At 35.7% G+C, this 285,213-nt stretch overlaps 16 protein-coding genes and 5 long non-coding RNA genes across 30 annotated transcripts; 8 read left to right on the forward strand and 13 right to left on the reverse strand.

Annotated features, from left to right (window-relative positions):
* Positions 1-3,567: 3,567 nt before the first annotated feature.
* LOC120346260 (2-methoxy-6-polyprenyl-1,4-benzoquinol methylase, mitochondrial-like) lies at positions 3,568-7,082 on the reverse strand. Its single transcript, XM_078115352.1, has 5 exons — positions 6,573-7,082; positions 6,029-6,178; positions 5,311-5,564; positions 4,872-4,960; positions 3,568-3,966 (listed from the first exon to the last, which is right to left on the reverse strand). The coding sequence occupies exons 1-5, from the start codon at positions 6,697-6,699 to the stop codon at positions 3,753-3,755; spliced, it is 834 nt and encodes a 277-aa protein (XP_077971478.1). The 5' UTR covers positions 6,700-7,082; the 3' UTR covers positions 3,568-3,752.
* A 3,807-nt stretch (positions 7,083-10,889) lies between these two features.
* LOC144425757 (uncharacterized) lies at positions 10,890-12,780 on the reverse strand. The gene has a single exon (XM_078115351.1). It carries the CDS (start codon positions 12,135-12,137, stop codon positions 10,890-10,892), a length of 1,248 nt encoding a protein of 415 aa, XP_077971477.1. The 5' UTR covers positions 12,138-12,780.
* Positions 12,781-13,426: 646 nt separating this feature from the next.
* On the forward strand, positions 13,427-15,507 carry LOC120348042 (uncharacterized). Its single transcript, XR_013477602.1, has 2 exons — positions 13,427-15,011; positions 15,092-15,507. It is a non-coding gene; the product is annotated as an uncharacterized LOC120348042 (long non-coding RNA).
* An 827-nt stretch (positions 15,508-16,334) lies between these two features.
* On the forward strand, positions 16,335-22,738 carry LOC144425656 (uncharacterized). The gene is made up of 4 exons (XM_078115103.1): positions 16,335-17,465; positions 21,766-21,904; positions 22,167-22,290; positions 22,557-22,738. Exons 1-4 carry the CDS (start codon positions 16,823-16,825, stop codon positions 22,593-22,595), a joined length of 945 nt encoding a protein of 314 aa, XP_077971229.1. The 5' UTR covers positions 16,335-16,822; the 3' UTR covers positions 22,596-22,738.
* Positions 22,739-22,776: 38 nt separating this feature from the next.
* On the reverse strand, positions 22,777-106,798 carry LOC120331803 (uncharacterized). 3 transcript variants are annotated; one of them, XM_078115101.1, is made up of 6 exons: positions 106,756-106,798; positions 25,367-25,605; positions 25,116-25,284; positions 24,588-24,902; positions 23,591-23,731; positions 23,381-23,520 (listed from the first exon to the last, which is right to left on the reverse strand). In XM_078115101.1, exons 2-5 carry the CDS (start codon positions 25,525-25,527, stop codon positions 23,693-23,695), a joined length of 684 nt encoding a protein of 227 aa, XP_077971227.1. In that variant the 5' UTR covers positions 25,528-25,605; positions 106,756-106,798; the 3' UTR covers positions 23,381-23,520; positions 23,591-23,692. The 3 variants fall into 3 exon arrangements, with proteins under 3 accessions (XP_077971226.1, XP_077971227.1, XP_077971228.1); XM_078115102.1 differs by lacking the exon at positions 106,756-106,798 and having other exon boundaries at positions 25,367-25,807; XM_078115100.1 differs by lacking the exons at positions 24,588-24,902; positions 25,116-25,284; positions 25,367-25,605; positions 106,756-106,798 and adding an exon at positions 24,034-24,570 and having other exon boundaries at positions 22,777-23,520.
* On the forward strand, positions 30,271-35,681 carry LOC120345655 (uncharacterized). The gene is made up of 5 exons (XM_039415186.2): positions 30,271-30,558; positions 30,784-31,045; positions 31,333-31,422; positions 31,643-31,770; positions 35,216-35,681. Exons 1-5 carry the CDS (start codon positions 30,385-30,387, stop codon positions 35,405-35,407), a joined length of 846 nt encoding a protein of 281 aa, XP_039271120.2. The 5' UTR covers positions 30,271-30,384; the 3' UTR covers positions 35,408-35,681.
* On the reverse strand, positions 45,792-46,607 carry LOC144425608 (uncharacterized). The gene is made up of 3 exons (XM_078114933.1): positions 46,492-46,607; positions 46,365-46,417; positions 45,792-46,288 (listed from the first exon to the last, which is right to left on the reverse strand). The coding sequence occupies exons 1-3, from the start codon at positions 46,574-46,576 to the stop codon at positions 46,175-46,177; spliced, it is 252 nt and encodes an 83-aa protein (XP_077971059.1). The 5' UTR covers positions 46,577-46,607; the 3' UTR covers positions 45,792-46,174.
* Positions 73,847-78,842, forward strand: LOC120346611 (solute carrier family 22 member 4-like). 2 transcript variants are annotated; one of them, XM_039416373.2, is made up of 11 exons: positions 73,847-74,486; positions 74,697-74,909; positions 74,985-75,085; positions 75,249-75,403; positions 75,477-75,648; positions 76,146-76,266; positions 76,350-76,465; positions 76,816-77,030; positions 77,662-77,844; positions 78,083-78,221; positions 78,371-78,842. In XM_039416373.2, exons 1-11 carry the CDS (start codon positions 74,304-74,306, stop codon positions 78,465-78,467), a joined length of 1,695 nt encoding a protein of 564 aa, XP_039272307.2. In that variant the 5' UTR covers positions 73,847-74,303; the 3' UTR covers positions 78,468-78,842. The 2 variants fall into 2 exon arrangements, with proteins under 2 accessions (XP_039272307.2, XP_077971597.1); XM_078115471.1 differs by having other exon boundaries at positions 74,697-74,762.
* On the reverse strand, positions 84,191-89,786 carry LOC120345888 (solute carrier family 22 member 4-like). The gene is made up of 11 exons (XM_039415472.2): positions 89,551-89,786; positions 89,128-89,340; positions 88,913-89,013; positions 88,603-88,757; positions 88,349-88,520; positions 87,777-87,897; positions 87,578-87,693; positions 87,100-87,314; positions 85,763-85,945; positions 85,383-85,521; positions 84,191-85,232 (listed from the first exon to the last, which is right to left on the reverse strand). The coding sequence occupies exons 1-11, from the start codon at positions 89,731-89,733 to the stop codon at positions 85,136-85,138; spliced, it is 1,695 nt and encodes a 564-aa protein (XP_039271406.2). The 5' UTR covers positions 89,734-89,786; the 3' UTR covers positions 84,191-85,135.
* Positions 106,799-107,287: 489 nt separating the features above from the next.
* LOC120346336 (uncharacterized) lies at positions 107,288-116,201 on the forward strand. Its single transcript, XM_039416046.2, has 14 exons — positions 107,288-107,482; positions 109,206-109,398; positions 109,814-109,991; positions 110,366-110,463; positions 111,207-111,308; positions 111,531-111,715; positions 111,821-111,912; positions 112,066-112,196; positions 112,498-112,704; positions 113,130-113,219; positions 113,477-113,540; positions 113,845-113,987; positions 114,405-114,596; positions 115,307-116,201. Exons 1-14 carry the CDS (start codon positions 107,325-107,327, stop codon positions 115,460-115,462), a joined length of 1,989 nt encoding a protein of 662 aa, XP_039271980.2. The 5' UTR covers positions 107,288-107,324; the 3' UTR covers positions 115,463-116,201.
* Positions 116,202-119,050: 2,849 nt separating this feature from the next.
* Positions 119,051-122,465, reverse strand: LOC120346060 (uncharacterized). The gene is made up of 4 exons (XM_039415699.2): positions 121,120-122,465; positions 120,410-120,481; positions 119,893-120,013; positions 119,051-119,779 (listed from the first exon to the last, which is right to left on the reverse strand). Exons 1-4 carry the CDS (start codon positions 121,160-121,162, stop codon positions 119,236-119,238), a joined length of 780 nt encoding a protein of 259 aa, XP_039271633.2. The 5' UTR covers positions 121,163-122,465; the 3' UTR covers positions 119,051-119,235.
* A 4,159-nt stretch (positions 122,466-126,624) lies between these two features.
* LOC120345428 (uncharacterized) lies at positions 126,625-145,203 on the forward strand. Of its 5 annotated transcripts, none has more exons than XM_039414875.2 (19): positions 126,625-126,772; positions 130,670-130,769; positions 131,145-131,230; positions 132,436-132,622; positions 133,020-133,136; positions 133,645-133,682; positions 135,126-135,199; positions 135,977-136,034; positions 137,162-137,238; positions 137,486-137,604; positions 138,502-138,646; positions 140,019-140,125; positions 140,375-140,490; positions 141,066-141,113; positions 141,372-141,497; positions 142,125-142,217; positions 142,647-142,730; positions 143,275-143,328; positions 143,411-145,203. In XM_039414875.2, exons 2-19 carry the CDS (start codon positions 130,670-130,672, stop codon positions 143,525-143,527), a joined length of 1,746 nt encoding a protein of 581 aa, XP_039270809.2. In that variant the 5' UTR covers positions 126,625-126,772; the 3' UTR covers positions 143,528-145,203. The 5 variants fall into 5 exon arrangements, with proteins under 5 accessions (XP_039270809.2, XP_077971080.1, XP_077971079.1 ...); XM_078114954.1 differs by lacking the exon at positions 126,625-126,772 and adding an exon at positions 126,829-127,185; XM_078114953.1 differs by lacking the exon at positions 126,625-126,772 and adding an exon at positions 129,235-129,694.
* LOC120345429 (2-aminomuconic semialdehyde dehydrogenase-like) lies at positions 144,398-154,381 on the forward strand. The gene is made up of 12 exons (XM_039414876.2): positions 144,398-144,526; positions 145,204-145,346; positions 145,949-146,040; positions 146,850-146,928; positions 147,081-147,253; positions 149,544-149,736; positions 150,025-150,225; positions 150,403-150,564; positions 151,128-151,257; positions 152,378-152,460; positions 152,998-153,097; positions 153,558-154,381. The coding sequence occupies exons 2-12, from the start codon at positions 145,236-145,238 to the stop codon at positions 153,698-153,700; spliced, it is 1,467 nt and encodes a 488-aa protein (XP_039270810.2). The 5' UTR covers positions 144,398-144,526; positions 145,204-145,235; the 3' UTR covers positions 153,701-154,381.
* A 1,336-nt stretch (positions 154,382-155,717) lies between these two features.
* LOC120345430 (uncharacterized) lies at positions 155,718-159,594 on the reverse strand. Its single transcript, XM_039414877.2, has 4 exons — positions 159,248-159,594; positions 158,210-158,317; positions 157,652-157,802; positions 155,718-157,470 (listed from the first exon to the last, which is right to left on the reverse strand). Exons 1-4 carry the CDS (start codon positions 159,288-159,290, stop codon positions 157,071-157,073), a joined length of 702 nt encoding a protein of 233 aa, XP_039270811.2. The 5' UTR covers positions 159,291-159,594; the 3' UTR covers positions 155,718-157,070.
* A 6,959-nt stretch (positions 159,595-166,553) lies between these two features.
* On the reverse strand, positions 166,554-169,770 carry LOC120329933 (uncharacterized). Its single transcript, XM_078115439.1, has 4 exons — positions 169,510-169,770; positions 168,507-168,599; positions 167,942-168,110; positions 166,554-167,764 (listed from the first exon to the last, which is right to left on the reverse strand). Exons 1-4 carry the CDS (start codon positions 169,550-169,552, stop codon positions 166,912-166,914), a joined length of 1,158 nt encoding a protein of 385 aa, XP_077971565.1. The 5' UTR covers positions 169,553-169,770; the 3' UTR covers positions 166,554-166,911.
* A 4,173-nt stretch (positions 169,771-173,943) lies between these two features.
* Positions 173,944-175,661, reverse strand: LOC144425857 (uncharacterized). The gene is made up of 5 exons (XR_013477701.1): positions 175,460-175,661; positions 175,302-175,340; positions 174,488-174,535; positions 174,289-174,321; positions 173,944-174,176 (listed from the first exon to the last, which is right to left on the reverse strand). It is a non-coding gene; the product is annotated as an uncharacterized LOC144425857 (long non-coding RNA).
* A 3,637-nt stretch (positions 175,662-179,298) lies between these two features.
* LOC144425864 (uncharacterized) lies at positions 179,299-181,572 on the forward strand. 2 transcript variants are annotated; one of them, XR_013477707.1, is made up of 4 exons: positions 179,299-179,692; positions 179,978-180,175; positions 180,465-180,540; positions 181,017-181,569. It is a non-coding gene; the product is annotated as an uncharacterized LOC144425864 (long non-coding RNA). The 2 variants fall into 2 exon arrangements; XR_013477706.1 differs by lacking the exon at positions 179,299-179,692 and having other exon boundaries at positions 179,713-180,175; positions 181,017-181,572.
* A 1,825-nt stretch (positions 181,573-183,397) lies between these two features.
* Positions 183,398-186,199, reverse strand: LOC144425745 (uncharacterized). The gene is made up of 4 exons (XM_078115315.1): positions 185,880-186,199; positions 185,200-185,292; positions 184,631-184,799; positions 183,398-184,451 (listed from the first exon to the last, which is right to left on the reverse strand). Exons 1-4 carry the CDS (start codon positions 185,920-185,922, stop codon positions 183,719-183,721), a joined length of 1,038 nt encoding a protein of 345 aa, XP_077971441.1. The 5' UTR covers positions 185,923-186,199; the 3' UTR covers positions 183,398-183,718.
* Positions 186,200-191,883: 5,684 nt separating this feature from the next.
* Positions 191,884-195,483, reverse strand: LOC120346612 (uncharacterized). The gene is made up of 4 exons (XM_078115700.1): positions 194,649-195,483; positions 193,624-193,716; positions 193,071-193,239; positions 191,884-192,891 (listed from the first exon to the last, which is right to left on the reverse strand). The coding sequence occupies exons 1-4, from the start codon at positions 194,689-194,691 to the stop codon at positions 192,474-192,476; spliced, it is 723 nt and encodes a 240-aa protein (XP_077971826.1). The 5' UTR covers positions 194,692-195,483; the 3' UTR covers positions 191,884-192,473.
* Positions 195,484-196,526: 1,043 nt separating this feature from the next.
* On the reverse strand, positions 196,527-201,335 carry LOC144425914 (uncharacterized). The gene is made up of 2 exons (XR_013477726.1): positions 201,184-201,335; positions 196,527-196,860 (listed from the first exon to the last, which is right to left on the reverse strand). It is a non-coding gene; the product is annotated as an uncharacterized LOC144425914 (long non-coding RNA).
* Positions 201,336-257,381: 56,046 nt separating this feature from the next.
* Positions 257,382-271,836, reverse strand: LOC144425747 (uncharacterized). 2 transcript variants are annotated; one of them, XR_013477623.1, is made up of 8 exons: positions 271,638-271,836; positions 270,895-270,956; positions 269,715-269,893; positions 269,206-269,251; positions 268,823-268,941; positions 267,316-267,353; positions 264,559-264,679; positions 257,382-258,315 (listed from the first exon to the last, which is right to left on the reverse strand). It is a non-coding gene; the product is annotated as an uncharacterized LOC144425747 (long non-coding RNA). The 2 variants fall into 2 exon arrangements; XR_013477624.1 differs by lacking the exon at positions 269,206-269,251.
* Positions 271,837-285,213: the final 13,377 nt, after the last annotated feature.

A 285,213-nucleotide genomic window follows, 5' to 3' on the forward strand; every position in this document is an offset into this window, starting at 1 on the left:
AACTATTCCACAAGCGCGCTCTCGCCTCGCCACATTCAACGCATCCATACTTTTAATCACATACGTTATCGTTGGTTATCGGCTTATCGCTAATTACGAATTTTAGTTATGTAGTGCATCTTTAACAAGCGATGGCACCAGGATCATAAGCAAATAACAGACAAAATGAATTATTGGAAATGTATGGTTCATCGAAAAAAGGTGTCATAAAATAATATTCAATCTTCGAAAACAAAGCATTGCAAAATAATGTTCAATCTTCGAGTAAAAAGTATCGTAATATAATGTTCAATCCTCGGGAAATTTTTTTTTAAAGAATAATGTTCAATCTTCGAGATTTTTGGGTAGCAAACTCGTCTGTCTGCGAAAAGCAGTTACATGCGTTGTCTTCCAGATCTTTTCAATAAACTGGTAACAATATGTTATTAAATTATAATTAAATTATTATAGTTAAATTATCGCTGAAAGTGAAGAAGCGCTATGCGCAGAATGCAGCTATCACGGGCGCGGGATTTCAAATTCGCGACGATTTCACTTTCAGTAATATAGGTCTCGATGCATTGCAATAAAAATTAGAATTTATTAACAGTTAATTGCAACAAGCAAGAGTTTTACATTGAAAGACGTTCCCAATCAGTACGATACATGAGCTTGTTTTTAAATGATTGTAATCGTTTTATGAAGTTATAAATACGGGAACATCAAATATATTTATTTTGGAAATGGATTGATATTTCGTGACGCACTCAAAGATAGTTTATGAACCATTGGCATTTGGCAAATATCATTAATTTATGCTATTTCTTAATGTTTCATGATTGCTAATATTTCATTCTATTCTTATTTTACATTTTTTGCGGTATTTCAATTAAAATCATGACGATGGCATTTTATTTAACTGTTGACAATGGCGTAATAATCGGCGATTACTAAAAGGTTGGAATGGGACATGCCAAAACAAAATAAACGAATTGACGCCTGACAAAGGGGGCAGGGTCTGGCGACAAATAGCCACATGTGTCGGTGTTTCCCTATCATCGGCATTTTCGGCATCACTTTGAAACTCTAAAACGCAAGGACACCCCGCGGAGTGAAGACTTTCTTTCGCATAGGGAAATATTTGAATTACGATTGCTGAATAAGCGAAAAAAACAAATGCTTATTTTCTTGCTTGAAACAACGATAAACCAATTTAACCCTGTTGCCAAAAGTAATAGCATGCAATATTAACAAACTGGTAATAATATGTTGATAAATCGCCGCTAAAAGTAGAGAAGCGTTATGTGCAAATATCACAGGAATTTGAATTTGCGACGAATTCACTTTCAGTAATATAGTTAATGGCGCCTTGAAATGAAAAGTTGATTGATTTTTTTTGACCAAAGAGAATGGTCGGCGATTGCTGAAAGTAGGACATGCAAAGAAAGGCTAATGAGACACAGCGACGCACATGTTGTTTTGCCATCGTCGGAACATCTTTTTAAAGACCTATAAACGCGTTTTTATTTCACCGTAACCCCCCCTTGAAAAAATCCTGGCTGCGCCCCTGAATGTCACAACAACGCTTATGGAAGTTACATCCCGGCTACAGTACTAGTTGTCGAGAATTGTGGAAATGCCCTCCGGTTATGTATATTTGTGTGGCAAATTAGAGGTGGAATAAATTTGCGGGGATGGTCAAAGTCTACCTGTACAATTTAAACAAGTTTGATTCGCACTAAAAATAGTATTAATACAGGCACGCCAAAAATTGTGTTGGAGAGATGAACTATTTTCAAGCACCTAATTCCCCCTCCCCATTATGCATAGAAAGCATTGCATTTAATATTCACTCTTTAACGGAACATTGGCCCGCGACTCGTAGAAACATCGGAGTGGTGTGGAGTTCTCGTATTGCTTTCCATAAGTTATAGAGTGATGTATAACGACTGTTCCTTCTACCAGTATCCATTTGAAACAGTGATTTATTTTTGCATTGACTGTAGAATATGCACTGGTAGCCGCATAGGCTACCTATTTGTTTTAAATACTAGACGCATTTTCAGAAATTTAACGAGAAGCAAAAGCGAGACATTAATTCACTTTTCTAACATGAATGCTTCTCAAATTCCCTTTGAACTCATGGAGAGGATATTCACTTGACTTGGCATTTGTAAGCTAACCTGTCCGTCTAGTACAGTGGTTCCCAACCTTTTTTATATCGCGGCACACCTATAACAAATCATGAACATTTCTAATTCCGACTCCAAACTGAATTTCATTACCACAATTTAAGTATTATCGATAAAACACTAAATTGGTTTAAAGTTGATAAAAACCGCTTTTTCCACGTTATGAATTTCGTTCAAGGCCCGAAGATATATTGATGACAATAGCATTCAATATGTCGAAACGCTTATTCGATTTTTTAGACCACACGAACTATTCGAAAAAGGTACCCGTTTCTGTGTTCGAGATTTAAAATAATCGTCAATTCTACCACGCTTTCATGTGAAGAAGTAATTTACTAAATTTAATGAAGGTTTTATCAAGATTTTTTTTACACCAGTATTTGGAATACCACGTGTTTCTCCAGATTACTGGCGTGATTACAGATTGCAAGGGAGGGCAAAATAGAATATTTTTATCAAATCGAATATATTTAACGACTTTTCGAATAACCGGTATTTTTTAGTATATATACAACAGACATCCAGAACGCTAGACATTCTAATGTTGGTGAGCTATTTCCGCCTGTCCTCTTTTTTGGAGTTTCAGAAGTATGTGCACCAAGATTGCGCACAGCCTCAACATAGTAAGTGTACCAGGTTATGTGCCATATTGGTGCACATACTTCCGGAGCGCCCGTTTCTACAAGAACCAGTTATTACACAACGGCGAACGTTGAAGTTTGGCTTTATATTCCTGGGAGAACTATGCGTTTATATCGTGACATATGTTAAAGACAGAAACATTTCGCACAATTATTTAGGATAGGATTTACATATTTATCCCGGGGGAGAGGAAAGCCGATAAGACGGCTTATCCATATAGCGAACCACGGCCTCTCGTCCGGTTACCATTCCAAGTCGGGTATGGGATTAGTTTTTACTGTATTGTTTGTTTTCGGAAGTATGGACTTGGTGGTGGAGGAAGCCGTAACCGACCAGCGGTTACGTGAACCACCCAACGACGGCGAGGAGTCCAGCAATCCTTTCGCACATAACCATCCCTGCATGGGATTCGAACCTGCGAACCCACGCAGAGTAATTAGAGGTGCGGTGGCGAGCGTATTCCTAACGCTTAGCCCGTTGAGCCACACCGCCGCGCCTTGAGCCACACCACCGTTACCTTGTTTCACATTTTCAATTTTACGAAGCGGTGTTGGTCCGCTTTATGCAAAACTCAAAATTGGAACAATACCGACTCCTCAAATTTGTCGTTTCTTTTTGTTAGCAAGAGCAGCGGGGGAATTGGAATCCCTTGAAATAAATTAAAAAATGAAATCTCTCCGCGGCACACCGAAATCATTTCGCAGCACACTGGCACGGTGGTTGGGAACCACTGCTCTCAAGCAACAATAGCCAGTATTTTTGCTTGCATTTATTTATAAATATAAAAAGAATGCATAGCTGTCACAATTCATCAATTTTTCTGTGAATTAATGCATTTAGTCAACGCAGCCTCTGCAAAATCATTTCCATCATTTTTTGCACCCTGTCTTAGGAAACAACAATGATCATACTTCAGTGCGATCAGCATTTGGTCGAATGTCAAACTTTAAATCCTGAATGAATTGCAACAGCACCAAAAGTCATATTAGAATATTCGACCGACTTGAAACCCATATTTCTTATGGCTTCTGCAAATGTTTCCTGATCTGGAAACTGTCTAATGCTTTCTACTAGATATTGGTATGATTTCCAATCTCCTGCTATAACTTCCCCCATTACAGGAATAACTTGAAATGAATAAGCATCATATAATCTAAATGAGTAAAGAAAAAATTAGCTTATGATCGACAATAGAACTATAAAACAATATTTTCCTTAAAAAAAAACATCCAATATTTTTCCTCGGACATCTGAAGCTTTCCCTCATCTTTTACAATTTACCCATAAGCCAATGTTTGTTCAAGTACAAGTTAACGGATCATTTATATCTGCATGCAGATCATTTATAACTTGCATGGAGAGGGAGGGTAGAAACAGGATGGTTGAGTTGACAATTGCCACTTATAAATGCGTTTGGTAGTAGCAGTAGTTCTCAATCTGCATTCAATGCAATACTAGATAGAGGTGTACATCTAGATCAGAGCTGGAGGAATACTATGAATGTTTATGCCACTGATATCATAATCAAGATAATATTCAGTAGCTCATCTCATGCAGAATGATTATCTTTTTGATTTGAAAGTTTTTCCTAGTTGGTATTGGTATAGTATATATGTAAAAGTTGAAGGAATTCTCTGCCACATAGCAAGACAAGCTGTCATATCCATTGTCAGATTGAAGATTTATTTTTCTATTAAGCATCAGTGGTGCTCAAAAATTTCTTATCTCAGTGCTTCAACTTCTAATATTAATTTGATGGTGGGGCTTTTGGATTTATTTCGGAAGAATGACAACCTATATTACAATAAAATATCTCAAAAAAACTGCTGAGAATTTGAATTTCGCAAAAGTTAATAACCCTGCTTCAATCGTAATGGAAAACACTTAGAAATATGTCAAACACAATGAAATAGAAGCATGAAAAAGCACATCATGTCAAGCCTCAGGAACAAGATTGCAAAATAAAAATTCATTTGGTCCAACAATGGTCAATAATCACTATCCACGTTAGAAATTTGGCATTAGGAACGACTTCAATAGGATTGACATTTTACTTACCTGCGAAGTATTGTATGGTTTACTCGGCTAAATTCTAAACATTGAAAACGTCCACCAGGTTTCAAGACTCTGTATGCCTCTTCAAGTACCTGGAGATGATATGAGTTTTCCTTTAAAGAGGGCTTCACATGCTCTATCAAAATGACATATGATTTAAAAACTTTCTGCTAGAAACATCATACAAAACTAAGGTGCATTACATTTTGTATCAAAAATAACACATGCATGAATCAGTGATATAAGTTCTTTCTTTGTGGATTTTTTCAAACTTACTCTGAATTTACGAAAGCTTCTGGTTAACAAATGAGATCAAAATTTTAGCTTTGAAATTGAATAAAATATTATACTGCATTAAAAGTATTTCTTATGTTCAATGTTTTATACAAATCCAAATTGGATTATTGTCAAGAATCTATCAACTAATATATTCATTCTCTACCTTTTGTATATGTGTACAGTTTCGAATGCAGAATGCGATAGTGTATGCATCAAAAAGCTTATCTTCAAATGGCAATTTCTCAGCATCACCACAAACCCAAGACAACTTTTCCGTGTCAATGTCCAAATCTCCAGCTCGCTTCTTCCCGACGTCAAGCATTGCTTGATTTATATCACAAACTGTAACTTTTCGATTGCTAGAATTTTGCAAACCAGTTCCAGAATTGTACTTCAAAAATCTAAAGGCAATGTCACCTAAGATAAGGATGAAAGATTTAGGGTGAAGATTAAAAGGCGATCAGCCATCTCTAGCCTATTGCATTGTACTCATTGCAAGATGAAAACTTGAGTAAATAGCCACAGGTCACAACCATTGATCAATTATGTTGGGTAGCAGGCTCATATCATAGCATTACAGCACGGAGATACGTTTGCAATATAATATCATATTGTACACGTACAAATAGATGCAAAAAATATATAATGTGCATAATAATTGCTAGATAACCACAAATGCAGTCCTGGTGTGCAACATTTTCGAACACTGCATGATCCTTTTATAATGGAAGGAGTTATTCCAAACAAACATCATATTATAATTTCTGTATCACATAATTGAAATCTTGATTAAACAACAACTACCATTTTATTCCATTTATTTTACTAATTAGAACTTCATACTGAAATTCTCGCTATCCAAAATAATTGAAACATGATACCTGTACCACCAGCTACATCTAGTAGAGAAACATTATGACCAGGGTTAAGATATCTCATGAACGCATCTTTCCATATCCTATGCAATCCAAAACTCATGGCATCATTCATATCATCATAAGATTTAGCAACATTTGCAAACACATCATGAACTGCAATATATGTCAATTTATAAACATCTAATAGTGGTATCAATATTCATGGCTTTTCGTAAACAGTGATAAGAAAATTAACTACACCAACGAACCAAGTGTGAACCAGTGAACCAAATGTATGCAATACTTGCAACTATGAAAAATATATATATACAGATATATGTCAGTATGTTGTTGCAGACTTTAAAACAACATTATGTTTTGAATATTATATGGATAATACAGAAGTAATTCAAATATAACATTGCACTTAAATTAAAAAACTTGAACAAACAATTATTCTTTTATCCCATCAACATTCTGATATTGGCATTTCGTGTTCAGGACACAATTTGATATAACGTTTAGTATAACACACTCTTACAGTCATATGCTCAGGTACACAAATCACCTCTTTCTGCTTTTTCTTCTTCTGGAACTTGCTGATATCCAAAATGAGTGTACTTCTCTGAAATATGACGTAGTATTGAAAGTATTCCTCTGTTCGGTTCTTTTCGAAACAAATTGCTTGTAATCATTGTCTGACTAATGCAGCTAATGATTCAGATATTTTATTTCGTAGTGCATGAAATATTGTACAGGCAAAATTAAACAAACATAATAATAAAAATATAAAATAAACAAACATAAAATACAGCAATACCGGTACTTCCGCAATTGTGATTCGACAATCAGACAGTAAAACCTACCCTACTCCAGTACTGGTACTTAATACAAGTTGTATGGAATTTTAGTCTAGTCAGCTAGTTGATCTCACTAACTGAATTCTGCTTGAATTGAAATATACCGGTACCTATACCGTACCGGTACCGGTACCGTATGACACTAAAAATTATCCCCAGACTGCTGGACTGCCAAATTATTCTACCCTACACCTACGGTAACTTACAGCCTTACCAGCCTACTTTACAATGTTAATTTGCGACTTTATTTTTTTTTTTTTTTTTTTTTTAAACGCTCACAAATGTGTTAGATGTGATACAGTAATAATCATAGAAAAAATGGGAAATAAAATTTTTACATTCATTATTATCTCAAATTGTAATCCATAATATCCGACGTAGTTTCCATTTTTCAGTATTCCAATGTTCAATAATCCATGTATAATCCGTAATATCAATTCAGTGATATCAAGATGTTTTCAAGTTAATAATACATTAGTTAAGCATTATTTGTTATACATAAAAATAGAAAAAAAATATTAGCAACTATACATTTACTCAAAATATAATCACAGACAGTTGGTTAAAAATTCTAATTCCTTTATGAAATTTGGTAATTTTCGAACTTTTTCTATATTTCTCCGACATGTTATTGAAGTTTGTATCTGTTTTATGACTGTTTGAACGTTAGGTATCTTTTTTTGAAATATAACAGCATTTCTTTCTAACCAGATCTTATATCTTGTTATTGATATAAGTAATACTATAATGTTTTCATGAAAATCTGAAAAAAATACACTGTTCATTTGGGAAAAATCTAATAAAATGCAGGTCAAATAGTCTTCTCTTAAATTACTAATTTTCCTAATAACAGAAAAAATATAATCATATATAAGTTGAGTGAATTCACATCTCAAAAATAAATGTGATATAAATTCTGGTTCTTTGCCACAGAGGGCACACAAATCATTTCCAGAAATCCACTTTATTCTTGCATGGGTTTTTAAAGGTAAAATTTCCCACATAAGTTTGTAATCAAAAGTTTTCAAATAATTTGGCAGTATTTTCCTGTGAATACTCTTGCATGAATTCTCTATACTTCCACCACGTAAAAACACTAATCTAGAACCATTTAAAGAATTAACGATTTTATTGTAGAGCACTCTATGATTACCTTGAATAAATTCATTTGATTTCAAATTATTCGTCCTGATGAAATCAAGAATAGCTTTATAAAATTGATTAGGAACAAATTTATGTAAAACACTGTTATTCGTCGACATTCTAAAGAACACACATAGTTGATGTCCAATGTTAGTTTCAGTATAATCCATTATAGTTTTTCTATCATTACTTGGGATGTTTCCCATTCTTTCACTGTAATAATCAAATGCAGTCATTGAATACAAACACATTGTAAAAATTGGAATGTTTATGATGTCATAGCCACCGAATGGTTTTTCTTTACTTAATGTTTCAATGTTTAATAACGTCTTCTTACCACCAAATACAAATTTAACAATTTCATCATTGATTTCTCTACTAATTGATAATGTCATTGGAAATATTTTGGCACAGTATAGGAATAATGGAAGTATTTTCATTTTTACTACTAAACACTTTCCATCGAAAGTGAGTGGAATATCACATAAATCTTCAATTTCATTTTTTGCTTTGTTCAAGCAGTTTGTCCAATTAGTTTCACTAGTATTGTAGTTCGCAAAGGTAACATTTAACACTTTTAGTTCTTTAACTGTTGTTACGCTTGTATGAAAATTGCTTTTCCATAATCCCAGTTTCATTAATTTTGTTTTTCTTGTATTAAGCTTGAATCCAGTAGCAATTTCAAATTGAACAATCTTGTTTAACGCATTTTGGACTGTTTTACGATTTCTCAGTGTTAACGTAATATCATCTGCAAATCCCAGACTTTTAATTTCCTTATTTGTAGGAGTCATGATTCCATGAATTTCTTTACATTTATTAATATAACATAGCAGCGGTTCAATTGCAATGATGAACATATGTAAACTCAATGGGTCACCTTGTCTTACACCTCGTTGTAGCTTTATTTTTCCGCTGAGATATCCATTTATTAGAATCCTTGATTCTGCATCCAAATAGAGATCTTTTGTAAGTTGTAAGAATTTGCTTGTGAATCCAAACTTTTCCAAAACATTGTACAAGTATTCTAAGTCAACAGAGTCGAAAGCCTTGTTAAAATCTAAAGATATTAGTGTTGATTCATATGATTTATGTTGTTCTTGAGCACATAAATCTCTTAAAATAAATAATGTGTCCGTTATTTTCCGTCCTGGTACTGCTGTCTGATGAGGGTTGATGATTTCTGGTAGTACTTTTTTGATTCTGTTGGCTATAATTTTTGTAAATATTTTATAGTCAGTGTTCAATAGAGTTATTGGTCTGTAATTCATTATATCTTCTTGTTCTCCATTTTTATATATTAAAGTCGTATATCCCAATTTAATTTCTTTTGGGATGGTCGATTTGTCGAACATTTCTTGTATTATTTCGAAAACATCTTGACCCACTATATCCCAGCATTGCTTGTAAAACTCTACACTGAGTCCGTCAGGACCAGGTGTTTTGTTGTTTTTCATTGCTTTAATTGCTTCTGAAACTTCTTCGAGTTCAATGTCTTTCTGCAACATATCATTATCAGCAGTTTCAATTTTTGTGTCGACTGGAATTGCATCGAGGAATTCTTTTTGAATTTGTTCATTCGTTGTCTTTTTATTGAATAGTTCTTGGTAAAAATCTTGTACAATTTGCATTTTGTCTCCCAATTTATTTTGGATAATTCCATCCTTGTTCTTTAACTTTTGAATGGACTTTTCTTTATTCCTCTTTCTTAATTTCTTGAAGAAGGATTTGGTACATTTTTCTTGATTATCATAGGAATCTGCCATGTTTTGTATTCGAATCTTGTTATCTCTTTCTTTTTGTTTTTTAGCCAAATTTTGCTTCATTTTGTTAAATTGAGTGAGAACTCTTTCTCCCATGTCTAACCTTTTTTTTAACTCTTGTAATTGGTTCATTTCGTTGTTGTACTCGTTTTGAGCTTTTTTAGCCAATTTCACTGAGTAGCAAACATTCAACTCTTTGATCTTATTCTTCATTTCAATCCACCATTTTGTTTTATTCTCAAAAAAGAATTTCAATGTTTTCCAGTTTGTCCACCTGTGTTTCAGTTCATTTTTAAATTGTTGATTGTCGTACACTGATGTATTATTTTTCCAGTAGCCTTTACCTCTTTCATCTTTTGTTTGGTTTATTTCTAACTGAATTGAGAAGATATCGTGATCAGACAAGTAAGTAGATTTACATTCAAAATTTTTTATATTACAATTTTTTGCAGAACAATAAATTCTATCAAGTCTCGCTTGTATTGAATTATTTCTCCATGTATAAAATGGAGGAGCTTTGGGGAAACATTCTACAGAATCTATCATGTCAAAGCTTCTTACAAGTTCATTAAGAGCTTCCGAGACATATTCTCTTCTACTTCTTTTTGCAGTTGTAGATCGGTCTCTTTCAGGGTCGTGGACACAATTTGTATCGCCTCCTAATATAATGGGATATTGGGTATTTACAAATCTGTATATGTTTTTATAAAATAGTTCTTGGGTTGTGATATTCGTTCGACATGGTGCGTATATATTAACAAAATGCATTTTTTCTCCAAATACATTTATATCAGTAGTAATCACTCTTCCAGTATTATCCCATTTGGTGTTTTCAAATTCAAACGTGGCTAATTTTGACATTGTTAAAATTGCAACTCCTCTTGAATTGGATGTTGCAGAATTCCATAAGCTGTGTCCCCATAACCACTCTCTACTCCATTTTAATTCAACTTCCGGTGTGCTATGAGTTTCTTGGAGGAATAGCAAATCTGCTTTACATTTTGAAAGTTCTTGAAATAAGTTTTTTCGTTTCATATCTTCTCTTAGACCCTTGACATTGAGAGTGAGTATGGTGAGATAAACCACCATGAATTAAGTATATTTGACTAACTTGATTTACTAAAGGTTTTGGGAAGTTTGCAATCTGGTTGAGGGATATTTCTCTTCACCCATCTGTTGTAATAGTTCGTTAGCTTGTTTCAGAGACAAAGTTTTTTTCTTTTTTGGGGAACGAGATCGAGACTTAGATGTTCCTTTTCGATTCTTTTTCTTGTTAGGTGGTTGGCTTGTACTGTGATCAGGTTGAGCAATATATGGGATCGTTTTGTCAATACTTTTTGAACTATCTGTTGGCGTTTTGTCAATACTTTTTGAACTATCTGTTTTGTCAATACTTTTTGAACTATCTGTTGGCGGTGTTATGCCATCTGTTATATTTTCTTCATCACTGTCACTTATTCCAGACAAGTTTCCGAAGAGACCAGCTTGGAGAAAAGCTGGTTTCGATGGATTTTCTTCAGCAGGTTTTTCTTCTGTATAGTCTACAGCTGGAGTGCTTTGTGTTTGTTGTTGTTTTGGTTCTTCTTGGTCTTCATGTTCTCTTTCAGTATTCATTTTTTCTTCATTATTGTTGTTCTCATTGTTTATTTCGCTGTGTTTTTGTGTATCGTTTATTACAGTGACTTCTGGGTTTTTTTGCTCTGTATTCTTATACCTGACTAGTTTGGGATTGAAATTTTGAGTGCAATTCTGTTTGAAGTGTCCGGTTTCACCACAAACTCTGCAGGTAGGAACTTGGTTCCAGTATTTGACAAATGTGTAGTATCCTTTAATTTTTACATAGCTCTTTATGGGTTTATCTTCTAATTGTCTTTTTTTCATGAAAAATCTACGAATACCGTTTTTTATTCCATATCTGTCTTTAAGTTGTAGGATATCACTTATCTCACCATGGTTGTTTTCAAAGTAATCCTTGACATAATGATCTTCCATTGGAATCGGGACTCTGTGTACAAAAATAGCAACGCTTTCTGGTACATGTAAACGGTGTGCTGGCAAAGTTTCATTGCCTTCTTTTTTCATGTTCCATAATTTTTCATCCCATTCTATTGCCATAGTTCTCGATTTGAATGTTATATCTGCTGTTGTTCGTGATGTCTCCATGAATCCATCAATCATGTTAATTTCAATTCCGACTTTTTGAAAAAAAGAGTATATCATCTCTCTATCGATGAATTTACCAGTACCGGTTGTTCCATTTTTGTCTTCAAATTTCAAAGACATACATTTCGACCTATCAACACATTTTCTTTCTTCTTCGTCTTCTTGGACACGCGTCCCTTTAATTTTATCAGAGTACAAGGCCATCTTCAATCTTCGTCCATTCCTGGCAGTCCAGGGAGGACAAGAATTAATATTATTCAAGTTTATGATATTTTAATATATATATATATCTTAATTATACAGCGACTTTATTGCATCAAAGTTGATGCGTTTGATTGCTTATATAAAGTAAATGCAACTTTGCAAGCTGTGTCGTTGTAAACCTACCAACCCACCCCTGGGTATTGATCTTGGGGGAATCCCCTTATACAGTATTCAATTTTTTGCGTCGTGGTGATTAAAGCAACTTTTATACAAACTGTACACCTTTCCTTAGTAACAAGCCATAATGCGTTCAGTGCGTTCATTTTGATACGAAACTAAACAATTTATTTAGTTCTCACATGTGCGCTGCAAAACTCATTTTAGGCGTTTTTAGGGTCTCGTTTCACGGCTTATGGACCTTTGACCCCTGAAAATCGGTCTTACTACTTACAGTACTTAGTACTTACTGAATTGAACCAGAATGGACCTCTCCCCGAGCAGCGACTTCCTTGTTTATTTCGTGACATTGGCCAATCAGCAAGATGCAAAAAGTGGCGTAACAATACCCCGTTTTCGCATCCGCTCAGACACTTTTTTCACTAAGACAGATTTTCAAGCGTGGTTGTAAACATTACCGGTACCTCGTTTTTGAACTCTATTCTTCAGTTTTGATTGTTGTATTTCGGAAACCTAAATATAAATCAGATAATTTAATGATCACTCTGTCTTCGTAGGAGTTTTAATTTAATTGCAGTAATAAAATATTAGTGTGGAAATAGCCTAGACTAGGCTAAAATTCTCTACCGGTACTTTTAAAAAACAGATTGTTGTATGCGATGAAACACATACCGGTACCCCATTTTACAGGCGCCAACTCGCAAAAGCATTCTTAAAATAGCCCCGAAAATTTTGCAATGGTACCGGTACCGGTAGAGTATAGGAAGAAGGTTCATAGAGCGCAGAAGAGATGGAAACATTTTCTTTCATTATTTATTAGCGTCTATGAAATTTTAAACAATTCGATGGGAAGCAGCATACAGTAGGTAGTAGAGAATGATCACGAGTTTACACAGTATGTGTACCGGTACCAGCTTAGGGTGTGTCATGAAGTATGTGCACCAAGATGACGCACAACCTGAACACAGTATGTGTACCAGGTTAGGGTGCGTCATGTTTGGTTATTTACAGATTTTGAAAATTACGGATATAAACGTGATCATTCCCTACCACTGTATATTGTTTCCCATTAAATTGTTTGAAATTTCACGGACGCTAATAAATAATGAACGAACGAAACGAAAAATCTCTTCTTCGCTTTTTCCCTCACTTCTGCGCTGTTTCGCGCTCTTCTGCGCTCTATTCGATAAGTAGTAAGACCTGCTATACCGGTACCTGTATAGTCTACTAAAAACATTATCGGCAGGGCAGAAAGTCAGTTCTGCTATTACAAAACTTCAATCTAGTAAAGTCAGAAAGTAGAACAATAACACGATGGCAGCAATGTACCGTAAGCCATTTAAATGCGGATGTTGAAAAATATTTAGTGCAATAAACTGTGAAAAAAAAAGAAACAACAGGAAGACAGATTCACCGGGCTGACAGACAACTCGACTACACGGACAACTCACCAGAGACAACTCGACTACCTAGAGGCCTGGTGAGTTGTCCGTCTTTTGGCATTTTCTACGGTGGTGTTTTAGGTCTATAGAAATGCGTTTTTGATATTTTTAGTGCTCAAATGTTGAGAAAAATACATAAATATGCTCTAGAAAGCATTTTTATTTGTATAAGTGGCTTATTTTGATCATGTTTTATGAATACAAATACAGTCTACAGACGAAATTGGAGTAACGTTAGCGAAGTTAGACTGTTGACTTATAGCAGAGCCATTATAAATGGCTCTGCTTATAGGACTGTGTTCGTTTAATTTTTTGAACTTTATTGGTATTAAATGTTTTGAATGAGCACCTTCAAATATATTAAAACCTTTAGACTTCACAGTAACACTTAAATATTAATGAATGTGAGCTCAGTAGTCTATGGTTGTAGTAGTCTAAACTCGCCTACGGCAGTCGCCCGACAGGCCGTCAACTCACCAGTCGAGCAAACGCTCTGCGACGTGACGTCATCGATGCTCGAAGTGAAGACAACTCGACTACCGAGCAACGAGAGGCAGACAACTCATCAGTCGAGCAATCGCTCTGCGATATCGATGCTCGAGGAGAAGACATTGCTTTGCAAAACGCAGACTCAAGAGTTGCATAGCATTTACTTAGTGCCGACTGATATTAATTGTAAGCCAACTCACCACCTGAGTAGTCTACCAGCCGACGGCTAGGTTCCATCTGCTGGGATACAACAATCGGGTTGGAGTCATGATGGGTGTCATGGGCCTGGTAGCAGTCCAGGCACTCCCACTCAAACGTGACGTCCTGTTTTTTTAATAGCCTGTACTGTTCCCTTGTCATTGCCACACCTGAATTATTAAAACATTTGCGATGAAACCAATTTCGACAGACGTCACAGATGAGTCCCTCCTGCTTCATGGAAACGTTGTCGTCACATCTCTTGCACATATTTGGAGTCATCTTGAATTCTTGCGTAGTTTTTGTGGAGTTAATATACCGTTAGTCGTCCTCGTTTCAGTATAAAACTGTAATGAAAACGACTTCGGCTAATGAGTATTTACGTTTGTAAGGTGTCAGGCCGGCGATAATGAGGATTTGAACTCGGCGATAACCGAGCAGTAATCTAGGCGCGCGGCTTCATTATCACCGATCTGGCACCTTATCTAATCTCCGTGCATGGATATCACTTCACTCAGGCCATCATGAAGAAAGTGCGTCACAATAATTTGGCTCGCCTATACAACAAGTGAGTGGTTAACAATATTTATATATGTCTTTGTACATCTTTCACTTCTTTTGTATTAACATGTTTTTATTTTGTTTTAGGGACGCTGGAACAAGAGACCTGATCAAGCATGTCATGGCGCTGTGCTATATACCACCTATGTTTATTACGTCCAGATTCAAATCACTGAAAGAAAAGATGCTAATCAAGAACTTCGCCGAATATTTTCAAAACACAAGACATACAACAGTGTCTGGACTCCCAATGATTGGTCAGTATTCGACGTAGAAATAAGAACGAACAATCATCTGGAAGGTTGGCACCGCCATTTTAACAGTATAACTCGGAAAAATATGCCTTTTTACAGTTTAATCTCAACAATGTACGAGGTAAGTATAGGGATAGAGGCGGACGTTGTGGAGATTTTGGAAGAGAATGTTGTGGGGCGTGTCAACGGCAGGAATGCGGAAGCCAACGAGAGGGTGCAACGTGTCTGGGAACAGTTTAAGGAAGGAGAGTTATCTGTGGACTCTCTTGTTCGGAGGTGTTCAAGGATATACGTGCCGCAGTATTGCAAAGAGTATGTATGTAACGCAGCAAATTTCCCATAACGTTTAGTATTCAAATAAAATTCATTATTCGTAACGAAAAAGAAAACAAAACCTTCCATCCATTAAATTTCCCCATAACGTTTAGTATTCAAATATCATATTAAATTCATTAATCGTAACAAAAAGTAAACATCATTTATCCATACTTCGGCCCTGTTTCTTTGCCAGGCGCAGCGACAGTGCCTATCTGTTCCTGGTTTTCTTCTGCAAAAAGAAATTCCAACTCTATGACTGAAACCTTGCCGTGGTGAGTTGGCTTACAACTAATATCAGTCGGCACTAAGTAAACGCCATGCAACTCTTGAGTCTGCGTTTTGCAAAGCAATGTCTTCTCCTCGAGCATCGATATCGCAGAGCGATTGCTCGACTGGCGAGTTGTCTGCCTCTCGTTGCTTGGTAGTCGAGTTGTCTTCACCTCGAGCATCGATGACGTCACGTCGCAGAGCGTTTGCTCGACTGGTGAGTTACCAACTTTCATGACCTTTGACCGATGCTGCCAGCAACATTTTTTCTGGTGGTTAGGGGGACAAGCGTCGTTTCGGTACTTGTTGACTTCAATCAACTTATTCAGTTATTTCTAAGTACTTGCTTGGAAGACCGGAAGGGCGCGTTGTGTGTAGTGTAGGTGTTGCTTTAATAGTATTTTTCATGTTATAAATTAAATACAGATTAAAAGAATGACGAAACACTGGAACTGCTTTGTAGCAGAGTGCAATTCTAACTGCTGAACTGGAGAAACTCCCACCTGTATTTCTATGTTCCGCTTAAAAAGGAGCTTTTGTCACATTATAAAAGCTTCTTTAGAACGGATGGAATAGATTGGAGGCGTCGGCAATGCATCTGCCCATTGCACTGGAGTAAACCAAGGCGAAATTCACAACATTTGCCTGATATCAGGGTGCCTACTGGTTCTAGTCTTCTAGACAAAAGAGGAGTGTTAGGGAACATAGGGCTGTGAAAAGAGGTGCAAGGGAAAGTAGGCGCAACAAACTACTAGAAAAGTCACAACCTGGTGAGATATTACAGAATGTCAAGGAGAGTCTGAGTGAAGTGAGTGGAGAAAATGCTACTCTTCGCGTTCACCTTCGTCAGCAGGTCACTGATAATGAATTACTTGCCAGTGAAAATTTTAGATTGAGAAATACAATAGAAAAGCTAAAGAAGGAGTTGAAGGAAAGCGAGGAAGTGAGAAAATTGGAACAGAGAAATGTTGAAAGAATAATGGAGAACAAATGGAAGTTTAGCTGGGACACTGTGACAGAAAGTTATTTCAAGTATTTTACAGGCATGAGTCGGGACAGTCTTGAGACTTTGTTTAGCTGCTTGAAGCCATACCTACACCTAATCAAATATCAATCATGTATTAGCAGCAAAAGTTACAAGCGGAAGGTTAGTAAAGAGAACGAGCTTTTCACGACTCTATCCATCTGCAGACATGCTCTGCATATGGAATTTGCAGGCTGGATGCTCAAAGTTTCGGCCTCGACAATGAGCAGAATTTTTGAAGCATGGATAGTGTTTGGCGATGCAGTTTTGGGTATGGTAGACTTGCAGCCTTCACATGGATTAATGAAAAAAGTTATTCCTCAAATTTACCAAGAATTGGGATTCGGCCATATAACACTGGTCTTGGATGCAACGGAATTCAAAACAAAACAGTTTTCCGATTTGAATTTAAACACAATCTTTTTTTCTGATTACAAGCAATGTCATACTGTTAAAGCACTTGTCTGCTTAGCTCCTCATGGCGCTTTAACAATGGTTCCAGATTTATATCCAGGATCTATCACAGACACGACAATAACACAAATAACGGGCTCACTCAGAAATTGTTTACTTCATGATGGAATATTGACTGACAAAGGTTGGTATTGAGTGGTTGTAGTTAGTTTTACCAATGACATTAAACAACATGATAGGCAACTCTGACGTCACTCCATAAGACTACAGGCAAAACATTGTATTTCATGATACGCTCCAATGCACATATTTCTCGTCGCCTTTCGCGTCCGTTTTCCGCTCGCTCTTGCTACTCGGCGTCTTTTTTACGTATAGTACCTGCCTTTTTGCGCCTGTAACGAAACAAAATAATCTCTATATCTAAGAAGTTTTGCTTACTTGGAAAGCTGGAATAACAGGCAAGCTGTAAAGAGCAATTCTGGACATCATAGACGTTTTTTTTTTATCAGAGAAGATTACAAACGCGATAGCGGAAAGATTTGTGTGGAACATTTTGCAGATAATGACAAAGTTCAAAGTTAGTAATTTTAATGTTTGCGCTTAATCATTGAAATTTCATTTAAAGAGGGTGTCATACAAAACTGTGCTGCGATACAATTCCATAACACAAAGTTTGCACTTATCGAACTTGCTTTTGTAGGTGAATTTATTAGACATATTACATATTCAGTTAATCGTAGGTAACATTGCTGGTACATAATGCATCGTAGATAGGTTTGTTTAAATTTAGGAATTTAGCTCATAGCCCACTAATTAATATTATCTTCTATGCAGGAGGTTGCAGGGCTGAATTCAACTTGCAGCCTTACCGATCACCTGACGATGCTCATTTAGTTTGGCTCGAGCAAGTCTTCTTGAAATGCTTGTGTGGATGGAAACTACCTATATTTTTTGCCTTCCTCCGATTTTAGACAAATTTATTCTGAGGGATTTCGCATATAATTCTCACTAATTGTTGGCTGTTTATAATTCCTATTGATTGTGAATTCTGATTATAACAATGAGTTGAAAATTTTTTTACCTAATTTACTGGCACCTTTTTCTTGTCAATACTCCAAGCTGAGGTAATAAACATGACAATACATTTATGTCATCTGGAAGCAAAATATGCACACTAATTAATAGTTTGGCACATTGAGATAATACATCATGACAGAAAATACAAGTTAAAGATATGTATGACCATCACATGGTAATTAAAATTAAAAAAAATTAATAGGGGCTGTGGAGTATGGAAAGTTCAAGACAAAGAAAAAAACAAATGTTCATAGCTCATGAACTCTCAATTTTGCCTCCATTGCTTTGTGAAGGCCAGTATATTTCGAGTGGCTGAATTGGTTTACCTTTATGATAGCAACGATTTTGTATTTAATATAGCGAGATTATTTCAATTTAATTGAAGTGATATAATTTCCCAAAGCAATGCTTGAATCGTCTAGAATAGATCAGTGGTGTCAAACTCATGGGTTTTCGAGAGCCGCATTGCATTTTGAAAATTGTAAAAAGAGCCGCAAACAGTTTTTGATAATGTATACTTAAAAGATATTTTTAGGATAGTTTTAGTTTGTGACATATATTGTGATGCAACTAAACAGTTGGATTAAGTTTTATTATTTTCCTCAATTTCAAATGCAATTACATATTAATATTTGCATTCCACTATTATTGCAACATTTGCAAGTTACAGTATTTATTATAAAAAATCGTAAAATTCTATGTACAACCATCAAAATCATTTTTGAACAAGCTTTGAATAAGGAAATAATAATACATACACTAAAAATAACTTAATCTAAATATATGAACCTAAAATTAACAAAAATACTACAGTATAAACTCAATGTTTTAATAATTACATTTGTCCTGGCGTTTGGCATCTTTTTTGTGTCACCAGCATACTAAGGCCAGTCTGAAATGATTTTATAGTACCAACTCTAACTAACGAGGCCACATGATCATGGGTTTATCTGGATCTTTACGAATGTTTAATTAATTCCAGTAATGCAAAAAAGTTACTTTTATCATTTCATGTATAGATCAGTAAAAAAACAAATGACAGATTTTTTCGACAAGACATTTCGCACTACATTGCGTGGCATAGGATTGCTTGAATTATTATTGATATTGATTTTTAGTAACTAAGTCGTTGTATAATCATATTAATATACAAACACATGGAAATTTTCTGTTCGAAGTTGGTCTTCGAATTTGTCATATTGACTGCTGAGCTTATTGTGTTTTTTGATTGTATTGATGGAAATATGACAAATTAAACAATGTGCTTCAGAATTTTGTGAAGAGCAGAAATGTTACAACTCCCATTTTCTTCGAAAATGCCACCTTCTTCATGTACTTTGCGTTTAATTTAATTACTCAAGTGTTTTATTCAAGTATTCTTTTGCTAGCTTGATGTGTATTCTTAATTGGGTCAAAATGTGGACAAAAAAAATCAATATTCCAAAACTACTTTCAGTAAATTGTTTTCTGTGTGAATAATCAATTTCACTTTAGAAGGTTTGAAAAATCTATTACATTTAGATAAAAAAAAAAAAACTTCCAAAATACTATTACAATTATTGTTAAACGTTCGAGGGCCGCACTGGAAGTTCTCTGGGGCCGCGAGTTTGAGATCCCTGGTCTAGATTGAAGTTATTCAAAAAATATATGATAGTATTTTATCATGAATGATGATTATACCCCTTCCGGAATTTCTTCTATAGTACTACCAAAAGTTGATGAACCAAATATAACACAGGTGCAGTGAGGTACCCGTAATCCTCATTTCCAAAGCTGTTTTAAGTATGTCTGGCGTGTTTTGTGCCTTTTTACAAATAAGACCGCTTATGCAATCTTACGCTTTGGAATTTTTAGTTATTTTCCTCAAGCCCTGCAGAATGTGGGGGCCATACACAACTCTACCGGAGGGTCAAATGTCTTTGCATGCCTCCATAGGTTGTTTTTCTATTGCAATTTTCTATTTTCAAATGCATTATATTTCTTGGAATCACACTGTCACTGATATGTCGCCAGACTTCTGATATCTCCCCGTCTGCTATAGTTGTCCTGTGAATAAATAATAGGAAATTGAGATTAGACGAATAGTTGAAAGTTTTGCTTTATGTCGGCTTAATTTCTTGATTGATATACTTACTATTTCTGCTATTGCCTCTTGTGCTGCAAGAGTCTCACAATGCTTAGACAGGTTTGTCCACAACTTTCACATCTGAAGAAAGAGAGGAGATTTATTAATTTTCGTTAAGAATAAATAAAGCAGTCTATATGATTCAGAATGGAAAAGCTAATAAATCCAATATCTCATGTTTTATTTAAAAAATATTTTACTGAATTTGGTATATAAACCAACTAATAAAAGGGTTTAGTCAGAAAATTACAAGCATTCGTGGCTCCAAATACTTGAGAAATCAGACTATACAATATAGACCGGTATGAGTGAAATGTTAGGTGAACTTGTTAACACTTTGATTCAATACGCAAATAAAAGTGAATGCGTAATAGTATGTTACAATGAGCAGCAATCAACATTGAGTATATATCCTCACTGATTAAAAAAATCTAACTGGAGGTGCATGAACTATTTGAAACCATAAGGGGTAAGTAAATATGTAATTTCGGCAAATGGGCAACTACGTACCGTACTGAATTAATAACTTCGTAGTATTTGACAAAGGCTGGCTCTCCCACATGTACTTAACAGTGCGATGCCCGGGTGTGATATACAACAATAGTATTCACCTTACCTTTTACCGATCTCTTTTTACCCCAACTTTCAAAAATATCATTAAAATCGACAACAACTGTCAAAGCAGGCACGAACACCATTCGTGCTACGCCTTGAAAGCAGCACACATCCGCTCGTTTTCGTCTCGTCAAGGATGTGCATTGGAGCGTGCTATCGAATACGATCTTCGGACAAAAATGCCGGAGTTGCGCATCATGTTGTTTAATGTCATTGGTTTTACATGCTTTATAAAATCTCGCAATGAATTGGCAATATGGGCTACCCTATATCTAACGAAAGCCCAATTTAGCGATGTACCCAATTAAGTCCACTCAAAGTACCTCACATAACCATCTGGCTGTAGTATTCCCCAAAATATTGTATTTAGGTCTTCTGAATGCCTTTATCGTGCTCTATTATTTACAACCCCATGACCCCCTCTGCCCCCCATACGGTACCGGTACAGGTGCGAAGTCCTTTATGGGGGTAAAAAATCAGGAAGGAATTGAAGCTGAAGTGCCAAAAATATTGATTACACTTGTATTCTCATCCACATTAAAATAACCAGAGCTCAGGTTTTTACTAAGTGTGAACATCTAGAAATTCAAAATAAAAATTGTGATCTAGGCCTGTTCTGTTCTCACTCGGTGATATATCAAATTTTAAGAGGGATTCTGTTTTTCAGGTTTTGCGATTAGTGAACTTGCTGCGGAGAAAGGTGCAGAGCACAACAGACCTCCAATGAAAACAGAAAATCAATTTTGCGAAGGTGAATGTGATGACAATTACAAAATCGCATGTCTTAGGATTCATGTGGAAAGATGGTACGCATCATGCTTTATAACTAGTACTTTTGGCTTATCCTAAGGAGCATTAGTCTATCTATATGAAGCCTGTTGGTTTCTGCAATGATTGTGCCATGCACATGATTAAAGGAGAGGTGAAGTGAGCAATTGAACAGAACATTCGAATTCTGTTTCTACCCTAATATCGTTCATAGGATGATTGATTTTCTACACCTGTTCATAAACATCAAAACGACCATATCTGCTATTCAAGTTTTTCATTCAAAATTTTCATTCTTAGGATTGGATACCTTCGGAACTTTGAGATTTTGAACAGCGTATGGTCATGTAATCGAATGCAATTGCTCAATAGTACATGGCGATTTTTGGCCTATATCCAATCAATGACCACTCTAGTTGGACCGGTAAGACACTTCTCATTAAAAAAGGTTAAACATGATTAGAGGAATCCCTAACCACTGCTTTGAAAGTGGGTTCTTGCGATTATGAATATTCTGAATAGACTTTGATGAAACGAATTTAGGCCAAAAATGGTGAACTTTACAGAAAAAACTTTCAAATATATCTTTTAGAATACCACTACCTATATTAAGTTTAGGCATCCCCCATTTTTTGAGTCACCATCACCAACTTCCGATACCACAATAAAGCTTTGTATATATTGTTTCAGGCAAAGAAGGAGCAACCAGTCACCAACGGCAACAATTGATATTTCTACTTGCTTGCTCCAGATGCAGAAATAAATGCTTCTACATTTTTACATTAGTGTACTCAGTGTTTTTTTGTTTTTTGTTTTATTGGATTTTTTTAAATAAAAACAATATTGCAATAAACAATATTTCAGATCACTCTTATAGGACATGCATTTTTTGGATTTTCATAAATTATAAAACATTCCACAGATAATTTTGGATTTTATACATAAAAACAGTGTTAGAGGCAGGGAATATTGATCTTGAACGTAATCAGTAATTTAAGATTAACCCAACAAATGATACATATTGCATTATAATGGGAGGCGTCCACAACAAAGGAAAGCATTCGGAAGAACTCTTTTCCCAACTGCTTACGTAGCAAAGACTGGCAAGTTTTTTTCGCATATTGACCCATTAAAAAAGCTATTTAGATGGGTGAGGCACCAAGTTCATGTTCTGAATATCTTAAAAATATAATTTGAGGTCTTTGATCTGAAGACACAAGGTTGCAGATTTGGTACACCAAGATCTCAACGATCTTAAAGTTTGGGACAATGCAAATATTTTCCTCCCAGAGTTTAACGTGCAGATCATCTGATGGTTCCCACCGGCGGTGGGGTGAAATGGGTTGGTCAGACTTCATAGCAACAAGCACCATTTCCAAAATTGCAATGAACTCTGGATCGTAGCAAAGCAGAAAATATGTTGATATTTTCGTCTCTGGGTGGTATGAGACTAGTACACACCTTGTAGCATTCGCACAATGCATTTGGACTTGAGCCTGTATGACATGAGTTTTATCCACCTTGCTAAGCGGGCCATCTTGTTGCGCTGCTCGAGTCTTGATCTCTACAATATAGTTTTTGTTACAAATAATGCCATCAGGACTCGCCCCAAACACACCACGGGAGAAATATCCACATTCTTCACACGAAATACCTGAAAGTGAGCGACAAATTAAGTCACTAGGTATTTAAAAATTGCATAATCATATATGAAAAAACCATACCAGCATCATTTGCAAATTTCTTCCTTGCTATCGATTCATGTTCAATGCCACGACGAAAATTCAGGAAGTTTTTTTTTCTCCCCATGGATCCTGGTATCAGCATCATCCAAGCTTCGTCCATTTCTTTATTTCCATATATTCCTGTAGGATTAGTCTCAGATTAATAGAGATAACTGCAATTTGCCCAGAGTCTTGTGTTGCCCTTACATTCACCAAAATATCCAGTTGAACGTTTTTACATAATTGACTTTCACTTTGTGGGTTAACCCGCACTTAGAAAATAAGTCCAAGACACCGAAAAACTCATATATTATTAGGCCTGAAAATTGCTATGAGAATATTGTTTTTATATTCCTTTCAATCTAAATTCCCTGGTAAGAACTTATCTGCAAGCAAACTAAATGCATGTGAAACTATGTTACAAAACACTGACAATTACAAACCAATTAGAGATCCACAGATTGAAGCGGTAAATCTTCCCTGTCTCAATTTAAACCACTCCTGTGACCTTTGCTTGACGTCGTAATACTTTATAATTTCCTGTTGTCTTGGAGGGATTGTAGAGGCAAACGAGTTCAATATCTGGTATGGCGGATTTGGTAACGATCTATCATTTGAATCTGTGCTAGATCTCCGACAATAATCATGATCATGTTCAATAGCTGGCACTACATATCTATCGCTCAATGTAAGATACATTCCAGATTTTCTCATTTTTAAATTCCGGGACATCGTTCTCATAAAATGAAGCTCCACTTCCTCTTTGCTTATGCAAGATTTAATCTCTTTCACTTTTTGAGCAATGTCTCTCGATCTAAATCTTCTGGTATTACTCACACTTCGTCGCCTGACTGATGTAACCTAACACATACAATACAATGATTGAACTACAAACTTGATACCAACCACAGTGGTTCAGATATGAATCAGGAGTAACATTGCACACATGCAAAGTTTCTAGCTGAATGCAAATGTGCTAATCACCAAACAGACTTACCTGTATATCGGTGATGGGCTGCATTAGTATGCAGCTCTTCCTGGTATGTTTATGCCATCTCATGGGCAAGTCTGTGCATTGTTGTTCCAATAATGCAGACCCATTTTTGGCAATATAAATGAGTTGGAAAAATATAGCTATAACGTGGGAACATAATACCGATTTTCCAACCAAGCATGTGCAGCAGCTGCTAGAGGGTACACCATGTATGAACTTCACCACAGCTCTTCTTGTGATCATGTTACTGTATGATTTATGTACATAGGCACGTACATACACATTTTCGCCGCATTGTTGGGATCTTATTGTAACCATCTGAAACATAGCAATAAATACATTCATATTAAACTGGGTATAGGCAAAATTTAAAGATCACTATCATCAATGTCTGTGAGTGGTCAACAGGAAACTAAACAGTGAATTTAACACCTTTACAAAGCAGCAAATAATTTCTGAATTTGGTCGAACCACTTAGAGCTATGACAACAGGAATTGTCTTTGTTTTATCAAAAATACGTATATAATAACCTTTCGACTCTTAAAGCTTGAATATCCTTTCTGCAAAATATTCCTACTTCCAGGAATTTTTGCTGAGACATAATGGTCTAGCTGGTGTTGAGTGAATGGTGGTAATAAGTTCAATGAAGCTGCCCATATCCCAGTTAGATGTAGAACTTCATCATAGTCCAATCTTCGACTGTAAATTAAATATGCAATGAGCATTTAGCCTACCGTATGCAGAAATGTTACATCAATATTTTAATAAATAACGTATTTACCGAAATATATGTCTGTCTGAATTCCACTTGATCTTTTTTGCGAAATATCTTTTAGACAGTTCTGGATATTTGCGAAATAGTGTGGCTCGTTTCATTATTTCGTCATTGGTACGGGAGACTTTTTGCCCAATGCTACATAGAAAAGCTTTATCGGACTCCATTACACGTACCGTAAGTTATCGGTATGGAAACCTCAAGCTTTTCAAACTTTCACATTTACATTCACCTTATGCAGTTATATAAGTACGACCGTCTGTTTGTATCAAACCCAGGCCACAACCTTAGATCACGGTGATCCAATCTATAGTTTATCTTAAACTGTTGCAACCAGCGAAACATCCGCACGAAATCGTGAAAACGAAGCAAAATCACCTTGTCCCCCAAGAGTGTGGTAAAAAGTCGGCTTGGCAGCAGCCGTCACGCTCTGCTGACTCGTATGAAAGTCGGTAGTTGACGGCCTGTCGGGCGACTGCCGTAGGCGAGTTTAGACTACTGAGCTCACATTCATAAATATTTAAGTGTTACTGTGAAGTATAAAGGTTTTAATATATTTAAAGGTGCTCATTCAAAACATTTAATACCAATAAAGTTCAAAAAATTAAACGAACACAGTCCTATAAGCCAACAGTCTAACTTCGCTAACGTTACTCCAATTCTGTCTGTAGACTGTATTTGTATTGATACATCATGATCAAAATAAGCCACTTATACAAATAAAAATGCTTTCTAGAGCATATTTATTTATTTTTCTCAACATTTGAGCACTAAAAATATCAAAAACGCATTTCTATAGACCTAAAACACCACCGTAGAAAATGCCAAAAGACGGACAACTCACCAGGCCTCTAGGTAGTCGAGTTGTCTCTGGTGAGTTGTCCGTGTTGTCGAGTTGTCCGCCTCCCATTCACCGTACGTAAATATCATCAAATTTAACTCGATTCTAAATAAACAATGTTGCACGTCATATAAGGAACCTGTTTCGGCTTCAAAAAAATATGTACAGCAGAAACATATGAAAATCCCTCTGACTGTCTGAAGCAACTGTAGCAACAACATCAACTTCGAAATCTACTACCGTATGGCATAATATAATAAACTATTTGTAGCCTACTCTTGTTTTGTTTATTTTTATTAAATTTAGTAACTTTATATTTAGATATATTTTTTGGATGTTTTGTTTTCCAATCTAGATATTTTTTGAGGTCAATCTAGATGATTTTTTTTCAGACAAAAGTGGCAGCCCTAGTGGCATTGCTGGATTGTTAGTCAAGGATTTTTCATTCCCTTCTGCATTGGATATTTTGACTGCAGCAATCACCAAATACCGGTACTGCCACTGCAGCACTGTACGGGTCTGGTATAGTTTAGTACCACATGTACTTCTAGTGGACCTGGCTCGACAATTTTTGCATATGTCAATCCTAACCCCCACCTGACTACGTCACCGAAAAATTACGTCATTTCGACATCACAGTGGCGTAATAAGTCGTCCAAAACGCGCAGACGATCACCCGAAATCGAGCAAGCAATTTCTCTCGTTTTCTCGTCACAACGATCACTATAGGCAGGGTTGCCATCTACCCAGAGCCAAAAATAAGCACGGGCGTCAAAATGTTATTTTTCAAAGGGAGGGGTCTTAACAACGGCAGAAACGCAGAATAAGAATGAGAAGGAGATCATACACGAGTCTCCAACTTTTTATCATTTGAAGTCGCTTCGAACATGGTTGTACGCAGCTCCAAAATTGCAAAAAGCTATAGAAAGACACGGAGTCACTGCCGCACGCAATCCCTAAACAAGGGTCGGCAACTTTTGTCGCTCCCGGGCCAAAACCAAGTGTTACGAACATTGACGGGCCGCACATATTTTTTCAGGAAAGTTAAAAACTGAACGGGTGGCTGATGAACCACATTATTTATACAGATTAGAAATTCAAATTTCGGATTTTGATAGCGAGCGAACACCACGACAACTCGTCGTCTTATTCTACAAAATATTTACAAATAACATTTAAATGCGACACTAGGTGACACACTAGATAAAATCAAAGTTTTCTAAATGTCTATCACTAATCCTAGTTCTTCGCAAGGAAAATTTCATTTTGGTTAAGTAATTGAAAACAAAAGCGATCTTTTTCATAAAGATTGGAAAACGAATTATTAATGAAGAACAAGAATAACATAATAACGATCCGTAGGTTTAAATGAAGCACTGTGGGCCGGATTATTTTACTCCGTGTGCCGGATATGGCCCGCAGGTGGCCGACCTCTAATCTAAAGTCCTCATACTTTGGTTTCCCGCAATGCTTCTTGTGTTTTTATGGTAGTATTGTGGGCACCGATTACTGTTTTCCATCTTTCTCGATGTCGATGAATTTCTTTTCATGTTCGAAACAGAACTCATGGTTACGCTTACTCTAAATTGCAGTTTGTCCCTAAAAACAGTATTTCTAAAAACTAGCAGCAACTATTGTGTGTGTCACAGTTTGCCTGGAAATACCGCAAACCCCACCGTTGACAGAAAAAGTTCGTCCCTCGTTTCCACGCAAGCTTTGTACGCAAAACAAGTACTGGTCATCCACGTTTCTAAGACCAAATAAGCACGCGACTCAAAAATAAGCACTTTCCTTAGAAATAAGCACAATGTTACTTTATAAGACGCGGGCTAGAAAATAAGCACAAATCTTAGAAATAAGCACGATATGGCAACCCTGACTATAGGAGAGAGATCGCCGGCTTTAGCAAGTTCGTTATCGGCGGCGTAGATGTCTTTTTGGGCGGTCGTAATTATACTTTGGCAATCCCTATGACGTGATGGTGACATCGTAGTGACGTACCGTAATTTTTGGATGGCATAGTCAGGTGGGGGTTAGGAATAGCATATGCAAAATTCGTTATGCTACGCCCACCGGAAGTACTTGTGGTACTAAACTATACTAGACCCGCACTGTACTGAATTACTGTTGTGCCGCAGTAGGCTAGTAGTCTACTTTTAATATAACTTACAGACTTAGGTTATAACTTAGGCAACAGTTAGCTTAAAACTTAGGCTACATAATTCTATGATTGATAGAATTTGTTATACATATATACAGAAATAGGGCTACCCATAAATAAGCCGCCTATGTGAAATACTCTATGTGAAATGGTAATAAAATTAGTATTGTTATGTGCAAAGGTCGTGGGACAGAATGCTACTTTGCTTACGAAAAAGCAATTTCATGATGCTATGCAGTCAATGTTACCTTCTGATATAACATCTCAGATTTTTATGGGCCTTCCATTGAATATTCTGATCGAATTTGAAATGAAATTTCCTCAGCATTCTATTGCCTTTACAAAGACATGGAATATGTTGTGCAAGAAATGTTACAATCGATCTGTAATGCTTAGAAGAAAAATTAAAAATATTTCTCAGAAAGATGATGGTTCCAATTTAGAATATACAGGCCATAAGTTAACGCTTTTATCTGTGTACTTTAAAGAACTAGTTGATATCTGCATTCGTGACGCATCAGTAAAGACTATATCAAAAAGGCCTGCTTATATTTTACAAGAGTCACTAACTTTTAATAAGCACAACATATCGGACAAGGAAATGCTATCTCTGATATCGAAATTTGTTACCGAAATATCTGTGTTTGAAAGGCAATTCAACTTTTTGATAAAATGCATGAATGAGAACTCCAACTTCTTTCGAAATGTTTGTAGTATCTCATTGCTAGTCAAAGATGGTTCATGTTGTGGAAGCTGTAGGAATTTTCTCAAATCCATATTTAAACGATCTAATGTAAAACAGTTAACGATTTGTACTCGAAGTGGCAGTGAGATGGCCAACATTTTGGAATTGTGTTCAGAAACAAACAAATTACAAAATAAACGCTTATGTATTTGGGATGAAGCAGTGATGGATGAGAAGGAAGATGTCACTCCAGCTTTCATTGAAACAATTTCAAATGATAGTATTTACGACAGTTTCTTTACTTCTTCGGATGAAAATCATGCATTGATTTCTGTTCCAAATGTTAAAAATGTGTATAATATCACCGAATTGACGATAATTTTTGACAATTCAGTGGTGACCAATTGCTTCAGCAATTGCTTGAAATCGTGGTTTTGTTTAAGCAATATGACTGTTGTTTTCATACGTCGTGTTTGGATACAGGAAATACCATCAGCATGCGTCATGCCAGAGTGTGTGGATTTTGTTACTGGGCTGGAGAAACTATGTAGCAGTAATCAATCTTGTCTTAAAATAATTAACATAAAAAATGGAATATGGACAATAGAACACTTGAAAAATATTGCAAAATCTTTGAATAAGACAAATATTAAAGGAAAAGAAATAACATTTGAGGGCTGTTTGATTGGAACAACTTCATCTGGTACTGATTCATTTACATATGATATTTGTAGGAACAGCACAATTCTAAATTTAGAAGCCCAGGACATTATGTTTTCCTCTAATGCAATAATCCCAATTTGTTTGAACATTTTTATTTATTACTTTAGACCTAATGTATTGACAATGCTATCAGTTAGAGATAGTTTTTGGAACTGTGACCCCCTGTTTTCCCACATAGTTAGTGTATTAGAAAATTATAATATTTCATATTTTTCTGATATCAAGTCTTTAAAATTTGATATTGAGCCTAATGTCCAATGTTCTACAATATCCTCTTTATTACAAAAATTATATTCCATGAAATATGACAAATTTCTGGACCTTACTCTTACCATTTTTCATAGTGAAAATTTTGTAAGTTCAGAATACAAGATACTGAAACATGGGTTCCCCAGTTTCAAGGATGTTATTTTTTGTTCTAAAAGTCATTCTGTTGATTCACTTGCTCTATCTTTGACTGAAGATTTTGTTTCACAAATGTAATCTTGCATTTCTATGTTTATGATTATTCAAATATTTAAATTTGAGGTCATATAACTAAATAAAGTATCTATTTTTTTTTAATAAAAACTGCACAGGTATTATGCTAGCATTGCTAAAAATACTCTGTCAAAATGATATTTGAAGCAAAGGCTTCATTAACCACTTTTATTGCATGCTTATTATGGAGTGTGCTGTATATCCCACGTAGCACAAATGGACATTTCATTGCAACATGTATTTATTTTTTTCTGCTGATATCTTCTCATCTCTACGTTATCATATTTGTTTTGAAGAGTAACTTTTCGGTAAGTGAACTAACATGTTGTGATCACTCATAAAAATCTAATAAAATTTGATTCTTTTGTTAAGTCATAAGTATGGATAATATTGCCAATGGTTGTTTTAGGATAAGTTATTAAAATTATACCTTTGATAGGACTGGTGCACAATAAGATTTTTAAGCAAATACAGTTGGTTACATTTCACAATTTTATTTCTTACATTGAAATATGCTAATGTCATTTTTACAGATATTCTGGCGATCATATGGAATTGGCGGAGTTTTTCTACTTGGGCTTGCATTAATTTTTCATGGACCACAGCAATTTCTGGCATTCGGACTGTATCTATGCATTGTTGCATTTTTTCACATCTCAGAATATCTTGCCACTGCTCTATTCAATCCATCAACCCTCACATTAGAGTCATTTTTAATCAACCACAGTTTCGCATATAACTTAGCACATCTACTCTGTGTCATTGAATATGTAGCCTGGTGCTGGCTTTATCCATGTAAGTAGCTTGATAAACCTTTTTCATATTGTAGGATATGTTCTGAAGGTTTGTGGAAATTAGGTTCAAGGGCACTTGAGAATAGTTGGTATTTAGAAAGTGATCAGTGACATCAAATTTGTGTGAAAATTTCTAAAAGGAAATCCATGACATATAATATTCAAATAAGCACTGACTGGTACTTTTATTTGTTAGAGATAAGAGGGTGCTCCTGAAGTATGCGCACCAAGATGTCGCACAACCTGAAGAGAAAGTCCTATTACTAGTGGACATTTTTATTTTTTCAGCCATCAAACTTTGTACTTCAATTCAAATACTTGGAATCGGTTTATGCTTGTTTGGTGAAGTATTTCGTAAAGCAGCTATGTATACTGCAGGTAAAATTTTCCTTGCTAAGTTCTTTTGGAGTGGTTCACAACAATTTATGGCTGGTGGCCATTTTATCACTCTTGGCCTAAGGTGAATGGGGAATAATGCATTAACGTCAATTTAGCGCCTAGTATTGTGGCCCCCCACCAGCTGCCGTGGCCTCCCAGTTGGAAACCACTGCTGTATTGTGTTCATCAAAATTGTGAATAATAAATACCAATTTTACAGGAATAAATTTTACACACCTGATTCAGTATCAAAAAAGAAGAGAACATGAACTTGTTACTTCTGGAATTTATTCTATATGTCGTCATCCCTCTTATGCAGGATGGTTTTGTTGGAGTATTGCCACGCAGGTACGTTCCAATTTTTCATGCACGCCCAAAGTGCTGCAGGCTTTCTTCATTGAACCTATTTCTAAGTAGGTTTTAGACAATATGTACCATAACCATTGTAGAGTTACCATCTGAGAATCTTACCAGCACATTTAAGTGAATGTTTTGCAGCAAGAACTTGCTCAGTGTGATAGCAGTAGGCAGTGGCGGCGCGTCAATAGGGCCAACCGGGGCAATGCCCCGGTTGTTTTTTCGGTATAATAAAAAATATTCGAAAAATACCTCAATATCGGTTGCACAGACTGTCTACACTAGCCATATTCTCCCGACATGGTTCATTTTTCGCTCGCAAAGCCTTCGCCGAACGTCGACGGGGCGACGCCGATTTTGCCCCGGTTGCTCATTGTATATCGTATTCTCTCTTTTATCTTCCACTCGCCGCGTTTGTCTCGTTTGTTTTCTGTTTCTTTTATTAAATCATCGGGGCCGATCGGGGCTAGCCCCGAAATTATGACGACACAATGCCGACGTTTCTTACAACAACGTGTTGACATATTCACGCATTCCTTCTCGTTCGTTGGTTGCTTGAAGAGTTGATAGTTTCCTCGCCTTCGTTTTGTCGCTTGTTTCGCTATTTGAATCAGTTAGAGACCTTTAGTCCATTTGCTTTCGATTTTCCACATTCCTTTTGAGCTCCTCACTTCTTTTCGTCTTCGCATTTCTTAGCCTTAGACCTTATAATGAATAAGGTTGATGCACTACTTCGCACTCCGTTTTCGCAGCTGCCGCTGGAACAAAAATTAGAGGTACAACGTCTTGGGCCTTATCAACCAAAAAATTTTTCACTGGAACAATCCCATGACGGAGGAAAGCGTCGGCGTACATTCTGCGCAGAAACTTGGTATAAAAAACACGAATGGTTGTGTTACAGCGAGGACAAAAATGCACTTTTTTGTTTTTATTGCCTACTTTTTGCTACCGCCCGTGACTCACGTTGGTGTAAATTTGGTTTTAGAGATCTTAAACATCTTTTCGAGCGTGCCAGGGATCATCAATCTTCTATGGAGCATCTGGACAATGCAGTAAAATACCGAACATTCGGATATGTTAATATTGCAGCACAGTTGGATGAAGGACGCGCGGTTTCTATTCGTCGGCACAACTAAAACGTCGAGAAAAACCGCCATGTTCTCGGTCGATTGATAGATGTTTTGAAGTTCATTGGTTGTCACGAGCTGTCCCTCCGTGGGCACGATGAACGGGCTGGCTCTTCTAATAGAGGGGTATTTTTGGATATGGTGGAATACACCGCATCCCTAGATACAGTACCTATTGAGAGATCATCTTGATGCCGCAACTGTTTCGAAAGGGACATCTAAGGATATCCAAAATGATTTGCTCGACTCAATGTATAAAATTTATTTACAACATTTGGCTCTGGAAATTGAGAATTGCCAGTTCCTTTCGATTCAGTCTGACGAGACAACTGACATCACGTGCGTTTCCCAACTGGCTGTGATTTTTCGGTTTGTGAAAGATGGTAAACCTACCGAGAGATTCACAGCTTTGTACCAATCGTTGATTGCATGGCTTGCGGGATATCGGCTGTACTGAAAGAAATGTTACAGCCTTACAACGCGAAGTCAAAATTGATAGCTCAAACTTATGACGGCGCGGCAGTCATGAGTGGGTCGAAACATGGTGTTCAAGTTTATATAAAAGAAGATTTTCCTCATGCGCATTTTTTACATTGTTATGCACACCAATTTAACCTCGTTATTAAAAATATGTGTCCTGATACCCCTCGTCCGTATATTTTTTGCAAATGTTTCGGGGTTTTCTTCATTTTTTTCCGTTTCGCCGAAGCGCTCTGACCTCCTTCGCCAGATATGTAGCCGCCGTCTCCCAGCTTGTGCACCAACACGTTGGAACTTCCAATCACGCGTGGTGCAGGGCGTGTCCGAAATTAGGTCTGAGCTCATTGAGTGTTTCAATGGCATTCAGAGCTCTCCGGTTTGGGACGAACGCTCTGTGAGGGAGGCGGCAGGTCTAAAGCGTCTGCTAGAAGATGGTGAGTTTTCATTTTTTCTCGCTTTTTTCTCCACAATATTCTATCACGTGGATGTATTATACGGCACATTGCAGTCAAGGCTAATGGATGGAGCGTCTGTGCAGTCGTGTATTTCAGACTTCTGCGATGCTGTATCTCGTATCCGGGAAACAATAAAATACGACGACACATGGAGTGCTTCTTTACGTCGCGGGCAAACAACGCAGCGTTTGATTTTGTCTGCAACATTCTGGTGAATCAAATAGGCGATCGTCTGCGCACTGAACACCTTGCCGCGTTCTCTTTGATGAACCCCAAAAATGTTTCAAAATTTGCACGTCAATTTCCCATCCATTTGTTGGCTACTGTCTCCAAATTTTACCCCATGATAAACGTGGGTAAATTGGAAAATGAATTGCGATGTATATACACCAATCAAACTTTTTTGAACATCACATCAACTTGCGCGCTCTATGGGTTCCTCATAGATAACACTCTAGTAACTACCTTTGCGGCGTCTGCAAAATTTCTGGACATCATTTTGACGACGCCTATTTCTTCCGCCGACGCAGAGCGAACATTCAGCACGCTGAAGCGTATTAAAACGTATCTCAGAAACACAATGAAGCAAGATAGATTAAATTCCTTGGCTGTTTTATCCATTCACAGAGACGTTATTTCTGGGATGCATGACTTCAGTCAGCGCGTTATTGAGCATTTTGCTTCCAAGAAACCGCGGCGTGTTGCATATATGTTCAAGCAGTAGAAGTCTAGCAGCATATATATCTATGAGTGAGCGACGCATGTCCTTATCTTTGCATTAGCTTTCCTTTCTTCATAGTAACGTTTTAAACCTTATTTTAGGTTTTGTTTGCTTTCCCGAAGTTTCTGTTAATATGTCATTGTATTTATCTGGGTAAATATTGCCTTTCCTTTTGAAAGAGGTTTCAAAATAAACTATGTCTATATTTATTAATCCCTTGACTTGGACCGCTTTTAAAGACACTTTCTTACCGTTAAAAATTGTCGCTTTTGCTGATTGGTTGTTACCGATGGAATGGTTTTTATACTCATAAAATGATGGGAGAACTTACAGCGCTCATCCTGTCCCCGTAGATGGGGGTGACTTGGTCCCGCAGTAGCTTGCTCCGGTTGTCAAAATGACCACGCGCCGCCACTGGCAGTAGGCAGTGGATGAGCTTAATTGATTTTAGGGTGACTTTTATGATCTGCTGCATGAATCCTCTAACGATTCACTCCCAAAATTTATGAAAAAATATAACTCAAATTTACCTCGAATTTCGCTTCTGTTATGTGCATTCAACAGAGTGAATGTAGTTCATTAATTTGGATTTCATGTTTTACTTGTTATCATGTTTCTCGTCTTATGAATATTATTTTCATCATTTTCTGCAGGTTTTGGCTTGCAATCCAGTTTGCTTCATTGGATATGCAATTGTATCATGGAAGTTCTTCGATGAAAGAATCTATGAAGAGGAAGCATTGCTTTTGAATTTCTTCCAGTCAGATTATTTGACTTATCAACAAAAAGTACCCTCAGGGGTTCCCTTTGTAAAAGGTTTTCACTTGAAACCTCATAATAGGTGATATTGTATCCAACTTAATATAGTTTACATGCAACGTTCAATATTTAACCACTGTTTTTTATTGTCTTAATCGGTACAAGTTTTGATCGGCGGAATTTTTCCACACCGATTATAACTCAAATAGTTTTTAATGAATTATTTTCCATCCATTCATCACTTGAGTTGTTATGGTGGTTATTTGTTGTTAATTTCAGAACAGTGATTAGTTTTTCACTGTATTTAAAATACCCACTGTATATATCGAATGTGAGAAATAAACCGAAAATAGCATTTCACAGTGAGGAATAAACAAATACTGTACTAATTATCCAGCAGCAGAGAACTTGACAAATACAAGCGGAAATTATTCAATGGTATAATGAAAAAATCCAATGAACCTCAAAGCGACCAGACTTTCATCGTCTTCACTCCTCAATGAACACCAGATGTTGTCAATTACATATTAATAAACCGTGGCACGCTGGCCGATGTGACACGTGGACACATTCTGTGCGGCCCACAAAATGATTTTGTATGCTAAACCATTTGCACATTTGCAAATATTTGTATTCATTGGCAGAACATATTTGATTTTTTTTTAGCTATTTCTACTTGGGCTGGGATCTCGAGATTTAAACCATTTTCCTAATCCCGACGTCGGGAATGATGTTTGATAAAATCACTGAATTTCAATGTATCTGTAAACGTCTAGACCGTGCTGACATGGGAATGACGTCCTGTGATCGGTACAAGGAGAATGAATTGTCACCCAGCCGATGAGATGAGTCGCATTAACTTCGCTTATTCACTTAACTTCGCATCAATCAACTCCTTATTTGGAGAGATGTTCGTTTTACACCCTCTCTATTTTCAAGCGTGGGCTATGTGACAGCAGTGCCAGTGACGAAACGCTGAGCTGACTCAGCGTCGCGCCATCCATTTTTTTGAAGCTAGGTCCCGAAGTTAGGCGGATTTCTCGGACGGTTGTTCTTTGACGATCGCTTTGACGATTAATATCTGTCACGAAAGAATATAATTTGAAGCGACATTACAAAACCAAGCACTAGAAAAGATACGGAAAATACAACGGTACGGCACTCCTCGTGAAGCAATTTTAGAATAACTAAAGTTTTAATATATCTTCCTTGAAATAAAGAACGCCACCCACGCAACGTAACAACGGTAAACTCTCATTCTTTGGCATATTTACAGTGAGCAAACTCGCGATATTTTGATTACTTTTGGGTTAACTGCGGCCCGCGAGAACTTCTCAAACGTTTTTGCGGTCCTCCAACCTCGCAACCTTGGTTGGACCATTCTGGTAGAAGATTGTAATGTCATAGCGGGGATCTTCGGATTTCTAGTTCGATTTAATTTGTCGTCGTGAACCTGATCCAACGATGTCCAGAAATAGGTTGTTTACAATATTTACCGTCATTTCCAAATTGTAAAACATCACGGTTGGTCTGCGATACGTAAAAATAACGGAAGTTATTATATAACCGTCCGAGCTAAAACTACGGCGAAGGAGATAATCGAATTTTTGGCGCAAGTCAAACCGTTTGGCATCACATTTCATGAATATGCTTTGGAAACAATACACCACGACGCCCTTCAAAAAGACAAATTCACTTTCCTGGTTCAAAATCCATAACGAGTTACTGACATGCGACCTCTCTAACGAATATGCAAAAATGAATTCATTGAGATTTCCAGGATTACACGGGGAGTTTCAGAGTAGTCCAGTCGGGGCTGAATCTATACATCCCATTCCTGCCATAGTTGGTTTATCTTGAAATTCAATGGGTCGCCTCGTTGTCAGGAACTTCAACAAAATTAAGACATCATTGATTTTATGGAAATTAAACATTCCTAAGGTCGGTGGAGTCGTATGTACGACCTGACGAATATTTGCTTATTTTTCGACGTAACGGGGCGTGGATCCCGGACACGCAGAAAAGATGGAAATGACAGGCATGGATTCTTTATGTAGGCCTACTTCACCAATAAGGGGTATTGGTGTAGCGAGGCGTGATTCGAATGAGTGGTTATCAATATGTATGAAACAAAAATCCGGGACAGTGCTGATTGGAAAGACCTTGGTTTGATATCGAGACTCGGTAATATTCAGCTCGTATCAATATAATTAATATTAAGATCATTGCAAAATGTTTTTTTTTTGGCATTTTGAATAGTTTAACGTCAGTACAGCTAACGTTAGAGGATAAATTAACTTATTAAACTTGGCATTTTGAATTATTTGACGACAGTACAGCTAACGTTAGAGGATAAATTGACGTATTAAACTTATAACGTTAATAATTATGACATAACTATACATTAGTTCTCTCTCTCACACTGAACAAGTTAAGTCAATCAATCAATCGTTTATTTTGTCATCACAAAAAACAACTTCGAACAAAAAATGACACAATGAATAAATTACAGTACTAATTATGTTTTTGCGTGACCGGAGTCGCGAGGGACCTAAGAAGGTCTTCAAGCAGCGACACCTACAGCGCTATTACAGGTCAGATTAAACATAATTGAATGAGGGATAAAAAGAATAAATCCTAGGAATAAGTCACAACTGATACAAATACATAGACATTCGAAATATATATTTGAGATTATGACACAGTAAAACAGAAAATGTAACTATCTCGGAATAATTACTAACAACTAATAAAAATGCGAGGAAAGGAAGATGAAAGCATAGGAAAGGCAAGTTTGGTGGAATATGCGACTAAAAGCAAGATAAGACAAAAATGCAATTTTGGAGACTCTTACGAAAAATTGATAGAGTTTAATGAGGATTACAAACCAACTATCATATTTATATAATGCACATAATAAATAGGAAAAGATAAAACGGCCAGATCATTTGAAAACAAGAGAGCTACGCAGAAATATATGGACACGTCTGTTCGCAGTACAGTACGGTTTACCGTACCGTCAGATCACAGTCTACAAATATATTGACACCAAGCGAAGCAGTACAGTAGGACACAAAACGGCGTCCGATGTCCGCAGAACGTTTAATGACGTCATAGCAAACAAAAACAAATCTCACAGAGCTAACAGAAATATTTAAAATGAATGAAAGTAATAGCCTTCTGGGGAAAAATTTTATCTTCAACCACTGAAAATTTAAAGCAATTGGTCCAGTAATCAAAGAGAAAAGCGAATTTTTAAAAACGTGTCAAAGAACAACAACAACAACATAATATTGAAACGATCGCTATGTCCACTACGTGTCCAATAATAGAGAACGTGGAATAAGGGCAATAAGCTATCGCGCTCCACTCTGAACGATTCTTGAACCAACTATTAATGTAGCAGATATTCTCGGATTCCGACTCCTTGCACCTATTTTCGTTCGGGTTGTTTGACGTTAGCCAGTGTAGCCAGTGTTCCTGACAACGAGGCGACCCATTGAATTTCAAGATAAACCAACTATGGCAGGAATGGGATGTATAGATTCAGCCCCGACTGGACTACTCTGAAACTCCCCGTGTAATCCTGGAAATCTCAATGAATTCATTTTTGCATATTCGTGCAGTTAATAAAAAGTTGGTGATCTTAGTCGCAATTTCAATGGTTGCCCGTACCGGTATAGGAGGAGAGATAATTACCGATATATTTTTTCAGGTCTCTTTTAAAGGCGCAATATGCTAGGGATCTAATGGTATTAGGTAAAGCGTTTCACACCTACATATTTAATGGATTTCTGTGTTCTGCTCGAGGAGTACCTTGGGAAATGGAGTGAACCTGATGAAACCGATCTGATTGAGTAGGAATGGATATTATGCTTCGTAAAAAATTCAGTGAATGCCATGGGAAGTTTGTCATCAAAATACTGGTGCATGAGTTTCAATACCTCAAATTCATGAATATGACCAAGTTTAATTATTCCACATCTGTGGTATAAAGGATCTAGTCTAGACCGAAATGGCGCGTTACATATGGATCGAACTGCTTTGTTTTGTAAAACCTTCAATCTTTTAAGGAGAGTAGTCGATGCGTTACCCCATGATATGATAACCTAGGTAAAGCTAGCGGCCACTTCCAGCGGACAGTTACCAATTTTTCCAAATTTGAACCCGCCATGTTCCACGACATTTGTCGCGAATTCACTTAATTGCGGCTACATGGATGCAAAAAATTAGGTGATTCTCCCTTTTAGAAACTGACGACAGACCTGAAACATATTAAAAAACAAAAATGATTGAAACAACACATTTTTTCCTCGATAAAATGAATTATTGCTCAGAAGCTCATTTATCGACAAAATCTAAAATTTAACTGAGTTGAAGCGTAATTTATGCAAGAAATAATTTTTTCTCATCCAATTCATTAATACAGTGAATTTGATGAAGATATATAAAACATATATTAAATTTTAAAACAATTTCACTATGCGGAAAGTTGGGAAATACCCCCCAATTAAAGGAAAATTTTTAAGAAATTGTCAATATAACTCAGTTAAAGCGTCATTTATGCAGGAAATAATATTTTCTCATCCAATTCATTAATACAGTGTATTTGGTGGACAAATATAAAATACATATTAAAATTAAAAAAAATCCACCGTGCGGAAAGTAGAAAAATTCCCCCCAGTTTAAGAAAAAAATATAGGAAATCTCCAATTTAACTCAGTTAAAGCGTAATTTAGGTAAGAAGGAATTTTTTCTCATCCAATTCATTAATGCAATGAGTTTGGTGGACAAATATAAAATAGATATTTAAATTTTTAAACAAATCCACCGTGCGGAAAGTAGGGAAATTCCCCTCCATTTAATGAAAATATTTAGGAAATCGTCTATCCAACTCAGTTAAAGCATAATTTATGCAAGAAAGAATATTTTCTCATCCAATTCATTAATACAATATATTTGGTGGACAAATATAAAATACATATTAAAATTTAAAAAAAATCCACCGTGCGGAAAGTAGGGAAATTCCCCTCAATTTAAGAAAAAAATGTAAGAAATTGTCAATTTGACTCAGTTAAAGCGTAATTTAGGTAAGAAGGAATTTTTTCTCATTCAATTCATTAATGCAGTGTGTTTGGTGGACAAATATAAAATAGATATCAAAATTTTAAAAAAATCCACTATGCGGAAAGTAGGGAAATTCCCCTCAATTTAATGGAAATATTTAAGAAATCGTCTATCCAACTTAGTTAAAAAATAATTTATGCAAGAAAGAATATTTTCTCATCCAATTCATTAATTCAGTGTATTTGGTGGACAAATATAAAATACATATTGAAATTTTAAAAAAATCCACCGTGCGGAAAGTAGGGAAATTCCCCCCAATTTGATGAAAATATTTGAGAAATCGTCTATTTAACTCAGTTAAAGCGTAATTTATTCAAGAAAGAATATTTTCTCATCCAATTCATTTATACGGTGTATTTGGTGGACAAATATAAAATACATATTAAAATTTAAAAAAAATCCACCATGCGGAAAGTAGGGAAATTCCCCTCAATTTGATGAAAATATTTAAGAAATCGTCTATCCAACTCAGTTAAAAAATAATTTATGCAAGAAAGAATATTTTCTCATCCAATTCATTAATACAGTGTAATTGGTGGACAAATATAAAATACATATTACAATTTGAAAAAAATCCACCGTGCGGAAAGTAGGGAAATTCCCCTCAATTGAAGAAAAAAATATAAGAAATCGTCAATTTGACTCAGTTAATTAAAGCGTAATTTAGGTAAGAAGGAGTTTTTTCTCATCCAATTCATTAATGCAGTGTGTTTGGTGGACAAACATAAAATACATATTAAAAGTTAAAAAAAATCCACCATGCGGAAAGTAGGGAAATTCGGTACTCTCGAAATATGGACACAAAGATGACGCATAACCTGAATATGAAAGGTGTACCAGGATAGGTTCAGATTTAGATTCTAGATTGTACGCTTTTGGGAGCGCAGGGAATAACCCATTTATGCAAAAAATAATTTTTTCTCATCCAATTTATTGATACAGTGTATTTGGTGGACGAATATAAAATACATATTAAAATTTTAAAAAAATCCACCGGGCGGAAAGTGGGGAAATTCCCCCCCCATTTAATGGAAATATTTAAGAAATCGTCTATCCAACTCAGTTAAAGCATAATTTATGCAAGAAAGAATATTTTCTCATCAAATTCATTGATACAATGTATTTGGTGGACAGATATAAAATACATATCAAAATTTTAAAAAAATCCACCATGCGGAAAGTAGGGAAATTCCCCTCAATTTAATGGAAATATTTAAGAAATCGTCTATCCAACTTAGTTAAAAAATAATTTATGCAAGAAAGAATATTTTCTCATCCAATTCATTAATACAGTGTATTTGGTGGACGAATATAAAATATATATTAAAATTTAAAAAAAAATCCACCGTTCGGAAAGTAGGGAAATTCCCCCCAATTTGATGAAAATATTTGAGAAATCGTCTATTTAACTCAGTTAAAGCGTAATTTATTCAAGAAAGAATATTTTCTCATCCAATTCATCTATACGGTGTATTTGGTGGACAGATATAAAATACATATCAAAATTTTAAAAAAATCCACCATGCGGAAAGTAGGGAAATTCCCCTCAATTTAATGGAAATATTTAAGAAATCGTCTATCCAACTTAGTTAAAAAATAATTTATGCAAGAAAGAATATTTTCTCATCCAATTCATTAATACAGTGTATTTGGTGGACGAATATAAAATATATATTGAAATTTAAAAAAAAATCCACCGTGCGGAAAGTAGGGAAATTCTCCCCAATTTGATGAAAATATTTGAGAAATCGTCTATTTAACTCAGTTAAAGCGTAATTTATTCAAGAAAGAATATTTTCTCATCCAATTCATCTATACGGTGTATTTGGTGGACAAATATAAAATACATAATAAAATTTAAAAAAAATCCACCTTGCGGAAAGTAGGGAAATTCCCCTCAATTTGATGAAAATATTTAAGAAATCGTCTATCCAACTCAGTTAAAAAATAATTTATGCAAGAAAGAATATTTTCTCATCCAATTCATTATTACAGTGTATTTGGTGGACAAATATAAAATACATATTAAAATTTGAAAAAAATCCACCGTGCGGAAAGTAGGGAAATTCCCCTCAATTGAATAAAAAAATATAAGAAATCGTCAATTTGACTCAGTTAAAGCGTAATTTAGGTAAGAAAGAGTTTTTTCTCATCCAATTCATTAATGCAGTGTTTTTGGTGGACAAATATAAAATACATATTATAATTTAAAAAAAATCCACCGTGCGGAAAGTAGGGAAATTCCCCCCAATTGAAGAAAAAAATATAAGAAATCGGCAATTTAACTCAATTAAAGCGTAATTTAGGTAAGAAGGAATTTTTTCTCATCCAATTCATTAATGCAGTGTGTTTGGTGGACAAATATAAAATACATATTGAAATTTAAAAAAAATCCACAGTGCGGAAAGTAGGGAATTCCCTCTCAATTAAAAAATATATATAAGAAATCGTCAATTTGACTCAGTTAAAGCGTAATTTAGGTAAGAAGGAATTTTTTCTCATCCAATTCATTAATGCAGTGTGTTTGGTGGACAAATATAAAATACATATTAAAAGTTAAAAAAAATCCACCATGCGGAAAGTAGGGAAATTCGGTACTCTCGAAATATGGACACAAAGATGACGCACATCCTGAAAATAAAAGGTGTACCAGGATAGGTTCAGATTTAGAATCTAGATTGTACGCTTTTGGGAGCGCAGGGAATAACCCATTTATGCAAAAAATAATTTTTTCTCATCCAATTTATTGATACAGTGTATTTGGTGGACAAATATAAAATACATATTAAAATTTAAAAAAAATCCACCGTGCGGAAAGTGGGGAAATTCACCCCAATTTAATGGAAATATTTAAGAAATCGTCTCCCAACTCAGTTAAAGCATAATTTATGCAAGAAAGAATATTTTCTCATCAAATTCATCAATACAATGTATTTGGTGGACAGATATAAAATACATATTAAAATTTAAAAAAAATCCACCGTGCGGAAAGTAGGGAAATTCCCCCCAATTAAATGGAAATATTTAAGAAATCGTCTATCCAACCCAGTTAAAAAATAATTTATGCAAGAAAGAATATTTTCTCATCCAATTCATTAATACAGTGTATTTGGTGGACAAATATAAAATACATATTAAAATTTGAAAAAAATCCACCATGCGGAAAGTAGGGAAATTCCCCTCAATTGAAGAAAAAAATATAAGAAATCGTCAATTTGACTCAGTTAAAGCGTAATTTAGGTAAGAAGGAGTTTTTTCTCATCCAATTCATTAATGCAGTGTTTTTGGTGGACAAATATAAAATACATATTATAATTTTAAAAAAATCCACCGTGCGGAAAGTAAGGAAATTCCCCCCAATTGAAGAAAAAAATATAAGAAATCGGCAATTTACCTCAATCAAAGCGTAATTTAGGTAAGAAGGAATTTTTTCTCATCCAATTCATTAATGAAGTGTGTTTGGTGGACAAATATAAAATACATATTAAAATTTAAATAAAATCCACCGTGCGGAAATAGGGAATTCCCCCTCAATTAAAAAATATATATAAGAAATCGTCAATTTGACTCAGTTAAAGCGTAATTTAGGTAAGAAGGAATTTTTTCTCATCCAATTCATTAATGCAGTGTGTTTGGTGGACAAATATAAAATACATATTGAAAGTTAAAAAAAATCCACCATGCGGAAAGTAGGGAAATTCGGTACTCTCGAAATATGGACACAAAGATGACGCACAACCTGAATATTAAAGGTGTACCAGGATAGGTTCAGATTCAGAATCTAGATTGTACGCTTTTGGGAGCGCAGGGAATAACCCATTTATGCAAAAAATAATTTTTTCTCATCCAATTCATTGATACAGTGTATTTGGTGGACGAATATAAAATACATATTAAAATTTAAAAAAAATCCACCGTGCGGAAAGTGGGGAAATTCCCCCCAATTTAATGAAAATATTTAAGAAATCTAACTTATGTTAAAATCAACGGAATCGTAAATTTATATAAATTAAAGCGAAATCTTGTCATATTTATTGATCATTCCCATTCTCCTCCATAACTAAATATTATTTTTGAAGTTTTATCATGTTCTTATTACATTTTATTGGTTTACACTACAACCTCGTAACACCCCCTCTCACTCCATATAGCACTACCTTCCGTAAAACCTCAGTAGTAACTTATGCTGGTATCTTTGGGTCACCTTAGGTGAACGTGCAGCCTTAACCCAGTACATCAGCAGCCTAAATCAGAATAGTATTGTCAACCTTAACAGATGAGGTGGCGTCATCAAGATTAGTATCGATTTGACACTTATGGCGCTTCATTTGTTATGTCGAATATGTATGTCGCCGAACCTTTTAATGCTCTTGTTAAAAAATATCTCAGAATTTGAAAGACTGTGAAACTGTATTAAAGAGCTAAAGGAAGTATGGCACACCGTACTAAGACGTTGGAAGAAACGACGATACGATCGATAGCAGCCGCTACGATCACTGTAAACGTATGAAGAAACTTTCAATTCCCACATGAATCAATCAACAAATCGTTTTTTATTCGCCAATCACAAAAAAAATGGAAGCAAAAAATATCACGAAAAACTTGTATACAGTAGAAACTCTCCGTACGAAAGGCTCTGGATACGAAAAATCCAACAATTCTTTTCCGAAAACTTGCATAGTGATATTTGTTCATTTTAGATTAATTTAATGCAGGGATGTTCAATACAAACCTAATATTTGAACATTGCGACCTTCGAATATCGTTTTTTTGGTGTTTTTGAGAATACCGAATATGACGCACATTTCCTAGCGCCGTCAAACTTTCGATTTAAAAAAAAATATTCATAGCCATTCTATTTTTTATCGCAATTGAAATCAGCCGTGCGCGTCGTGGCACTAAATTATGGCCAGCATGAAAGAAATTCAAAAAGCGCAATTACAATTATTACACAATATTCACAATTATTATCGTCTATTCCAATAAATCTGAAAGCAAATTGTGTCGCAATTAATTGTTTTCACCCTCAATTTCGATAGCGACCGAACATAACAGGAATTTTTTTTCATTTCTTACAATTAAGAGTTTATAAAATGACCTTTAAATGTTATTTAATATCTAACGCGGATTTTATCATTATCCCGACGTCGTTGATGACAATATCGTTCACTTTAAGTTGGCGATATCAATAAGCAAAATTAAAATAATAACACCAGACATGAAAGATTAGCGCCGACTCAAATCAAGTAAAAACCGACTTGAAAAATAAAACAAGTTTTCAGGTCTTAATTCTCCATCAGTGGCGGACGGTGATTTGGGAATCAATCATTTGATTATGACGATGGTAAACAAAGGTACATAAGCATACCGTTCTTAGTTTTTATTCGTTATTACTATGTTCTTCCTTCTTTCCGTATGTTCTTTGTTTATTTATTATGCTGTAATCTAATTCTAACATGTAGTTGTTGGATTTTAAGCATTAATATAATTTATACGAAAATGATGTCCGAGTTTTACGTGGACTTAAAACGGATTAGGGCATTTACAGGTAAAACGCCTTATGTAATACGACGGGTCTTCGGAACGAATTAATTTCGTGGGTAGCGCTTCTACTGTATATTCATGGCTCTGTACTCAATGGACAGGTTAACGGGAAATGGCCATTTGATCTACTTGTTAGTGTCAAGTGGCAACCCTTTGAAACTTATTTTTACATCAAATGCGTTTTAATGCCAACCGGCCTCGTATGCTGGACATTTCCAAAGTACGTCCAATATCTCCGCAATATCTCCGTTGTAGCATCCAGCATGAAACCAGCGTGGACACACATCACAGCCAATCTTTAAAAAAAGTCAAAATACCATGAATATAAAATTATATATTGCATGTTTATTGAACACCTATTAAGTTACTTACCCATTCTGCTTCTCCCGTCTCCCCACAAAAACTGCAGTACGTCTCCACGCAGTCTGTCAAAAATGTATTTTTTAACTGCGTAATGTTTAGATAATTATCTAAATATCAAATATTCATTTCGTCATACCGGAATTCTGAATCACCCAACTGGCAATTTTCGCCCTTTCATCGATTGGTGAAACAACATGGATGCTTTTAGTTTCCAGCATCATCCAAGCGAACTGCAATCGAATATATGCCAAAGAACCAATAGACAAAATAAGTTGTTTCAAAATAACGCAAAATAGTGTGAGGAAAATCATGAGAATGTTGTTTGGTATATGAAAATAAATTAATCAATTCTTATGGAACAATTTCTTGTGAATAAATTGACAAAGAACATATACTGATGTATGGATAATTAAATTTGTATGACTTCCTATATACCTTTATCACGTAAATTCCACAACTGGATCCATCCCTCTGAATGGGATGTTCAGTAACCGTTGGTGTCCAGTTTTCGCGTTCTTTTCGTAAATTCATCCAGTTTCTGTGTGTTGTAACGTGTGTAAATTCAGTTTTACTAATATACTTCTCATGTAACTTGATTTTTAAAATCAATACTTTTCATTCAATTTCAATGTCATTCACAATTGTCAATGTCATTCCAATTGTAAATACAGTTTGTTACTGGTACAATGTGATTATGTAGTTTATATATTACTTGTAAGAACAGGACACGTTTTTACAAAAACAGCCGAATACTTTCAACAAGAGAAATAGAATATTAAAAATAAAGGACTGGATAACTGTAAAAAAGATAATTTTAAAAAATCCACTCCAGGATTTGAAAGCGATCTGGCAACAGTGAAGTAAAGGTTTATTGAGTTTCTACTTTAGCTTGTAGTTGAAATGGCTAACGATAAGATGTATTTCAGGAATTGAACTCACTTATAATTTTCACATGCGTGAGTGGTCTCTTCAATTGAACTTCCATACGGATTCAGAAAGTAGAAATTAATTCTCGTTGTGTCAATGAATTGCAAAGATATTTTGTTCGAATCAAAATGAAGAATCAAATACAAAAAGGCAATATGTAATTTTGCCACAACAATTTCTTATTTATTGAATATTATTAAAATTTCAAAACAAAACTTCATCCTCAGCAAAAGAACCCAGTGATTTTCATTTATCCTGCACGCAGAAACAATCACGCTATAGTTTCCTAAATTTAACTGTAAAACAAATGAGATGATATAAGTATGATATTAAAGTGTTGTAGGAAAGATGAATATGGACTTTTTAGATAAAAAAACAATGTCGATTTTTCCAACCCTAATTTTGTTTATACCAATGGTTTTCGATCATAGTTCCGCAAGTATATTCCAGCAGTTTTACATTCAAATCCGAGGTGTTCGGCGTCAAATTGTTTTTTTCATATTTTTGTAACAAAAGTAATCATGAAATCAACTTATACATATCAATTACACCGGGGTTCTCGAGCCTCGGATATATTTATTGGTTATTTCCTATCCGCCTGAAAAATTAAAAACATCAAAGATTGAAAGATTGACTTACATCAGTCATTAGATGGTGATGCATGTTGGTGAAAAACACAACCAGCAATATAACTATCCATAACGTAAACATCACGGCGATTCTTTGTCATCAGTTGAAAGGAGTAAATAATAGTCTGAAAGTATGTGCCGATCAAAAAATTTGAGAACAGTTACAAACGAATTATAAAAATTATTTAATTGCTTGTGATTGAATAAATTATACTTTTATATCCCATTTGGAATCATGTAGAGGTAGAATTGTTACTGAGTTGTCTGTCGGGAACAGTAGCAGTGAGACGGTCATTTATTCCCTGCGCTCCCAAAAGCGTACAATCTAGATTCTAAATCTGAACCTATCCTGGTACACCTTTTATATTCAGGTTGTGCGTCATCTTTGTGTCCATATTTCGAGAGTACCGAATTTCCCTACTTTCCGCATGGTGGATTTTTTTTAACTTTTAATATGTATTTTATATTTGTCCACCAAACACACTGCATTAATGAATTGGATGAGAAAAAATTCCTTCTTACCTAAATTACGCTTTAACTGAGTCAAATTGACGATTTCTTATATATATTTTTTAATTGAGGGGTAATTCCCTACTTTCCGCACGGTGGATTTTTTTTAAATTTTAATATGTATTTTATATTTGTCCACCAAACACACTGCATTAATGAATTGGATGAGAAAAAATTTCTTCTTACCTAAATTACGCTTTAACTGAGTCAAATTGACAATTTCTTATATTTTTTTCTTCAATTGAGGGGAATTTCCCTACTTTCCGCACGGTGGATTTTTTTTAAATTTTAATATGTATTTTATATTTGTCCACCAAATACACTGTATTAATGAATTGGATGAGAAAATATTCTTTCTTGCATAAATTATTTTTTAACTGAGTTGGATAGACAATTTCTTAAATATTTTCATTAAATTGAGGGGAACTTCCCTACTTTCCGCACGGTGGATTTTTTTTAAATTTTGATATGTATTTTATATTTGTCCACCAAATACACCGTATTAATGAATTGGATGAGAAAATATTCTTTCTTGAATAAATTATTTTTTAACTGAGTTGGATAGACGATTTCTTAAATATTTTCATTAAATTGAGGGGAATTTCCCTACTTTCCGCACGGTGGATTTTTTTAAAATTTTGATATCTATTTTATATTTGTCCACCAAACACACTGCATTAATGAATTGGATAAGAAAAAATTCCTTCTTACCTAAATTACGCTTTAACTGAGTCAAATTGACAATTTCTCATATTTTTTTCTTCATTTGAGGGGAATTTCCCTACTTTCCGCATGGTGGATTTTTTTTTAATTTTAATATGTATTTTATATTTGTCCACCAAATATATTGTATAAATGAATTGGATGAGAAAATATTCTTTCTTGCATAAATTATGCTTTAACTGAGTTGGATAGACGATTTTTTAAATATTTTCATTAAATTGAGGGGAATTTCCCTACTTTCCGCACGGTGGATTTTTTTTAAATTTTGATATGTATTTTATATTCGTCCACCAAACACATTGCATTAATGAATTGGATGAGAAAAAATTCCTTCTTACCTAAATTACGCTTTAACTGAGTTAAATTAGAGATTTCCTATATTTTTTTCTTAAACTGGGGGGAATTTTTCTACTTTCCGCAAGGTGGATTTTTTTTAAATTTTAATATGTATTTTATATTTGTCCACCAAAAACACTGTATTAATGAATTGGATGAGAAAAAATTCCTTCTTACCTAAATTACGCTTTAACTGAGTTAAATTAGAGATTTCCTATATTTTTTTCTTAAACTGGGGGGAATTTTTCTACTTTCCGCAAGGTGGATTTTTTTTAAATTTTAATATGTATTTTATATTTGTCCACCAAATTCACTGTATTAATGAATTGGATGAGAAAATATTATTTCCTGCATAAATGACGCTTTAACTGAGTTATTTCGACAATTTCCTAAAAATTTTCCTTTAATTGGGGGGTATTTCCCAACTTTCCGCATAGTGGAATTGTTTTAAAATTTAATATATGTTTTATATATCTTCATCAAATTCACTGTATTAATGAATTGGATGAGAAAAAATGCCTTCTTACCTAAATTACGCTTTAACTGAGTCAAATTGACAATTTCTTATATTTTTTTCTTCAATTGAGGGGAATTTCCCTACTTTCCGCACGGTGGATTTTTTTTAAATTTTAATATGTATTTTATATTCGTCCACCGGATACACTGTATCAATAAATTGGATGAGAAAAAATAAATTTGTGCATAAATGGGTTATTCCCTGCGCTCCCAAAAGCGTACAATCTAGATTCTAATTCTGAACCTATCCTGGTACACCTTTTATATTCAGGTTGTGCGTCATCTTTGTGTCCATATTTCGAGAGTACCGAATTTCGCTACTTTCCGCATGGTGGATTTTTTTTTAACTTTTAATATGTATTTTATATTTGTCCACCAAACACACTGCATTAATGAATTGGATGAGAAAAAATTCCTTCTTACCTAAATTACGCTTTAACTGAGTCAAATTGACGATTTCTTATATATATTTTTTAATTGAGGGGGAATTCCCTACTTTCCGCACGGTGGATTTTTTTTAAATTTTAATATGTATTTTATATTTGTCCTCCAAACACACTGCATTAATGAATTGGATGAGAAAAAATTCCTTCTTGCCAAAATTACGCTTTAATTGAGTTAAATTGCCGATTTCTTATATTTTTTTCTTCAATTGGGGGGAATTTCCCAACTTTCCGCACGGTGGATTTTTTTTAAATTATAATATGTATTTTATATTTGTCCACCAAAAACACTGCATTAATGAATTGGATGAGAAAAAACTCCTTCTTACCTAAATTACGCTTTAACTGAGTCAAATTGACGATTTCTTATATTTTTTTCTTCAATTGAGGGGAATTTCCCTACTTTCCGCACGGTGGATTTTTTTCAAATTTTAATATGTATTTTATATTTGTCCACCAAATACACTGTATTAATGAATTGGATGAGAAAATATTCTTTCTTGCATAAATTATTTTTTAACTGAGTTGGATAGACAATTTCTTAAATATTTTCATTAAATTGAGGGGAACTTCCCTACTTTCCGCACGGTGGATTTTTTTTAAATTTTGATATGTATTTTATATTTGTCCACCAAATACACCGTATTAATGAATTGGATGAGAAAATATTCTTTCTTGAATAAATTATTTTTTAACTGAGTTGGATAGACGATTTCTTAAATATTTTCATTAAATTGAGGGGAATTTCCCTACTTTCCGCACGGTGGATTTTTTTAAAATTTTGATATCTATTTCATATTTGTCCACCAAACACACTGCATTAATGAATTGGATAAGAAAAAATTCCTTCTTACCTAAATTACGCTTTAACTGAGTCAAATTGACAATTTCTCATATTTTTTTCTTCATTTGAGGGTAATTTCCCTACTTTCCGCATGGTGGATTTTTTTTTAATTTTAATATGTATTTTATATTTGTCCACCAAATATATTGTATAAATGAATTGGATGAGAAAATATTCTTTCTTGCATAAATTATGCTTTAACTGAGTTGGATAGACGATTTTTTAAATATTTTCATTAAATTGAGGGGAATTTCCCTACTTTCCGCACGGTGGATTTTTTTTAAATTTTGATATGTATTTTATATTCGTCCACCAAACACATTGCATTAATGAATTGGATGAGAAAAAATTCCTTCTTACCTAAATTACGCTTTAACTGAGTTAAATTAGAGATTTCCTATATTTTTTTCTTTAACTGGGGGGAATTTTTCTACTTTCCGCAAGGTGGATTTTTTTTAAATTTTAATATGTATTTTATATTTGTCCACCAAATTCACTGTATTAATGAATTGGATGAGAAAATATTATTTCCTGCATAAATGACGCTTTAACTGAGTTATTTCGACAATTTCCTAAAAATTTTCCTTTAATTGGGGGGTATTTCCCAACTTTCCGCATAGTGGAATTGTTTTAAAATTTAATATATGTTTTATATATCTTCATCAAATTCACTGTATTAATGAATTGGATGAGAAAAAATTATTTCTTGCATAAATTACGCTTCAACTCAGTTGAATTTTAGATTTTGTCGATAAATGAGCTTCTGAGCAATAATTCATTTTATCGAGGAAAAAATGTGTTGTTTCAGTCATTTTTGTTTTTTATTATGTTTCAGGTCTGTCGTCAGTTTCTAAAAGGGAGAATCACCTAATTTTTTGCATCCATGTAGCCGCAATTAAGTGAATTCGCGACAACTGTCGTGGAACATGGCGGGTTCAAATTTGGAAAAATTGGTAACTGTCCGCTGGAAGTGGCCGCTAGCTTTACCTAGGTGATATGATACCATACTGTAGATATGACTGGAAAAGAGAAAAATAGACCATTCGAAGAACTGGCAAGGTAAGAAATTTTCTAAGTTTGTATAACATACCAGTTGCACTGGCCAGCTTTCCAGCAACATAGTTAATATGGGTGGCCCATTTCAATTGATCATCATTATGGATGCCAAGGTTTTTAAATGAGTCCACATTTTCGAGTAGAGATTCATTAATGCTAATCTCAAGTCGAATTTTATTTTTACTATCATTTTTGTGGCTAATCAATAGGCATTTAGATTTTTCGACATTAATCGTGAGTTTATTGTTTGCCATCCAAGTTGAATTTTTATCCATTTCAGAGTTCATACACAATTCCAAATCGCTCGGAGAAGCTGAACTTCCAAACAATCCGGTATCATCAGCAAAGAGTTTGACAAGCAAGTTAGTGGCATGCGGAAGATCATTGACGAAAAGCAGAAACATTAACGGGCCAATTATCGAGCCCTGTGGAATTCCACATTGTACAGTTGCAAGTTCGGAGCAACTTGATCCGATTTTTACACACTGCTGGCGAGAACTCAGATAGCTCTGGAAAAATTTTGACGCGTGGCCGCGAAAACCATAATGGCTCATTTTTCTAATTAGTATGCTATGATCAACGGTATTGAATGCCTTTTTAAGGTCAAGAAAAATGGGACTTATAAATTCCCTTCTCACTATCATAGAAATAAGAAATCATATCGAGAATTGCATGATAAGTGGAGTGTTGTTTTTGAAACCCAAACTGGGATTTGTTTATAATGCGATGTCTTTCAATGAATTCGGTTAGTCTAGCATGTAAAAGCTTTTCAAATACTAAAGTCAATGGGGATAGCACTGATATTGGACGATAATTTGATGTACATTCTTTATCCCCAGATTTATACACCGGTGAAACTTTGGCAGTTTTCAAACTATGAGGAAAAAGTCTATAGAGGCATTAAATAATTTACATAGCAATGAGGAAACTATGTCAACAGCATATTTTAAAAATTTTGCTGGAATATTATCATAACCAACTGATTTACCATCAGGTAAACTTGCTATTGTGTAATATACTTCATTGACAGGTATTGGTCTCAGAAAAAAAGACTCTTTTATGGGGTTCTTAAGGTTGCTCAAAAAAGATCCAGTGTGAGTGATTTTCTCAGTAAGCTTAGGGCCTATGGAGATAAAATAATCATTAAAATAGTTGGCAATTAGATCTGGATTGCTTACTTTCTGCCCAGTTTCTGTTTTTAGTGCTTTAATTGTAGTTGTTGATGTTGTGTCTCTTTTTATATTGACCAGTTGCCCAATTAGGTTCCACGTAGATTTAACGTCGCCACTGTCTTGGTTAAATTTATTTAAAGTAATGCAATTTTTTTGCTTTGGCTATCAAGACTCTAAGTAAATTGCTGTAAGTTTTGTATAATCTATATTTCGTGTCGCTACCATTTTAAAAATATTTTTTATGCATTTTCTGTTTCGTCTTAATTGATATGCGGATGCCTTTAGTCAACCAAGGTTTAGCTAGAAGTCTATTCTCACGCCGACTCAGTGGTTTCATTGGTGCATTGGCGTCAATGGTTGATTTTGATATTTGAATGAATGAATCGAATAAAATATTTAAATTATCAGTTGTAATTTGGCAATTCGATATGGGGTGCAAAGAACATTCTGGGTCAGATCTATAGCTATCAATAGAGAAATGTCTCATATCTCGCGTCAATACTCTGATTTTATTTATCTTACTAACGGGAGCAGAGATTGTACATAACTGTGCATAATGATCACTAATATCACTTAAGATGACAAAGCTTGACAAATCGTGGTTAATTAATGGAATTTGTAAAAATATTATCTATCAGTGTACTGGATGTACGAGCAACTCGTGTTGGTTTAGTAATTAGGGGCAGTAATAAATTGGCAAGGTGCATATCAATATACCTCAACTCATAGTGGCCAGATCTGTTGAATGACTCAATAAATCAATGTTCCAGTCACCCAGTAGGATAAATAATCTTTTGTCCCTATTCAACTTTTCTAATGCGTTGGAAATAGTTTCGGTAAATTTGATGATATATTTTCTTGGGTGTTTATAGATTACTCCAATTATGAAAGAGATGTTGGAATTTAGTTTTAAGTTGATCTATAAATCTTCGCAGTCTGGATGTTCTAGGACTAGGTCGTATTCATGAATCTCACAAAAACTGAGGTCTCGAGTAACATATAGGCCAACTCCCCCAGCAATTGTTTTGGAAAGTTTGTGAATGAATTCATAGTTATAAATGGATATATTTGAGGTAGGAGTCGCACCAAGCCTTGTTTCTGAAATGTCAATGAGATGTGGGAGTGTAATTGATTCAGATAATAGATTGACAAGCTCATCATGATTTTTTTGAAGAGATCTGATATTTAGGTGAAAAGCAATAAAACAATTTCTTGGCATGGACCTACTGGTAGAATTCAAATCGGATACTTGTATGTTTGCGCATTCACATCTAGGCCTACTTATTTTACTTAGAAATTTGGAATTCTGGGCAAATGCACTATGAACCTTATGGTTAGATCGAGGGGGAGAGATTGCATTCAAACACGAATAACAAACACATTCAGAGTGGAATAGTTTGCCACATATTTCACAGTTTGTTTTAGTTTGATCAGATAATAATAGTTTGCTACATAAATGACATGTTACATCAGTATTAGTCAACATAGAATAAGTAGAAAATTACACTCACATAACAGTTATATGATTTTGGACAGATCTTCATCACAGCTAATATTTAGTGAGTTTAGTGAGTCGCAAATGAGTGATAAATTGACTGCCTCCAATATTATTAACAAAAAAAACTTTGTATTGATAAGAAAAATATTTATATATATATATGACTTCCACACTGCATGACCGAAATATTTAAGTCTACCGGGCGGAACGCCAGTGCATTGCAATGGCTCACAGCCAGTGATGGAATTTAAAGAATAGGTTTTCTTTGTACCGAACAAGTTCCCTCACTTCGGGAATGTATGTATGTCCTTGCATATATGAGATAACGTTAACTAAAGATGCATCCTTATCGGCCATTTTTGTAATACCGGTATTGGCTAAAAATAGACCGGTATTCCCGATATAGACCGCTCAATAATCTATAATGTTTTAAAAGATATAGGTTAGTATGCGGATTACAACGACTGAAATTCGTTTTTGCTGCGCGGAGATCATGTTCGCTACATTCACTGTCTCGTTAACTCTTCGCAGTTTATAGAGAGTGATTGCATACAAGCAGACTGGCCTTGAGTCACACTCACATCCCACCCTCGTAACGGGTATTATAACGTCACGTCTTCTGGTACCATATACTTTCACTGCTTTTTAAATCGAAGTTATTACCAAATGTAATTATCTATAACTACAATTTTATAGGTTACGCCAATGAGAATAGGTTATGCAAATCGAACACCGCGATCCCTTGCGCTTGTGCTCAACGAAATGTCTGCAGAAGCTACAATGGTTTGTTCAATAAAAGTGTTAATGCGCACTTTTGCATAAATTTTTTTTGCAAACAATTTACGATGTGATTGAATCAAGTACATTGAACAGTTAGTATTGATTCTAATGGGACGTCATTTATGCCATAGCTGCAGCATAGCATTTATCATTTTCTCATGTTCATGAATACCTATCTCTTCAAGCTGAAATAACGTTCATTGTGAATGCAGTTTACAGACAAATGTTTTATCCCGTTTGCCCCTATCAACCAGGATAATAATTATATAGTATGGGCTTTTCAAAATATTGGAATTTCGGTATCGGCGATTTTTGGTTGACATCGTATCGGTATCGGCGACAAAAGTGGTATCGGTACATTTCTAACATTGAAGTGACACGTTTTACATAAATCTGCTATATAACTTTCCAAAACCAATTAAAACGCAAGTCGTCGCTGCGGTGCACGTCTGCATTTGTTGAGGACGTCTAAAAGTCTCAAACAGGGGTGTGCGACCTCTATTACAGGAGGGCCAGATTAAAGTAACTGAATGTAGCCACGGTAGTTTCAGGCAAAAAAATGTTTCTTTTTGTTATTGATCTTACGACATTGTTATGGGTCCTTGCAGAAATGGTGTGTTAAAATGCATGAATTTCCAAAGAAAACTGCTATTTGAATTTATATCACATTGACTTTAGAAGAATTCAGCGAGAAACATGTTCGTATAACTTTGTGTATTTTGCTGACAGTGGCACTCATGTAGTGGTATAGAGATTGGAATTGCTTGTACGTATCAGATTAACTAACTATAGAAACTCGTTTCGCGGACACATCATTCAAAATTGGCACTATTCCGCGGGCCGCACAATTTTTCCTTGCTGACATCATTTGGCCCACGGGCCGAAGTTTCCACACCCCTGCTAAAACAATAACGAGTTCATTGATTACTGTCACTTTGTAAACAATCCATCCATCCACGAATCTATGTACTTGGTTTGTTTTAGTGTTTACGTATTTTACCGACGTATGCAGTGCTTTGTGTCCTGGTTGTATCCAAATATTTAGTTATACCTATATAAAATATATAAGTTTAACCTTGAGACGGAGATGGTACTTGGCAATGTTGGCATGGAATGTTTTTGGATGCGGGGTCGGATTCAGTTGTGAACTAATTTTTCAATTTGTATTCAAATTGCTTGTTCTAAAATGAAATCAATTTTAAATTCCATCAACTAATTTGTCGAAATTGAAAAAAAAAACTCCACCTCGTTAACCTTGCTAACAAAACATGCTAATGTAGATTATTTTCTGAAATATGCCTTCCTAGGTCAAATTAAGACTAACAAGATATTAATTAAACCTGATATCACGGATGCCATAGGAATCTATTCAATTTGTTGTGTCAAACTTGTAAAATAAAACCAAGTCTTGTGAATTTGGTGGTCTCAAAGATGAGTTGATTGAAGACAGAACTTTGACTGGCGTTTTCGACAATAACTTGCGAAGACATTTAAATATTTGTATCGTTTTATTGGAGTATATTCCTTTTCGAAAACCTCACAGACAACAATAGTAAGGACCTACATCTTAATCTTGTACTCATTGTTGATAAATATTTCTCGGCATATTGCTGTACATACCATCTATTAAGTGAGACAAGTGCCCCTTGCAATTTCGCAAATAAAAATGACGTTTAGGCCTATGGAACGAGATTGTCGTGGATAGCCATACATCCCATCTACCCGAAGACAGAAGTCGTTATACCAGTATAGATTCATCCCTGCGCTAGCATTGACACTGACGTTATATGCCACAACACCCAGTAGTGCACGTCCCAAATTGTAGCGTTGATCAAAACGTCATTTGGCAACATCTAGATTAGAATATAGTTTTGCTTTGATCTTTGGATGACATCAGTTTACGTTACGACGCCATACGCGTCTTGCTGAGTCATATTCTCAGTCATTTGTAGGGAAAGATTCTGCATTCCAAACTTACTAATTCGGCTGAACGCCCCACTACCGAAACGCCATGAACAGCCAATTACATTTCAATTTAATACAAGTTTCATCAATACCCAAATGTTCTATTCCATGGCAATTTTCATCAATTGGTAATTGGGTAATCCAAAAATTTTCAAATACATTTACTCTCTTTATACAGGCAAAATTCAATATTCCATACTTAACTGGATAATGGATGGAATATCAATTCTGAGCGGAATTACTGGTATCATTTGCGTTCCGGAAACAATGGGAGTGAAAATACCAGATACATTCAACAAGCTAAAGTAACAAACGGTACATATCAATAGCGCGTGTTTATATTTTATGTGGTTATTAAGTGGTTTTCAATGAGTTTTATGCGGCGTTTTTATTCATTTTTTACTAAATATTTTGCAAATAATATATTATGGATTCAATATATTTAAAAAATTCCAGTCGAATACAAACAACAGCTTAATTACGCGGAGAAGGAAATTGTTAACTTTGTGAACTGGCGTTTCGTATAAAAATTGTTCTACATATGTAACGATCGTAATTAAGGGCGGTTGCTACGTGTGCCGATGGTCATAGCACTTAGCAGCCATCCAGGGGTCGGTCGCTTCGCTACCCGCGAGGGGAAATGTAAAGAAATGTGTTTAGTAAGGTAAAAAGTAGGTGTTTGTTCTGATTTTGTTGGAAGACCCTGGTCGTTGCGCCGGACGAATGGCGGCATTCGTCCGGCGCAGTGCCCCCGACCTTTTTAGTCCAATAAATAGTTTAAATACTAGGTTAGAAACTGATCATCCCCAATGGGAATCAAGTTTTATTAATTTTAGTGCACGTGATCACTCAACTGTGACGAAATTTTTTTGACATAAACTAGACCTCAATTAACTTGTATGACCCAAATATGGCATCTCTACCTATTACCATTCTCGAGATATAACGTAAAATCACTGGAGCATGACTGAGGAGTTGGAGAAAAAAAATTCCTTTTAAAATGGATTCAAATAATTTTTCCAAATATGCCCATGCTTTCACTTTCTCAATATGTCCTTTCAGAGGCTTGCAATAAGCCAAAATCACTAAAGCGTGACTGGGGAGTAAGAGAACAAAAATTTCTTCAAAACAATGTTAAACTAATTTTTCCAACCATACCTATCTATTTCATTTCTCAATAGCTCCATTTTTAAGTGCGCAACCTTCTTACGCCACTGGAGGGCGATTGGGAGGGGGAAACACCAATTATTCAGTAAAGAAAATTTCAAATAATTATACTCTTTGAGAATTAGGCAAATCTTGGCCCAAAACCCCATTCACATGCCTCAGAATTCCCTAAAAACAATAGAACCTAAGTGGGCGTGGCTTTGCACGGGTTTTCTCACCAAAGAGGGCGTGGGGGCACAGCCCCCACCGCCAAAAAGACTTGGAAGAATTCCTAATACTCGGGCAAACGCTTTCCGGCCCCGGAAACTTAGCTAAACGGCCTCTAAACCCCTAAATCACTCTAGCGTGACTTGATTGACAGCTGATTGACCAATGAACAGCCTCGGGCAACAAAAACCCCGTTTTGACCCCTTTCCTCTGGCCCGATCGTTTCCAAAAATTTTCTGCGTCATGCGGACAGGGATACCTGACTAACGTGCTAATCACCTACCTCATCAGCCCTACCCTACATAGTGGAAATGCTCATCAATCGGTCTCCCACGCATAGAATTTTAACTTCCACCTCACGTGCAACGTTTTCTGATTTAGACTGTGCATTCGCACTTTCAGTGCGACAGGTTGCGAGACCATCCAGGGACGGTCGCTGCGCTACCCGCGAGGGGAAATGTAAGGAAGATATTTGAGTATAAATTAGCGTATGTTTCATTATGAGTTTGTTGGATTCACCAGAGTCGTTGCGCCGGACGAATGGCGGGAATTCGTCCGGCGCGTAGCCCCCAGCCACTTTAGTTCATTCAGTAGTTTAAATAACAAGTCATAAACTGATCACTCTTGATGGATGTCGATTTTTATCAATTTTAAGGTCCGTGATCACTCGACCGTGACGAAATTTTTTAGGCATAAACTTCACTCCAACTACCTTGTACACCCCAAATATGAGACCCCCATCTATTACCGTTCTCGAGATAGGGCAGAAAATCACTGGACCGTGACTGAAGGGTACTAGAAAAAAAATTTCGCTGATACGTGATTGGAATGATTTTTCTGATCATGCCCATGCCTTTAGATTCTTGATAAGACCTCTCTGAAGCCGGCAAAAGGCCAAAATCACTAGACCGTGACGGAGGCACGGGAGCAAAAAAATTTCTTGAAAAAAGTATTAAACTAAATTTTCTCAACCTACCTATGTATTTTTTTTTTTCAATATCTCAAATCTTAAGCGCAACATTCCGAACTCACTGGACCGTTACGAGGAAGGGGAATCCCCAAAGTTCGGGTGGTAATATATTCTATTAATTAGTCCCTTTGATATTTAGGCATCACTTTGCCTGAAAACCGATTCCAAGTGCTCCTAATCGCCCAAAAACCATATTACCTAAGTGGGCGTGGCTTTCCACACGTTTTCTCACCACTGAGGGGGCGGTGGCGGTGCCCCCACCCCCAATATTACTTGGATAAATTCCCAATACTCGGGCAAACGCTTTCTGGCCCCGGTAACGGAGCTAAACGGCCTCTAAACCCCAAAATCACTCTTGCGTGACTTGAAGGACAGCTTGATTGACAGGTAGCCACGCCAGGGCCACTAAATGCCCGTTTTGGCACACTTCCCTTGGCCCGATCGTTCCCAAAAATTTTCTGTGTTCGTTTGGTAACAGCCCCCAGCTACATGCCAAGTTTCGCCCGGATTGGCCCGCCAGTTGTCTGGGAAATGCTTAATCATATACGCTCAGAGGTTATAGTTTAGCTATTAACTTTCGTGCAACGAATTTTGATATATACTGTGCATACGCACTTTCAGTGCTTTTCCTTGCCTGACCATCCAGGGGAAGGTCGCTGCGCTACCCGCGAGGGGAAATGTATGGAAATATTTTTAGTAAATTAAGAAGCATATGTTTGTTTGAAGTTTTTTGGAGGACCCGGGTCGTTGCGCCGGACGAATGACGGAAATTCGTCCGGCGCTGTGCCCCCAACTACTCTAGTCCATTAAGAAGTTCAAATACCCTGTAATAAACTGATCACCCCTAACCGGAGTCGAATTTTTCCAATTTTAAGGTCCGTGATCACTCAACCGTGACGAATTTTTTTTGACATAAACTAGACCTCAACTACCTCGTATGACCCGAATATGGCACCTCTACCTTCTACCATTCTCGAGATATAACGTGAAATCACTGGAGCGTGACTGAGGAGATGGAGAAATAAAATTTCTTTCAAAATAGATTCAAATAATTTTTCTAAACATGCTCATGCCTTTACTTTCTCAACAGGTCCTTTCAGAGGCCTGCAATAAGCCAAAATCACTAGACCATGACTGGGGAGTGAGAGAAAAAAAATTTCTTGAAAAAAGCATTAAACTAAATTTTCCCAACATACCTATCTATTTTATTTCTCGATAGCTTCATTTTTAGGTGCGCAACCTTCTTACGCCACTGGAGGGCGATTGGGAGGGGGATTTCCCAAGATTCAGGTGGTGAAATATTCTATATATTAGTCCCTTTGAGATCTAAGCGTCACTTTGCCCAAAAACCAATTCGAAGTGCTCCTAATAGCCCAAAAACCATATTACTCAAGTGGGCGTGGCTTTACATACGTTTTCTCACCACTGGGGGGGCGGTGGCAGTGCCCCCACCCCCAACATCACTTGGATAAATTCCCAATACTCGGGCAAACGCTTTTTGGCCCCGAAAACGGAGCTAAACGGCCTCTAAACCCCAAAATCACTCTAGCGTTACTTGATTGACAGCTTATTGACCAATCAGAAGCCTCGGGCCACTAAAAGCCCGTTTTGACCCACTTCTTTTGGCCCGATCGTTCTGAAAAATTTTCCGGGTTATCACGACACTATCCCCGACCTACATGCCAAGTTTCGTCCCGATCGGCCCGGCAGTTTCCTGGGAAACTGAGAATCACACCCTCTCTGAGAATATACTTCATACCAGCAGTTTGCACTCTGTGCAACGATTTTTGATTCAGACTGTGCTTTCGCACTTGCGTGCTTTCAGGTTGCCTTACCATCCAGAAGAGGTCGCTGCGCTACCCGCGAGGGAAAAGGGGATGTCTGTTTGAAATTGTTGTCAACGAAGTAGTGCTGTCGAGGTGGTTATTTCGAGTGGCACGTCGTAACGCCGGACGAATGGCGGGGATTCGTCCGGCGTAGGGCCCCCCGTCCGTGTGCGCCAACTCACATAATTTGGAGGTACCCACTTCCGAGTTGCTCAATGGCAACATTGTTTCTTTTGGTTTATATACTAGCGTTTTATTCTAACCTAACGTTTGTGGTGTGTGAATTGATTGACGGCTTGATTACCTTGCAAACTCTCTCCGTCCCACAAACCCCCGTTTTAATCCCCTTCCTGCGTTCCGATCGATCTGAAAAATTTTATGGTTCGTTTTGGTAAAAGTCCCTACACCAAAGTTTCGGCCCGATCAGCCCGGCAGTTGTCTGGGAAATGCTCGTTTCCTACCCCTCACAGTATATACTTTCATCTACCATCGCCGAAAGGGCGAGGCTTCAAACACGCCTTGACTGACAGCTCGATTGGCCAATAACCGATTCGGGCCACTAATAGCCCGTTTTGACCCCTTTCCACAAACGTGATCGTTCTGAAAAATTTTCTGGGTCGTTTTGGTAAAGGTCCCTGTACCCGTGCAAAGTTTCAGTCCGATCGGCCTTGCAGTTGTCTGGGAAATGCTCGTTTCCTACCCCTCACAGTATATACTTTCATCTACCATCGCCGAAAGGGCGAGGCTTCAAACACGCCTTGACTGACAGCTCGATTGGCCAATAACCGATTCGGGCCACTAAAATCCCGTTTTGACCCCTTTCCACAAACGAGATAGATCTGGAAAATTTTCTGGGTCGTTTTGGTAAAGGTTCCTGCACCCGTGCAAAGTTTCAGCCCGATCGGCTTGGCAGTTGTCTGGGATATGCTCGTTCTACGCCCGACTCACAGTATACCTCAGAATTGTACCACTAACGCTTGACGAGCAAAATTTCACGAAATAAAAAACCTTGCGCACGAAGTTCTTGCTGTTGCCTAACAACATGCCTCCGTCATCTCGGTCCACGCTCTTCAGACGTACACACCTCCGACTTCTTCATTACGAGTATATTTCTTTTTCGTTTATATAGTAGCAATATACTTTTATCCCACCGTTTGTGGTGTGTGACTTGATTGACGGCCTGATTAACTTGCAACCTCTCTCTGTCCCACAAAACTCCCGTTTTGACCCCTTTCCACAAACGCGATCGTTCTGAAAAATTTTCTGGGTCGTTTTGGTAAAGGTCCCTGTACCCGTGCAAAGTTTCAGTCCGATCGGCCTGGCAGTTGTCTGGGAAATGCTCGTTTCCTACCCCTCACAGTATATACTTTCATCTACCATCGCCGAAAGGGCGAGGCTTCAAACACGCCTTGACTGACAGCTCGATTGGCCAATAACCGATTCGGGCCACTAATAGCCCGTTTTGACCCCTTTCCACAAACGTGATCGTTCTGAAAAATTTTCTGGGTCGTTTTGGTAAAGGTCCCTGTACCCGTGCAAAGTTTCAGTCCGATCGGCTTTGCAGTTGTCTGGGAAATGCTCGTTTCCTACCCCTCACAGTATATACTTTCATCTACCATCGCCGAAAGGGCGAGGCTTCAAACACGCCTTGACTGACAGCTCGATTGGCCAATAACCGATTCGGGCCACTAAAATCCCGTTTTGACCCCTTTCCACAAACGAGATAGATCTGGAAAATTTTCTGGGTCGTTTTGGTAAAGGTTCCTGCACCCGTGCAAAGTTTCAGCCCGATCGGCCTAGCAGTTGTCTGGGAAATGCTCGTTCTACGCCCGACTCACAGTATACCTCAGAATTGTACCACTAACGCTTGACGAGCAAAATTTCACGAAATAAAAAACCTTACGCACGAAGTGCTTGCTGTTGCCTAACAACCTGCCTCCGTCATCTCGGTCCACGCTCTTCAGATGTACACACCTCCGACCTCTTCATTATGAGTATATTTCTTTTTCGTTTATATAGTAGCAATATACTTTTATCCCACCGTTTGTGGTGTGTGACTTGATTGACGGCCTAATTAACTTGCAACCTCTCTCTGTCCCACAAAACTCCCGTTTTGACCCCTTTCCACAAACGCGATTGTTCTGAAAAATTTTCTGGGTCGTTTTGGTAAAGGTCCCTGTACCCGTGCAAAGTTTCAGTCCGATCGGCCTGGCAGTTGTCTGGGAAATGCTCGTTTCCTACCCCTCACAGTATATACTTTCATCTACCATCGCCGAAAGGGCGAGGCTTCAAACACGCCTTGACTGACAGCTCGATTGGCCAATAACTGATTCGGGCCACTAAAAGCCCGTTTTGACCCCTTTCCCAAAACGCGATCTCTCTGAAAAATTTTCTGGGTCGTTTTGGTAAAGGTCCATGCACCCGTGCAAAGTTTCGGCCCGATCGGCCCGGCAGTTGTCTGGGAAATGCTCGTTTCCTCTCCCTCACAGTATATACTTTCATCTACCATCGCCGAATGGGCGAGGCTTCAAACACGCCTTGACTGACAGCTCGATTGGCCAATAACCGATTCGGGCCACTAAAAGCCCGTTTTGACCCCTTTCCACAAACGCGATCGCTCTGAAAAATTTTCTGGGTCGTTTTGGAAAAGGTTCCTGCACCCGTGCAAAGTTTCGGCCCGATCGGCCCGGCAGTTGTCTGGGAAATGCTCGTTCTACGCCCGACTCACAGTATACTTCCAAAATCTCAAAGTGACACAAAATAAAAATGATTACGCGCAAAGCGCTTTTCGTTTATATACCCATCGATCTATTCTATCCTAACGTTTGTGGTGTTTTCATATGCAAAACTTTCGAAGACCCTGGCGTGCGACTGTGAGGAGTAATTCCCTGTTCGACGGCGATAAAACTTTCATTTAATTATCCTCTTCGAGAAATAAGTGACACTTTGATCGAAAACCCGTTCAAAAGTCTGAGAATAGCCGAAAACAAACGAAGCTCGAGTAGGCGGGGTCTGGCACACGTTTAACCACCACAGAGGGCGGGGGGGGGCCAGCCCCCGCCGCCCAAAGTACTCGAAAAAATTGCCAGGGATCGGCCAAACGCTCACCCGTCCCGGAAACCCCGTTAAACGGACTCGAATTCAATCGGCGTGACTTGATTGATTGACATATTGACAGGTAACCGCACCCCGATTTTCAACCCCCGTTTTGACCCCCTTCCCCCGACGCGATCGCTCTGTAAAATTTTCTGGGTTGTTTTGGTAACAGTCCGCGTGCTCGTGCAAAGTTTCGGCCCGATCGGCCCGGCAGTTGTCTGGGAAATGCTCGTTACCTACCCTTCGTCACTTCTTATTTCATCTATAACCACCTACGCTAAAAGCGCAAGGATGCACGACATTTCACTTTGACGGAGCAAAAAAACGCTCAAAGGTTGCCAGACCATCCAGAAAAAAACGTCTGCCTGCGGCACACGACGAGGGGGGCCGCGGGCGCACAAACGGTCGGTTGGGACCATGCCGGTTGTGTCTACGACGCTCGGGCCGCCATCCGTTGCGTCGGACGGATCGCGGCGTGATCCGACCGACGCCATTTGCGCCCCCTGACATAGACAGTTTTATCCGTATAGACGGTTAATACCAAAATAGGTCGCATTGTCGAAAATTCTAACTTTCCTGATTGAAATATCGACATTGCGACAATTTTGTAGCAATGTCGAAATTTCCGTCCAAGAATGTCGCAATGTCAATTTTTCATACCAGATTAGGGTTGTTATACGAATTATATAGTTTGTCGCAATGTCGATTTTTAGTTGTTGAATTTTCGACAGTGCGACAAAAAAGGATTAGGGTTGTTATGCTAATTAGATAGTTTGTCGCAATGTCGATTTTTAGTTGTTGAATATTAGACTGTTTTCATCGATTTTGAGGTCCGTGATCACTCGACCGTGACGAAATTTTATAGGCATAAACTACACTCCAACTACCTTCTATAACCCAAATACGAGACCCCTATCTATTACCGTTCTCGAGATATAGCCTAAAATCACTGGATCGTGACTGAAGCCTTCGGGGAAAAAAATTCCGCTGATACGTGATTGGATCAATTTTTCTGATCATGCCCATGCCTTTAGATTCTCGATAGGACCTATCTGAAGCCGGCAAAAGGCCAAAATCACTAGACCGTGACGGAGGCACGGGAGCAAAAAAATTCCTCGAAAAAAGTATTAAACTAAACTTTCTCAACCTACCTATGTATTTTTTTTTCTCAATATCTCAATTCTCAAGCGCAACGTTCCGAAGTCACTGGACCGTTACGGGGTAGGGGAATCCCCAAAGTTGGGGTGGTAATATATTCTATTAATTAGTCCCTTCGATATTTATGCATCACTTTGCCCGAAAACCGATTCCAAGTGCTCCTAATCGCCCCAAAACCATATTACCTAAGTGGGCGTGGCTTTCTACACGTTTTCTCGTCACTGGGGGGGTGGGGGCACTTCCCCCACCCCCAAACATGTTTAGAAAAATTCCCAATACCCGGGCAAACCGTTTCCCGGCCCGGAAACGCAGCTAAACGGCTTCTAAACCCCAAAATCACTGTTGCGTGAACTGATTGACAGCCTAGAAATGGCAATGTCGCACATCCTCACTTTTGGGCCACTAAAATCTCGATTTGGCCCACTTCCTCTGGCCCGATTTTTCTGAAAAATTTTTATTGGTATATTGGGACCCTCAGCTATCTTTTGACACCACCCGCTTGTCTCTAGGACTTGCGGTTCTCCGTAACATACCCTGATGAAACGCTTCGTGTAATAGACCTTCCATTAATATCTCTGGCCGCTGGCTTTTGTTTTTTGTTGTGGCTATCGCCACCCATCACGAGACGTGGGCGGGAGAACATCCAGGGGAGGTCGCTACGCTACCCGCGAGGGGAAATGTATAGAAATATTTTTAGTAAATTAAGAAGCAGATGTTTGTTTGAAGTTTGTTGGAGGACTCGCGTCGTTGCGCCGGACGAATGGCGGAAATTCGTCCGGCGCTCTGCCCCCGACCCCTTCAGTCCATTAAGAAGTTCAAATACCACGTAATAAACTGATCACCCCTGACCGGAGTCCAATTTTTCCAATTATAAGGTTCGTGATCACTCAACCGTGACGAATTTTTTTGACATAAACTAGACCTCAACTACCTTGTATGACCCAAATATGGCATCTCTACCTATTACCATTCTCGAGATATAACGTAAAATCACTGGAGCGTGACTGAGGAGATGAGGAAATAAAATTTCTTCCAAAATAGATTCAAATAATTTTTCTTAACATGCCCATGCCTTTACTTTCTTAATAGGTCCTTTCAGAGGCCTGCAATAAGCAAAAATCACTAGACCATGACTGGGGAGTGAGAGAAAAAAAATTTCTTGAAAAAAGCATTAAACTAAACTTTCCCAACATACCTATCTATTTTATTTCTCGATAGCTTCGTTTTTAGGTGCGCAACCTTCTTACGCCACTGGAGGGCGATTGGGAGGGGGAATTCCCAAAGTTCAGGTGGTGAAATATTCTATATATTAGTCCCTTTGAGATTTGAGCATCACTTTGCCCAAAAACCACTTCCAAGTGCTCCTAATAGCCCAAAAACCATATTACCTAAGTGGGCGTGGCTTTCCACACGTTTTCTCACCACTGGGGGGGCGGTGGCAGTGCCCCCACCCCCAATTACACTTGGAAAAAATCCCAATACTCGGGCAAACGCTTTTTGGCCCCGGAAACGGAGCTAAACGGCCTCTAAACCCCAAAATCACATAGCGTGGCTTGATTGACAGCTCAATGTCGCGCATCCTTTAATTTTTCCACTAGAACCCCGTTTTGGCCCACTTCCACTAGTCCGATCGTTCTGAAAAATTTTGTGTGTTAGTTTGGTAACTTCCACCCGCTACATGCCAAGTTTCGTCCCGATCGGCCCTCCAGTTTTCTGGGAAATAGTCAATCTCACAGTGCTATCGCTTTATAATGGAGCTATTTGTCTTCTGTGCAAAGACTTCTGATTTCAACTGTGCATAACGCACTAAAGTGCTACCCTTTTGCCTTACCATCCAGGGGAGGTCGCTACGCTACCCGCGAGGGTAAATGTATAGAAATATTTTTAGTAAATCAAGAAGCAGATGTTTGTTTGAAGTTTGTTGAAGGGCCCGGGTCGTTGCGCCGGACGAATGGCGGAAATTCGTCCGGCGCTCTGCCCCCGACCCCTTCAGTCCATTAAGAAGTTCAAATACCACGTACTAAACTGATCACCCCTAACCGGAGTCGAATTTTTCCAATTTTGAGGTCCGTGATCACTCAACCGTGACGAAATTTTTTTGACACAAACTAGACCTCAACTACCTTGTATGACCCGAATATGGCACCTCTACCTTCTACCATTCTCCAGATATAACGTAAAATAACTGGAGCGTGACTGAGGAGATGGAGAAATAAAATTTTCTCCAAAATAGATTCAAATAATTTTTCTAAACATGCCCATGCCTTTACTTTCTCAACAGATCCTTTCAGAGGCCTGCAATAAGCCAAAATCACTAGACCATGACTGGGGAGTGAGAGAAAAAAAATTTCTTGAAAAAAGCATTAACCTAAATTTTCCCAACATACCTATCTATTTTATTTCTCGATAGCTTCGTTTTTAGGTGCGCAACCTTCTTACGCCACTGGAGGGCGATTGGGAGGGGGAATTCCCAAAGTTGAGGTGGTGAAATATTCTATATATTGGTCCCTTTGAGATTTGAGCACCACTTTGCCCAAAAACCAATTCCAAGTGCTCCTAATAGCCCCAAAACGATATTACCTAAGTGGGCGTGGCTTTCCACACGTTTTCTCACCACTGGGGGGGTGGTGGCACTGCCCCCACCCCCAATTATACTTGGAAAAATTCCCAATACTCGGGCAAACGCTTTCCGACCCCGGAAACGGAGCTAAACGGCCTCTAAACCCCAAACTCACTCTCGCGTGACTTGACGGACAGCCGATTGACCAATCAGCAGCTCCGGGCCACTAAAATCACGTTTTGGCCCACTTCCTTTGGCCCGATCGCTCCCAAAAATTTTCTGTGTTTGTTTGGTAACTAGCCCCCGCTACATGCAAAGTTTCGTCCGGCTCGGCCCTGTGGTTCTTCAGATAATAGTGATTCACGGTCGCTTAGAGTAGTTAGCTTTAGCTATTGACTTTCGTGCAACGAAATTTGATTCTATACTGTGCATACGCACTTTCAGTGCTCTCGGGTTGCCTAACCATCCAGGGGAAGGTCGCTACGCTACCCGCGAGGGGAAATGTATGGAAATATTTTTAGTTAATTAAGAAGCAGATGTTTGTTTGAAGTTTGTTGGAGGACCCGGGTCGTTGCGCCGGACGAATGGCGGAAATTCGTCCGGCGCTGTGCCACCGACCCCTCTAGTCCATTAAGAAGTTCAAATACCCTGTAATAAACTGATCACCCCTAACCGTAGTCGAATTTTTTCAATTTCAAGGTCCGTGATCACTCAACCGTGACGAATTTTTTTTGACATAAACTACACCTCAACTACCCTGTATGACCCAAATATGGCACCTCTACCTTCTACCATTCTCGAGATATAACGTAAAATCACTGGAGCGTGACTGAGGAGATGGAGAAATAAAATTTCTTTCAAAATAGATTCAAATAATTTTTCTAAACATGCCCATGCCTTTACTTTCTCAACAGGTCCTTTCAGAGGCCTGCAATAAGCCGAAATCACTAGACCATGACTGGGGAGTGGGAGAAAAAAAATTTCTTGAAAAAGGCATTAAACTAAATTTTCCCAACATACCTATCTATTTTATTTCTCGATAGCTTCGTTTTTAGGTGCGCAACCTTCTTACGCCACTGGAGGGCGATTGGGAGGGGGAATTCCCAAAGTTGAGGTGGTGAAATATTCTATATATTTGTCCCTTTGAGATTTGAGCATCACTTTGCCCAAAAACCAATTCCAAGTGCTCCTAATAGCCCCAAAACGATATTACCTAAGTGGGCGTGGCTTTCCACACGTTTTCTCACTACTGGGGGGGCGGTGGCACTGCCCCCACCCCCAATTATACTTGGAAAAATTCCCAATACTCGGGCAAACGCTTTCCGACCCCGGAAACGGAGCTAAACGGCTTCTAAACCCCAAACTCACTCTCGCGTGACTTGACAGACAGCCGATTGACCAATCAGCAGCTCCGGGCCACTAAAATCCCGTTTTGGCCCACTTCCTTTGGCCCGATCGCTCCCAAAAATTTTCTGTGTTCGTTTGGTAACTAGCCCCCGCTACATGCAAAGTTTCGTCCGGCTCGGCCCTGTGGTTCTTCAGATAATAGTGATTCACGGTCGCTTAGAGTAGTTAGCTGTAGCTATTGACTTTCGTGCAACGAAATTTGATTCTATACTGTGCATACGCACTTTCAGTGCTCTCGGGTTGCCTAACCATCCAGGGGAGGTCGCTGCGCTACCCGCGAGGGGAAATGTATAGAAATATTTTTAGTAAATTAAGAAGCAGATGTTTGTTTGCAGTTTGTTGAAGGACCCGGGTCGTTGCGCCGGACGAATGACGGAAATTCGTCCGGCGCTCTGCCCCCGACACCTCTAGTCCATTGAGAAGTACAAATGCCCTGTAATAAACTGATCACCCCTAACCGGAGTCGAATTTTTCCAATTTTAAGGTCCGTGTTCACTCAACCGTGACGAAATTTTTTTGACACGAACTAGACCTCAACTACCTTGTATGACCCAAATATGACATCTCTACCTTTTACCATCCTCGAGATATAACGTAAAATCACTGGAGCGTGACTGAGGTACTGGAGAAAAAAAATTTCTTCTAAAATGGATTCAAATAATTTTTCTAAACATGCCCATGCCTTTACTTTCTTAATAAGTCCCTTCAGAAGCCTGCAATAATCCAAAATCACTAAAGCGTGACTGGGGAGTAGGAGAAAAAAAATTTCTTGAAAAAAGCGTTAAACTAAATTTTCCCAACATACCTATCTATTTTATTTCTCGATAGCTTCATTTTTAGGTGCGCAACCTTCTTACGCCACTGGAGGGCGATTGGGAGGGGGAATTCCCAAAATTCAGGTGGTGAAATATTCTATATATTAGTCCCTTTGAGATTTAAGCATCACTTTGCCCCAAAACCAATTCCAAGTGCTCCTAATAGCCCAAAAACCTATTACCTAAGTGGGCGTGGCTTTCCACACGTTTTCTCACCACTGGGGGGGTGGTGGCACTGCCCCCACCCCCAATTATACTTGGAAAAATTCCCAATACTCGGGCAAACGCTTCTTGGCCCCGGAAACGGAGCTAAACGGCCTCTAAACCCCAAAATCACATAGCGTGACTTGATTGACAGCTCGATGTCTTGCAACCTCTGAAGGTGCCACTAAAACCCCCGTTTTGGCCCACTTCTTTTGGCCCGTTCCTTCTGAAAAATTTTCTGGGTTCATTTGACAATAGTCCCCACGTACATGCCAAGTTTCGTCCTGATTGGCCCAACAGTTTCCCGGGAAAGCCAGAATGTTGGGGTCTACTCGAAGTAACTTTGTCCTGGCTACTGGCTTACGCGCAAAGGCTTCTGATCTATACTGTGCATACGCACTTTCAGTGCTCTCGGGTTGCCTGACCATCCAGCAATTGTGACTCTCCGCGCTTTATCACATTGTTCAGACATCAGTAGTAGTAAACACATGTCAGGCTAGATTTATTAAAATTGATGCAATTTACCATTATTTTCTTTGTTTCATTCAATAAGTCAGTCAAAAAACCAAGATATAACAAAAAGGTAAGTGACATAGCCGGGTTCTGCATGAAATCTATGACAGGGGTGTCAAGCTTGCGAACCGCGGGTCGCTTTCAGGTTAAAATGCTTTATCAGCTACAAAATTACATCAGTGACGATCTAAAATCTTGCTTGAAACAAGCTAAGGCGCACAATAAATTTACAGTATTCTGGGTATTGCACAACAAACAAAAATACGGCATTTCTGCAAGCCAGTATGTACATACCTAATCTGACTTTTAGGTTTGTGGGAATTCTACTTGACGTATATGATGCAATTCATGGTATATTCGGAATTCCCTTTTTCTGTGATAGAGAAATTTTTTAATTGATTTTAAAATTTTAAATTACGTTCAAATGGAAGTAGACGGATTACGATCTTTTAAGGTTGTAGACGAATTCTATGAGATGATGAAATACCAATATTCATGATTACAATACAATCGGCTCAGCATTCAATATTCATATGCATTGATCTACAAGTTAATGGGTCTTGTACAAAAGATCCATTAACCTCAAAATGAATTACCAAGTCAATTCATTGGGACTAAAATACGCCAGTAAAATTGAAAATAGTACACTATATTCAGGAGTGGAAGTGACGAGGCTTTTGGCACTAATAAAAAGAGTGCAGTAACAAGACATCCAAAGCGCATGCAAAAGTCATTGACGTCAAATGTTAATATATTTCTGTCATTTTCCTTGGAGTATTTGGTTGTATTAAGTTGAACTATGTATGTCTGAGGAAGTCTGACTTTGGTCAGACGAAACGTTATAAAAATATATTTGTGATAGTGTGCAACAAGGCTCTTGAATCACTTAGGATAGTTATCTTCACTTTTGCTACAGTATCCTTGCGTTATATACATACGGATCCACTGGCGTAAAAGCATAGAAGACGGAGAAGTAGTTAGTCTTGTAGAAACCCAACCGATAGCACATCATCACCTTATTCATTGATGTGAATTTCGTTAAAAATGATTATCAAATGAAGTTAAGGTTTGTATTGCAAGTAGTAAGAAATATAATAGGCCACGTAAGTCACATATTTTCCAGTCGCTTGCAAAATTATTGCAGCCATTCTTCTATGAAAGGCGTTAAAATAAAGTATTGCACATATGTGTATATTTATGAACATTATAACCTACAAACATTGATAACATAGAAATATTAAGGAGTGACAATCAACATACTGTAACAAAATGTGCTCATTTGACTGGTAGTTTGTAGTATTTTAGTATTTCTTGCAATACAAGATGTTAATAAATCTTTCATCATGTAAAACACACTATGGATCTTTTTAGCAAATTATAATAACCTTTATCGCTTTTGGCCAAGATTTACCAAAAATTTCCCACAGTTTCTTATTTTCTATTTCTTGGGAATGTTTGATGCTTGGGAATATTGATAAAGCGTCATGTACACGAATTACAGTAAATGCATAGTGTAGTCTCGGCGAAATAAAGAAATTCTTTACTGCAATTCCAAATATCATTATGTGCTTCACTGTGGATGGATTTAGTAACATCGAATATACTTAATGCCTATTAGAGACTTAATATCAGGAGTTCGGGTATTTTTGCATAAGCAAAGAATTGGACATGTTGTATATTTAGATATAAACTGAAATCAATATATATTAGATGTTTGAGAAACTTGAATATACTTCGATCCCGTGTTGAAAAAGAATTCATTCCTAATTCTATGCTGACTAAAGTTTACAACAAAAACACTGCTTCTGCAGACTTTCTCATATTTCGTCCTAGCACTTTTGAAAATGCAGTTAATATATATCATATATTAACTGCACATAAGTTTTACGCTCAACGAAGTTAAAACATTCCAGTGAAGGAGGAAAGGCCATATAAAGGAAAGTTAGATGTTTGGGTAAAGTAGGTGGTAACCTGTGAACGCTTTGCAGATACATTGGCTCACCGTTCCCGTGAATATCGAATGCTCTCATAACACAGTCGTGTGTCGGATACGGAATGTGCGTCTATATTTGAAAATTTGTTGTTCTTCAATGAGTTTACTGTATACTTATCGATCTTAAGATCGGTAAGTGTGTTGATAGGTATTTGTCTGTATGTCTGTCTGTTAGATGCACGCTATATCTCACGAAAGTGAGGTTGAATCTGCTCCAAATTTTGCATGTGCATTCATCATATCTCGGACCAGAAGCCTATTGATTGGATGAATTATGTCGTATATTTAGCAAGTTATTAATTAATTAGTGATGGGACACGCGGTGTCACTATAGAGTCATGAATCGAAACCGCAGTTTCGATCGATAAGTCTTCGGTCTCCGGCCGATATTCTCGTTTTCTTTTCAATGAGTTTACTTTATTTTAATTTCTGAAGAATTTACTTCCTGAGCGTCGATGCACTAGAACTGTATATTACTTGCATCTAAAATGTATACATTATGTGTATCTTTTTAATAGAGTGAATATTTAAATTTAAACAATCACTACCGTAGGTACATTCTGATATTTCTAGATAAATCTTTTTCATCACAATAGCTAGTTGACTTTAGTATACAATTTATGACATAAGAAAATGAATATCGACGAAGCATTCCATCAATTGGGGAAGTGGGGACGTTACCAAACAGTGATTTTTATCATTTTGATGGCCGCTTCGTTGCCAAATGCTTTTACGGGGTTGCAGTTTGCCATCATCCATTTCCAACCAAGCCATCGATGTAGATTATCTGATGAAATTGAAAACATATTGAAAAACGTAAGTTCCGACATGTGACATACAACCATTAGCAAATCTCGTTATTAAGCAACGAATTTCATTTGTCCTAGACTAGGACTAAACTTACGTTTCAGCAGAATTGAAATTCAAGAAGTACAGAAATGTTATAAATTGCATACCAATTTGACTTAATATTTTTTTTTATTCCCACACAAGCAACTTTGATAACTAATTGAATCTTTTTCTCAGAACTCAAACAGTAATGAAAATCTGTTCGACTTTTTTATACCCATGGAACCCGATAATTATGGAAAGGTAAGTAAAAGTAATTGCCACATGTATCACAGAAATTATTCTAAGGCATTGTCTCTCATAAACTTCAATGAATCTGTTGACATCATACCATGTACAAATGGATATATATTTGATATGTTGCCGAATCATGATACTTCAGTTACTGAGGTATGTGATATTTATATTAAATTGTACTCTTTATATACTCAACTAAAAATTAAATTTCTATATTCTAATTTCCAGTTTGAAATGGTTTGCAACAATGATTGGAAAGCACCTTTAGCAATTACAGTTTTTCAATCGGGAGTGGCAAGTGGATCAATAGTTGGCATACTTGCTGACAGGTATATTCGTACATTCGCTGATTCACCAATGTGCACTATATCGAAAATATTAACCACTCGAGGAATAAACTCATTTAAAGAACTGCTATGATTTCTTTTAATAGACTATGTTATGTAAATAATAACGTGTAATCGATCATCAAAATATTGCCAAATTTTAAAGGTATGGTAGACGGCCAGTTTACTTGTTTGCGTCTTTGGCCCAGATAATATCTATGGGTATTACGGCTGCTTCTTGGGATTTCTATTCATATTTGGTTGCTGTTTATTTTGTTGGGATGACAGGACTCATCAATTTTGTTGTTGCTTTTGTACTAGGTAAGATTTATTTCTAAACGTGCATCAGTGTGTTTGTATTTTTGTATTAAATTTCACAATATTTCATTTATAGTGACCGAAGTTATTTCGATTGAGTCAAGAAATTTTATGGCCGTTAGTTCAATGTATTCATTTTCCATTGGATATGCTATTGTTCCCTTGATTGGATATTATGCGCAAAACTGGCGTACTTACAATTGGGTATCCATGGTACTCAGTGTCTTTCTATATCTACCGGGCTACTGGTATGTATGTATGTCTGTAATAAGTAACACTTGGCAATTTATCACTCTTCCTACACTAACTATGTCTATTGCTTTTGTTTTCATTTTAACATTCAGCTCTTCTTCTGCTTAAACTGTTGTAAATGTATGGTTGTTTGGAAGAAAACGTTAATTTCACTATTGACTGTTAATCCTCATTTCCCATATTTTTTAAAATCACTTTTTTCAAGCAATATGGTGTTGGGAGAATGTCTCATCTTCTTAGCATTCTAGTTATCTTAAAACCCTACATTGGTAACATGCCTGCTTTTCATTCTTGCTTCTTACTCCAGTTTCGAATTTAAAACAAAACCCCTGCATTAAAATCGCCAAATTTAGTTTTCTTCACACAATAACTCAAACATTATCAAAAAAAAACTATTCATATAAAAGTAGCGATTTACAACATGAATTCAGATTAACTTTAAAATCATCACAATACTTTTTCCTTTTTTGCACATTTACATAATACCTTGCAGGTTGTTTCCCGAATCACCACGTTGGCTATCAACAGTTGGTAGAACAAATGCTGCAATCGCAGGACTGAACAAAATGGCAAAGATGAACCGAAAGAAGGTTAATTTCGAAAGATTGATAAAAGTACAGCAGTTTAATATTTTCTTATTACTAATCTATTAACGCCTCAGAAGCTCGTTTTCACAAAACTTTGTACTTTAATTAAGACACATACAGCTGTTTCTCGTGAAATAACGGCATCACCCTCAGGGCTATTAGAGACGCTTCGCATAGTTTTCAAATCTACATTAACCTACAGATACCTGTCTGTTTTTTTTGCATGGTAAGTAAAATGTTTTGTCTATATAAATTGATGAATGAAATAATAATGAATAATTGAATAATGAATGAATAATTTTACGCCGAGCAATAATTGAAATTGATAATTGCGGTAAAAATATATTCCAATCACTACCTACCGTATTGCCATTGCGTCCGAGGATGGTAGTCCAAGTAGAAATTAAAAATAGGAGTTTTGCAGAAACGTCATTGATATCACACCGCTCACAATATCCTGATAGAAAGGTCTTGTAAAGAAATATCAGGTTCGAGATATTGAAGGTTTCGCCATTGCAATCGAATTTCAATCTATTTAATACTACATAATATTAGTTTGCTTTATATTTTCTCAAGGTTCGTGACAGGTCTCGTTTACTATGCAATAGCGTTCCACTCAAAAAGCTTCAGTGATGATCGCTACCTGAATATATTGTATTGCGCATTTGCTGACTTTCCTGCATATCTTTGTGGTTATTATGCTGTTAACATGATCGGTCGCCCTAGATCCACTATCTTTTTTTTGCTAACTTGTGGAGTTTTCACCATTATTTTACCATATTTACCCGAAGGTTAGATTTTGTTATATGTTTACGAATAAATACTTTTACCTAGTTAGCTGTTTGAACGTTCCACTGTTGGCAGCATTTACACAGCGGGCTGCGTTCTTGTTTGGAAAACAATCAATTTGCAACGAATCTTGCGCAAAAAAAAACGATATCCAACTTTATAGTCCCAAATATGAAATATATATATTTAATTAAACCTGCGTATGAAATCAACTATGTGATGTTTTGTTACAATGGTGAATGATGATGATTGTATCTAAGGTTTGGTTGTTGCGAAGCACGTGGCATGACAAAACTTATTGTCAATTATATTGGTCCTCTATCAGCCTTTTGTCACACAGCACATAAATGTGTATAGTTCAAGACGTTCAGTTTATGTTGGATACATAGGGCTTGAAAAACGTTGTTAGTTGAGTATTCCACGAAATCAATTTGAGAATGATTTTCTGCTTCGTTGTAATTGGAGAATAACTCTCATATATTACATATATATGGATGATTGAAAATCAATAGGCTACCTGAAAGCCCAAATCCGGCAATTGTATCGATTGAAAACTGTTTGCTTCAGTTAGCATATTGAAGTATCTAATAAAGTCTTTACTGAATTTATTATTACAATATTTGTCAAATTTAGAACTATCCACGCTCAGAACAATAATCTCAATAATCGGGAAAGGTGCCGTAAGCGCAGTATTTTATATCATCTTCTTGAGCACGTCCGAAATAGCTCCCACTCCACAGAGAAGTGCATCAATGAGCATAGCATCCTTCTGTAGTCGTGTTGGGGCGTTTATCGCACCATTTGTAATGTTTCTGAGTAAGTACAGCAATATCGTAGTGTATGATGCTATTTTCCGAAATTCGACTTGGTTCAGATTTTCATTATTTATTGTTTATGTAGTTCTGAGTTAATATGATCTTTCCTTTTAATATTTTTCTCTGTCCGACGTTTGTACGTGATGACATAATATTAAACCTACTCCACTGGTTTGATCGAAGTGATTTTTACTTATTAGGCACTGTAAGTAACAGAACACGCAATTTGATTTTAACAGGTAAAATTGAATACTCCATACCTTATTGGATAATGGGTGGGATAACTATTTTGAGTGGAATAATTGTTATTATTTGCATTCCGGAAACACTCGGAGTGAAAATGCCAGATACAGTCCAGCAAGCTGAGAATAACAAAAGGTATCTATCTAATTTTGATCTGCTCTGGTATTCATAATGAGTGTCATTTGTAATATATTTACAATAAGTAAAGTTATATTGAAGATTGCTCAATTCCAGCCGATGTGGTAGATTGGACTTTTAACCACATTTTGACAAATATTTCACAGATTCTATGGTTTCAATATATTTAAAAAATTCACGCCAACTACACATCGTAATCGAAGGGATGATAACTATCTGATGAAAGAATTGACAACTTCGTAAATGATTGCCGTCGTGATATATTTGCTTCGAACTATTTGAGTTTGAAAATGTGAAGACCCAGTGGTTTGGATATTGGCCATATTGTACGTCATCTGAGGAATCAGAAATGAATTTTCTGGCTCATATTTTACACTAATTTATATTTGTAAAATTAAAAATAAGAGATAAACAAAATACTGGACTAGGGGGTGGGCAAAATTTTTTAGTTTAAGAGCCGCATACAGCAAGTATGGAAATATGTGAGAGCCGCATAATTTTTTAACTCATTCATATTAGCGCGAAGGGGCTGATGGACACGGGTATAATGTTTATGAATATAAAGTTAACAAAGTCCGTAAATTTTGTTGTTTTGCATGTCCTATTTAGTAGACGAAAAACCTAAATTTAACAATTTTTATTGAATTTTATTCTGATTGGAATCCCATGGGATGGGATGGGATGAGATGGGACAGGCATAATTGTTATGGGATTGGATGGGAATGGGCCAGAAAAATATGTTCCAGGGACAAGCCTCAGAATACGCACTGCTCATTAAGTATTTATTGTCGAAAGAAAAGAAAACGCTTAATATATAATAGAATCAAAACTCGAGAAAGATCAGGGATAGCTGTAAGCCTCTGTGATTGAACTGCGCAAATTGGTCGAATCTATTCTAGCTATATTATACCCCAAAATAACGTATCAGATTCAAAGTTACGTGAAATGACACAAAAATGATTAGTGAATGACATAAAAACTCAGAAGTGGGCACAAAATATTCTCGATTATCTCAAGCAATATTGTAAAGTTGGAATATGAATCCCACCCAACTCAACTTTGTTGTAGTGGAGTCCTATTTTGCACCCGTACCCGTCTTGTAGAATTATGCGCAATCTCCCAGTCTCTAGTAACTGCACATCCAAAGTAGTAAAAAGGCAACGAGATACTTAGAAAACGAACTGTATTCATCAATTGTCAAGAAACGAGTAAAATGTTGCTACAGCATAGAAACTTGAGCACTAACGATAAAACTAATGTATAACGATACGGATGCACTACAAATGAGAAATGAGCAATAAAATAACGAGAATATCGGTCAGAGACCGAAGACTTATCGATCGAAAGTTAGGGGATCCCCCAAAACAGCGCTCTTAATTCATAGTGACACCCTGTGTCCCATCACTAATTAATTAATAACTCGCTAATTATACGACATAATTCGCCCAAAATCAATAGGCTTCTGGTCCGAGATAAGATGAATGCACATGCAAAATCTGGAGCAGATTCAATCTCGCTTTCGTGAGATATCGCGTGCATCTAACAGACAAACAGACAAACAAACATACAGACAGACAAATACCTATCAGCATACTTACCGATTAAAATCGATAAGTAATGATACAATTGCTAACATCTAATAGGACCTGAGCTAAATTGATATGAGAGATTCACGACACGCGCAACCCTAAGGTATAAACTAAATCCAAGGCAAATCAAACTGTTGAACGACACCAAGGCTACCACTTTTGCTAGACTAAAAACTTCTAGTTTGACCTCAGAAAACATCTAAAATCATCTACATTAAAAAACGAAACATTCAAAAGATATATCTAAATATGGAGTTAATAAAAATGAACAAAATAAGAAAGGACAAATAGTTCATTCTATTTCGTCATATTAGATATCGAAGATCATTTGAGAGTGAATTTTTTGCTACAGTCGCTTCTGAGGTATTTTTATATGTTTCTGCTGTACCATGCTTTTGAACCGAAACAGGTTTTTCATATTTTAAATTGGGTTTAATTTATTTATGAATTATTTTAAAAATTATTATAAATATTATAAATTATTATTTATATTTTATTTATCGCGTTCAGTAAATCTATCTCCATGCTGTTTATTATTATTTTTTTGCACAGTTAGACAACAGACACACAACATGATCTTGATAATATAATACCGGAAACAAACACGGTTGAAGAAAATTAACCCCTTTTCCTCTTTGGAGATAATATTACCTACGTTAGAGAAATGGAACTAACGGAATGCGAACAAATTAAAAATAAATTCGTAACGAATATTGACCCCTCACAGCAAATGGTAACTCTCCTAATTCCACTAATCGAAAACGAACCATCACACTTGACTTTAAACTGATTTCACTGCCTTTTCTTAAAACTAAATATCGAGGAGCTATCTTCTAGAAGTGAAAGCTGCTAATCAATCCGCATATAAGCATTTAAAGACGTTGGGTATGAAACACAGAGAGAATGTAAAATAAACCAGAATATTTGGTAAATCTGACCTCACACGCATCACATTTTTGGCCATTTATATTTCTCTATTATTTTAACAATCCCAGGCAAATTGTGTTCTATCTTTATTACCTTACTAGAGTGGTTCTTCGCCTTTGCAAACGTGTCAAACCCCTGCGTTATTTTGCAAGCTTCCGGCGAACCCCGACGTTTTGAACAGTTAACCCTTTTATTCATGACTTTTTCGTTAACAACAAAAAAACTATTTTGTATTGAAATGAAGTATTAACGATGTCAATAACATATATACTGAAAATGATGACGTGTTGATGACGTCATCATGGGGTTCTGTGATGTTGTTTGGGAACAACATCATGAAAGCAAAGTGATGAGCAAATTTCTTGAAACCCCCACCGCAATGAAACTACTACTAATAAACAATAACATTAATCAACTCTACAACGAATTGGGCTATATGTTCTCTGAGTCCCGAAAAAAACTCCTTTTTCCAGTTCATGAAAAAACATTTCAAACCAATTTCTTCCCTACTCTGAGCTTAAATTATCGCTATACGTGTCCACACGACGAGCAAAATCTGCTATTACAGATTTTTTTTGTTGATAGAAAATGTCCAAATTTATTAATATCAATTGAGATCTATTGGATAGTCATGATAAGATTGGTACATTGATAACGATGACACATGTAGACTAAATTATATTGTAATCTAACAAATATAAAATTCACAATTACTCGTTTAGTGAGCCTATAATTTAATTATAATTCGACAAATGGCAACAAAACGCAGAAAAGTTGATGCCAAGTTCAAAGGGTACAAGGGCCGAAAATATTCAAATGGAATTTTGGGAAATGCAATGCAAGGAAAAAAAAATATATATATTCTTTTCGAGAGATGTATCACTGCATGCTTGATTTTTATTATAAAAGGTATCATCCGTTCGGTTTTCAACCTCTCTAAAAATATATGCGGCCCACCAATGACTTGCAACCCTTACTTTGGCCCGCGAGCAACAAAAGTTTGCCGACCCTTGGTATAAATCGTAAGTCCGACTTTTAGTACTGAATACAATTTGGTCTGTTCTACAAGGTAAGAAATTAAATTTTCACCAAAAACATCGGATTGGGAAAGGGCCACATCTAAAGTTGCGTGTAACATGTAACCCGGGGAGTGTCTAGGTGGGGGCCCATAGGAGCGGCCGCTCAGTGCAGCACGTTATAGGGGTGAGTTTGTGGCATGATTTGATGATTGAAATGATAACAATACAAACATTTGACTCTTACATGACCTTTGATTGATTCATTCTCATATATAACAACATCTAATAATTTGTTCATCCCTCGTATTGTTTTAAAGTTAGGTATGAGGGGCATCATTATCAGAAACTCGCCCCGGGTAGCAGAAAAGTTTGACACGCCCATGCATGTAACGCGAGCCGCCATCTCAGGCGCATTCGAATTCCAGCATGTATTTTTATCTAATGCTTCCAATACCTGTCCTGGTGAATGCAAGATACAAGACCCATTTGCTGATTTTCAAGAAATTACGCAAATATTTTCAAAAAATTGAAAAATAGTTAAAAAACAATTTTTTTCTCACTCTAAGTATTTTGGGACTAAATGCATGTAGGTCTAGTTGTCTAAATAAACTACTGAAGGGAAATCCTCTATAAATTGTATGACCTCTTAGCGAAATAAAGAAAGTGAAATACTTCCCTAAAATTAATACCGTTAAATATCGCCATCCCATAATTTCATGTTGCTGTTTGTCAACAGCATTTACACATGAGTCAATCGCCCAATTACCAAAGCAATGAAAAGAACACGATTCTAGCATTGTTTCAGATCTGAAACTACCAACTACGGCCATATTTTTATTTCCATCAATAATTAAGTTATCGTACAAAATTTTGTCGTCAAACATGCTCAATTTCCGATCTGCACATAAACATTTCCAACCTACTTGTTTTTAAACTTGCCAAGACATTCTTAAACTATTGAGGATGAAAAAAACGCTCGTGTTACATGTAGTAGTCAGGGAACGGGCAGTTTGATAGGTTAGTGCAGGGGTCTCCAACTCAAAACATGTCGCGGGCCACTTTTTGAAATTTAATGACGACGCGGGCCGCAAACCAACAAATTAGGTACACATAAAAGAAACAAATGAAATCTGAATATATTTGTTTAAATTGCACTTGAATCTTTAACCAAACGAGACATTAAAGATATCTATTTAGTTGTGTTGGACATTTGGCACCATTTTGTAGAGGTGAGAGACTCGATTTAGCGTTGGTTTGCTAGTCTAGAGACAGCATACAAACTCTTGTTCGTTAGTCGTGTGCGAAAGGCTGATTTGTTAACTTTCATTGTTGAAAAATATGCTGCTGTTACTTCACAAGTCTTCAACATACACTCTTCATTAGAGCTTCCTTCAACGAAAGAACGCGACGATTTTGAAATCATCTCACTTATGGCAAAGATTGCTTTCACCGAAGCTTCACAAAGTTTTGTTCGTCCGGAAAAAAATTTCTGTTTCAAAAGTGAACATTTTAATTGCGATACCTTTTCGTGACAAATTGTTTCAGTATTCACGTGGTATTTTCCCCTGTGTAATGAGTCGTAATATCGCCGGATGTTGTATTTCTTTTGAACAGCAATAATTGCACAACACAGAAAACACTGAACCTTGATATTATAATTTCACAATATTCTGTGCTTTTCCGAACATTTACACTTCTTGGGAACTGCGTATGGGTCTACTACTTAGATTTTTTTTTATAATATTCTAGTTGCGTTAACTGCACACATACAGAATTAATGATTCATAACTGCACACTTCAACGATAAAATACGAACACGATAAAATTCATTGTTAACGTCATACTAATTTAGTTTATTCTGGATATCTTAATCATGGCGCGGGCCGCAAAAAATTGTCTGGCGGGCCGCGTGTTGGAAACCCCTGGGTTAGTGGGTGTGTCCGCCAACCAATCCCAACAAGTGTATTTGTTTTTGTGGAACAACGAAAATAACGAAAGGGTTAAAACCAGAGCGTAACTAAAACTTTATAAGCGGAAACATTGTCATCGGACTAAGTGCCTTTTCTGGTTAACATATTTTAATAACATAATTTGTGCCTTCTGAGTTTTTATATCATTTTACTAATCGTTTTTGTGTCATTCCACGTATCTTTAATTCTTATACGTTATTTTGGGGTATAATATAGATGGTGTAGATTCGACCAATTTGTGGCATTTCAATCACAGAGGTTCTAACAGCTATCCCTGATCTTTCTCCCTGATTCTATTATATATTAAGAGCTTTCTTTTTTTTCGACAATAAATACTTAATGAGCCGTGCGTCTTCTGATTTATATATTTTTATATCATCTAGCTAGAATCTAGATTTAAGAGTCCAATATATAACCAAATTAGTCAGCAACAACTAACAAATTAGTTAGGAGGAACAAAATTCGTTTCAGTCTATTCTTTCTTTATATTTCAAAATTTGCCAAATAACCACTGTCAAAAAAAGGATGAAAAGTAATTCACAATTTTCATTCTAATGATCTTCCCGAGCTAGCTGAATCTTTCCGCTTTACACTTGGACCTGAGTATGCGCTAATAATATATTTTAGTTGTTCACTATCTCAAAGTGGTGCATCGCCATGAGTGCGTGTTGGATATAAATTATCGAATTATTTTTCAATTAAAAAATGCTATAGCTTGGAGGTATATACTTTAGTTCGACAATGAAAGTAATTTGTTTACTTAAAAAAATCGTCAAGCAGGGTTAATAGCGGAATTGTTCAAACAAAAATACTCCCAAGTCGGACACATGATAGACGGGCTATTGGTTCTCAAACTTATATGTTTAAGATGTTTGCCAAATCATATCATTTATTTTAAATGCTATCGGTAAGAATAAATTTATTCGATAAGCATTAGAAAATAGTAGAAATTTTACACCAAGTGATAAAATATCACTTTTTACTTTCTCATTTGATTAAATGATGATTAGAAATAATTTCTGGCACTGAAGCCAGATTCTTGCATTCAAAACTTTGAGGTGGTGGAAGCCTAAAGTATTGTCATAATATCATATGTTAAGTTGAGGGATTGAAATTTTACTAGTTCGTAGTCAATAATGTCATTGAAGAAATGAATGCAATATTTAATAATAAAAATAATTAAACCAAAGTACATATCTTAGCCGTGAGTAAACAAACGTTATATTGTTTGGTATTTTTCTATCTCTAATTTTTACATAAAAAGTATAAATTAGTGTAAAATATGAGCCAGTAAATTTATTTCTTATTCCTCAGAAGACGTACAATATCGCCATTATCCAAATCACTGTGTCCTCAAATTTCCAAACTCAAATAGTTCGAAGAAAATAAATCATGATGGCAATCGTTTACGAAGTTGCCAATTCTTTCATCAGATAATTATCATTCCTTCGATTATTGTCTGTAGTTGGCGTGAATTTTTTAAATATATTGAAACCATAGAATCTGTAAAATATTTGTCAAAATTTGGTTAAAAGTCCAATCTACCACATCGGCTGGAATTACGCAATCTTTAATCTAACTTAAAATAAAATAATGTAAATACATTACCAATTACACTCATTATGAATACCTAAGCAGATCATAATCAGATACCTTTTGTTATTCTCAGCTTGCTGGATTGTATCTGGCATTTTCACTCCGAGTGTTTCCGGAATGCAAATGATAACAATAATTCCACTCAAAATAGTTATCCCCCCCATTATCCAATAAGGTATGGAGTATTCAATTTTATCTGTTGAAATCAAATTGCGTATATTCTGTTACTTATAGTGCATAATAAGTAAAAATCACTTCGATCAAACCAGTGGAGTAGATTTACATATTATGTCATCACGTACAAACGTCGGGCAGAGAGAAATAGTATAAGAAAAGATCATGGTAATTCAGAACTACAAAAACTATATTTAATAAAAAGCTGAACCAAGTCGAATTTTGGAAAACATCATCATACACTACGATATTGCTGTACTTACTCAAAAACATTACAAATGGCGCGATAAACGCTCCAACACGACAACAGAAAGATGCTATGCTCATTGATGCACTTCTTTGTAAAGTGGGGGCTATTTCGGACGTGCTCAAGAAGATGATATAAAATACTGCGCTTACGGCACCTTTCCCGATTATTGAGATTATTGTTCTGAGCAGGGATAGTTCTAAAAATGAAGAATATAGTCATAGTAAATTTAGTAAAGACTTTTTATTAGATACTTTAATATGCTAACTGACGCAAACAGTTTTCGATCGAGACAACTGTCGGGTTTGAGCTTTCAGGTATTGATTCTCAATCATCCATATGTAATTGAGAGGAATTACTTTTTAATTCCAACGAATCAGAAAAACTGGAGAAGAAAATCATTCTCAAATTGATTTCATGGGATACTTAATTTTTTAATCTTCAATTTGAAAATTAATGCATTTAATCTCTGGAAACTATTTTGTTTACATTCGAAATTATTATTTTCGAATATGAAATATTATAGATTTCGAAAATAAAATCAAGTAAAAGAAGCTTAAATTAGTGTGTGATGAAATTTGCATATAAACAATGGAATAACTGTTATCGACAACTTGGCTATTTACCATGGCAATTTATGTCCGCAGATTGCTGTGATATTGTGGATTAGTAATTTTTTTTTATTTCTTCGTAAATCGACGCAACCATGAGTTACATTGAACAAAATTAAATTAATACGATAAGGCATTTTAAATGCTTTTATTGGTCATGGACTTAAATATTTGGTATCGTAACAACTACGGCTTTACATAAATTTCAATTTTTACAAAGTTGTCATAACAATATGCGGCGCACGCTCGCACAGAAGATAAACAATCAGAGTGCCGATTCCATTTTATCGTCATTACAATACGTGACAAAGCGTCAATATTCGTTTACGAAATACCGTGCTGACGACGAAAAGTGGGTATTATTCTGAATTATTCAAAAATTAGCCGAAAAAGTATTTGAATACTTTGATATTCGAATATTCGATTCGCTTTGGTTCACTCATGCGCTTCACAACAACCAAAACTCAGCCACAAAGCAATCATCATCATTCAACAATTAATCAAAACATCACATAGTTGATTTCATACGCATTTTTAATTACAGATATTTCATGGTTGGGACTATAAAGTCGGATATCGTTTTTTCTTGCGCAAAATTCGTCGCCAATGGATTGTTTTCCAAACAAGAACGCAGCTCGTTGTGTGAATGCTGCCTACAGTGGAACGTTTGTTTATACAGCCACATACGCAATGCCAACCTAGTAAAAGTATTTATTCGTAAAAAAAGTAAAAAAAATCTAACCTTCAGGCAAATATGGCAAAATAATGGTGAAAATTCCGCAAGTTAGCAGAAAAAAAGTAGTGCATCTTGGGCGACCGATCATGTTAACAGCATAATAACCACAAACATATGCAGGAATTTCAGCAAGTGCGCAATACAATATATTCAGGTAGCGATCATCACTGAAGCTTTTTGAGTGGAACGCTATTGCATAGTAAACGAGACCTGTCACGAACCTTGAGAAAATATAAAGCAAATTAATATTATGTGGTATTAAATAAATTAAAATTCTATTGCAAAGACGAATCCTTGAATATCTCAAACCGGACATTTACTAGTCCTTTCCTTCAACAACTTAAAAGTGATGTGACATCAGTGACTTTTTTGTGCAAAAATCCCTTTTTTTTTTTTTATTTCTGCTTGAACTTCCATCCTCGGACGCCATGACAATGCGTCCATGACAATATTCATTATTCTGTGAACAAAATATTTTACTTACCATGCAAAAAAAGCTGACAGGAATCTGTAGGTTAATGCAGATTTGAAAATTATGCGAAGCGTCTCTATTAGCCCCATGGGTGATGCCGGTATTTCGCGAGAATCAGCTATATGTGTCTTAAAGTACAAAGTTTCGTAAAATAACGAGCTTTTCATGCGTTGATAATTATTAGTAATAAATAAATAATAAACTACAGTACTTTTCTCAATCTTTCGAAATCAACCTTCTTTCGGTTCATCTTTGCCATTTTGTTCAGTCCTGCGATTGCAGCATTTGTTCTACCAACTGTTGATAGCCAACGTGGTGATTCGGGAAAAAACCTGCAAGATATTATGAAAACGTGCAAAAAAACACTGTGATGATTTTAAAGTTGAACTGATTTCATGTTATTAATCGCTACTTTTATACTTTCATATGAAATGTTTTTGTGCTAATGTTTGGGATATTGTGTAAAAAAAAAAAAAATTGGCGATTTTAAGTCGGCTGTTTTGTTTTAAATTCGAAACTGGAATAAGATCAAGAATTGAATTTAGGCATGGTACAATTGTAGGGTTTTAAGATAACTCTGATATGAAGAGGATGAAACATTCCCCAGACTCCATATTGCTTGAAAAAGTGATATTAAAAAGATAGGAAAATAAGGATTAACAGTTACGAACGTTTAAACATACATTTACAATGGTTGAAATAGAAGAAGAGCTGAATGTTAAATTAGAATACAAAATAAATAATGATAAATTGTCGAGTCTTACATAGTACAGACATACATACCAGTAGCCCGGTAGATATAGAAAGACACTGAGTACCATGGATACCCATATGTAAGCACGCCAGTTTTGCGCATAATATCCAATCAAGGGAACAATAGCATATCCAACGGAATATGAATACATTGAACCAACAGCCATGAAATTTCTTGACTTAATCGAAATAACTTCGGTCACTATAAAAAAAAATATTGTGAAATTTTAATACCGAAAAAAAAAGTACAAACACACTGATGCATGCTCAGAAATAAATCTTACCTAGTACAAAAGCAACGACGTAATTGATAAGTCCTGTCATCCCACCAAAATATACAGCAACCAAATATGAATAGAAATCCCAAGAAGCAGCCGTAATAGCCATGGATATTATCTGAGCCAAAGTGGCAAACAAGTACACTGGCCGTCTACCATACCTTCAAAATTTGGCAATATATTATTGATCGATTACACGATATTATTTACACCACATAGTCTAGTAAGGGAAATTATAGCAGTCCTTTAAATGAAGTTATTCCTCGAGTGGCTAATATTTTCGATCTAGTGCTCGTTGGCAGAACAACGAAAATACCTGTCAGCAAGTATGCCAGCTATTGATCCACTTGCCATTCCCGATTGAAAAACTGTAATTGCTAGTGGTGCTTTCCAGTCATTGTTGCAAATCATTTCAAACTGGATATCAGAATATAGAAATTAAATTTTAAAGTTGAGTACATGAAAAGTACGAATAAAAGAAGTCAATCACAAATAGAAGAAAATGCCAAATTCAAAACAAATATCACATACCTCAGTAACTGCAGTATCATGATTCGGCAACATATCAAATATGTATCCATTCGTACATGGTATGATGTCAACAGATTCATTGAGGTTTATAAGAGAGAGTGCTGTAGAATAATTTCTGTGATACATGTGGCATTTACTTTTACTTAATTTTCCGTAATTATCGGTTTCCATGGGTATAAAATAGTCGAGCAGATTTTCATCACTGTTTGAGTTCTGAGAAAAAGATTCAGTCATTTATCGAAGTTGCTTGTGTGGGAATAAAAAAAATATTAAGTCAAATTGGTATGCAATTTATAACATTTCTGTACTTCTTGAACTTCAATTCTGTCAAAAGGCAAGTTTAGTCCTATAGGGCAAATAAAATTCGTTGCTCAATAACGAGATTTGCTTATCAATGATTGTATGTCACATGTCGGAACTTACGTTTTTCAATATGTTTTCAATTTCATCAGATAATCTACATCGATGGCTTGGTTGGAAATGGTTGATGGCGAACTGCATCGTCGTAAAAGCATTTGGTAAGGAAGCGGCAAACACAATGATAAAAATCACTGATTGATAACGTCCCCACTTCCCCAATTGATGGAATGCTTCGTCGATATTCATTTTCTTATGTCATAAATTGTATACTAAAGTCAACTAGTAGCTATTGTAGTCAAAAAGAATTATCTAGAAATATAAAAATGTACATATGATAGTGATTGTTTAATTTTTAAATGTTCACTCTATTTGAAATGAATACACATACTAAATCGCCATGGCGACCAATTTAGTCGTAATTTCGACCCTTTTCCACGGAACACACGGAAGGCTCTCGCGGAACACAGTTTGGGAAACGCTGATCTACAAAATACGCTGTGTAAAGTTCAAATATATAATGAATCATGAGTAAAAGAGTTGAAAATATACTCAAATTGTGCGGTTACATTATAAGCACATGCCTGCTTGGTTGTTTGATTGAGTTTTTGAAAAAAAAAAATTATATTTTAACTGCATTTTCAGGAGTGCAGAGTCGAAATATGAGAAAAGCTTGCAAAAGCAGAAGGTTTTCGTTGTAAACTTTAGCTATCATGGAGTTAGAAATGAAATATTTTTCAACGCACGATCAAAGCATGTTCAAATTTTTGTTTTGGCTCAAAATTGAAGTCCACTGGAAATTTTATCCTCGGATGACATTGAGAAAAATAAAAATACTTGACTCCTAAGTTTTAGCTCAGTGTTTTCCAAACTTTTTTCTGCCAGCGCCCCCTTGGATGACTTTTTAACTAGTAAACGCCCCCCTGACAAAAAAAAGTCAAAGCAACTTTATTCTCCATTTATTATTAGTATAATGTGAAGATTGAGCCTAGTGAAATGCCACTAGTTTGATAATATCTGGCTTCATTTCAGTCAAAAACAAGTCTTGAGTCTCCTCGTCTGACACTGTCGAGGAAATCTCTCTTGATATGTAAAAATGCTGTCACTGCCCTAAATACATGCTCTACCAATAATGAGCTGGCAAGAGCAAGAGCAATATTTAACCCGATCTCACAGGTGAGTATATTTCAATTTGATTGTGTTTCCAAAAAGATGGAATACTGAAAGACTGAACGTGGGTTCAAAGTATAAACCCAATGATAGTGGTGCATGTTCGCTTCTAAAAATTCGGGGTTATCTAGAAAATGGAAACCAAATTTTTTTTAACTATCTACAAAAAAAATTATTTATTTGCGCTTGAACTTCTGTTTGCGTATGATTTTCTCAGAAGTTTTGCAAAATTTTCAACCAATTAGTTTTCTGCTGAAGCGCAGGACATTCAAATGGTGAATACAGAACATTACGTAGTTGTGCCAAGAAAAATCTGGACATCACTTGAAGGATTGATAGCGGTGACCGGCAGTGGTTCCAGCATAACGAGGCGACGCCCCATACATAGAATTAGACGCTTGCTTTTCTGAGAGAAAAGACAGCAATGACATCCCGTGGGCACCCCAATTATCGAATTTAAACCTTTTGATAGGTAGGGTGTTCGTGGGACCTTTGTATCAGGACAATCCTCAAACGAGTAGTGAACTCAAGGCTGCAATCGCAGAAAAAAAATGAAATAAATGCCCAAAGAAGAGTGATTGACAATGTTGCAAAAAGAATGAAATTCTTTCTTCAATACCGATGAGGGCATTTGGAACATATATATTCTAGGAACAACATATTTTTGTGCAAAACGTCCTAGATTTTCCGACAATTTTGGGTACTAACATACACAAACATTAGTTCAAGCTTAGACAAAAATGAATAATTACTTTATTTTTGTAGAAGTAATCGAGAATTTGATGGCTAAGTTTTTTGGAGACCACGATGTATATTACAGTTTTTGATATAAATCAGTTTAAATGTGCTGCTTCAGTCACTGTATTCGATATTTTGAACTTACGCAACACAAATGATACACCGACATCAAACAATTTCAGTCACAACATGATTTAACAACAGGCTAGGTCTTTGCCGTTTGCCAATTTGTGTATTACTTATGTAGCCTTATTATTCAATGACTCAAGAAATAGAAATGAATCTGTTAAGTCGCAACCTGGAGATGGTCCTATTTGGCGTGCGTCAGTTCAATCAGATGCCCAGCTCTCACGTGATGCTCTTAACAAAACCAAAATTATAATATGAAGGATGTTGTACTTACACTGCCGCTTCGAAACACTATAGAACACAATAGTAAAATGAAGCTGTTATTCAAAACAGTACAACAAAACTTACAGTGCATGGTGAAGGAAGCGTATGCCGTATGCGCTAGACTAGTAATATTATGAAACAAAACGGATCTGAAAAAAGTCATAATATCTGTTCTACGTTTAACGAGAAATTTCCAACATCGAAATCACAAGCAAACTAGTTTGAACCAAAACATAGGAGTAAATTACATAAACTATCACACTTCTTTTGAGTTTCCGTATTGATGTCAGCGCCCCCCAATTAACATCCAGCCCGCCCAGTTTAACATCCAGCGTCCCGAATTGTCCAAATCGATTTTTGATTTTTGGTTACATAGCATGGATGTCAACATGTCACTCATTTCTAGACTCTTTGTATTAGTTTTTATAAAGAAATCTATAAACTAAATCTGCATTATTTCTCATTTCGATCTCAAACCTCCAATATATACTGATTGGAAGATTTCAGTTTGTATCCAAATACTGTATACAATATGTCCAATTCTTTGCTTATGTAAAAATACCTGAACTCCTCACTTACATTGAGTAGCTAATGAACATTATGTATAAAACGATGTTACTAAACCCGTCCACAGGGAAGCACAACATGGCATTCGAAATTGAAGTGAAAAAATTGTTTCGTGATTTCCCCGAGGCTATACTACGCATTTATTGTGTGCATGGAGCTTTATCAATATTCACAAGCATCAAACATTCCCAAGAAATAGAAAATAAGAACCTGTGGGAAATTTCTGGTAAATCTTGACAATTAAGCGATAAAGATGATAAAAATTTGTGAAAGAGATGTATAGTATGTTTTACACCAGACATGGACAAAGTACGGACCGCGGGACAAATCAGGCCCGTTGGTATAAATCAACCAGGCCCGCCTGATGCTGCCACAACCAAACTGAAATCAAATTTTGATGTTTCAGCCAAAATAGCCCAAGGAATTTGTTGAGATTGCGGTTAAGGCACGAGGCTTATCGTTCTCCACCTTTGCTTTGTAACACTGTAAGTAAATATTGTTCATAAAATGTAACTTTTCACGTCACATTTACATGGCCCGCCAGTCTAAGTGACCAAAATTTTTGGCCACTGGTTCAAAAACCTTGCCCACCCCTGTTTTACAAGATGAAAGATTTATTAACATCTTGTATTGCAATAAATACTAAAATAAAACAAAATAACAGTCCAATAAGCACATTATGTTACAGTTTTTTTAAGCTTGATTACCACTCCTTAATATTTCTATGTTATCAATGTTTGTAGGTCATAATGTTCATAAATACAATTATGTACTTTACATACTTTATCAACGCCTTTCATAAAAGAATGGCTGCAATAATTTTGCAAGCGACTGGAAAATATGTGACTTACGTGGCTTATTATATTTTGTATTACGTGCAATGCAAACTCTAACTCCATTTATTACTCATTTTTAACGAAATTCTGAAGAGTTAATTAGCTCAATCAATCAAGCTCTTCAGATGTTTTGTTATTACACTCTTTTTATTAGTGCCAAAAGCATTGTTATATCCACTTCTTAATATAATGCGCTAATTTCAATTTTACTGGCGTATTTATTGAAGACCAATGAATTGCCATGGTAATTCATTTTAAACTTACTGATCTTTTGTACAACAATGCACTATGTGCATGTACAGGACCTCGAGCACACGCGCGCCCAACATAAATGCGGCCGCGGACCGCGCCTTTATTTAAGTACGGTCTTTCTAGTAGTTGCAGGCAGGAAATTTTTTTCTTTTTGATATTGATCTTGTTAGGGGTTCATACAGAAATGGTGAGTTGAAACGCATAAATTTCTAAAGAAAACTGCTATTCAAATTTATTGTCACATCGACCTTAAACGAATTCAGTGAGAACGACGTTTTTATAACATTGCGTATTTTGCAACAACCAGTTTTGCTAATCATTACAGTGGCACTCAGGTACTGGTAAGGGCTTTGCGAAGCAAAGAGACTGGAACATTCAAAATTGGCACTTCTCCGCGGGTCGCACAATTTTTCCTTGTGAACCGCAGTTTGCACATCCATGAGTTAAAGTAACATTAAATCAGAAGATTTCATTTCATTATCTTGGAATCTCTAATTTAATGCTTGGAAACCATTGGCCCTAAGTTTTTAGTATTTTTGTAGATCAATGCGTATCAATGTCGAACATTGTGCTGAGTGTATTGTAATCATGAAAATTGGTTCAAAATGGTCAATGATTGCAGAGATGTTTTCGGTGATTCGAGGCGACCATCACACCATGGGATAAGCAGCTTTCATCATCTCATAAAATGCGTCCACAACCTTGCTATTGGTGTCCAAAAGAACGTAATTTATAAATTTTAAAATTATTTCAAAAACCTCTTTATCACACGAAAAAGGGAATACCGAATATGCAATGTATTGCATCTTATACAAGTAGTATTCCCACAAACCTAAGAGTCAGATTAGGTATGGAGATATTGGCTTGCATTTTTGTTTGTTGTGCAATACCCAGAATACTGTACATTTATTGTGCTTCTTACATTGTTCCAAACAAGAATTTTGTCACTGACGCAATTTTGTAGCTGATAACGCATTGTAACTTGAAAGCGACCCGCGAGTCGCAAGTTTGACACCCCTGTCATAGATTTTATGCGGAACCCGGCCATGTCACTTACCTTTTTGGTATTAAATCTTTTTGTTTGCTGACTTCTCCAGTTAAACAAAAAGAATAATGGTGAATTCCATCAATTTTGTTAAATCTAGCCTGACATGTGTTTACCATTACTGATGACCAACCAATTGATAATGCACGGAGAATCACAATTGCCAGACGGCTGCTAACACAATCGGTATACGTAGCAACCGCTCTTATTATGATTGTTACATAATATGTTACATATGAATGTTACTCTTAATTATGATGTTATTGCCCAAATATTGCCCGTTGTTGTGACACCGATCCAAGAGAGATCGTATTATGATCCGTTACATCATCCGTATTGAAAGCTTTGAATAGAAATCGTGCAAATACGAAATATAATGAAGTGAATAAATTGGATTCGTTACTCAATTTTCTATGTATAAAATATGCAGTATATACTATATACTGGAGTTTTGGAAGACGTAATGAATTTAATTGTTTGAATTATTGTTCCACCCATTATCCAGTTAGGTATGGAATATTAAATTTTGCTTGTAATAATTCGATGATGATATGTAATAAATAAGGTAAAATAAATAAATACCGCGCTTTTCATTATTAATTATAGTACACATTGATCAGAAGGTTTTTCGATATTTATATAATCATGCTCTTTTGTTGCTAATCCCAAATTCATGATTAAAAAGATACCCGATAATAGATAGAGATACAATATACTCATGTTTTATTTTGGTATTTTGTTTTTATCAAATAACCATTTTAGCCGACCCGCTTTGTCTGCGATGATGTAATGTCGATCTAAACGTCTATTGTGTATCGGGACGAGGGCTATAAGTGAACGCGAGTTAGATACACTGGTCTTCTACCATACCTGCAATATGATTTAAGAGTGTTAAAACAAAAGTTTAATAAACAGACAACAATAGCTTTCAGCTCTGTTGCAAACTTCATTGCCAATGGTACTAGGTAACACTGTAAAGTTGTAAAACAAGTAAAAAGTAACAAACGTAGTTTTTCAATCGTAATTGTCAATTCATCTGTCAGCAAGAATGCCCGCTATAGACCTCTTGCCCTTCCACGTTAGAAAAACGTAATTGCTAGGGGCGATTTCCAATCAATCATAACAAAGTACTTTAAAAGTGATTCGCTTGGTATTTCAATTGATAAACAAAAGATTGTAAACATTCTTACATCGATTTGTTGATTAAATATAAGAATATATATATATATATCGCGCATAATATCGATGTGGGAAATTGTGAGTCTAGAAATATTCCGAAGAATTCGTTTAAATATTTAATAGCCAGACAATATATGAAAGACACGAATATGTATTATATATTTTTTTTAAAAGATTGACATTTTAAGTTTCATTACATTCAATAGTCTAAAACAGTGGTTCATAAACCTTCTTCGCAACACGTCCCCTTATTACGATTGGTTTACTCTGTCACACTCCTTATACTTCTGACTCTGAGGTATATTACTTTAAATAAGATAATAGTAATAGAAACACACTACATTGTTAAGTTGTATATAAATAATGGTGCTTACCACTATCAAGTTATTTCGCGCTGGGCTATAGGAAGAGAGTACATAACAACATATATATTTTTTATATTAGCTGATCGATAGTCTTCCTGTTGGAACTTTTATTCCTTGTACAAGATGACTTCTAGCTATCGCAAACTTACCTGGTGGCAGTATGGACGTTTTCCTGACCCTTGACCCCTGAAAGATTCTTCTCATACTTTATCATTGCAGAATTTTCAACGTTGAATTTAAGAGCGTTTTGGAAAGTTGGCGCTTACAAATTGAATCATATGTTTGAACTTATTATCTCTTATTCGAAACAATACACCACGTGCCGCTTATAGATATATACTGATGGCTAATTTTAGGCTAGTCTATCGCATCGTTCGCGGTGCCAATTTTGAATTATTGTAACTAAAGGTCCTCAGAAGACATAATGACAATTAAGTTATTTGATTTAGAACTATTTTTTGAAAACACAACTGAAAACTCACAAATAACAAACAAACCTGCCAAAACGAGGCAATGTTTACAACCAATGCTTGATTATCTGTCTGAGCGAAAAAAAAAATGTCTGAGCGGCGGCATAAATTCCAGTTGTTACGTCATTGTTAACTTTTTGCTGATTTGTAATTTTTACAGAAGTAAACATGGATATCGATGCTCGGGGAACATCCATATACTATCAATCCATCGTGCTATCAAACACAATGCTACTCCCCTACCCGTCTTGTTGACAAAAATCCCAGTTTCAAAACAATATTCTTGCAAACATGCAATATAAGTGGGATACCATGTTCAAGATATCATAGATCATATATTAAAGGTCATTTTAAGACACCGGGGTGGCATTGGGACCAGCTAATAAAATAATACCAGAATTCAACCCCACAATAAATATCATTTAAATCAAACAACTCCATATAATATAAAATGTCAGACGTGACAAATACAAATGTGGGCACAGTCACCTATGTATAAACAGTTGAATTCACTCGATTTCTCACACACAGTTTTACTAATTTCACATTGGTACGATTGTACAGAGACAGCTCTACAAGCTCCCCTTCATACCACTAAAAAACGTCCCTATACGAGATAAATACAATTTATTCATATTTTACAACCACAAGTTTGAGTTCTTGACATAACAAGATTTGCATGTAACATGAAAGTTAAAGAAATGGTTCGGGAGTTACCCAGATTACCTGAACTATTATAAACAGTTGATGAGCAGGAAACTGATAATTTTCTGAAAGAGCAGAGTGATTCCAAAACAGAAAACGAGTGTCAGAAAACTGGATTGCCATAGTTAGGTATTTTGTCGTTATGCATGTCTCTTTGTGCATATAGTCCTATTTGCAGGCTTGTCCATGGGACATATTTTCATGTCCCATTCCCATCCCATAGCAATTATGCCTGTCCCACCCAATCCCATGGGATTCCCATTGGAATACGATTCAATATAAATTGTTAAATTTAGGTTTAGCGTTTACTAAATAGGACTACATGTACGAAGAGACATGCAACACAACAAATTTTACGGACTTCGTTAACTTTATATTCATAACTATTATACATGTGTCCATCAGCCCCTTCACGAAGTATGTTGTTAATGCTGAACATATTTTGCTCTTTATAACTAACAAGAAAGCTATGCTCAAATGTATGGACACGATATTCATAACGAAATGTTTTACCATCATTTCCCCAAAAATCATACGGTTTTCGTGTCCTACGTGTCCCATGGAGAATACAAACGTGTGCTGCCTATTTGTAGACAAGCCTGCCTATTTGCAGACACAAGACCTGAATATTCATATATTTAATACTTGTATTCCAATGGATGTTTCCCCAAGAATCGACTTCTTTGTCTACTTCCGAAACATTAACCAATCAGCAAGATGCAAAAATTGACGTGATATTAGACATTTTAGCAGCTGCTCAGACACTTTTGACACTCAGACAGATTTCAGGCATGGTTGTAAACATTACCTCATTTTCGCATGTTATTTGCTATTTTTCAATTGTATTTCAAAAGTTCAAGTATGAATCAAATAACTCTATGATAACTTTGTATCTTAGAAGATTTAGTTTAAGTGCAGTAATCAAAAATTAGTCTTGAAATAGATGCGATAAACCAGACTGAACTTTCCCACCAGTACTTTCAAATAACAGGTTGTTGAATGTTTTCAATCAAAACAATGGTATGAAACATATAAACCAATTTATAGGCGCCAACTCGCAAAACCACTTTAAAAAAATCACCTACAATTTTGCAATGGTGAAGGATGGTGAGGATTTTTCGGGGGTCGAAGGTCAGGGAAACATCCATGGGAATCCCATGGGATGGGATGGAATAGGACAGGCATGAATGTCCATGGGGTGGGATGGGACAGAAAAATATGTTCCATGGACAAGCCTGGATATTCAGTAATCAGTTTCCTAGATTTATTTTAAAAACCTAAAACTTTCATAGTGTTTCGGCGAATATATAAAATCATTTGTTCACCTAATTGACCAACATGCCTGTCCCACCTCAGCCATTTTCACGCCACCAGAAAAGGCTACAATTATACCATGGTTAATGATTGTATTCGACACAAAAATAAGATGTACAAAGACCACTTCTTGAAAAGTTCTAGTGTTAGTGTTTCTTTGCTGTCCATTATCCGTATTGCCACAGTAGCGAATGCTTTGCTACCAAGTTTCAAATGAATTCTGTCAGTATATATTATGTAAAAGTAGTTGACTTGCTGGTAAAAGACAAAAACAAGCAGTCATTGATTCAGATGAGACAAAAATACGCCAAAAACAATAATAACAAAAATTAAAAGTGAATATTGTTTAACGAAACGGGACAAAAGCTGAAAAGCAGCAACTTAACCCCGCATCATGTTATTTTCAGCTTCTGCGAAACTTCTGAGTTTGTTACTAATTCAGAGTTAGTAAATGAAATCGCGCAATATCGAGTTTTTAGCACCGTTGATCTCACAAGTACTTATCATCAAGTTCCACTGAACAACAAGAAAGAGAGTTTACTGCGTTTGAAGGAGATCTATACCAATTCACAAGACTACCTTTTGGGATAACAAACGAGGCCTCTGGTTATCAGCGAATAATAAAGCAGCTATGGAAAAAGATAAACTGCGTGTTTTTTCCATATTTAGATAACCTAACTATTTGTGGGATGACTAAAGCAGACCACCATAAAAACCTGATTGCCTTCCTGGTATCTACAAAACAGTATTTTAACGAGGATTGATTTTTAATGAATTGAAGAGTATATGGACCACTCAACCATTGCCGATTTTGGGATACCAAATTGCCAAAGGTGAAATTCGTCCAGATCCCGAAAAATTAAAACATTCACGCCAACTTTCAATCCCATCAAATTCTAAAGAATTAAGCAGGTATCTCGGATTCCTTTCATACTATTCTAGATGGATTCCTGACTTTTCGAACAGAATCAGATCATTAACAAAATTGACCTCTTTTCCGCTTACTGAAACTGCTTTTGAAACTTTTAACATGAACTGAATAAATAAGGCTGTTCGTATTGCCGTTGGTGAAAAATATTTCATTCAAATTGGAATGAGAGATATTGCTATACCAGCGACACTGTATCAATATGGTCGTCCTATAGCGATTATTTTGAGGACACTTTATGAATTTGAATTTGAACATTCTTCCGCCGAAAAAGAAGTTATGGCAATAGTCGAAGCAGTACGACATTGGCGTCGTTTTTAACAGGAAGGTGTTCCATCCTGAAAACAGACCAAAAAAGTGTCAGTTACATGTTTAATTTACGCCACAAATGTAAAATCTAAAATGAAAATAATTTGCAAAAGTCAACAACGAAAATTTTTTGCGAAAGTCCGTAATTCACCTGACTCAATGGAAGACATTAAGAGAACAGACCTGAATTGTCGTACACGCAGAGAGATAAAACCTAAATACTATCGACCAGAAGCGGACACTCTTGTAAAAGTAACTCAGTCCTTTAAACGTTCAAGTATTCAAGTGGCCGGACATCCAATAATTCAACAAATATATATTATCTTTGTGTTATTGACTAGTCTGAATCTATAAATACAAAATGCGGTTCTGCTTTTATGAGTTGTGAATTTGAGTGATTTTTGAAAGAACAGTGTGATTCTTACAGTAAAACAACCGCATACAATTTTTGGCGAATGGTCAAGTGGAAAGGTGCAATGGTACAATTTGGAAAGGAATAAAACTTGCCTATATGTCAAAAAGTAGTTTGCCCATCGAATGTTGGCAAGATGTTCTATTAGATGTTTACATTATATCAGATCGCTATTGTGCACCGCAACAAATGTCACATCACATGAGCGGTTGTTCAATATTGTAAGAAGATATACCGCAGACTATGCCGTTCCAAGTTACGTTTCCCAAAACTTACAAAATTGTTCTTCTCAAGATACAGATAAGATTAGGAAACATATCTGGAGAACTAATTGATGCGACATTACACTCATATTTGCTATTCAGATGGTAAAATCTCGACAGTATCGACGAAACATCCTTTTCCGTGTGTTGATTGTGTGCGAAGTTAGTAAATGAAGGTAACAGAACTTTCTCTGTAAATCAGCCCACTCAATTGCCTGTAAAACAGGCAGATGAAACAGAAACAGGTCATGTACCCATTATATCGTATCCTGTTATCAATTTACACTCTTTACAGTTTTTAATTTGTGGTAGTGGTGTTTTTATATTTAATAATCGCAAATAATTTATTTCTAATAAATCTCAATGCTTTTCCCATGGCGGATCCGCGGAAAATTCAAACCTCAAATCTCGCAAGATACAGTATATATTATACCGGCGTATTTTGCGGCATATGTTCCCATATGTGCGTGAACATACAAATTGTTACACTAGAATGTAAGTAATGTATGCCGACAAGTTTATAATTGGCCGCAAGTGCTACAGTGTTATAGGATGTCTTATATTTTCATTTATTAAAAACAAAATTACAAAGTATAGAATTACGAGATTTTCAAATATACAAATCATGAAAACCGATATTTATTTATATATAAATAACACGTTTTTATTCAAAATAACCGCAAAACTTAGCAATCATTTAAAACGTGTAGAAGAGATTTCTTGCTATCGACTAGGATTAGGTCGAAAAAAATTTTGCGCTATCGACTAGGTCCTATTTTCAGGGTAGGTCTTATTTACCTACAACTCACTTATTTTTCTTGAACCTCTTACATTATTATTTGTATTTAGAGTATACTTGGATTTAGTAGTTAACTAGTCAACTGTTTATTTTTTTTCTCAATATTATTTGGCTGGAATGGGTGGTGGCTGACCTTGATCGTGTCTCCCAGTCTATACCAAAATAAATGCTTTGTAATTTATTATTTTAATATCTATTTGTATATTGATTGACAAAACTAATAATCTCTCTCTCTAGTGTAACTCAGGCCCGCTACCGGTATATACTCAGATACTGCATTTATTTAGAGTACCTTACACATTCTAGTCTACTGCCTGACTGTCCCAATAACATGGATAAATGCTCGGGAGACGGGTCAGTGCTTTCCATTCTGATTTAATTCTGTTTTCGAGTGCGTGCTATTTATGTACTAAACCAGAAAACAAATTTTAACCTTTACTAAGTATTTTATATAATTAAACAATATAAGCAAGTGTTATCATACGAGGGTTCCCTGGGTACAGTAGGATTTATTCGTCTTTTTGACAGGTAGTTGTTTCTGCGCCATATAGTTGTTTCGGCGCATTTTAACTTAATGTGCCGAAATAGTGACCTGTAGCACAAAGTGTCGGATTAGATCACTACATGATGAACGTTTAAAATGGCTTAAAGAAGAATTCATTCATTATTTTTTGCAATGGAAGGTGAGTAATCTTTGTCAGCTTTTAGAACAGTTTTTTTTATATGTTCCAGTACGACTTGTATTTGCGAACGAAATAAAGGTGTTGTACAAGTAATAGGAGAGAAGAATTTCAGTAAGATGAACTTGATATTCACAACCAGAAACATTATTAAACTTACCAAACGTCTTCTACAAAATTGTCTAAAATATGTTTGTTTGAGAATTTTGACGCAAGACGTGCCTGAAGCTGTATTTTGGGTTACTTTTGCATGAGCATGGACCACCTATTTTTTCGGCATTTCTTATTTCTTTTCTCTTTGCACACTATCAGTTTCTAATGTATCGGAAAAATTATCGATTTTTCTTACAAATATGTATGAAGGTTGATGTACACCTTGAAACAAAGGCGTTCTGGCTGAGTGGTTAGGGTGTTGGTGCTATGTAGGTAGTCTAATTGAAAAGATTCTTCTCAAAAATTGTAGCTTGCTCGGTGAGCCTCAGACAGAGCCTCGTTTGGAATGAAGTTGCAAAAACATTAAACTCTTTTTGACATAATGGAGGAAATATTTTGAATTCACTGCATGTTTTGGTATAAAGGCACCTGCATGTTTAATTGTTTTCTTTCATTCAGCGTTCAAGGATGTTTTACTGCAGAAATCCTGATATATCGCAAATGGGATGGAACTTCTGCTGTTACACAGCGTAAAATTGTAAAAAAGAGTGAGGGAGAGAATACAAAGTTTGGTGGTGAAATCCCTGGAATTCTGTGTGCAGCAACCCACTTTCAAAGCGGCAGAATGTCCCAAAATATTTTCCCAAATTAAGTAATCTGAAATCGATACAAATACGAGTAGTGCCGTCTTTTTTGGTATCAGAACAATGGGTGACGAGTATGGACTGTCACTCAGCTCAATAATCCTTTGATCCAGCATCTTGTCAACAGCCTCCCCTGCTATTTGTCTCCTTGCCCAGCCCAGACGTCGCGAAGCCTGCCGAATAGGCTGCATGTTGTAGTTACTATGTGATGGTGAGCAACCGATGTACGCCCGAGTTCTCCATAGGGGCCGACAAATATGTCCAAACTGGCGCCACCATTGTTTCACGGACAAAGTATGGTTGAGCTATGTCAATTTAGGATCCTGTGGGTAGGACGGCATCATAGTCCGTTCCATTGTTTATCCAAACTGGTACCTCCTTCTTAGATGGGTCAACCAACGTCAGCGAAGCGACCAAATTGATGCTGCATACCTCCACTGGCTCATTAACGACTACTATGTTAGGTCTTTGGACGGGCCAAGGCTGTTATAGCTGAGCGAGTACAACAATTCCAGAGCGAGCCGATATAACCACATCCTCCTCTACAGTCACACGACAGCAAGGAACCGATGTTTGGTGCTGCACAGTAACATCGTATCCCTCAAGAACCAAGCGACCCGACGAGGGATACAGAACACAGTCCCATTTGCTAAGATAGTCCATATCTAGAATGCCCATCCGTGGCCCTAGATCAGCAACAACAACGGTATGCTCCACAGACCAGCTTTCAATCGTCACGATGAGACACTAATGACTCGCCACTGGCAGTACGCAGTGGCAGTACTTGAAAAGAATGCAGTTCTGGAATCAGGGCTGGGTAGCTGGTTCGAAATCATGATGGCTCCAGGTCCGGAGTCGCAGTCGATTCAAACTTTGGCTTCAACTCCAGAGCTTCATTTTTTTTATGCCGGAGCTGGGCTCCAGCTCCGGCTCCATAGTCATTATCAGTAGTGCAGCCCAATAACGCCTTTTGCTAATTGTTTTCTAAGTGTGGCATGTTATTTAGGCTGTAAACACCCGTCGGTGTCATGATAATTCCTTTTTGTTCCTGCATGTACCGGTAATTTGTGAATCCATTGAGAGTTATTATATGCTGTATTTCCAAGCGAATTGGTCTACCAAGCATATAAGGGTTTTACATATCACCCCACAATAAGACGGGCAGGAAAATTGGTATCTCTCGGTAAAATAGCTCATAATGACTTTTTCTACCACATAGTATTTAACCCATAATAACAGTCTTTCTATTTCAATTTAATTGTGTTCAACATAACTGGCGATCATGCCTGCCGAATAAAATCTGTCGTGGGCCATTCTAAAGCAAAACTTATGGTGTTTTCTGTTTATTATTTTATAATGTCGCTTTTAAATCAGGAAAATTTGGTTTGTGTATTCACTTCTTTATTTATCTTAGAATTTTTTCACCGATGATTATGTAATAACTCGTTCTCTCACAAATATGGTGCGTGACACAAAACATATGTCTTGAGAAATTGTGATTAAGGGAAAATAGTCACTGAAATAAAAGATGTTATGGCCTAATGTTTATGGCGACGAAAACAATTGACGTTTTTTACCAAATGCAACGCACATGTGATAGTAACGGCAATTGCCCTTCACCCATGATACATACACAAATTCGGGCAACTTAAAATATGATAATAAAAGCGTTGATATTCCAGATACGCACAGCGTGAAAGCCAATTAATTTAAACTGGCCTGACGGGAAGGCAGTTGTTTATGGTCCCAAATGCAAAGCAGACCCAGAATAATGAAAATAACTATCGTCACCCAATAAGACGCCGTCCCCCCTCCCAAATCAGGCCAAAAGTTGGTTCTAGAATCGAGGCAGATTCATAATTATCAGCGATGAGATGTTAAAGATATATAGAGGAGTCAATTCGCAAGCCGAATTTCCACATTGGAGAGTTATTATAAGATACTAAAATGAAACAGGAAACACTATAAACTTTGTTTTTGAAAAAATCATAATATGTTACACGGAAATTCCAAAATCACTTCTTTGTAAATCCCTGGCCATTAGGGTTTTCAAGCTTGACCACAATCATGAAAATTGCAGCTTAGGGGAAATGAGAATCACAATTTTGATATAAGCTAGTAAAAAGCTTCCGCTTCTCATTTTGATACTGAACTTTCAAACATACAGAATAACTGGGAACTTTTCAAATAATATTGGGAACTAAAATTTTTAAAATGAATTATAAGCTGTAAAGGAAAAATTTTATAATTTGTAACGCTATCAGAAAAAAATTATAAATTTGGAAAACAGAAAAGGAGATATTTAGGAGCTGGAGCCTGGAGCCATTAAATTTTTGTAGCTCCAGCTCCGGCTCCATCTGTTATGAAAAGCTTGGCTCCAACTCCGGCTCCATCAAAATGTAACGGCTCCATGGAGTCCTAGGGCCATCCCATGGCTTCCCAGCCATGTCTGGAATGTCCAAAGCGGTGTCAATGAGCGAAACACCCGCACCGGTATCAATCAAAAACAAACAGGCACGTTCTTGACCAAAGCCTTGACATGCCATCCATTAGTACATGTAAGAGAAAAAATCATAGTCGAGAGAAGTGGGTCCATATCATCATCCAAAATCATGTTACCAAGGAATGCGGACCTCATCTCTGCTGTTCCGAGTTTAAAGACTGGTTGGGAGTGGAAGCATTAACCACTGGTCTTTGTTCAGTGGTCTGGGAATAGTTTCGGCTAATATGCCTTGGTTTTCCGCATCGGAAACAAGTCGGTCCACTCGCGTTGTTTGGATAATCTCGAGTCCAATGACCCGTTTGCCGTTTGCTTACAGCGGGGAAATGGCGTGGACGGTGGTGTAAGAGCTTGTGGACTGCGACAGTCACGTATTCTATGCCCCACCTGCGACCTGTCCGCATCTGGAACAAGAGATACCAGAAGTCGGAGATACGCGGGATCTTGACGTTTCCGCAACTAAGGCCTCCAGTTGTGCTAGGCGGTTTAAAATCTCCTTGATTATATCAGCTCCAAATGTCACCTTGACCTAGTGTTATTACTTATAAACAGTAATGAAAACGCATCGAATCTTACCTTATAATTTAAGAAAAGAATACTCTTCTTGTAGCATACCTTATGAGCTACCTGTATCAATATTATCCAAGATATTGATCGGAAGATCAATATGGCATCCCGTAATTCCCGTTCAGGTATTTCCATATGGAGGCCTACGGTACATTATACATGTGCACGTTATTTTTACTAAAATACGCATCTGAAAACAGTATTTCTATAAATCCGGCAACGAAACACCATTACATTGCGTTCTATTTATAAGAAACATTGCAAATCAGGCCTGGGCGCGGTAACGTTCAGAGCGGGAAATTACAAGCGTCACCTCATTTTGCATCGGTGAATGCGGAAGTCGCAACAGGTCAAAGGTTATGGGTGTCCCTAATTTCGATCTTTTCAGGGCCCAATGGCAAGAAAACACATTAATATTTTTAAATTGGCATTTTCATGTGTATAAGTCATATATTTTGCTCATGTTACACAATTACTTGAACCACCCTACGGCGACGAGGAGTCCAGCAATCCTCTTGCACATGATCATCCCCGCAATGGTTCGAACCTGCGATCCGGCGAAGGGTAATCGGAGATGCGGTGGCGAGCGTAGAAGACATTTCGTTTTTCAAATAGTATCTTCTAGTCCCCGCTACGAAACACCGTGGCATTCCAGTATCATAAGAAACATTGCAAGTCAAACCTAGTCGCGTCATCGCGACGCGGTGGTGTGGCTCAACGGGCTAAGCGTTAGTAATACGCTCGCCACCGCACCTCTAATCACTCTGCGTGGGTTCGCAGGTTCGAATCCCATGCAGGGATGGTTATGTGCGAGAGGATTGCTGGACTCCTCGCCGTCGTTGGGTGGTTCACGTAACCGCTGGTCGGTTACGGCTTCCTCCACCACCAAGTCCATGCTTCCGAAAACAAACAATACAGTAAAACTAATCCCATACCCGACTTGGAATGGTAACCGGACGAGAGGCCGTGGTTTGCCATATGGATAAGCCGTCTTATCGGCTTTCCTCTCCCCCGGGATAAATATGTAAATCCTATCCTATAGTTCAGAGCAAAAAATCGCAGTCGTCACTCGTCACCTCTTTGGCATCAAGTTACAACAGGTCAAAGGTTATGAATGTCCGGTACCGGTAACTTTATGCAATTTCTTCATTTACCGGTAGGCCTATAACCATTGAGGTGTCCTCAATGGGTATACCGGTAACCAGCCATATCATATATACGCTTTGGTATAACCTATTGTGATTTGTACGGTACCGTACGTCATGAGTGCTTTTTTAGTGTGGGTGGTGAAACTACTGATAAAACGTCGACGTAGAAAATGCGACAAGATGGATAACTTTCCATCCCTCTCTGTAGTTGGTAGTCGAGTCGTCCGGAACGGTACCGGTACAGGTGCTGCTCCAGCTACCATTACTTGTACTTCCATACCGTTATTATTGGCGTTCTGTAATTGCTGAATTGGGTTAGCGTTAGCGTATTTATGTATTTTGGTTTGTACAATTTGTTATTTTTTCAGGTGTATTGTACTGTAATTTGATTTTTACTGAAAACATGTTGCGTTTGTGCATAACAAGAGCTCATAAGCACGGGATCAGAGCATTGGTGTCGCGAAACCCGGTCATAAATAACACCATTTACATTGAAACGACAAAAAAGAAATGCTTATATTCAACTGCTGTTAGCAATACCATGCCCCCAATAGCCTTGAGGTACTGTGTAGATTAATTTATTGTATTATCAATTAATTAATCAGTTATACTATTAATACAGCACACTATCCAGATTCCAAGAATTTCCCTCCATTTGGCTCAATAAATCCAACACTCTAAGTGTCTTACAAACGAGGGGCATCTGGGACCACGTCAAATGCTTCATATCGCGCCATGCTCGATTGCTTGTCTCAATATTATTCTAAATTAATCGCGGCCGTCACATGACCAAAATTCAGAAATTGCCGTTTTTTACTAAAAACTCTCGAATGCTACGGTAAAATTTTTTTTCTTTGGTAAATCGGCTTATTTTTTCCCAAGGAATTCAATGATGATGTTACTAGATTGCGCTATTTTTGTACTATTTTGCGTAACTTCAATATACTGTATTATTACCAATATTGAGGGACAACAATGTCCAGACGTCTCCCGAAGGAGGGGTGTCTGATCATCGGTAAAATGGGTTTCTCTGAAACGGGACAATGTCACCCAATTTGTATAGTGTGCTGTACTGTATTATGGTTGTCTTGATTTCATCGTACTACCGTTGGGTCTCCTGAAGTACTGCCGTCAAGTACTTCTAGTTGGCGTAGCATAACGATTTTATTAATATAATATTCCCAACCCCCACCTGAGTACGTCACCCAAAAATTACATCACTGTGACGTCAAAGTCGTGTCATAGAGCTCGCTGAACTATAGCTACGATCGTCCGAAGTGGCATCTGTGCCGACTATATTGAACTCACTAACGTCAGCAATCTCTCTCTTATCGGTATTGTTTCAACGAGAAAACGAGAGAAAAAGCTTGCTCGATTTTGGATGATTGTCTGCGCGACCAACCGTATACTTTGGAGGGCCGTATGGGTCTCATGTAGTTTTGTACCTAACATACTTCTAGTAGGCGTAGCATAACAATTTTTTGATATGATGTCAATCCTAACCCCCATCTGACTACGCCATCCAAAAATTACATCACTACGACATCACAATCACGTCATAGAGCTTGCCAAATATACGTATGATCGCCTGAAATGGCATCGGCGCCGACGATAAAAAACTGACTGAGGTTATCAACCTCTCTCCTATTGGGATCGTTGCGGCGAGAAAAAGCTGTTCGAGAATAGCAAGTTCTGCGCGACTTGGATGGCAGTTCATATAGTTTGAAGGGCTCTATTACATCACTGTGACGTCGTAGTGACGTAATTTTTGGCTGGTGTAGTCAGGTGGGGGTTAGGATTGACACATTCAAAATTGTCATGCTACAACCACTACTGCACTAGAAGTATGTTAAGTTCGAAACTACATGAGACCCGTTTACGTTACTGCGACCTTGCAGCGATGTAATTTTCGGATGACGTAGTCAGGTGGGGATTAGAAATGACATATTCAAAAATTGTTGAGCCAGGCCAACTAGAAGTATATGTGGCGTGTACTTCATGAGACCCCTACCGTCAGACGGTGCTGACTGCTGAGTCTATTTTATTATTATTTGTGGGTTAAGTTATTATTAAGTTAGATGTTATAACAATAATGACATACAGTACGGTAACAAAACTTAGTTCATGCATTTGCATCAGCTTACGAAATATTCAGATATTATTTGCTATCATTGTCAATTTGTCAGATATTCCTATATCTGTATGTCCAGGATATCAGTAAAGTATCAGTAGTATTGCCTAGCATACAGGCATAACTATTTAGACATGGAATTACTTTTTCCAGGGAAGCGTGGATGGAATATGATCACCACAATTTCAATATTGATGATCTTGCAACTGTGTTAGATCATGACAATCATGAAATGAGGAATGAGTTTCGCAAATTTCTCAGTGTTCCATCAATGATGCCAAGATACAACATTCGACTTGAGGAAGAAAGAGAAATTGCACTTGATCAATTGCAGAGGATATGTGATGTTCGTTTACTATGTTGCTTTTAGATATGGCATACTAGTGATGCCCTTGAATTCTAATCTAAGTCTATGTGAAATTGTAGACTATACAATTGTGTATAATGGTGACGGAGAGATAACAAATCTCTAATTATGTCTGTATGTCCCAAGATACAGTTGTCTCATTTTATTTGAACATTCTGTATGAAATTTGTTATAACAATCTTGCAATTATATACCAGTTCACTTGGATTTGAAAATAAGTTCATATTTGCTTTGTTTACATCTGGTTCAAAACAAAATGCTCTTTGAGTCAAAGCTCTTGTGTAACTGTTTCTTATATTAAGGGTGATGCAGTAACAGTTTTCTTACCCTATCGTTAAACATGCAGGCAATCCATACAATATAGTTACATTCTGTATGACATCTTTTTATTTAGGGTGGATTTATTTCAGTATTGGATTTTGGAAATAACCCACGACGAATATTTGCTGCCCATGAACTTTCAGCTATTGTTGAGCCGAGCATGACAACCAAAATGACTGTTCAGTTTAATCTATTTGGTGGAACTGTATTCAAATTGGGAACAAAACGACACCATGATAAACTTCTTGCTGGTAAGATCTGTTTTATGAGTATACCCGAGTCAAAAATGCTGTTTTTTTCTATAAATCCTTTAAAAGACAGAATATGGCTTTACTTGCTTGATAATATTGGTACGTTTTGTAAAATACTTTTATTTTCTAAGGAATGTCATACATACGTTTCATTTATTCAATCAATCTTTTGACTAATGTAAATCAGCAATTTGATAATGCCTTATTGTTGGTGCCAATTACATCTGTGAAAAAAAAATTTGGGCAATAGGCAAATTCTGTTTGTGTTTTGAATCTTGTTCAATCAAATGTTTTTTGAATCTTTAGCATAATTCAACAAAGATTACGTTCAACTAAATATTGTTTTCAAATTCAACTTCTGATGTCAATCACAGGCATAGACTCATTGCATGATATTGGATGCTTTGGACTGACTGAACTAGGTTATGGAAACAATGCAGTGGAAATGGAGACAACTGCTGTGTATGACAAGGTTAGTTTTGGATGAAAGAAGTAACGGTAGATACCTTCAAAGCTATCAGTAGTAATTTTAACTGGAACAGTTTTCACCAGAATTTTTACCTGACCATTCAAAAATGACCTCAGAGCCTCCTTTAGGCTCCAGCTGCCGTCTCTAGGTAGAAGGAAGTTTCGACCAAGCCGTATGCAAACTTTCTGTGGTTGTACAAGTCAGTTTAAAATCTTTTTTTTTTCTATTATAAACTTTGATCTCAAATACCACCGATAGAATCTGAAATACTGAATATGAAGAATTAGTTGAAAAATACGAGTTATGATTCCACTCAACTATCGATGAAAACATGTCTAACATGGACTCACTAGTCCCGTTTTTTAATGCGTACTTTGTCAGTGTATTTTAGTGTAAAAGAAACCTAATTCAAAATTAAAAAACCTATTGATTGTATTTTAGTTGTAAAAGAAGTTTTCAATATCAATTGTTGCTTAGTTGGTTTCTACAGCCAAGTTACATTGCCCATCAGTGTTTAATTAATGAAAAACATGCACACCTCCACTTATTTAAAAGTGAATATATTGGCAATTGATTTTGAAGACTGTATGGTCGCATTGTATGGTCTCCGGCTCCCCGCTATCTATAACAAACAAAAAAATCTTTATTTTTTATTTGCATTGTCATGACGACTACATTTGTTTGGCGAAAGAATACAGTAAATCTTCTTTTATGAAATTTTCATTTTGAAAGTCTATCGTTTCCAGAGTACCAAAGAATTCATAGTGAACACACCAACGACACTTGCTCAGAAATACTGGATTACGAATGGGGCTGTTCATGCGAAGCATGTTGTTGTGTTTGCACAGGTAATACTACTATTCATTCTTCACTCTAGTATTAAAATTGTAACATTGTTCACATTAGGGATTTTTAGAGCCTGCTAACAATTTGCGCAACTCGTGGATAGTTTTAAACTCTGCCATTAAAGTTGTGTGTGTAGACATTTTAAACCATCATTTGCATGTTATTGGTCACCATTAATTGTAATTGTGAAAAATCAGATAAATATTTCATTTACTGTTCTTTAGCTTCAAACGAATGGAGAGAATCATGGCATTCATGCAATTCTTGTTCGAATAAGAGATGATAATTTGAAAGTAATGCCCAATGTACGAGTTGAAGACATGGGATACAAGATGGGTCTGAATGGAGTTGACAATGCAAAGCTATTTTTTGATAATGTTAGAGTTCCCAGGGAGAACCTTCTCAACAGGTATTTGGTATTTTAAATGCCAGTTGTTTTGTTACTTATATTTTATTAACACCATGCTAATAGTAGATACAAACAAATAATTTCAAATCCGTTTATATATTCTAGGTTTTCGGATGTTGCTGAAGATGGAACTTTCACATCAAGCATTAAATCACCTCGGGCTCGATTTTTAACTGTCGCAGATCAACTGTTGTCAGGTAATGTGTAAGATAAGCTATAGTCAGAAACTACTATTGGTCATATTGCTGTATGAAACATAACAGTTTTGAATATGCTTTCAAGGGAAGTTGTTTATTTTGTACTGCAACAGCATTTTGTTCTAATTGTAATGTTGAATATATTAAATGCAGGAAGAATATGCATTGCATCGATGTGCATGGGAGGATCAAAAGCGTCCTTAACAATAGCATTAAGATATGCTGCCACAAGACTTACTGTTGGTAAAGATGGAAAATCAGATACTCCAATTTTAAAGTATCAGGTAAAGCATCTGGCTAATGAGAAATTTATAATTTTCAAAAGCATATTTGCTACTAAGATAGTTATATTTTCAAGTATTTTGCTACTCTGTGGACAGGGAAATTCAGGCCTTGGGAAATTGTTTATTGTTGAAATGGTTTTGAGATATTGGCTTTATTAAATGTACAATGTAAGCTCGGGCGAATACATTCACTTCTTAACCCAACCCTTTTCGTACATACACCAACCGCAAAATCGTTCTTAGCTCATTTCATTTGGTTCTATATTTGTAAACCTGAAATTTCCTTTATGATTACTTGAAGTTACAAGAAAAAACACTTGTTCCACTACTTGCACGAACTTTTGCAATAAACTTCGGGCTGGATTATGTGAAAGACAGATGGGCATTCCAACCAGAAGATGGTTCGCAACACGCAGAAGTTGTTCCTTTAGTGTGTGTGATGAAACCTCTTGCCACGTGGAACCTTGAACATATTGCCACTATTTCAAGGGAAAGATGTGGTGGTCAGGTGAATGTAGACAATTTATTTTAAAATACTTTGTATTGGTATTTTTTTTTTATGTTAAAATATTCTGTTGTATTCAATGATACAATAATTCATCAACCTAAATGCAGTGCAGTATCACAAAAGTTCTAAAACTTGAGTATAGTTCTAAAACTCAAAATTGCCCTATCTTTATTGATCTCTTTATTAACCATCCTTCCTTAGGTTGGTATAAAAGTTCTTTTCATGTACACTGTATTCAAAATAGTACTGTATTCATTTCTGTGAACCTAGCATCACTTTTGAATAGGGCTGCAAAACTTTAATGCCTTGTAGTCCTGAATTTCAAGATTGCTATTGCTATTTGAGTCAGATGTCACTCATCAGTATTTTTATATTATATGTTCAGTATTCATATCTCATTGTCAACAATAATTTTATATGTGCAGGGTTATTTATCGTGCAATAGATTCGGAAAATTTATTGAACTTGCTCATGCAGCAATGACAGCTGAAGGAGATAACAAAGTTCTAATGCAGGTGGGAACTCTTAATGTCATATTCATGAATCCCTGACCTCTGACAAAAAAAAATTTGGTTCTGCCTTATCTTGTAATGTTAGTCTTAATCCGCAGAATTTTTGAATTTGTATTCATTATGTGTTGATAAATATTACTTAAATTTCATCATTCCCGCACCTTAATCTTTGCTGGTTGGCCGGTTTATTACGCCTAAATTGTGTTTCATACACCTAAATTGTTTTTGTAAAAACTGTATTCCTTTTTCATCAATTTTAGAAAGCAGCCAAAGAGCGACTCACGGTGTTTAAGCCATTGAAATTCGACAAGCCTTCTGATGAAGGTAGGTAATCAGTGCATGTTTGTTCCCGCACAATTTGGCATTTTTTTCTAACTTGTGTTACACAAATTTGCTTAGAACAAGAATTTATACAGGCCTTCATACATATGAATATTCAATAACCTTGCTGTTAATGGAACCAGAACCTTATTTCAAGATATTATATTGTGGTTTAGCAATTTCGCTGTTTCAACAAAAGCACATTCTCTCAGCTATTCAACATCTTCTCAAGGAGACCATTTCGTCTGCGTAATTGAGAACTTATTCAAAACAAAAAATATGACCTCATCTATAATCTTTTTCTCAGATCCATCAAATGCTGACTATCTTCACTACTTGTTAGTGGAAAGAGAAAATAAGGCATTTTCACAACTGGGGAATGTTATGATGAAAGCTGGGAAGGAACATTTGTTTGATACATGGATGATGAAGGAAAGTGATTTAGTTCAAGTAAAATACACTTTAATTTTATTTCAACATTATTATCATAACACTAATCCGTGTAATATGTTGTTGTAAACAGCAGAAAAATATATAATACATGTGAATACAATTTGTACAAGAAGTACAATGGTACAAATCTTAGTACATTTTAGATTGATAAATAAAAATATTTTGACTAATATAATCCGAAAAGAGATTGTGATAGCCATGTATGTGCGTCATTTATGGTTTACTAAATTCCATTGATTTTGCTTTGAGGAATAAAATCTAGCCATTTCAACGAATTTCTGTGAAATAAGAAGTATATTGCCAAAAGTTTTTAACATGGTATTGGTTAATAATAGTCATCCATTAATTCTAATTAATTTACAGGTTTAATGTCATAGTGAGAGTCATTTTTAAATATAAATGTCTTATTTTAAGCTATCAGCAACTTCTTTTGGTGAACGAGTTATAAGTGAGAGTTTCCACAGAGTTCTTGAGTCTGATGATACACCTTCTTCATCCAAACCGGTGCTAAAACAACTTTATCATCTTTATCTGGCTGATGCGATTCAGCGGGACATGGGATGGTTTATTGGTAATGAACTTTTACCACCCAAATCTGGCCTAAAGGTAGGTACAGAAAGATATAATTCTAATCTTCAATGAATTGCCACTCTGAGCATAGTTGGTTGTGCGAATACCAAGGAAATTAAAATATTCCCTTTTTATGCAATGGGTCCAAAAGAATCACCTTGCATACCGTACCACCTTTCACATATGTCTGGCAAACTGGTCTTATGCTAAATATTTTTCTTGAATTCCCATTCTCAGCAAAGACTCATGAAACGTTATGGAATGGTATATCATAACTTTGCTAAAAAATAAATCAAATTTAATTAGAAATGCGGTGCGATTGTTTTACTTATGGGATGTTTATAGAAATTTGTCGAGCATTTTATTATCTTTAGTGGTTCTTAATTCTTTATTTTTAATGGCCCATTTTTCGTTGCACAAAACTTCTGTGGCCCATTAACTTTTTCATGCTAGGGAAAACTACAAGAAAAACAAAAAATTCTTGGCCATGGCCCACTGGTTAAAAACAGGTGCTCTAGATAAAAATCCATTATTCGTAGAGAGCAACAAAACCTTAAGTTTCGTGTTATGTGGAAGTAGTTTGGAAATTCAAAGTATGCACTGAAATCACCCAAAGTTGGCCGTCCTGGTTGCTACAGCCTTAGCCCCATTCATCCTCTGAGCACTGGTTGTGGGAAACTGACCCAAACTATATTGGTAAAGAGAAGCGTGGATAATAACTCAATTTTCTAATTAACCTTCAACAGGTCAATGAAGTAGTTACTTCTCTGTGTGACAAGCTTGGACCAGTGAGTTTAAGGCTTTGCGAGGCATTCAAGATAACAGATAATATGCTATCAGCCCCCATTGCCAGGGACTGGGTTGAATTTAACAAGAGTGATAACCAGGGCGAAGTCGTTTAATTTGTTGAGTAATCTGTGAGTTCTTTCACTGCTCTTCCTGCTTTTCAATTTACTGTGAAACTCTAATTTGTTTCAACTATCCATGGTCAAAATTCATCGATTTCTCATGGTTTAATATTTTCACTAAAACAGATTTCAAAAATTGGTGATAAATCTGAAAATTGATTGATAAATCATACAATGATACATTTCAGGCTCTAACGTTTGAAATTTTAATTTTCTTTGCAAATCATTCGATACTACTTTTCAAATATTTTTCCAAGATGCTAATTTTGTTTGATTTATATTTGTCGTGAAATACAACTTGCGAAAAAAATGATTTTCGTAGTTGTACAGTGCTTTCAATTATTTTGATTACCGCAAAACTTCCAATTTTTCTTCAACGTTATGCAGTAGGTGGCACAGCAAATTTTGAGTATGCATGATCCTTATACCTTTTTGACAGTCTCTCATCATTTGGACCCTTTGTGGTGATAGGTACTATTTTCGTTTGTGTGATCATGCTGGGTGCTGGCTATCAAACCCAATGTTTTTCTTTTCATAAAAGTTCCTTATCAAATATTAATCTTTTGGCGTGACATGACATGTTCGTACCAGTGTAGACGTCAAAAAGATGCTTACAATTCTGCATTCCTTACATATCATATTTCTTACCAACAGGTATTTAAGGTTACATTAGTTTACCATTTATAATTTTTGTATTTAATTCTCTTATTTCTAATATATTTAAAGAAATGTTCTTGGATTTCTTTCTTCAATTTACTGTATTGTTCAGGGCTCCTTAGTTCAAATGGTGTATAGCAGTGGTTCTCAACCGGGGGCCATTCGTATCAAGTGCATTTCAATTTGGTAAAAAAGTAAACTATTTGGATCTGGAGAAAATCCGGATGAAAAATGTTATCGCACAAAAATGACATCGCTTAGACCTACTTGACAGACATATTGTATAAATCTCCTGAATTTTCTTCATGGAGACGAAATCAGCCTGATAAAAATGGAATCGGCAATGTTTCGGTCCAATAACGAAGTCGTGGTGTATCAGCGAAGTTTTACTAGACGAGAATTTTCCAATTCCCAAGCTTGCAACAACTTGATACCAGTGGCCGAGACATATATAATATTCATGTAGAAAGGTAGACTGTAGATATTTATTAATTACACACTGACATGGAAATTCGTTTCTATGAAGTATTTCATTAGAGATCCCGGAGTGGGAAATTGACCTATTCATCAATATCTATGGAATTCTAAATCGCATTTAAACTCAAACAGAAGTTCAGTGTTTCAAATTATTCGTTTTGTATGGAACCAAATTGAAATATTCTCACATTAGGGTAAAGATTTATTTTCTCATACGTGAGTGCCATAACCACGATTCAAATGACAAGAGGAACCGCACTGAACATAGTTAAGAAACATAGGGCTGTTTCTGACTAAATTGAAGCCGGATATTGATAAGCTGGCGGCGTTTCGCTATGTATAAATGGAGAATGGGTTTAACGTCTACTTCAGCCAGGGGGCGTTTGCTAGATAAAAAATCATCTAAGCATCGCTGGCACAAAAATTTGGGAAACGCAGGATCATGTTGCAGTGTACGAAAGATCCGCAAAGAATCCCAATAATAACAACATATTCGACAAAGTCATTTGTACAGTAGCCTAACACTGTCGGAAGATTTCAAAACAAAGTGCTATAAAAAAGTTTCGACATAAGTTGCATATGCGTTAAAGTTGACAAGATGTCAGTAACGACATGTACACATTGAAAATGGGATGTTCACGTTGTTCCTACTTACAAATGTTATTTTGATGACTTGTATAGGTACTGTCGGATATGGTAAAAAAAAACATCAAAGTTCTTCATTCTGTGCCAATTTGATTGCAGGAAAGGATTTCAAGAAATCACCCATATATATGCTTTTAATGTACAACAAACTTGGAAATCATTAGAAGACCGCGAACTCCTTAAAAATTCGCGCGAAGTAAGTCAAAGCATGGAAACGAAATATTGAATATTATAATGTAACATCTATACTATCTAAGCTGAAAAATACAATATTTCGACCCATGGACAATTTTGAGCAATAATCTCCTAGTATAAGAAGGCAATTTTCCCTTGTGACACTATACAAAAACTATAAGATGTTATTTTGTGCAAGTCATTGAAAACCGGAAGCGGTTAATAGGTCAATTTTGTTTGTTGGCCAGCTAGGAAATTTTCTGAAAATCCCAGCCATAGTTACAATTACCATACAAAGATTGCAAAATCGTACGTATGTTGGTATTTTGCAGCAAACAATGAAAGACAAAAAAACTTTTCCCGCCTCACATGACCATTATTTACAGATCATGTATAATTGCGTGTAGCTAGTATCAGCATAATATTTTATGTAATAATCTAAATTTGAAACATTACTTCGACAAAACATGTAAATATGTTCTCTTTTGGTCGTAGGCTCTTTGCTCCAGAATTCTTCGATATGTTTTAGGTCACATCACACTGCATTTGTAATCTTATGGTAGGCCGTGCTTTTCTATTTGATTAAGATTGTCATTAGCGTTCCTTCCCAAAATACAGAAATAAAATATCAAGATCCAACCGTGACAGAGTAAGTTCTGTAGAGTAGCTAAACTAAAACTTTTGTTACTACAGATTTTTTGCGGAGTCGTTCATACTCGTGCTGACCGAGAAACTTAATAAATATACAACACCGAAGTAAATCGTTCTATTCCCGTAATTGGGCCATGAGGGGTGTCCATTGATCAATGAATTTTGTTGCGATTATCTGACAATTAATATTACAGAGTTTTAAAATTCTTGAATAGAGCAGACATTCATCATTTTACAATAATTCTCCATATTTCAAGATATGGTTTTTAAAAACAAATGTTGCAGACGGTAAACAAGACGCCATGGCTCGCTTTATTGTGGGCGCAACACAAGGGAATTACTGCAGTGTATAAAATGCATTACATGACCGGAACCATCGTAAGCCACAATACATTCAGGAAAATTTCCTAAATCAACTTATAAGAGATAACCTCTACTTGCAGATCCTACTCGGCTGGAATATATCGAAGCTCAAAAGTTCATTAAGTTAGCTATCCTAGAGCAATTGTTTATGCTCCGAACGGCTTGTTCCACGAAGCTAACTCTCCAAATCTCACCACTCGAACTTATACAAACTTGGTAAACTGTAATAAATGCATTTTTATATATTTCTTTCGACTTATATTAATATAAATACAATTATATTACAATATTCATAAAAGACAATAGAATTCATATAAAATAACATAATGTCTCAACTAACGATAATGATATTCACTAGTGCATTGCAAATTGTTTGACCTCTTCTGTCGAACTGTTTTTTTTTTTAACCAACTCGCTTTATTATGGTTTATAAATATTGAACTTACAATAAAATAGGTGCTGCGTCAGAAAGAGATTTCACTCCATGATATGGAGTTGGTGAATAACTAAATTTAAAAAGGTTACCTCATCACACAAAAGAAAACACGCAATAATATTTTTTTACATAATTTATGAAATTTTATTCGTCTTTCATATTCGCTATTCGACAAGAAGCTCAACAATTTATCAGCCATCGTCATCCTGCATAAAGGGGGAGGGTTCTTGAATTGGACTTGTTTTGGTCACGCCTCTCAAATCTTTCATTGGTCTCGGATTCACCGTAGTGTTGACGTTCTGAATTTCACTGGAGCTAGCCGGCTTATTTGTGTTTGTATTTATTGCATTGCAGGGACACTAATTCATTTGCTTATGTCTTCATACATAGCTGGGGTAAGGGGTTCGACATTGTTTCCACTATGCGTTTTAGTCATTTGACTCGAAGCGCTGTTGTTAAAGTCCCAATATTCATCGGAAGCTACAGGTCCGTTATTTTTTTGTCCTGGAATAGATTTAGGACCTTGTTCACTGATGTCATCATACATGGGAGGCAACATAGGCGGTCTTACATCGTTCCCCATATTCGTATTCACCGTTTTGCTGGGACTTGGTAGGCGCGGGCGTATTGTCGGTGAAGAACGCACTGTTTCTGTGTAAATGGAATTTGGTTCTGCAGAGTCAACACTCTTCATTCCACTCCCGCCTGGTATGTTTTCCATATGCTGTCTACTGTGCAGGTGCTGTATGGGATTGACATACTGGTAGGAATCCATCGGTAGTGAATTATGTGATGGTTCGGCGGTATCAGAATACATTGGAGGGGGAACAGGAGGTGTTCGAAGTGCGAACATCCTGTTGCGGAAACGCATTGTGAAACTTTCTCTATCTTCATGTTGCCTTGGTTTTCTGAAAAAATCTAAAGATTACCGTTAGAGAAAAACACAATAGTTCACAACATCTGCGCTTAACTGGAGTCTTTAAAAATTAAGGGTATAAAATATCTCATAAAAAAGAGGTACCTCATTTCTTTACAAATATAGACTCCTATCACAACTGCTGTCACCACAAACGCTACAAGGGAACCGATGATTATCATGATCAATTCGATGGAGAGGTGACTGATAAAAGGATTATTGTTTCCTGTAAAGACAAAAGTATTGAATATTTAATCGTGATAAAGTTCAGTACTTTCGTTGAAGACACGAGTCGCATCAGCAATAGTTTCTAATCACATCGTGCTATGTCACGGGCATACCATACAGTTATATATTCCGGCATTTTATTATAACACCATTGCGTGTCGCGCCCCCTAAACTACTCCGTTAATTTCAATAGATAGAACACGACCGATGTATGAGCCTCTACAGTCTACAATCTAAATTTAGGTATCTGGTACAAAATGAGTTGGCTAACAATTCTCAGAAATGACCTGACTTAGTAAGCGTGGTTCGGCCCATATTTGACTGTGGTGTCTACCTTCCTCTTACTTGAATAAATACCACAGCGTATCAACTAAAAATGACAGAAAAATCTTACCTGACGTGATTTCGTTAGAAAATTTGTTTGTCCAGTCAAATAGATCAGTAAATAAGTTTTGACATCTGACAACTGAATAAAGGTACATTAGGTTTTTAGAAAAGTTTGTTCAAAATAAGACACCGAGCTTATAGTTAACGAGAGTATTGACAGAAGAGTTGCAATCGAACACAATATCTAAATAGATCTTTTCTTTTCTCACGAAAATTGATTGTCATTTGACATGATTTGCCAAAGTTGAAGAGTACGAGTCACTAATTTATTAGATAGTAATCTTGAACGAAATTGATCAGTAGAATTTCGTCTACTGTGTACAATTCTACAATGATAACCGATGAGCGAAACCAAACACCTTCTGATGCGTGGCGTATTTAAAATTGAGTAAAAGTCAATTGAGTCCAGCATTTTTTCACCTTGTATTCTATTCCGTCAGTTGGAATGGAGTTGAATCATTTTTATATTTTCTAGAGGTCGTGCAAAAGAACAACAAACCAAGATAATGCTAGATCGAGAGCCCAAGCTATATTATTGTGATGCCGCCGCCCCATATGAATCGATTCGTGCCTAATGACTGGGATCATTACAAACCTTATTGAATTGAACAAAATCAACTTGAATACTGTATATATTACGATTAAAAACAAAATTAATTCCCCTCAAACCATGAAACAAAAATCAGTACAGAACTGCAAATGTGTACACAAACTCACCTCCGAATAGACGGACGATAACAATTACTTCAATAATCTTCATTGTCTCTTATTTCAATCGACCGAAATTCTTTGTGTGTTTTATCTAGATTATTGGTTCCAAACTTTTCTACCCTGATGAACAGTTATTATCTGAAAAAATATCTTCTCGGACCCAGGGCAAGATACAGGAGAGGACAAAACAAGCAATAATTTGTATAATCACGCGATATGAATACAACGTTTACGCACCGACAGCGTGACCCATGGGTCGCGTAATAATTCTTTTGGGGAACCTATTTTGCACAACTCAATATTTCTAGAAGTAAATTTCCTGGAACCTAAGCGAATTTTGAAAATGACAATAATGCCACGATATGCAATATAATGGCAATGAAGACTTCGGTCAGGCATCGGGGAAATCGGGGAGTTATGGTAAAACAGTGGATCAGGTGGCCAGCAATATTCTTTAAAATCTGGAATAACAACGGAACGTATTTTTATTTGGCAAATATTCTCGAATGCAGTTATGAATATTACATCATCGTGTTATTTAATTTTAGAAGAATCTTAAAATATTACAGGTTTTTCCATCAACAATTCCAAAGAAAAACTAAGCATGAAAATAAAATCATGGGCCCGAAGCATACGGAATGACCCCTTTATAGGCTTTGCCTCTTCGGTATCTCGTATAATTCGGTGTGTTCAGTTGGTTCTCCTAAAACATTCAATCTGAACCTTTTTCAGCTATCAACAGATTCAGTGATAATATATTGGCAAACGATTAACAAGTTTACAAGCAGTGTGAGTGTTCGACTTTACTAGCCACCAAACGCTCATTTGGGTCGAGCGTTTAAACTTATATAATATGACAGCACTTTGTTCGATATTAGCATCACCAGCAAATCACTTACTGGAAACAAAAAATTTAACGATGGATGACAACACGTTTGATTACGAATAAAAAAATACAAATTTTCTTAATCTTGCGTAATTTAGGTAAACTAGCGGTTGAGTTGCCATAAAATCCTTGCGGAAGGACCACTGATCTAGATTTATCCGAGAATACATTTCGTTCCCCGAGCTACTATTTATATTTGACAACAAACACACTCCGCATCCCAAAATGGTCTAGAATAGACTGCTGAAAACAATCCGATAACTTTCCTTTTTCACATTCACTCACGTTCTGATCAAGTAATGAACACAGATGTATTGTCGCCCAAGGGCCAATTGATTATATTGTTTAAAGTTTGAGCTTTTATTAAACAAAAAACGCAAGTTGATAGGTGCAATATTTTTAACAGAATCTTTCATTCTAGTTTTGCATACCAAAGTTTCGAAGCATCAGATAAAATATTCCGCTCAAGTGAAAATTCCAATATTTTGTCTGACTTTTGTGTTTCTTTTGTTAATATAGCAAACGCAGAGGAAATATACATGTGCCATTTAATTCATTACAACGCAAAAATAACATTGGGAAATTCCCAGCCCTGCAAAAGTTTCTGGGCGTTATGATGACGTAACTTTTTGCAGCAAAATATCCCAACCAGACAATAACGTTTCTGTATGAGGTAAAATTATTTTCAATCTTACATGAACATTATTTGCAATTCATGTACGGTTGCTATTGCCAACCTAAATATGATATAAAATAGGATAAAAACAATTACAAAAAACTTGTCAATTGGATTTTTCTCTGATAATAAGGTGGACCTCAAGTATTCCCAGTAAGTGTCTAAAAAATCAGGGAAAAGTTGCGGCGCACTAGTCATTACAAAACAAAGTTCATAAATCATTTATTTTGCTTTCTTAGGATGAATGTGTAAATTTCTGGAAGTAAATAAAATGGAAAGGAGATTCCTCTTTTACCAACCACATCTGGATTCCGTCAAGTCTTTCATGTTTTTTTTTGCTGTATATATAATTTTCATAAAACAGAATATCCATATTGTTATAGCAAGGAAGATACAAATAAAGTTATTTTGATGGCTTTGAAATCATCTTTGAATAAGATGTGTAAGCAGAAGGCCAAAACTCTTCCAAGATCCTGGGGACACAATGCTTCATTACTCTGGTTACGAAACAATAAAATGTACATAAAGTGGATGTAATCTTCTCTATAGTTTGTTTTAAACTGTCTGACACCAAACACTACGAATTCTTAAAATTCCATTTTACATTCATACCACACACGCATTTACGCCGACACGTCTGTGGAATTCGCTTTTCTGTTTGGGAGAACTGCAATTATAATTACTTTTCATATCTAGCTAGGTATGAAGCACTGTTAGCCATCTGTTGATTATTGAGCAACAGAAAATATTTATTTGAATTTTGGATTATCAAAGCAAATATGTGTAATCAGACTAAATACAATTTTGTTGAAAAATAAATACTTTTTTGTTGATAAGAAACTATTCGACACATTTCTGAATAAGCCTCATTTGAGGTGGTTCGATAAATAAATAAGTTAATCGAAATGCAAGTAGTTTCACTTGTCTAGTTATTTTTTCATATTTAGCATGCAAAGGTCATAGACTCCTCGAAGTCCCGCGACTGGGAACCACTGAATTTTGAACTTGTTATTGAAAATGCCTCTCTATTTTAGATCGTGGAAAAAGCTATGCGTTTGACTAGGTACAGCTTCAAAACACAGAAACAATCGTATTCTTTATACATTTATCATCAGCTGGTCATCAATTCCCTAATATTGATATATACATAACATATAATATAATTGATAAAAAGCAGTTTCAATATACGTATCCCAATTTTGAATTGTTTTAAACAAAATTTTCATCCAGATTAAATTATGCTTTTGATCCCTCGGGCTGAGTAATATTCAACAGATTCAACGCAGTGATTTATTTATTCTTAATACCAAGACCATACTTTTCTTTTATTGTCTTGTTGTTCTTGAACATGTCGCGGGGGCAATTCTGCCAGGCTATTTACTTGATAATCTACACTCCGAGGCGCTGTTTATTCCCATGTTTAAACGCTATTATCGAGCGGCCACAGTGCTTATCCGGTGTCCTAAGATGACCTTTTTGTTTTTCTATTAGTAGAACCATGTCTTGAATGAACCATAACTCCAATTCAAACTAAAATTCTTGTGATTATGTAATATTTGTCTCGATTTTCAACCTCATCGTATCTATTGTTATTGATAATATAATTGCGACCGGTTCTAAACCGTCACTGATCCCGAAATGAATGGGAGGGATTACATTGAATTTCGGGTGGAGTGTCGAGAAAATGGATAAAACTAATGGCTAGCTAGCATAGTTGGAAGTTTAATTAAACGACAAATGAACAACATCTTGTTTCGAACAAATTTTTTTAACGCTGGCGTGATGAATTTATCCATAACCGGTTTTCATTATCATTGACCATTAACCAACACCACCGCGAATTCGACTACGGTTGCGTTATTTCGTTGAAAGAAAATGAGCGACAAATATAGGAACTGATTATTACTCGCAATGACTCTAAATACGTAGCGGCCGTAACCAAGAATACAGGTTACCTAAAATTTGAAATCTGTCTCAATTTCCAATATATAATTATACTTACTAATTAAAGTTTGTCTGAAAAACAGTTATTCGCGAGCGAACATGACTGTGGGTGCAAATGTATATAGGTGCAAATATCCACGGGTGAATGTGTTGATAGGTGCAAACGTATATGTGTAGAAATAAACACGGTGCAAATGTCCGTGGATGCAAATGTGCATGGGTACAAATGTATGTGGATGCAAATGCGCGGGGGGGAAAACGTGCGTGGGTGGTAATATACGTATAGATGCGAATGTGCATGGATGCAAATGTCCATGGTTGAAAATGCAGGTGGGTGCTGATGTCTGTGGGTGCAAATATCCGCGCGTAAAGATGTTCATAGGTGCAAATATATATGCCTGAAGATGTCTATGGGTGCAAATCTTCATGGTGCAAATCTCCATGGAAGCAAATGTCCGCCGGTGCAATCTATAGGTGGGTGTTAAAATATGTGGGTGGAAATGTCCGTGGGTGCAAATGTTGGTTGCAAGGTTGGGTGCAAGGTTGGGTGCAAGGTTGTGTAGGTGCAAATGTCCTGGGAGCAGTTTACTAGTGCAAATGTGATGTCACCCTCGCAATAACATTTAATCTTGTTTTGATTTCAACTATTTATTAGCCTTTAACCGACCGACACTTGTTTTTGTTTAGTTTCAAATTATTTTTTAGAAATCTGGATTTTATTACCAATTTTGTTTTGAACATGCGATTTGTACTAATAGGAAATATGCAGACTCTCGCCATAATCTTCTCTCGTAGTTGATAAAAGCCTGCGACATGCCTAAACACGCCCTTGGTCGTATTAACTGTCAGTATTTATATATATGCATGCGTATTAATGCATGCGCAATGCAAAATTATGAATATAAATCTCCAAAATTAAACCCACAAGATTTAAATCAGATCTTGCAAAAACACTTATTTTGAACTAATAAATTATCAATTGAAGGTTACAAATAGCAACATAACTGTCAAACATTTTTCATTCCTAAGTCGGCCTTATTCCGTGGTGTGGGTGTCAAAATAGGAATAAAATAGAACCTAAAACAACCTATAACCCAAAAGAAATAAGAATCTATTGAATAGGAAATGATTAACCACTCATTTTATTCGTGATCTCATTCGACCTTCAATTTTTCTGCTTTTCTAGCAAGCACATGTAAAACTATTTAATTTAGGTGTAGCCTACTCATTATTATTACCATATTCAATTTCGGACTGCCAAAACGTTAGCCTGTGACCCTTGCTTGTCGAGACTGAGCTTTTCATTTTGTTTGGTTCGGATACTAAGTTTGCATATTAATTTCGATTTCACGAGCAAATCCCTTAGGTGTAGTTATGATATGTTACCGGTAAGTCAAATCATGGTGCAAATGAATTCAAGTTTTTAATTCTCTAACAACAATTAACGGAAAAAACACTAACAGAAGTTCCAGTGAGAACCTTGTGACTGCTTGTTATTCACAAGCATCGAGTTCTATTTTACCACTAATTCAAGCGCTAATCTAACAGGTGCTTTTTCGTTTATTTCAATTTATCCAACTACATATGAAAAGTGCATCAACTTTAAACGAAATATATTCATTTAATGTAATTGGCACTTTATTTGTGCACCCTCCCCCCCCCCCCCCCCCTGGAATCGTTCTATGTAGGCTACCTCTGTGGGTCCATCTTTGTGGTTTATAAGTCGTTCGAGTAAATGTTCCCATTGTGAAGTAATGAGTATAACACTACATTTGTAAATCGATTTTACGTAACAGAAGAGCTTTACATCTGACCTGAATTTATTATAAATGTTTTTTAAAATTTAATTAAAACATTATTAATTGGATATGTTGCATGATGTGTATGTGTATTTTGCTTGGTTGGCTAGTCCAATCATACCAATGAAATTGAATATAACTTTTCAACTTACTCTTTATATGAAAATATTCATTGGTTTTGAACGTTTGATAAATTTATATATTTGTGTGCTTCCGCTGTTTCACATGAGTAAACATGATCGATGCCCTGTGAAATTCGATGTCACGTGATTACGGCATAATCATACCTCGCGTCCATCAAGAAAAACATCAGTTTCGGGAGGTAGTTTCCGACTCCATCCCAAAATCATAAAAGTAAGTGGGTTTTCCCCTATTTTTGCATCTACCTTTCTGCTCCCTTTAGGTTTTTTTATATATAAAATATACGGGACCAGCGTTTTTAAGACAGTATTATTGCTAAAATAGATATATGGTAGGTTTACACTACTGCAGAGTCTTGTACCAGTCAGCCGGCAGCTTAGTTGTTCGAATCCCATGCAGCGATGGTTATGTGCGAGAGGATTGCTGGACTCCTCGCCGTCGTTGGGTGGTTCACGTAACCGCTGGTCGGTTACGGCTTCCTCCACCACCAAGTCCATGCTTCCGAAAACAAACAATACAGTAAAACTAATCCCATACCCGACTTGGAATGGTAACCGGACGAGAGGCCGTGGTTCGCCATATGGATAAGTCGTCTTATCGGCCTTCCTCTCCCCCGGGATAAATATGTAAGTCCTATCCTATCCTATCCTAGTTCAGTAGTTGCTCAGCTTAGTTGTGCCTATCGAGATTGGTTTTCACCAGTGCCATTTTTGAAATTTTACTTTTTTTTTAATATTTTGGGATTTTGAACCATGCTCTACAACAGGGGTTCTCAAACTTTTGGTGATGCGGAGCCCCTGAAAAGGTTGACTATTATTCGCGGAGCCCCCAAAAAAATGTTAAAATTGTAGCTTTCCGATAAATATTCTTGAGTAAGTTAAAAGTACTTAACTTAATTTAAATGCTAAACCTTTTTTTAATGGGGTTAATGCAAGTCATAAATAAATCAAAATTTCAAAGATAAATTATATATACTATTACTAAAGCTGTAAATTTGACACTTGACAAACATATTAATAAACTAGGGGTCGAATCTTTTCCCTTTTGACATTTTCGGAAGACTTAAACGGCTGCTAATAACGTGCGCGATTGTATTTTGTTACAATCACCGATAGTTTCCGTCAGCATGGCATGTTTTTAAACATCTTTACGCCGGTGTTTATTCTCCCTAAATCAAAAATTTTCTTCGGCATATACATGTATTGTTCCACAATGACGACGATAATTGCTTTTTTGTTCTCGTGGGGAATTATGAGTTCAATGTGAAAAACATGTTACCATATAGTCATCGGCGACGAAATGCTAAAAATAATGATTAATAATAAAGAGGTAAATCCGCAACTCAAATTTCTTGATTGAAAAACGGCATTTTAAAATATTAAAACTTAAAATAAAAGATCACACTATAAGTTTGGTTTTAGCAGACTCACGTCAGATTAAAAACGCTTTTATAGGTATTGTAAATCACAAAATTTGGTGTAATGTTAGGTTTTCTTCGGTTATTCATCGTATAGTAACTGCGAAATCGAAACACAGTCAATTGTGTGCGCGATTTACCATTTTTTTATTCTGAAACTACCGACGGAGCCGCATTGCATTAAAATAAATTTCAATCGTATTTTGCCCAGATTTTGTGATTTTTTAAACGGCGATATCTTGCTTAATAATAAGAACAAAAAAAAACAAATCAAGTTTGACAAATTCCAAGATCGCAAAAATACGACTCCAATTTATTCAAAGTTGGCAGTTTATCACGTGTTTTATGTTATTTTAGAATAGTACCTATTCTTTCATTTTAGTAATCCTAATAGTAATCTCGAATGAAACTTGAGTAACTATGAGTACAATTGAATTATTACGACAAGACACTTTAAATGCTCGCATCGGCCATACATTGAATATTTTACGCAACAGAAATCTCCTTATCCGCTTTTTATAATCGCAAAGAATGTTGCGCGAAAATTTCCGATTCAAATCCCCACCTCTTGAGAATCCTGGCTGCGCTCCAGCTCATAAATAATGTCATTTTTCAATTCCGCCTCTTTGCCATATTTCGAGGCTATATTGTTGTCAAATTTTATCAAAGCTGTTATTGTGTCTTTGAACAGTTACAAAACTAGTCATTATTTTGAAAAGTAATCGGATAGCTCGCGGAGCCCCTGGGTTTCTCTCGCGGAGCCCTGGGGCTCCGTACGGAGCACTTTGAGAACCTATGCTCTACAAGATGTCCGAAACTTACATCCCTAAGAGTTTGGGGTCTTGTGTATAGTTTCGTACCTAACGTACTTCTAGTGGCTGTAGCGTAACAATTTTTTGAAAGGTCAATCCTAACCTCCATCCGACTACGCCATCCAGAAATTACGTCACTAAGACATCCCAGTCTCGTCATAGAGCTTGCCCAATATACGTATGATCGCCCGAAATGGCATCGGCGCCGATGATAAATAACTGACTAACGTCATCGATCTCTTTCATATTGGGATCTTTGCGACGAGAAAACGAGAGAAATAGCTGTTTGATTTTGGGTGCTCGTCTGCGCGTCTTGGATGACAGTTCGTATAGTTTGAAGGGCTCTATTACGTCGTAGTGAATAGTTTTTGGATGATGTAGTCGGACGGGGGTTAGGATTGACACGGGGAAAATTTGTTGTGCTACGCCCACTAGAAGTATGTAAGGTACGAAACTACATGAGACCCAGAATTTGTTCAGTGCAACTTGGGCCTAAGCGTCCACGTATTACAGTATTACCGTACATCAGCCTATGCAAAAAATTTCAAAAGTTGTTGAAACCAGAATTGGCCTAACTCCTTTATCTTATGGGGGTAAAAAAGCAGGAAGAAATCAAAGCTGAAGTACCAAAAGATTGATTGCAACGATATTCCCACCCACATTGAAATAACAAGAGCTCTTTACTAAGTGTGAATTCAGGAATCGGGCGATATGCCAATCTACTGACTACCGCACCGTATTGGGCAGATTTTTTTAGAATGTGTTTGAGTTGTTTATAAGTTTTATTCATAAATAGTCTAGCAGTCAGGGCAGTGATTACTATCAGACTGGCAGTTAAATTTGAAGCAGATATCAAATCGCTCAACAGCTCCCGCTAAAGAAAATATAAACAATTCTGGACTTTGAGTATAATACATTTTAAGTTATTTTTAAGTTATTATACCTAAATTTACATTTGAAATTTTAGCCATTCAGTTTTCAAACAATGGCATTATATATGTTGTGGATCTGCTTAGATGTCAATGGACTTGAAAACGCTTTCCTTTCAATTATATATGGGCGATTGGCTGACTGGGATAAATATATATAACCTATCCTATCTTCATCAGCACAAGCTACGTTACCATACCGGTTATCATTGCAGTGTATGGTACATTTGTACTGTATATACAGTGATCAAATAACACTATTCATTACTATAAAAACCTTTTGTGAGTCAATTTAAGTTTAATTGATTTATTGTCCAGGGATATTGTATCTAAATGCCCTACACTTCACCATTGCAACCATGTGGCTATATTTCCTGACCTAGGTCACTTTCAAAAATTCCCCAAACCATGTTTCAAGCAATGCAGCTGAAGTGAAGAATGCCATCACAATCTTATAGTCTAATGCAACGGTGCACTACCTGTGGCCGTCGTAAAAAATATTGCGACCGTCCACATACAAAATCCTATAAATGAAAAAAAAGGTTCAAAATATAGGATTTGGCGGCTATGCTTTGTAAACTTTTATAGAATAAATTCATTAAAATGTTTGACATTTTATTATACTTTTGAACAGGAAAATTGGGGCGACCGCCCCTCTCCCCGACTTTCGATCATCGACCCGCTGTAGGCCGTATTGAATACAAATAAATGCAATTTGGCCGCTAATAGCAAAAGGGTTGTGCACCCCCACCCCTGGTTTAATGGCTCTCTAATATAATCTCGAATATTAATATATTTCTAAATATATTAGTTGATTAATTTTATGTACAGTATAAAAGCTATACTATACTGACTGTTTTACTGGCTAGAAATAATAAACTTGAATCGACTAATTTGTGGTATAGCAGTAACAAGAGTGCCCTAAAATGTCTTATTATTTTTCCATGTTCAGATGGTGATACATTGTGATGCCCATCCAGCTAAAACTCTTGAAAAACTGAATTACCAAAGAATTGCTTCGGAGTTTACTGACGTGACTGTGATAGTAGCAGGTAAGAGCTTGATTTTAACAGGGTAGTATAAATCGAAGACAAAATTTTCCTGCCTTAAAGTCAGAGCAAAATATTTACCAACCTGGAGTCAGGAGTTGATTATGAATTTCCCCAGACTTCATAGCCTGAGAAAGAAGTTCCGGGACAAGGTTCTCACTAAATTTTGCAAATGTTAAGAGATGAATGAAAAAAAATTGATAAAATCAATATTTATTTGATTCTCGTGTCTTGATTCTGCCGAGATTTTTTTTGCTTCAGAAATGGTCCGCGCTAGACCATCATGCTCACTTGTTGTCTATTGTTTGGGGAGAAGTGTACTAGGCCATAGTATCTATACATAAGGTCCTGTAGCATTCATTTTTTTTATTCTTGCAGGCCAGCAATTCTCCCTCCATAAATCACTTCTAGCTGCTTACAGCTCCCTGTTCTGTTCTGTGTTACAAGATGTCGCCCTCGGACAGGTTTGTTTATTTTTATGCTTATTTGCATTTCAGTATTATTAGTATCCTTATCCCAGAGTCCCATGGCACTTGAAAACAAATACATATCTGGAATTTTCGTCTGGCCAGATTTATATTGCCGAAGTCTGAGTTTGGTCAGACAAAACGTTACCTAAATATATTTGGCTCTTGGATCACTTCGACTAATCTTCTTTACTCCCGCATTACAAAAAGGCAAATGAAAATATCGACGGTGTGGCGCATCGTGCTAAGCATTAGGAATAGGCTCGCCACCGCATCTCTGATTACCCTTCGTGGGTTCGGATCCCATGCGGGGATGATCATGTGCGAGAGAATTGCTGGACTCCTCGCCGCCGTAGGGTGGTTCACGTAACCGCTGGTCGGTTATGGCTTCCTCCACCATCAAGTCCATGCTTCTGAAAACGAATACCTGGCTAACTAATCCCATACCCGACCTGGACTAGTAACCGGACGAGAGGTCGTGGTTCGCCATATGATTAAGCTGTCTTATCGGCTTTCCTCTCCCCCGGGATAAATATGTAAATCCTATCCTATCCTAGTGTTCTCAATAATTGCTATTTTATCCCGTACGTAACCTTTCAGCCGACTATACGATACAGAAATTTTTTTTTTAAATTTATGCGAGGCTTTAGAACCACTCAATATAGCCATCTTAATATTTTATTTTATATCCTTGCAGTCAATGAATATTATCCACTAACACAAGGACAGTAGAAAATGAGCAGTAGTTACCGGTAGTTAGTTAGGTATCTTCAATCATTATCTCAAACGTTACGTGAAATAATCAATTTTTGAGATGCCATATTTTATATTTTCTCACCATTTATTTGTTTTCATTGTAGAATAGTTTACTCAAAGCAAGGTCATGTACAGGAACTCAGAAGTAAAGAGGACTCATGCATGACAATTGAGGTTCTGGTACAAACTAAAAAAACATTAGGCTGAATTAGCATTCTCAACATGTCAAAATTTAGGTATCGTAGAGTTTGGAGCTGGATTCAGAATTTCATGTAACTTCATCAGTCGGAATCAAAATTTTGTCAGTAGTTTTTAAATAGCTACGAGTTTGATGTGAGTTTTTTAGATTCCATTTTGAAACCTCGTTGGAACCACTATGTCTTTTCTTCCCATTTGTTACATTTTATTAAATATTTTAATTTTATGTTTAAATCTTTTGTTCATAGGCAACTTCAAACATAAATCTGGATGGTGTAGAAGCAGGATTTTTCTCAATCATTGTCGATTTTATTTACACTGCAAAATTGAATGCCACGCCCACTAATGTCGACCAATTGCAAGCAACTGCTCAGTTTTTACAGATGCAAGAGGTCATTGACCTTTGTAATAAGTTCAAGAAAAATGAGCGAGAAGGCAGTTAGTTGTTTTAAATCTCGATACATTTTTGTTGTTGACTATATAACGTTTTTTATATGCCTCACATTTTGAACGGTATACTCACCACTAGTATGTAATAATATCATAGTCTGAATCGGCTGGAATTTTTCTAGTACCAAATTCTACGTAATTTTACAGCAATTTGTAACGTCAGCGGTAATTGGTAGATGATACTATTAAATATAACCAACGAGTATGACTCTTTAGAGAGAAAAGCCAAATTGGCATGACATGCGGTTTTGACTCACGCTGGGTCCATTACTTCAAATTTAAGTCCCCACAAATACATTTAGCTCTCTCGTATCAGGGATGCTTGGACAGTCTTTTTTGTGCTCATTAAATTACTGATTGCCATTTCTGACTATGTTTTCAGTGGTACAGAACCATGGTGGAAAAATTGACAGTTTTGTAGCAAATCAGAAACAAGATATTTTGCATAGATTTACAGAAGAGATTGAAAATGAGAACAAACTTTCCGAAGAATATACTGGTGAGATATGGTGCATCTTTTATTTAGTTTTTGCATTCAACGAAATTTCTAGAGGAAATAAGAGCTAAGATTTTTGGCTCTATAATCCTCACGCCCGCTTTCTGACCAAAAATGTAATAGGCTGGATAGATCTTGGAATGAGATATCTACAGCTGGGGTCAGCCACCTTTTCGCACTGTTGATCTGTTTCAAACTGATATATTCCGAGATAAGGAACATAATAATATAGCCTATTGAACATAATGAACACAACTTATATTTAATCATCGATGAAAATTTTGAGTCTGGTTTTTGACAACTATACTCGACCTTGGAAACCTTGGAAACTCAATTACACACACAATGTACTCTCATTTTTAGCTTCTTTTCTGCTTTGCTGAAAAAGTCAACTGTGGCCAGACAAAACGTTGGAAATGTTCATCTTAACCTTTTTACACTATTATTTCATTTTTCAAATGTTGTCAATATCTGTTTCTTTGAATTTTTGACTGTCAGCTTTTTTTTTCAGAAGAAACAGTCGAGGGAAACGAAAAGCCCATGACCAGCGTAGGTTTATGTTCGTTTTATTTTATTCTATTCGAGATTCTAATTACTTTTCTCTGTGTGTGGCTTCGAGTTCAATTACCAGTCCCATAAAAGGTTGATATTTTTATGGCATCACCCCAGATTTGTGAACAACAATCTAGAAGCAAGAATGGGATTGGGGACTATCTAATTCATTTTTCATTTTTCAATGCTTATTCATGCCTTTCACTTTGGACAAGCCATTACAGCCATCCACTTGTATGTACTGACTACTGACATGTGAAAAACTACTATTTCAGGGAGTACTGGAATGTTTCCTGCTAAATTAATCACACTCTAGGTCAGTGGTTCTTAACCTTTGTGAGCCTGCCGAACCCCTGTGCTATTCTGCAAGCTCCCGCCGAACCCCATCGTACTGAACGGTTGAAATTAGAAGCCAAACCGTAACGTTATAAAGCGGAAGCTAATTCTTGCAAGGTTGTAGAATATGAACATTGTGATGAAACCTTAGATATTAATAACCATGTGGGAATAACCATTGTTTTGTCACAATGGCGTTGGCGGCAGAAAGAGCAGATGGTTTTTGTTGTATAAGTTTTGCTGGTGAACCGGCGAAAACTGATAAAAAATAACTTTGAAAATCCGAAAGATGATAATATACTCCATAAACGTTGGTAGTTCGAGCAATTTGTTCTCAAACTTTAAACTGCGCTGAAATGCGAATAAAATCATTTGCCAATTGTTTTATTTTACAGAAATAGAGATAGGATTAATTCGGCGCCATATCGAGGTTGTCCTGAATGGATCATAATAATTTCGGATAAAGCTCTGCGATAAACTATTCTTTGTCGCAAATTTATCACCTAGTGAAATTCAAACACGCTCTGATTTTGCATTCATTCATGTACAATTACTGCCTATCTTCGATTTATCCGTAAAATTGAGTTAAATTTTATTAGTACGGTAGAATATGAATAAGGGTAACACCAATTAATTGTTTCATTCAATTGTTCAAGTCATTAGTAATTAGTCATCATGAACTATAGTTATTTTTGCATAATTAGTATGCAGGGTGATAAAAAAGTCTCATAATATGCAACTGTTTCAGAGCACCTTCGTCGCACCTCTGGAACAGCTCCACCGAACCCCAGGGGTTCGATCGAACGCAGTTTAAGAACCACTGCTCTAGGTGGTGGGCATAGGCTTTAAACTGATATTTTATCCACATTCAGACTGAAATGCATGTGAAAATATTGTATGAAAACTGGGAAAAATAGTTAAATATGTTTTGAATATAATGAAAGTTTTTAACAAGGATTTTTTGTTCTAATCTATAAGCATGTAACTGTTAACTTCTTTTGTGGGAATTTGTTCAACACGAAGTCACATGGACATGCGTTTCCGGTGACCACTAGAATTCCTCATACTCATTTTTCAAAGTTAAAAATACTATTTTTGTTTCAGATGATGGTTGAAGTCTATCAGACTACAGATACAGGCTCCCTTGCTGAAGAGTTTGCTGCCCAGGACAAAGAAAGGTTACTATGTTGTGTAGTTATTTTTGAGAGGTGGTGGTTCAAGAACAAGATTGAAAAGGAAAGGAAGGAAAAAGTTCAATAATTGATACTAGTTTCCTCTATGCTAATTTCAACCAGACAAAATTCAATCACAACTTAATTGATTCTTCGTATAATGTCACATTCTGAATTGTTCCAGAATTTCTTTATTTTCCCAGAATAACACGCTATTCGTGCCTATGTATATTTGTGCATGAACTTGCTTTTTAAATGATGAACAACAATAATAAATATAGATTCTTCTTGACAAAAGTTAATCCCTTTGATGATGATTTTAACAGGACAGAACGCATTAGAGTGTACTGGTTTGACGGTTGTCGCATACTGCTAAGATCTTCAAAACTGTCTTCCCACCACAACTCTGATTACCCTGTGCTAGTTTGCAGGTTCCAATCCCATATCGGAATATTATTTGTTAGAGGATTGCTGGACTCCTTATCGTAAAGTACATTTCAATGCATCTGAAACAAATAACTAACTGGTCTACTATTCCCATACCCAACATGAACTGGTAACTGGACGGTAGGGTGGCTCAGCATAGGATTAAGGTGACTTATCGCCTTTCATGATACATGATAAATACAGGAATCTTATCCCATGATTGAGCCATCTTATTGGATTTCTTCTACACCAGAATAAATATGAAAATCCTATTCTATGATCAAATCTTTTTGTTGACTTTCCTCTCCTGGGATAAATATCAAATCCAATTTCTAATACCATTTCTTTTTTTTTCAGATCTCCCACTCAATCTTCTCAGAAACAAATTTATAGTTTGGAAGAGATTGATGATGAGGTGAGGTTTGCTTTATAGAAAAGATTTTATATATTTTTTTGGCCAAACAGAGACTGATATGCAGTGAGCTCCTAAATTTGAAACCATTTTCCCTGATTCCACAGCCCTGGGCCTGAGATTCTGCTTTCGTAAGACTTATTGTTAGTATTCTAGATCTTTGCATACCGTTTCTCAAACTGTGTGGACGAGTTTTGACTACCTGCGTACTAATCCTATTCAATCATTGATGCAAAAGCCATCAAAATAATCTTGCCATTTGCATCTTCATGGCTCTGTTCCGTCAAGTTGGTTCCTCAAAACAGGCAGACCAACCGCACTATGAGCACTCTTGCATTTAAATCTATTTATATGGTTAGTTTTGAATGGGTCAGGAGTCGATTGTAACTCATTTAGTAGCAATGTTTCCATTTTCAACTGAGATCTTGAGACCTTGTTATGTGCAAACCCATAATATAATACCTGCAATACCTATATACATAGCCTATATCTATATCTATATATAGCTTTTAGTTCATCAGTGGTTGCCTTCAACTCTTTTAGCAGTATCCTTCCCACTTTTAGTTGACGAAATGAAATTTTGCTTTCAGAAATTTTGCAAATTATTTTGCAACTCTTCGCTACACATTTATGTGAAAGCTTGTACAAAAATGGTTCTTTTTTTATGTCATAATAATCCTTCTTCATCTTGAGTGCACTTAATGTGCCGCATTGCCTTGATTACTTCCTTATTCATGAAGTTTGGTCATGTATTGGTGTGTAAAGAAATGCTTGGTGCGGTCCGCTGAGTAATACTGCTTGCATTGTAGCTTTAAATCGATGTTTCAATCGTTGCAATGTGACTGAAGGGTGGAAGGAAACTGAAGCGATTTGTCGAAGTTTTCATATTTTTGTTTAGAATAACTATATCAAACTGTATGTATAATTACAATATATATTTATCCTTGAGCTTAATAACGGGTGATGGAGTTTTTATGTACGGAGAATTCGATATGTCTACATTAGCTGTTTGTTAGGCGTTTGCTCTTCTTTAGCATAGAAATTTCAGTATTTTTTATTGTTAGAACAATGATTAGTGCCTAATCTGGTACAAATACTGCTATATTTCATGAAAGTTTTTTTTTATTCAGGCAAAGAAAATCAGGCGAAAAGGTCGACGTCCACAAGCTCGAATTAACTGCGAGATCTGCAACAAAACTTTTACAAGGTTTGTAGTTGGTTTATATGGTATTATGTACTAAAAGTAGAAAGAAGAATTATTAGCAAACACGTTTGCATGTTTATCAATCCAAATGAGTCCAGTACAAGTACTTACTTACTTATTAAATTATTTTAACCCTGGGTGAGATAATGGTTATGAATTTGAAGGCGATATATTTAACAGCAGTTAACAATAACGCTTAAAACACTGTTTGTCTGTTCATTTTCTTAAATTTCATTTTTTTCATACACAGGCCTAAATATGAGGTTCATAGGCGATCACATACCGGTGAGAAACCATTTCAATGCAATGTCTGTGATAAGTCATTCGTCAGTATCTATAACTTGAGGATACATGAAAGAATTCACACAGGTGGGTTGGAATAATTTGATGATGGTTTCCAGACTTTCATTATAAAAACTCTCAATCCTCGTGGCCCACTGCTGTATGAAAATGCATAGTTATTTTTTCAGCATCTTCATCAGTTATTTTTTTGCCACGTTCAATAATAAAACGCCCACCAACAAAAGCAATAGAATAAATGAATCACAGTCAAAAAATTGGGCAAACCACAATCAATCCACTCAATTATTGTAGTTATTGCATATACTAAGTAACGAATTCTTTAATGGCTTTGTGGGCCAAGGGCTAGTTTTAACAATCCTGTTTTTATATTAATCTCAGGCTTGTGGAGTCTGGTATTATTATCAATTAAAAAACAACTTCAACTTCTAACTTCGGGCTCATTCCCACCTCTCCATTGAATTTAGAATGCGAATTTAAAGGCAATTTTTCACTTTTATTGGCGATAATTGAATTTGAAGTTGACTAAGCATTCTCGATAGCTAATTAAATAAGCTTGATATTTGTGCGAGTTCTCAGTATAAACAAATAGTTTTATCATAGTTCAGAGCTGGAATCGGATTCAAAGTTTTTATGACTCAAACTGTACTCGTTTTATTAATCAGATGTTGGGATGGGAATCAAAGTCTTCAAGTCCTTAGTTCTGATCTCATCCCCCACTTTAGAAAAAAAAGAGGAATGCCCAGATATATTGACAAGGTTATACAATAATTAAGCACCGTACCGGTAGCTTACAGCCCTACATGACTTACATGGACATGTGGCTGAGCACTGTAAAACAAAACCCAGGACAGCCGTGACGCAGGTGGTCATTCTTGACGAAATAAAAGCAATGCTACTGTGAATTCTTATAAAACAGCTAGAATTTTATGTGAAATATTAGATCTCATAAAAGTTTTTTTCCAGGAGAGAGACCATATCCATGTAGTTTCTGCAGCAAGACTTTCTCTGACCCTTCTACAATACGCAAACATATGTTATGGCACAAGGGAGTGAAAAGTAAACATTGTGATATTTGTGGAAAATGTTTTTCAACAATGACGCAAGTTAGGTGAGATAAATGACCATTTTTGAACTTGATATTACTTTTCCTAAAGCAAGATCATACATACTCACTCAGACGTGAGGTGACCCATTTTTGAGCAGTTTATGAGCGACCACTACTGAAACCATATACCATAAAGGTGGTGAATGGCGTTCATCCACTTGGAAGTGAAGAAACTCAGAAGTTTTTGAATGTAAGTTACGCGAACAAAAGGTCACTTCGGATTTATTGTATACTGGTTAGATTGTTAGACTTAACTTTTAGTTTCAAATTTCATATAAGAACCACTGCAACCAGGGTGTGATAACTAGGGTGGGCAATGCTGAACTGGGAAGTACCAGGTCTTTTTAAATCTAATAATAGTATCTCTTCTCATATTGTTGGATATCCACGACTGCTTGTACAGGGCTAAGTTTGAAGTGAAAAGGCTGAATGAGCGTTGTATAAAAAATCATAGTCAGTTTTACTTTGAAGTGAAGTGGTCATTGTGAACCATTTCGTGGACCTAGTGCCAAAGAGTGCTCAGTTTGAGAAAGCCTCATCTAAATCTTGAAAACCAAAATCAATTTTTTTTTCAAGAAGGCACCTGTACAATTAGCAAATATCTAATGATATGTAATGAGGTACTATTTTCGGAAGGACTAAAATATGTTTGGTTCAGTGGGGCCTGCCCAATTTATTATATCCCAGGTGAGTTGATGAGCATGGAATTTGAGATGGTGAATAAACTACCATGTCAACACAGTTATGCCTAATGATTCAACCACTAGACCAGGGGTTCTCAGCCTGGGGTTCGCGAACCCCCAGTGGTTCATCAGAAGATTTCTAGGGGTACTTGGATGACAGTCGAGCTTTTGTATGTTGCTGTTTTTTTTAATATCCTTTATTACTTCCAGAGGAAAATGCGTGCCCACTGCAACTAGACGCCAACTGAAACGTAGATTTTCCCTGAAATTGCGTTGTTGTGATTGTGACACAACAATGTGAAATTCAAGGCTTTGCGTACAAACTGTGAAATCTCTAAAGACAGCGTGCTGCGAGCATTGAAGAAGTTATTATGCTTATTGTAACTTGGGAAAGATTTTAGGAATTCATCAGTTTAAGCAGACGATAAGGGCAATAATATCAACAAGACGATTTAATTTACGGTAGTTAGATATGGTCAATGAATTGGTGTTGCAACAAATTGTTAGTCAATATATCACAATTTTGTTCGGTGTCTGATTACCGGGGTTACGCGTTGATTGTTTCGTGATTCGGGGGGTACTTAACAGAAAAAAGGCTGAGAACCCCTGCACTAGACCATGGTACTCTGGGTTAAATATTCAAAAAAAATTCGATCTACTTGGAATTAACGTTTCTTTTTCATATTTCCTAGAGAGCATAAGCGATCTCACACGAAAGAAAAACCATATGTTTGTACAGAATGTGGCAAGGCTTATGGATATAGGTGCGATTTGAAGAGACATATCAGAGAACACACAGGTTTGCATTGTTCCGTGCTTGCCATAATTTTATATATAAATGCGCAAAACCCACAATTTTAGGCCAACCTGGAAAAAATATGGTCTTTTTAAAAGAATACAGGCTTTTTGCATATAAGTGGCTGATTACAATAAACCTTCATTCAGGGTGAACTTGCCTTAAAAATACAAAGATATAGGATTCCAGAAATTGAAAATTTATCACACCCTATGATCACATTGACATATGACCTATGGCTTCTTTTTCCAGGGGATATGATTGGGCCATGTCCAGACTGTGGGAGATACTTCAACCATCGTGGAAATTTTTTGTCTCATCTTAAAACTCATCGAAAGAAAGCAAATCCACCACAGCTGAAGTTGCAGGTATGTATGGAGTTCTTTTTACAGAAGGTTTGAACCTTTGTCTGAACCCTTCCTTGAACTTGAACTTTGTATTCAAATATTACCATTATGCTCTGCTGTGCCAGAGTGGCTTATCCTGATGTTTTCTAACTTCTCAATGAAAAATTACCCATAGTTTGATCAGCATGTTATCACTCGTATGCAGTTCAAATTTAATTCGTATTTGGTGTACAATGTAATATTATAAAAGTATTATCACAGATTAATTCTAACCAGTTGCGGTTCAATGATGTTTGGCTCTTGAAACGTTCTGTTTGATAATCTGCAAGATCTCAGAAATATTTATGACTTGTTCTGCTTCAACACTTAAACATCTTGTTTGATATTCTCGAAGGACTGTTTCTTGATTCTGACTAGTTCCAGTTCATTGATTTTGTCTCATCAAGTGCCTTGTTTGATATTCTGTAAGACTTTGGATTATTTGTGACTAGTTGCGGTCCATCAATTTTTGCCTCACGATGTGCCTTGTTCGATGCTCTGCTGGATCTGGGATTAATTCTGACTAGTTCAACTTACATGATTTTTCTTTTTTCTAGGACAGTGGTTTAATGACATCAGATGGAAGAATGATTTTAAAAGCAAAGGTAAGTGATGTGTTTTGGAGGCATGTGACAAAGTCTTCATTTGGAGGAAAGGAAATCTGCTGAGCTAGCTCATCTTTATGACAAGCCAATGCTTCTTGTTGGGTTGCCAGTCCAGGGCATGAAATATCTACACATAATATTGGACAGTGGGAGGGAGATTTGTAATCTGAGATGCCATCACAATGCTTCAACCGCTAGGACATCGAGCCCTTTCCTCTCAACAAGGCTCTACACAAGAATGACAATATATTTTTTCAGTTATGTGATGAAACAACGCTGCGATCCACTGTGTTGATGTTGCCTTCTCAAGAAAGTGGCGGCAGTAACCGTGGCAATGAGGTCACAATGCATGAAACAGAAAATCAAGCTTCTATTCCTGATGATGTAAGTGTACACAGAGCTCAAAATTTTTTTTCTGCTTCATATTCACTTGTCTTTCATACCAAACACGGCTCTGTACAAGCAGTCATTTATACTGATCTATATTTGTACTCCAAGCAAAGTCCTGTCAAAGCAGTATAAATAATAAAAAATATGTGAGCAAAATTATGGTTGATAATTGTGAAATATCAAGCAGCATATGCCTGCTCAACATTTACTGAAAATGGAATTCATTTTGAAATTGAAAATGAATGTATCGACTTTCTCACCTCCACTCTTCTAAGCAGCCACTATTATGTTAAGAGCAACATTTTTTTTGAAAGGACTAAACCAAGGTAGTAGTGCGATGGCAAGTGTGTTTACTATTGCTTTGCACAAGGTATCAACCGTTTAGCAGAGCAAGGGTGTAATATTGCCAGGGCTAGCCTTAACTAATGTGATGCCCTATGCCACACGGATGGCATTCCTAGTGGTTCCTTGAATGTCAGTATCGACCGGTAGAGATCCTTTATTGTGAGTGTATGGTGAGAAGCATAAAAATTGTTATACTTTTTCAGTTGGCCATACTTCACTGACAATTTTATTTATTGCAATGCTATTCTATTCATGAATATTCCTCCCTAATCGCAGGATCAAAAGATCTCCCAATCTGGTGCTGAAGGTGAAATAGAGGTTACGATAAACGATGGCAAACTTTATGTGAAGCATTCAAATGGAACGCAGGTGAGTTCTGCGACAGATATTATATAGACAAAATATAGTTTCCTATGCTCTATTTGAATAGTTTATCATACATTCATAAATAATTATCACAATATTACCAAATAAAGAAATAATAATATTTAATAAACCCAAATTTTGAATAAAACTTCCTCTCCTAATTGATTGGCTAGCTAGCCCCATACCCAATTTTGGTCATGACCCAACATGTGATTTTTTCCCTCACCCTCAAGTTAAATCCGAATAATTTGTATTTCTATTCTGGCTTCTATACAGGTACTTTATTTTTTATGAGGCTTTTTCACATCTTCCTTCCAATCAAGGCTGTTCCCAAGCATCCAATGATATGTCAAGATGTTCTATAACTGGGTAGAACAAATATCTCTACATCTCACCATACTATATGTATTTCTTATTTCTTTACTCATGCAGAACAGCGCAATCCTTGATGGAAGTCAGATTATAATAAAAGATGAAGGACTGTCTGTTGCCACGGCAACAAACCCCTCTACCGAGGTTAGTAGTTATAATATCATAGAACTGACAAAATAACTGGACACTTTTTTGCGTAGTTTTTGAACCAATTACTAATAAATGTATTAATTGATCATATATTAGTGTAGGGTGGAAGTCCCCAAACTCTGAGTTGTGAGTTAAGTCAAATCACAGGTTATTCAAGATAAGTCTCACTGGCGGTTGGTTGAGTATGAGTTTGAGTCATTCCCTTTAGATGACCTGAGTTCAACTTGAGGTGAGTCAATTACTCAAGCCTTCCCACCCCCAGTGTATAACAACCCAGAGATTAAATTAAAATGCACCAGATGCATTGCATATTCAGTGTTGAACAGGAAGGACTCCGTTGGCCTCTATTTGTAGTAGCTACTTACATATCAGTGGCTTTCTGTATTTCCGAACAGAGCCCCTTTTCGGGGTAAATTGCACCCTTAAGCGTCAAGCTAAATTATCTATTAACTTAACTTAATCAGAGGAATCAGCGATGGCAAGTGTGTTACCAATGACTTACTTACTTCACCTTACACTTTTCATTTTACTTTTTCAGTGTAACACTGCTCTAAGTGCAGACCAAGTTTTGATGCTCGTAAGGCATGCTCAGGTAAATAATGTTTAAAATCTGGTATGGATTGTTAAATGGTAACCAACCTAAGATGATATAAAATAATTTATTTTTATATTAGGGCATTGATATGGATTCCTCATCCATCCGATCAGAGAAGGCTGAAAACACCAATAGTGACATCATAATGGATGGAGGCGAAGACAAAACATTGGTTGTTGTTTCTGATGACATTTAACTCGTTTATGTGAGCCTGAAAGATTGTGGTGCTTTCAAAAATAGTAGCTACTCTTGACCTGACTTGTCTGCTTGTCCAAAGCCTCGTCACAATATAAGACTATTCATTTCACAAAGATTTCTATAAATATATCATATATGTCTACCAATCTTCCAGGCAGATATTGAATGTACGCTGGTACATATAGAAATTATTGAATTTGAAGGCATTTGGCATTTGGAATTGTTGGCATTTGGCAAACCTGGATCACAGGTAAACCCTGTATGAAATGCATGAATTATATATCTATCATGTTGGGCCAACAGCTAAATATATCTTTACATTGTTTGATTAATATTGTGTCAATTACATTATGAGTCAACAAACTAGTACTTGAAAAGTATGTCAGTTGCGTAGGATTGTTGTATTAGTATAGTCATGTAACTGTGTATATACAGTGTATATACAGGTATTTGTTTCGGTATTATCATACCATTAACTCTACCGCCATGTGTCACTAACCAAGTGCAGCCTTCGAGTTGGAGCAAATTTATTTATGGGAATTTGCTCAAACTAAGTTCACAACACGAAAATGATCCTCTGGTGAAGCTATGGGCTACCACCAAAATGTCAATTTATGTGATCATCATTAAATTAAATGTATAAAAAAGAGTGTTATTAATTAGGAATGGAATATGCAGCGGTATACCTAGTACTGATTTGAGATAGATCTTACATTCTAGAATGATACACCTCTTGGAGCTTGACTCTATATACATGTGTATTCTATTATCTTCTTTTAAAAATTAATTTTGAATTTGAGTTAAATTGCATTTGAGACAAAATCAATTGATCTGACATTTTTGCAGTGTAACCGTGAATTTTCTTTACCAGAACATTACATGCATTTATCTGAGTATTGGTTTTGTTAATAATATATCTACTTCGGGAGGAGAGGAGAGCCAATAAGACATCAATCTAGTAGCTCCCCTCAGCGACTTGGCCTGTTAGCAGTCTTAGGTAGGTGTAGGGAAAGTCACTTTATAATTGGAATATATCAGTCTTGCACCCTTTACACTTTCAAAGGGTTTCATTAAGTCACGATCAGCTTTCCTCACCCAGTTAATGCTAAAAAAAATATTTTATTTCTTATTCATAACATATTGTTTATATTTTATCAAATATGTAGCTAGCATACTGAAAAACTAACATAGGAAACATGTTTCAGTTCACACTGTCTTTATTTTGTTGCACTTGTGAATTTGTATATGAACAAAACAAGAAATGATTTCTAATGATATACCGGTTCTTGCCTCCTGCTTGTTAGTGGCTTTCAGTATCCTATCTTAGAACATATCGTTTGTATTGTAGCAAAGTGGTAGTCTATTTGATAGAATGAAAACTGACATAGCATATTCATTCTAAATTTCAGTGGATAATGAATAATGCCTTTTTGAAGCAAATTTTTTTTTCATCCACAAAAATACACTCATGTGAAATGCAATCAGAAAACTCTTTCCGGAAAGATTTTATGTATGTTAAATATGAATTTTTATTCTATGCGGTATATTCCGTGATGAAAATTCTTCATGGGTGAAAATTTCGGGAGATGAATTCCTATTAAGTATTTTCTTGGCGCCAATTTTGTGTATCTTCTTTTGTTGTTACGTATTCTAAACCGCTTTATTATTTTTCAGTTTTTCAATTACCTAAGTGCAATAGTCTAATCATGACAGATCATATCATTGTGTCAAATTTTATTAACGGGGAGTTTGTCGAGCCGTTGAATAAAAGTTACATTGACAGCTTTAACCCTTCTACAGGACATGTACATGCAAAGGTAAGTGTAAAGACAGTGGAGGTCCTAGTGATTAGGGTTGGCATCACAGGGTAAAGATCATGTGCACCACTATGGTTTGATAAATTACTCATTTTTTCACTTATCACCATCGATTAGGGAGTTTTATCATGCTTTACTCTTGTATAACATGCACAATGTGAGGTTGTGTTACCCACTTAATAATTTTATATCTCATATGAAATTCGAGCAATTTACCTAAATTTCCGTTGTGCACATCATTTTCCATAACTTAACTCTGAGATTAATAACCCCTCAACCTTCGTACTATGGTCTACCCTTTGTCAAATATCAGAAGTCAAATTTCCCCCTCGAATATCTTCCCCAGTATGCTGTCACTAATTACGAAAAAGAGGTACTGGCATAGACAGTATTTTTAGTGAGAACTCGAGAGACGTCGTAATCCCAACAATAATGCAATCTGCTATGGGGTCAATGGCTACATTTGGTCAAACACTTTCTTGTATAAAGCGAGATTTACCGACGATTCAGATCAAATTGAATCATCTTATCAGTGTTCCTTTTCAAACGATAAATCTGAAATCCCGAGCAACACATTCTAAATTCTTGCTTATCCATAACAGATTCCAGACAGTAATGAGGAGGATGTCAGTTTAGCAGTAGCAGCGGGTAAAACTGCTTTTCAATCCTGGTCTGATACAAGTATTCAGTACAGGTGAGGTTTTACATTGAGTTGTGCTGGTGTTGTGGTTGAGTGTTGGCCTACTCATTTTACGATCTCAGGTTCGAATTCTGGATGTGGTAGTTTCGGGACCTATGCTATCCTCATATTTTTGATGGTGGAAGAAGTAACTAATCAGCGTAATTTTGACGTAACCTAGGGAGTCCAACAATCTGCAAGGATTATGGGAGTTTAAAATTGTTTCGATTAAGTACCATGTCCATTGTGACACATCCACACTCTAAACTCCATGCCCACCACCTCACCCAGGATGTAGCAAAATGGGTATGCAATGCCCATTTTATTACTCGTATGTCCAATATGACGGTCAGATACAAGATTTATGAATCATATCCATTTAACATTGGACACCGTGTGTACATATGGATCACTTGTTAATTTCTTGTTGTTTTGAGTCGTGTTAGAAATAACTTAGAATGCTTGGGGTTGTTGTTGTTGTGAAAATGAACCAACTAATGAACCAATCAATTAATTTCAAAGTTTTCAGTACTGAAAGATATAAGAAGTTGTTTTATGTGTGGCTCATTCATTTTGGTCTGAACGAGGCCTTGTACAAATGGCCACTTATATCTAGCATTATGTAAGGAGATACTATTTATTGGAAGGTATGGAATTTTTTTCAGTTCGGAATTGTCTACCCAATTTATTACGCCATTGCCCTACTAGATTGCGGTTACTTTTATTTTTTATATTTTAGACTTTCGCTCGAGTCTTGAGGGACCACCCGGTGCTTTTTTTTTATAACATATGAGTACACTCTTGTGTCTTCTCTTGTTATACAGATCAAAAATGATGCTAAAAATTGCTGACATCCTTGAATCAAAGTTAGAAGAATTTGCTGAAATGGAATCAAGAGACCAGGTAGGGAGAATGGATGTTTTCCAAAACTTCCTGTTCCTGCTTTACATTTATAATAATAATCAGTTCTCAATAAGTTAACCGTGATTTAATAAATTAAATTTAGACAATTTAGTTTTCTTCGATTTGAACAAGAATTTTTCTTAATTTTACAGGGAAAACCAGTTTCCTTAGCACGAGCAGTTGATATTCCACGAGCAATATTAAATTTCCGATTTTTTGCGACTGCAATACTTCATATGCAAACGGATTCTGTTGTTCAAAAACTTCCTTGTGAAGCCGTGAACTATGTTCTTAGGCAGCCTATTGGTGTTGCAGGCTTAATAAGGTGAGTGTAGATAAGATAGAACTTTTTTTATTTATCATGGGTGAGAGGAAAATTGATAAGGCGGTTTAATCATATGGCAAACTATATCCTTTCATCTGGTTGCCAGCCCATGATGGGTGTTGCATGAATAGTTGACTAGTTATTTGTTTCAGAGGCATGGACGTGATCATGGAGGAAGCCATAACTGACCATCGGTTATGTGAACCATCTCTTGACGACTGGAGCAAACAAAGTAAAACTGATAGATTGTCAGGGAATTTAAGATAGATTAATGATATGATAAACCACCCCTTCTTGCTTGTTTGTCAGTATATGGCATGGAAATCTCTCTATGGGTCACAATGAGAGGAAAGGCAAAAATATAGATTGTGGTAAACCATGGTCTCTTGGTTATTACCTGTCCATGTCGGGTATGGGAACATGGCTTGGGTTCTAAATAGCGACTGTCAGAACAGCAACTGTCATAATGGTGACGGCATCAAATCAGCGACTGTTATGATAGCGACCAAACTTTTTGTACACATACACGCACTCTTTCACCCCCCCACACACACACCTTCCATCCCCCTAAACCTAACTTTATTTTGTCATTCCTGTACAAATAGTTAAGTCGCTATTATAACAGTCCTGTTTTAGCGCGATCGCCATTATGACAGTCGCTGTTTTGACAGTCGCTAACCTGCCGGGATACAAACCGATATATCGGGCCGATATTGCGTGTTTGCCAATATATCATATTGGGCATAAACCGCCGATATATATCGGCCATACTCGGCAAGCGCTGGGCTGCGTGCTGCAACGACTCTCGCCCCTGCGTAACTGGTTTTCCAATATTTCTCTCGCTTTTATTTTGCGTTATAAAGGTGTCTCTCCTAATTCCCCGGTGTTTTATGATTAGCCATTTCATGCATGGTCATAACTGACAAGTTATTATCTGCAGTAACAATGACGTTTTATAAAGTGACGTTTTTGAGAGAGTACACAATGAGAAAAAGGCAAATTTGGTAACTGCATTAAACGGTGGTTCTATAAATAGAATCGATTCGAAGCTGGTGAGTTAGTAATCATAGAAACATGGTACAGGTAGCTCAAAGCAATCATGTCAGTTCCGAATTTGTGACCTCCCCAAATTCAATTTTGAATTTCTAGGGTCTATATTGATGGTTGTTTATCATTTTGCTGAAAATTACAAAATAAAAACTCAATCCATTATTATTGACTAAATAAGGTATTAAGAGTCTCTGGAAACAAGAGTTATTAAAAATTTCACATGTAACTGCACATATGCTATCACAATATCGAAGGATCATTATCACGATTCACTTTAAAATATATCAATTTATAATTTTTTAAGACCCTTAACATATGTCTATAGTTATATTTTAAAACGTCTAATTAACAATTTTTTTTCCTGAAGTAGCAGGAAAAGTTACAGAATAACATTTGTTCGAGAATTAACTAAAGTTAGTTGAATAAAAGTCTTACTGCCATGATAACAAATATCAAAATGAAACTACAGACTCACAAAGAGCATCATAAAAGCGTGGCTCAAAATATGATTTTTAAGAATATCGACATTGCGATATCAGTATCGGCGTCAAAAAGTGATATCGGTCTAGCTCTACTGGGAACATTTACGCTATTATTCGTTTATTCAAAAACGGCTATGTTGAATGTTTCAAAAATTTTGCATCACACATCCACAAATTTTATTCTGTAACATTTTGTATGATCGGAGTCCGACTTTGATTAACATCATTTCTGTGCCCGATCAAAGAGCATCTAATCGTGCTTGTTCACTTCTTTACCACATTGCTATCACAATGGTCACAAGCTTCAAGCCAGTTTAGAGAGTTTTTCATTATTTTTTCACTTATGTTCATTTTTTATCACAATACTCCCAAGCTTAACTTCCAAATACAGAGTCTCATTTTATATTTATATCCATGTTTTATCACAAGGCTTTATCTCATATATATTTTTTTGTATAAATGTTACATACTGCTTGTCTGCGAAAACCTGACTTCAGTCAAACAAAACGTTACAGATTAAACTTGTGAAACAGTGATACATGATGAACCACGCAATTAATATTTACCACTTCTTCCCAGTCCCATCACACCCAGGGTGTAATGAAGTGTGATTAGAAATGCCAAGCCAGGAAGGTTCTGGTCTTGTTCAAAAATAGTAGCCCATTATGTATCAGTAGCTGTTTATACAGAACCTTCTTTTGAAGTCAACAGTGTGTAAATTGCCATATTGTATTATTTACTGTTCTTTATCTATTTAGTCCATGGAACCTGCCTATGTATCTTCTGACATGGAAAATAGCACCAGCAATTGCATATGGGAACACTTGTGTGTGCAAGCCATCCGAATTCACTAGCGTAACTGCATGGATGCTGTGTAAAGTGTTTGTTGAAGCAGGACTGCCACCTGGTGTTGTAAATATTGTCTTTGGATATGGCCCAACTGCTGGAGAGGTAAGGTATCAACTCAGCAATAAGAACATGATGTAAATTGAGAATAAAAATATGTAGCTTTTTTGTCCCTAAGTTCATTCTTTTCAGGCAAACTTGATTGTTATGTATAAGTAACTACCTGAATAGAGTCTTATTCTACATGGCTCGTTACATATCTGTGACTGCTTGTCTAGAGCCGTCTTCATAGTAGCTTCTTACATATCTGTGTCTACTTATTCCGGAACCTTATTGAGAAGTGTAGGCATGAAAACGCGATAATACAGTTATTGTCCAGTTCATATTTTTCAGCCAATCTTGGTTCACCCCGATGTCCCTTTGATATCATTCACTGGAAGCACAGCAGTTGGGCAGCATATCCAGGAAGTAACTGCGCCATGGACGAAGAAATTATCGCTAGAACTTGGAGGGAAAAATGCTGCCGTGATATTTGCTGATGTTGACTTGGAGAAATGTATCGAGACGACTGTTAGATCAAGTTTTGCAAATCAGGTGACACTTAACAAACGTTTTTTTGCGAGATGTTTATTTAATCGCGCCTTTCATGACACATTACCTTTATAAACAGAAATTACAACAATGAAAAACAAAATTAATTATGAACATAATCATAATGCATACTTTTTACAACTGGAATCGACTAGTTTATATGTTGCTTTATTATTTCAGGGTGAAGTCTGTCTCTGCACTAGTAGAATATTTGTCCAACGTGAGATCTATGAAGACTTTCTGTCAAAGTTTCTGGAAAGAATGAAAAAAATAATCATTGGGCACCCTGACTCTCCTGATACAGTCATGGGTGCTTTAGTGAGCAGACAACACTGGGAAAAGGTGAGAAGGGGGTTGGAATATATTCACCAGCGTGGGTGGTGATTATACCATCCTAACGTGTGGAGCTGGAAATTTCAATGAAAATACTCGGACCATATCGTAATAACATTTACTATGCTACAGAGGATTTTGCAATCCCAAAAATGTGTTGACAGCCATATTTTGATCATGTAATGTAAGGAAACCAGTAACTCAGTTTTGTAGTAGAGAAGAGTGTGAATTCCTTGCTTGCATTAACCCCCAAGAAAGGTCAAATATTTTTATAACCTCAGAGCCATGTTACTCAGTCAGAAGTAAAGGAGATATATTTCTCGGCAAAGTTATGGGGAATCCCTGAAATGCCAACAGCTAATGCTTATTTAGGCCAATTATAGCTGTGAATTGTGCATTAATTAATGTTTGTCGCACAAGACTTAAAGCATGGAATTTCACATAATCAGGGAATTTCACATAACCAAAGTTCTTGGAGAACTTCTGACGGAAAATTAGCTTTTGTCTGGTAAGCACCGTGGTCGAGAATCCCTATAGCAATGAAGGTAAATTGTTTAATTCTACTTTTCAAGGTAACCAGTTACATAAACCTTGCGGAAAATACAACAGGAGTCAAAGTTCACACTATTGTTGAAAAGTCGCAGATTAAAATACCAGATAAGTGTCAAAATGGTTATTTCTTGATGCCAACCGTTATCACAGGTGAGATTTATGTGGAACTCCTAATAATATATTTTACACACATTTCACTTTGAACAAAACTCTGTACCAGATCCACTGGCCAGGGAACCTATATTGCAGCATCTTAAACTCTCAGATTCAAATCTCACGCCCGCCACATTACCCAGTGTAACCAGTTGGCTAAACTTCGTGTTCAAATGGAAAGATTCTATCTAAAAATAGTAGCTTCTTATATAAGTGGCTGCTTGTCTGTAGCCCTGTTCAAAGCATCACAATATAGAAAATGGATATCATTATCGTGCTACAACGTATTTTTGTGCAAAATGTTCCATCAATTATAAATTATGGTTCCACTTACTATTTTAGCAAGCCATTCGAAGAAATCTATTACTTTTGTATTTTTGAAATTTACTCTGACCATAATGTGAGTCATTCCCGTACCCCAAACTTGATGCGTTTATGAACGGCTGCGGAATCAGAATTTTCAATTTTCTGGAGCTAAAGCCGAAATATCGGACACGTTTCGTCAGGAAATCCAAAACTTTACGTTGTATAAGCGCTCTCAACAGACAAATAAAGAGGGCATGCATTTGTCAAATTTTTTGTTATCCAAGTTGATTTCTCAGATTTTGGATTCTAAGTCAAAAATTCCCTTAATCTGGAATTTGAGAGCTGGAATCGGAAGTTTTGTTCAAATGGAGTCTGGTATCATTTTTAACAGGCTCGGAGTTTGGAATTGGGTGAAGAAGGATTAGTGAAGTCAGTTATAGAATGCCTTAGAGTTTAGGGATTGTTTCCCTGATTCCAAAGCATTGGATATACGTAATGCTGTTTTATATACAAAGGAAGTTGCTCAAAGCAAGGTCAAACATGCGCTCATACAAAAGTAAAATAATTCATCTCTGAGCAAAGTTACAGTCGACCACTGAAATGCTGAGAGCCGATGCACCTATATTGAAGTATGATAGTGCATAATGCACATTCACTCAGAAGTTTCCTCTGAAGGAAATTCATTTCTGAGCAAAGTTAAGGGCGAACACTGAAATGTCAACAGGTACTAAAATTATACAATACAGCTTGTAACAGCTGTGAACAGCACCACGGTAAAAGCCTTAATTCAATTATTTCCCATCCTTTCTAGATGTCCATGATTCTTCACCTTTAATGCAGGAAGAAATATTCGGACCTGTAACTTGCATCGTTCCATTCGATACTGAGGATGAGGTTGGTTGAGAGTTTCTTTTGTTTATTTTCGACATTTTAATGTCAGATTATTTGAGTGGGGAAGTGTTGGATGGTATTGTTGTATCTTCCATGGAATGTGGGATAACTTTGCATTTGTCTCCAAACTCGAAACCAGTTAGAAACGACTCCAGCTATGGGTTGATCAAACTTTGACTGCAACCCTTGTCTCCAGATTGAAGTAAATTTTGACTCCTATCTTAAGTCCAGACTCTAATTTTGAAGTAATCTAGTCATAATTTTGGCACCTCCTTCAACTCTCTTTGGAAAAAGTTTATTTAATCAACCTAATGCATTTTGAGTCTCTGAAGGAAAATCTGATTTTGATAATTACCAATAATAAGTCTCAAACCCCGCCTTCAAAGAATTCTGAATTTCAACTCCGATTCCTGGTAGTTTAAATATATTATGACTCTGTTCCGGATTTCACTATCAATAAGAACATGTAAAAGTTCGACTTCACAGTCCAGTTTAATATGATTACTATTTCATTAATGACTAGCAAACTTCTTGACACAGGTTATCAAGAGAGCAAATGATGTGAAGTATGGACTTGCTGCTTGCCTTTGGACACAAGATGTTGGCAAAACACACCGGGTTGCCAAGCAACTAGAAGCTGGTAAGTGTTTGATCTGGGTTGAAGCTGGAGTTAATATTGAAATTTTCTTGAACCCAAAGATGAAATCTTTTTTGATGGACTTTGGGTTTGGTTTCGGGTGCAACTGCACTGCAGTGATGAAAACAGCTAATGCATTCAATCATAGATTGAAGTTGTATGGCACAATGATGATTGTAATTTTATTATGGTTGATAAAAGTGCACTCTGTTTGATCAAGACATTAAAATTTTGCAGTACTGAGTGTACCAGTAATAATAGATTGTTCAGGATAGCATTTCATCATTTATCACACAAGAGAGGTAGGACAATAATTGGCTAAATTATATGGCGACCACAATAAGTTTGGTCACACAGCAAAACATCAAAATTGTACTTTTCAACACCTGCACTTAGATGAAAATTGCTCAGATGAGTAGTGGTTCGGAGAAATGATCAGAAGTAAACAAATTGTAATTTACAGGCACAGTATGGGTAAATTGTTGGTTGGTTCGAGACTTGAGGATTCCATTCGGAGGAATCAAGATGTCAGGAGTTGGACGAGAAGGACAGAATGATTCATATGAGTTTTTCACCGAAGCAAAGACTGTCTGCATCAAATATTAATAGAAAATAGGTGGGGCAAACTTTCGTTATATATGTAAAGCAAGCCAGACGCAATGGTCCAGCACTTACCAAGGATGATTCAGGAATTATAATCAGTTCATGGAATGGTTTTTTTGGAAGGCTGTTTTGTGACCGCTGATGATTAACCTGCATTTCACATGGTTAGGATAATGCTCACTATCATTTTTCTGATTAGCGTTCGTTAATATGGGTATAGTGCCCATAAATGATTTTTTGGGTCAATTGGATGGACTATCTCCTGTCACAGATTGATTCGAGGCCTGGTTATTTCAAACTATGTATACAATCATTCCCATACCCAATCAGAACTGGGTACTCAATGAGTGTCGTTGGTATTCATATGATAAGCCATCTCATCACCATTTTCTTCTCCAAAATTAGTGTGCAATTTTATCCAGCGTGTCAAATCTCATTTCTTCAGCATCAAAATTGTATTTCAAGTGATTAATATGTCAAGTATGTATATCCTATTTTAGCGATTAGGTTAACTGGTTAACTATTTACTATACCACCTCCGACTTGAATTTTCGACTGAACCATGGTCGTTGTTATCCATATGATTAAGTAATCATCTTTTCTCACGCATGAATTAGTATGAAATTTTATCGATTGTGCCAAATCTCATTTCTTCATTATTAAAGCCTTCAAACCATTTACGAATTCCGGGCATCATTGTGGACATCATCTGGACTCGTATCTGCTCCCAGTTTTTAGGCTGTTTGACGCATTTTATTATGACCCCGGAAGACATACATGTGGGGGTACACAGCTTAGATACGATAGATAATTTAAGCGAGAGGTTGCTGGGCTCCTCACTATTGTTATATCTATTACGCCTTATATTAAGACCTCTGAAGACGTACCTTCGGCTGTGAACATATCATGTGAATAATTTATGTGGGCTCTCAATATTGTTAAATCTATGGCTGTTTTTCCGCTTCACATTGTACAAGGCTCCATCCAGACAGAGGGAAAGTTGGAAAATAAGTAATTTTACTAGGCCGACTCGCGATCGCGAAAATATTTTGAAAACGTTCGGTGTATAATTCCATGTGAATCTGTATTTATGACATAGTAATTTAACTATCAATAAATTCAAACAGTCGTCAGTCGTACAACAGATGGATGTTATTTGCTTGCATACAACATTCATATAGCGCTATGATGCCCGAATGCTAAAATTTTAAAAAGATTCTCAATTTTTAAAGTGGAGTGTATCGATAATGGGATTTTATGAGACCAACTAAAGAATAATCTCAAAATTTTCCAGTCTGTGACGCGCTAAAAATTAATACAAAGTGGCGACACACTCATAACGGAATAAAGTTTCAAAACAATTTATTTTGATTTATTGCGTTGGATTTGCTTATTATTGAGAGTAAATAAGATTAAAAGAAGATTATACCGTCTACAACTGCATTTCTTTGTAAATTACAATATTTCCTATTTTTTTTGCGATGTTCAACTTACATAATACAGAATATAGGGCTACATATTGCCAGATGCACAAAGATGCAAATGACGTTATTTTGATGGCTTTCAAACCAGCATTGAATTAGATTCGTAATCAGAAATCCAAATATCATCCATACTTTAGGGACTCAATGCTTGATTTGTAAAACTGTCTACCACCGAATATTGAAATCGCTTCATACATTCGTATCACCACTTGTCCCTACCGTTCCAGTCGTCTCATCCTTGTATCACATTGTCCCATTCGTATCAGTTGTTTACTTAACATCGTCATAAAGTAGTTAGTCTATTAATACAAAAATTAGATTTAGTTTCATTCATCTTCAATATAATTCTGTATTGATCTTTTTTGCCGATGCCTGTGTCTCGGAGATCGAAGACAGTTTCGCATTGGTATTGCATTGGAGTTTATTCCTTAATGCGTTACCGGCTTAAATCACATTATGCTATTCTTCTCCGAGTATATTCAGATCCGGAAATTTTTAAAGTAATTATTGAAGTCCTAAACAACTGCCATTCTTCATTTAATTCAAATTCCCCCAAGTTATATGCGCTTCTAAATAATGAAGTGGAATCCCGCATTTTCTAAATGTTTCTTCAATAAGAATGCTGCACATGTTAAACAAGACACTTTTCGTACTCGAATTTTTCACTCAGCTAACAAGAGATCAACCCACGGAGTGACGTTTTCCGCTGCATGGAACTCTAGAGTCTAGGTGACTTGCTAAGACTTAAAATTATCGATGAATTATCAGCAGACAATGAAATCACCGTCACTTCTGTTTCAAGTCCTACTTACATGTTCTACTCGACAAGCGTTGGGATTTGTTGAAGTTGAGAGTCCGACAAGTTAGCTTATCTTAGGAAATTTTTAATGCTTAAAATATCTTGTCCAACAAAGAAAATCTTCCGAATCTCACCATACGATTTTATTATATATTTCCATACACTTCACACGCATTAACACACAAATCAAACAAAATAACAAAATGCTTCAATCAATGTTAATAGGATTTGATAGTACATTGCAAATTGTTGCAACTTCCTTTGTCGAACAGTTTGTCTTTTTAAATAATTGAAGCGCTTTATTTCCGTTCACATTTATTGAACTAACAATTAGATACTGCATGCGACATTCTCTATTTATGATATGAAGTTTACAAATAAATGAAATTTATAAAATATTACTCTCACATGATAAAAACACACCTTACTCTTCGTCTTTCATATTTGCTCTTTGACAACAAGCCCCAGCAGTCAGTCACCGTTATCATTTGGAGCCGACAAGCTCATTCGTTTTTGGCTTTGATCGTAAATAGAGGCGTAAGTTACTTTGCCTATGTCATCATACTCAGACAGGATAGGGGATTCGTAATTGTTTCCACTATGCGTTTTCGCATTAGAGTTGGAGCCGACAAGCTCATTCGCTTTTGGATTTGATGTAGAGGCGTAAGTTACTACTTTGCCTATGTCATCATACTCAGACAGGATGTGGGGTTCGTAACTGTTTCCACTATGCGTTTTCGCATTGGAGTTGGAGCCGACAAGCTCATTCGCTTTTGGATTTGATGTAGAGTCGTAAGTTACTTTGCCTATGTCATCATACTCAGACAGGATAGGGGGTTCGTAATTGTTTCCACTATGCGTTTTCGCATTGGAGTTGGAGCCGACAAGCTCATTCGCTTTTGGCTCTGATGTAGAGGCAAAAGTTACTTCGCCTATGTCATCATACTCAGGCGAGATAGTGGGTTCGTAATTGTTTCCACTATGCGTTTTTGTCATTTGATTGAAAGTTCGGTCCCAATACTCACAAGAACCTACGAGTTCGTTATCTTTTTGCCTCTGTGTTAATTTAGGACCTTGTTCTCCGATGTCATCATACACGAGGCAACATAGGCAAGCTCATATCGTGCGCGTCATTCCTATTCATTGTTTTAAGGGGAGTTGACATACCTGAGCGTATTATCGGTGTCAGATATTGTTCAGAATCTAAGTTCATTCTTGGAGAAGGCGGTGTTTCTGGGTATATGTAACTCGGTTCTGCGGCGACAACACTCGTAGTCGTAAACTCGCCTGGTATGTTAACCATATGATGTCTACTGTGTGGGTGTTGTATGGGCGATAGATACTGGCATGAATCATTGGGTAGTGGGATGTGTGAAGGGTCGGCCGTATCAAAATGCATTGAAGAAGGATCACCCAGTGTTTGCGTTGTAATACTCCTGTTGTAAAAACGCAAAGGGAACTTTTCTCTAAATTCATGCTGTCTTGGTTTTCTGAGAAAAAATTGAACAGTGATCAAAAAAAGTCAAGTGCGTTGGGTGTCAGCTAAGGCTAATCTCGTTAGGCTAAATTATGTTGACGTAGTAGATTAAATTATCGGGTTAGGTTAGAGCCTCATGCTCACCACGAAACTTAGGATGCTTTGCATTTGGTAATATATATGACGTAACCTACCTCTTTTTACTAGAAATACACACTCCTATCATAAACGCTATAACCACAAATGTTCCAACGGAACCCACAATTATCAGGATCAATTGTATGAACCCTGGCTCGGAATTCGGTTGTGTGGTAGCTCCGGAACGAGTAGTCGGATTGTTGTTTTCTGTGAAGACAAAAGTATTGAATAATTAAAACTTGACAGAGTTCGGTGATTTCGTTGGAAATACGAGTCGCACCAGCAATAGTTTTAAACTATCACATCGTGCTATGTCATCGAGATTTAAATATATATCGCCCATGCCGCCACCGTTGTATTTTTCAGATTTCTTTCAAAATTATTATGTGCCGCGATTCTTGAATTAATCTCATAATATTAATCGACACAAAGCGGTCAAATTGCGAAAATCTTCAATCCAAAACTACGCATATGGAACAAATCGAGTTGGCCAACCATTCTCATAAATGACCTGACCTAGTAAGCGTAGTTCGGATTAAATTTAACTGTTTTTTTTCTTTCATCTTCTCTGAATAAAATTGAAATTCAACTAGAGAATATCAAAAAAGTCATACCTGTCTTGCATCTACTGCATTCGAACCCAAATAATGTCTTACCGAGGTCGTTTACCAAGTCCAAGGTCCATGACCCAAATTCAATCCATGGATTTGCACACCTGGCAACTAAATAAACGTATATCGACCTATTAATTTTTTTTATTGGACACGAAATGGACCTGTGAATCGTTTTTTTTTTATGTTGTTATGTCTTCTTCTTGTTGGCCTCCCTAACTACTGGACCAATTGCTTTAAAATTTTCAGAATAAAGAATAAATTGTTGTTGACGCTTGAGGGCTATTACTTTTCATTTATTTCCTAACTTTTCTATGAAATTTAATACTTCATCCAAAATCTCGCTGTATTATTTTCATTCATGGGGACACGGTTTTTGACCAACCAAGCGTGACGGTTGTCTTCCAGTTTAATTTTGCGAAATCGTGTGACGCGGAAGTCGGAGATTATTTGATACCGGTAGCACACGGTAGGTACGGTAAACTAAATCGTGTCCATATATTTGAGCATCGCTCTCACTCAAAACGTGGCCCCGAACTTATATTTAAACCTAGTATTGGCACTATAATGCAAAAAGATTTATTAATTTTCTTTCTTCTAACAAAGATATCAGTAGATAACGTTATACACGAAACAGTTCAATTTACATGGTACAATAGATGAGCCAAAGTCGATGAGTACGAGTCTCAAATTTAATATTTTTTAATTGTAGACGAGCTTGATTAGGAGAAATTCTTCTACTCTACAACCCCACACTGATAACCTAAATGGGCGAAACCAAACACATTTTGATGTGTGAAGTTTTTAAAATTGAGTAAAATTTATTTTCAGTAGATTCCAGGATTTAGTCACTTCGAGTTCTATCTGTCATTTGGATATGAGTTGAATCACTTTCATATAAATCGATTCGTTCACTATAGTTACTCGAGTTGAAATTAACCAAAATATACTAGAATATTGAAAAACGTATAATTCAAAACTAAATCAAGTAGTTCTCACAAGCCATAAGACAAAAACCAGTAAAAGGAAACATTAACCCACCTCCGATTAGACAGACAACTCCAATTACTTTAATGATCTCCATTGTTCTTACTTATTTCAAGCACAAAATTGTGTGAATTTTCTAGATTTTTCAAAGAATGGATTTAGCTTCAACTCGTCCAGCTACGTTTTACATTTATTACTAAATACATTCCGCATCCCAAGATGGTCTATGAGACTGCTGAACACAATCGGGTAAATACTAAACTAGATCACTTCCGACTGATCAAGTAAGGAGTACAGATGTGTTGTCCAAATAGGGAGTTGATCACATTGGTTAATGCTCAAGTTTTCACCAGAGTTGGGACTATAACATTAAACAACAGAAAACGCAAGTTGATAGGCGCAATTTTCTAACAGAATCTTTTATTCTAGTTACGCATGCTAAATTTTTCATGCATCAGATAAAATATTCCACTCAAAGTAAAATTTCAATATATATTCTGTATAGGGTTTTTCATATTTTCGTTTTGAACAAGAAAACACATGGAAATGCGTAACAGAGGATGGTTTGACTTGACGCGGAAAGTTTCATAAAATTTTATTTCATGCTGCAAAAAGTTTAGATGACGTCTACGTCCGGATGTGCCGACAGCAAGTTTACAACATTGCTGAGCGGACAAAAATGGTATAAGATAGCGAAGCTTTAAAAACAGACAATACTACGTGGATAGATATTGCGTCGAAAATTCTCTTTTTTCCTTCAGAATTTTATCCATATTTGATGCAAAACTTATACAAAAGATATGTCAGGATACGTAATAAATAGGCCACAAGTGTGATTGCTGAATGTGAAACAAAAAATGGCTTGACTCATGATTCGGGTAAACCCGGCAACCTGAGCTGAACACCACACGCAATAGACATTGAATCCTCAAATGTTATAGATTCAGTCGTACAAAGTTTTGACACAGAATATAATCTAATTATAAAAAATACTTCTGCGCGGTGGAAATTGATTATTTCTATTTCTTTCATCTTCTCTTCTATACGGGGAATTAGATAATGTTTGTCGTTTTTGCGGGTATATTAGATTTAGATTTTCAGATTGCCTCAAATAGATCACTAACTGAATTGGTAATCGCCAAATTAAATAAAAAAATACCGCGAATAACAAATGGACTGTAGAAAGTCAGAATATGTTGCCCACGAATTACTTATAATTACACGGCAGCAATTCAAGAATGGTTATTGAACGTTAATAGTGCGCATTCTGTCGCAATAATGAAGCAAATCAATATATTTTTGAAGTGGCTTCGGCTCGAAGCACTACTCCAGATCTATTGGAAATATGATAAAGGTTATGTCAATATGGTTCCATTACATTTGAACCCACGTACATTTGAACCAACGACAATTGCACCTGCATACTATTGCAACTATGGAATTTTTTTTTTGTTTTACGGATATTTGAACCCATACTAACCCTAACCCATGGGTTTTAGCACCCGCGGATATACACATATCCTATAGTACAGTACTTTACTATACTCCTACTATACAGTACTTTATTAAATGTTTTTCAAGGTGTATTTTTTAAATATGATTTGAACAACACTTATATTTAAGAAAGTGTATAATATAAGAAAGTAGACCCCATCGCTTATCTCATATTGCCACAAGTATATGAAATGGTTTTCCATAATCATATGAGACAAGTTACTTGATGAAACTTTCCTTTTGAAATGAAATAGTAAACGTACGTCAATCTTGTTGAATCATATGATAAAATACAGGTTTAACAAAGGAGAACTTGATATTTTAAAAATTTTCACAATATAGGTTTTTCTATGTAAAAGAATCTCTGTTCTTATTTGTACATGTTGACAACTTAGTAAACGTCTTCGAATTTAAATAATCTCTTGCAGGATATTCACAAATCGCAGAATAATACAAAAAAATAAAATTTCGAATCTACGCAATTCATTGATAATACTTTACTAGGCTGGTTCTCTTGTGGCTGTTCCTAACGAAGGTGGAGAAGAGAAAAAATACTAAAAACATGCAAATTTCATGCCTCCTAATTTATGCAAAACAATATCTTGGAATAGCCAATGACGTAGCATTTAGGAGATGGAAAAGACAAAACATATTAAATTACACTTCAAAGGACATACAAATGGCGGAAAAAGTTTATACACAGTGTTACAACCAATCAAGAAGTGATGTGAATGCACAAGTATTTTCTTCCAAAATAACATGCACAAAATATCTGGGTTGACTATAGAAAAAAATTATCTGATATCAGAGCCTTCTTGGGGGATTAAATGTGGGGCTTTATGTAAATAAGTACAGTAACCTAGTATGAGAATTATTTGAAGTTATAAACTGTACTTAAATTTATTACCATGCAGATAATGAGCAACTAAGTTAAAAAACATGGTTTTACAAATATTATTGGCCCTCAGTTTACAAGGTTCACCGTATCGCTGCTTTTAAAATCAAAGCAGCCTTAGCTAGCTTTTTTGACGTAAAAAATACGGTTTCAAATAAATTATTTTTAATTTTTTTTCACTTTTTTGTTGAAATCCCTCTCGCATCACCGCGAAACTATTACAAAACCGCCATCGCATCGCTTTATCGCCAAGTTAGTACCTACATCAAAGTCATTGGCTTGGGCAATGTTTATCCGAGATATCAGAGATACGTTAGCTACGTAGGTTCAAAGTCCATGGTTGATGTGATGGGTGCGAGGTGATTGCTGGACCTCTTGCTGTCGCAGGGTGGTTAAAGCAACGACTTCCCGGTTACGACTTCCTTAACCAACCAGGCACGTGGACGCATTGTGCTACAGATTGAGAGGACGTGTACGGGCAAGTCATTGGTACCCGGGGTGTTCGAAAAGTGAATTCACAATAAAAGTTGATTAGACAAGTTTAAAAATCTATTTTTCTTGTTTTAACTTAAAACACTAACAAATGAAACAGCAATTTCAAACAAAACAAGTACGACAAACCTTAATTCAAGCAATTGTTTCAAAGCAACCATTTTTGGACATACAAATGTAAAATAATTCATCCAAAATGTTTGTATTATCACATTTCAAAATATCGTTTACCATTGCACCATCGATCGTAGTTTTTTCATTTATATATATCACGTGTCCCGTGTTCATTCAAGCCCAGACAATACCTGCTTAAAATCAAATGACAACTGAAAACGAAACGCACGGTAAGTGTACTCATTTCCTTTTCTGAAAGCGTTTGTAAAGCCCCCCAGTGGTCATCATACGATATTAGAAATTTCTAATTACTGCGCCTCATTATCAAATCATATTCAGGGCGACGAGCGCAAATGAATTTCAATGTCATTTTTGTTCCAAATTTCTTGGTTCCAATGATTTAAAACTTTGAAGTAAACATGAACATGATACATGAACAACGAAATTGAGCCAAAGCATCGCATTTTATATACTAGGTGTAAACGACGAAGAAACGATGAAAATACGAACGGATATATAATTGTTAAAACACTTTTTAGATAAATACAACATCCAACGCAGGGGTGACGTACCTATTTGCTATCGCGAACGAACAACAACAAGTTTGTATATAAAATTTTAAAATGAACCAAAAATGAAGTACATTAGTGACTACCTTTCTTTGAATTGATAATTAACCACTACCGGTACCTGCACCGTTACGGATTTTCTTTGCAACTAACCCCCAAGCCCTATTTTTGTGACCAAACATTCGATTCTGTCTATCCACGCTCTGTTCTACGGGAAAATCAGATAGATGTGCGTGGAGTCTGACTTTCTGAGAATCAAATTTTTAATTGCTTGCTTACGCCATGCCGATGATCATGACAATGGCTGATCCCGTTTGAGTAATTAATACAGTATTATATTTGACATTTATTTTCCTTTCTATATATCTGATGAATTTATACAGTGCATTAAGTTGCATCGTTGGTTGTGGATTTTAAGAAACATGCTCATAACTGTAATGTTTTGCTTTTACAAACCACTCATGAAACATATTTTTTAATATTTTGTTTTGCTTTTTTTCTTATAATATTTTTTGAAGTGTTTTGGTGTTTCATTAACTTTTTGTGCTCACTAACCTGAATCAGCGAGCTTTTAAGGTGTCGCTGCCTGAAGACCTTATGAGGTCCCTCGCGACTCCTGTCACACAACTTAAGTTAAGTTCATATTGTGTTTGAAATGTTTTTTTCTTATAATACGTTTATTTTGTGCTGACGAATAAAATGATGATTGATTGAATATAATTTTTATTCATTTAATTAATTGTGTGTTTAAAATACTGGCGCTTCCGTTTTTCTCTGTACATTCCCTGAAGGTTTTTGACTTCACGCCAAATATACACTGCATCGACTGAATGCTTTGCGGGTCGCACGAAATCTTCGGTGGATTCTTCGGGGCTCCGTGAGATGTTTAATAAAATTTGACAACGGTAGCATCGAAATGCGGTAATTAAAACACGACATGATCTATATCAGGGTGTTGTGTTGTTGCGAGGTTGACGGGTTGTCATAACTTTTGAGAATGTCTCGCGGGTCGCAGTCGGATAAAACCCAAAATTGATCAAACAATCGCGAGTTTACTTACTTTAAAAATCAAGAACACTATTTACGAATTCCGGGCATCATTGAGCGGGAAGGATGTCTGGTCTGGACAGTTGTTTGACTGTTTGACGCATTAGGACTTCTGAAGACATACCTGCGAGTGTACACAGCTTAGGTACGGTAGATAATTTATGTGAGAGGTTGCCTCACTATCGTTATGTCTCACTATCGTTATGTCTATTACGCATTTGACCACTGAAGACATACCTGCGGATGTAAACAGATCACGTATAGATAATATATGTGGGATATTGTTTGACTCCTCACTATTGTTATATATGAGTCCACTTCACAGAAAAATGAAATATTTGAACAGTATATCATTCGATAGCACTTTTTCAACGTTGAATACTCGACGCAAGAGTCTTTCCATTGAACTGACTGGATTCATTATGTGTGATGCAGATTACCCTTTCTGTTGAAACTAGAAAATAAGTATTTTCATGAGACTGACTCGCGACCACAGAGATATATAAATATATTTCCAGTTCAGTGCTCGCGACCGGCAAAAATATTTTAAAAAAGTTCTTTGTAAAACTCTTTGTAAATCAATATTTATGACTTATATAATTGAATTACCAATAAATTCAAACAAGCGATACAGCAGATGGATGGTATTTGCTTGCATACATTATTCGTATTGCGACATGATGCGCAAAAGGTGAAGTTTTAGAAAGATTCCCAATAGGCGGAGTGTATCGATAATAGGATTTTATGAAAACCAACTAAAGAAAGATCTTAAATTTTTTCAGTCTGTGACGCACTAAAAATAATACAAAGTAGCGGTAGACTGATAACGGAACAAAGTATTCAAACAATTTAATTTGGATTTATTGCGATGAATTTTCCCACTGTTGAGAGTAGATAAGATTGAAATTATGTTGTCAATTCCAATATGTCTTTCTTATTTTTTGCGATGTGTAACTTCCATAATGCAGAATACCCTATTGCAAAAACCACGAAAATGCAAATGACATTATTTCGATGGCTTTGAATACAGCATTGAATTAGATTTGTAAGCAGAAAGTCAAAAATCTTTCATCCCTGAGGAAATCAATGCTTGGTTTGTAAAATTGTCTACACAAAGACTGCAACTATTGAAAGCGCTTTATACACTCGTACTCGTAAATTCGTATCACCACATGTTCCTAACGTTCCACTGGTATCATTCTTGAATTGGTAGCGTCACGTGTTCTACTTTTGTTCCACTTGTATCATTTATCTCATGCGTCCAACACCACACACAATTGGATCTAATTTGGGATAAATAGGACTGGGACACGATATGTGCTTGGCTTCGTGCAGCTTTTTCACACGGAGTGACGTTTTCGGCTTCAGGAAACTCTGTGTCTTGCTGAGTGGTAAAATTATCGATTGTCAAACCAGATACCATCAGACAATGAAATCACCGTCACTCCTGTTTCAAGTCTTACTTACATGTGCTACTCCAGCGATTCTCAAAGTGGGCGAAAGAGATAAAATAGGGGGCGAAAAATGCAAAGGGGTGACAGTGGGGTGATTGCTTATTCTCGAATAATCAAATATGGTTAAAATCGCCGAATGTTTTCTTCGGTATGACGTGGATATTCAGGCCGTGAACATCGGGATTACATCGGTGACCCATATTTCCGTAAATTCTCCCTATCTCACAAGTATTCCTCTGCACATGTGCCAGAGGACGTCGATAAAGAGTTTTCTTTATCGCCCGGAACTGTGCGTGAAGTATGATACAACCTCAGGATTGAATACGCAAATCCAATTTCCATTGAAAATTGAGGAAGTGAATATTAAGAATTAAAAGCGGTGTCATAATATAACGGGAAAACCATAAATTTTGATTTTCGAATGCCGCGACAGATATAAACTGAATTTTAGACGTTGTTAAATCGCAAAATTTGGGAATTTTTGATCGTAAACTATACCATAGTCACCTGAAGTTGATTCATTCCATTATCCATTATTAAATTACCGCCGGATCCCAAAACGACCTCTTTCCTTATTGTGATGATAATGCAATAATGTAAAATGTTGAATTTTATTGTCGATCTTGGGATTTTGCTATCGGCGTATTTTTGAAAATAACCGTGGGCGGTTTAAATTTAACAAATTACCAAGATCGGAAAAATGCGAATAAATTCTAATTATAATCGGGCAGTATACCATATATTTTTATAAACGCAGATTGCAGTATTTCAGAGCAATAATATTTTTATTTTGTTGTGAGTAGACGCAACGGCGAGTTACGTTGAGAATATTTAAATTAGTATGACAAATTCTTGTTAATACTCGTATCGGCCATGGACTGACTATTCTGCGCAACAAACAAATCATCATCGCTGAAAAAAATCGGCAATTTTAACGAAAGTCATAATCGCGAGCGAGGACTGTTTTGATCGGAATTTCCATTTCCGATTTTGAATATGGAATATAATTTACTGAAAATATAGTGCAAGTTATCTGGCATTTTTGACGAAGTATAACTGTTAATTCTTTTGTTTTTAACATCTTATTTGGTAGAAACGGGGTCATCAAATCAAAGAATGATAATGATTTGAGATTGTATCTGACTAAATTTCTTCAAATAATAAATATCAAATATTCTACTCGATATGCGTTAGGATTTGTTAAATCTCGAAAGTCCGACAAGTTAGCTAATGTTAGACATTTCGTAATGCCTATAGGACAGTTTGTTCCACAAAGAAAATCCTCCGAATCTCACCATACAATTGTAATATATATATCTATACACTTCACACGCATTAACACACATATACAATACAAAATAAGAAAATGCTTCAACCAATGTTAATGAGATTTGTACCTCGCAAATTGTTGCAAATTTCTTTATCGAACTGTTTGTCCTTCTAAATACTTGACGCGCTTTATTACCGTTCATAATTATTGAACTGAGAGTTAGGTACTGCATGCGAGACAAAGTTCTCTCTCCATGAAATATATAAATATCTATCTCACATGATGAAAAACACACAATACTCTTCGTTTCTCAAATATGCTATTTGACAACAAGCCCCATCGATTCGTCAGTCATCGTCATTATTGGAGTTGGAGCCGACAAGTTATTCGCTATTGGCTTTGATGTAGAGGCGTAAGTTACTTCCTTCGCCTATGTCATCATACTCAGACGGGATAGGGGGTTCGGAGTTGTTTCCACTATGCGTTTTCGCATTGGAGTTGGAGCCGACAAGCACATTCGCTTTTAGCTTTGATGTAGAGTCGTAGGTTAGTCCGCCTATGTCATCATACTCAGGCGGGATAGAGGGTTCGGAGTTGTTTCCACTATGCGTTTTCGCATTGGAGCTGGAGCCGACAAGCACATTCGCTTTTAGCTTTGATGTAGAGTCGTAGGTTACTTCGCCTATGTCATCATACTCAGGCGGGATAGGGGGTTCGGAATTGTTTCCACTATGCGTTATCGTCATTTGGTTGGAAGTTAGGTCCCAATACTCATCAGAACCTACGAGTTCGTTATCTTTATGCCTCACTGTTGGTTTAGGACCTTGTACTCCGATGTCATCATACATGGGAGGCAACATAGGTGAGCTCATACCGTGCCCGGCATTCATATTCACTGTTTTATGGGCCAGACCTGAACGTATTATCGGTGGCAGATATTGTTCAGAATCTAAGTTCATTCTTGGAGAAGGCAGTGTTTCTGGGTATATGTAACTCGGTTCTGCGGTGGCAACACTCGTAGTCGTAAACTCGCCTGGTATGTTAACCATATGATGTCTACTGTGTGGGTGTTGTATAGGCGATAGATACTGGTATGAATCCTTGGGTAGTGGGATGTGTGAAAGGTCGGCCGTATCAAAATGCATTGAAGAAGGAACATGTAGAGTTCGCGGTGTAATACTCTTGTTGTAAAAACGCATAGGGAAACTTTCTCTAAATTCATGCTGTCTTGGTTTTCTGGGAAAAAATCGAACGGTGATTTAAAAAAAAAGTGCGTTGGGTGCTGTCAGCTTAGGCTAAACTCGTTGGGCTAATTTATGTTGGCGTTGTAGATTAAATTATCGGGTTAGAGCCTCATACTCACAACCAAACCTGGGATACATTGAATTTTGTAATATATATGACGTAGCCTACCTCATTTTACTATAAATACACACTCCTATCACAACCGCTATAACCACAAATGCTCCAACGGAACCGACAATTATCAGGATCAATTGAATGGAGACTGGTTCTGAATTCGGTTGTATGGTAGTTGAAATTTCACGCCTCTTTTCGGGACGAGAAGTCGGCTTGTTGTTTTCTGCGAAGACAAAAGTATTAAATATTTAATCTTGTTCAGTGCTTTCGTTGGAGATACGAGTCACACCAGGTATAGTTTCAAACTATCACATCGTGCTATGTCTTCGAGATTTACTTTTATCGCCAATGCTGCTACCCTTGTATTTTCCAGATTTATTTTAGTGAAAAAATTGTGTGCCACGACTCTTGAATAAATCCAATAATTTTATTTGACACAAATCGGTCAAATTGCGAAACTCTTCAATCCAAATCTACGCATATCGAACAAATCGAGTCGGCCAAGTATTTTCATGAAGGATCTAACTTCGTAAGCGTACTTTGGATTAACTGTTTTTTCTTCTTTCATCTTATTTGAATAAAATTGAAATTCAACTAGAAAATACCAAAAAAATCTTACCTAGCTTGATCCCAAATAATGCCTTACCGACGTCGTAACCCAAGTCCAAAATCCTTGACCCAATTTTATTCCATGGGTCTGCACACCTGGCAACTAAATAAACGTATATCGACCTATTATTTTTTTTTATTAGACACAAAGTAAAGCTATGGATCGTTTTGATATTATATTGTCATTCTTCTTCTTGTTGGCCTCCTTAACTACTGTACCAATTGCTTTGAAATTTTCAGATTAAAGATTGTTGTTGTTGCTTGAGGGCTATTACTTTTCCTTTATTCCTAAATTTCCTATGAAATCTAATAGTTCATCCAAAATTTTGCAGTATTATTTTTTATTCATGTGGACGGGGTTTTTAACCCGCCAAGCGTGACTGCTGTCTTCCGTTTTAATTTTGCAAAATCATTTGCCGCAGAAGTGGTTATTCGATACCGGTAGCACACGGTAGGTACGGTAAACTAGATGTTGTCCATATATTCGAGCATCGCTCTCTTGTTTCAACTCAAAACGAGTCTCCAAACTTATATTTAAATAGAGTATTGGCAGAAGAGTTTCAAGCAACCACCATAATGCAAAAAGATTTATTGATGTTTTTTCTTCTAACAAGGATATCAGTAGATACGTTATACACGAAACAGTTCAATTTACATGGTAGATGACAAAGTCGATGAGTACACCCTGGACGAAGTTAATTAGTAGAAATTCTTTTACTCTACAACCTCACACTGATAACCTTAATGGGTGAAACCAAACACCTACAGATACGTGGGTAAATTGAGTAGAATTTATTTTCAGTAGATTCCAGGGTTCAGTCACATCGAGTTCTATCTGTCATTTGGAAATGAGTTGAATCACTTTCATATAAATCGAATCGTGCACTATAGTGACTCGAATTACAAATTAACCGGAATATACTTGAATATTGAAAAACGTATAATTCAAAACCAAATCACGTAGTTTTCACAAGCCATAAAACAAAAGTCAGTAAAAGGCTACATTAACTCACCTTCGATTAGACAGACAACTGCAATTACTTTAATGATCTTCATTGTTGTTACTTATTTAAGGCACAGAATTTTTTGTGTGAATTATCTAAATTTTTGAAGAATAAAGTTAGCTTCAACTCGTCCAACTACATTTTACATTTAATACTAAATACATTCCGCATCCCATGATGGTCTAGCTAGGAGACTGCTGAACACAATTGGGTAAATATTGAACTATATCACTTCCGTCTGATCAAGTAAGGAACACAGATGTGTTGTCCAAATAAGAAGTTGATCACAATGGTTAATGCTCAAGTTTTCATAAAAGTAAAGACTATAACATTGAATAACAGAAAACGCAAATTGATAGGCGCAATATTTCCAACAGAATCTTTCATTCTAGTTACGCATGCTGAATTTTTGATGCATCAGATAAAATATTCCACCGAAGGTAAAATTCCAATATATTTGTATGGGGTGTTTTCGTTCTGATCAGGAAAACAAACGGAAATACAAAACGGAGGATGGTTTGACTTGACGCGGAAAGTTCCATAGTCTACTGGAATATTTTATCTGATGCTGCAAAAATTTTAGCTCTCGTCTCAATCCGGATGCGCTGACAGCAAGTTTATAACATTCCTGAGCGGACAAAATGTGTATAACATCGCGAAACTTTAAAAGTAGACAACACTAATCGGTTACATATTGTGTGAATAATCAGGCCACAAGTGTGATTGCTGCTTGTAGTACAAAAAATGGCTTGACTCATGATTCGGGTAAACCCGGCAACCTGAGTTTCACAGCACAAGGAATGTTTTGCACAAACTGTTTCGTCTGAATGGACATTGAATCCTCAAGTGTTATAGGTTCAGCCGTACAACGTTGCAATACAGAATAGAATACATTCATAAATAATTTGAAAATACATATACGGTGTAAAAAAAAAAGTTGGTTATTGGGCAACACTTTTATAACTACTTATTCACCTTTCGTTCTGCAGGGGGTGGAGATTCGCTGATAGGCTATATTAGATTTGGATTCAAGATTGCCTCGAATCGATCTCTAATTGAATTGGTGACACATAAAAAATTTGAGTTTAAAATGCGAATAACAAATGGAAAGTAAAAAGTCAGTTTATGTGGCCCACGAATTAACCATAATTCCATGGCAGCAACTCAAGATTGGATATTGAACGTCATTGAAAAAGTGCGCATTCTGTGGCAATTATGCAAGCAATCAGTATTTTTGTGAAGCGGCGTCAAACTCGAATTTACACTTTTCTACAGATCTATTAAAAATAAGATGCAATTTTTGTCACAAATATTTAATGCGCGATTCCCAACAAGATTTAATTGAAGTACTTCCGCAGTGATTGTCACCTGTTATGTAGATGTAGACGGTAGAACTTTGGATCATCGTTATCATTGCCTTAAAGTTCAGAACTGAGTTCAATCCACGTTTCCACCTCGCTGCTAATGTATTCATATATTTCGTATCACTTTGTGGGTTAAATTGCTGGGTTGAAATGGAACAGCGATTTGTCATTAGTAGTTTATTTAAACTCTCTTGAAGGTTTGAACTTACGCGAAAGCGGAACCGCCACAAGGAACACAATTTTCAATATTGTGACTTCACCGCACACAAAAGCGGATCTCACAAAAGCCGGAAGTTTTAAAAAAAATATAAGTAATATCCTTCTAACAAAAACTACAATCTTTACCACCAAAAGTTTCAAAGCATTGGTTCAGTACAGTTAGTAAGTGATTTTTTAATACCAACAAGAAGAAAAAAATACCAACTAGAACAGAGGTGTCAAACTTGCGGCCCACGGGTTGCATGCGGCCCCAGAGAACTTCCAATGCGGCCCGCGAACACTTGACAATAATTGTGTTATTTTGTAAGTTTTTTTTATCTAAATGTAATACATTTTTTTACATCTTTCGAAGAAGTGAAATTGATTATTCACACAAAAAACGACAATTTACTGAAAGTATTTTGGAAATTAAAATTTTCTTGTTTTCAATTTGGACCAGTTGTGAATACACCTCAAAGCTAGCAAAAGAATACATGTGAAACACTTCAGGGATTAAATGAAGCGCAAAGTACATGAAGAAGGTGGAATTTTTGAAGAAAAATGGGAGTTGCAATGTTTCTGCATTTCTCAAAATTGAAAAAATACAATATAGGTAGACATTATCAGAATAAGCTCAGCAGTCAATATGACAAATTTATTGATCAACTTCGAACAGAAAATATTTATGTGTTCGTATATTATTATAATTATACAACTACCTAGTTACTAAAAATCAATATCAATCATAACTCATGCGGTCCTTTACCGCGCAAAGGTAGAAAATGTGGCGGGAAATGTCTGGTCCGAAAAGTCTGTAGTTTGTTTGTTTACTGATCTATACATGAAATAATAAACATAATATTTTTGCATTACATAAATTGATCAAGTATTCTCAACGATTCAAATTAACCGATGGTCACGTGACCTCGTTAATTAGAGTTGCTACTGTTAAATTATTTCAGCCTGATATTAGTAAGCTGGTGGCACAAAAGAGATGCCAAATGCCAGGACATATGTAATAAAAAAAAACATTTTTTGTAGTATTATTGTAAATTTTAGGTCTATATATTTAAATTAAATCATTCTTAGTATAAGTATTATTGTTTTCTTATCAAAACTTTGTTCAAAAATGTTTTGAGTAGTTGTACGTAAAAACTTGTGATTTTTTGCAATAAATACAGTAAATTGCAATAATATGCAAAAATTTGAATGGAAATGGCAACTATCTAAAATTATGCTCCAAGAATACATTATCAAAACATATCAAAAACTGTTTGCGGCCCGTTCCACAATTCCAAAAATGCAATGCGGCCCTTGAAAACCCACGAGTTTGACACCCCTGAACTAGAATAATAATAACAAAACGACCCATAGGTTGAACGAATGGAGCATGTGTTACACTGTTGGTACGCTACAAAAATGTGACATGGAATACGCTTTCTTGTAATCAATCATTTCCTTTGCTATAGGAGCTGCTAAACATTTGAAAGTAAATAAGATAATACAGTTTACAACAAATGATTGCGCATCTCAGTCGTTTGCGCTTGCTTTGTTTGCTGTTGACAGGACGTAGGGTGATGACCACTCAGATTCTGATCAAGTTCTGTTGAGATGCTGTCAGTGACCAGATATGAATACGCGTGCTGACCATGCTAAGATCACATCTAATTTGTGGGACCATTATCGCGGGGACGTTGCACAATGATAATTACTTTAGACATTTGGAGTTTATTTGCACGTGCTAATATATACAGGCTTATCCATGGGAAACGTCCCGTGGGATGGTATGGTACAACACACATTTCTATTTCCCATGGGACACGTGGGACACAATACCCATATGATTTTCAAGGACATGATGGTAAAACAATTTGTTATGGACTTCGTATCCATATATTTAAGCATAGCTCTCTTGTTGGTTATGAAGACCAAAATATATTCAGCATTACCAATATACTTCGTGAAGGCGCTGATGGTCTGATGGACACATATATAATAGTTATGAATATAAAAATACCAAAGTCCGTCATTTTTTTGTTTTGCATGTACCTTCGTACATGTAGTCAGTCCTATTAGTAGACGCTCAACCTAAATTTAACAATTTTCATTTGAATTTTATTCCAAGAGAACCCCATGAGATGAGATGGGGCATAATTGCTATGGGATTGGATGGACAAGCTTGAGTATATAGTACATGTGCAGTAATGTCTATAATCCGAATGAGCATAATAACTGATACAACTTACTGGATTGTAGTCTGAAATTGAATTCAAAGCTGTACGAGAATTCAAAAGTTGCTTATAGGGCAAAGATGAACTAAATCTGGGGCAATCGTTACAAATTTATCGATGTAAAATGGCACTATAGAATGCAGAGGATTTGAAACAACACGATCTTGCCTTTTTTGGTATTCAAACTGATGCTACAAAACAAGAAAACGTTCCCGGTATGTGCACAGTGAGTATTCCAACGTGGTACAATGAATTATATATATTATTGATTTTTTTTTTGAAAGTGCAGATGGAGTGCTCAAATGTTTTAAAAATTATACCATGGCCGTTTGCTAAGGCTGACTGCAATGCACACATTTATTTATTACGAAGGAAAATTGCTATGTGAAACTCGAATCTAGGTATTGCATAATATATTGTTCTGAAAATTTATGGTCATTTCGAAACGTCAGCAGAAAGACTCGAACCGTTAAAGAATTCCACATGTTCACGACAATACGGCCTGTCAAGATATCCTTTAGCGCGGGAACACTCGTATCCCCCTTCTGGCTTGCCCACTTCCCATCAGCTTTCTCTTCTTGGGATATCAATAAAAATACTACCTTTCAACGAGTACGTTGAGTCATATGTACTCATTGCGGACTCCGAACTAACAACCATTATTCGTTCATGTTTCCAAAATAATTCGACATGCTTTAATCTATTTTAAAACACACTAGGTCGATAGAGCATCAGCATTTTACCAACAAAGACAAAAAGTTTCTACATTAAAAATATTTTTATTGTTTTATACTGTTGTCAACGTGGAAGTAGCACATTCGCACTAAAAATCCTTTCGAACTTCCAATCCAAATCCTGGCTTACGTTGTCCTTCTGTAATTGACTGCAAAAAGTAAAAAAAATATCTGAACAGTAAGAAATTATTTGCAATATATATGCAACAACAATAAAACTAATACAGACTACAAAGGATATTGCGCTTGATAATAACTTACAATGTGTCCCTTGATTTTGGTGTTTCCGTTATTCTGTGAAAATCAAAATATATGAAAATAAAAAATCTATATATATATATATATGATATTCTCTCTACATTCATCCTTTAGTCGTTTATTGCTATATATATGAAAACTGAATAATATATATTGCACTGTAAATAGATGTCAATGTACAGTGCGCACAAAAAGAAAGTACCTTTTCAAAGCCGGCGTATCCGGTTATGGGTCCACCAGGAGGTGATGTCTGAACGAAATACCAAATATATTCATTTAACAATGATTTTTTTATTTTATGATTGTATTTAAATTAAAATATAATATAACTTATGCTATAAACGCGCGAGCTCTTGTGCGCAGGGAGTACCTGGCATGTTATTTGATCTAAAATTGATTAATATTCTTGGGTTCAGTAGTTCACGTTCAAATTCAACAACCGATAAACTTTCTATAACGATGAGATCGTCAATTATTTCACAATATATATATTCTCGGGTACATTTGAAAATTAGTGAAATAAATCCGATGTCTATTACTTTTATTCCAATTGAACCAAAACAAATAATAACAACGAAAATACAAGTGAGCTACGCACAAATATATGGACACGTTAGATTAGAGCGAATCAGTCCTTACCGGTACCTTTGACGCTACCGGTACCCTCAAAAAAGTTCTGAATTTCCAGTAGCAAGAATTTTGCAGAATCAAAACGTACAGCCAGTCATGACACTGACTAAAATCCGTGTTCCCATGGATAAAAAATAATACAGCAAAATTTTAGACGAAATATCAAATTTCATAGAATTCACGCAAAATTTTGAAATAAATAAAAGTAATAGCCTTCTAGCGAAAAAATTAATCTTTAACCACTGAAAATTTCAAAGCAATTGGTCCAGTATTCGAAGAGAAAAGCGACTTTTTTAAAACGTGTCAAAGAACAAGAACAACAACAACAACATAATATTGAAACGATCGTTATGTCCACTTCGTGTCCAACAATAAGCTATACTCACTGCACCAGAAACGACGCCATCTCTTTTCGACTGATTTGTCTGGAAAAATTCAAATTTTTGGTTTCATAAATTCACACTGCAATTTGTCGCAGCGTTTCCATCATCATGCCACCTTTGGAACTTCAATTCGAATAATGTAGTGAATACAACACTCGTACCTGCTGAGGTAAGGATGGAAGGCATCCGCCTCCACCAGACATAAAACCGCTGTTCATGTTTTGAAGTATATTCAAGGATCGCCAACTACAAGATTGATTTCCGTCCCCCCAAGCGACATTTATATAACAAACATCCTTTGAGAAATAAACACAAATATTAATAATTAAACGTAAATCTCAATTCTTAGATAGCGCGCTTAAGGAACCTCATTTAAATACAAGATTGCATGACTCAAACCCACGTCGCACAACAAGAATGTTCTTCTTGTGGCAACATTTATTTCTGGGACTTTTGCGAGCAAGCCACGGGAAACATTGAGTTACTATGGAAACGGAAACAAAGCGTATCCTTATCTGAATAAAATTTAAATACAAATTAAAAACAATTCCCAACTGATTGTTTTTACGACAAATGATATTATATTCATATACCATCGTATATGTAATACTTAAACAGTAAGCAAACTTTGAGTAAATGCATGTTTTTAATGAAGTGCATATTTTACATACTTTCTAAAATTGAAGACATTCTTTATGTAAAGCAGATTGTTTTTCGGGTTCAATAGCGGGCAGGCACTTTTAGAGTAGGCGTTAAATTTCAAATTAGCACATATTTTTACATACAACAGAGTAACATAATTTAAGAACAATTACAAAGATAGCATTATAAGTAATAAGAAAATTCAATATACAACTTGCGTCAATGTTTTATTGTAATATTTTGAATTCAAATTATGATATTCAATACTGTGAACAACCTGGATCAGCTCTAATTGTGCTACCGCAAAAACCGCTATATTGGACATTTTTTACCAATATACCGGCGTCACAAATTAAGGTTACTGGAAATGTTCACAGAGGCAATTTTAAACAGAACAAGTAAGACAAACCTTAATTCAAGCAATTGTTTCAAAGCAACCACTTTTGGACATACAAATGTAAAATAATTCATCCAAAATGTTTGTATTATCACATTTCAAAATATCGTTTACCATTGCACCATCGATCGTAGTTTTTTCATTCATATTACGTGTCCCATGTTCATTCAAGCCCAGACAATACCTGCTTAGAATCAAATGACAACTGAAAACAAAACGCACGGTAAGTGTACTCATTTCCTTTTCTGAGAGCGTTTGTAAATCCCCCCAGTGATCATCATACGATATTAGAAATTTCTAATTACTGCGCCTCATTATCAAATCATATTCAGGGCGACGAGCGCAAATGAATTTCAATGACATTTTTGTTCCAAATTTCTTGGTTCCAATGATTTAAAACTTTGAAGAAAACATGAACATGATACATGAACAACGAAATTGAGCCAAAGCATCGCATTTTATATACTAGGTGTAAACGACGAAGAAACGATGATTTAACGATGAAAATACGAACGGATATATAATTGTTAAAACACTTTTTAGATAAATACAACATTCAACGCAGGGGTGACGTACCTATTTGCTATCGCGAACGAACAACAAGTTTGTATATAAAAGTTTTAAAATGAATAAAATTTTTATTTATTTAAATAATTGTGTGTTTAAAATACTGGCGAGTTTATTTACTTTAAAAATCAAGAACACTATTTACGAATTCCGGGCATCATTGTGCCGGAAGGATGTCTGGTCTGGAGAGTTGTTTGACTGTTTGACGCATTAGGACTTCTGAAGACATACCTGCGAGTGTACACAGCTTAGGTACGGTATATAATTTATGTGAGAGGTTGCCGGGCTCCTCACTATCGTTATGTCTATTACGCATTTGACCACTTAAGACATACCTGCGGATGTATACGGATCACGTATAGATAATATATGTGGGATATTTATGGTGGCCCATCGTTTTCGCGCGTAAAATTGAAAATAAAAATAAAATAAAAAACCGAAAATAAAAAAAATAGTTGTGAAAAAACATAAAAATGATTGAAAAAAAAAATGAAAAAAAAATTGAAATTAAAAATAAGAACGAAAAAAAAAAACGGAAAAAAAAATTAAAAAAAAAAAAATAATAAAAATTGAATAAAAAGAAAATATAAAGGTTGACAACGATGGTCCGCCTCGTGGCCCATCGTTGTCACGCGTTTTTATTTTTAGAAAATTTGCTCTTGCTTGGGACCAACGTTGTCAGACATAATCCTACGCGCACAAATGTGTTCCCTGGGTTTCCAACTCACTACTGATTTTCCTGAGCGATATTCAATATGAAAATGTTCTATAAATTCTCCATGCTACAAGTTCAACAAGAAGTAATATATTTATAATAATGATAAGAGAATATAGAATTGAATACGAAAATTCGGAAAATTTGTTTTTACGTGTAGAAGGTAATTTAATTGAAGAATGCTGCTTAACTACTCAGTTGTCTGGACACTCGCGATGCCGGTACCGTACCGTCTTACCAAATACCAATAGTCGGTTATAGTCGCTTTGCGTCTGACCGTACCGGTAGCCATGCGATCACTCATGAAAGAATGGGAGATACGGATAGTCTCGTAGAATATAGACTACTGAAACATTTTTATCAAACACCATTTATTTCAATCCATACCTCGATCCTAGTAGAATATAGTGAGATGAGATATGGATTGAAATAAATGGCTGAGCACGGGCGATTCATCATTTGTCTGGATCGGTAAGTTACGGCTTTACGGTATGGGGCAGGCCCAGAGCGTGTTTCAGTAGTCTATATTATACGAGACTATCCGTATCTCCCATTCTTTCATGAATGATTGCATGGGTACCGGTACGGTCAGACGGTACCGTACCGGCATCGCACGAGTGTCCAGGCAACTGAGCAGTTAAGCAGCGTTTTCCAATTAAATTACCTTCTACACGTAAAAACAAATTTTCATATTCAATTCTATATTCTCTTATCATTATTATAAATATATTGCTTGTGGTTTAACTTGTAGCATGGAGAATTTATAGAACATTTTCGTTTTGAATTTATCGGATATTGCTCATGAAAATCAGTAGTGAGTTAGAGACCCAGGAAACACATTTGTGCGTGTAGGATTAAGCCTGACAACGTTGGTCCCAAGCAGCATCAAATTTTCTAAAAATAAAAACGCGCGACAACGATGGGCCACGAGGCGGACCATCGTTGTCAACCTTTTTATTTTCTTTTACCCAAATTTTTTTTTAATTTTTTTTTTTTTTTTTAATTTTTCTTTTTTTTTTCAATTATTTTAATGTTTTTTCACAACTATTTTTTTATTTTCGCTTTTTCATTTTTTTTTTTAAATTTTTTGCGTGACAACGATCACCATATTTATTGTTTGACTCCTCACTATTGTTATATATGAGTCCACTTCAGAGAAAAATGAAACATTTGAAAAGTATATCATTCAATAGCACTTTTTCAACGTTGAATACTCGACGCAAGAGTCTTTCCATTGAACTGACTGGATTCATTATGTGTGATGCTTCAGATTACTCTTTCTGTTGAAACTAGAAATGAAGTATTTTCATGAGACTGACTCGCGGCCGGCAAAAATATTTTAAAAAAGTTCTTTGTAAAACTCCTTGTAAATCAATATTTATGTCTTATATAATTGAATTACCAATAAATTCATATACTTCGCTTTATACACTCGTACTCGTACATTCGTATTACCACATGTTCCTAACGTTTCACTCGTATCATTTTTGAATTGCTAGCGCCACGTGTTTTACTTTGTTCCACTTGTATCCTTTGTCTCATGCGTCCAACACCACACACAATTGGATCAAATTTGGGATAAATAGGACTGGGACACGATATGTGCTTGGCTTCGTGCAGCTTTTTAACACGAAGTGACGTTTTCGGCTGCAGGAAACACTGTGGGTGGGGATCAAAAAGGTAGTTTAACCTCGAATCGGAGTTTAACTTTGGATCGGCGGTTTAAGTCCGGATCAAAAAGGTGGTTTAACTTTCTGTGACGTAAATCTCGACTTAAAATCGGCGATTTTTTAAACCTGGTCTGGAGGTGGTTTAACTCGGTTTGTCGAGTGCATTTGGATTGCGGCGCTTGTCGTGTTGGATGTTATCGCTTACCGTACAATCTATATTATATTCTGGGGCGACAAATGGAGTAGCAGGGAGCTCTGTACAAGCGTCACGACGAATAAATAATTGTATACCTGTACCACGAGGCTGCGATATGTAGCATTTGCGGTGGTACCTGTGCTGTACCGGTACCTACCGTACTACGCCCGAACAAAAGTATTCACAACGGGGAATTGGGCTAGTAAGGTAAATACATACGGTACCTGGCGTATTGATATATTTCTGTATTTGCGTTTTTTTGATTTTCTTAGCAGTTTTTGTGAAGTTTTATTTTAGCTTAGATTGTAGACTACAGTTGTACCAGTAGTATATTGCTATATTGGTTCTTGTCATAAACAGACATAGGGCCCAGTATTTTAGTATAGTTTCGTTGGTAAGCAGTTGCGCAGTGGTACCGTCGAACAGATACTCCTAGTCCTAATTCAGTAATATAAACTTCAAAATGTTTTAACAAAAATGATATATTTTCAGATATTTAGATCTACCAGTGCCCAAAATATTCCTCTTGGTTATATTTTGTGTATGAGCTGAACTGAGATTTACCTACGATATCCATGTATCACTACTGCACTGTACCCCGGTGTATGTATCTTGTCATCGGCTAATTCACAAGTCTGCAAGTTCCCGAAGTTGGATAAAAAAAATAGGCGAGAAGCGAATAGATAGCAGGTTGGGTGGATATTTTGATATACACCAATGTAAAATCATATTGCATGTTATTGGTATGCTGTATGCACATATGTACGATATTTATGGTATTAATGATTCTGACTCTTGCTATATAAAATGAAACTAGAATATTGTAGTACCATGCCCATGAATTTCACCAAATGCAGGAATGAGTATATTGATAACTATATATTGCCAATAACTTATTATTATGAATGCAATGGTTCATGCTATCATAACTATTTCTTTAATGTAACATTGTTTTCTGATTTTTCATTTATTTCTACAGCTGTTTCAAGTCAAGTAAACTGTCTGAGTGCCATGATGATGATCAATTTCATCAGCTCTATTGGAAGAGCAAATTTGTGAGTTTGTCACTATTTAAATGCCATATTATTTGTATGTGAACTGTCCTAAATTTATGTAGTATCAGCTGTTAAATGAAAATTATTTTTAATTTGTGTGTATATTCTGTATTATTCGTATAGTGTGAGGATACTTTTATTCTAGTCATTTCTTTTTACATGCAGGCAAAACTAGTATCACATGATTTTAGAGTAGAGCAAAGTTGTTCGACATGCAATCACAATCGAAGACAAAAGAGTTAATATCTGAAAACTAAGAATACTCTACTGTTTTACTTTTCCAAATTATATAATTAAATATACATTGGATTTTACGTAATTCAAAACTATCATTTCAGAATACAAAAAATCTGTACAAATTCGAATACAAATCATTCGGTTTTAGTCATTGCCTAGGTCAAATTTGCTTCTTTAATATCTAGCGCACTTCATCAATATACTATCTTTAACCCTGTATTTTTATTTTTATTGTTCAGGTCATGAAGACAAACAACTGTTATGGATAGAATTATAGTAAAAGTCAAGGTTGCAGCAGTGCTTTATTCTACGCCTCTGTGTCCAGCAAATATGTGGAACCCGGTTAACTTAAGCTTAACAAACAAATAATTCTTGCAATAATTCTAAAACATTTAGAGGAAACATAGTTATGTCAATTTTTCGTCACTTGGCGAGTCTTCCGCAGAAGAAATAAATAAAACCTTCAAATAGCAACGAAAGCAACAACTATGATTGCACCTGTGTCTGTGTGCATTACGTTGACACATTCCTGTCTCAAAGCTGTAGATCCAGGATAAAATTTAGCACCTCTTCCGAATTGATTCTATGCTTTTCCATTTCTTGAATGTCAGTACATTTTAGCAGTCATTTGAACAAATGAATATTAGTTATTTTTGCAATACAAATTTTCAAAATAATAAAATGTTAAATATGTAGAAGCCTGTGGCCCAGAACTTGCCAGGGATAGGTTATCAGCTGAAGTGTGTTCATTTCGTCTGTTTTCACTCTAAGTAGGATGTGGGTTCTGTAATTTAAGTCTGTTTGTTGTTACGCTGAGGTTTTAGGAGTAAAATATTAGATTCAGTTGGTGTTGTAGACCAGGGTCGTCCAACTCGTGGCCCGCGAGCAATATGTAGAAGCATTTCTAGGTGTTTGCAAAAATAGCCTGTCAAGACAGACCATAACTCATCGTGTTGAAGAGCTTGGGAATTCTAATGCGGGAATTTTAAATGCAGAAGCGGAAAATGTTTTTATCGTATTCCTTGGCGCTTGACGATGCGCTGACATTAAGTTTACTGCTCAGTTAGTGACTTGCTATCTTCTTGCGGGTAGTTAATGATGGTATAAAATCACCGTGGAGACTGCAGCCATTGCCCCTGTTAGGGGTACGACTAGAGCTGTGATAAAAATGATCAAGCATCTTGTCTTTGGCTAAACTTTTGGGAATAACCACTGATGGCGCCCGTCAATGGTTGGAAAACAAGTTTTATTGTTCTAATAATTGGGAAAGTTTGATGTGAGGGTATTTTTTTTATTTTTAACCTGTAGTAGTGTAGCAAAACTAGATCATAACTACCATGTCAAGTGGCCCGCGCAATTATTTTTGAATCACGTGTCCCTTCGACCAAAAAGGTTGGATTTATGATAAATTGTTATTATTTTGACATTTCGGGTAATGCGCGTCAGCTCTTCGTAGGTCTGCCGCCCAGCTTGTTTTGCTTTGGCAAAATCAACGAAATACATCAAAAACCGACTTTGCAAAGACAGCAAATTACAACAAAATCGGGTTCGCGTTGTCATCGCCATGGGAATACGAGGTCAAAGAGCAACATGCCACGACGTTTTGATGAAATGCCTCGTGGCGTCGGACTTAAACCAGGATTAGTTAAGTAACCGCTAAACTGGGTTTTTGATCTCCGTTTAACTTTCGAAGTTAAACCGAGTTTAACTAATCCGAGATTAGTCTTAATCCAGGTTTAAGTTAAGTGAGGTTTTTGATCTCCACCCTGTGTCTTGCTGAGTGGTAAAATTATCGATTGTCAAACCAGATACCATCAGACAATGAAATCACCGTCACTCCTGTTTCAAGTCTTACTTACATGTGCTACTCCAGCGATGTGTGTATATTTGAAACAGAAAACCATAAATTTTGATTTGCGAGTGCCGCGACAGATAAAAACTGTATTTTAGACGTTGTTAATCAAATTTAACAAATTACCAAGCTCAGAAAAATGCGAATCAATTTTAATTATAATCGGGCAGTATAATATATATTTTTATAAACGCAGATTGCAGTATTTCAGAGCAATAATATTTTTATTTTGTTGTAAGTAGGCGCAACGGCGAGTTACGTTGGAAATAATTAAATTAGTATGACAAATTCTTGTCAATACTCGTATCGGCCATGGACTGACTATTCTGCGCAACAAACAAATCATCATCGCTGAAAAAATCGGCAATTTTAACGAAAGTCCTAATCGCGAGCGAGAACTGTTTTGATCGGAATTTCCATTTCCGATTTTGAATATGGAATATAATTTACTGAAAATATAGTGCAAGTTATCTGGCATTTTTGACGAAGTATAACTGTTAATTCTTTTGTTTTTAACATCTTATTTGGTAGAAACGGGGTCATCAAATCAAAGAATGATAATGATTTGAGATTGTACCTGACTAAATTTCTTCAAATATTAAATATCAAATATTCTACTCAACATGCGTTGGGATTTGTTAAATCTCGAGAGTCCGACAAGTTAGCTAATGTTAGACATTTCGTAATGCTTATAGGACAGTTTGTTCCACAAAGAAAATCCTCCGAATCTCACCATACGATTTTATTATATATTTCTATACACTTCACACGCATTAACACACATATCATACAAAATAACATAATTCTTTAACCAATGTTAATGAGATTTGTACATCGCAAATTGTTGCAAATTTCTTTATCGAACTGTTTGTCCTTCTAAATACTTGACGCGCTTTATTACCGTTCATAATTATTGAACTGAGAGTTAGGTACTGCATGCGAGACAAAGTTCTCTCTCCATGAAATATATAAATATCTATCTCACATGATGAAAAACACACATTACTCTTCGTTTCTCAAATATGCTATTTGACAACAAGCCCCAGCGATTCGTCAGTCATCGTCATTATTGGAGTTGGAGCCGACAAGTTATTCGCTATTGGCTTTGATGTAGAGGCGTAAGTTACTTCCTTCGCCTATGTCATCATACTCAGACGGGATAGGGGGTTCGGAATTGTTTCCACTATGCGTTTTCGCATTGGAGTTGGAGCCGACAAGAACATTCGCTTTTAGCTTTGATGTAGAGTCGTAGGTTACTTCGCCTATGTCATCATACTCAGGCGGGATAGGGGGTTCGGAATTGTTTCCACAATGCGTTATCGTCATTTGGTTGGAAGTTAGGTCCCAATACTCATCAGAACCTACGAGTTCGTTATCTTTTTGCCTCAGTGTTGATTTAGGACCTTGTTCTCTGATGTCATCATACATTGGAGGCAACATAGGCGAGCTCATACCGTGCCCGCCATTCATATTCACTGTTTTATGGGATGATGCCAGACCTGAACGTATTATCGGTGCCAGATATTGTTCAGAATCTAAGTTCATTCTTGGAGAAGGCAGTGTTTCTGGGTATATGTAACTCGGTTCTGCGGTGGCAACACTCGTAGTCGTAAACTCGGCTGGTATGTTAACCATATGATGTCTACTGTGTGGGTGTGGTATGGGCGATAGATACTGGTATGAATCCTTGGGTAGTGGGATGTGTGAAAGGTCGGCCGTATCAAAATGCATTGAAGAAGGAACATCCAGTGTTCGCGGTGTATTACTCCTGTTGTGAAAACGCATAGGGAAACTTTCTCTAAATTCATGCTGTCTTGGTTTTCTGAGAAAAAATCGAACGGTGATTTAAAAAAGAAAAGTGCGTTGGGTGCTGTCAGCTAAGGCTAAACTCGTTGGGCTAATTTATGTTGGCGTTGTAGATTGAATTATCGGATTAGAGCCTCATACTCACAACCAAACCTGGGATACATTGAATTTGGTAATATACATGACGTAGCCTACCTCATTTTACTATAAATACACACTCCTATCACAACCGATATAACCACAAATGCCCCAACGGAACCGACAATTATCAGGATCAATTGGATGGAGACTGGTTCGGAATTCGGTTGTATGGTAGTTGAAATTTCACGCCCCTTTTCGGGACGAGTAGTCGGCTTGTTGTTTTCTGCGAAGACAAAAGTATTAAATATTTAATCTTGTTCAGTGATTTCGTTGGAGATACGAGTCACACCAGCAATAGTTTCAAACTATCACATCGTGCTATGTCATCGAGATTTACTTTTATCGCCAATGCTGCTACCCTTGTATTTTCCAGATTTCTTTTAGTAAAAAAATTGTGTGCCACGACTCTTGAATAAATCCAATAATTTTAATAGGCACAAATCGGTCAAATTGCGAAACTCTTCAATCCAAATCTACGCATATCGAACAAATCGAGTCGGCCAAGTATTTTCATAAAGGATCTAACCTCGTAAGCGTAGTTCGGATGAACTAACTGTTTTTTCTTCTTTCATCTTCTTTGAATAAAATTGAATTTCAACTAGAGAATACCAGAAAAATCTTACCTGGCTTGATCCCAAGTATTGTCTTACCAACGTCGTAACCCCAGTCTAAAGTCCTTGACAAAAATTCAATCCCTGGGTCTGCACACCTGGCAACTAAATAATCGTACATCGACCTATTATTTTTTTATTGGACACAAAGTAGACCTATGGATCGTTTTGTTATTATATTGTCATTCTTCTTCTTGTTGGCCTCCTTAACTACTGGACCAATTGCTTTGAAATTTTCAGAATGAAGATCGTTGTTGTTGCTTGAGGGCTATTACGGGGTTTTTAACCCGCCAAGCGTGACGGCTGTCTTCCGTTTTAATTTTGCAAAATCATTTGACGCGGAAGTGGTTATTCGATACCGGTAGCTCACGGTAGGTACGGTAAACTAGATGTCTCCAAACTTATATTTAAACAGAGTATTGGCAGAAGAGTTTCAAGCACCTAGAGATACGTAGGTAAATTGAGTAAAATTTATTTTCCGTAGATTCCAGGGTTTAGTCACATCGAGTTCTATCCGTTATTTGGAAATGAGTTGAATCACTTTTATATAAATCGATTCGTGCACTATAGTGAATCGAGTTACAAATTAACCGGAATGAACTTGAATATTGAAAAACGTATAATTCAAAACCAAATCATGTAATCTTCACAAGCCATAAAACAAAAGTCAGTAAAAGGATACATCAACTCACCTCCGATTAGACAGACAACTCCAATTACTTTAATGATCTTCATTGTTGTTACTTATTTAAAGCACAGAATTTTTTGTGTCAATTATCTAAATTTTTTGAAGAATAAATTTAGCTTCAACTCGTCCAACTACGTTTTACATTTAATACTAAATACATTCCGCATCCCCTGATGGTCTAGCTAGGAGACTGCTGAACACAATTGGGTAAATACTGAACTATATAACTTCCGTCTGATCAAGTAAGGAACACAGATGTGTTGTCCAAATAAGAAGTTGATCACATTGGTGAATGCTCAAATTTTCATAAAAGTAAAGACTATAACATTAAACAACAGAAAACGCAAATTGATAGGCGCAATATTTTTAACAGAATCTTTCATTCTAGTTACGCATGCTGAATTTTTGATGCATCAGATAAAATATTCCACCGAAGGTAAAATTCCAATATTTTGTATGGAGTGTTTTCGTTCTGATCAGGAAAACAAACGGAAATACAAAACGGAGGATGGTTTGACTTGACGCGGAAAGTTCAATAGTCTACTGGAAAATTGTATCTGATGCTGCAAAAATTTTAGCTCTCGTCTCAATCCGGATGCGCTGACAGCAAGTTTATAACTTTCCTGAGCGGACAAAATGTGTATAATATCGCGAAACTTTAAAAGTAGACAACACTAATCGGTTACATATTGTGTGAATAATCAGGCCACAAGTGTGATTGCTGCTTGTAGTACAAAAAATTGCCTGACTCATGATTCGGGTAAACCCGGCAATCTGAGTTTCACAGCACAAGCAATGTTTTGCACAAACTGTTTCGTCTGAATGGACATTGAATCCTCAAGTGTTATAGGTTCAGCCGTATAACGTTGCAATACAGAATAGAATACATTCATAAATAATTTGAAAATACATATACGGTGTAAAAAAACAAAGTTGGTTATTGGGCAACACTTTTATAACTACTTATTCACCTTTCGTTCTGCAGGGGGTGGAGATTCGCTAATAGGCTATATTAGATTTGGATTCCAGATTGCCTCGAATCGATCTCTAATTGAATTGGTGACACATAAAAAAAATTGAGTTTAAAATGCGAATAACAAATGGGAAGTAAGAGGTCAGAATATGTTGCCCACGAATTAACCATGATTCCATGGCAGCAACTCAAGATTGGTTATTGAACGTCATTAAAAAAGTGCGCATTCTGTGGCAATTATGCAAGCAATCAGTATTTTTGTGAAGCGGCGTCAAACTCGAATTTACACTTTTCTACAGATCTATTAAAAATATGATGAAATTTTTTGTCACAAATATTTAATGCGCGATTCCCAACAAGATTTAATTGAAGTACTTCCGCAGTGACTGTCACCTGTTATGTAGATGTAGACTGTAGAACTTTGAATCATCGTTATCATTGCCTTAAAGTTCAGAACTGAGTTCAATCCACGATTCCACCTCGCTGCTAATGTATTCATATATTTCGTATCACTTTGTGGGTTAAATTTCTGGGTTGAAATGGAACAGCGATTTGTCATTAGTAGTTTATTTAAATTCTCTTGAAGGTTTGAACTTACGCGAAAGCGGAACCGCCACAAGGAACACAATTTTCAATATTGTGACTTAACCGCACACAAAACCGGATCTCACAAAAGCCGGAATTTTTGAAAAAAATATAAGTAATATCCTTCTAACGAAAACCACAATCTTTAACCACCAAAAGTTTCAAAGCATTGGTTCAGTACAGTTAGTAAGTGATTTTTTAATACCAACAAGAAGAAAAAAATACCAATTAGAACAGAGGTGTCAAACTTGCGGCCCACGGGTTGCATGCGACCCCAGAGAACTTCCAATGCGGCCCGCGAACACTTGACAATAATTGTGTTATTTTGTAATTTTATTTTATCTAAATGTAATACATTTTTTTACATCTTTCGAAGAAGTAAAATTGATTATTCACACAAAAAACGACAATTTACTGAAAGTATTTTGGAAAATTAAAATTTCTTGTTTTCAATTTGGACCAGATATGGATACACCTCAAAGCTAGCAAAAGAATACATGTGAAACACCTCAGGAATTAAATGAAGCGCAAAGTACATGAAGAAGGTGGCATTTTTGAAGAAAAATGGGAGTTGCAATATTTCTGTCACATCACATTTCAAAATATCGTTTACCATTGCACCATCGATCGTAGTTTTTTCATTTATATCACGTGTCCCGTGTTCATTCAAGTCCAGACAATACCTGCTTAGAATCAAATGACAACTGAAAACAAAACGCACAGTAAGTGTACTCATTTCCTTTTCTGAAAGCGTTTGTAAATCCCACAGTGATCATCATACGATATTAGAAATTTCCAATTACTGCGCCTCATTATCAAATCATAATCACGGCGACGAGTGCAAATGAATTTCAATGACATTTTTGTTCCAAATTTCATGGTTCAAATCATAAAACTTTGAAGTACACATGGACATGATACATGTACAACGAAATTGAGCCAAGGCATCGCGTTTTATATCCTAGGTGTTAACGATGAATATACGAACGGATATATAATTGATAAAACACTATTTAGATAAATACAACATCCAACACAGGGGTGACGAACCTATTTGCTATCGCAAACGAACAACAACAAGTTTATATATAAAAGTTTTAAAATAAATTTAATTTAATTAATTGTGTGTCAAAATACTGGCGCTTCCATTTTCTCTGTACATTCCCTGAAGGTTTTTGACTTCACACCAAATATACACTGAATCGCATGAATGCTTTGCGGGTCGCACGAAATCTTCGGTGGATTCTTTGGGGCTCCGTGAGATGTTTAATAAAATTTGACAACGTTAGCATCGAAATGCGGTAATTAAAACACGACATGATCTATATCAAAGTGTTGTGTTGTTGCGAGGTTGACGGGTTGCCATAGCTTTTGGGAATGTCTCGCGGGTCGCAGTCGGATAAAACCCAAAATTGATCAAAATATCGCGAGTTTACTTATTTTAAAAATCAAGAACACTATTTACGAATTCCGGGCATCATTGTGCGGGAAGGATGTCTGATCTGGACAGTTGTTTGGCTGTTTGACGCATTATATTGAGAAATCTGAAGACATACTTGCGAGTGTACGCAGCTTAGGTACGGTAGATAATTTATGTGAAAGGTTGCCGGGCTCCTTACTATTGTTATGTCTATTACGCATTTGACCACTGAAGACATACCTGCGGATGAAAACAGATCACGTATAGATAATATATATATGTGAGAGATTGTTTGACTCCTCACTATTGTTATATATGAGTCCACTTCAAAGAAAAATAAAATATTTGAACAGTATATCATTTGATAGCAATTTTTCAACGTTGAATACTCGACGCAAGAGCCTTTCCATTGAACTGACTGGATTCATTATGTGTGATGCTTCAGATTACCCTTTCTGTTGAAACTAGAAAATAAGTATTTTATTGAGACTGACTCGCGGCCGGCAAAAATATTTTAAAAAAGTTCTTTGTAAAACTCCCTGTAAATCAATATTTATGACTTATATAATTGAATTACCAATAAATTCAAACAAGCGATACAGCAGATGGATGGTATTTGCTTGCATACAATATTCGTATAGCGACATGATGCGCAAAAGGTGAAGTTTTATAAAGATTCCCAATAGGCGGAGTGTATCGATAATAGGATTTTATGAAAACCAACTAAAGAAAGATTCTAAATTTTTTCAGTCTGTGACGCACTAAAAATAATATACTGATACTGATATAATAATAACTGATAACGGAACAAAGTATTCAAACAATTTAATTTGGATTTATTGCGATGAATTTGCCCACTGTTGAGAGTAAATAAGATTGAAATTATGTTGTCAATTCCAATATGTCTTTCCTATTTTTTGCGATGTGTAACTTCCATAATGCAGAATACCCTATTGCAAAAACCACGAAGATGCAAATGACATTATTTTGATGGCCTTGAATACAGCATTGAATTAGATTTGTAAGCAGAAAGTCAAAAATCTCTCATCTTTGAGAAACTCAATGCTTGGTTTGTAAAATTCTCTTCCACGAAGACTGCAACTATTGAAAGCGCTTTATACACTCGTACTCGTACATTCGTATTACCACATGTTCCTAACGTTCCACTCGTATCATTTTTGAATTGCTAGTGCCACGTGTTTTACTTTGTTCCACTTGTATCATTTGTCTCAAGCGTCCAACACCACACACAATTGGATCAAATTTGGGAGAAATAGGACTGGGACATGGTATGTGCTTGGCTTCGTGCAGCTTTTTAACACGGAGTGACGTTTTCGGCTTCAGGAAACCCTGTGTCTTGCTGAGTGGTAAAATTATCGATTGTCAAACCAGATACCATCAGACAATGAAATCACCGTCACTCCTGTTTCAAGTCTTACTTACATGTGCTACTCCAGCGATTCTCAAAGTGGGCGAAAGAGATAAAGTAGGGGGCGAAAAATGCGAAGGGGTGACAGTGGGGCGATTGCTTATTCTCGAATAGTCAAATATGGTGAAAATCGCCGAATGTTTTCTTCGGTATGACGTGGATATTTAGGCCATGAACATCGGGATTATATCGGTAACCCATATTTTCGTAAATTCTCCCTATCTCACAAGTATTCCCCTGCACATGTGCCAGAGGACGTCGATAAAGAGTTTTTTCAACGCCCGGAACTGTGCGTGAAGTATGATACAACCTCAGGATTGAATACGCAAATCCAATTTCCACTGAAAATTGAGGAAGTGAATATTAAGAATTAAAAGCGGTGTCATAATATAACTGGAAAACCATAAATTTTGATTCTCGAATGCCGCGACAGATATAAACTGTATTTTACACGTTGTTAAATCGCAAAATTTCGGAATTTTTGATCGTAAACTATACCATAGTCACCTGAAGTTGATTCATTCCATTATCCATTATTAAACTACCGCCGGATCCGAAAACGACCTCTTTCCTTATTGTGATGATAATGCAATAATGTAAAATTTTATTGTCGACCTTGGGATTTTGCTAACGGCGTATTTTTGAAAATAACCGTGGGCGGATCAAATTTAACAAATTTCCAAGATCGGAAAAATGCGAATCAATTCTAATTATAATCGGGCAGTATACCATATATTTTTATAAACGCAGATTGCAGTATTTCAGAGCAATAATATTTTTATTTTATTGTAAGTAGGCGCAATGGCGAGTTACGTTGAGAATATTTAAATTAGTATGACAAATTCTTGTTAATACTCGTATCGGCCATGGACTGACTATTCTGCGCATCAAACAAATCATCATCGCTGAAAAAATCGGCAATTTTAACGAAAGTCCTAATCGCGAGCGAGGACTGTTTTGATCGGAATTTCCATTTCCGATTTGGAATATGGAAATGTAATTTACTGAAAATATAGTGCAAGTTATCTGGCATTTTTGACGAAGTATAACTGTTAATTCTTTTGTTTTTAACATCTTATTTGGTAGAAAAGGGGTCAGCAAATCAAAGAATGATAATGATTTGAGATTGTACCTGACAAATAATAAATACCAAATATTCTACTCAACATTCGTTGGGATTTGTTAAATCTCGAGAGTCCGACAAGTTAGCTAATGTTAGACATTTCGTAATGCTTATAGGACAGTTTGTTCCACAAAGAAAATCCTCCGAATCTCACCATACGATTTTATTATATATTTCTATACACTTCACACGCATTAACACACATATCATACAAAATAACATAATGCTTCAACCAATGTTAATGAGATTTGTACATCGCAAATTGCTGCAAATTTCTTTATCGAACTGTTTGTCTTTCTAAATAGTTGACGCGCTTTATTACCGTTCATAATTATTGAACTGAGACTTAGGTACTGCATGCGAGACAAAGTTCTCTCTCCATGAAATATATAAATATCTATCTCACATGATGAAAAACACACATTACTTTTCGTTTCTCATATTTGCTATTTGACAACAAACCCCAGCGATTCGTCAGTCATCGCCATCATTGGAGTTGGAGCCGACAAGTTATTTGCTATTGGCTTTGATGTAGAGGCGTAAGTTACTTCCTTTGCCTATGTCATCATACTCAGGCGGGATGGGGGGTTCGGAGTTGTTTCCACTATGCGTTTTCGCATTGGAGTTGGAGCCGATAAGAACATTCGCTTTTAGCTTTGATGTAGAGTCGTAGGTTACTCCGCCTATGTCACCATACTCAGGCGAGATAGAGGCGACAAGCACATTCGCTTTTAGCTTTGATGTAGAGTCGTAGGTTACTCCGCCTATGTCATCATACTCAGGCGAGATAGAGGCGACAAGCACATTCGCTTTTAGCTTTGATGTAGAATCGTAGGTTACTCCGCCTATGTCATCATACTCAGGCGAGATAGAGGCGACAAGCACATTCGCTTTTAGATTTGATGTAGAGTCGTAGGTTACTTCGCCTATGTCATCATACTCAGGCGGGATAGGGGGTTCGGAATTGTTTCCACTATGCGTTATCGTCATTTGGTTGGAAGTTAGGTCCCAATACTCATCAGAACCTACGAGGTCGTTATCTTTTTGCCTCACTGTTGGTTTAGGACCTTATTCTCCGATGTCATCATACATGGGAGGCAACATAGGTGAGCTCATACCGTGCCCGCCATTCATATTCACTGTTTTATGGGATGATGCCAGACCTGAACGTATTATCGGTGGCAGATATTGTTCAGAATCTAAGTTCATTCTTGGAGAAGGCAGTGTTTCTGGGTATATGTAACTCGGTTCTGCGGCGGCAACACTCGTAGTCGTAAACTCGTCTGGTATGTTAACCATATGATGTCTACTGTGTGGGTGTTGTATGGACGATAGATACTGGTATGAATCCTTGGGTAGTGGGATGTGTGAAAGGTCGGCCGTATCAAAATGCATTGAAGAAGTTACATGTAGTGTTCGCGGTGTAATACTCTTGTTGTAAAAACGCATAGAGAAACTTTCTCTAAATTCATGCTGTCTTGGTTTTCTGAGAAAAAATCGAACGGTGATTTAAAAAAGAAAAGTGCGTTGGGTGCTGTCAGCTTAGGCTAAACTCGTTGGGCTAATTTATGTTGGCGTTGTAGATTAAATTATCGGGTTGGAGCCTCATACTCACAACCAAACCTGGGATACATTGCATTTTGTAATATATATGACGTAGCCTACCCCATTTTACTATAAATACACACTCCTATCATAACCGCTATAACCACAAATGCTCCAACGGAACCGACAATTATCAGGATCAATTGAATGGAGACTGGTTCTGAATTCGGTTGTATGGTAGTTGAAATTTCACGCCTCTTTTCGGGACGAGAAGTCGGCTTGTTGTTTTCTGCGAAGACAAAAGTAGTAAATATTTAATCTTGTTCAGTGCTTTTGTTGGAGATACGAGTCACACCAGCTATAGTTTCAAACTATCACATCGTGCTATGTCATCGAGATTTACTTTTATCGCCAATGCTGCTACCCTTGTATTTTCCAGATTTCTTTTGTGTGCCACGACTCTTGAATAAATCCAATAATTTTAATCGACACAAATCGGTCAAATTGCGAAACTCTTCAATCCAAATCTACGCATATCGAACAAATCGAGTCGGCCAAGTATTTTCATGAAGGATCTGACTTCGTAAGCGTAGTTCGGGTTACCTGTTTTTTCTTCTTTCATCTTATTTGAATAAAATTGAAATTCAACTAGAAAATACCAAAAAAATCTTACCTAGCTTGATCCCAAATAATGCCTTACCGACGTCGTAACCCAAGTCCAAAATCCTTGACCCAATTTTATTCCATGGGTCTGCACACCTGGCAACTAAATAAACGTATATCGACCTATTATTTTTTTTTATTGGACACAAAGTAAACCTATGGATCGTTTTGTTATTATTTTGTCATTCTTCTTCTTGTTAGCCTCCTTAATTACTGGACCAATTGCTTTGAAATTTTCAGATTATAGATTGTTGTTGTTGCTTGAGGGCTATTACTTTCATTTATTCCTAAATTTCCTATGAAATCTAATAGTACATCAAAAATTTCGCTGTATTATTTTTTATTCATGGGGACGGGGTTTTTAACCCGCCAAGCGTGACGGCTGTCTTCCGTTTTAATTTTGCAAAATCATTTGACGCGGAAGTGGTTATTCGATACCGGTAGCACACGTTAGGTACGGTAAACTAGATGTTGTCCACATATTCGAGCATCGCTCTCTTGTTTCAACACAAAACGAGTCTCCAAACTTATATTTAAACAGAGTATTGGCAGAAGAGTTCCAAGCAACCACCATAATGCAAAAATATTTATTGATGTTTTTCTTCTAACAAGGATATCAGTAGATACGTTATACACGAAACAGTTCAATTTACATGGTAGATGACAAAGTCGATGAGTACGAGTCTCAAATTTAATATTTCGTAACTCTGGACGAACTTGATTAGTAGAAATTCTTCTACTCTACAACCCCACACTTATAACCTTAATGGGTAAAACCAAACACCTACAGATACGTGGGTAAATTGAGTAAAATTTATTTTCAGTAGATTCCAGGATTTAGTCACATCGAGTTCTATCCGTCATTTGGAAATGAGTTGAATCACTTTCATATAAATCGATTTATGCACTATAGTGACTCGAGTTACAAATTAACCGGAATGAACTTGAATATTGAAAAACGTATAATTCAAAACCAAATCATGTAGTCTTCACAAGCCATAAAACAAAAGTCAGTAAAAGGATACAGCAACTCACCTCCGATTAGACAGACAACTCCAATTACTTTAATGAACTCCATTGTTCTTACTTATTTCAAGCACAAAATTGTGTGAACAAAATTCTAGATTTTTCAAAGAATGAATTTAGCTTCAACTCGTCCAGCTACGTTTTACATTTATTACTAAATACATTCCGCATCCCAAGATGGTCTATGAGACTGCTGAACACAATCGGGTAAATACTAAACTAGATCACTTCCGACTGATCAAGTAAGGAATGCAGATGTGTTGTCCAAATAGGAAGTTGATCACATTGGTTAATGCTCAAGTTTTCAAAGTTGGGACTATAACCATAAACAACAGAAAACGCAAGTTGATAGGCGCAATATTTCTAACAGAATCTTTTATTCTAGTTACGCATGCTAAATTTTTGATGCATCAGATAAAATATTCCACTCAAAGTAAAATTTCAATATTCTGTATAGGGTTTTTCATATTTTCGTTTTGAACAAGAAAACACATGGAAATGCGTAACGGAGGAAGGTTTGACTTGACGCGGAAAGTTTCATAAAATTTTATTTCATGCTGCAAAAAGTTTAGATGACGTCTACGTCCGGATGTGCCGACAGCAAGTTTACAACATTGCCGAGCGGACAAAAATGGTATAAGATAGGGAAGCTTTAAAAACAGACAATACTATACGTGGATAGTTATTGCGTCGAAAATTCTCTTTTTTTCCTTCAGAATTTTATCCATATTTGATGCAAAACTTATACAAAAGATATGTCAGGATACGTAATAAATAGGCCACAAGTGTGATTGCTGAATGTGAAACGAAAAATGGCTTGACTCATGATTCGGGTAAACCCGGCAACCTGAGTTTTGACACAGAATAGAATCTAATTATAAAAAATAATTTTGCGCGGTGGAAATTTATTATTTCTATTTCTTTCATCTTCTCTTCTATACGGGGAGTTAGATAATGTTTGTCGTTTTTGCGGGTATATTAGATTTAGATTTTCAGATTGCCTCAAATAGATCACTAACTGAATTGGTAATCGCCAAATTAAATAAAAAAAATAACGCGAATAACAAATGGACTGTAGAAAGTCAGATTATGTTGCCCACAAAGGAATTGAACTAACAGTAGTTTGTTTGATCTCCCTTGAAGGGTTTGTGTCCACTTCGTGAACACTTTCGTATTATTTATCTAAGTACTTTCACACACTACGTATGATTTTGATGGAAATTCGAAAAGAAAATTGATGGTCATTTCGACCGTCAGCAAAAATACGCAAAACCGTTGAAAAATTTTACATGTCTGTAAAACCTCAATTTTCGAAATTCTTGGGCATGTACATGGTTCTCCCTTCAGCCATTGTCCGAAGATACTAAGTTAACCAACAGTTGCAGAGTCGGCGAAAAGTCAGAAGAAAAACTGTCCCAACTAAGATTGCTTTTGTAGTTCTCTTATGTCGTATGTTTAAACCTAATTTGAAGTATTAGTAAATATTCTGAATATTTATATTTTATCCGTAAAAATTTTCGCTATTTCCTTGACAACTTTTCACAGCTTTTAAAAGTATTCGAGCCTATTTATATATAACTACAGTTTTCTATTTTAACTAATTGGAATACCAATCCCGGGTAATATTGTTATTGAAATAAAATAATTAGTACGATTGATTATCTATTAAATATATTCACTCAACTTATCAATTCAAAAATGGAAGTAGTGTGTTGCATCAGACGTTGCTCATAGTTAGCTCGCCTCAGGTGCCAGAACTAAGTCTGAAAGATTTTTATCAGCACTGGTACAGCCGGAAATATTTTTACAAGATGTAAATCAGCCACTATGGCGTGCTAAGATAACCTTTAGCATAAAACACCTCAGAATATCAATGAAAATACTACCTTTCAACGAGTATGTTGGGTCGAGTATTTTTTCGAAAATAATTCAACATGCTTCAATTTATTTTAAAACACACGAAATTGATAAAGGAACAACATTTTACCAAAAAAGACAAAAAGGTTTTGCAATCAACATATTTCTATTGTTTGATACAGCTGTCAATGTGAAAAATCTCTAAAATTCCTTTCGAACTTGAAATCCGAATCCTGGCTTACGTTGTCCTTCTGATCAATTTTATATTGTTTACTGTATTTAAAGGCAATGTACCATGCGCATAATAAGACAATACCTTTTCAAAGCCGACGAATCCGGTTATAGGTCCACCAGGAGGTGATGTCTGAATGAAATATTAATATTATGTTTAAAATAAAATCTACCAAATGTATCTTATCTATTAATTTTTTCATTTACCAATTTATATTATGATTTTGTTATTTTATGATTGTATTAAAATATAATATAACTTATGATACACGCGCTACGAGCTCTTGTGTTGAAGGAATATCGAGCATGTTGTTTGATCTAAAATTGATTGATATGCTTCAAATTCGACAACCGATAACACTGTCTAGACCAGTGGTTCTCAAACTTTTTTAGTCCCAGAGCCGCATTTCAAACCTCAAAGGTGTGAAGAGCCGCACACAAACAACGCAAGGTAAAATAGCAACAACCCTTAAGCGCGTAATTAAAATACCAAGTCATCGTAACAACAACACACGTAACAACTAGGGCTGGGCCAAATATTCGAATAATAAAATATTCGAATGGCATTTTGCTATTTGAATATCCGGTACCACGTGACCTGCACCGCTCTGCTTGGACACCAAACTCGAGCGTCTCCAACTCAATCGTGAATTGTGCGAGATTTCCCAATGGCGCTCGCTATGAGAAAAATTTGTCTTTGCGTTATGGTGTTATATGCTTATTTTTGCACTTATGGTATCCTTTCAATTCATCGTTTTGCAAAAAAAACGTACCGACCGTTCCGTAAATTTAGAAACGTCAAACCAGATTAGGTATTTAAAGTAAATTTCCCAGATTTAAACTCGGCATGCTTGGTGACATGTCATTAGCCATTTCTTGCATTACCGAACATAAAGTTGCTTAAAATTAAATGTTAAAATGACATTTCGGCGTTTCATTGTGAAAAAATGCGATTTTAGGTCGTTAAAACACTCTAGTTATGTAAATAACATGGATTTAAAAAATGACCAAAAGTTTTTCCAAAAGCTGGTATGAGTTACTTGTATGGAAAACATTCATTAAGTTGTAACCAGATAAGAAATGGCATGTCCTACTCCCGTTAAAGCACTTTGTATTAGCTCTTTAGTGATCCCTTCCATCCTTCGCCAAGTAATTTTTCGAATATGTAAACATTTTACTCGACCATGCATGGCCGTTGAGCCAAGAGTAGAACGTAAAATCAATCGTGAATTTGTTGTAACAATGCACACTGACTCGTTCACAAATTGTTGCGACTATTATCATCAAAAATGATTACAATTGTTAAATTTTGATGCATTTAGGCGTTAATAATTAAGCCATAAGGCATGATATAATCAAAATCATCAAGTGAAGTGCTGAATTTGCAAATTCCGTAAAGAAAATTGAGCATTACTGAGTAAGTATTTTAGCTATAATAACCATCGGGGTGTTGTTTTGTTGAAAAAAAAAACGTTAAAACTTGAAGTAATTAGGTATAATTAGAGTCTGACACTCTATTAGGCACAAAGGCCTAGAAATGCCTTTATTGACAATTTATTTAATCGCTATTTTAAATCAACTTTCAGGATTCACTCATTCGTAAATTTGCTAGGTTCATCTATCTAATACTAAAATACCACGAACACCATAGAAAAGCATGAGAAACTCAATTATCATTATAATAAATATTTCGGTTACCGTTCACTTGAAACAGGCACGGTTAATTTACAAGCGGTGATAAGGAAGATCGAATCCAAGGCAGAGGATAAAACTCAGAATATAATTAATTAGGTTTTGCAATCAGTCCTTAAATGTATTCAACAGCTGTCGCTGATGAGAACGCAAGGGTATACTAGAAATATGGAATTTCGATATTTGGCGACCGCTTATTCTTGCAAAAACGAGAAAGGGCGGAAATATAGAATACCAACTTTAGGATATCGCCGCCAAAACGATCGCGGTGACAATGACAATCAGCCATTATGATAAAATTAACCATTAAAAAACGCTTTATTGCCGACTATTCAATGTTTCTATTAATTTCCAAATGGACTATCGGCCTCCGACGTTCTGGATCCCTGTTATGTATAAAAAATATTCAAATTATTCAATTCGAAAAAATTTTCGATTTTTTGATTTGATTTAATTAGGCTTTGATTTCTAATAAGTTTGTCAAAACGGGTCGTAATCGTGGAGGATGCAAGGTGCAGTAGCTGCTTGAGATGATCGCCAGATTTTTCGGGACTATTTTCGATTGCTGGAACAAAATTAAAATGCTCTAGAAATTAAAACAATCATTGAGTTATTTGATTTATACATAAGATCTGGAAATGCGACACAAACTGAAAATCCACGAAAGCAAGCCAATGATTACAGCCATATCTGAAATCTTTCCAGTGAAAAGTGTCCGAGTGTCCGCAAAAACGCTCACTGTTGCGTCACTATTGTATCTTGTAGGTTAGTCAACGCTACGCAAATAAACACGGGGGAATCCATTCGACTAACTAATAGACTTTAGCATTTTAATTTCGAGTCAATGATTAGTTTTCAATGAAAAATTTTCTTTGAAAATAATTAATTTTTAAAACATTAACGGGAGCCGCAGGGAAGATTGTTGAGAGCCGCATGCGGCTCTCAAACCCTAGTTTGAGAATCACTGGTCTAGACTCTAGAACAGGGGTCACCAACGCGTTGCCCGCGGGCACCAAGTCGCCCGCGAAGACCATATTAGTCGCCCGAAGGTCTGTTCCAAACTAAGCTTGATAAAGGTTCTTTTAAGTAAGCTACATCAATTATATTTTGTGCTGCTATTTTGGTATAAATCACACTTATATGGGAACTAGAAATGGCACTTTATTAATTATTGTAACCATCAACCTTATTTTTATTTGACCTCAGTAATGTGACGGGTCAATTAACACTCTTCCAATTATGACATCACACTGAGATCACTTTCCACGAACCCGCGCTTTTTCTTGTCCGTTGGTTAGCGGAGCAGTAGTAATACAAATATTGATTAAAAAGAAAAATCCATCATTTTCACGATGAATGGGAGGTGGATATATTTATACCACCATGAAAACAGCCTGCGTGTGTCTCATTAGTGGGGCGATTTTAGCGACGGCAAAGCGGAGAGGTATTTCACATCTTGTCGCGTAATCTTCCGCGCTAACTACACACTGGTCAGCACAGTACGGACATAAAAAACCTCGCGATTCAAATCATACAGTAATCCTATTTTACGAGACCATCGTTTGTTTCAACCTATCCTTTCAAATCAACATTTTTGGCATAAATTCAGGATAGGAGATTTACATATTTATCCCGGGAGAGAAGATAGCCGATAGGACGGCTTAACCATATGATAAACCACGGCTTCTCGCCGGTTACCATTTGATGTCGGGTATGGAATTAGTTAGTTATTTGTTTCCGGAAGCCTGGACTTGATGGCAAAGGAAGCCTTAACCGACCAGCGGTTACGTGAACCACCCTACGGCGGCGAGGAGTCCAGCAATCCTTTTGCACAAAACAATCCCCGCATGGGATTCTAACCTGCGAACCTAACGCTTAACACGATGGGCCATAGCGCCGCGACTCACTCCACCAGGAACAAACATGGAACACGCCTCACTGATGAAAATCTGCAAGACTCGCTCAGAGTTACAGTGTCAAGTTACACGTCGGAGTATAATACTCTGCAACATTCGATAGTACAACTGTTAAGTCCATTTTATCTTAGACTTGTGCAGAATGTTGAAAATCAATTTGAAAACACTCAGTTTTGAAATACAAGTGTAATTGATAGAAATTTATTTGCAACGTTGTGATAATCGTTTGATTTCCTGAAGAATCCTAAAGTTTATTAGTGTCTATACTTCACTAAATACCAGTAATTATATCAATAATTGAAGCTTAATCGAGCAACTGATTTTTTTAGAAGTGTACATTGAACTGGTAGCCCGCAGCTTAATCTGTACCCAAAAAGTAGCCCTCGGCTTCGAAAAGGTTGGTGACCCCAGCTCTAGAACGTCAAACCAAACATAATAGATCGTCACTAATTTCACATTATATATATTTACGTACGTAGTCTCTAGCAATTTCCTTATTACTGCAGATCAATTTGTGAATCAGTATAACACGTCGGATGTCTATTACTTTCATTTCAAATTAAACACATTTTAAAAGATATAATTATGTGGAAAATACAATAAAGCTATATTCACTGCACCAGCAACGACGCCATCTTTTTTGACTGATTTGTCTGAAAAAGTTCAAATTTTAATACTTATTTATTTATTGAATATATACTGATGCTATATACTATTTTACCAATAAGATTTAATTGAAAAAATTTTTATTTGGCTTTACAAATTTACACTGTAATTTGTCGCAGCGTTTCCATCATCTAACCCTTGAAACTTCAATTCGAATAATGAAGTGAATACAACACTCGTACCTGCTGAGGTAAGGACGGAAGGCATTCTCCTCCACCAGACATAAAACCGCTGTTCATGTTTTGTTTGATTTCCGTCCCTCCAAGCGACATTTATATAACAAACTTCCTTCGAGAAATAAACACAAATATTAATAATTAAACGTAAATCTCAATTCTTAGATAGCGCGCTCAAGGAACCTTATTTAAATACAAGATTGCATGACTCAAACCCACGTCGCACAACAAGAATGTTCTTCCTGTGGCAACATTTATTTCTGGGATTTTTGCGAGCAAGCCACGGGAAACATTGGGTTACTATGGAAACGGAAACAAAGCGTATCCTTATCTGACTAAAATTTAAATACAAATTAAAAATAATTCCCAACTGATTGTTTTTATCACAAATGATATTATATTCATATACCATCGTATATGTAATACTTGAACAGTAAGCAAACTTTGGGTAAATGCATGTTTTTAATGAAGTGCATATTTTACATACTTTCTAAAATTCAAGACATTCTGTATGTAAAGCAGATTGTTTTTCGGGTTCAATAGCGGGCAGGCACTTTTAGAGTAGGCGTTAAATTTCAAATTAGCACATATTTTTACATACAACAGAGTAACATAATTTAAGAACAATTACAAAGATCCAGCATGGAATAGCATTATAAGTAATAAGAAAATTGAATATACAACTTGCGTCAATGTTTTATTGTAATATTCTGAATTCAAATTATGATATTCAATACTGTGAACAACCTGGATCAGCTCTAATTGTGCTACCGCAAAAACCGCTATATTGGACATTTTTTAACAATATACCGGCGTCACAAACTAAGATTACTGGAAATGTTCACAGAGGCAATTTTAAACAAAACAAGTAAGACAAACCTTAATTCAAGTAATTGTTTTAAAGCAACCATTTTTGGACATACAAATGTAAAATGATTCATCCAAAATTTTTGTATTATCACATTTCAAAATATCGTTTACCATTGCACCATCGATCGTAGTTTTTTCATTCATATCACGTGTCCCGTGTTCATTCAAGCCCAGACAATACCTGCTTAGAATCAAATGACAACTGAAAACAAAACGCACGGTAAGTGTACTCAATTCTTTTTCTGAAAGCGTTTGTAAATCCCCCCAGCGATCATCATACGATATTAGAAATTTCTAATTACTGTGCCTCATTATCAAATCATATTCAGGGCGACGAGCGCAAATGAATTTCAATGACATTCTTGTTCCAAATTTCTTGGTTCAAATCATAAAACTTTGAAGTAAACATGAACATGATACATGAACAACGAAATTGAGCCAAGGCATCGCGTTTTATATACTAGGTGTAAACGACGAAGAAACGATGGTTTGACGATGATTATACGAACGGATATATAATTGTTAAAACACTATTTAGATAAATACAACATCTAACACAGGGGTGACGAACCTATTTGTTATCGCAAACGAACAACAACAAGTTTATATATAAAAGTTTTAAAATAAATTTAATTTTTATTTAATTTAATTAATCGTGTGTTTAAAATATTGGCGCTTCCATTTTCTCTGTACATTTCCTGAAGGTTTTTGACTTCACGCCAAATATACACTGAATCGCCTGAATGCTTTGCGGGTCGCACGAAATCTTCGGTGGATTCTTCGGGGCTCCGTGAGATGTTTAATAAAATTTGACAACGGTAGCATCGAAATGCGGTAATTAAAACACGACATGATCTATATCAGGGTGTTGTGTTGTTGCGAGGTTGACGGGTTGCCATAACTTTTGGGAATGTCTCGCGGGTCGCAGTCGGATAAAACCCAAAATTGATCAAAATATCGCGAGTTTACTTACTTTAAAAATCAAGAACACTATTTACGAATTCCGAGCATCATTGTGCGGGAAGGACAGTTGTTTGGCTGTTTGACGCATTATATTGAGAAATCTGAAGACATACTTGCGAACGTACACAGCTTAGGTACGGTAGATAATTTATGTGAAAGGTTGCCGGGCTCCTCACTATTGTTATGTCTATTACGCATTTGACCACTGAAGACATATCTGCGGATGTGAACAGATCACTTATAGATAACATATGTGAGAGATTGTTTGACTCCTCACTATTGTTATATATGAGTCCACTTCAGAGAAAAATAAAATATTTGAAAAGTATATCATTCGATAGCAATTTTTCAACGTTGAATACTCGACGCAAGAGTCTTGCCATTGAACTGACTGGATTCATTATGTGTGATGCTTCAGATTACCCTTTCTGTTGAAACTAGAAAATAAGTATTTTCATGAGACTGACTCGCGGCCGGCAAAAATATTTTTAAAAAGTTCTTTGTAAAACTCTTTGTAAATCAATATTTATGACTTATATAATTGAATTACCAATAAATTCATACAAGCGATACAGCAGATGGATGGTATTTGCTTGCATACAATATTCGTATAGCGACATGATGCGCAAAAGGTGAAGTTTTAGATAGTGTATCGATAATGGGATTTTATGAAAACCAACTAAAGAAAGATCTCAAATTTAAAAATTTCAGTCTGTGACGCACTGAAAATAATACAAAGTAGCGGTAGACTGATAACGGAACAAAGTATTCAAATAATTGAATTTGGATTTATTGCCCACTGTTGAGAGTAAATACGATTGAAATATGTCTTTCTTATTTTTTGCGATGTGTAACTTCCAAAATGCAGAATACCCTATTGCAAAAACCACGAAGATGTAAATGACATTATTTTGATGGCCTGAATACAGCATTGAATTAGATTTGTAAGCAGAAAGTCAAAAATCTTTCATCCCTGAGGAAATCAATGCTTGGTTTGTAAAATTGTCTACACAAAGACTGCGACTATTGAAAGCGCTTTATACACTCGTACTCGTACATTCGTATCACCACATGTTCCTAACGTTCCACTCGTATCATTCTTGAATTGGTAGCGTCACGTGTTCTACTTTTGGTTCACTTGTATCATTTGTCTCATGCGTCCAACACCACACACAAATGTGGGATAAATAGGACTGGGACACGATATTTTTGAGATACCACATGAAAAGCTGTTAAATTGGAATACATTTGGTAGTTTCATTCGGCCATTTTGTTTTCATATTATGCATGCGAAGCTCTTGGACCCTAAATCCTTCTACTCGACCACGAATTAACCCCCGATTAGTTACCACTCAGTCGCAACCTATATATTTTATTCATTATTGAAAATGTCTATTTTATGTTATAGGCTGTAGTGAACAAGCTATGGGCTTGGCTTTGTGCAGCTTTTTAACACGGAGTGACGTTTTCCGCTGCAGGAAACTCTGTGTCTTGCTAAGTGGTAAAATTATCGATTGTCAAACTAGAAACCATCAGACAATGAAATCACCGTCACTCATGTTCCAAGTCTTACTTACATGTGCTACTCCAGCGTTTCTAAAAGTGGGCGAAAGAAATAAAATAGGGGGCGAAAAATGCGAAAGGGCGATTGCTCATTCTCGAATAGTCAAATATGTATGACGACCCGTGTTTTATCTGTTGAATGATGTCATGTGATATTTTTTCCATATTTGGTATTTTGGTATTGGGGACACTGGGGGCGCTGTGACACTGTCAATCGTTTTTTTTTTTAGGTGTGGCCGGTTGGCGTGTGCTGTGGGTTGGCAGCAGTGTTCCCTCTAAGGTGTGCGCGTGTGCGCGCGCACACAGCTTTCAGAGGGTGCGCACACGCATAGATTTACTGCGCACAGACGTATTTCGATGTAATGTAACAATGTTCTCTGTTGGCAGGTTGAGAAAGTTTGTTGTTGGCCCACTTATTACCCCGTTAGAACGCCGAAATTTCTTCATTAGTTTTTGCACAAATATTAGTCATTTCCAAAAAAGTGCGCACATACCAAAATTTCTGCGCACACATACTACAAAAAAAAGAGAGGGAACATTGGTTGGAGAACAACAACAGAACAACGTCTGCGGGAGTGCCTCTGGTCTTCGGTGGGTTATCGGGGATGATTGTCTGTGGTTGTGTGATTGTTGGATGGGGATTTGTTTGATGTTTTGTGCTGAACAGTGGGCTGATGTTGGGATCATGTTGTGGTATAAGTGCGATGCCATTGCAGTTCATTTGTGTTGTGATTTTCAGTTTTATCATGGAATTAGCTATCATGTATCATATCAGTACTGTTCAAATGTTGTGCACATAAAGAATTGTTTATGGTCTTTTAAAATGCCTGTCATAAAGTATTTGCAGCCTATTTGGCAAATTGTAGTAGCTCGTTTAGTGTACCTGATTCTAGGGGTCCGTTAGCTTCTATTGAGAGCGTCCTTGACTTCAGGGTCCGTCAGTGTTTTTATTGTGTATATGGTTTTTCTTGCATTGTGGTGCCTAATATTGTTATTTATATTGTATGCTTTCCATTGCTTTGGAGAGTTTGGTTGTATTAAGACTGATAATTAATAAATAAAATAAAAAAGCAAAAAGTGAAGTGAATATTGGGGAGAAACTTGACGTCAGATCATATTGGAAGATATTCTGAACTTGGATAATTATTTCATAGACTGTGGGTACGCTACATATGGTTAAAATCGCCGAATGTTTTCTTCAGCATGACGTGGATATTTAGGCTATGAACATCGGGGTTATATCGGTGACCCATATTTCCGTAAATTCTCACTATCTCACAAGTATTCCCCTGCAAATGTGCCAGAGGACGTCGATAAAGATTTTTTTATCGCCCGGAACTGTGCGTGAAGTATGATACAACCTCTGGATTGAATACGCAAATCCAATTTCCACTGAAAATTGAGGAAGTGAATACTAAGAATTAAAAGCGGTGTCATAATATATATATATATATATACAGAAAATTTGAGCAATGCGAATAAAATATATTTCATTCAAACTAGTTCATTCAAATGTTACTGAATCAGGATATTTTATGTGGAACTGCCACAGATTTGTATCGTCACAACATGAATTGATTTTTTGCGTGTATCCTGTGCGTCCTCTGACTCAGAGAATCTTCACCCAAATTATAAACAGTTCATTTTGACGTAAAGTAAACATAGAAGGATAGAACAAAACAATGAGTAAGATTCTACTCAAGAACAATGAAATGAAAAAGGGCCTTGGGAGGCATAAAAGCAGCACAATAGAATATAGACTATAGCAGCATTCACATTGCAGCTATGTGAACAACAGTTCATTCTATTTTTGGTTGTTTCATTGAAATAAACTTCTAATTTTTGATAATATAGTTGAGATGTTTTGAATAAGGCGTTTTAAAGAACCTTTGTTTGATACATATAATACAGATGAACTTTTATACAAAGCAAACCCATATACGAACAACACGTTTTCCTATTTGTTACAGGTAAATTAGAAAAATCACGAAGCGTTTATGGTCATAATGAGCATGATTTCAATTGTTGAATTACTCTTACTATTGTCATCAATTGCACTGATAACAAATGCAAGTCAGTTAAAGAAAAGCTGTATTTCAGAGGGCATGGAAATCGATGCTGGAAAGGTACGGTGGAGATGAAGATAACAACTCAAATTGAGACTAAATTATAGAAGTGTGTTGAACCCACTTGTTTTTGCTGATTTTAATGAAAAACATGACTCTTTAAGTTAATATTAAAGTAATTACTCCCAATTCGTTATTAGTCAAAACCATTTTTGTGTAACTAGTATTAAATTCTAATCAACCAATGCTAACATACACCGTGTTTCCCAAATATAAGACAGGGTCTTATTTTAATTTTCTTTCGAAAAATAACACTAGGGCTTATATGGGAGGATGCCATTTATCAAAAACAAAATTACGAAGTAGAAAATTACGAGATTTTCAAATATACAAAATATGAAACCCATTGAAACTCATTGAACCTTTTCCTTTCTCACGCGTTTTAGTTTAACCATTTGAAACGTGTAAGAGAGATTTCTTGCCTTCGATTAGGTCAAAACAAATTTCACGCTATCGGCTAGATCTTATTTCAAGGGTAGGGCTTGGATTAAAATCATTTTTAAATTTGGGCTAGGTCCTCTTTTCAGGCTATAGGACTTATTTTCGGGGAAACACCGTAATTTAGGATTTTCCCCATTTTGTAGTTATCAAAAACTACGTGGTATTCTGGACTGATGAAACAACGTCTAAGGTCTCCAAGTTGTTTCAAAGGAAAATGGGTCCAGGTAATTATTTGAAAACAAAAAGCAAAATCTACAGAGTATAAATGTGTTACAATAAGTAAAATATTGTTGAAAATAGCTAAAATTAAGAATAAATTATTTACCTATAGTGATTCTTCTACATTTTCATATGTTGTTTAAATTACCAAATCTACCTGAGAACTCGTCCAAGAGTTACGAGTCTAAATCCTCGGATCTGATAGCATACTAATTAATAATGCTTTCCAATAAATTCTCGAAAAAACAATTATAAAATTAGATAACAGGTTGCATAGAAGGACAATTTTTTTAACACCGTTTTATTTGCCAGATATGTTGAATTTGAATTTCATGTTGACAATGAAGGAGATGGAACTTATCATATTAGGAAATCAGACGATGGTATGTTGTGCACACAAAATGTATCCCAATTGAATGCTTTCAAAACGTCGTGGAAAGTTATTGATTAGCATAACAATGAAAAGTACTAGTAAACTCTTTTATTATTTTCCTTCTAATTTAAGACATTTGTTAATTTTTTGACACAAATTGAACGTTTGCAGAATTTATTCACCTCGAGCACGGAGAGGAAATGAACGGACTTGCGAATGAAGCGGTGTCAAATATGGGTAAAATTACTAATACATGTACATATATAATATAATATTCGATATATAGATAAATTATTATTCTTGTGTTGGTCTGCAGTTAAACTCATTTAATTCTATTTGTTTTAATCAGACAACCTTTTAGACAATGCAGCTATAGTTTTTCTTTCTGACTACGAAAATTATTTTGCGGCTTTGTTATGTCCACTCGACAAAGGTATGAAAACTTATATCAAACTTTTCAAGTACTGGAAGATATTGTAAATTAAATTACCAAGTCGAAGTATTTGTTGTTGCATCATGAACTAGTACAAATACCGGAATATAAATACTCCCTCCATTGAGTTCAAACGTTTGTTCTCTACCCATTGTGGACATGAACAGCAGTCTCGTTTTGCCTTAGCTATATATATATGCAAGGTCTGGTGATATCAGAATCTTATCGAAAAAACTTGTGTGCTTTACTTTGTTCAGATCATCAGGTGATTCGTGGATTTTTTCCAAGTCCAAATCCAACTTTGTGACAGGTTGCAGCCTTCATTAACGTCTTGCATGATGTCGCAAATTTTCTCCTTCAACATGTCCAGAAACTGACTGAAGTCATTATTTGAGCTAACCAACTATTATTTATCAATGTTAGTTACATATCTATATATATATATATATACTAATTTCATCAACAGTCCTCGATGTTTGCTATTATTCAAAATATTGTATTTTAAAAAATAACGCTGATTACGTTGTTTTATAATTATCTAAATATATTTTATCACACCCGTATATGAATGAAAATAATGACTCGTAACCTCGTAACCTGTAAGATAATATCACTATTTGACAATTTAGCCATTGATAAAAAAAAATGCTAAAAAATACGTTAAATATAATTACTATGACCAAATTTGTTGTTAATTAGGTTTTGATTTGGTTTGGGTATTTTGAGAATTTCGAAAAGTATTGATATTACGTAAAGCGAACTCGCCACGAATTAGCTTGGCTTGGGACAAGATTGTGTTGTCAGTTTAGTTCATGCGATGTGACTGCTATACGTTTCTTAATATAGACGCCGTCGGTAAAAAGTAATGGTCAGAAGGATTGGCAAGATTTACACACAAGCCATTTACAGATTCTCACTTCTCTTTTTATTCACGTTTCTATTGCAAAATATAATAATAGTTTTAAAAATTCGAAATCTTCTTTACGGTCGATAGAGTATAGTCAATGATTCGAGAAAATTCATTCCAGTATATATACAAGCTCTTATCCTCTACGTTCATAATGGTCTCCCGGCAGCTTATGCATATACGTACGGTTTCACAAAACATTTTTATGCTTTCGAGTCTTATTCCTCTGTTTTAAATCATTCCTATTTTTACATGTCAATTTGTCGTACTATTTTCAACTTGACAAGCTGGATATTCATCAAGTACATCCGCTTGCTGTTGCCAACCTCCGTTTTTTTTTCAGAGCTCCAGAAGTATATGCACCAAGATAGCGCACATCCTGAACATAGTATTTGTACCAGGTTTTGATTCAGGTTGTGCGCCATCTAGGTGTACATACTTCGGGAGCGGCGTTTTTTTGATCCTGCTCAAATATAATTTTCTCAAAATATTAAACCACATTACAAAATATCATTTTGTTTTAAATTTTAGCATGAATATCAATCGAAAACAAATTTAGCACTTTGCCTTAGCCATGATCCATCACAATTATATATACCAGCTTGTCAACAGAATTTCGCAAGTAAAACCAGAGCCAACCTATTTTTAGAATGAGAGCTAAAAAATGACAAAGTTATTAGTAGATTATCAGTAGCATTGTGCATTTCTTTATGTTTATATATTTATTGGTATTTGTTATTCACCATATACTTTCTTTTCATATAGTGGGTAAATTATTATTTACTGATAGCCTAATAAACAAATAGTGATATATAATTATCTATGATTTACCCTATGTGGGATACCTTGTGACATCAAGATGCCAAAGATCAGATGCCCAATCAACGAATGTGAATTTGAAACAGAGGATGAGGCCTCTATTGTTGCTGCATTGCTGAATTTACACGCTACCACACACAGCGCACAAAAAACTCAACAACCCACAACCCAAGTTGAGAAAGTAAAACGTCCAACCATCACATCTGCTAGCTCAACTGAAGAATGGACATATTTTGAATCAAGATGGACAGACTACAAAGCTGCCACAAAAATATTTGGCCAAGACATAATTTTCCAACTATTGGAATGCTGTGAGGATCCACTGCGCAAAGATCTAACTCGCACCTCACCTAATCTTACAGGAAAATCAGAACAAGACATACTGAACGCTATCAAAGGAAAATGCCATGATCGCCAGAGTCAAGCTCGCCAACATGAAACAAGACAGAGACGAACCAGTAAGAAACTTTGGCGCCCGCATTCGTGGCCAAGCGACAGTCTGCCAAGCGACAGATTTCCCAGTCCACAGACGCCATCAGCTCATATCGAAAGGGGCGCATTCAAGTCAAGCCCACATCCGATAAGATGCAAGCCACATGTACTTACTGCGGAGAAACAGGACACGGCAAAAGTTCTCCACTGAGAATCAAATAACGTTCCTGTCCTGCTTTCAATCAGACTTGCTACCACTGCTTGAAACTACACCATTTTGAATCAGTTTGTAGAGGCAAAACATCGTCAAAAATGGTCAAACCATCACAGGAACCTGATGATATGGAGAACTCTATGTCCAATTCATTACGCTCAGTTTACAAGAATTCATCCAACGGAATGGCTCTGGACCACCACCAATATGTGCCAAAGTTGGGAAAAACGCAAGTCAGATCCACAGCTATTTTTTGATATTATGATCGACATACTGCCATCTGACTTTGCTAAATTGCGGTTTAAAAAGAATTTCAAACCCCAACAACAATGACTGCGACCAATAACAAATGGATACATATCCTTGGCGCCCTAGTTGCAAGATTTTCAGGAACAACTGATAACGGGAAAATAGTTCGTTCCCGTCAGATCATTTACATTACCGACAGCTCGGACAAGCTGTTCTTGAGCAGGAAAGCATGCATTGAACTTGTTTAATTTTTCAAAGATTGGCGGAGTCAACAGGGAAATGACATCAATTAACATGACGGACAAAACTTTGACAGGGACTAAAAATGGTGACATATAAATATGCACATGTCCCCGCCGCAAACTTCCCCCACCAATCCCAACGTCGTTACCATACTCGCCGAATGGGGAAAACCGACAGAAGCTACAGGAGTATCTAATCGAATAATACAAATCTAGCACTTTCAACACCTGCGAACACCAACCGCTCCCTATATGATGGACGGGCCGCCAATAAAACTTATGATAGACCCTGAAGCAAAGCCTGTCGTTCATCACACACCAGTACCAGTACCCCTCCACTGGAAAGAAGAGGTAAAAGCCGGCCAAGACAGGGACACTTATAGGACTATAGGATATTGGGTAAACTATCTGCTTTTGGTTAATAGATTACGTGTTTAAACTTAGTCACTCTAATCGTAAAATTAGAAGTAATATCTTAGTCATAAAATACGTAACAATTAGACGTACTGTAGGGCAGGGGTCCGCAACTACGGGATCGCAACCCAAATTTGGGACGCGAAACCCCCCGCTCTGGATCGCGAAACAATTTAAATTTTCCATAAATATGAGCATTGCGTCTGTGTAGCGTATTTATATATAACAACTTTATAAATCACTGATTATAATTATGAATGTTTCCTCGAGTATACACTTCCTTATTTACTGTCGTAACATTGGCCAATCAGCATAATTGCAAAAATGAAGTAACAATAAACGTTTCAGAAGCGCTCAGATACTTTTTCCATTCAGACAGTCTTTCGTGGTTGTGGATATTATCTCGTTTTGGCAATTTTCGCGTGTTGTTTGTTAGTTTTTAGTTGTGTTTTGGTAAATATACGTCTTAATCAAATAACTAAGTCCTAATTCTTGAAATAAGAACCAATAATTTTGCAATGATAGAGTGTAGATCCAAGAGGAAGAATTCAAGAGATCAAAAGTCGAGGAAACATTCGTTACTTAGTTGTTCGCTTTGTTACATCCTACTACGTAGACTTTAGGTTTTCAAAATGCTCCGTACGCACCCTCAGGACTCCGTTAAAGACACTTAGACCTCCGCTAGCTATTCGTTCACTTGAAAACTGTCCTTGACCCACTGCCCTACATCAATCTACTTACCTATCCTCGACCCACTGCCCGACCTCCCTCAACTTTCCTATCCTCAACCCACTGCCCTATCTCCCTCAACCTTCTTATCCACGACCCACTGCCCCATCCCCCAACTGTCGCATCCCCGAACCACCACTCTATCTCCCTGAACCTTTCCCCTCTCGACCTACTGCCCTATCTCCCTCAACCTACCTATCCTCGACCCACTGCCCTATCTGCTACAACCTACCTATCTTTGACCTACGGTGCTATACTATTCAGTACTATTATTTACTACCCGATCGCCACACTGAACTTTACTATCTTGCGACCAACTTCCATGGGTTAAACTGGTCGTGTATGCCAATGAGATGATTCAATCATACGTCGACAAAACAGGATTGACGGCATTCGTATAATATGTAGGCTGGAATCTCAAATGGTAAACAATAACCATAATTGACAGTTTAAAAATGTGTTACTAATTGGGCTACTGATGGTTTCTTGCTGGGAATGACAGTTTTCTAAATTTCAACAAGCCGTTTTATGCCCTTAATATTTGGCCATGTCGTGAGTCTTGTGACAATATGATGCCGATCCGAAATGAGCAATAGTGCTCCTGTTCGTATAAAGTATTTTTCTTCGACATTTTATAGTAAAAGCTGCGTCCTTTGCAGCTTCCTAAGTTTCAGATAAGATAAGCTCAATTTTGGGACTACACGCTGGATTGGAGGGCAGTTGGCAACGCTAGCTACGACAAAACATTTCATGTCTTAAAAATAGTTTTGAAGGAATTACACTCACTAAGCGACTTATATTTTTGACTGGTTTTGACTATTCAGCCTCAGCCACGTAAAAAAAAATTGTATATACAACAATGATATGGCAGAACATTCGTTGAAAAAGACTAAGCGTGCAAATATTCAATTACTTCCTCGTCGTTTTGCCCTGCACGGAAATACAGGCGACATTAAATGAGTTTCTGAAAAGGAACTCAGATATTTCGATATCGAAAGGCCTGTTAAAATTTTAAAAACAGTGACTCCAAGCCCGATGCCATCAGTAGCCTAATTAGTAGCACATTTTTTATCCACTAATTATGGTTATTGATTACCAATTGAGATTCCAGCCTACATTTACGAATGCCGTCAATCATGTTTTGTCGACGTACGATTGAATCATCTCATTGGCATACTCGACCAGTATAACACATGGGAGTTGGTCGCAAGGTGGTGAAGTTCATTTTGACGGTCGAGTCGTAATTTTAGCGCCGTTAGGTTAGCTACTCAGTGGTATAGCGTCGTGGGTCAAACATAAGTAAGTTGAGGGGGGTCAGACAGTGGGTCGAGGGTGGGAAGTTTGAGGCAGATAGTGCAGGGGATTGAGGGTAGAAAAGTTGAGGGAGATAGGTCAATGAGTCGAGGATAAAAAAAAGTCGGAGGGGATAGGAAGGTTGGGGAGATAGGAAAGTGGGTCGAGGATAAGAAGGTTAAGGGAGATTGGGCGGTGCGTCGAGGATACGAAGGTTGAGGGAGGTGGAGCAATTGGCCGAGGCGAGGGAGACAGGGCAGCGGATCGAGGATAGGAAAGTGGAGGGAGATAGGGCAGTGGGTCGAGGATTTGAGTTGGAATGACTGTATAACTTCACTGGCTCTAAAGTCTAAATCAGAGGTCGGCAATCTTCTGTCGTTCGCGGGCCAAAATAAAGGTTTCAAGTCATTGGCGGGCCTCACGTATTTTAGAAAGTTAAAAACCAAAGGAATGACCAATGAATCACATTGTTTCACCCAGAAATTTCAAGCAGTGCGCGAAGACTGATTATTTGAATATTTTCAGCGTCATTAAACCATTTGCGCTCAGCATCAACTTTTTTACGTTCTGTTGCCATTTCTCTAATTATAATCAATTATAGGCTCAATAAACGATTGAATGTGAAATATATACTTGTTAGGTTATAGTATAATTTAGTTTCTCAAAACAAATTTTGACACGTAAAGAATATATTCGTCAATAAAGCTGTTTTGTTAATATAATTCAGTGAAGCGTCGCGGGCCGAATCCGAATGTGGTTTGCCGACCCCATATTTAAACCCTTCAATGAAAGTTTGATCATTTTACTGTGTCGGTCGATATTTGTCTCATCACTGCATCTAGAAATCACTGATACATTTATGCATAGACCGAATTCGATATGAAAGTATCAAATATAATTGGCTTCATAACTGCAAACTCTGCCTTAACAACGAAACATTGCGATAATCCTATGTGCTGAAAGAGCAACTCAAAAATACGATTTCAATCCATTCCTTGCTAGTAGACGGTTAAAAAAGTATTCCATGGTTGCCGTAGTGTAGTATATTAGTCAACTCAAAGGCGAGCAACGATGAACACAATTGAATCGATATGACAAGACATTTTAAATTCACGGGTCGGCCATGGATTGAGCGATGAGTGTTGCTCGGGAATTTTCTATTCTGAACCCCCTCCCTTATAGACAGGGTTGCCATACCGTGCTTATTTCTAAGATTTTTGCTTATTTTCTAGCCCGCGTCTTATAAAGTAACGATGTGCTTATTTCTAAGTAAAGTGCTTATTTTTGAGTCGCGTGCTTATTTGGTCTTAGAAACGTGGATGACCAATACTTGTTTTGCGTACAAAGCTTGCGTCGAAACGATGGACGAACTTTTTCTGTCAACAATGGGGTTTGCGGTATTTCCAGGCAAACTGTGACACACTCAATAGTTGCTGCTAGTTTTTAGAAATACTGTTTTTAGGGACAAACTGCAATTTAGAGTAAGCGTAACCAGTTCTGTTTCGAACATGAAAAGAATTTTTTTTTATTAACTACTGCTATTGCGACATCGAGAAAGGTGGAAAACAGTAATCGGTGCCCACAATACTACCATAAAAACACAAGAAGCATTGTGGGAAACCAAAGTATGAGGACTTTAGGTTAGAGGTCGGCCGCCTGCGGGCCATATCCGCCGCACGGAGTGAAATAATCCGGCCCACAGTGCTCACTTAAATCTACGGATCGTTGTTATGTTATTCTTGTTCTTCATTAATAATTCGTTTTCCAATCTTTATGAAAAAAAATCGCTTTTGATTTCAATTACTTAACCAAAATAAAATTTTCCCTGCAAAGAACCAGGATTAGTGATAGACATTTAGAAAACTTTGATTTTATCTAGTGTGTCACCTATTGTCGCGTTAAATATTATTTGTAAATATTTTGTAAAATAAGACGACTTGAGTCAACGAGTTGTCGCAGTGTTCGCTCGCTATTAAAGTCCGAAATTTGAATTTCTAATCTGTATGAATAATGTGGTTCATCAGCCACCCGTTCAGTTTTTAACTTTCTTGAAAAAATATGTGCGGCCCGCCAAGATTCGTAACACTTGGCTTTGGCTCGGGAGCGACAAAAGTTGCCGACCCTTGTCTTAGAGATTGCGTGTGGCAGTGACTTCGTCTCTTTCCATAGCTTTTTTGCAATTTTAGAGCTGCGTACAACGTAGTAGTATATATTTACGGTACAACCATGTTCGAAGCGACTTCTAATGATAAAAAGTGGGAGACTCGTGTATGATTTCATGCCTATTTTTGGTTCTGGGTAGATGGCAACCCTGCTTATAGAAAACCATGGCTGCTGCGCCCTTAGTTATAGATAATGTTATATTTGAATCACTACCACATTTTGAAACCACCGTCAGCAAATTTTATTAGTGATGGTAATGCTTCTTCACAGATACAAAATTAACCAAGTCAGTTTTCCAAGTGAAAGAATAGCTCGCGGAGCCCTGAGGCTCCGTAGGGAGCACTTATAGCAGTGGGGATCAACGCCCGACAAATAACTCATCTTGTCACCCTCATCGGATAGAAATACATCACTCAAACCCTAAATATAAGCGGAATAACAGCGAATATTGTATAAAGATTGGTTCCACGTGTATCTTACAGCAAAGCATCCAAAATTCATTAAAAAACCAATACATTTTCCCGCCTATCAGCGTTTTTATACATAAAATACAATTACAGATCAAGGTTAGAGGTAGAAAAATATCTTCGAGCTGCTGTCTCCCAAATTAAACCTCGATTTGATATGTTGTGTATTATACACAAAGCTTATAATTTGCATTAGTCATAATAAACGCTATTATTCACAATTTTATGTGATAAGTTTCATATAATTTTGTGCAAGAAAAATGCTAGTGTCGACAAAAGTCTTAAAATCGATAACTAATTACATGTTTACCAAATGCTTGGGTCGCGAGAAGTTGAAATTTTTTTTGGTCGCGCTAAAATGTAGTTGCGGACCCTTGCTGTAGGGTACGATGACGATAATGCGTCATGCCCTAAGGATACCAAAACCAGCATAAAAGCGACCATTCGTTAGGAGAGAAAAAGGGGATAACGATAGACAAGTAATTAACGAACTCGGGCTTGCAGTGAAACTTAGATTTAACAGTCATGACTTGAACTGATCTTTGTATTTGTAAATATACAATTGCAATACATGTATTCGGAACCAGAAGTATGTCTTCATAAGATCAGAGAGCAACAGAAATAGCCAGAAACAACCGCAAATACAACAAGAGAGCAATGCTCAAATATATGGACACGCAGAACAATTCCCCAAAAATCATATGCGGTGACCAACGACTAACATACCGGCGGTGACTTACCAGTACCTGTATCGGGGTACCGTGACGGTACAGGGACTGTCATAGATATTTTAGGTCCTGTGACAATTGAAACATCAGTTGAAATATCTCCTGATATGAGTCAATTATGTACCGTATTATCGGATCAGGTACCGAACCACAGTCAAACATTTCACATAAAAACGTTACTAAATAACATGCGTCAACTTAACACCAGCCGAATCGGGGCACAATTTTTGGTACAGTGACTGTCATAGCCGTTTAGGGCTGATGGACAATTCGACTACACGGACAACTCACCAGGCCTAGGGTGGTGTAGCCAGTCTGCGGACAATTTCATTCAAACCGCTATAAAACAAAAACCAATATATCTAACCCGTTAATTTTTTCACCGTGGGTGCATTGGCGGCATTTAGTCTACACGCTAAACCTCGTATTAACTTTCTACGACAAAGGGTTAAAGCTATACAAATCCCCAAAGTACGGCACTCGAAAGATGTATTTGCGACCGAACGACCAGTGTGCGACCACGGATTTCAAGCCTTGATCATCGTTTCTGCTGCGTTGAGACTATCGCATACGCAGCCATACAGCAATCAAACAGACAAAACACGGTGGTCGCAAATTGGTTGACAAAGATATTTTCGGCGTATTAGGATAGGATTTACATATTTATCCCGGGGGAGAGAAGTAACTATCAAAGATGGTTAACACAACTCTACCCACCTGCCAAGTTTCATCTTTTTATCTCTTATATTTGTATGGATTTTCAAGCTTTTGACAGCTACGAGTTAGTTCAGTGTCACCGCGCTGTGTTACGGTACCAGAACTACTCTATCTTTAGAAGTTCCTGTCTTGTGACAGCGTGAAAACATTGGGCTTCTAATTGCATTTCTGACCGTCATATATTTCAAGAACACGGTTATTTCGAACAAAACTCGTTAAATTATAAACAAAGCACCACATCACAGCAATCAAATAGACGAAAACACGGTGGCCGCAAATTGGTTGACAAAGATATTATCGACGTATCGGAAATGCACACCCCCTATTCCCCCTCCTTCAAATGTAGAAACGCGAAACTTTCAAATATGGTTAAAAGAAACACAACTCTACCCACCTGCCAAGTTTCATCTTTTTATTTCTCATATTTGTATGAATTTTCAAGCTTTTGACAGCTACGAGTTAGTTCAGTGTCACCGCGCTGTGTTACGGTACCAGAACTTCTCTATCTTTAGAAGGTCCTGTCTTGTGACAGCGTGAATTGAAATTGCAAGATGGTCCGTTGGACACAAAATGGCGTCCGATAACCGCAGAACGTTTAGTGACGCCATAGCAAACAAAAACAAATCTTACAGAGCTAACAGAAATATTTGAAATAAATAAAAGTAATAGCCTTCTGGAGAAAAATTTCATCTTCAACCACTGAAAATTTCAAAGCAATTAGTCCAGTAATCAAAGAGAAAAGCGACTTTTTAAAAACGTGTCAAAGAACAAGAACAACAACAACATAATATTGAAACGATCGTTATGTCCACTACGTGTCCAAAAACAATAGCAAATACTCATTTGTTCCCTAAACACTCAACTAGGAGTAATCGAACCTGTCCCTATCGATCACAAGGTGCCACGAAATGGTTATATGCGCAAAGAAAAATGGTAAGCCTCGACGAACTGTTGATCTACAGCCCCTGAACAAGTTTGCTACTCGCGAAACACATCATACTTTATCACCTTTCTACCAAGCTCACCAGGTACCTCGTATCACAAAGAAGACAGTTTTCGATGCTTGGAGCGGCTACCATAGCCTACCCCTACACAAAGATGACCGCCATCTAACAAGTTTCATCACACCTTGGGGCAGATACCGTTACAAAACAGCCCCACAGGGATATATTGCATCTGGCGATGGCTACAGCAGACGTTTTGACGAAATCGCCTCTGATATTTCTGACAAAACGAAGTGTATCGATGACACATTATCGATGGTCGGACAGCATTGAAAAAGCATTTTTCCAAGCTGTTCAGTGGCTCGAGCTTAACCGATGCCCGGTTCTGGTTTGGCATGGTGAACCAGGTATCATACGCTTTTGCATCAGATGAAAAGATGTTATCATTCCGCCAATAGCTCCAGCCGTCGACCAAATTTGTCTGGACGGAAGAACTCAACCAGCTCTTTGAGGAATTCAAAAAAACAATCATCAGAGAAATTGAATCGAAATCTATGACAAAGATAGACCCACATGCCTAACCACTGATTGGAGCAAAACCGGGATAGGATTCCGGCTTCTTCAAAAACACTGTTCATGTCCCACACTAAACCCATTCTGCTGCAAATCAGGATGGAAAATAACACTTGTCGGTATCACGCTATGCGTCAGTAGAAGGCGAGGCCCTAGCTGTTGTTGACGCCCTTGAGAGAGCGCGCTATTTTGTTCTTGGGTGCGAGAACCTTACAGTTGCTGTTGATCACAAACCACTCTTGAAAATATTTGGAGACAGATCACTGGAGAACATTTTGAACCCTCACCTAATGAACTTAAAAGAAACGTTGCTACGCTACCATTTCAAAATGATACACGTTAGTTGTCAAATCTTACCAAAATACAAAAAATTAGTAGATGGGGCTAAAAATAGGCTTACACATCTAAGTAAAACATCTCGTAAGAAATGATGCCAGTTATAAATAAAAGACTAGATTAGCTTTTATAAGACATATTACATACCATCTGATATCTAATGGTTTAGAAGTTACATTGATTTAAAATTAGGGATATTACAAATTTTTAACGCGTCGAATTGATGAGACGCCGTGGGATGTCAGGATGAGTGAGTAGCGTCGTTCTGGGGATTCAGAGTTCAAGGAGTTAATATACCGCACCAATCTGCACCAGTCTCTCTCGAATTTGGCCAGTACAAGGTTAGAAAGAGGCCATTTAGTAGCAAGGATACCGTTTATCAGACTTACCAAAAAACGCCTAAAATCAAGATGATCGTACACAAAATCATCTTCATCCACAAATATTTTGCTATATGGCGCATATTCATCAAACTTCAAAGATATGTGTTTTTATGTTGTTTACAGTCGGTTCATGTTCAAGAAGTCGGCAATTGCTTGTTTAATTAAACTTGTGGTTGTATCGCGCGAAATATCTGTAGTATTATCAAAAACATAAAACTAAATCTCTCAACATGCGACTGCGACTAATGATTCAACGTGTTACTTCAATACAAACTCAAACCAGAATTTGAGCTAATATCTGTGTTTTTATCTATACTAATTTTATTACATTTAATTGGAAATACATAGCATACTAATATATACATATTTTGAGTTTTAAACTGCACCAGAATATAAACGTTGTATTCATGATTTGAATATATTTTAACGCTCCAGATAATGAATATATTCGAGAGGGTAATATTAGCCATCAATTTAATTCTTTGGTATAATTGTCTAAGTTATCAACATAAACACATTTGGAAAAATGCAATTTCACAATTTCCCATCCATTCCCTATTTCAATCATTTTGTTGAAGACTCGCAGCAAATCTTCTGCTGTCAGGTGCCGATTGCGCATTTGTAAACAAACACTTCTCGAGCTTGCTTCGGTATCATTGTTAATAAGATTCCCCGTGTATATTATATAATTTTCGTAATCATTATGCATGGAACACATCAGCGTCGGAAAATCCTCTGCGACTTTTTCATCAGTTGTTTGCTGTTCCGACGAAGATGCGTCGATGTCTTTTGTTAATTCACTTTCAAACCTGTTCCGATCACCATTCATAATTCGATATCTGTCGTCTCCTATATAATCAGAGATTAGGGGAATCTTTTTGAATCTCATTTTTTTGATATTTTAATCTAACTGATAAAAGAATCTACCACGTTCGGTTGATTTATATTCGTTTGCTGCAACACACCCTGAGATGCTGTCGATCCTTAGGTTAGCATTCAGAACATCGAACCATTTACCTTCAAATCTGCCCCAGTTTAACTGATACGCAGTATCATGTCCCTGAACACTTTCCTCATTGCCAGACGTTGCTTTTCTTGCAAAAAAAATACAAAGCCCTGTGTTTCTTCAAGACAAACTCACCCCGAATTCGAGCAAATAGCTGTGATTTACTTATATCCGTTTCATTACATTCACATGGAATATATATAGAGTTACCATATTTTAATGACTTCAAAGCGGGACGCCTCCAAAGACCAAGACCCGTTAGCTGTGATTTTTTCGACTTCACATTTTCCGATTTTACCACATAAGCCTACATTTAAAGCCATCCCGGCAGTCCTCATTGACCATATTGTAAACGAGAGTTCATGCGCATATTCTCTGTCTAAATATCGGGTTCAGTTCGAAAATAGCAAGGAATTGACTTTAAAGATACAAAATAATTTGAATTTAGATATTTTTTATGTACAGCAAAAAGAAAAAGAATAATAAAATTGCCTGCCGCTTTCAAGCAATGAGAATTTACTTATTATACTCTATATTACTGTTTACTAACGATACAAAATAATTCGAATTTAGAATTTTCTATGTACGCTTTCAAGCAATGATAATTACTTATCGATCTTAAGATCGGTAAGTATATTGATAGGTATTTGTCTGTATGTCTGTCTGTCTGTCTGTGTGTCTGTGTGTGTGTCTGTTAGATGTACGCGATATCTCACGAAAGCGAGATTGAATCTGCTCCAGATTTTGCATGTGCATTCATCTTATCTCGGACCAGAAGCCTATTGATTTTGGGCGAATTATGTCGTATAATTAGCGAGTTATCAATCAATTATTGATATAGTGATTTAGATTTTTGTAAAGCGAGAGAATTTTGAAACCCGCCGAGTGTGTGTGTGCGATGCGCAGTGCGCAAGTTACAAGAGCGGATGAATCGAAACTGCAGTTTCTGTTTTGGGGGATCCCCTAACTATCGATCGATAAGTCTTCGGTTTCCAACCTATATTCTCGTTTACTTATTCGCCCAACCATATTGTTCTGTAGATAACACCTTTTTAAAAAGACGTTGTTCGATGTTACATTCTTGCGTACGACTTTTACGTCCTGCTGACTAGCAACCTCTCTAGCAACGTACAGGGCTTACACGTAACAAATTGTACCAATGAACCGCCAACAATGTTAGCGGAAAACAACGGAACAAACAAAACCGCCTTCAGTAAGTATAGGCTTCCGGCACGCTACACAGCAACAACAGTACCAAGAACATGCTAATTGGTAATGTTCGTGTATTATGCTGACTTAACGCCAAACCGGAACTTTTGGCTGAACGGTCGGGACGCCGGGACAAGACGTGAAAAGTGGGAATGTCCCGCTTAAAACGGGACGTAAGCCTAAATATAAAGCATATATATATACAGGGTGTCTCAAAAGTAAGTATACACTTTTAATTATGATTTTCTTTTCAGGTACTCATCATAGAGCGTTCATTTCATCAGGAAACATTCTAAAAGTAAAATTTAGATATTGTTTGCATTTTTCATCAACCCACAGAATGACAAGGAGATTGACCCAAGAAATGAGGTGAAAAATTGCTGTTTGGCAAGAAGCATATAAATTAGGAAGGCAAAGTATTATTAACTAAAAAATTCCCTAGCGACACACATCTTTTCACCAAAATGCTTTTAAAAACGTCTGTCAAGTGTTCCACTTGTGGGCATATTCGGACTGGCCCTGGGGACATTCAAAAAGAACAAAAAACAATGATGTAATATTTAAAATAAAACCGGCATTTATATATTACCAAGCAAAATTTCTAATTCCGGCCAAAGGCAAGTTATTTACTTTTTCGAACCTGCATCAAAACAAATTGAATCTGGTTTACATTTCATATTGAGCTATGGGTCAAAAGGTAACCTAATAGTGCTCAAAACATAACGCATTTCTAGACTTCCAAGCACTTGATGAATCAAAAACTGTCGAATTGTGCCCAGTGGAGCATGTCCCACTAAACCCCGGTCCATTGTTCCCCACAGGGAACAAATATTTTCACTACCCCACGTCGAGATTAGGAATGCACATCGAAACGCCAACGTTTTGAATGTTTTACAGCGGACTGAAGCTGAAAAATATCAGACGTTGGTTTGTCATGTTGGAAAGGCTATGGTAGAAAAACAATAAAACTTCAATGCTAAAATTTTAGTTTCAACCCTCCAAACAAATTAACTCAACGAAGGGCGGATTCAAAAATTGAACCGCAGACCTGATTCCGGGTATAGTATGAGTGTGAGAGTTGATTTTCTGTTGTGCCCCGTGGCCCACCTTCCCTTACTTACTTTGAGGCACTCTGTATAATATATATATCAAGTATTTAACTCCTCATCAAAGATAAAAGTTGACTTGAATATATTTTAACACTACACTGAATATTTTAGAGAGAGTAATGTCATACAACACATCGTTCTTCGGAAAAATTATTTTTATTAGTTTTCTACATATACAAATTTAAAATACAATATTATACGGCATTCCATCCATTTCCTATTTCAATCATTTTGTTGAAGACTCGCAAAAAATCTTCTGCAGTCGGATATCGATTGCGCATGCCTACCCAACCCCTCTCGAGTTTCCTTCGATGTTTTTGTCAATATATTTTGCATTCATTATGTAATTTTTATAATCAGTATAGATAAATCTATATCTTATCTTTGAATAATTTTCGACAAGTTCTTCCTCAATTTTACGTTGTTTTGGTAAGATTACATCAATGTCGCCTTCAAAGCCTGTTCCAATTTCTCCAAATTTTTATGCATAATCCGATATTTTCCGGCGTCTATATATTTGTAATGAACTTAAACTTTTTGTATTTTTCTTTTTCGATGTTATAGTCAACCTCATACGCAAATCCTCCGCGCTTGTAATCGTTTTGTAATGCATCCAGTAATGCAAAATCCATGATGCCTCTTCCAATCCATTTCTCAAGATTGAGAGTGTGTGCACTAATTAGATTCGTTCAGATTTCAGAATAAAAATTTATATTTGTAGTGCAAATTCCCGTGGTTTGCATGGATGACATAGATTACCCTATAGTTGCTGTGAGCAGGGGCTGCGTGTCAATTGATTAGCTACATACAAAATTATGCGATGATAGTGTATGTTTTTTGAGATTACGGACCCTGTACGAAAAAATGTTGCCGACAAATCATTTCACGTTTCTTTTGCAATCAATAAAACGCGCAAACAAGGAACATATCATGATTATGCCCTTCTTGTCGTAGCGACAGACGCAAGGATTCAACAATTTAACGTTAATTTACAAATCACCCAAGCGCGGAAGATTTGCTGATACGATTGGCACAACATCGAACGAAAAAAATTCCAGTTTATTATAAATATATAGATGACGGAAAATATCGGTTGATAAATAGAAATTTAGAAAAAATGGAAATAGGCTTTGAAGGCGGTATAGTTGCAATTTTACCAAAACAACGAGATATTGAAAAAGAACTTGTCGAAACTTTTTCTAAGATAAGATATAGATTTATTTATACTGATTATAGAAACTACATAATATACGCAAAATACGTTTGAAATATGCATTCAAGATATGCCCAAAATTGGTTCTATCATATATATGCCTAGAAAACATACATCAGATGGTCGTGTGAATTCACGGTATATCGATATACATTCCTTGCTTGAAAAAGTTTCATCCATGCTTGAATCGCACATAAAAAGCGAGATGTACTGTTTACCCTTAAGTACGTCTTCAATATCATTACAATCGGAATGAAAAAACACATAAAGCAAAACGACATGTTATTCTCTTGCATCCAGCAGCATTGAATTTTCACAGGTTGCCCTGACAAACAACTGTACCCGAATAATTTTATTGTTGGTTGGTGAAGATGGAAGGAACATTTTATTTTTTGGCTTTATGTTCTCTCATGTTCTCATATTTTTAACAGCAACGTATTGCAGCAATGAGTAAAGTGTTCAGGGACATGATTCGGCGCATCAGCTGAACGGAGACATATCAAACGGAGAATGGTTCAATGTTCTAAATACTAACATAACAATCGACAGTATCGCAGGATGTGCTGTAAACATCGACTATAAATCAACCGAACGTGGAGTATCATCACATTTGTACGATTACAATATCGAAAAAAGCAGTTTTAAAACGTTTCTTCTACATTCTGATTACATAGACGGAAAAAAATATCGATTCATGAATAGAGATAGGAAGAAATATGAAAGTGACTTAACAAAAGATATTGACCGGATATCTTCACCGGAACAGCAAAAAAAATGATAAAAGTTGTTGAGAACCTTCCAACGCTGACGTATTCTATATACACTGGGTACACGCGGGCCCCACAATTATTTTTGTATTGTTAGCGGGCCACAATAGTGTCAAGTATAGGTAAACAGTGCAATACAAAACAAGCACTTTTATTGTCCAAACACATTGATCGTTATTTGTCATTTATCAAGCTAAAACATGCAAAAACTACCAAAAAACTCACTAAAACGTACAAATATCTCACTATATCTACATTTAGTGTAAGATTTCACACTCATAACTGAGAAAGTTTACGTTTTAGATTGTCTGTTTCAATTGGTCAGCTTTATTTTCATTAATATTTAGTTATCAGGCATAGCCAACCAAGGCTAATAGATTCCTCATTCAAATTTAGTTTTCTATGAAGCCTGCTTTGTTAGCATATATTCCCGACGAAAAATCAACTTCTATCCAATATTTGTATAGAATATTGTCCAAACACATTGATCGTTATTTGTCATTTATCAAGCTGAAACATGCAAAAACTACCAAAAAACTCACTAAGACGTACAAAAATCTCATTATATCTACATTTAGTGTAAGATTTCAAACTCATAACTGTGAAAGTTCCCGTTTAAGATTGTCTGTCTCAATTGGTCAGCTTTATTTTCATTAATATTTAGTTATCAGGCATAGCCAACCAACGCTAATAGATTCCTCATTCGATTTCAGTTTTCTATGAAGCCGGCTTTGTTAGCATATATTCCCGACGAAAAATCAACTTCTATTCAATATTTATATTTGCTGCCTCATTTAATCGCCGAAGGAAATCATTTATGATATTTTCCTCATCGGCTGGGTCATACGAATTCTGGAAAATAACGTCATTAGCATCTTTAACAGGGTTGATGAACACTGACAGCATTATATAATTTTTGAAATGATTGAAAACGAATTGGATGGGACAAGTTCAAGAGATTTTCACCGCCAACAATATTTCTTCCCTGAACAATTTTGGTGCAAACAATTACAATTCGCCCTTTTCCAGAAAATGCTCGAACACAATACAACACAGACCGGAGTTTTCAACTGTTTTACTGACCCATTGCGTGTAATATAAGATTATATTCTGAAAAACAGAAGAATTTTTCATTTTTTTGTTTGTTTTTCAAATTGAAACTCAATTCAAACTAAAAATGATTCAAAATAGATGTATTTGATAGTGTATAGCAAATAATAACAAAAAAATATTTTTTATGAATTTATCAAGTCAAATTTATGGCTATTCAACGTAAAAAAACCCAAATGTAATATTTTCCTTACCTTGTAAATTGCTCCTACAACTTTAGTAATATATGTTATAGTGAATGATGCATCATTATTTACCTAAAATGAAATCTTGCTATCTAACTAAATTTTTTAATGCTGTTGCTCTGTAGCTGAATTTCACATTCTGAAGTTTGCAAATAACTCTTGCTAAGCATAAAGCCGTAAAGAATTCTTTTGAAAATCAAAAACCAAATGGATGATTTTATTAAAGCTCCTCAATAATTCAAAAACAAATGGTGCTGTTTTGTTTTGTTCCTGTAATACATTCTTCATGTAATTTTGATTAATTTCGTTTTGTCTGTATGTCAACCGCAATGATACAAATATTGAACAAGATGTTAGAATGTCCACAATAGCTTTTTTAATACCTCGTTATATGATAAGAAGAGTTGAACGATATCTCCAACCCTTTGCGAATATTTTTCAAGCCCATTTTTTCCCTGAAAGAACAAATAATGGGAAATATATATTATATTGTAAAAATCATAGTTACATACCGTGTTGAGTCATATCAGGTCAACTTAAAAGTAAAAGAGGATAATTCTCGCATTACAAAACTGAAATGTCAAAATATATATGAGGTAAAGAAAGGGCGGGATGCACGTATTTATTAGAAACAAAAACATTATAGTGCGTTTTAATTTTATTAAAAATTATATACGAAAATAGACAACTTCTACCTAGCTTACAATGGCTCCTGTCACAAGTGTTGAAATTCATTATGCAGATCTTTGTACAGGGTAAATTACCCTTTTGTGAATTTGCTTAATTAAATATTGCCAAAGACTTATCTAACTTTCTAAAATTAAACGATTCTTGTTTAATCATTGAATCATCATGCCTTGAATCATTATATTCCGCGAAAAAGTTGAAAATTCAATGCTCGAATCTAGTCAATGAGCCTGGTCATATAGTTACGCGGTTTGGAAATATAATATACTTTGCCGTACAGACTGTAGAAATTACGATATATATTAAAATTTTGATAATCACTGTTCGAGATGCTTATGGCTTTTCTAATTATTCAAGACTTCGCATTAGGAACGAATAACCTGGGAACTATCTTTATTTATTGATTCGGATTGGCGACTTAAATTAAACTTGGCCAGTTAATTGACTCAGCTATTCAGACACATCAAAGGAAAAGAATATTTTTCGAATTGCAACACATGAACAAAGACGAGAATTTGAGGAATGTCAAATTTCTATAAATAAATGTGTTTCTAGATTTGATTTACCCTGTGATAATATTTTTCATTATACGCCAGCGTTCCCACCATATCATTATTCCTTGATTAAGTTTGTCTGCATTGAAACGTCACCAAATTATATTATGCCAACACCAAATTAGAAAAGCGCCAACAGACTTACTCAACGTATGAGTCGCTCGCTATACGAAGTCTAGTAGAAATTTACTGCATTGTATACTTTGAAAGTCGATTTTCTGCGGTCTTTATTTCGCTTTGCACTTTTTTCATGAACAAAGCATATTGCCTACAGCATATGCGCTCTAGAATGTGCCACTAGCTACCTCATTGCTTCAGCCAATACTTCCTTGCAGTATATTGCACCGTGGACATACTTACACGTCAGCAATTACTTTACCTCCTTCTATTCATCTTCACCATCAGACTATATTTGAAATAATAAAAGAACGATACTCAAATAGATGGACACGATAGCCGGTGCTCCTTAAGTATGCGTAACAAGATGTCGGACACCGGAACGTAGTATATGTACCACGTTGGGGTTAGGCCATAATTTCAGGTACAAATACTACGAGAGTATCTTGGCTAGTCCCCTAACTTGAAATAAAACAAAATAAGGAAAATTGGAATAAAATTATGGCCTAACCCTAACCTGATACACATAATTCGTCCCGGTGCCCGCCATATTGGTTTACATACTTCGGGAGTACCGAAGTCGAATACTTAGTCATATATTAGGTGCAAGCGTTATGTGGTGTATGTGGTCGCCGAGTTCGCCATATTTCATTTTACTTGTATTGTATTATTTATCGACTGACGATTTGCTTGCTCGTTTTTATTATTTTCCTCCGCGGGACCGCACTCGCTAATTTCTATTCTCTACCCAGGTTTCTACCACCACCATTTTTATGTTTCTTGGCCTGCTGTCATGCCCTACCTTTTTTACCACGACCACCTGTATCTTGTGCTGATCCTGCCCTGCCCTGGTGTATCAGAATCTAGCTTATTCAATAACGTCACGCATGACAACCCACGACTAGGCTAATTAACTCTCAAAAATTACAATACACATACTGGATTGTTTTAAAGGAAGTGTTGTTATAGCTGAATGGAAGTCGTTCATCTGAAACTATCGTTTGCGTTTGCTTTACACTTTTACAGTATTCGTGGAAATAAAATGATATCTCATTTTAGCTCTTGATCATTTTAGTTTTTTCGATAAAAATGCGTAATTGCGAAAAGATGCGTAAGATAATTTGAGAAGTGAATCCGCGAACCAAATTTCTTACGTTCAGTCAGCTTTTTCATCCTTCACAAACAGATTCAAGTTATTATTTGAGTATTTTATTTCAACCGGCCAATATCGAGGTATATGTCGTTTGACTGATTTGAATCTGCCAATTAGTTTAATTCTAAACACTGAGCCCATTGAAAAATCGTCTATGGAAATTACTAAAGTGCAGATATTTCTGTGGTGCCCATTTGCATTATTGCCAGAAGCACCTGATTCTATTACTTAATTCAGTGGTTCCCAATCATTTACGGTAACACGTCCTAGCAGCCACAGCCTGTCGGTACTGGACTATATATGTTTCTTTCTTCTAACAGCATTATCCAAGTCTTCATTACGTTTCATTCCACTGCTCTTGATCTATAAATAATAGACTACAATCTAATTTACAAACGTTATTGCGACTATTTTGCAACTTTGTGATTCTTCCGAAACTATGCCAGCAAAAATTAATCAACTGAAAGTAGGCTACCGTACGATTTGGGCACAGATAGCAAACGTCAGCTTCAATAACAGATGCATCGTATGACATAAAAATTACAAGATTGCAAAAAATCTTAGCCCTCTGCTTCAGGCAAATACTTGCTTCACCTATGTTTGAATATTGTGACAAAAAACAAACATGGGGGGAAAATGTAGAAGTCTTTCACGTTCATTATTATTCTGGTAATTGTGAATAAAATTGCAAGCTGGTTCATATTTTACACAATGCCATAAGTTTATAAGTTATATATTTCCGTAGTATGTGAACTGGGTTAAGCCATACCTCCATTCAGATTTTCCTTATTTTAGTTATATTTTGAAATCGGGCTGCCTGTGTTGGCCAAGTAAAAATACTCCTTAACATAGGTTTTTGTCCTTGATGTAAAGTGGCCCAACAAAATTAGTTACCTCCATATTTGTACACACACTTCTGGAGCGCCGTTTATGGGGCTTGATCTGGCATTTTAAAACCTTGTGCAAGTTTGAATGCTTGACATTGGGTTAAATAACTATCTTAAGCAGAGACTAAAATTAATTGATTACCATCTCGACGTAGCATGTTACAGACAAAGTTTCTTTGTTTTATTTTGTATATATTTGACAGGGTTTATTTCAAGATATCGGTCATTGAGCTTTGGTATTTGGTTGACCGCTCATAAATTACTCCCTTTTTTGAATCAATTTCACCATCTGTTTGTGGGCAGGAATAGGCCTGTCGGCGTAAACAAAACCCTTTATAGGTCTTTTCTTTTTCTCTCATTCTTGTTTATTTATTATTTTGAATCATTGCCAGTCGGCTGTTTACTATTTATTTAGTGTTAGGAGTTTGATTTATTTTGCATAATTTAATGTTGCTATTGTTTGCATATTTTAGAATAAAGTATGTTTTAACCTGCCTGCTGGGTTGGTCGTAAACTTTAGCAACTCTCAACATTACTATATCCATTTATTGGGCCCTCTACATTGCAAAAATTATTCACACGTCTATATCTACGATACTGGAATCATTTGTTTTTATCACCACACAATTTTGTTGTTTCATTCATCACATTTACTTGTCGGTATTTCATCGACTGCAATATATTTCAATCATATTCAAAGTGGTGGAGTTTTTAATTATCGAGAAATCTGGCAGGTTATACATCAAAGGAAGTTAATAGCGCAAAATATCACCGCCCAACACGTTATAGGCTTCTTGTAGAATGTAGATCCTCATCATAAGTACTAAGTCGCTTATACCCTACATATCATATTGACACACTCTGTTGTATTGCTCAACATATATGTACAAAACTGCGTGTCGAAATTGGTTGGTATAAATTGTCACGTTTCTGGTTTAAACATGGAGATCGTCGCCAAAGTGACCCTAGAAAGACAATTTTCTATAGAAATGATCACTTGCACAAGTGTACATGCAGAATGAGATATACTTATGGTGGTGTCTCTCTTTTGTCAAATATAAATTTTATTGAGTCTCCTCAAGCACGACTCTCTCGTCAAATATTTATTTTATCTGATTCTTCCCAAGCACGAAAAACGAATCCCCCCTTTATGGTTTTTAACTTGCTATACTCCGTCATGCTAGTCAGCAATTTTTTTGGTGTATCTACGTTCACCCATGCATGAAGTTACAAAGTAAAACTGACTACGCTCACTCATGCATGGCGTTACAAAGTAAAACTGACAATGCTCACTTATGCATGACGTTACAAAGTAAACTGACTTAGTGCACTCATGCATGACGTTAGAAAGTGAAACTGACCACGTTCACTCATGCATGACGTTAAAAATGTGAACTGACTTCGCTCACTCATGCATGAATGACGTTACAAAGTAAAACTGAATACGCTCACCGACGCATGAAGTTTTATATTAAAAGGTAAAACTGACTACGCTCACTCATGCATGATGTTACAAAGTATAACTGACTATGCTCACCCACGCATGAAGCTACAAAGTACGCTCACCCCATGCATGAAGTTACAAAGTACAACCCCATGTATGAAGTTCCAAAGTAAAACTGACTATGCTCACTCATGCATGAAGTTCCAAAGTAAAACTGACTACTCTCACTCATGCATGAAGTTACAAAATGCGTGAAGTTACAAAGTAAAACTGACTATTCTCACTCATGCATGAAGTTACAAAGTAAAACTGACCACGCTCACCCATGCATGAAGTTACAAAGTAAAACTGACTATGCTCACTCATGCATGAAGTTACAAAGTAAAACTGAATATGCTCACTCATGCATGAAGTTCCAAAGTAAAACTGACTACGCTCTCCCATGCACGAAGTTACAAAGTAAAACTGACCACGCTCTCCCATGCATGAAGTTCCAAAGTAAAACTGACTACGCCCTCCCAAGCATGAAGTTACAAGGTAAAACTGACTATGCTCACTCATGCATGAAGTTACAAAGTAAAATTGACTAAGCTCACTCATGCATGAAGTTACTAAGTAAAACTGATTCGCTGACCCATGCATGAAGTTACAAAGTAAAACTGACTATGCTCACTCATGCATGAAGTTACTAAGTAAAACTGATTCGCTGACCCATGCATGAAGTTACTAAGTAAAACTGACTATGCTCACCCATGCATGAAGTTACAAAGTAAAACTGACTATGCTCACTCATGCATGAAGTTACAAAGTAAAACTGACTGTCAGAGTAAAACTGACTATGCTCTCTCATGCATGAGGTTACTAAGTAAAACTGATTCGCTGACCCATGCATAAAGTTAAATAAGTAACGCTCACCCATACATGCATGACGTTACAAAGTAAAACTGACTACGCTGACTCGCGCATGACGCTATAAAGTAAAACTGACTACGCTCACTCATGCATGAAGTTACAAAGTAGAACCGGCTACGCTCACCCATGAATGACATAACATTGTAAAACTGACTACGCTCAGCTATTCATGACGTTACAGAGTAAAAATGACTATGCTCACCCATGCACTCATGCATGACGTTACAAAGTAAAACTGAATACGCTCACTATATGTTACATTATTACATATATTACAAAGTAAAATTGACGGAATCTGACTACATTCATCTATGCAGGAAGTGATGTTCACTCATGCATGAAGTTACATAGTAAAACTCTCACCCATTCATGAAGTTGCAAAACTGCTATGCATGAAGTTGCAAAGTAAAACTAACTATGCTCACCCACGTTTCAAAGTAACACTGACTATGCTCACCACCCATGCATGAAGTTGCAAAGTAAAATTCACCCATTTTCTTGGAGACCTTTCAATGCATTTCTTCTTGTAGTTATTCGAGAACCCTCATCAATTGCGAACTTATAATATTTGTCTAATACAGACAATTGCTGGGTAGATTTATATAATTCAATAGCCCGACTAGATCTGCCATTTCGATACGGAATAGAACAAAACAGTCAGAATCGTTATTTTATTAAACAGATCTATTTTTTCATTTATTATATATATGCAAAATACAACTAAAACATATTGCAAAGTAAGTGCAGTAGTCAAATATTTAATGAAATAATAAGTAATATATATTCATTGCAAATAGTAACATTGTATTTTTTAATAATTAAAATAAAAAAGTATTTTCTAAATTGTCAAAATAAAATACCGATCTTCCATGTGGACCCAAGAGGTGTCGGTTTTTCCACTCGTTAGGACTTGTTGATGGGGTCCTATCGCGCTCCAGAAAAATCTGAAACGCCCTATGCCCATATTTAAATTCCAAACGAATTAACTAATTTGGGAAACAAGACTTTACCAATATTATAAAAACCCAGTCATTAATGCATTATATTATACCTTATCGTGATTGTCTTCACATATATTGTTCGGCTTCTTCTATTTCTTGGTTTTTCCAGTCCCTTCATAGTTCTGTGCCTGAGAAGCTAGAATAACATTAAAAATATCTAAGCCTAATAAAAACCCTATTTTTCCTAATGGCGGGAATGGGTCTAAATCTATCTATAACAAATAAAATGTTAATAGTGAAAAAGCCATGGCGATCTCTGTTAATACTTTTCTTCTTTTGTCGGTGTCACAATATCTTGTTTCCTGTTGAAAATATCTCTAAAATAGAAGAGAAAATAATGATTATGACAAATAAGATAGGCGAATATGGATACAGCATATTATCAAAAAAGCTTTATTAATAAATATTCAATAATAATAATAACATATTTACCGGTATTTTAGATTTGTCTCTGGTTCCGTCTTTTTCCTATTTTTTCAGTTCCTTCAAAATTCTTTGCCTGAAAAGCTAAGATAATATTAACAATATCTAAGCCTAATAAAATTGGTAAAAATATTTACATGTAATTTGTAGATTTTCCTTGTATCCGTCTTTTCTTGATTTTTCCAGTCCCTTCATAGTTCTGTGCCTGAGAAGCTAGAATAACATTAAAAATATCTAAGCCTAATAAAAACTCTATTATTCCTAATGGCGGGAATGGGTCTAAATCTATCTATACCAAATAAAATATTGAAAACAAAACAAAAACATGGCAAGCCCTGTTAATACTTTTCTTCTTTTGTCGGTGTCACAATACCTTGTTTCCTGTTGAAAATATCTCTAAAATAGAAGAGAAAATAATGAATATGACAAAAAAGATAGGCAAATATGGATACAGCATATTACTAAAAAAGCTTTGATAATAAATATTCAACAATAATAATAACATATTTACCGGTATTTTAGATTTGTCTCAGGTTCCGTCTTTTTTCAATTTCTTCAGTGCCTTCAAAATTCTGTGCCTGAGAAGCTAAGATAATATTAACAATGTCTGAGCCTAATAAAATTGGTAAAAAATATTTACATGTAATTTGTAGATTTTCCTTGTATCCGTCTTTTCTTAATTTTTCCAGTCCCTTCATAGTTCTGTGCCTGAGAAGCTAGAATAACATTAAAAATATCTAAGCCTAATAAAAACCCTATTTTTCCTAATGGCGGGAATGGGTCTAAATCTATCTATAACAAATAAAATGTTAATAGTGAAAAAGCCATGGCGATCCCTGTTAATACTTTTTCTTCTTTTGTCGGTGTCACAATATCTTGTTTCCTGTTGAAAATATCTCTAAAATAGAAGAGAAAATAATGATTATGATAAATAAGATAAGCTTTATTAATAAATATTCAATAATAAGAATAACATATTTACCGGTATTTTAGATTTGTCTCTGGTTCAGTCTTTTTTCAATTTCTTCAGTGCCTTCAAAATTCTGTGCCTGAGAAGCTAAGATAATATTAACAATATCTAAGCCTAATAAAATTGGTAAAAAATATTTACATGTAATTTGTAGATTTTCCTTGTATCCGTTTTCCTTAATTTTTCCAGTCCCTTCATAGTTCTGTGCCTGAGAAGCTAGAATAACATTAAAAATGTCTAAGCCTAATAAAAACCCTATTTTTCCTAATGGCGGGAATGGGTCTAAATCTATCTATACCAAATAAAATATTGAAAACAAAACAAAAAACATGGCAAGCCCTGTTAATACTTTTCTTCTTCTGTCGGTGTCACAATATCTTGTTTCCTGTTGAAAATATCTCTAAAATAGAAGAGAAAATAATGATTATGACAAATAAGATAGGCAAATATGGATACAGCATATTATCAAAAAAAGCTTTATTAATAAATATTCAATAATAATAATAACATATTTACCGGTATTTTAGATTTGTCTCTGGTTCCGTCTTTTTTCAATTTTTTCAGTGCCTTCAAAATTCTGTGCCTGAGAAGCTAATATAATATTAACAATATCTAAGCCTAATAAAATTAGTAAAAATATTTACATGTAATTTGTAGACTTTCCTTGTATCCGTCTTTTCTTGATTTTTCCAGTCCCTTCATAGTTCTGTGCCTGAGAAGCTAGAATAACATTAAAAATATCTAAGCCTAATAAAAACTCTATTATTCCTAATGGCGGGAATGGGTCTAAATCTATCTATACCAAATAAAATATTAAAAACAAAACAAAAAACATGGCAAGCCCTGTTAATACTTTTCTTCTTCTGTCGGTGTCACAATATCTTGTTTCCTGTTGAAAATATCTCTAAAATAGAAGAGAAAATAATGATTATGACAAATAAGAAGGCAAATATGGATACAGCATATTACTAAAAGAGCTTTAAGAATAAATATTCAATAATATTAATAATAATAACATATTTACCGGTATTTTAGATTTGTCTCAGGTTCCGTCGTTTTTCAATTTCTTCAGTGCCTTCAAAATTCTGTGCCTGAGAAGCTAAGATAATATTAACAAGATCTAAGCCTGATAAAATTGGTAAAAAATATTTACATGTAATTTGTAGATTTTCCTTGTATCCGTCTTTTATTAATTTTTCCAGTCCCTTCATAGTTCTGTGCCTGAGAAGCTAGAATAACATTAAAAATATCTAAGCCTATTAAAAACCCTATTTTTCCTAATGGCGGGAATGGATCTAAATCTATCTATAACAAATAAAATGTTAATAGTGAAAAAGCCATGGCGATCGCTGTTAATACTTTTCTTCTTTTGTCGGTGTCACAATATCTTGTTTCCTGTGGAAAATATCTCTAAAATAGAAGAGAAAATAATGATTATGATAAATGAGATAGGCAAATATGGATGCAGCATATTATCAAAATAAGCTTTATTAATAAATATTCAATAATAAGAATAACATATTTACCGGTATTTTAGATTTGTCTCTGGTTCCGTCTTTTTTCAATTTCTTCAGTTCCTTCATAATTCTGTGCCTGAGTAGCTAAGATAATATTAACAATATCTAAGCCTAATAAAAGTGGTAAAAAATATTTACATGTAATTTGTAGATTTTCCTTGTATCCGTCTTTTCCTAATTTTTCCAGTCCCTTCATAGTTCTGTGCCTGAGAAGCTAGAATAACATTAAAAATATCTAAGCCCAATAAAAACCCTATTTTTCCTAATGGCGGGAATGGGTCTAAATCTATCAATAACAAATAAAATGTTAATAGTGAAAAAACCATGGCGATCCCTGTTAAGACTTTTCCTCTTTTGTCGGTGTCACAATATCTTGTTTCCGGTTGAAAATATCTCTAAGATAGAAGAGAAAATAATGTTTATGACAAATAAGATAGGCAAATATGGATACAGCATATTATCAAAAAAAGCTTTATTAATAAATATTCAATAATAATAATAACATATTTACCGGTATTTTAGATTTGTCTCCGGTTCCGTCTTTTTTCAATTTTTTCAGTGCCTTCAAAATTCTGTGCCTGAGAAGCTAAGATAATATTAACAATATCTAAGCCTAATAAAATTAGTAAAAATATTTACATGTAATTTGTAGATTTTCCTTGTATCCGTCTTTTCTTAATTTTTCCAGTCCCTTCATAGTTCTGTGCCTGAGAAGCTAGAAAAACATTAAAAATATCTAAACCTAATAAAAACTCTATTATTCCAAATGGCGGGAATGGGTCTGTTAATACTTTTCTTCTTCTGTCGGTGTCACAATATATTGTTTCCTGTTGAAAATATATCTAAAATAGAAGAGAAAATAATGATTATGACAAATAAGATAGGCAAATATGGATACAGCATATTATCAAAAAAAGCTTTATTGATAAATATTCAATAATAATAATAACATATTTACCGGTATTTTAGATTTGTCTCTGGTTCCGTCTTTTTTCAATTTCTTCAGTGCCTTCAAAATTCTGTGCCTGAGAAGCTAAGATAATAGTAACAATATCTAAGCCTAATAAAATTAGTAAAAATATTTACATGTAATTTGTAGATTTTCCTTGTATCCGTCTTTTCTTAATTTTTCCAGTCCCTTCATAGTTCTGTGCCTGAGAAGCTAGAATAACATTAAAAATATCTAAGCCTAATAAAAACCCTATTTTTCCTAATGGCGGGAATGGGTCTAAATCTATCTATACCAAATAAAATATTGAAACAAAACAAAAAACATGGCAAGCCCTGTTAATACTTTTCTTCTTCTGTCGGTGTCACAATATCTTGTTTCCTGTTGAAAATATCTCTAAAATAGAAGATAAAATAATGATTATGACAAATAAGATAGGCAAATATGGATACAGCATATCATCAAGAAAAGCTTTAATAATAAATATTCAATAATAATAATAACATATTTACCGGTATTTTAGATTTGTCTCAGGTTCCGTCTTTTTTCAATTTCTTCAGTGCCTTCAAAATTCTGTGCCTGGGAAGCTAAGATAATATTTACAATATCTAAGCCTAATAAAATTGGTAAAAATATTTACTAGTAATTTGTAGATTTTCCTTGTATCCTTCTTTTCTTAATTTTTCCAGTCCCTTCGTAGTTCTGTGCCTGAGAAGCTCGAATAACATTAAAAATATCTAAGCCTAATAAAAACCCTATTTTTCCTAATGGCGGGAATGGGTCTAAATCTATCTATGACAAATAAAATGTAAATAGTGAAAAAGCCATGGCGATCCCTGTTAATACTTTTCTTCTTTTGTCGGTGTCACAATATCTTGTTTCCTGTTGAAAATATCTCTAAAATAGAAGAGAAAATAATGATTATGACAAATAAGATTGGCAAATATGGATACAGCATATTATCAAAAAAAGCTTTATTAATAAATATTCAATAATAATAATAACATATTTACCGGTATTTTAGATTCGTCTCAGGTTCCGTCTTTTTTCAATTTTTTCAGTGCCTTCAAAATTCTGTGCCTGAGAAGCTAAGATAATATTAACAATATCTAAGCCTAATAAATTTAGTAAAAATGTTTACATGTAATTTGTGGATTTTCCTTGTATCCGTCTTTTCTTAATTTTTCCAGTCCCTTCATAGTTCTGTGCCTGAGAAGCTAGAATAACTTTAAAAATATCTAAACCCAATAAAAACCCTATTTTTCCTAATGGCGGGAATGGGTCTAAATCTATCTATAACAAATAAAATGTTTATAGTAAAAAAGCCATGGCGATCACTGTTAATACTTTTCTTCTTTTGTCGGTGTCACAATATCTTGTTTCCTGTTGAAAATATCTCTAAAATAAAAGAGAAAATATTGATTATGACAAATAAGATAGGCAAATATGGATAAAGCATATTACTAAAAAAGCTTTAATAATGAATATTCAATAATAATAATAATATTAACATATTTACCGGTATTTTAGATTTGTCTCAGGTTCCGTCTTTTTTCAATTTCTTCAGTGCCTTCAATATTCTGTGCCTGAGAAGCTAAGATAATATTAACAATATCTAAGCCTGATAAAATTGGTAAAAAATATTTACATGTAATTTGTAGATTTTCCTTGTATCAGTCTTTTCTTAATTTTTCCAGTCCCTTCATAGTTATGTGCCTGAGAAGCTAGAATAACATTAAAAATATCTAAGCCTAATAAAAACCCTATTTTTCCTAATGGCGGGAATGGGTCTAAATCTATCTATAACAAATAAAATGTTAACAGTGAAAAAGCCATGGCGACCCCTGTTAATACTTTTCTTCTTTTGTCGGTGTCACAATATCTTGTTTCCTGTTGAAAATATATCTAAAATAGAAGAGAAAATAATGATTATGACAAATAAGATAGGCAAATATGGATACAGCATATTATCAAAAAAAGCTTTATTGATAAATATTCAATAATAATAATAACATATTTACCGGTATTTTAGATTTGTCTCTGGTTCCGTCTTTTTTCAATTTCTTCAGGGCCTTCAAAATTCTGTGCCTGAGAAGCTAAGATAATATTAACAATATCTAAGCCTAATAAAATTAGTAAAAATAATTACATGTAATTTGTAGATTTTCCTTGTATCCGTCTTTTCTTAATTTTTCCAGTCCCTTCATAGTTCTGTGCCTGAGAAGCTAGAATAACATTAAAAATATCTAAGCCTAATAAAAACCCTATTTTTCCTAATGGCGGGAATGGGTCTAAATCTATCTATAACAAATAAAATGTTAATAGTGAAAAAGCCATTGCGATCCCTGTTAATACTTTTCTTCTTTTGTCGGTGTCACAATATCTTGTTTCCTGTTGAAAATATCTCTAAAATAAAAGAGAGAATAATGATTATGACAAATAAGATAGACAAATATGGATACAGCATATTATTAAAAACAGCTTCATTAATAAAATATTCAATTTTTTCAGTGCCTTCAAAATTCTGTGCCTGAGAAGCTAAGATAATATTAACAATATCTAAGCCTAATAAAATTGGTAAAAATATTTACATGTAATTTGTAGATTTTCCTTGTATCCGTCTTTTCTTGATTTTTCCAGTCCCTTCATAGCTCTGTGCCTGAGAAGCTAGAACAACATTAAAAATATCTAAGCCTAATAAAAACTCTATTATTCCTAATGGCGGGAATGGGTCTAAATCTATCTATACCAAATAAAATATTGAAAACAAAACAAAAAACATGGCAAGCCCTGTTAATACTTTTCTTCTTCTGTCGGTGTCACAATATCTTGTTTCCTGTTGAAAATATCTCTAAAATAGAAGATAAAATAATGATTATGACAAATAAGATAGGCAAATATGGAAACAGCATATCATCAAGAAAAGCTTTATTAATAAATATTCAATAATAATAATAACATATTTACCGGTATTTTAGATTTGTCTCAGGTTCCGTCTTTTTTCAATTTCTTCAGTGCCTTCAAAATTCTGTGCCTGAGAAGCTAAGATAGTATTTACAATATCTAAGCCTAATAAAATTGGTAAAAATATTTACATGTAATTTGTAGATTTTCCTTGTATCCGTCTTTTCTTAATTTTTCCAGTCCCTTCATAGTTCTGTGCCTGAGAAGCTCGAATAACATTAAAATTATCTAAGCCTAAAAAACCCTATTTTTCCTAATGGCGGGAATGGGTCTAAATCTATCTATGACAAATAAAATGTAAATAGTGAAAAAGCCATGGCGATCCCTTTTAATACTTTTCTTCTTTTGTCGGTGTCACAATATCTTGTTTCCTGTTGAAAATATCTCTAAAATAGAAGAGAAAATAAGGATTATGACAAATAAGATTGGCAAATATGGATACAGCATATTATCAAATATTCAATAATAATAATAACATATTTACCGGTATTTTAGATTCGTCTCAGGTTCCGTCTTTTTTCAATTTTTTCATTGCCTTCAAAATTCTGTGCCTGAGAAGCTAAGATAATATTAACAATATCTAAGCCTAATAAATTTAGTAAAAATATTTACATGTAATTTGTGAATTTTCCTTGTATCCGTCTTTTCTTAATTGTTCCAGTCCCTTCATAGTTCTGTGCCTGAGAAGCTAGAATAACATTAAAAATATCTAAACCCAATAAAAACCCTATTTTTCCTAATGGCGGGAATGGGTCTAAATCTATCTATACCAAATAAAATGTTTATATTAAAAAAGCCATGGCGATCACTGTTAATACTTTTCTTCTTTTGTCGGTGTCACAATATCTTGTTTCCTGTTGAAAATATCTCTAAAATAGAAGAGAAAATATTGATTATGACAAATAAGATAGGCAAATATGGATAGAGCATATTACTAAAAAAGCTTTAATAATAAATATTCAATAATAATAATAATAATAACATATTTACCGGTATTTTAGATTTGTCTCAGGTTCCGTCTTTTTTCAATTTCTTCAGTGCCTTCAATATTCTGTGCCTGAGAAGCTAAGATAATATTAACAATATCTAAGCCTGATAAAATTGGTAAAAAATATTTACATGTAATTTGTAGATTTTCCTTGTATCCGTCATTTCTTGATTTTTCCAGTCCCTTCATAGCTCTGTGCCTGAGAAGCTAGAACAACATTAAAAATATCTAAGCCTAATAAAAACTCTATTATTCCTAATGGCGGGAATGGTTCTAAATCTATCTATACCAAATAAAATATTGAAAACAAAACAAAAAACATGGCAAGCCCTGTTAATACTTTTCTTCTTCTGTCGGTGTCACAATATCTTGTTTCCTGTTGAAAATATCTCTAAAATAGAAGATAAAATAATGATTATGACAAATAAGATAGGCAAATATGGATACAGCATATCATCAAGAAAATCTTTATTAATAAATATTCAATAATAATAATAACATATTTACCGGTATTTTAGATTTGTCTCAGGTTCCGTCTTTTTTCAATTTCTTCAGTGCCTTCAAAATTCTGTGCCTGAGAAGCTAAGATAATATTTACAATATCTAAGCCTAATAAAATTGTTAAAAATATTTACATGTTATTTGTAGATTTTCCTTGTATCCTTCTTTTCTTAATTTTTCCAGTCCCTTCGTAGTTCTGTGTCTGAGAAGCTCGAATAACATTAAAAATATCTAAGCCTTATAAAAACCCTATTTTTCCTAATGGCGGGAATGGGTCTAAATCTATCTATGACAAATAAAATGTAAATAGTGAAAAAGCCATGGCGATCCCTGTTAATACTTTTCTTCTTTTGTCGGTGTCACAATATCTTGTTTCCTGTTGAAAATATCTCTAAAATAGAAGAGAAAATAATGATTATGACAAATAAGATTGGCAAATATGGATACAGCATATTATCAAAAAAAGCTTTATTAATAAATATTCAATAATAATAATAACATATTTACCGGTATTTTAGATTCGTCTCAGGTTCCGTCTTTTTTCAATTTTTTCAGTGCCTTCAAAATTCTGTGCCTGAGAAGCTGAGATAATATTAACAATATCTAAGCCTAATAAATTTAGTAAAAATATATACATGTAATTTGTGGATTTTCCTTGTATCCGTCTTTTCTTAATTTTTCCAGTCCCTTCATAGTTCTGTGCCTGAGAAGCTAGAATAACAATAAAAATATCTAAACCCAATAAAAACCCTATTTTTCCTAATGGCGGGAATGGGTCTAAATCTATCTATAACAATTAAAATGTTTATAGTAAAAAAGCCATGGCGATCACTGTTGTTACTTTTCTTCTTTTGTCGGTGTCACAATATCTTGTTTCCTGTTGAAAATATCTCTAAAATAGAAGAGAAAATAATGATTATGACAAATAAGATTGGCAAATATGGATACAGCATATTATCAAAAAAAGCTTTATTAATGAATATTCAATAATAATAATAACATATTTACCGGTATTTTAGATTCGTCTCAGGTTCCGTCTTTTTTCAATTCTTTCAGTGCCTTCAAAATTCTGTGCCTGAGAAGCTAAGATATATTAACAATATCTAAGCCTAATAAATTTAGTAAAAATAATTACATGTAATTTGTGGATTTTCCTTGTATCAGTCTTTTCTTAATTTTTCCAGTCCCTTCATAGTTCTGTGCCTGAGAAGCTCGAATAACATTAAAAATATCTAAACCCAATAAAAACCCTATTTTTCCTAATGGCAGGAATGGGTCTAAATCTATCTATAACAAATAAAATGTTAACAGTGAAAAAGCCATGGCGACCCCTGTTAATACTTTTCTTCTTTTGTCGGTGTCACAATATCTTGTTTCCTGTTGAAAATATCTCTAAAATAGAAGAGAAAATAATGATTATGACAAATAAGATAGGCAAATATGGATACAGCATATTATCAAAAAACGCTTTATTAATAAATATTCAATAATAATAATAACATATTTACCGGTATTTTAGATTTGTCTCTGGTACCGTCTTTTTTCAATTAATTCTGTGCCTGAGAAGCTAAGATAATATTAACAATATCTAAGCCTAATAAAATTAGTAAAAATATTTACATGTCATTTGTAGATTTTCCTTGTATCCGTCTTTTCTTAATTTTTCTAGTTCCTTCATAGTTCTGTGCCTGAGAAGCTAGAATAACATTAAAAATATCTAAGCCTAATAAAAACTCTATTATTCCTAATGGCGGGAATGGGTCTAAATCTATCTATACCAAATAAAATATTGAAAACAAAACAAAAAACATGGCAAGCCTTGTTAATACTTTTCTTCTTCTGTCGGTGTCACAATATCTTGTTTCCTGTTGAAAATATCTCTAAAATAGAAGAGAAAATAATGATTATGACAAATAAGATAGGCAAATATGGATACAGCATATTATCAAAAAAAGCTTTATTAATAAATATTCAATAATAATAATAACATATTCACCGGTATTTTAGATTTGTCTCTGGTTCCGTCTTTTTTCAATTTCTTCAGTGCCTTCAAAATTCTGTGCCTGAGAAGCTAAGATAATATTAACAATATCTAAGCCTAATAAAATTAGTAAAAATAATTACATGTAATTTGTAGATTTTCCTTGTATCCGTCTTTTCTTAATTGTTCCAGTCCCTTCATAGTTCTGTGCCTGAGAAGCTAGAATAACATTAAAAATATCTAAACCCAATAAAAACCCTATTTTTCCTAATGGCGGGAATGGGTCTAAATCTATCTATACCAAATAAAATGTTTATATTAAAAAAGCCATGGCGATCACTGTTAATACTTTTCTTCTTTTGTCGGTGTCACAATATCTTGTTTCCTGTTGAAAATATCTCTAAAATAGAAGAGAAAATATTGATTATGACAAATAAGATAGGCAAATATGGATAGAGCATATTACTAAAAAAGCTTTAATAATAAATATTCAATAATAATAATAATAATAACATATTTACCGGTATTTTAGATTTGTCTCAGGTTCCGTCTTTTTTCAATTTCTTCAGTGCCTTCAATATTCTGTGCCTGAGAAGCTAAGATAATATTAACAATATCTAAGCCTGATAAAATTGGTAAAAAATATTTACATGTAATTTGTAGATTTTCCTTGTATCCGTCATTTCTTGATTTTTCCAGTCCCTTCATAGCTCTGTGCCTGAGAAGCTAGAACAACATTAAAAATATCTAAGCCTAATAAAAACTCTATTATTCCTAATGGCGGGAATGGTTCTAAATCTATCTATACCAAATAAAATATTGAAAACAAAACAAAAAACATGGCAAGCCCTGTTAATACTTTTCTTCTTCTGTCGGTGTCACAATATCTTGTTTCCTGTTGAAAATATCTCTAAAATAGAAGATAAAATAATGATTATGACAAATAAGATAGGCAAATATGGATACAGCATATCATCAAGAAAATCTTTATTAATAAATATTCAATAATAATAATAACATATTTACCGGTATTTTAGATTTGTCTCAGGTTCCGTCTTTTTTCAATTTCTTCAGTGCCTTCAAAATTCTGTGCCTGAGAAGCTAAGATAATATTTACAATATCTAAGCCTAATAAAATTGTTAAAAATATTTACATGTTATTTGTAGATTTTCCTTGTATCCTTCTTTTCTTAATTTTTCCAGTCCCTTCGTAGTTCTGTGCCTGAGAAGCTCGAATAACATTAAAAATATCTAAGCCTTATAAAAACCCTATTTTTCCTAATGGCGGGAATGGGTCTAAATCTATCTATGACAAATAAAATGTAAATAGTGAAAAAGCCATGGCGATCCCTGTTAATACTTTTCTTCTTTTGTCGGTGTCACAATATCTTGTTTCCTGTTGAAAATATCTCTAAAATAGAAGAGAAAATAATGATTATGACAAATAAGATTGGCAAATATGGATACAGCATATTATCAAAAAAAGCTTTATTAATAAATATTCAATAATAATAATAACATATTTACCGGTATTTTAGATTCGTCTCAGGTTCCGTCTTTTTTCAATTTTTTCAGTGCCTTCAAAATTCTGTGCCTGAGAAGCTAAGATAATATTAACAATATCTAAGCCTAATAAATTTAGTAAAAATATATACATGTAATTTGTGGATTTTCCTTGTATCCGTCTTTTCTTAATTTTTCCAGTCCCTTCATAGTTCTGTGCCTGAGAAGCTAGAATAACAATAAAAATATCTAAACCCAATAAAAACCCTATTTTTCCTAATGGCGGGAATGGGTCTAAATCTATCTATAACAATTAAAATGTTTATAGTAAAAAAGCCATGGCGATCACTGTTGTTACTTTTCTTCTTTTGTCGGTGTCACAATATCTTGTTTCCTGTTGAAAATATCTCTAAAATAGAAGAGAAAATAATGATTATGACAAATAAGATTGGCAAATATGGATACAGCATATTATCAAAAAAAGCTTTATTAATGAATATTCAATAATAATAATAACATATTTACCGGTATTTTAGATTCGTCTCAGGTTCCGTCTTTTTTCAATTCTTTCAGTGCCTTCAAAATTCTGTGCCTGAGAAGCTAAGATATATTAACAATATCTAAGCCTAATAAATTTAGTAAAAATAATTACATGTAATTTGTGGATTTTCCTTGTATCAGTCTTTTCTTAATTTTTCCAGTCCCTTCATAGTTCTGTGCCTGAGAAGCTCGAATAACATTAAAAATATCTAAACCCAATAAAAACCCTATTTTTCCTAATGGCAGGAATGGGTCTAAATCTATCTATAACAAATAAAATGTTAACAGTGAAAAAGCCATGGCGACCCCTGTTAATACTTTTCTTCTTTTGTCGGTGTCACAATATCTTGTTTCCTGTTGAAAATATCTCTAAAATAGAAGAGAAAATAATGATTATGACAAATAAGATAGGCAAATATGGATACAGCATATTATCAAAAAACGCTTTATTAATAAATATTCAATAATAATAATAACATATTTACCGGTATTTTAGATTTGTCTCTGGTACCGTCTTTTTTCAATTAATTCTGTGCCTGAGAAGCTAAGATAATAATAACAATATCTAAGCCTAATAAAATTAGTAAAAATATTTACATGTCATTTGTAGATTTTCCTTGTATCCGTCTTTTCTTAATTTTTCTAGTTCCTTCATAGTTCTGTGCCTGAGAAGCTAGAATAACATTAAAAATATCTAAGCCTAATAAAAACTCTATTATTCCTAATGGCGGGAATGGGTCTAAATCTATCTATACCAAATAAAATATTGAAAACAAAACAAAAAACATGGCAAGCCTTGTTAATACTTTTCTTCTTCTGTCGGTGTCACAATATCTTGTTTCCTGTTGAAAATATCTCTAAAATAGAAGAGAAAATAATGATTATGACAAATAAGATAGGCAAATATGGATACAGCATATTATCAAAAAAAGCTTTATTAATAAATATTCAATAATAATAATAACATATTCACCGGTATTTTAGATTTGTCTCTGGTTCCGTCTTTTTTCAATTTCTTCAGTGCCTTCAAAATTCTGTGCCTGAGAAGCTAAGATAATATTAACAATATCTAAGCCTAATAAAATTAGTAAAAATAATTACATGTAATTTGTAGATTTTCCTTGTATCCGTCTTTTCTTAATTTTTCCGGTCCCTTCATAGTTCTGTGCCTGAGAAGCTAGAATAACATTGAAAATATCTAAGCATAATAAAAACCCTATTTTTCCTAATGGCGGGAGTGGGTCTAAATCTATCTATAAAAAATAAAATGTTTATAGTAAAAAAGCCATGGCGATCCTTGTTAATACTTTTCTTCTTTTGTCGGTGTCACAATATCTTGTTTCCTGTTGAAAATATCTCTAAAATAGAAGAGAAAATAATGATTATGACAAATAAGATAGGCAAATATGGATACAGCATATTACTAAAAAAGCTTTAATAATAAATATTTAATAATAATAATAATAACATATCTACCGGTATTTTAGATTTGTTTCAGGTTCCGTCTTTTTTCAATTTCTTCAGTGCCTTCAAAATTCTGTGCCTGAGAAGCTAAGATAATATTAACAATATCTAAGCCTAATAAAATTGGTAAAAATATTTACATGTAATTTGTAGATTTTCCTTGTATCCGTCTTTTCTTAATTTTTCCAGTCCCTTCATAGTTCTGTGCCTGGGAAGCTAGAAAAACATTAAAAACATCTAAGCCTAATAAAAAACCCTATTTTTTCTAATGGCGGGAATGGGTCTAAATCTATCTATAACAAATAAAATGTTAACAGTGAAAAAGCCATGGCGATCCCTATTAATACTTTTCTTCTTTTGTCGGTGTCACAATATCTTGTTTCCTGTTGAAAATATCTCTAAAATAGGAGAGAAAATAATGATTATGACAAATAAGATAGGCAAATATGGATATAGCATATTATCGAAAAATGCTTTAATAATAAATATTCAATAATAATAATAACATATTTACCGGTATGTTAGATTTGTCTCTGGTTCCGTCTTTTTTCAATTTCTTCAGTGCCCTCAAAATTCTGTGCCTGAGAAGCTAAGATAATATTAACAATATCTAAGCCTAATAAAATTAGTAAAAATATTTACATGTAATTTGTAGATTTTCCTTGGATCCGTCTTCTCTTAGTTTTTTCAGTCCCTTTATAGTTCTGTGCCTGAGAAGCTAGAATAACATTAAAAATATCTAAGCCTAAAAAAAACTATTTTTCCTAATGGCGGGAATGGGTCTAAATCTATCCATAACGAAACAAATATTTAAAAAAAAGCCATGGCAATCCCTGTCAATACTTTTCCTTTGTCTTCACGATATCTTGTTTTCCTGTTAAAAAAATATCTAAAAATACTATAGAAATTAATGATTATAACAAATAAGATAGCCAAACATGGAAGTAGCATATTTTCAAAAAAAGCTTAAAACAATAATATAAATAATAAATCAGTAATATACAATAACAGTAATAAAAATATAAGTATAACGTAAAACGAAAGAAATATTTTAATTTTTTCATACCAGGACGTCAAATAAACGATTGCATTACAGGGTGTTAAAATACAAATAACAATTGTATTCAGTTTTCTGAGCTATAATTCAATTTATTAATGAATATATAATCAAGAATTTGTTTGCATTTATTCAAATTACATAAATAGTTCTTCACGGGTCGAGCCATGTTGAACTTCCGCTCATAATCCTTTTACAGAGTGTATGGCATTTTTGTATAGTTTTAAACAACAGTCGTATTTGATATAAATACATTCGTGTGTACTGCCCAGTGCATTTGTTTGCGACCACATATTGGTAATCAGTGCACATGCATACGATCTCAAAGTACGTATGACAATGGGATACAGTTTCAAACCAACAGTCAATTTCTCTATATCAAAGTTTTGTGTGTGGACGCATTTGTTGGCTAGCACATCTTAGTTATCTTCAATAAAACTCTTCTTCCTATTTGAATAATTGAGTTTCATTTTCTTTTGAAAAACAGAAAGAGTCGTCAAGTTTCATAATTGAGTAATCCTGAAAAAATATATATATATTTAGTTATTATGCCTTTTTATAGTAGAGGAAGTAAATTATGAGAAACTTATTACGTATGCTGAGGCTCTACAAGGCGCCTATAACGTGTTGGGCGGTGACGCTGCGCGTCATCAACTCCCTCAGACTTATAACCTTCTAGTTTCACAATATTAACAACTCCACAACTTTGAATATGATTGTAGTCCATTACTGGCAATGAAATATTCAATCTACATGAACAATGTACGAGAGACGAATAATACGTGATGAAATACGACAAATGGTGTGGTGATAAAAATGATTATTATAGAGGTCGAAACGCATATTGTAGATGTATAGAGTTGCTAAAGTTTACGTCCAACCTAAGTATGTCGACAACATACTTAATTTCAAACAATAGCAACATTAATAATTTATGTAATATGAATGAACCTATTTAACCAAAATATAAAACAAGCAAACAATCCGTTTATTACGGCAATTAAATTAACACTACTTAAACGAAAAACTTCTAATGCGAGCATTAACTCTTAAATAGCCGACTTGCAATGATCCGAAATGCCGAAATAAAAACAAACAAACAAGAATATGAGAAGACAAGACGATACAAGATTTTGTTTACGTCAACATGCTTATTTTCGTCCCACGAACAGGAAATTAAATTGCCTTAAAGGGAGTAGTCTAAGAACGGTCATTCACCAAAAGTACAATGGCCGATAACTTTCAAAATAACCTCGGATCGAACATATATACGGAATAAAACAATTAAACTTTGTCTGTAGCTGAGGAAATGAATCTTACTATTAGTATGTGTAATCAATTACATGCTATTGTGGCATAATAAGAGATGCTATTCGATATCATACCAGTTTTTAATGTTTGCAGTAAAAGAGTACATTGTTTTACAACATATCATTTGATACAATAACGCATGGGATGGATGTCTATTTTGAACATAACATTAACGTTCATTACATTATACTAGAGATTCCAACAAGAGAGATGTACCGATACCACTTGTCGCCGATACCGATCCGACAACAACGATAAAACGCCGATATCAATATTTTAAAGCAGAAATTGCCGACATTTACATGATATGTAATTATTATTTCAAGTGTGCAGTCCAAACTAGTTGAAGTAACAGTTTACAAGCATTATTCATGCCACACAATTTTTCAGTTTGAAAGAGACATATTTCAGATAATAAGAAGTTAATATTTGAATCCTGATACGTTTTTTGGTTTAAATACATTGCACACTGACGCTAATAATATCGGTGTTCGGTTAGAAAACTCATCGGGTTTGGCTACTGTGGGGGGTAAAATAAATAAATGTTTACTCACTCTATCTAACTGATACATCGAGTTGCGTGCGCAGAATTTTATGCCTTTATAACGTCGTATTTTGTATTTTACAAATCTAAAAATTCCCATTTGATATATTTCCTCATAATTTCCATGTAATGTTAAAAATGTCAATATAAAAAATGGGCTGCAAAAATAGCCAAATTAGTTGGGCTGATAAATGGTTAAAATCAGGTCATAATCCTATTCGCGTTTCTATTCGCGCGGTTGGGAAACAGCATTGCTCATACTTAACGAGGCTAATACCGTGAAAAGCAAAAAATAATTTTCATATCAGTATTTCGAGCTACTTTTTAAAAACATTCTGGAATTGATCAAAAAGTTACTTATCGTGGAAATATCAGTCTACATTTAGCCGATATCAATACGAATACCGATACCAAATATTATCACCGATGCCCGATACCTTTTACCGAAAGCCTTTTAATTTAGTTTTGACCAGCACTGACTGTATAACGACATTGATGTTTGTTTTAAGCAGAAGGTAGAACACTCATTTAACCACTCCAACCCAAAATTGAAATTAATGAAAAGCCAATATACTTCAATTAATAATGAAATAAAACAAGTAAACAATACACGATAGTAATATGAACATTCGTTAAAAAATTAATATTCAAGCCAGACGATATTATTGCAAAATGAACCTAGCAATTTTTAGCTGCCCTCAGTTAATATTTGGACGTGTTTCAACTTAAAATTATTCTAATTTGAATCGAGCATTAAAATTGGAACCAAGTTGAAGTAATAAAAACGAGACTATCAGAAGACGACCCGTAAGTTACAATTACATTATATTTTCATGGCATCGTGATTCCAGGACAAGTTCATAGATGACCTCTTATTAGGGGGAAAAGGAGAACAAACGATAAGCAAGAGACTCAAGTAGAAAATGCGTGTAAACATTCACAATAAATGGTCTTTTTAAAATCAAGAGAAAAAAAAACTGTAAAATCAAAAACGATCAACAACAAAAAATGAATAAGTCTGAAACGCAAGGAGCTACAGAAAAAAATGTGGAATGGACAGACATTTTTCTTCTTTACATGTATTCCATATTTTTCTCTGCATGAAAGCAAGTAGAATCCGCATTTTTATTTTTTTTAAATGCTCAAAGTAGTATAATTTTGTCACAATTACAACCAACAAGGCTCATTTACGCAACGAGCGTAATTTTATTATATATATATATATATATATATATATTAATGTGATACAAAATGAATAAAAGCAAAGCATTTCCGTCGGCGAAATTTAAAACTATTCAACGCCAAAACTTTGTCTTTCCAAACACAGTTTAGCGCCCGAGCACATTCTGTCTCATAATCATTATTTTATCTCGGCTTTAAATTATGAATTAGTTTCCTTTTGTGTATATTTTTCAGTGCACGCACAAGTTTAACCAGTGCTAGGCATTTGTAGCAGAGGCATTATCCAGCATATTGGGTGAAAATAAGCGCCTTCAGTTAACAGTTAGTTGGACGTGTCTAAAATTAATCTAACACTATCCAACATTGAAATTAGAAACAAGTTAAAGTAATGAAAACGCGGCTATTTGAAGAACTGTATGGTAATACGACATTATAGTGGCATGCCCTTGGTATACCCAAAGTGACTAGAAACCAAGTGAGGACATGCATTGGTAACGTTATAAGCGTGCGCGTGACGTCACACCAGCCATTTTGTGTCCCCAGAGTTCTATCGCTGTAAGCGATAACTACGGTAAGTGATTTAAACCTGCGATCGTTAAACAGTTGAATAAAAAAAAACGACGCTTAATAATTTGGACCAAATTTTCGCAGCGGCAAATCGGATGAACATTCTTCTGAAAAATTAATTTAAATTCCTCAGATATCTCGGCTCGGCGGTATGATCATTGGTCAGCATTTACGAAGTTAAGGTTGAAGTCATCCAACTTCACTCGATAAATCAATACAATACACACAATAAGACCAAAAATATTAAACAAAGAGATGCATATTTTACTATAAAAATCCTGATGTAAGTATCGCTAATTGTACAGAACTTATTTTAACAAACTGACGGAACTACACTACGGGAACTTGCAACTATTTGTTCAACAATGTGTACATTGTCAAAATACCGTATTTTCCGGCGAATAAGTCTACCCGGCGAAAAAGACGAGGCCTGCTTTTAAGCCTGAAAAAATGGGTTTTTACATATAACCGGCCAATAAGTCGGGGTAGTAAAATCGCATCAACATCGGGAATCATAAATTACCTTGCAATGCCTTTTGAGCGGTCGCCGCGTTTGCGCACTGGTTAAAATAGCCTATAATGACTTTTCTTGTAGCTTATTATTCAATCCATATACGGTATGTTAATTCAAATATGATAATCACAGCTTTACAATTCCAGATTCACGGCGCGAAAATGTCGATTTATTTAAACTAACCAGATGAGGACGTGGGGAATGCTATCGCCGAAGGTATTCTATTGTCCGGATTCAATAATAAGGCGACACCAAAAAAATGAAAATGATCATACTCGCCCAATAAGACACGCAATATATGACTGGGTGATAACGATACGGCCATATACGTTCGCATATGCATTTCTTATGGTATTTAAGTGAAATTAATAATTTTCACACATATTCTAATGTTAATTCATTTCTTATCAATTGCGGGGCGCTGTCAAATCCCAACCCAACAAACCACCTTAATTATGGATGTTTTTCAATTCGGATAAATCGTAGATAAACAATAAGGCCAATGTATCATTTGGAAACGATGTATCGCGGCCACGTAACATGATTACCTCTCCATTTACATGTATTTAGTATTTTATTACCTATCTCTATCCTTTGCGCGATCACAATATCATTGCGTGACATGGCTCTGTAGTACCCGCGATATATATTCATATATAACTAGAGACTAGAGTGCGATTCATTGTCGTTTTGCGGGATCATCTGGATAACCCATTTTAACTTCGGTAAATGAACAAAATCGGTGAACGATTAGAAGCCAAGTTTTCGTAACGACGCAAAGTACAATTAGGCATTGACGTTCAGGCGACGTTCTTCTGCAGAACGTTGTAAATTACGCAATCGCGAATTTTGTTGTTCACAGCTGGAGTTCCAATTATATCAGTATTGTAGCATCGGCCGCGGTTTAAATAATACCTGCTTTAAACGTATGCTTTAGGTTAATGATGTTTCACACTTACCAGGGTAAGTGATAAGTGTTTTTCCTAAGGAACGCAGAGCTGCTACGTTGCAACACTTTGGTCGCAACGTAATTGCGAAAGATCGCTGCGTAACGAAGTAATTAAGGAACGTCGCTGTTTAACTCAAGTTGGCGCAGCGGACATATGAAGAATTGGAGAACATTGAATAAAATAGCGTATACAATTTTACTGGTGCACGATAAATTCAATCTAATGATACCATTCGAAAGTTATTTTTAACCTCTACAAATGTCAAACTTACAAAAGTATATGTGTCGATATCATATTAGATTAAAACAAGAACAAATCGGAGGTTTTGTCATTTAATTAAAAAGTTTTTCAAAAAAATTCACGCTTTCAATTTCGCCGATTTTTGTACGATTATCGGGACATTTTATCCCCATCTCATAATTATAATTAGTCTCCTAGATTGTCTCTCAAACAATATAAAACTTGTCTAAATATAATGTAAGGTTAGTGAGATATGAGGTTTCGAAGTTGCATAACTCACACGCGATACCTGTAGTAAGATAACTATCGCGCGATTCGATGGACACAGAATGGCGTCCGATATGCATCATCGCACACCGTGTCTCCACTTGGTTTCTAGTCACTTTGGGTATACCCAAACAAGTTTTTAAATGTCCACTTATTAGCAGAGGATCAGCTAAAATAGAAGAACAAACGATTAAGCGAGGGCTTAATTAATATGACTCGGCATGTGTGCAGTCTAAATAGGATATTTTCTGGCCTGCCAGCCTGTTTGGAACTGTTTTCTATGCGCTCAAAAATATGAATATCCAGTGTAAGCGTCAAATATGCAACATTGCAGCCTTCAACAGATTTAACAACCAATCACAAGAAATCACATTTCTTTGCTACATTAGATACCCGACAGACGGACTGCACCTTTTGAAAAGGAGTCAAAAACATCAACCGTTGGAATATCAAGCGCACAAACCCAGGATAAACAGATCGAGTAATATTCAAACACAACAATTTGATAACAATCAAAAACTACATGAATGTATGTATTATTATTCCTTTATTATAATTTGTACACCCCAGCTGTTTGATTTACATTTTTTACCACCAAAACTATGTCGTGTCTGACATTAAAACTTAACGGTTCTAATGAATTTACTAATGGAGACAAAATCCGAAAAACTTTCGCTTTCAATTAATATGTTTTCAGTCAAATATTTGCATCAATAAATTGGTCTTTTTTATGAATCTGTTGTTGTGCATGGCTTTCAAACATCTGATCAAGCTTTTGTTATGGCGGAGATATAGTGTGGGGAATCTTGTATAAATAAAACATGGTATTAGGAACAAGAATTATGCAGTTCATTTTCATCTCTTCACCACGTAGCTTAAGATTTTTGCAAAATACCATTGTGTAATAAAGCATTGTTCTGCAAAAGTACTCGCAAGCTCTAATGAAAAACAAACTGATCAGTATCAATACGACAAAATCAGAAAATTCTAGAAAAATAAAGAAAAGTCCTCATGTTGCGTGTTTTTAAATCTACCAATTTATTACGCTTTATCAGAGAATTAGAAGTAACCATTTCATTTCTTTCTTAAATTCGTGGAAACGTTCAGCGCTTTTTTGTTGATACGTTTGCTTGCATTTCTCCAATATTTAGCTTAACATTATTACTTTCCATCTTTACTGTTTTACTTAAGTAAGAACAATAAACATCGTTGGGAATTTTCTAATGTATTTTTGTACGGCTAAGACATCCATGCGACAATGACTTAGAAATAAATTATTATTTATCAAAATTTTTTTCTATTTAAATAAAAATTCAAATTCACCAAACACAAATCTGAGTCGGGCATTTAAGTTACGACAGATTTAAATTCAATTCAATGGAAGAATTAATTTCAGAAAAAAAAAACACATCCCTGAATAAGATTTTAAATTTTTGAATCATTCCTAACCCGAACCCAAGCTGAACAACTACTAATTTGTTATGCCGGGAAAGCACTTAGGTGCTCATAAAAATGTGACCCTAATATGTTTGTTGAGTAAGAGTTAATATCCTTTACGTATACGTCTCATCGTGCACTAAGTCAAAAGAGTAAATCAAAACAAAAGCAATAAGAAACTTCCAAGCATGATATATGCTTGTCCGATTGTTTGTGGCCACGGTAGCACGTAATTTCTCATTATCATATTTTAAATTCTCCGAGTTTTATGTCTGTAAGTATTTCAAAGTTAGAAATATACAGAGGAATATGTTATTACTTGAAGGAAAGTAATTTGAGCTAGCGAGCAATCGTTTTCAGCGCGTATATTAGCTAGTAATCATTACCCGCACAATAATAAACAAACATTAAATGCGCTCGCTCGAAATTACTCGCGAAAACATGCGCCCTTTGTTAATTGAATATTCACTTTGCTTCAAAAGCAAGGTTTGGGCTTGCCAGAACGGTGACGTAATTTTTTCTTCCGTGAGAGACTTTGTTGTCGAGTCGATTTCGCTTGTATTTATCAGAGCGGTACCAAAACAAAACTTTCAAAAAAAAATAAATAAAAAATTTCTCTCATTTTCAACGCGACACGACTGAGCAAAAGGCACACGCGTATCGGGAAGCGTCTGGCACAAAGCGCCCTAATCAAGTTTTCCGATGAGATTTGGCTCAAATGGAGGGCGGGTAGATTGAGTTAAGTTAATGACAGATTTAAATTCAATCCAATGAAAGCATCAACTTCAAAAAAAAAACACCCGAATGCAGATTTCAAATTTTCAAATCATTCCTAACCCAAACCATATAATCTAAGCTGAACAACTATTAATTTGTTATTTTAAAGCGAGCGGGGGTGTTTTCCGAAATCTCATTTTTCCAAAGAAACATATTCAACTGTGGTAATATACTCAAATATTTAATATACAGTGCAAACGAAATTGAGAATGAAACACAATAGCGGGGAAAAAATTGAATATTTCATTAAATCGAGCACTAATATAAAAAACTTGATTCAACAAAAAGTTGTGGTGGCTCAATGTGATTAATTTTAAAAAAATATTTAATTAATTTGATCTAATTTCGGCTGGGGGGTAAAAATTTACCAATAATGTACCAATAATTTTTCGAACTATGTCATTATGTGAACTATATGAACTATTTCAAGTTTTGGGTTTATGAATGACAGAAAATGTAATTTGATAAATTAGATATGAATTGGATATATTGGAATTGGATATTTTAACAAAGCAGAAAAATTTATTGCATACCGGCTAAAACTGCACACCTGCCCGTGAACGTAGTGGCGTAGCCCGGGGGTGGTTTTGCGGGTCGACCCCCTCCCCTCTTTTAAAAAGAAAGAAAAAAAAGATTTTTCTGTATCATAGATGGCAATCTTCCGTACCTTGAAACGCTTTTTAGACTCCAAAGACTGCTGAAACACGCGTATTCTAGCGTTCGATCGGACTCGCTAGCTGTTTCGATCTAACTTGGCGAAAAAAAATCAGCGCTATCCCTGCGCTATCCTGAAAGCTCTCGCCAAACCTCATTGTATCGAACAGTTGATATTAGGAGCCCAATCCAAACTTCATAAAAGCCCAATTTCGTGCAAGGGTATAAAACATGAAAAGTTTCATCTTGAAAATCCTAGGTTTTCGATAACAATCCAAGATGTTTCAAAGTCATAGGCAGAAAGCATCTAAGGGCACTATAATATAAGCACAAACACCAAAGCGCGCGACATCCCTGGAGATGACGGGTTCACTAAAACTTACAACTGCGCAACGCTATACAAACAGCAACGCTAATTTATTACACACTAACACAAATATATTTCTGTAACGTTTTGTCTGACCAAAATCCGACTTCCTCAGACAAGCAGTTTACAACAATGACAAGAAAAGAGCAATCATGCAGTTTAAATATGGCGATAAATAAATTTGTTTGAAATTAATTGTGACCAAACAATGAAAAAACAACTATTGATATTCAGAAACAGATTGCGAAATAAAAAAATGCGATCGGTTCTCAGCATGGAATAATTGTTCCGCGCGTGCTTGATTTCACAATAAGTTTTACTAGAACATTTATCAATGTGTTCTAGGCTCAGACCTTTCCTATCAAGATCTATCAAGATCAAGATCCTATCAAGATCGGAGCCTAGAACACATTGATAAATGTTCTAGTAAAACTTATTGTGAAATCAAGCACGCCGCGGAACAATTATTTCATGTCGCAATCTGTTTCTGAATATCAATAATTGTTTTTTCATTGTTTGGTCACAATTAATATATTTGTGTTAGTGTGCACAGCAGACTCTTGAATTGCATATTATGGTATTTTATTCTTGCTACAGCATCCTTGCATTACATGCATACGGATCCACTAGCGCAAAGGCATAGAGAAAGGATTGGGAGTTAGTCTGGCGCAACTTCTACTGATCGTTATATTAGCCTTTTCGCGTGACTTCTGTATCCGAATGGATCCTGCCAAACTCCGGACTCGACAACTACCACAAGAAAAGAATTTAGAAGCAATACTAAAAAGAATTCAACGCCTTTAAAAGAATCACATTAAAAGGACCCTGGCTATCAAGATCTGAGCCTAGAACACATTGATAAATGTTAAACACATTGGTAAATTCCACTAGCGCAAAGGCATAGAGAAAGGATTGGGAGTTAGTCTCGCGCAACCTCTACTGATCGCTAATTTATTAGTTGTTGAACGTGTAAGTTCTAATATCTAAGATGAACTGTAGCTAAATTTGCATAATTTGTAGACGATGTGATAGAAAAGTGCCATAATATAAAACTGTGTTAATTTGAAGGACCCTCGTCGAACCCCTGGAACAGCTCCAACGAACACCAAAAATTCGATTGAACCCAGGTAAAAAAAACTACTGTTCTAGACCAGCGTTTCCCAAACTTTTTCGGCCACGGAACTTTTACACTTTTTATCTCGCCTCGCGAAACAAAAATGAAAGAGTAAAATTGATAAGTGAAAACGGTCTAAGTAGTGGTTCCCAATGGATAATATTTTGGACATCTTGTGCGATAATTGAAATATTTGCAGCTCTTCCTGACTAGCGGGATTGAACATGATATATATATCAGTTTATACGTGACAAAATATGAATTGAAAGATTATAAAATTACATATATACTTGCTCTTTACTCTTTAGACTATATAGGCGTCAATCTCACTCCGTGATGCACCAGATTATTAACAATGTCGATTCTGTTTGATGCAATGACTCTTTCAAGCAGTGTTTTAGAAAACTGAAAATAAATATATAGTTTCATTATCAAGTTTGGGTTCATAAATCACAAAAAGTACTGTTTGGCAGAGGTAAAGCAAAGATATACTTATATTAAAAATACATAAAAAAAAAAATCAATCCAATGTTATGTTCATGTGTATACCGAGTCCATCTAACTTTAGGTGAAACTAAATTTCGTTGACCTAAGACACTATCAAGTTATTTAAATCACAAAAAATGCTATTTAACAGAAATACAGAAAAGAGATTTGGTTAAAGACATAGTCTTTTAAACTATGTCCTTATCAATCTTTGGAGTTGTAATTAACAGGGACACAGAGTAGCTAAGCTTATACTAGAAGTTTAAAAAAATAAAAATATTAATTTTTCGTTTAAATAAAATTATTTGCTGATTTGCTGCGTTACAGTATCGCCACTGGAAACGATATTTTATTTTGGGGCTTGCATGGCGTAGTTAACCAATGCCAAATCGTATAGAATTCACATTGATACACTCGGTTGGAATTACTTATTAGCCAGAAAAAAACGATAGTTGTCCGAATCATGATATTATACAGTATTTAGACTAGAGGATTTTCCAAAATAAATTCCATTTGACAGACAAACCAAAGCTGAGATTATACTCAATATAATAAAAATAATACTTTGTCAGCAGGTTTCCCGAAAAAATTGCAGATATTATTTATTGATAGATATACAAGTAATTTACACGAGACGCGAGATATTCCAAACTTGAACGGCTTAAAATGTTTGTGTACCACAGGCATTGTGCGTTATATTTACCTAATATTGAGGTCCTCTAAATTAGCCACAGGGATTGTAGACATTCCACATTCATTATAAGAACATAACATATTAATACTCAAAATAAACTATGAAGAAATAGGGAATATATTTCTAGATTTAAAAACTTATGGACATGAGGGGCATGGGTTCTAGGAACACTACCAATGAAGGTCTATACTGGTTATAAGGTATTTGCGGCTATAGTATATCATAGGAAATTTAATTTTAGGACACGAATTTTGGGAGAGGGGATTAACAACTACATTAATACCCTCTGGTGAAAACGGGTTCCAAGATTAATAAAAAAAATAGTATATGGTATGCAGAATGATAAGGACATGTTAGCTTTGGTACCTCATGATAAACGATTTTAGAGTCATAATATTTGCAATAATAAAGCGTCATACATATTACATACACGCATGAATATAAGATATGAATACTCGCACTTAATAACAGCGCATTAGGAATATTGCCAGCTTCGAACACTTATCAACCTACTTCGAACACTTGAATCAATATGAATCGTATGGTTACTTGGACTACCAAGGATTGTCAGCTTCGAACACTTATCAATATGAACCGTATGGTTACTTGAACTAACAAGAATTGCCAGATTCGAACACTTATCAGTATGAACCGTATGGTTACTTGGACTACCAAGGAATGCCAGCTTCGAACACCTATCAATATGAATCGTATGGCTACTTGGACTACCAAGGATTGTCAGCTTCGAACACTTATCAATATGAATTGTATGGTTACTGGTAGTACCGAGGATTGCCAGCTTCGAACACATATCAACATGAAACGTATGGGTATTGGCTACTAGGACTACCAAGGAAAGTATAAGTCGGGTGTGTAGGATTTACGGCTACATTTGTGCAATTGGCCTAATTTATATATTATCCTTATTGAAAATTTCAGTTTGGGACGCAAATTACATGGTTAACCAGTACCGAAGTTAGTAATATTCACGGTTATATTAATGTACTTGATTAAACTCACTCCAATATTACCAGTATTGAAAATTTAATGCGATTCTGGATTGGAACATGAATGGCATGCTTATTAACTGTTTACTACCAGGTGGTATAAACCAGTGATTCCCAGAGTGGGCGGTTATAATTATATTATAACTTGATAATTTAGTGAACAGTTAATCGTTTAACGATCCTACAATTTAAATATAATTAGACAAATGGGAACACGCTGCACAGGGCAGGGTTCCAACAGCGCAGAAAATATTTAATTCAAATGGAGCTCCATGAAATGCAATGAAATGAGGAAATAAAATCCATATGTTATATTTGAGAAATGCATCGATACGTGATTTTTATAAAGATGTATCTTTTTAATGAAAATCTCTCATAATTTGAAAAACCATGCAAAAAAGGCAGAAGTCAGAAACCTGGATTCTTTCATTTACGAACTCGTTTGTAACAATGATACAAGTGCTATCAAAAAAAAAAAATTGCCATTCAATTAGTAAACGGGTTGAGTTGAGATTGTGGCTGACGAAAATGTCACCAAAAATTAAAGAAAAAAATACTCTCTGGAACAGTGATTTTTCAACCTTTTTTGTACCGCGGAACACTTTTTTCAATTTAAAATTGTGGCGGAACTCCAAACGAGATTTTTGAAAATAAACTATATTATGCAATTAACTGACGTCGATCATTTCGGCATGAAAATAAAATACCGAAATCAATAATATAGCTTGTCAACTTTAGCTGGGAAAGACGTGACACATTCCGATTCAGAGCTACAAATAAATGTTTTTGCAAGTTTGCTCATGAATACTATGATTACGGTAACTAGAAACAGAAATGGTATTTTATTGTGATATTTAGGTCTGTTTCGATGATTTTCAAATATTTTATTCTGTAATTGTGGAGAGACAAACACGCAGCTCTTTCTCAACAGCTCTCAATCTCTCGCGTTTTTTTTTTATACGCAACAGGAGTTCAGAAAGAAGGTCGGAGGTCGATATGGAAATTATTAGAAACAATGAAAATTAGCAGCAAAGCGATTTTTACTGTTTAATTTCGTCATTATCGCTACTTTTTTTGCCCCCTGAACGTTTTCATATTACCACCTTTGTTGTTCTTGTGCGCACGTATTAATTCTTGCCGATCGAATTTTCAAATTTTTGTAGAATTATATGCATTCACATCGGCGACAGATGTTAATGACATTAAGGAGCGCTTTTAAATTCCAATTTTATTCTAACTTTTATCTTTCGCGCTGGCTTGGATCTAACTCATCGCCGTTGGCAAATTAAACGTCCCGGTTTTAAGCGAATAATATTATCGCACACATTTATTAAGACGGTAATTGAGTTTCTTATGGTCCATACTGGTGTCAGTGTTATTTCCGGAATAAATCAATTAGATACTGTGATAAGATAAATCTGTGATTACGTGAATCCTGAATGTTGATTTAAAAGCTGAAATAAAGGCATTTCTACGTGGTCATTAGGCGAGATGACGACGAAGAGCACTTCTTTAACGATATCTTACATGCGCGACCTGATGCAAAAAAATTGCTTGGTGCTGAATTGCCCAATTGCTTTTGTGCTGATTAGAATTAATCACCTCGAGTTTTGACGTTTTCTTTTCCAACAAAACAATACCGCGACCATTATCATAGGTAAAATCGTTACCGAGAAATTCACAATTTTATTTACGGAATTTGGTAATTCAACACTTCACTTGACGATTTTGATGATGCCACGCCCTAATTATTACAGCAAGAAAAGCTTCAAAATGCAACGAATGTAATCTACTCCGATGATGACTCCATCCATAGTCGAGTATAATGGTCACATTTTTGAAACATTATTTGGTCAAGAATGGAATGGATCACTAAAAAAAGGGAAGAAGATAAAGTCCATTAAAAGGGAATATGGCCTGCCATTTCTTATCTGGTTACAAGTTTTTTATATCGATTTTCCAAAACTCTGACTCCCCGTTTTCAAATCGACGCTATTTATATTATTCAAATGACGTCATAATACCTCGAAAGAGCAATTTTTCGCGGAACACCTGGATGTCTCTCGCGGAACACCAGTTGAAAATCACTGCTCTGGAAGACCAATAAGCTAAAATATCTCGTTGAAAAAAACACTATAAACTATGATTTACCTTGTTTATTTGTTATCTGACCTCAAATGTTTTTGTAAACTGGGTGGGTATATATTACTGCGAATAAAAAGTTTAGGAACCACTGATATAGACCATGATAATTTACAGATACATTTCTGCGCTTAGTCGGATTCTTTTTTTATGCTCGCCACACCTCAAAAATACCTAGCTAGCAATAAGCTACATATAACAAATATTATGTTTCATTCAAAAATATTTTGAAAATACGGGGATGGAATGTAAATATCCAAAAATGCACGAATAAGTCCAACAAACAAAAAATAGATTTAATTAGCTACATGCCCCCTCAAAATTGTCTACGCCCCCACCCTTTGAGAACCATTGCCCCAGTGAATAATTGCTGATACCATTAAATTTCATGCCAACGATACTAAGAAATGAACACCGGTCCGGTTCTAAAGACTTTGCCATATAAAATTATTAGCGCGCATTGGTGCCTAAACTAACATCATTACTGCAAACACAAGGGAAAAAGTTCCTTCTCAACAATGACGAAAATTTGATAAAAATTTGGAACAAAGTAATGCACGTTTTATTCCGAATATTAGGCGGCAATATGACAAAAACACGGTTTTTTATTGCTAAAATTCATTCTTGTCTTATTCGCTTATTAGCCTTAAAAAAAACGATAGTTGTCCGAATCATGATATTATAAAGTATTTGGGGGGTTTTCCAAAAAAAATTCCATTTGACAGACAATTTCCATTTACGTATCCATATTAAGTTTTTGGCCATTCGGAAGCGTTGCCACAAAATCTTAATATGGTAAGCTGGAGTGAATATTTAATTATTAGATGCAAACAGCTAATTTTCAAAGAGATGCTAAAATTGTACAATATTCTGCCTAAAACTCAGCTATTAAACATGTACAACGATACTTCAAACACTTTTACGAAAATTTCTTCCCTGGTCTATTAAGGCATATGTTCTCAAAGTGCTCCGTGGGAGAAACTTAGGCGCTCCGATTACTTAATAAAATACTGACTTGTCCAATTTTGTGACTGTCCAAAGAAGTAACGAGAATATCGGTTGGAAACCGAAGACTTATCGATCGATAGTTAGGGGATTCCCCAAAACAGAAACTGCAGTTTCGATTCATCCGCTCTTGTAACTTGCGCACTGCGCATCGCACACACACTCGGCGGGTTTCAAAATTCTCTCGCTTTACAAAAATCTAGATCACTATATCAATAATTGATTGATAACTCGCTAATTATACGACATAATTCGCCCAAAATCAATAGGCTTCTGGTCTGAGATAAGATGAATGCACATGCAAAATCTGGAGCAGATTCAATCTCGCTTTCGTGAGATATCGCGTGCATCTAACAGACACACACACACACAGACAGACATACATACAAATACCTAATAATATACTTACCGATCTTAAGATCGATAAGTAATAACACTAATAAAATTTGACATCAGTAGTGTTGAAATATGACAACGAGCGCAAATTCAAATGTGACATTATATATAAGTAAGATCGCAGAGGATAAAAAGTTATCTCTCGAGTAAAATATTCAATTCATAGCCGGTGCGAGCATTCAAAATATCTTGTCATAGTAACTTATTTGTGTTCTTCGTTACTCGAATTTTAGTCGGGAAACTTTCACGATTATTTAATAAATGAAAAATCACTATTTGAAAATTGCACGAAATACGTCCCAAACTGCCAACTATAAGTAGACCGGAATCGTATTTTGAAGTTAATCAAATTTGATTTGTTTTTTCGGCACTCAAAATTATTTTAAAGATATCGACAAAATACGAACGATTGTAATTTAAAATATTGCAAAAAAAAAATGTTCGATATATTTTGCATTAATTATCTTATATATCGTCACATACAGAGAAAAAATCGTATTGGGCTCCATCGGTAGTTTCAAAATAGACAAAAGGTACATCGCGCGAACAATTTACTGTGTTTCCATTTCAGTTCCTATATGGTATACATTTTGAAGAAATCCTAACATAACACAAATTTACAATGTCTGAAAAGCGTTTTCAATCTGCTGTGAGACTGCTAGAACAAAACTTATAGTGATATCTTCCGTTTTAGATTTTAGTTTTAATATTTTATAATGCCGGTTTTCAATTAAGAAATTGGGTTGCAAATTCACCTGGTATTAAGCCTATTAAAATGTTTAGCATTTAAATTAAGTGAAGTAATTTTAACTTATTCAGGAATAGTAATAGATACCAATTTTAAAATTGATTGTGGGGATCCGTGAATAGTGGTGATGAATGTAAATTAGAAAGATTCAAAATATTTTAATAACATACTTGCTCTTTAGACTCGAGGCAGCCACCTCTCTCAGTGATGCATAATCGGACGAATAACTCCGCATGTCTTTAGATATAATGATGAATTGTCTTTCCCTCTTTCAAGAAGTGTTTCAGAAAGCTGAAATTTATTTGAGATAATGAAATGTAGGTAAATTTTGTATGATATTGATTTGAATTATATATAGATGTTCGAACTACGTCATTATTAAGTTTTGGGTTTATAAGTTACAGAAAATGTAATTTGACAGGAGCACAGAGAAACTATGCTTATACTTTAGAGCAGTGGTTCTCAAACTTTTTTAGTCCCAGAGCCGCATTTCAAACCTCAAAGGTATGAAGAGCCGCACACAAACAACGCAAGGTAAAATAGCAACAAACCTTCAGCGCGTAATTAAAATACTAAGTCACCGTAACAACAACACACGTAACAATTAGGGCTGGGCAAAATTTTCGAATAATAAAATATTCGAACGGCATTTTACGATTCGGATATCCGGTACCACGTGACTTGCGCCGCTCTGCTTGGACACCGAACTCGAGCGTCTCCAACTCAATCGTGAATTGTTCGAGATTTCCCAAAGGCGCTCGCTATCAGAAAAAATTTGAAAAATTTGAAAAGTCGTCTTTGCGTTATGGTGTTATATGCTTATTTTTGCACCTAACGTAACCTTTCAATTCATCATTTTGCAAAAAAAAAAACGTACCAACCGTTCCGTAAATTTAGAAACGTCAAACCAGATTAGGTATTTAAAATAAATTTCCCAGATTTACACTCGGCATGCTTGGTGGCATGTCATTAGCCATTTCTTGCATTACCGAACATAAACTTGCTTAAAATTAAATGTTAAAATGACTTTTAGGCGTTTCATTGTGAAAGGGCGATTTTAGGTCGTTAAAACACTCTAGTTATGTAAATAGCATGGATTTAAAAATGACCAAAAGTTTTTCCAAAAGCTGGTATGAGTTACTTGTATGGAAAACACTCATTAGGTTGTAACCGGATAAGAAATGTCATGTCCTACTCCCTTTAAAGCACTGACTCGTTCACGAATTGTTGCGTCTATTATCATCGAAAATGATTACAGTTGTTAAATTTTGAAGCATTTGGGCAGTAATAATTAAGCCTCAAGGTATAACATAATCGAAATCATTAAGCGAAGTGCTGTATTTGCGAATTCCGTAAAGAAAATTGAGCATTACTGAGTAAGTATTTTAGCTATAATAACCATCGGGGTGTTGTTATGTTGAAAAAAAAAACGATAAAACTTGAAGGAATTAGGTATAATTAGAGTCTGACCCTCTATTAGGCACACAGGCCTAGAAATGCCTTTATTGCCAATTTATTTAATCGCTATTTTAAATCAACATGCATGATTCACGCAATCGTAAATTTGCTAGGTTTATCTATCTAATACTAAAATAACACGGACACCATAGAAAAGCATGAGAAACTCAAATATCATTATAATAAATATGTGCATCTCGGTTACCGTTCACTTTAAACATGCACGGTTAATTTACAAGCGGTGATAAGGAAGATCGAATCCAAGGCAGAGGATAAAACTCAGAATAGAATTAATTTGGTTCTAAAATTAGTCCCTAAATGTATTCAACAGCTGTCGCTGATGTGAACGCAAGGGTATACTAGAAATATGAAATTTTGATATTCGGCGACCGCTTATTCTTGCAAAAACGAGAAAGGGCGGAAATATAGAATACCAACTTTAGGATATCGCCGCCAAAACGATCGCGGTGACAAAGACAATCAGCAATTATGATAAAATTACCCATTAAAAAACGCTTTATTGCCGACTTTTTAATGTTTCTATTAATTTCCAAATGAAGTATCGACCTCCGAAGTTCTGGATCCCTGTTATGTATAAAAAAAATATTCAAATTATTCGATTCGAAAAAAATTCCCTTTTTCCCACCCTAGCCGAACAGCTATTTATTTAGGCTTTGATTTCTGATAAGTTTTCAAAGCGGGTCGTAATCGTTGAGGATGTACGGTGCAGTAGCTGCTTGAGATGATCGCCACATTTTTCGAGACTATTTTCGATTACTGGAACAAAATTAAAATGCTATAGAAATTAAAATAGTCTTGATTTATACATAAGATCTGGAAATGCGACAAAAACTGAAAATCCACGAAAGCAAGCCAATGATTACAGCCATGTCTAAAAATCTTTCCCAAGTGAAAAGTGTCCGATTGGCCGCGAAAACGCTCACTGTTGCGTCACTATTGCATCTTATAGGTTAGTCAACGCTACGCAAATAAACACGGGGGAATCCATTCGACTAATTAATAGACTTCAGCATTTTAATTTCGAGTCAATGATTAGTTCTCAATGAAAAATTTCCTTTGAAAATAATTAACTTTTAAAACATTAATGGGAGCCGCAGGAAAGGTTGTTGAGAGCCGCATGCGGCTCTCAAACCCTAGTTTGAGAATCACTGCTTCAGAGTTTAGATACATAAAATGAAAATATTAATTTTCAGTTCATTAACAAATTATTCACAGATTTCCCCCTGAATTATAAATATTACTTTGGAATGATTTGTCAGCGTATAATATTGCAACACATCATATAAAATATATTTATATTCATGAAGAGCACGTAACAAATTTTTCCTTTACGCCTCTCAAAAAATCAATAAATATTACTTATTTTGAATGATCTGTCAGTGTGCTATGTTGTATCTCATTATCTAAATCTTAAATAGTTAATAGTTTATTAGTGTGTTATATTTTACCTTCAAGTTCTCTATAGTCTTTCCCTCCCAGCAACTTCCTGAAAATATAGGTCAATAAATAACTTCAGCCAAAGACATTGTAGACATATATATATATATATATATATATATATATAAATAAGAACAGGACAGATTATTACTACGGAATAAACGATAAGGAAATAAGAATTATATTTTCAGATTCGAAAACTTATGAACATGGGACGGTATGATTACTGAGACTACTAGTAACGGATATATAGGCTGACTATAGTAGATTTACAATTTGGTGGGATCTCATGTATATAGTGATCTTTAAACTGGTTATCGAGCAGCGACACCCAAGTTTCTAATATCTAATTAAAAAAAGGAAGAATTCCAGAGATTTGAATCTACTATATCTTGTATTGACGGCATGTGCCGCATAAACGATTCAACTAACACCATTCAGTAGAGATTATAAACGAGAGTTTATATGAATTAAGCTCTTCACACGTGATTAGGCATAACACGACGTGACCTGCACCAACAATAGGGAAAATATGACATATATTTCCATGTCTCTAAATTTAAACAGTCATGAACATATGAATACTTAGCACTTTTACCAAGGGGATATGGACCAAAAAAAGTTTACACTTGGTTGAATATAATTTACACAGTATCGTTTTTGAAAATTTTAGTTGGGATACGAGTTCTTTGAGGTGTAAGATTAACGGCTATCTTAATACACTTAGTATGACTCACTCTTATAATATCATTATTGGAAATTTGGGGCGATTTCAGTTTGAAGTATAGTTGGGAACATCAATGACATGGTTATCAACTGTTTACTACCAGAGCGTGCAAGTCACGATGAGCTACAGTTAAATTTAAGAAATTAGTCTTGATTACCATTACCATTTGTGGCAAAAACGCTCATCAGATTAATAAAAAAGGCCAGGACTACGATTTCAACAAATTAGGCATATTAGTGTGTATATAGGCACCCTATGATAAACAACAAGGTAAACAATAAGTTTTAATATTTGCATGGTTATTAAGTTGGGGTTGTGTTTTAACCGAATTGCACTCAACGAGGCATAGTTCAAATCCTTTCAGTATCTCTGCAGATATACACTGCTGGATTAACTTATAGTATCAATTTAAAAAAAATTCACTGTTTGTAGTAATCACAACGTGACGCCCTATTGCGATGAAACGCCTTTTATTTATGCTGACCCAATGAACTTTACCTAAACTGACATTACAAGATAGTAATTGGTCTTTCGGTTTGGACGATTAAACGAAACAACAGCAGATGGGACAACACAGCAGTTAGCCCCTGAACGTGCAGCGCTATACTGACTACGCCATTAATCACCGGATATTGCTACAGTTAATTTGTAGTACAGAATAGTTAATTTCGCGATTATACTCAAAATATTAAAAGTAATAATTTGTCTGTCGATTTCCCGAAAAAAAATACAACATATTATTTATTTATAGACATGTAAATTGAAAGATTTCAAATGATATGATTACATACTTGCTCTTCAGACTTGATAGGCCTCCATCTCACTCAGTGATGAAAATCTGACACTTGACGAATTTCTTTTGGTGCAATGATAAATTGTTCTGTCGACTTTCAAGCAGTGTTTTAAAACGCTGAAAATCAATATATAGATCGTAATTTTGTGTAAGCCAATTCTAAATTTGAATTAAACTAAATTTCGTTGAGCCAACTATACCATTTTCAGGTAGTTAATTCCCACAAATGTTATTTGACAGAGACACTACAAAGCTATGCTTATGCTAAAGATACAAAAAACCAACTATGTAATTCAATTGAGGTCATTTTCAACTATGTCGCTGATTTCACCAAAATTACATCCTTCAGTTAAAATGATATGTTAGTGTATCATATTGTACCTCATTTTGTATTGTTAAAGTGAGACTCTTTTCTGAATATTTTCTTCTAAAAATATACGTAAGTCTTAATAAAATACGTAACGGGTAAATTTCGACATTTAATTTCATAAAATTTAAAATTTAGAAAATTTAGACGAATAGACGAATAAATTTATTCAGCGATTGACATTAAATTTCAAATATAAACTCTATAACATATCAGGTGTAGTCTTCAAACTGCACAAATTGCAAATATTACAATAACAATAAAATACTCAATGAATTTATTTAACTCTTTCATGGAGTATATGACTAATTAATTACCTCTGATCAGTAATTTGTAGCATTATCACATTGTTCACGGTAGAGATCGCAAACTGGGGATCGCTATCCAGCAGGGAAGCGCGCAACGAATTTTAGGGGTCGCAAAGAGTACACCAATTTGATACAAGATACTATATTTATAGTACTTTTTTGGACTTCTGCTTCGAAACAAAATTATTAAAGCTTGTGCAAAATCTAAATCTCACAATTTCGATAGAATGCACAGGATCAAAAAAGCGGCATAACAATGTTCGGACCTCCTGAAGTGTAACAGCCGTTCTTTGTGACCTGGACGACACCGACTGCACACTAGATATTTATTAACAGTTCAATATCCTCAATCCAGAAAATCACACAACTCGAAGTATACAGTTGACACGGTTATCTTAATACAAACGTAAAACCAAATCAATACAAAATACTTGCAATAAATAAATAATCATACACAATTCGGCCCTTAGAAAGCCTACTCAAATTTATGAACACAATTATCAAACATAGTTAATTATTAAGTCGAACCAAATTACTATTGAATAACTTGCAGTCTTCAAATCAGAAAGAATTACAAATTATAACATACCGAATTTGTCTGCTATTCCAGGCTTAAATTATCATAAGTTGAACATGAAATCATTCGTCAATGAAATCCGAACAAATCAATTAAATAAACTATAACTGTAAAATCAATCACAAAAGGCCATTTAATGCTCATAAAATATCCCTAAGATAGGCCTATGTGGGCAGCCATAATCTACATTATTTAATCGTCCTACAGTCAAAACAGAAAGCCAAGGTCGCTGAACAAGTTTAACTTATTTACAAATTACAACGAAACGAGCGCCATTCTCTGCAAAAGTAAAGCGCTATCTAAAGCAAATTACCGAAACTATCCATGTCTAAGCGAGACATGTCTGGACAAGCAATTGCCACGAAGACTCTCTCAATTGTTTCGTAACAAAGTGTGTAGAAGCACACTGTCAATCAAGGGAAATTACGGCGTCAACAATAACAAATAAATTACTACACAAGTTAAACAGACGCAATGTTCAAGTCAATACAAATATCAAGTGAATGCGATTCTCGATGTAACATGAAGTATGCGCACCAAGATGGCGCACAACCGAACTATTTAGCATTTTAAACCCAGTAGTATCTGACTTTTTTGGAATTTTGAATCGAAATACAATTAAACTTGTGAAAATATAAATCTTACAATTTCGAGAGAAAACACATGATCAGATAAGTGGCATAACAATGCTGACTCTGGTCGCAAGACCAGAGACGCGGTGCGCTCGCATCGAATTTTATAGCATTTTGAACAAAAACAGTGGTATACAGGAATCAATAGGCGTCGGAAGTCAAATAAAATGTTCAAATAATATTTACTTGTAATATTCCTCGTCCGTTAGTTCGTGTCTTTGAATCTTTAACATTCAATATTTCTTCATCTGAAAAAAGTTAAGATATTAATAAATAAACTGTCGCAGAAATGTAGCTAGCATAATCAATGGACAGTGGAACTGAATCTATCGGATCTTTTGCACAAAGCTCCCGCCACGTTTTAAAATGACATATTAGTAATTATCCATTTGGGGTTAGGAATGATTTAAAAATTTGAATTTCCAGTGCAATCTGCATTCCTAACTTAAACTGGATAATTACTAATTCTCTTATTTTGAACGTTGGTAGGGTCTTTGTACAAAGATCCAATCCATACACAATAATATATTAAAGTAAAAAGGCTATGGCGAATCTCTATTAAACCATGAATTTTGCGCTGCATTTGCGAAAGTTTTGAAAGTAATGCATTACATTCATGTTAAGCGTACCATGTTGAATGCAGCTTACGTAGTTACGTAGATCAATGTGTTACGTTTGAGTTTCTCCATGATAAGCTTATGTATTGTCATATAGGTTTTAAGTTTGGCCTATTTGTGAGAAAACGATGGAACCCGCTGTTAGTGAGTTGGATGCAGAAGAGAATCATCCATTAATCTAGACTTCTGTATTAGTTTAATAAGTCCAATTCGTATAGGCCCGAAAACCTCTAATTTACCACTTATACAATAGTAAACTGAAAGCAATATAATAGCAATGAAAACAATGGGTATAAAGAACATTTAGCTCACCTGAATATTGTTTCGAACTCGCTGTCCTAACCCAACAGTCAGCCTATCCATACATCCTACACAAAATCAAATCTTATCCTATCACGAACATTTGTGACTGACTGAAAGCGATGTCGCTTGTGGCTTCCCGCGCAAAAATATCTGACGAAAAAAGCTATCTGATTGTTGGTAATCAAATGTTTTTACCTGATTACTTTAATTACTCCAGGTTGTCGTCACAAGCCGATCAGGCTTCTGACGCGTGATCTCAAAGTTGCAGAATGCAAATGGCGGTTGGATTTGCTTTATTCATAGTATAATACCTAGTTCACAGTAATATTCTCAGGATCTTTTGTAACAAGCCCCGCCCCAAAACAACACCCCGCCAACGCTCGAAGGTGAGGGATGCAGATTCAGTCGGAAATTCAAATTTTCGAATTGTTCTAACCCAAAACCCTAACTGCATAATTACTCATTTTTTATTTTAAAACTTGACAGGGGTGTTTAGCTCAGATCATACATTTTTGCATCAGTGACGGGAGCTTAGTACAAATAATCCAGCAATTCCATTGCATTTGTCTGTTTACATTTGTCGAGTAAACGCGCACGTGAATGCCATCAAAAATGTAACCGTCCTGCAACTCAATGAAAGAAAAACGGCGTGTACAGGTTCAGCGTTATATCAATGCATTCTCTGCATTGGCGTACAAATCTTAGCTCATTAACTGGCGCAGCCAATAATACTTTAAAGTTTTCTTACTATAACGTGCGGGCGATGTCGTTAAAATGGAGGTCATAATGTGACGTTATTTCGATGCCTACTATATAGTAATTTCTTCGCCCAAACCAAACGGCGGAGACATAACATCAGCAACGAGATTAACCACGGTTCTATGTGAAGTAAATAATTGACTGCTCAAGACAAGAGCATACCGACGACAACAACTGATGATATATAGATCAACTATTCGAGACCATTCAAATATTTGGTGTTATGGAGCTCGTGAAGAGGTGGACTGTTATTGACGTAGCCCCACAATAAAAACGTAACAAAAACAAATTGTTACTTAGCGATCAATATTGATGGGTGAATTGAAATTACTCTATTTAATACCTCAGATGTATTTGCTGCTGTTTAAATTTTATTAATGCCATTTTGAGTAGACGAATAGATCGCGGAGACCTTAGGTCCGTTTGAAGCACTTTGAGTCTGTCTCTAGATTAGACCTCTTGGTAAAGAACGATCATGATACAGATATGTAAGGCCGTAAAGAACATTTCTGAGATTTCAACACCCAGGGGAAGGGTATACACGTATTTTAATGTATTTAGTATCTATGTCATCCAGTGCACTGCAGCTGACTACGTTTGCGTTGAGTGGCGCATCGTGCTAAGCCCTAGGAATGCGCTTGATTTCTAACCCAAGACTACCCCGCTTAGATTCGCAGGTTCAAATCCCGTAGGGGATAATTTAGTACTAGAGGATTGCTGGCGGCTTCCTCCCGCCACCCCTACCCCAAGCCACAGAACACTTGCACTTTTTAGGTCGCTTCGCGGAACACCAAAAATGAAATTGATAAAGAAAAATGATGCAATGCAGCGAGTTGCTAAATGCGCCGCGAATACCTAAAATATGATTGGATATTTTTTGTTTTGTTTTTTAATTTAAATGCTGGGTATATGGATTAATAAATTATTTTCACCTTCCTATGTCGATTACTTTAATTACGTAGTGTGTGCCTTTAATGTTACGTAACAATGAAGTACTTTTATTTATCTGCTCAATCTATTATTATTTATCCACTGAATCGAGATTAGCAAACATAAGTAATTTTTTCCGCATTTCAAAGTGTAACCAGGCAGAGGTGGAGAAAGAAAAGTTGATCTTTTGCCATTATCCTTTGGGCATACATGTTTACCTACAGCGAAACCAAAAGCTGTAAACTTGATATTGAACTTGACAATCAAAAAGCTAGGCCGACGGTTAACGAAAATGCCACCACCCGCAAAAAGTTTGTCAGCTTTAGGCCGACGGTGACGCGATATTCAACAGTCGTTAGTTGGGCGACAACTTTACGATGACGTGATTGACATGGCGACCAATTTAGCCCTAACCGAACGCCATATAAAAAAGATGTTTTCTTGTAGGCTTTCCCACTACCGGAGGAAAAAATCTCATTATGTATCTCATTATGTAAATTTTGCAGCCATAGATTAAACATTTACATAAAGTCATCAGCTCCACGAAACTAGGGCTCAACGTCTCAACTTCTTAACTTTGGCCGCGAGTAGGGCTAGCCTAAATTTTACTGGTTGGCAAAATTGGCCCGACTTCGCTCAGTTGGATGATTCGTGTCAACCATAACATCGACTGATGGATTTCATTAATCATCTTGCACAATTTCATTGATCATTTGAAGGCTCTCTCCTAACTTTCCAAGCTAAGGAAGAACGCAAGAGAATCGATTCCGGCCCATTACAAGTTGAAGCAGTGAGGAAAGCTTACGTGTGCCTTTATGGGTTTCGCTTTGGGTAGGATCTTCATATAAGCGCGACTGGACTGAGGTCTGAACTCTGGATCTCCAGTTGGATAATGTATATTTATTACACTGACTTGTAAAGATCCATTTGTACACTCAGTGTCCAATGAGAGGATGAGCTGAAAAAGCCTAACTTGGTAACATCACGCGCACTCACTCAGAAATACAGGAGACCGATATCTGAGCAAAGTTACAGGCCAACACACTAAACTGCCAAGAAAGACTATAAAAAGACATGATATACTCGACATAGTCGACCACATGTTGGAAGTACAGTAAGTTGGTCTCGCGCAATCCAACTCGTAATCCATTTAGATTCGCCAATATTATAAAACTTACGACACTTGCATAAATATAATTTTGTGTCTCCAGTATTAGATTTTCTGTATGTAGCCTACTATTCAAACAACTGAACTATCGCACTATTGGATTCCTCGGGCCCCTTAAATGTTCCACTGGAATTATGCTTCACCAAAAAAAAAAAAAAATTCAAAACCACTGGGTTGCATCAATAAATGATTCCATGTTTGTTAACTTGACTAACTGGACAGCATAGCCGATTTTTAATCGCATAACCCACACGGACTGGTAACCTGGCAAAAGGGCGAGATACTCAGGTTTGATTACGCAGTCATTTCGGCTTTCATCACCCCCACCGGATTGTGTGTGGAAATGCTTCTTATTAAATTTCATATTTTTTTTTTGAAACTTCATCGCTTTTGGCAGAATCCAAAAATCGAAAATACCTTAGAAGAGTGAGTAATTTGATACATAACATTATCACATTGCAACAAAACTTGTAGGGTCACATTTTTGCCAGAACAGCCATATACCACTCACAAGACTATCACTCTTGTGTGGTGCATACCATATATGTACACACCCTTTAAACTTGACCATTTCCCCGTTTTATAGTATATATGTGGTATCATCACTCAATGGTATTGTACTTACATCCAAATTCTTAATCTTATTACTATATTTACATGCAGTGTGTTTCATGTTGTGTTGTGTCTGTATTTATATATATAGATGTTGTTTTGTTATACAAACTCCTTTGTACACACAGTTTTGGATACTCCACTCTTACCTCTGTTACCAAACCCACCCACCCTCTTTGCACAACTGTCTGTATAAAGGACCATATTATACGTATTTGATGTACCGTAATATAATTTATACATATCAAAAGGGATGTATGACGCATATTCATGTTTTAGGCCAGTATGATCTTGTGCATACATACCGTATTCAGTATTTATAATTACTAACTCTTTTATATTGCTTTCACGAGGCGAATAAACATACATACATACACCGGACCAATATGTAAATCCTATCCCTTTTTTACAAACTTTTAGTAATAATATACAATAAACATATATAACCGCACGAACAAACGCAGCATGTTAATTACCGAATTTGCCTCGAGGAAAATCTGCCTATAAGTAATATTTTGACGGCGGTGTCCTCGTCAGTCACCGTAGCGCAGGGGTAGCGACTAGGTGCCGCTGAGCGTAAGTCTTTGGAGGATGAACTGATAGTAAGCCCCAAAACGGCCAAATATCAGTGAATAGCTCTAGAATAGAGCAAAATAGTATTGAAAAAGACGTACTTACCACTTTGTGTCTAACTTTAAATGCCATGAAATCGTTTGTTTCAAAATTTCGGATCTTAGGGCAAAAAATAAACACACTCGCTACCACTCAAAATTAAAAAAAAAAATAAAAGATTGCGCAAGAAATTCCAGTTTTCAAATCATTCCTAACACTAACTAGATAAATACCAATTTTTAAACGATGCGGACCGTTTGCGTGTAAAGCGAACGTGATGACCACTACACTACAGAAACGCATACGCCGGTGGGTCATATTAAAATGAACAATACTCTTGGGAGAATTCTATATAGGGAAACATATACACCCGTGGTTCGTGAAATCGGCTTGAAACCGACCCTGATGTCTTTCCGTAGTGTAGTGGTCATCGCGTTTGCAAACGGTCCTTCCAAAGTGAGAAACATGTTTTCCTGTTAACATTTCGCTCTAGCCTAAAATCTTTGACGGATCTCGTTCATCGCCGTAAGAAATGGTGCATATTATGAACTTAGGTATCCTTTTTAAAGTATAAATTAACCCTTCGTGGTAGATTTTTACTTCCTCCTAATATCTCGAAATACTTTTAAGATGAAATGAATATTTGCTCGAACAATCGATAATAACCGAATGTATTTTTATCATAATTATCACACATTTAAGAAAAATGGGTTGAAATGCTGAAATTAATCAGTTGTTAAAAACATCTCAAATACAATAAGTAATTAAAGTTTAACTTCAGTGGGAAGTATTGCGGTAAACTTATAAATGAAAATAGTTGTCAAATCACCGACTTTTTTTTTAATTCTAGATAAGTAGTTTTATAAGTTGCTAAAACGTGTAGATAATGAAGATAGACATTTCGAATGTCAAGTTGCTCAATTTAAAGCGTAAAAGTGTGGAATCGAGTAATATATGAACCGATTAAAATGAACAGGAGACGGATTAAAATATGCAGTGGATCTTGAGAAGACTTCGAAGTTTTTTAAAAACCCAAATAACACGCATATGTAGTTACCACACACCCTGCCTCTATACACGGCGGTTGTGAATTAAGTATTTTAGGTTCGAAACCTGCTTGGTCTAGCAGTATATTCCTACCAAGCCGCAAGTTTCAGATTTTTACGTAAGAGTTACAGTTTCCGTGAAGCCTCGTTCTGAGTGGAAATACGAAACACCGTGAGAAAATGACCTCGGAGACTTATCATAACTACATTCTCATTCGTCACATATACAAATCGTTACGTTGTAAACGATCCATCCAACGTGAATCTAGACCGCTAGGGTTGATATCTAACTTTTAAGTGTTTCCTCTTTCATGTCATTTATTTTGCCGTCATATCCATTGTGCAAGGCTGGCTGCATTCTGCGTTATTGGACACGTTAGTGGACATAACGATCGTTTTGTTATTATGTTGTTGTTGTACTTGTTCTTTGTAGCAGAAAAAAACTCTTTGATTACTGGACTAATCAATTTGAAACTAAACTTTTCGCTAGAACGCTATTACTTTTATTTATTTCAAGTATCCCGGTGTGCTGTATGGGATTCGTTTCTTCGTGTGATATGACGTCATCACAATTTTGCCACTATGTTGCGCTATGTGCTCATAAATTTAAGCATAACTCACTTGTTTATCGCCATTTGATTGTTCACAGCGTACTCAATTATAAATTTTTACCCACTGTCTAATGAACACAATTGCTACGACACCGTCACTCCCACCACTTCAAGGCAAACCATATGCTTATTTTGTCTCATATTCTTTTGAATGATGTATAGGACTGAAACAAGTGCAGAAACAAAACATTTAGTGAACTTGCAAACAGCTGTGACGATTATATCTCATATTCGGTAAACAAAGGTTTAGAATTCGAAGTTTTATAAGATTTTCATATTCAGCAAACGAATAATTCAAATTTTACAATTGCGGTAAATTTTGAATTCGACAAACGAACTTTTCAAAATCTAAGTTTTGTGATGAAGTTTTTATTTTGTGTTGCAGTCCTAACCAATTACAATTCTTATTTCTACGCCGTGATTATCTTGTTAAAACGTGTAAAAACAATAAAAACCCGTCAAAAAGCACTAGAAACCTTGCTAAAAAGTGCAAAAATGTATCAGAAGTTCGCTCAACTTCATTTGTCTCTTCTAACTTTGCTCAGAGATCATTGTTCTATATTTTTGAGTGATGCGCGTAACTTTGCTTTCAGTAAATTTGCTTATACAAACACACACACTTTGCTCTGATTGCATATAGAAGGAATGCACAAACTTCATGTGCGGCGAGCACCTTAATCATCATACACGAGTAGCAGACGTAAATTAACTCTTCGCTATATTTATCTCGGGAACTGAATGCCAAGCCCTGTATTATCCCCAAGATTAACAACTGAATAAAAAAAAATATGGCTATGTACTGATTTATATTCTTCGAGTAAAGTTGTAAATTGATGATGTTTTAGCCTTTTTTGATATAATTCGTACACTTGACCACAATTTTCACATTACTTGAATTTTGAATACAATTTATTGGAATGGTCGTGATCACAAATGTACTGATTGACTCGACATGGTTTGCAATACGCTAATCATTGTTATCAGATTTCCTATTTCCAGAGGTAAATAGTATCTTCTACTATAATAGAAACCAGTCGAACTTTACATATATTATTGCGATTTTGAGGAAAACCCATAACATGCACTGCGATTAATACTTCAGCCTTCTCCTTTTATGGAATTAGTTTGAAACGAGCACGCCAAAACCTGACAAAAATAACACGTGGTGACTCAGTATTCTAAATTACCAAAATTATGTTGAAACCAATGCACCCATCGAAAATATTCATAACGGTCGGTTGTAAAATAGCAAATATGCAATTTATATATTCCTATTTTATCGATTTGATCGACAACACGGGGTTATTTTCGCTGTACTTGGGCGACGGTAATATTTGGGCCACATTTTGCTGTCGCACAAATAGTTTGGACTTTATTTTCTTTAGGAGCAAAAAGTGTGAAACTTTTTGTGATTCTGGTTCTTGTTGACAGTTTCTAGGCCCAGCTATCTATCTTGTAGTTGTTTTTGCTAAGTTGGGGCTACAAATATATATCATGATTTCTCTTTTTAGACCCGGTTATCTTTTGACAAGATTTTGAGGATTAACAGGAAATTTTTTTCGCTATCGTATTGTATTCCAATAATTCGCTGGAAACATATCTGGAACTTGGAGTACTGTTATGGTAAATTTCACCCTAAATGTGCAAACTTGCAGACTGGACCTATTACGTCATATATAGTATGTATCTGCTTAGTCAGGAGCGATGAGAATTCGGTTTTAGTTATCGATTCAAATAAAGGATAAGTTCAGTCGGATCTTGCCCGCCTTACCGTACTTAGTAAGGATTTCCCATAATTAATCGAATTGGTGGGGATATCACTTCAAGTGTGCAAAGTATCTCACTATCTAATTATGGCAGCCATGAGAATATATGGAGCAAACATAATAATCCTCTCCAGAGTGACAGAATAGAGTCTTTTCGTGATATTATTAGGAGTGTTTATAGAGTTTCTTTTCAGGGTTTTGCTGATATATCAATTCAATGGACCATATATAAAAACTTTATTATGTTGTTTTGTTCTGCCAGCTAATATTTAGTAAGTTGCATATTAATAGTTTTATTTGAACTCCTGGATATGAATCACTGTTTGCCACAACTTGTGAATGAAGTTGCCAAAATTCAATTCGTTACTTGAAGGTGAATATAATTTATTGAACAACTATCATAATGTCAAATATTCATTAGTTTCATAGACACCCGATTAGTTTTTGTTTTGAGCATTAAAGATTAAGTTTTTCAAACCAATCAATTCTGTACATTCTAGCATTGCTCAATCAGAAAATTAACTAATAATACATATTACATATGATAACAACTTTTGATTTGGCAACATATTCCATATTCTTAACAACATGCTTGACTATTGCCGACTTTATTTATATTTTGCTTGAAAGCTAACAAAAAAGCGGCGACGTCGTCCCATAAACTGGTACCTATCTATATCGATAATTGAATATGAAACATTCAGTACTCCAGAAGTATGTGAACCAAGATGGCGGACACCGGAACATTGTATGTGTACAACGTTAGGGTTAGGCCATAATTTCAGGAACAAATACTACGGGACTCACTTGGGTATTCCCCGACCTTGTAATAGAACTAAGGAAAATTAGAATACAATTATGGCCTAATCCTAACCTGGTACACATACTACGTACCGGTGTCCGCCATCTTGGTTCACATATTTCTGGAGCGCCAAATATCCATACCGGTACATTATTATATTTTCCCAAACCAAATCAACAAAATCATTTTTTTGCTGAAGATGCATTTTAGATCAAATAACGTTAGCGTGGTTTTCCTAATCGCAGATGTGGTGAATTACGATGCTAACAAGAAAACAGACAAAAAACAAAGCGCTTTGCTTCCATTTTGGGGGTTTAATAAATGAAAGACGTTAAAGCGGTTCAATAAATGATTGAAGAAATATGTGCTACATTGTACAGTATATAAGATAATTCGGAGTCATTCAAAAACATGTGGAAGGAAAGATGGTATTTGGAGAATGAAGAATTCGGTGAGGATAAAACTAGTAAATATCGCAAGAAAAATCATATGGTTGATCTGAAAAAAGAAGTTGTTCAGCAAATATCGGAAAAAAGACATATTGGCCGAATATCCACAAACCGTTGGTATGATTGGAAAGTTATTTATCAGCCAAACCCCTCCTGTGCACTATAAAAGTTTATCTATTACCATTCATGAATATAAGTGATATAGCATTGTAAGCTGGCCTCTGAGTGAGTGTTGATTCTGAGTATGCCAACAAAACTACAATCGAAATCGGTGCGAGCCTGGTAAAATATGTTGGTGATCGACAAGGAATGTCTTTTTTTAACATCTGTATCTAATTCTCAAACTCAAAATTTATGTACCTATACATGTACCTTATGCTTTATGAGGAAGTGAATAAACGATTGGTGTGAAACTAAAAGTAAATGAGAAATAAATTTACTCTTACATTCTTTCTTAAAGATACTCAGGTTATTTTCTAATATGTAATATCGCCCCTCTTTTCTAAGTTTCTGATAATGCATCTTTCAATTGGTTTTTAAATTTTTTTAAATTTCGGCACGAAACACGCGCACCAATTTTTGATCTACATATTGATTTTCCCTTATCTTAAAAATGAAACTGGATTCTGAAACCATGCCCATTTTGGCAAATGAATATAAGTTATTTTTATTCATTTTGTAAAAATTGTTCGAAATACCTTCATAACGTTTCTGGACTTTAAATCGCTGACAACGAAATACTAGAAAAAGTGTGGTGCGTGATATATAGCGGTCATCGTGATATTTATTCTTGATTACTGTGTACTTTTACTAAGATTTTTCCGCATTGTTGTAAACACATAATATTAATTACATTAACTGGCGTAACTATTTTCCGACTATTAAATAAGCAAATCAGTTAATGGCCTATACACTGTGGACTAATTTGGACGCATCCCACTCAGATATATATATTGCCTAAAATTGAAATTCAGATTAAAAAGATCTACTTAGCTCTTGAAATTTTTCTAACGAACTGGAACTCTGGCATATTTAAAAGCTCATGTTATTCTTTTACCGACAGCATTCCTAATTAAACAAATGGGGTACAATTTGTTGCTGAGACTTGTGGCAACGCAGGAATTAGGACACGTCTATGTACGGAAAGTCTGAATTGCTCCTGACGATGCCGAGTTATTTCGTTTTCCACCCCCATTCCCTCTGTTCTCCCGTTTTAAATATATGATTATGCAACTTACGGTCATCAGAACACGAAATATTGCATTTATTAGGAAAAGTTTCTGGTAATGGTAAAAGTTTTCTGGAAATGGTAACTATTTTTGAAAAAATATATTTTATTTCAAAGAACGGGTAATTATTCAGGTGATGGTTCGATTTAATGGTGGGAGGTACCAAAATACAACGTGTAGTTTTAACTTGCTCATATAAATACTTTCAATTGTTAATACAATAAATTATCGCAAAACAACTTAATAATTATTGCGATTTCAAGACCCTCAACCTCATGAATCGTTATTTCCTAGTTCTTTTGCCTAAAAGTGACGTAAAGCACGTGTAATGCACTTATTATAGACAAATACATTTGAATACAACAAAAAACGACATCGAACGCACAAAATTGAGATAGTCGATGAAACCCTATAGTAACTTCGATATGCGATAATTAGTTTTCTAACCCCATTTATTTGCGAATTTAATGCGTCTCTGAAATACCAAGTGATTGGTATTGACATCATTGGTTTTCATCAAATATATCAAAAGTGATGGCCGAAAAAAACGATAAAAAAATAAATTTAAAATCCAATTTTTTCGAATTTTATTGATGATAACATTTTTAGCTTTCTTATGTTGAAATATATTCGAATATACTAAAAATTTTAATCCAAATGCACTAGAACAAATTTTCCATTTTGGGGTCCGAGGTCATATAGGTAATTGAAACCACTCCCTTAAGATATAATTATAAAACTCTCACATCGACTAATGCGAAAAAAAAATAAGTTTGACTGAAAATTCGCTCATTTATATGTGTTTGAAGTTTAACTCACGACTTCGTAACTTTCAGCAATAAGTCATTCAACAGATAATCCAATTTATGAAATTATGGAAATTTTGTCATGTGGTATTCAAAACTCCACTATGGACAACTTTCAAAATATCGCTATTAGATCTCTTTTCAGGTTACACTTTGACCTCAATAAAATAGTCTATTATATTTTTGAAATTGCAATTACTTCGCAAAATATAATCTTGTAGACGATAAGATTTTAGTTCTGAACAATTCATGAACAATACTTTTCAGTATGTATACTGTCAATTTATTATTTTTCCATGTGTGTCATCTATTACGAGTATAAAAATAATTAAATGAGTAGTCTCATATTTTCATGTGCATGGTCTAATATCGTCTGTTACACGAGAAACTCATTTGTGATTAGGCAACCGAGAACACTTCAGTTCGAAAGCGCAGTCAGAGTCAGATGTCGTTACGCACGACGAAACTTGATACGAAAGTATAGTCGGGGTTTCGGGAACAAACGAACATTTTACAGGGAACTAATCCGTGCCAAACTTGGCAAGAAGGTCTGTCACGATGTCTACAAAACTCACAAAAGTAATCAGGCCAAAGGAAGAGGTTTATTTTTTGCAAAATCGGGTTTTGGGGTCTCGGATGCGAGTACCCGTCAATCTAGTCACACTCGAGTGATTTCAATGTTTACAGGTCATTGAGCTCTGTTTCCGGGCGAAGCGTTTTGCAGACTATATTTTTACAAATATATTCAACAGGTGGGCAACGTTTTTAATGATGGACTATGATTAAATAGCCAGCTCGCGGTGTCGACCATATCCAATGATGTTCCTCATTCCCGCAAATAGGCTAAATAACGTAGTCCCTCGGAATTGGGCGACGACGATTGGGCACCAACTCCACTATATTTAAAACGAACTGTATTACTTGCATGAAATTGTCATACCATTTTTTATTGAAAACCGCTAAAAATAACGCTGTGAGTGGCTCACCATATGCCACAGAAAACGAGTAGCCCAACTGCAGCAAAAAATAACATGTGACCGAAATGCAGCAAATAGATGTATATATATATATATATATACTACATAACAAGGCGTCATCAATTATATTTGTGAATTATATATATTTGTGAAGTCTGGTCAATAGTTAACCAGTTGCCCACCTGAATGAAATCCTCCAAAAGCACACAAAGTAGCCTACGCCACGATAAGTATATTATCACAAGATATTTCCAGCTCCTAAAATGACGAACTGGACAGTGCGTGAAACATGTGTATATATGCATAATACGTCGCGGTTCTCTGAAGGCATAGTGTCCGCTGTGAATTACGTCTCTCACTACTTTTATGGTATATATATATATATATACCATAAAAGTAGTGAGAGACGTAATCTATTCGAATGCAGTGGTATGATATCACTGAAGCGTGATAAAGGTCTTCCTTTTATTGCAAAATTTATGTTTTATGTCTTCACCAAGGTTTTTTGTACTAAATTATTGCAACGGTGCTAGGAAGACTGTTATTTTATTCTTTCTTATGTGTAGATTTTTAAATGATCAATTGTTAGTTTTATTCTACTGCATTCGAATAGATTCCGCAAGCTGGAAGGAAAATCACTTGGAATGATCTTTGAGAAAAACAGCACACGCACTAAAGTATCAACAGAAATTGGAACGCACTTGTTAGGAAGACATTCTTGCGTTATAACGTTATGAAGACGTTCAGGGCAGCAATAAAGCAGGGTCGGTAATTAATTAGAAGCAAGCTTTTAATTAGATTTTCTAGAGCAGGGTGATCCAAAGTTGTCCGCTTCCGGGGCCACAAAATTATTTTTGCATTCTTCGGGGACCACAATAGTGCCAAGAATAGATAAACAGCGCAATACAGAACAAACACTTCTAGTGTGCAAACACAGTGATCAATATTTGTCATTTGACTCATTTATCAAGCTAAAACATGCGAAAATCACAAAAAAAAACTAACTAAAACGTGCCAAAGTCTTTCTCTATACCTACATTTAGTGTAAGATTCAAAACTCTTCATAACTGGGAAAGTGCCTCCGCACATGTTTTTAAAAACATTGCTTCCTAAAATCAGTATGCCAGGAAGTTGCAATTAGTTTGGTTGTCGCACCTGTTTTCCCTCAGGTTTGCTCTCGATTTTGCTTCAAACTTGGAGTATGGTATAGTTATCCATTAATGCCGAAACCGGAAAGATATGGCAGAAATTGTCATTTAAATTTGTAACGAAATTTATATAAGCCTATCCTTTGAGAATCTCAATATTAGAATGAGTAAACATTGTTTGAATATGAATTGTCATTTCTGTTGAAAGCTACAATTTTAGGCATTTACCACGAATGACTAACTTTTAATTCATTTGTAATTGATACCTACATTTTAAGTAATTTACGTCAATGCGGTGAACTGCCCAGTAGTTCATTATTTCTTCACCATACTTAAAATACGCTAAACAATCTTGTAGCTTTGGCAACGTAGGCCCGGATATGAGATAGCAAAATATGTGAGTGTTATCGGAAGAAGTAAACGACTAGTTTGAAAAGAAAGGTGTGAGAAAAGTGAGTGCACACGATGCACCTACCGTTGAATGGTTACGTCCTTTATTATCGGCTTATAAAATGTAGAAATACTGTCTATATTAGTATTTATATATATATGTATATATATACAAATATAACTTTCTTATTCCTTACGCAATTGGATAAAGTACAGAAATAATATTCATATATATGAGAAACTTGGTAAAAACATACTACATAGAATGTGGATTCATCGA

This window comes from Styela clava, chromosome 8 (assembly GCF_964204865.1).
Source record: "Styela clava chromosome 8, kaStyClav1.hap1.2, whole genome shotgun sequence".
Classification (NCBI taxonomy): Eukaryota; Metazoa; Chordata; class Ascidiacea; order Stolidobranchia; family Styelidae; genus Styela; species Styela clava.

Excerpts from the sequence above, each read along its gene's own strand:
- LOC120346260 (XM_078115352.1), bottom strand. The coding sequence starts at position 6,699 with ATGATTACAAGCAATTTGTTTCGAAAAGAACCGAACAGAGGAATACTT. Across the intron at positions 4,961-5,310 it reads ACTGTACACATATACAAAAG|GTACTTGAAGAGGCATACAG; the intron begins GTAGAGAATGAA and ends TATCATCTCCAG. Across the intron at positions 3,967-4,871 it reads AACCATACAATACTTCGCAG|ATTATATGATGCTTATTCAT; the intron begins GTAAGTAAAATG and ends TTACTCATTTAG.
- LOC144425757 (XM_078115351.1), bottom strand. The coding sequence starts at position 12,137 with ATGGCCTTGTACTCTGATAAAATTAAAGGGACGCGTGTCCAAGAAGAC.
- LOC144425656 (XM_078115103.1), top strand. The coding sequence starts at position 16,823 with ATGGAGAACAAATGGAAGTTTAGCTGGGACACTGTGACAGAAAGTTAT. Across the intron at positions 17,466-21,765 it reads TGGAATATTGACTGACAAAG|GTTTTGCGATTAGTGAACTT; the intron begins GTTGGTATTGAG and ends TCTGTTTTTCAG. Across the intron at positions 21,905-22,166 it reads AGGATTCATGTGGAAAGATG|GATTGGATACCTTCGGAACT; the intron begins GTACGCATCATG and ends TTTCATTCTTAG.
- LOC120331803 (XM_078115100.1), bottom strand. The coding sequence starts at position 24,331 with ATGAGAACGATGTCCCGGAATTTAAAAATGAGAAAATCTGGAATGTAT. Across the intron at positions 23,732-24,033 it reads AATCTGTGGATCTCTAATTG|GAATATATGGAAATAAAGAA; the intron begins GTTTGTAATTGT and ends CTAATCCTACAG. Across the intron at positions 23,521-23,590 it reads GAAATTTGCAAATGATGCTG|GTATTTCGTGTGAAGAATGT; the intron begins GTATGGTTTTTT and ends GCTCACTTTCAG.
- LOC120345655 (XM_039415186.2), top strand. The coding sequence starts at position 30,385 with ATGATATTTGAAGCAAAGGCTTCATTAACCACTTTTATTGCATGCTTA. Across the intron at positions 31,046-31,332 it reads CTGGTGCTGGCTTTATCCAT|CCATCAAACTTTGTACTTCA; the intron begins GTAAGTAGCTTG and ends TTATTTTTTCAG. Across the intron at positions 31,423-31,642 it reads AGCAGCTATGTATACTGCAG|GAATAAATTTTACACACCTG; the intron begins GTAAAATTTTCC and ends CCAATTTTACAG.
- LOC144425608 (XM_078114933.1), bottom strand. The coding sequence starts at position 46,576 with ATGATGCTGGAAACTAAAAGCATCCATGTTGTTTCACCAATCGATGAA. Across the intron at positions 46,418-46,491 it reads TTGGGTGATTCAGAATTCCG|ACTGCGTGGAGACGTACTGC; the intron begins GTATGACGAAAT and ends CATTTTTGACAG. Across the intron at positions 46,289-46,364 it reads AGACGGGAGAAGCAGAATGG|ATTGGCTGTGATGTGTGTCC; the intron begins GTAAGTAACTTA and ends CTTTTTTTAAAG.
- LOC120346611 (XM_039416373.2), top strand. The coding sequence starts at position 74,304 with ATGAATATCGACGAAGCATTCCATCAATTGGGGAAGTGGGGACGTTAC. Across the intron at positions 76,267-76,349 it reads ATTTCGAAAGATTGATAAAA|ACACATACAGCTGTTTCTCG; the intron begins GTACAGCAGTTT and ends ACTTTAATTAAG. Across the intron at positions 77,031-77,661 it reads TTTACCATATTTACCCGAAG|AACTATCCACGCTCAGAACA; the intron begins GTTAGATTTTGT and ends TGTCAAATTTAG.
- LOC120345888 (XM_039415472.2), bottom strand. The coding sequence starts at position 89,733 with ATGAATATCGACGAAGCATTCCATCAATTGGGGAAGTGGGGACGTTAT. Across the intron at positions 87,694-87,776 it reads ATTTCGAAAGATTGAGAAAA|ACACATATAGCTGATTCTCG; the intron begins GTACTGTAGTTT and ends TTGTACTTTAAG. Across the intron at positions 85,233-85,382 it reads CAAGCTGAGAATAACAAAAG|ATTCTATGGTTTCAATATAT; the intron begins GTATCTGATTAT and ends AATATTTTACAG.
- LOC120346336 (XM_039416046.2), top strand. The coding sequence starts at position 107,325 with ATGTTGCGTTTGTGCATAACAAGAGCTCATAAGCACGGGATCAGAGCA. Across the intron at positions 109,399-109,813 it reads AATTGCAGAGGATATGTGAT|GGTGGATTTATTTCAGTATT; the intron begins GTTCGTTTACTA and ends CTTTTTATTTAG. Across the intron at positions 111,309-111,530 it reads ATGTTGTTGTGTTTGCACAG|CTTCAAACGAATGGAGAGAA; the intron begins GTAATACTACTA and ends ACTGTTCTTTAG.
- LOC120346060 (XM_039415699.2), bottom strand. The coding sequence starts at position 121,162 with ATGAAGATTATTGAAGTAATTGTTATCGTCCGTCTATTCGGAG. Across the intron at positions 120,482-121,119 it reads TATCGTCCGTCTATTCGGAG|TTGTCAGATGTCAAAACTTA; the intron begins GTGAGTTTGTGT and ends ACCTTTATTCAG. Across the intron at positions 120,014-120,409 it reads TTCTAACGAAATCACGTCAG|GAAACAATAATCCTTTTATC; the intron begins GTAAGATTTTTC and ends TTGTCTTTACAG.
- LOC120345428 (XM_078114951.1), top strand. The coding sequence starts at position 129,805 with ATGTCAATGGACTTGAAAACGCTTTCCTTTCAATTATATATGGGCGAT. Across the intron at positions 130,770-131,144 it reads CGTGACTGTGATAGTAGCAG|GCCAGCAATTCTCCCTCCAT; the intron begins GTAAGAGCTTGA and ends TTATTCTTGCAG. Across the intron at positions 137,239-137,485 it reads TGCAACAAAACTTTTACAAG|GCCTAAATATGAGGTTCATA; the intron begins GTTTGTAGTTGG and ends TTTCATACACAG.
- LOC120345429 (XM_039414876.2), top strand. The coding sequence starts at position 145,236 with ATGACAGATCATATCATTGTGTCAAATTTTATTAACGGGGAGTTTGTC. Across the intron at positions 149,737-150,024 it reads ATGGCCCAACTGCTGGAGAG|CCAATCTTGGTTCACCCCGA; the intron begins GTAAGGTATCAA and ends CATATTTTTCAG. Across the intron at positions 150,565-151,127 it reads GCAGACAACACTGGGAAAAG|GTAACCAGTTACATAAACCT; the intron begins GTGAGAAGGGGG and ends CTACTTTTCAAG.
- LOC120345430 (XM_039414877.2), bottom strand. The coding sequence starts at position 159,290 with ATGGAGATCATTAAAGTAATTGGAGTTGTCTGTCTAATCGGAG. Across the intron at positions 157,803-158,209 it reads ATGCAGTAGATGCAAGACAG|AAAACAACAATCCGACTACT; the intron begins GTATGACTTTTT and ends TTGTCTTCACAG. Across the intron at positions 157,471-157,651 it reads TGTATTTCTAGTAAAAAGAG|AAAACCAAGACAGCATGAAT; the intron begins GTAGGTTACGTC and ends ATTTTTTCTCAG.
- LOC120329933 (XM_078115439.1), bottom strand. The coding sequence starts at position 169,552 with ATGAAGATCATTAAAGTAATTGCAGTTGTCTGTCTAATCGAAG. Across the intron at positions 168,600-169,509 it reads AGTTGTCTGTCTAATCGAAG|TTGCCAGGTGTGCAGACCCA; the intron begins GTGAGTTAATGT and ends ACGTTTATTTAG. Across the intron at positions 168,111-168,506 it reads ATTATTTGGGATCAAGCTAG|AAAACAACAAGCCGACTTCT; the intron begins GTAAGATTTTTT and ends TTGTCTTCGCAG.
- LOC144425745 (XM_078115315.1), bottom strand. The coding sequence starts at position 185,922 with ATGAAGATCATTAAAGTAATTGGAGTTGTCTGTCTAATCGGAG. Across the intron at positions 185,293-185,879 it reads AGTTGTCTGTCTAATCGGAG|TTGCCAGGTGTGCAGACCCA; the intron begins GTGAGTTGATGT and ends ACGATTATTTAG. Across the intron at positions 184,452-184,630 it reads TGTATTTATAGTAAAATGAG|AAAACCAAGACAGCATGAAT; the intron begins GTAGGCTACGTC and ends ATTTTTTCTCAG.
- LOC120346612 (XM_078115700.1), bottom strand. The coding sequence starts at position 194,691 with ATGGAGTTCATTAAAGTAATTGGAGTTGTCTGTCTAATCGGAG. Across the intron at positions 193,717-194,648 it reads AGTTGTCTGTCTAATCGGAG|TTGCCAGGTGTGCAGACCCA; the intron begins GTGAGTTGCTGT and ends ACGTTTATTTAG. Across the intron at positions 193,240-193,623 it reads ATTATTTGGGATCAAGCTAG|AAAACAACAAGCCGACTTCT; the intron begins GTAAGATTTTTT and ends TTGTCTTCGCAG.